The sequence below is a fragment of the Lineus longissimus genome, chromosome 5 (assembly GCF_910592395.1).
Source record: "Lineus longissimus chromosome 5, tnLinLong1.2, whole genome shotgun sequence".
NCBI classification, from domain to species: domain Eukaryota; kingdom Metazoa; phylum Nemertea; class Pilidiophora; order Heteronemertea; family Lineidae; genus Lineus; species Lineus longissimus.
Genome location: NC_088312.1, coordinates 18,770,532 through 18,985,671, shown reverse-complemented (window position 1 = coordinate 18,985,671; position 215,140 = coordinate 18,770,532). Strand labels below are relative to the sequence as shown.

General features: G+C 40.9%; 7 protein-coding genes across 20 annotated transcripts; 2 read left to right on the top strand and 5 right to left on the bottom strand.

Moving 5' to 3' along the window:
- Positions 1-1,726: 1,726 nt before the first annotated feature.
- LOC135488369 (lysine-specific histone demethylase 1A-like) lies at positions 1,727-11,375 on the bottom strand. Its single transcript, XM_064772958.1, has 14 exons — positions 11,067-11,375; positions 10,608-10,785; positions 10,298-10,431; positions 9,908-9,986; positions 8,199-8,575; positions 7,953-8,098; positions 7,230-7,320; positions 6,352-6,486; positions 6,093-6,166; positions 5,826-5,974; positions 5,468-5,563; positions 4,838-5,040; positions 4,216-4,458; positions 1,727-4,039 (listed from the first exon to the last, which is right to left on the bottom strand). Exons 1-14 carry the CDS (start codon positions 11,271-11,273, stop codon positions 3,650-3,652), a joined length of 2,502 nt encoding a protein of 833 aa, XP_064629028.1. The 5' UTR covers positions 11,274-11,375; the 3' UTR covers positions 1,727-3,649.
- Positions 11,376-12,584: 1,209 nt separating this feature from the next.
- On the top strand, positions 12,585-123,613 carry LOC135488724 (protein F37C4.5-like). Of its 13 annotated transcripts, none has more exons than XM_064773467.1 (14): positions 12,585-12,932; positions 18,255-18,495; positions 19,499-19,540; positions 23,967-23,981; positions 35,108-35,325; positions 72,327-72,456; positions 83,275-83,358; positions 99,314-99,453; positions 108,920-109,172; positions 111,878-111,961; positions 113,288-113,311; positions 117,123-117,362; positions 117,810-118,043; positions 118,732-123,613. In XM_064773467.1, exons 1-14 carry the CDS (start codon positions 12,706-12,708, stop codon positions 118,939-118,941), a joined length of 2,142 nt encoding a protein of 713 aa, XP_064629537.1. In that variant the 5' UTR covers positions 12,585-12,705; the 3' UTR covers positions 118,942-123,613. The 13 variants fall into 13 exon arrangements, with proteins under 13 accessions (XP_064629537.1, XP_064629543.1, XP_064629541.1 ...); XM_064773473.1 differs by lacking the exons at positions 108,920-109,172; positions 111,878-111,961 and adding exons at positions 104,841-104,882; positions 106,842-107,076; XM_064773471.1 differs by lacking the exon at positions 83,275-83,358 and adding an exon at positions 75,812-75,838.
- A 24,495-nt stretch (positions 123,614-148,108) lies between these two features.
- On the bottom strand, positions 148,109-157,254 carry LOC135488218 (GDP-L-fucose synthase-like). 2 transcript variants are annotated; one of them, XM_064772721.1, is made up of 10 exons: positions 157,181-157,254; positions 155,643-155,782; positions 154,860-154,974; positions 154,297-154,425; positions 153,170-153,243; positions 151,581-151,714; positions 151,030-151,161; positions 150,635-150,714; positions 150,220-150,319; positions 148,109-149,864 (listed from the first exon to the last, which is right to left on the bottom strand). In XM_064772721.1, the coding sequence occupies exons 2-10, from the start codon at positions 155,780-155,782 to the stop codon at positions 149,809-149,811; spliced, it is 960 nt and encodes a 319-aa protein (XP_064628791.1). In that variant the 5' UTR covers positions 157,181-157,254; the 3' UTR covers positions 148,109-149,808. The 2 variants fall into 2 exon arrangements, with proteins under 2 accessions (XP_064628791.1, XP_064628790.1); XM_064772720.1 differs by lacking the exon at positions 157,181-157,254 and adding an exon at positions 156,173-156,218.
- A 3,806-nt stretch (positions 157,255-161,060) lies between these two features.
- LOC135488075 (uncharacterized) lies at positions 161,061-171,140 on the bottom strand. The gene is made up of 13 exons (XM_064772475.1): positions 171,083-171,140; positions 169,612-169,797; positions 169,181-169,264; positions 168,453-168,629; positions 167,832-167,983; positions 166,587-166,748; positions 165,713-165,911; positions 165,254-165,392; positions 164,538-164,926; positions 163,965-164,072; positions 163,562-163,725; positions 162,949-163,045; positions 161,061-162,180 (listed from the first exon to the last, which is right to left on the bottom strand). The coding sequence occupies exons 1-13, from the start codon at positions 171,083-171,085 to the stop codon at positions 161,992-161,994; spliced, it is 2,049 nt and encodes a 682-aa protein (XP_064628545.1). The 5' UTR covers positions 171,086-171,140; the 3' UTR covers positions 161,061-161,991.
- LOC135488076 (uncharacterized) lies at positions 170,707-175,085 on the top strand. Its single transcript, XM_064772476.1, has 2 exons — positions 170,707-170,889; positions 171,972-175,085. The coding sequence occupies exons 1-2, from the start codon at positions 170,865-170,867 to the stop codon at positions 173,714-173,716; spliced, it is 1,770 nt and encodes a 589-aa protein (XP_064628546.1). The 5' UTR covers positions 170,707-170,864; the 3' UTR covers positions 173,717-175,085.
- Positions 174,467-175,952, bottom strand: LOC135488588 (uncharacterized). Its single transcript, XM_064773231.1, has 3 exons — positions 175,768-175,952; positions 175,308-175,478; positions 174,467-174,724 (listed from the first exon to the last, which is right to left on the bottom strand). Exons 1-3 carry the CDS (start codon positions 175,801-175,803, stop codon positions 174,467-174,469), a joined length of 465 nt encoding a protein of 154 aa, XP_064629301.1. The 5' UTR covers positions 175,804-175,952.
- A 290-nt stretch (positions 175,953-176,242) lies between these two features.
- On the bottom strand, positions 176,243-200,039 carry LOC135488587 (uncharacterized). Its single transcript, XM_064773230.1, has 29 exons — positions 200,025-200,039; positions 199,208-199,559; positions 197,066-197,297; positions 196,439-196,638; positions 195,787-195,957; positions 195,300-195,425; positions 194,613-195,071; positions 193,763-193,975; positions 193,093-193,233; positions 192,555-192,912; positions 191,978-192,264; positions 191,229-191,474; positions 190,493-190,716; positions 189,478-189,642; positions 189,167-189,355; positions 187,532-187,896; positions 187,042-187,204; positions 185,238-185,426; positions 184,838-184,991; positions 183,654-183,790; positions 183,036-183,287; positions 182,501-182,768; positions 182,032-182,262; positions 180,896-181,471; positions 179,851-180,036; positions 179,373-179,543; positions 177,361-179,216; positions 176,792-177,025; positions 176,243-176,486 (listed from the first exon to the last, which is right to left on the bottom strand). The coding sequence occupies exons 1-29, from the start codon at positions 200,037-200,039 to the stop codon at positions 176,256-176,258; spliced, it is 8,391 nt and encodes a 2,796-aa protein (XP_064629300.1). The 3' UTR covers positions 176,243-176,255.
- Positions 200,040-215,140: the final 15,101 nt, after the last annotated feature.

Here is a 215,140-nt window from a genome sequence, read left to right as displayed (position 1 = left end):
GTTTTACTGTCAGTGCATCAGGTATACCATGTTGAATCATATTTAGTTTTGAAAATCAATTATTCTTATATAAATCATTGTGATGGTCTCATTTGCCACAATTACTCTTTACTTGCATTTATAAAGGAATCTCTGTTGCAGGCTGAAAAGTTATCATGCGTGTAACAGCTTATGTATGCAACAGACAAAAAGTGCTGGTCCAGTCAGTGTCGGATACTGACAAGTTTTTGTATTCTCAATGCATGGGATGCCACTTTGAAACATATATAGGTTTGGTTTGGAAGATTAGTTTTTCTTTAATTTTGTATACTGCTTTAAAATCATTCTGATAATCTCGAATGCCAAGATTATTGGAATCTTGCCTTCAAAGGTACGTCTGGTATCTGCGAAATATGCAGTTGCGATGAGGTATCAAAGCATTTTGTACTTGGGATATATTTATTTTGATGAGCTTTAGTTGTGAACATGTTAAAAAACATTTAATACTGGTAAACTCAAGCCAAGTTAAATTGATATGTGATTGTTATCATATTATATCAGAGTATTTTAGGCTTGGGCCCAAACATATATTTTGATGAGCTTTACACTTTTAAAATATATATTCTTGAACCATTGCTGCTGTTAGGATGTTTAAAAAAACATTTTGTACTGGTACTCGTATATTTTTAGCTCACCTCCAGAGAGTGAGCAAGATCTTATGGCACAGCATCTGTGTCGTCATACAATGGCCCTGGCCCGTTGGAGCAGAATGGCCCCGGCCATTTCATTTGATAACTGCTGTATAGTGTTTCAAAGAGCATTTTATACTCATATGTTTTTTCGCTTAAGATGTTTTCTTTTCAATAACTTTGTTTTGAACGAAACTGCAAAACTCATTTGAATTATTTCAGGGGAAATCTTAAAAATCACGTCCTCGTGTACATGTCTCCAAATGGAAGTTCTTCTTCTTAGTGTTTGACTTTCTTTTTATGGCTATACTACAGAACCAGGCCTATGTCTCTAATAAACCTGGCTGTCATATGTTGTCCCTCTTTTGATGCCAAGAGCTTAATCTCCATTGATCCACTGTATGCCCTGGTGTCCCAGAGTGGGCAGTTCTGGAGTACATGCTCTGGTATCTGATCAGATGTGTTGCACTGGCACATTCAAGACTCGGTCATGTCCATCCTCTTTAGGTGGGCTTTGAGTCTGCAGTGGCCAGTACGGTGGTCGCCTCTAGTCTGTCCATGTCTAAGAGTGTTGCATCGAAGGTTCTGTCTTGCCAGGTGTTTTTGTGGGCCATTTCAGTAGCGTCTTTACTTCTCTCTAGGAGGTACTGGGAATAACATGAATATAATTTGCAGAGCCCCTGTACAGAGGGCACTGCAGATGGACACGGTGTTTACAAACCATGTAATTCATTCATGGACTGTCCGTTACACCTTGCCAGATGTGTGAAGATACCAAAATCATTCAACCATTTAGTGACTGATCAGCCAGCACACCAGATGCTCAATTTCAAGTCTTGAACAGCTTTGTGTGGGCACTTGTTAACAGTCCATTATAAAATGACTATCGCAGCTACTGCCTGATAAAAATCCCATGATGCATCGTAGCTGTATACGAGGGCATTTTTGGCGATTTTAAAAATTAGTTAACGTGTCATGAAGTATGTAACCTGTCTTGATGCAAGAAGAGACGAACACAATTTCTTACAAAATGGAAAAGACATTTATTTTGACAAGATCAGTACAAATTGATACATATACATATACATGTAAATATAAATTAAGATTCATTTACAATCGACTACTTTGGTGTTGCTAGCTGGACACCCAAGAACCAAATGTTTCTATCTACAAACAAATTCAAATTGATTTCATTACACTAAAATACCCTCTAGGGGTATATGGTAATAAAGAATAATTTCGAGCAAATATACAGTACAAAATAAGATAAAGTAGAATAAAAAATATGTATTACATGTGAAATAGAAAGCTATACAACGTATAATATGAATACCAGTAATAATAACAACTTGGTAGTCTTATTATATAAACTAATTACAAGAGCGCTTTAAGCAGGCTTGAGCATATCTTGAATAAGGATTTATTCCTTCTAGAATATATGCAAGTATAATTCCTCGAAGGAGCAAGGTGCTCCACTATGGGAGCCGCTACAAAAAGGATTAATTAATTAATTATTATCATTGAATTAACATGCGAACTAAAGAGAAATGGATCATTGTCAACCTATAGTGATAATATTGAATTGCGCACTCCAAAGGACCCACTAATTAGTTCAGCTGAGGAAGACGAAGGGCAGTTCAACAGCTGATTCATTACACATTTGTGGGAGGACATGTTTTGAGGAGATATACTGGTAATTTCATACAATTTTACTCTTAAAGAGTCATAGGCTGAACATGTGGTAAGAAAATGAGATACGTCTTCAATTTCACCAGATTTGCACAGACATCGCATGTTCTCTCAGTCCTGTCCATACCAGAATGTCTACCTGTCTCAATTTTTAGCTTATGGGCTTCTAGCCTTAATTTTGTTATACAGGCTCTATCTTTAACTGACTTTATATTATTTATATAGGGTTGGATTTCAAATTTAACATTAAGATTTTTGTAGACCTCCAATTTTTTGTTGGCAGATATAGCACTAAAAACATCCTGTTGACTAATATCATTTAACCTGTGTTGAGCTAATGAGTAGAAAGATTGCCAATTGTCAATATTAACATTTGCTTGAGCAAGCCACATGTAGCCGAGCCCAGAGGTGTCTAGTAATTTTTTCACATTTGCTGCCCAACAGTTCTTAAATTGATTAACCTTACTTGTGACATTGGAAGCATCTAAAAGATATGCTTTCTTGACAAATGACAAACGACCATACAGCACAAAATGACGAAGAATAATATGAAAAGTTCTTTTACACACATGTACATTCAGTTTTACAATGGTCACACATGTAGGAGAGAATCCTAACATCTATATCGGCAGACATCCAGACTTGGAACCAGTGACTGTAATTTTAACCGCTAAATTTCTTGATTTGCAAAGAAGAAAAATTGTTTTGACTTTTTGGCAGATCACGAACTTTTTTGTAGTTTTTCCAATCAAAAATATTCTTTCGCAATTTTATTTTCGCGAATTGAGTTGATTCAAAAAATCTGAAAATAAACGCCTGTGAAATATTTGCAGTTCACAGTATTTCTGTCCCTACTCACCACAATTAAAAAGTTAAACTCAATATGTACACTACAATGAGGACCTTAACCATTGGCAGGGAAATGCAATTGGAATACAAAGTTAGTTAGCACAGTTCAGTGTTCATTTGCCTAGTTCACATAAAGTTCACATTGGCACTTGTAAGGCTGCGATTAAAAAGAGTTCGCATGTTCACAAGTAATGTGACACTGTTCACTTTCACGTGTGACATGAAGGACAAACAGGTCATTTCCAAATTCACTCGCATGTCATTGACAGCAATGATAAAAGTTCAGCTGCATCGAAACAAGTGGCCGAAAATTGGTGCCAAGAATGTGACAATCGCTAGCACTGAACATGTGGGTCAGATCTTCAGAAATGTCAGCATTGCGTACACACAACAGAGGTATAAGACAATCAATGATACCCACTAAGTGTCATTGCGTTCATAAGCTACGCTCTTGTCACCTCCGCCTGTGGTGGCTTCTGTTGGTATTCACCTGCCTGTGGCATTGGCATCGGCAAGTTGGCAGTGACTGGTGGTAACTGAGGCATAGCATAGGGGGCGCCAAGGAACTGATCCGCAATTCTCCCAGCCTCTCGTAATCCGCTCAACCATGCTCCGTGCACCGTGGCAGGGTAGTTGCGTATTGTGTGTTCGCCGGCAAAGAATAACCGTGGCATTGATGCGGCGCTCTGAGGGGCGCCGGGGGTGACTGGGCCTGCCGCTACCGGACTCGCCATGAGATCATAGTCATTTCCCGACGATCCAGCTGCTACATATGAATATGACCCTCTGGACCAAGGATCTGCTCTCCATCGAGTCACAACCGTCTCTTTTGGCTGTAAGGGGAAAAGGATTCCAATTAGAGGGTTGAACAGTCTCAATAGTTTGGTGGTCAGCCATAGCACTGCTTCATTGAAAGTTTCTGCCTTTACGGTTGAAGTGGAAATAGACAAAAGTGTTATAAGTAAGAGGGAAAGGCACACAAGTTTAGCAATGATAATGAACTTCCTACCTGAGGTACGGCACTGTTTCCAAATATACTCTTCAGAACAGCGATCGATCTTCCCACAATGACGTCATCGCTGACGTTTTCCATGATCGCTGCTGCCTCGCCCGCGACCAAGGCGAGTAGAACGGGCGCCTTGTACAGGTTCCAGAAGAGGAAGAGTTCGCCACGACTTGCTGTGGTGCTGCCAACATGGCCGAACAGATTGGCGTTGGGATCCCAGAAGACGCGGTCAAAACATAGCACAACCTGTGGAAATAATCAAATAAGACATTTCTAATTCAAGAATTTCAAGAATCGTTACGAATAAAAGTGTAATCTTTGCATACCTGTGCACACCCCATGCAGAAATGAGTCTCACCCCCACATATGATGCCAAAATTAGAATCATGAAAACAGAATATTTTACTACACACTCCTCCAAGTGCCCTGCAGCAAACAACAGCACCCCTCACAAAAAATACAAAACTGCAACCTGTTCGATGACTACATGTAGCACAAAAACTTTTAGACTTCCGGATGTAACTTGTCAGTCAAGGCAGACCAGGAGGCACAACCACTTTGTCCAATTTGAAAAAAATAATAATCTGATGCAGCCGTCAGACGAAGAAAAAGACAACCCACTGACCTTGTTCAGATTTCCATAGCCCATGCGCTGAATTGCAGCAGTCTTCCAATCGGGCAGTGGTGGAACAAACTGTACGGAATTCATGGCATTGCCCCGTGCCGACTCCTTCAGGACACCCAGGGGAAGAGTACACAGCACGGCGTCTCCTTTGTACGTCACTGGGTTACTGTTGTTCCGCGAATTTGTGGTCACGACTTCTATGCCTGTGGAAAGAATAGGATGACATGTTTTGTTTTGGTGAATTGTAACTCAATCCTGTACCATTACAACACCATGTATCACCTCAGCAGTTATGGGGAATAAACATTCGGCACAAAATGTAGCAAAGATGACCACTTGCCACTACAAATAGTCCCAGTGCAGTTGTACATGCAAGACAGTGAAGAGCAGAAGTCACAAGATTTGAGCTCAAAGCTTTTTGTCTTGTAAACCTGTTTGTAATAAGTACCATTCCCATAAGTCATCTTGTTTCCTCCCAACTTTTTAAACACATCAGGGCCTGGTTGTTTAAAGAAGATTTTGTCACACACGCTAATGTTAACTTAACTCGGCATTTTCTCCTTCAGTTAAGCCGATGGACGAAGCTTGTTTTGAACAAACGAGCCCAGATCTTTAAAAAAATAGCTTTACCTTGCTGCGAGTATCTGACTTGTCGGACCCCTGTATTCAGTTTGATATCCAAACCTTCGGACAGAGCCACTGGCACACACGAATAACCATTCCGCACTGAAAAATAATTAAAGTTGCATAATTGCAATGGCCCATGAGAACTCCTGCTACATGTGCTACTGAGCTGACTACTAGAAACTGAAAGGTTCCAATGCAGCACTTAGAGAATGTAATATGCTATTAAGGCCTCAGTAGCGAGGACCAGATCATTCAATACATAACCCGCTTACTGCTAACTCTAAGTGGACTGGCAATCCAAAGGCCTATGGTTCCAATTCCAGTCCATGCAACTTGATTTTTCTCTGCTTTATCATTTTACCTGTCAAATGACTCCCAGTGAATTCAAAGTCGTCATCTTGATCCCAGTGCTTGAGTGATAACGTGGAGAGGGGTGTGGCATTGGCAAATTCAAGGTTGGCAAAGTGCCAGTCGAGGATCTGGCGATCACGTGAGGACAAGTACACATCACTAAAAAATAATACAAAGAAAATGAAAAAATGATGAGAACAAAATTGAAAAGTGAGATTTTGACAAAAGTTTTTCCCATTGTTATGTAAGATTTGTTGTCTGAGAAATGATCTCTTACCTTGGCGGTGTGTTCTCAAGTTCTTGGAGTTTTTCTTCAATTTCTTTCTGTTGTGCTGCCAGTTGGTCCCATTCCTAAAATAGCAGAAGAAAGCAATTTTAGTGCTCTAACATAGCTACAAGGTTCAGCCAGAGGGAGGGAGAACTCGAAGGCCTAATCTGCTTGTCACTGATACAATAGCCAACTTATGCTCCACTTGGAGTAACAGGGTTTAAAAGTGAGCTAAAAGTGTCACTTTATTTTTATCTGACCCACATACCTTACACGTCGAATTCAAGTCCCTGAGTTTGCTGCGTAGGAAAAACTCCCCTGTGATATCTCGACTTTGTTTCGATTCCGACGCCTCCTTGTATTGTTTGTTGAGATTCGATATCCTCTCTTTTAGCTGTATCATCTGCAACATAAAAAACATGCGTCGTCAGTGACCGTGTCTCTAACATAGATCTATGGGAAAGAACGGGAGTGAGAAACACTAATGGGGTAGAAATTATTGGAAGAATTTACCCTCTGCCCACACCTGTTGCCTTGGTACCCAGCAAATTTCATCACCGCGGCTGCATTTCTTATTTTTCAATCAATGGCCCTATTTCCAAATAGATTGGAAAGTTCCACTTTGAGCCAAAAATTACCATGCCAATCTGGCAACAAAGTTCTAGCCCTGAAACAGCATTGTAATGAAGAAGGGGATGGGTGGGCTCTGCACCACGCGGAGGGCAGCAGAAGGTGGTGTTACAAGGGATGCCCTCATGACCACGGTTCTCCACTCTTTGTCCAGGCACAAATCCACAGCACACCCAAACTCATTCACTTTTTCCATTTTAGCACCAGGACAAAAATGTTAGCAACCGGACCGATTCATTGAGCTGGTAATGGTTTTTCTGTTAGAGTACCAGACAGATTTTGTTGCCAAGCTGAACAAAACTGAAATCAAACCTAAATTGTGACAGAATATGCCTAAGAGACTTGTTACTTGTAGAGAACACAGGTGACATTATATCAGAGTGAGATGTACATGGAAGACACAGGCTATAAACACCCAGCAATATGTGAGGGTGATCAATGGTAACTGAGGGGACGTCATTGTACTAAGTTTCGACACCTCCCAATGCAACATCCTATTCCTAAAATTTGACTCACTGAAGTCTGATTTTTCTTGAGCTTTTCCTGAAGTTCTATAATATTTTTCTGATACTGGATCTGTTTTTCTTTGACATGTTTCTCCTGCAACCTGGAAGAGGATAACAATTTGGTTATAACATGTCATGTGCCATCTACTTCAATAGTAAACCCCATCAGCAGATACTAACTTATCTCTTTGATATGCAGTGGTCAGAGCAGCACTTGTTGACAGGCATGGGGTTTTTTGATGAAATATTTTTGAATAACTTGATAGATAAGTTATTTTTGGACCAAATATTTTAGATAACTTGATCGACCAAAAAACTCTTCTTCAATCAGTAGTCAGGAATGTGTCGTGAAGAAATATCTTGACAGAATACAAAACAACATTTTCACTACTAGTATCTTGGTCTAAATTCATCTTGTTACGTCAATTTTTTTTCACAAGAGATAATCCCCAGATAGCACTGGATTAATGCCAAGATAATATAACTTGTAGTTTTGCCGGACTGAGGTAGAAAAATATTGTGTGCAGTGATTGACTTCGAGGTTTCCTACACAGTCGCTATGAGGGCAAGTGCTCTAAGATATCTGCTCCTTAACAACTGAACTGCGGCCCTGCACTGAGTTTTATATCAAAACTTAAGACTTTCTACTTGTCAACGGGCAACCACGTCCATCTGATAATTTGGAGGTTCAGAAGAGCAGACAAGCGGGAAAATCGAACCGTGGAGTGCTTACTTAATAACGAGCTCCAGTGACTGTCCAAGTGTGACCGCTTTCCCCATGATAAAGTTCAGGTCCATTTGGTGTGACATGTAGGACGTGGCCTCCAACAAGCGATTGAATTCCCTCTCAACCATTTCGTCTTTGTCTTTGGGCACTTGCTGAAAAAGAAATGTATAAGATGTCAACCAACCAAACCTTTGGACAGGTCCAGAATAACCAGAAAGGACTAAATTGGGACCAGTCAATGTATGAACTTACTGTATTTCCATTTGACTCATACAGAGGACATCTCTGCTTGATTTTATGTAACTCCATATTGACCTGCTTGCTAAGGACGGTCACCGGATTCCCGCCGAGCCCCGTCACGACCATCGCGCCAAGATCCGCCACGTAGTTAGATTTACGGAACGTAGCAATCCGGCCGCCAACACGATCTCTGGCCTCGAGGACAATGACTTCCATTCCAAATGAATTCAGTTGTCGCGCTGCTGCCAAACCGGAAATGCCTGCGCCGATTATGATGACACGACCAAGTCTTTTCACCGGCATTGGTTTCAGACGTTTAAACACACCGAAGTTGATATAACCGTGCCTCTCAAGATAGGCGTGCACCCTCATGGCCAATGGCCCATCACCTGAAAATATTGTAAAAAGCATCAGAAAACGAAGCACAGATATATAAAGAAACTGACAAGGTCTTGTAATAACCTTTTTCGTACTCAAAATGTTGCTCCTTTTACTCTGGTTTCATGGTCTTATTTCTGGACTTTACAAATAAGCCTTGTTGCTGCATTCTGCACCCTTGGCATTAGAGGTACATATAGTTCTCTCAGGAAGGCCATGCAACAGAGCGTTGTTCTAGCCCAAGGAGAAGTCATTAAAGGATAGCTCCTGGAATAAATCGCTATGGCGATAATCGGGAAAACTAACGCACCTGCATATTCCGTATATCATTATTATTCCAATATAGGACTGTATATCGCTCAAAAATTTGCGTTTGTACCAATAAAGGTGTTTTCAATCCACCAAACACAGAGTTTATGGAGGGCGCCATTTTCTCACTTTTTTCGCGATCTCTCCTCTAAAACCGGAGAATCGTGACGTCACGCGTGCAATTCACATTGTCAGTATTGTCACAATAGCAGTCAGCCGATTGATATTTTGAGATCGTGTTATTGTATTGTTATCAAGGGGGCTTCGGATGATGAAAGCTACGTTGACAGCAGTGACACTTCGATGAGCAGCGGGAGTTATGAAGATTTGGATGTAGGGGGAAATGTTGGTGTACAGGGCTACCAGTTTGAGCCGGAATATGAAGAGACTGAGAGGGGGAGATTGACGTTATGGCTCAAGCTATTGAAGATGCAGCTGGACCCGATGTTGATGGCCAAAATGAGGACCATGCACCGAGGCATTTTGCATTCAAGCAATCCATATATTACGCGAATGTCCAAATAAAACGAAATTAGAATGATTTAATTGCGTGAAATCTTGAGACATGTGAGAGAGATGTGAATCGCGAAGAAACGGATATTGACATGGATTCACACACTGCGCACGCGCGAAAAGCGTGACAAGCCCACAATATGCACGATCGGTGCTTCGGAATTTCAGCCAATCACTGCCATTGCACACACCGCGTCATCACCGAGGAAAATTTGACTCAAAATGGCGCTGTCCATGTCAGTAAAATAGGGACTATTAATATCAATTTTTCTCCCTGAACTATAATATTTCTTCCACTTTCAAAAGGTTTGTGGTAAAGAGGAATACTCATTTAATATATTTCCATTGGTTTCGTTCAAAAAGGCTGCCAATGATTTATTCCAGGAGCTATCCTTCAAAGTATGTGCCTACATTTTGGGGCTTGCAGTGTTTAGATATTTTGGCATGTTCCTAATGAAGTGCAAGTCGGAAAGTGCACTTTTGCAGAATTTCTTCATATAAATCATGTTCCTAAAACTTACTGTTATACGGAGCTTCGATTTGTGGTAGGGCATTCTCTATTGTCAGCTGTTGCATGGGGTTCTCTAGCCAAAGTTGTAACTGTGGAAAGATGGACAAGAAAATCACTAGAGACATTATCGGACAGTCTGCTACATGGAGAAAATTAAAAACAACAGCCTAATTCTTTTGTCTTGCTCAGAATTTGGTGGTTCATCAATTTATACTGTAGGTCAGGGCTCGACACTAGCAGAGGTGACATATGCTAGTTCCAAAGAAAAGGGGCACAGGTGTAGAGAGAGACCTGGCCGAGTTTTCTTCACAAAACATTGGACAAAGGTTGCAAGATCATGTCTGCTTAAAATCTTGTACTGTTTACAGAATTTACTGTTTAAAAAAATCTATTAGCTTACAATTCTGTTGCGCAGATAGAGGAACACCTTTTGCGTCTGGGGCGAGCCTTGTGCAATGTCGGGGAAGAAGCTGGCTTCTTGTGATGTCATCTTGTCATGGGGAAGACGACTCTGAAAGGCTGCTCCCTCAAGACCTACAACCAAACAACACATAGAAATGAACAGAAATATCAACATTTAATCCAAGGACGGTCATTCAGTCTGAAGCATTTCATAGTTTTTCAAAGTAATTTTCTTACTCTACATGTGTTTGTGTTAATACAGCACTACCAAAACCCTAGATTTTATGTCCTTCTTGCATCAATTGTACCTGGTAATTCCGAAAGAGCTTTCCCTGTGGGGTCTTCATGGTCACTCTCCTCTTCAACTGGGGGAGGGACTTCCTCAGGTGGCTTAGGTTTGTCGGCAGCTGGTTTCTTTTCACCACCCTCTCCAAAGTCCTCCTCAGAAAGGTTTGCAAGCTGTTCATCCATTTCTTTGTATTCAACCTTGAAAGGGAAATGAATTACATTATCATTGACACGTATGATGTATGACAAGTAAAATATTATGCTTTGTTGATAAGAATGCCTGCCAATTACATCAATGGCTCCACATCAACCATACCGTCATGAAAATACTTTCAGGAAAATTGGGGAGAAAGCAGGATGTTCCACGACCCGTCACAAAAAAAACGCCAGCAGCTTGGTTATGGTACCTTTCTGTGAAAAAAACAAGGCAATGCAAATTATAATACAGGATTAGGAAACAAAGCCCAAAGTCTTGATACCTTTGGTTTCTTCCTCCTGCTTCTGCGCTGAGCAGCATCATCGTCAAGATTACCATCATCGTCCTGGTCCTCAGGACTGGATCGGGCTCTTTTGTTTTCATCGCCGGAGTCTGCGATATCCGCGACAACCACCTCACTTCTCTCCTTTTCTTTACTTTTGAGGCTGCCGTTAGAGCTAGCAGCACTACTTGCCCTGGAGGACGACATGTTTATCTACGATTCTGAATAATTTTAATCAAAATCGATAGTTTAGTTTTTGAGAAAACATGCGATTTATAGCGTATTTTGAAACAAAACGTGCAAATTCTGCCGGCCGGTCATATATCGTCACGTGATTGCCAATCTCTCCGAGCAATCGTCAATCCATATATTCAACGCTGGACTGACAGATGTATTAATGCCTTTGACAGTTTACTTCTATAAACTTCGCAACTAAAATAGTTTCCAAAAAATTCCGTTAACTATAGCATAGCATACAAAAAGCACATTACAATACATTTAGTATTGATGTTGGTACATTATTTTGATATTTTATTTGAGAAAAATATGACTCTGATTTTGGTTAATGCAAATATTCGTTGGGCAGATTTTTGGCCATTGTACGTGTTCTACAGATAATGGCACTTTTTACAGAGACATAAACCAACTGGTGACACTTAACGGGACAATATAGGCAGCAGCTAGGCAGGCAGCATAAAGTTACACAACGTCGCCAATAGGGGTCTCTCACACCTCACAGTACGTTGAAATGATTCACGCTTGTACGAGGATTATCTAGTGCTGAATCAGACTTTTCCCAGCGCCCTTACTGTATATATTAGCCACCTGCAGAATTGGCCTCTCTGCTCTGGTAGGCTAGTAGGGCCCTATGTAAATGTTGAAACGAGCCAAATGAAACAAGCCAAACTATAACAAACCAATTAAAAACAAACATTCTAAACAAGTAATGAAGATCACGTTCAGATATAATATGATTGCGAGGTTGATATTTGCATATGAAATTATAAAGCACTTTTATTTATTTACTCACGCCCACCTAATTTGGCTCGTTTAAGTTTTAAACAAGCCAAAATAAACGAGTGAATGAAACGTCCCATGGTGCACCATGCAAAGCTAAAAATGAACCAATTTGAAAGGGACTATGTGAATGACGTTATATTTTATGCCATAAACATACTTGACCAAATCCTGCAATGAATAGGCCTACTACACATAAACTGGGTCTTTCAGTTCAGGTTTCAAAAGTTTTTTTGGATCGTTTAGTTTGGCTTGCTTTATTTGGCTCGTTTCAACATTTACATACTACCCTCTGCTCCTGCCTATAGTCCCCCTTTAACAGGTGCCCTCGCTTCCAGGTACCTTGGAATCGTGTATAGTGTAATTGTATGTAAAAACTTTCCTATGCTGAATAACAAGTCCTGCATGCGAGTATATCATTGTTGCAGAATGTGGCCATTGGTTGATAGGCTCCATTACATATTTAATTCATTCGCCGATGATGCACGCATAAATTATGTTATGAGAGTAGACGTATTATAATTGCGTCGGCAAGCACATTGACGCTCTACCTATCTCTTATTCCCGGGGTTTCAAAGGTGGGTCAGTGGCTCGTATTCGAAAGGAGCGGTTACAACGCAAAATGATGGCGGAGGAAGAAAATACCACGTATTATTATGAGGAGCATACTGTTGAAGAAGTTGTGGAAATAAAAAATGTTTTCGACGCCGGAAAGTGCCAAGTGGAGAATGTAACGGTTTATCTTGATCGCGCGGAAGTTTGCCGATCTATCAAGACGCGCATCACTAAAGGAGAGAATCAGATAAACATTAAGAGATTATCGCCCAGTATCGAGAAGGATTCACTCCGGTAAGTCTATTTTAAGAACGCAGCATCCAAAAAAGTTCCGCTTTTGTTAGAGAATTCTATAACTTTTTGTCAGTCCTTGCGTTCAAGACGCGCATAGCTTTTCACGAGTATACCTCGTTCTATAATGCGTCACTGCAGAGATTATGAGATTTCAAGTTAGGCGCGTCGAACTACTTTGGAAAGCACATGTTCTTAATATGCCCTCTTTCTTGACGCGTTATGGGGGTACATTGTTTCAAGCACAAGTTCAAAATAATATAGTCCTAGGGTTTCTTTTGCTTGGGAAGGATATTTTAGAAGTTCTGATATAATATGCTGGACTTGGTTAATTTATAGGGCCTCATGACATTTTTTACAGGTTCATACCCCATGTTTAATAAACCCAACTCCTCTGCCTAACAGGCCCATCAGGGCAGTCATTGGATAAGGTTCATCACCCTGGAAGAACTTAGTAAAATGTCAACCTCTGGGCCATCTTTAGTCCAGGGGTGGGGCTTTGGTCATATTGTGCCCTACCCCACATTTGGCTAACTCTAGGCCTGTATAGCCAACTAAATAGCCACTTCTAATTTTAATTAGAATGCCCTAGGTTTTACATGCTGTTCAAAAAAGTGTCTAAATGTGACTGTCAACAACTACATCTAATGAGTGCTGATTGGGCCTTGACACACAAATATCCTTATCATAAAGATTCATTTTCAAATAGGCTACCATGCAAGCAAATAAATTCATGGCGATATAGTGTGACTTTTTTTCTCGAAAAACAAATATTAGGTCTATGTATCTGGGTCATATACCAATAGGTAATACAAATGTAGTTTCTGTTTTTAATGCATATTGCAAGTATGAGGTTAATTTTATTCCAAACATAGACTAATGTAAGCATTGACTGTATTTTTAGATAGAGCAAAGCACTAGGCCTGTTGCATACCAGGCCTACTTAGCCCTGTGGCTGGCTCATCAGCTGGCATTAATTGTCATATTATTTTAGTCTTGAATTTCTAGGACATAGTAGTCAAGTGTAATTATCACACTGAACATTGCATGGTTAGGTCAGTGATATCTGTGCTTTTTATGTTAAATTCGATTTGTCTACCTAATGAGTACCTAATAAGGTACTTGGATGATTATGTTGTCCTTAATGATGCCAGTTCTATCATGTCATTTTATCTCAAGGCCATTGTCTGTGGGGTTGCTCCTCATGAATGAAGTGTGCAAGATTAACCCTTTGCTGGTCTTGGAGGTATAACTGGTTGAATAAGGGAGCCTTCCATGATCTGTATGATGATAATCAGAAAACAATGCCCATGGCTTGTGGGCTGAGTCAGGAGGCCTATGCCTACCATTGTACCTTTCAGTCAGTGTTGATTTAAAGACTGTATTAGTCCCTTGTACTAAAATCATTTGAAAGTATTGCTTTGTTGCCTTCTGTTTGTATATGTAACTTGGTATGACAGTGGAACCTCCCTAAGTTGAAACCTCCCTATTATGGACACCCTCTTATATAAAGATGCATGCCAGTGCTGTGCACATCACCCGCAGGTCATGGGGCCAGCAGCAAAAGGGTTAATCATAAATCAAAAACCGTGTCAAACGATTCATCAGAAAACACCATGTCTATTCTGTTACATCTGAAAATAGGTGATAGCAATTTTAAAAGATTACAAATTCCATAATCAGTCAAAGAAAGTCGGGATAAGACCACTTTAACACAATGTTGGCAAAGCACAATTACCATACTTCATAACTTTGCAAACTTGTTTCCATCAAATTTTGTCCTCAACAGATTTGCGTGATCTGACAAAAACTGTTTCAAATTGTTCGGCCCAATTGGTTACCTAGGCAACCTGTCACCAGACAGCTGAAACCTGACACTTTTCGACCTACCAAACAATAGAAGCGCATAATGTTGTTGAATGAATGATAAAAAACAAAACCTCCATTGGAAGCTGTTCTTTGTCTGAGGCGGAGCATACACACACATGATCAGGATATTGACATAGATGTCATATTTTATGCAGGTTTTGAAGTTGTATTGGTAAGAGATAGATGATGACCTACTCACTAGCCACACTGCCAAACCGTCATATTTTTTGTTTGGAGTATGATACAGTGGAATCTACCTTAACCCTTTCCATGCGGAATTTCCAAAATTCTATCCAGCTTAACTTGCCAAGTATCCTGCCAGCCGGACAGGAAGGGTTAATGGACACCTCTGTTTGAAGGACACCTTTTCTATTGGGGACAGTGACTTTGGTCTTGAATAAAACAAATCAGAACGCCTCTATTGTCAGTCTAAATGGTGTCCTTAATAAATTGGTTCTAGTGTATAGTTGATTTTTTGTGACAGTTTGAAAATGAGCGCAAACCAGGATGTTGACACAAGCTTGCAGCTATCATCACATGTGTGTTTTGATATTTGACGAATATTTAACATCGGTATGAACAGAATACATTTTGATGTTAATGGAATACACATATTATGGAATAGGTGAAGGCAATGTTGTCAACATCTTGGTGTGCCTTTCGATAGCAATGGAAGAAACCAAAATTGCACATAGAGTGGATGAAATGAAAGAAACCATAGAGAAAATGGTGCAAAAATTGTCTTTGAGCATTCATCAGAGTTCACTAGTGTTAAAACCTGGAGTTGGAAATTAGAACAAAACTTTGCCCATCAGTAAACTTTGTAATCCCTGATATGCCCCTGAACCTTATAACCCCCCTCACCACCACCACCACTACCACCACCACCACCACCACCACCACCACCAACAACATGGTCACTACCACCACCATGATCACCACCACCACTACGACCATCACCACAACCAACACGATCACCACCACCACCACCAACATGATCACCACCACCACTACCACCACCACCATGATCACCACCACCACTACTACCACCACTACCACTACCATGATCACCACCACTACCACCACCACCACCACCACCACCACCACCACCACCACCACCACCACCACCACCACCACCATGATCACCCCCTCCTACCTCATTTACTCTACCTGCACCAGGCCTCTAGCATGTTTCTGGCTTTCTGCACTGATCTAGTAAGCCTAGATAATGAGGGGATTATCCTGCTTCCTTCCTTCGATACATCTTCATCAATCTCTTCCAAATCGTACCCAATCTGGTGCATTTTCTGATTCATAGAAATCTGGGTTGATTCATTTTTTTTCCAACTGGCTATGTTGTTTAATAATGAGGAGAAGTCCTGTGCAAGTAGAATAGAATGTGACTTGGTATGGTTATAATGCCCTTGATAATGCCATTGGTCCTTTGCGATCTCAGAGCCTTGTGTGTCAAGATGAAGTTGATTAACTTGCTAAAGAATTGCTTTTGCCTCTTGATCTCACTCCCTCCTAATGAAATTAGCAGATCAATTTGTGGATTTAACCCTTTGGTTGAGATGAAAGGAATAGGAGGAGATAAAACTTCATGAAAATGGCTGGACTAATCATGAAAGGCAATTCTGTTCCTTTCACCCCAATGACCAAACTTACCTTGTTGTGCCTTTCTTTGGGTAACACCAATACGAGTCCACAAAGCACCGACCTCAAATTTCACAGGGTATAGTCATTCAATTCATTCCTTCCTCACCTCATCCGCTGGAATCAGGGGTTAATGGTCGAAGCAAACATTAACCCCTCATTTCCTCAGTATGCTAACGACTTTAACCTGTGCCCTATCTTATCTTTTGCATTCCACTTTTTTAAGCAACCAGTGTCAGAATGTCTTTCCTCTGATCCTCACCCCCTGATTCAGTACATTACTTCCTTTTATTACCTTCATCTTTTAATAGTTCCCATTCGGTGATCGCATCAGCGCTCTACCGGGAGGGTTGCGCCCCATGCAATAAATCATTTTACGTCCGACTGTCGAGCTTTGTGGTGACAGGCTTGGCGTAATAATCAATTCTGTAACTTTCAGATACTGATGAGACTATCAACAGTCTGTACCTCGTTATGGGGAGCGAGAGGCTGGGCTTTTGTTGGACCGATAGGGGAGAGTTGGTCCTTGATTGCTAGAAATTGAACGATGGCAAAAGCAGTTATTTTCTTCATTGGGACAAAGTTGGGATGAGATTGGATCTCGTTCGGCTTCCTTTGGGAATTTGATGGTTGCAGATTGTAACTCTTTGGTCTAAAACAGTTATAAAGTGACTGAGATGACAAAAAACCTGGTGAAACACCGCATGATTGAGTATTTGGTTTCAAGAGCTTCCGATTTCTTCTTCTTCAGAATTTACTCTGTCGATCTTGGAGGAGTGATTCTCCAGGGAGTATTTCTCCTCCATGATAGGATGAGGGCTTTCATGCGTTGCTACGGTTATGCAGCAATTTCCAGGTTTTCCAGATATTGAGTTTTCCAGCTTTCTGAAGGCAGCTTAATCCTTCCCTGGCATAAGGAATGCATATTCCATTGTTTATTTTCTTGGCCTGAAATACACAACCCACCGTCTTATTTCTTCATGCATACCTGATGGCTTCTTTATAATAGAGTAGTTGGATGCATTTTGATGAAGTAGATAGCACCTTGTTGCCATCAAGCTCTTCCTGCCTATCCAAAATATCCTTTCGGCTTTTTCAAGAATAAATAAAATCTTGCGTGTTTTGTAAAGAAAATATACAATCACCTGTTACAGTATTGGATTCAACAACTGCAAAAACCGGCATCAACCCTATCTTAACCCTTTCACTGCGGCAGCCATATTTCGGCCAGTGCCGACAGTGGTGCTTACTTTTATCGGAATGGTCAAAACTATTCAAAATTGTTGCCATCTATACTTTAAGGATGAAGCTTATTATCCCTGAATGTGTTTGGCGTGTTTAGAGAGGGTGTAACCAAGTGAATTGATATTTTAGAAGGGCATGACTTGTTATGCACGTCACCATCACGATATGTAGCCATTTGTACATGAGGTGCTACATGTATGCATATCACCCAGCGAAAGGGTTAAGCAGCTTTAAAGGATGACCACGGAAAGTGAGCACATTTTCTCTATGCTCGGCACCATGAAATCATCTTTTATGTACCAACAGCATTCATCAATGATTAACCCATTAAATTGAAAATTTCAGATTTGTTTGTACCAACTATTCAAAAGTCTCCAGCGCCGCATTATTATTTTGTTGTTATATTGCTGTCATTTGACAGTGATGACGCCCCGCCATGTCACTCACAAAAGCCTAACTTTCTCCAATTCGGATTGGACCAAGTTATGTATGACACCGCTTTGCAACACCGATATCTTGGCGCTTTATTTAAACAAAATTTCTCTGTCGTTGCAGTGTCGAAGGCAAGGGGCCTGCGACCATCTTGGAAGTGATCTACTCAGCCACGCAGCTCTCGCCGGAAGAAGACGAGAATGAACAGCGTCACCAGGAGGTACGGCGCCAGCTCCATGATCTCACCAAGCAGAAGGAGGCCATGGAGTCCAGGAAGAAACGCCTCCAGAAACAACGCGAGGTCCTCGATGGGTTTGCCGATAATCTCCTGAAGACGGAAGCTCCTGAGAAGAATGACAAAGAGGTAAGTGACAAATTCCTATTTTTATTTCACATTTCAAAATCAGGGTTGAATTTAGGTTACTAGTTATGAAATTCGCCACTGACAAATGCGAGTACATTGCTTTCTGAAGTTCGTCTGATGTAAGTTGGATGCTGGGCAGTTTGGGTGGTATTATTTGGAGGGTGAAGTCATCAGAGTTGTGCAAGGTGGATATTCTTCTTCTATCCATCTGATAATTGAGATGGGATACTTGCAGAAAACTGGTTAAGGTGCAAGATCAGCTGGTACTATATCCGAGTTGGATACCTACACACATGTGACTTGCCTGAGTGCCTTGCTTGATACTTGCCAAAATTCCCCTGAATACTTGCAATGCTTCTCTGGTCAAGATGGAAAGTAGTTGCCTGTCAAGACATGTGTAAGTTGAACCAGTCAAACACATGTAAGAGGTTCAGGTTGGGTTCCTCCACAAGCATGACTTGTGTAAGTTGGATAACGACTAAATCTGCCCAAGGAAAGTAAAGATCGACTGTCCAGCTTTGGGAGTTTGTTCATCTGTTTCAAAGTGTTGCTCACTTGCCTTCAATGTTTTCATTTTTCCCAGCAGCTTGGGTTTTTTTCTTTTCTTCTGGAAGTTCCAACCGCCCCTCGAATACCACTAGGAATTTGCCTTTATGCTTTAACATGTGAAATTAAATTGGATGTATAATGTAAATATAATCAGTTTGTTGCAGAACTTTGACTGGTAGGCCTAGTGTGTTTGCTTTCATTCATTTATTAGCTTTTCCTGTTCGCTATTGCAGGATTGTAAGGCTTACTATTCAGCAAACTTTTAGTACCCACCCGGCATGTTTTTTGAAATCACATCACTTTGAGTTGTCTTTCAGAACTGCGTCGAAACGTTTATAAAGTAGTACTAACCATGACCATCATTTTCAGGGCAGCAACAACATGACGCGGGAAATCCTTTGATACCCCTCGTCAACAGTGGGACTACTTTTATATCTTACCGTTACATTTTCAGCGAGCTCAAGGTGGCCAGTCTCGAACGACAAGAAGTTCAAGTGTATGTACTCTCATTAATTGTTTAATCATCACCAATCGAGAAATCGGGGGTTAATATTCACTTCTCCAGCCCTGCACACAAACCCCCTAGGACATTATCTGTTTGGTAAAGTACATACATGTACATCACCTTTAAGTCTGCATTCACGATTTAACTGTCAACCTCGGTTCAAGTACCGTACTTCTAATGAGTTGTATGAATAAATATCGCACTCCGAGATTTTAGAAACGAGGTTGCAGTGCGCACCTCGAAGGAGACAGTTGACATTATAAAACAACCAGTGAAAATGCAGGTTTGGAAATTGTTGCTACAACGTTGTTAAAATTCCTAGACTCAAATGTAAGCAACATTCTGATTGGGCGCAATTACTTTTGGGCTGGCACTTCACCGAATGAGGGCGATATCTCAGGGGTTTGTGTGCAGGGTAGGAGAAGCGAGCATTAACCCCTGATTTCCTCAGAATGCATCACCAATAGCATGGCACACGACAAAAAATAGATACAACCTGCAAATTTGAAGTATAGATTAAGTCATCTGTATTTTGGTTTAGAAGATCTAGTTTTCAGAAGTCAGGTACCTGGGATAAGTGTTATACTGTAGTTGAAGCTTTTTGAGAGTTACTTTTTAGTGGTACATGCAGTCTGACTCCAAGTCTCACCATCTTGTGGCAGTCATGTTGCTGAACACCAAAAAAGATGGTCACTGCAAAAACTTTGCACTGATTGTTGTTATGGCCGTTACCAACCAAGCCATGGTTTCAAAAGCTTGGTATTTGCACTTGCAAGTAAATACCGACCAGGACATGGTTTCAAAAGCTTGGTGTTTGCACTTGCAGGTAAATACCACCAAGTCATGGTTTCAAAAGCTTGGTGTTTGCACTTGCAAGTAAATACCAACCAAGCCATGGCTTCAAAAGCTTGGTGTTTGCACACTTGCAAGAAAAATACCAACCAAGTCATGGTTTCAAAAGCTTGGTGTTTGCCCACTTGCAATTAAATACCAACCAAGCCATGGTTTCAAAAGCTTGGTGTTTGCACTTGCAAGTAAATACCAACCAAGTCATGGTTTCAAAAGCTTGGTGTTTGCACTTGCAAGTAAATACCAACCAGGACATGGTTTCAAAAGCTTGGTGTTTGCACTTGCAGGTAAATACCACCAAGTCATGGTTTCAAAAGCTTGGTGTTTGCACTTGCAAGTAAATACCAACCAAGTCTGATAGCTTCAAAAGCTTGGTGTTCGGACACTTGCAAGTAAATACCAACCAAGTCATGGTTTCAAAAGCCTGATGTTTGTACTTGCAAGTACATGTAAATACCAACCAAGTCATGGTTTCAAAAGCTTGGTGTTTGCACTTGCAAGTAAATACCAACCAAGTCATGGTTTCAAAAGCTTGGTGTTTGCCCACTTGCAATTAAATACCAACCAAATTAGTCATGGTTTACAAAACTTTGGTGTTTGCACTTGGTAACAAACCTAGTCATGGCTTCAAAAGTTTGGTATTTGCACTTGCAAGTAAATACTGGGAGTTTGGTGCAAATGAATATTGTGATTGGGAAGGTAATAGGGGTACCTGAATGTAAATATATCAGCTCAAGTTAGCCCAGCTCAGGTTTGGTTGCAAATTCTGTGCGTTTTGATAGATATGCACAGGAAAATGTAGAGCTGCGCCTGTAGACTTGAGTTGAAACTATGTCTGAGTAGTGCATGTTGTATGTTTCTGTCTTGTCATATGCGTTTTACTAGGCCTATGGTGATATGATGGTTCCATGAAAAGATGAAGATGGAGAGATTATCGTTTGTAGATCATTTTAAACATGAAATACAAAAAAAATGGTTTTCTTTCTAGGTCGCCACCTATTGGCCTCTGTAGGTAAATTTTAATGTCAGGTCTTGGCATAATACATGTACACATACTATACATAAAATGATACATGACTGAATGATGATCCAATGTATTGGCTATTTGATTTCTTCACCTTATAGTTTAGAGCGTAACCACTAGGGGCGCTAGTCCGGAAAGATGCAAATTTGTTTCCCACTGCACACGAAGAACAACACAATTACTTTGGCCATTTGGGAGTTGAAAGTGCGTTCTACATCTTTGGCACTCCATCACATATGCATCCTAACAATAGTACAGGCCATTTTACTCAATGTTTTAGGCCCTGTTGCCAGAGGTCTCTCACATATGTTACATCTTCTTCATCTTCTCATGTAACCAGCCAGATATATGTTTGATTTGTGTTCATGTTCTAGATGTTGGTAGTTCTGAAAGACTAACCCTGTCTTATTTCAACCCTTTTTCCTCCCTCACTAATCATAACTGTACATAATCTAACACCACTAACCATTTTCTTGTTGTTGATTTTGATACACACTGTAGTTTAGTTTTGGGGAAATCGTGACATTTCCGATCCTGGCATGCATGTTTAGGTCGTGTACAGTGGAACCTCTCTTAACAGGCACCTCTGCGAGCAGGACACCTCTTTATAAAGGACAGCAATTCTCAGTCCCAAGGGTGTCCTTAATAGGGAGGTTCTACGGTACTTTATATCTTGAAAAGCAATTTCAAAATCATATACCTTATAACTTGATATAAAATTTTGTGCAAAATTGTTTAATCTCGATGTCACATCTGTTTCTCAAAGTTTGCCCTAGGTCCAACTGCATTTCATACCACTTCAGTAGATACAATTTATGATTTTGCCTAATTATAAACGAGTTGCAATCTTGAGACACAGTAGCTTAGCAACTCTACCTAAAAGTCATTAAAACGTGCCTCGTGACCTCAAGGCTAAAACCAGTCTCTTTGAAGCTTGCAATAATAAGGGTTGCAGAATGAACCCTCTCAATGTCAGTATGTGATGTGCTGTGAGTCCCTCTCTGAGCATGCACCAACAGACTGTATTCCTCCGTTAGAGTGCAGGGCTTGACGGGGTCAAAAGACATGATGGAGGAGCCACATAGCCCAGTGGTAAACCCTGCTGGCTACTACGCAATAGGGGGAGAACCCAGGATCATATTTCTGGGTGAACTGGCATGGCTTTCAAGGAACTCAAATTCCCGGCTCTTCACAACGGCTCTAGGAAAATTCGTCCCCGGAAAACTCGTCCCGGAAAATTCGTCCCCTAGGAAAACTCGTCCCCGAGGATAATTCGTCCCTGGAAAATTTGTCCCCGAGGAAAATTTCGTCCCCGGAAAATATGTCCCCTAGGATAATTCATCCCTTGGAAATTGTCCTCGAAGATAATTCGTCCCCGGAAAATTAAACAAAAGTTGAAAGTTTCTGACATTACTTTCTAGTAATATACTTACTACTTTCGACTTTTCTCATTCATTATATCTCTCTTTACTACCCTACTAGCTAGTTACCTACTCCACTCTTTTCATAGTAGGTAGAGGTAGGCAGGCGAAATAATTTTTTTTTTCAAATAAGTATTTTTACTGGTCAGAATGAAAGAAAAGCTCTAAATTCTTCAATAAAATATTTCGCCTGCCTACTTCTACCTACTATAAAAATAGTGGGGTAGGTAACTAGCTAGTATGGTAGTAAAGAGAGATGTTACACTGAATGAGAAAAATCGAAAGTAGTAGTTATTACTACAGTCCATTCGACAAGACTTATGAGTCTTAGAAATTGAAGTCAGAAACTTTCAACTTTGTAAAATTTTCTGGGGACGAATTATCCTCGGGTCGACGAACTTTCCAGGGACGAATTATCCTCGGGGACAAATTATCCGGGGACGAATTTTCCGGGGACGAATTATCCGGGGACGAATTTTCCTGTAACCCTGTAAGGACGAATTTCCAAGGGACGAATTATCCTAGGGGACATATGTACAATGTACACATTTTTGGGGGGAGTCTGTCAGATGAGACTAAAAGCTGTGGTCCCTTGTACCTGAGTGTCTTTGCCAGGGCAAGTAAAAGTTCCCACATAGGTGGACAGTAGCCTATAGTGGACTCCATACCTCTGGCAGATATCCAATAGGGTTACGCGCTGGTAAGATGATATGACAAAGTGATGTCCCATACCCACATTTCAGGAGAGTAACGCAGATGGGAATGAATTGTCAATGACGCCAGGAAACAATCAGATTTTTTAAAAATCAGACAGACTTCCTGACTGAATAAATGGATGTGAAGTTGCTCAAACCCATCAAGTTCTGCACTCTTATAAAGGAATACCGGCAACGCAGATCCCACCATTCTCCAAGTACCTTACTGTAACTGTTCCTACCTTAGAAACATCAACACTATGCGCTGTACAGTGTGGCACAGAATATTTTGAACGAAATAACTAGCGGTGCTTGCTTTTTGCCATGTTTTTATTTTCACCCAATGTAGTCTGCTGTGTACATGTACGAATCGTTTTATTTGGAATTACTGAAATATTTACAATTTCCTTAATTTTTCCGTTCTGTAGATTACTTTTGCTGAAGTAAGTTAATTGTACAGTAATCAATCCTAAGCATAATAAAATTACTATCCAAAGAGGTAGATTTTCATTGCCTGATTGGTGAAAGGGTGCTATTCTTGAAAAAAAGCCTGTCAGAGATGTAGTTTGACTTGAAATGTGTAAATAGGCATGATGCATGGTGTAGCCAATAGTCACTTCATGTCACCAACATTACGGAGATCCATTTCTTGCTGAAGATCATGAGTTGGTGCATCCATTGTACCTTTCTTGCTCTAAGTCCATGTCAGAGGCAAGGCTGGGTGTATAGTACCCCCAGGTATATGGCACGGCTTAACCCGCCTGCTATGAGGGAATTCCTTTATGGCCCAGTGGTTGGCGCGTTGGCCCAAGAGTGGAAGTTAAGCAATGTTAAGCGCGGTCAACCTTTGGATCGGTGACCGGCGCGTACAATACACTGGGTATAGTCCAAAACTTGAAGGCCAAGGTAGTTGTAGATAGGCTTTGTAACAACGGGCGTCCCAATGCAGGACTTGCTTCTTTTGTTCAAATAGTGATAACAGCGCCGTCCAGTGCCAAATAATCACACTTTCAGGACCAATCAACTTGCCACAGTCACAGACTACATGTAGTGTTACCTGTTGTCACAGGTGACGTTAGATGCACATCACGCATGGCATCAGATGCGTCACAATCTGTGATTATCCTCATTAAAGGCAATAATTCCAATTTGCTTCTAAATGATTCAAATGTACTTTCAACCCTAAAATCGTGGCAATTGTATCATATATTGATCGTAATAGTACGGAGAGATGTTGTAGAGAACCAGAAGTGGTCATAACATAGCAGCTCTCCCATAATCCAGTTACGTACCTAGATTTCAATCTAATTTTATTTTAGCTAGCTCCATTAGGAGCTAGCTCCATTAGGAGCTGCTCTGTATGGGACTGTCCTGGAACTGTATGGTGGATAATAGACCAACCCATTTGTCACAAATATTGATTCCCCTGTGGGGCTAGCTCTTCATCAAATGTATAACATTGTGTATATGGCTCATAAAGAGTTGGGCTTTGCACTTATTAAATATGATGGCCAGGGCTAGCGTTATTATGAAGCGGCTGTGCAAACAAGCAATCTTTGTTGCTAGGACCTGCGATAATAATCCCCGCTGTGTCCAAGAAAAAGAGTAAAACTGGTAATCCCTGTGTTTGATATCCCAGGTTTCCAATTATGGTGAATTTACTTTGAAATTGTTTGAACATGAGTTGATCGGAAAATGATGAACGTGAGTTTTGAATGGAATGACCGGACATCATCCTCAGTCTCAGACTGCTGTCTCCATTCATCCTTCTCATCTTTTCTTCCCAACAAAATGTAAACACGCCTTAGTTATTGCGTGTCATTCAGTCAGCGCAGCCACAATCTCTTCATATCCTTCCTATTTTGCCTGAGTTCTTATTCAAACATCGCGTTCATGAGTATCATTTTATTAGGCGCCATTGTGTCGAGAATCGAAAAACGATCCAGTCGTTTGATGCTATAATGACACCAATCTATCGATTGGTCTATAGTACATTGTCACCTATCATGCATTTCTTTGATAAGGGGTGGGTAGTCCCATGTTCTGAGTGTCCCAGGTTCTATGCCGAGTTTTCTGTGTCCTAGGTTCTTAGGTTTCCAATTATGGTGAATTCACTTTGAAATTGTTTGGTTGACTTGCTGAAGGGCAGGACAAAAAACTGAAACAGAGTTGCAATGATATCAGAAGGTTAGACTATAGCACCTGGCAAACAAGCAATTTTTGTCACTATGACCTGGGATAATTATTTATGAACTGTGCGACAAAAACATCACTTGTCTGCAGTTTCAGCTGTTCCACTTATTCTTTGAAGACAGAGTAAAGTGGAACTGTACAGAAGTTTTTCTTTCGACTAAAATAATTTTCTGGTCACTTGTGACTTTGAAACGCCAATGATGGTGTTTGCTGCCATATGTACCCATTTCAACACCATACGGACATATATCTATTATTAATCCACTCTCTCATTATGCCTTTCACCAGCTTCATTAAAGATTCATTTTTATCCATTCATTCAATTTACCCATTGTTTGCTGCAGTTTGACGATTTATTGATTTTTCTCTCCTATGATTTATCCTTGGTGATATGAACTGAGAGAGGCAGCCTTCATGTACATTTTCAAACATTGCCATAAAGAGCACATGATTTGCAAATTGCATTGTTTTGACTTGGTTAATCAAGGATAGTTGGATATACTAATTCAACTTCTGACGGAGGGATAGGGGTACCCAAATGTATTTTTCCTCAAGTTCTTCATCTTGCTAATGACTTGATAGCGATAAATTAACTTGGGTTCGTGTGTGTTTGAATATGTTAGCCTCTAATTGGAACTGGGTAGAGACAAGTAGCTCAGATGGATAAAACCTTGCTGAACTGTTGGTTACTGACACGGGCAGCAATCCCTATCATATCAAGCCACATTGGAAACACTTTTCTTACTACTTGGATTTAAATCTGAAGTTGTGTCGCATTGTATTGACCTCAGACACACCCAGTGATAGTGTTGAATAGAAGTGGTGAATAAGGTCCTGGGGCCAAGGGGATGAAATAGCCAACTCAAACTTGTTCTAAGACTCTGTTGCAAAGGTATCACTTCAGACATATATTATGTCGTTTCCCACCCTACTGATTAAACTAGTCCACTAACGGTCGCTAGAAGTTGTAAGATCCCAATCAAATTCCAATCATATCCAAACGATTTCACACAACTGCCTGTCACGGCCGTCGTATGATCATCCAAAAGCTAATATCCGCCGTTTAGCCCGTGGAATTAATTTGGATTTTTTCCGGCTCGTCATAAAGTCCGAGAAACTTCTTTATCCGCCATCAGCGCCCTGCATGATTATCACGGTAACCATGGTAACCAAATGATCAATATTCTGGACGTGTCCCAACAAACAGCAGAAATAATTGCTACAAAATTGTCTGACAGAGTACTCAATTTGTTGTATGGGCGTAGCACATGATTTGAACGTTGATGAGTTTACCTGGATTCTGTCAAAGTCGTAGAACAAAGAGAGTTGCGTTGATTGACATGGATTCTGTAAACATAGTAAAGATAGTTCACTATCATATAGTAATCTGAAAGATAGTTCACTATCATATAGTAATCTGAAAGATAGTTCACTATCATATAGTAATCTGTTTCTCAAAGTTTCTTTTCATATTGCTACTTCTTTCTAGAAGTTTCGTTTTTGCCTGAGTATTGCTATTGCATGACAGGAGCTTTGAGCAGGGACGTGTGGCTCTGTGAATTACTGCATTTTTCCCAAGAGTTGGGTGTCTGGATGTGTAATTCATTCTCAAAGCGAATGCATTCACCATATGACTACAATAGACCATCTTTTGGGTCCAGCGCGTCCTGATATGCAATGTACAAGCTCTTACGACGCAATAAGTCATGCACTTGCATCTTGAGGTCATTTGACGGTGCATTCCATCTGTTATACCATAAAAAATCACTGGTAAGTGCTCAATAGGTTTTTCTCGGACCTAAGAGAAAGGTTCATTTCTCTTAGATAGTTCTCATTTAAAAGTTATCCAGTTGTGTATCATATCACATTTAGTAACATTTTACAGCTTTTTACTGCAAGCATGAAACACTGGCTACTCTTTACAAGTGAGTTTTCTCTAACTAAAGATGGGTAGCGTATTTTCTGAGGTGTTGCATGGTCTCCACCTGTCGCTCAGTAAATACCTTGAGCTGTTTACAAGCGTATCAGCTGCCAAACACCGAGTTCGGCTCAATAAAGCACCTGTCCAACAAGATCTTTAGCGAACAATTTGTATTTTTTGTGCTTATGGCAGTCTTCAGCTCATCAATTGAACTGTATTTGGAGATGCAAGGATGGGATATAGAAATCCCACAGCCTAGAGCTTGAGAATGGATATCAGAACAGACAATAAGTAGCAAATGTGGTATTGATGTGGCCAACAACACGAACCCCTACTGCTCTTAATATCGCAACCAATATTGGTGGCTTTCTTTTTGAAATGGAAGCTTAGTTCTTTCTCCATGTTGTCCATGGTAGAGGATTACCCCACCGTTGTGTTATCAAAGCTAGCACTTAGCGTTGGAAAGAAGTGTGATGTGATACTTTATGGGTTGCGTTCTATCTGTTAACACTTACGTGGCCAAACCATGTACATGTATATCTTTATTGACCAAACCCCTCTACCAGCAGGTTATTCCTGCTCGAAAGGCTTTGCCATTAAAATGACATGTAGGCTGTTGTTGACTGCTGTTGATGCTTTCTGTTTCTCCAATTTGGCAGAAGAGGTTGAGGAGTTTTCAAGGCTAAATCTTCAAAACAAGAGGAGTCGCGCATCCCGGTCATTACTACTGCTGGCTACCATGCCATAGGGCCCGGGTTCGAATCGGGGAGAACCCAGGATTGTATTTCTGGATGAACGGGTGTGGTTTTCAAGGAACTATAATCCCTGGCTCTTCACAGCGAGTTTTAGGCTCGATATGCGATAAATTAATGAGGGCCTGCCCGGAGACACTAAAATCATTGGTCCATTGTACCTGTGTGTTTATGCCATGGTGAGTAAAAGATCCCACTCAGATGGACAGTAGAAATGTCAAGGTGTGCTATTACAACATCTTATCCACCTGTTGCTAGTGGTTTCTCTAGCAACCGATCATGTGGCAGCTAGGTCAATGGTATCGACAATAATGTAGGCAGAGACTTTTTATGGCGGTTTATATCCGCTTGCGTCTGCCCGGTGCAAGATTGATGCCTCTATTTCCTCTTGGCAGTGGTTTATTTTTTTGTGGTGATTATCAATGTTGTGGAGGCAACAGGGTATCATGAGAGTAACTGGTAACATGCCATTCATAGGAAAAAAGATAACATTTGGGATCTGGGCCAAACTACTTGGATTTATGAATGATAACGTATTCTTGCCCGGCCATCCAAAATCCTCATTTGAATAAGCATTGTCACAGCATGTTTTGAAAGTATGACAAGTGAACCAATTATCTCGCAGGTGTTCAAACTTGATTGACTGTCTCCTGTTGGAGATGATCTTGCTTCTTTAAAGGGGTACGCTCTTCGTAACTACTGGTGGTCCAGGAAGATAGAAATGCAGTTATACACAATGCCGTTGTGCAGTTATTTTACATACGAATTCACTGAAACTTGGTACTTATAGTATTGATATATGTGTCTACACAATGGCAATGCTGAAAATTATATTCAGTATTCCTGCGGTTGAAAATTTTCCAATTTGATTATAACAATTTCGAATTTTAACAATTGGTGTTGGCCTTAAGAACCTGCATCCTTCTGTCAACATAGCTGAGCATAGCAATTATCTTGCAGATGTTCAATCCTGGATTGCCTACCTCCTGCAGCAGATGATCTTGCTACTTTAAGCCACTCATGCTAACTCTTGAGCCACTCACGCTAAGTTTTGAGCATCATCCATGCTGCCTTAGTTGCTCAATACATGAACGCGTTTTGCTAATTTAGCAAGTTTTATAATTTAACATGTTTCTGGCAAGCAAGTGCAATATTCTGACATAATTGATGGATGGATTTTGCACTTCATGAATATGGTATTTTTCAGCATTTGCTCCACACCCAGAGGTGTTATTCCTCAGGGAGTATATCTCCTCAAAGGTGGGATGAGCCTTTTTACATGCCACCATGTTTAAGTAATACTTAGGTATATTGGCCAAGTGACTCTGTTTTTTGCCAAAAGTAGAGTCCATGCAAGCCTCCCGGACATGTTGAGCCCTGACGACCAGCCAAGCATTCGCTATCAGAGAATCAGGCATGGTCTCGGTGAAAGCTACCACTATTTAAGCTACCAATATCACTACTATAGTGAAAGGTCCCTTTGGCTTGTGTAACTAATATACCACTATACAAGCAGTCGTGTCAAATACTTGGTGGGTCAAGGTGCATTCCCTGGTTGCTTGCAGTATTGATCAAATATTGTCCTCTCAGTCTCATGGCAGTTTCTGTTGACTTTGGGCATACCGTCCCTGTTGGGTGACTCAGGAGCATCTCCCAGTCACGAATATGCAGCTGCCAGGAAATGAGTGTTCAACCCTGTTTGGATTGGGACTTGATTGAAAATGATTGTCTTTATGTCGATCAGTTGATTTCCTCAGTGGGATCACTTGCTTCAGAGCACCGCACACTTGGGTGACTCTATTTTCCCTCTGTGGTGTGCTGTGGCTAAAGTTATCTACCCTGCATGGTTAGGGACTTATGGTTGTACCGCCTAGGCTCTACCGTCTGTGCTCTACCAACCCACTCCCCATTACCCTCCAAAATTGCATTCTATCACCAATCTTGTTCAAAATGTCCTTTGTGACATGCAGCTTTCAATAATCATTGCTTTCTCAATTTTTGCATGAACTCCTGAGTGCTGGAGCCAGATCTCTTAACATCTGATACGAATGGCACGTTAGTCTTCATCTTTGCAAAGAAACACAATCGTTTCGCGAAGTTTGAAAAATTACCGATGGATTAACTGCCCTAGCGATGTTTTATGGAGATGTATCATGGAATTGATGAGGTGAAAGATAGCATTAATCACGCTGCATCAGTTTACTTAGTCGCTTTCATTCTGAATCGCTTTCATTCTGAATCAAGTCTCAATCAAACGTATCTTATCGTAGGGATTTTTCTGGAAGGAGATTATTTTCCTAAGGTTCCCAATGGTATTTAGATTCATCCAACTCAGTCCAGCGTAAAAGTATTGTTTCTTCTAAAAAAATTGAAGGAAACTATGTAATCCACCAAAACAAAAATTGTTAACATTTTCTTTTTCGAAATTTCTCGCATTGCTGAAATAAAAAGGTGTAAAGATTTTACGGTCTACAATATCATCAATATTATGTGTGTTATTTTCCATATAAAATGACATTGAAATCGACACTCAATGACATGTGTATCTGGTTGTCATAGTACATGACTGATTCAGATCGATACCAGGAAATTCAATATGGATAATGATGCGTGATCGACTGCTGATGAGGTGCTGCATTCAAATCATGTATGCACCTTTGTTACTTACTAAGGCCAGGTAGTGGAAATATTCTGTGCCTGTTACTCTGCTAGTAAATAATGAGTGTAAGGAGGTCATCAACTTGGGGCAACATTAAAATTGTGTCCAATTACAAGTATGATTTTCATTGTAGTTTTAAGAAATTCTAAACTTTGACGCCATTAATTTTTTCTCCAATTGGGGGAAATTAATTATCAAAGTTTTATATCAAGTTCACATTTTTCGTGAAACCAAGAAAAAAACTATTGGCTTTATTCCCTCAATTATAGTTGTGCAAACATTTCATCAGATAAACGTGAAAATTTTTCAACATGGCCTAATGGGAAAACAGTATCGTTATTCGATCCCGATTCATTTAGTCTATAGTATTTTCCATCGATTTGTCTTAGAATAGGTGTGTACCAATATAGCGGCATCGATTTTTTTACCGATTGACTAATCTTCTTTGTTCTTAGCGCATAACCTGAGATGCCTTTCATTAACCCGCGAAAGTCAACGCACTGATGCTGGGACAAAAGAATTTCACAGGTTGTGCAGAGGAGAAAATCCTGTTTTCAAGTTGCAATTGAATGAATCCTATCAGTTCTTGTTTGTAACAATGAATATTTGAAAATTAAAGTGATACTATGATGTGATTTACAACTTTGCGGAAATACGTCCGTTTTTAATTGTTGATCACAAATGTAAAGCTCAAATTTTCCATTTTTGATTAGATTTATTATAAAATAGCTGAATGTAAACCACTGCGACCGCGAAAATGTTCATGTTGTGACGTCATCAACGAAAACGGCATCGAAGCGAGCCGTCCGGGCGGGATTAAACCATCAATTTCTAGAAAATGTGCATTTCGATTCGAAAACCTTACTGATTTATGAGAAAGTGTCGTAGTCATTTGTCAAAAAACAGCGAAAACATTATATGATGAAATTTGACATGAGTTCCCCTTTAACCTAAGTTTTTCTGAGTAACCAAGTTCAGCTTGATGCTAGTTACACTGGTGGTAGTATGTGACACTCGGCATAGCCTCCAGTTTGTGCTAGATCTTCTACCAAGGAGGATTAATACTTGTGTGGCCAGAGAGGTGAACTTTCCAAAAACCACCTATGCTCACCAACCCTTGGGAGTGCGCTTTCCTGCTGTTTAATGTTCGTTCAGTTATGAGCATGGTTCGAATGATGAATGATCTGGCCAGGCAGCCGGAATGATTTATCGATCAAGATCAACTGATATCAGTGTACATTAGGCTATTTAGGTCTCGGGATTGATTTAAAAAATTAGCAAATGAGAAAAAGAGTGCCAGTATATTAAGATTGAGAAAAACTGCGGCATCTTTCAGGTGAAGAAGGCCAGGTGTTATTGTTCACCCGTTGTATGGTTTTGAAGAGAATTCGAAATTATTAACTGAGTTTCAGTCCTACCAGTATACTATCCATCCTGTAGCCCCTCCTGCAAGTTTGCCAATAGAGAAGGAGATGGAAGAAGGGAATATAACAGCTTCAACCTGATCAACTAGATATTTGGTCCCCCCCTCGAGTCATTTCAGGCTGCTGTGCGAAAACTAATGGGCCAATATCATGGTAGTTTGATTTTTCGTAAAGCTCATTTTGGAACATTTATAGTGGAACCTCCCTTAGCGGACACCTCTCTATTAAGGACAACCTCTCTATTAAGGACACTAGTTCTGGTCCCAAATTGGCTGTTTTCATTCACTTTGACCTCTCTAATCAAGGACACCTCTCTATTAAGGACAGCCCTTGTCAGAGGGTGTCCTTAATAGTGAGGTTCTACTGTACTTCTGAAAAGGACTGCATGTATATTTCTCAACTCATTTTCTGTCTACCGCAGTACCCTTTTTTTGCCAATGTGCATTGTTCCTCCCAGACGTATCGTAATACAACAAACCGATATGGGCAGTAATGAAAACCCTGGATTCAGGATAACCATAAATGGTGTACAGTAGAACCTTTCTACTAAGGACACCTTTGGGACTGATAAGTGATGTCCTTGATAGGGAGGTGTCCTGATTGGAGTGATCAAATGGAATTGAAACAACCAACTTGGGACCACAATGAGTGTCCTTAATAGAGAGGCTGTCCTTGATAGAGAGGTGTCCGCTAAAGGAGGTTCCACAGTACCAACCGTCTGTTTTATGATAACGATATTGCTTGATCATAAATATTCTATGTGGTGCGGAGTCGTTGGCAGTGACGACGCCCGGGGGAGTGTGGAGATTAATGGCTTTGACACATTTCCCATACTGTGTGGATATCTTTTGCGCGGTGAAGAAAATTCATAGTTTTTATCGTGGTGGAACACTACAATAAGGGGATTTATTGCATTCAACAGGAGATTTTCTTTTTAGGCCACAGGCCAAATCCAAAAAGCTGACATTTGTGACATCATTTTGGGGCCAAGTAAAATATTGCTTTCGTCATGATGAACTAAATCATCACGTCATAATAAAAAGTTCCCAGAAAAGGGTTGCAGGTTAACCCGATAATACACTCTTTAATCATGATAACATCTAATGCGGAGAGCAGAAAATTTTAGTTCATCTGTTCACTACTAGGTGGCTCGACCTGCTTCCTTCAGTCCTGCCACCTAAGAGGCAACTGAAGAACTAAAAATTAGTCTTTTTTGATAGGATTTTCCGCTATAATGAAGATCGGTATTAAACCATCCCACTGCACCATTGGTCTGAATTGAAGTTAAATACATGACCATCAAATGGCATAGCTGAAAGAATCCCCAAAAGATCGATACGAAGCACTTCCATCCAATATTGACATCTATTAATGAAGACGCTGTCCATCTAAAAGAACTGCACTCAAAGAGGCATTCCACTATACTGAACGGAAATTCAGAAAAGGCTGCCCGAGGCACTTCAAACCAATACTGACGTCTGTAGCTACCGGACATTTCTGGTCTGAATTTGTCATTCTTTCATCTTGCGGTCCTCTGCGTTCAATTTTACGCCCAAGTACCGCAGACTGGACGGATCAAATAGTAGATCCCTCCATATCAATATTTGTTTTCAATATGTATTCCTGAGTGTGTGTCACTTTGTTGGGCTGTGCTGGAGGACTGCGGCCCTCTACCAGGTGAAATTCATTTTACAACTTTTTCCCTACTGTTACCTTTACACTGCTTGCTTTTTGTGTGTTTTTTGGTCAGTGTTGTATAATTAGTCCAGTTATTCCTATTTCACTTTGTTTTTGACAGACCTATTTTGACTGGACTATAGTGTTCACTATTACTTTGACTGGACTGTATGTGTTCACCATTTCCAGCTTGCTTTGTCATTGCACAGAAAGCTTCTTCATCATTATCAACCTTCCTCAAGCTGATGTGTTATGTTTGTCTGCTTGGTTTCTGTTTCAATATCATAACAACATCATGAAGAATGTATTTACTCTAGTTTCACTAATCTAAGACCACTTCATAAAGTACTATGAAGTCGACACAAAGGCTTGACGTCATGGCCATCGGAAAACTTGGTGTCGCCAACCCATTTTCTGTCTGAATCAAACATTTTGAATGGCTTCAGAAATGAGAAATGGTCTTAGATCAATGAAGGTAGAGTAATGTAAATGCTCAATTAAGTGGTGGCGATTTTGGAAAACACTGCAATAATTACTGTGAAGATGTGCACATTGGGTTATTGACTATTGTGGGATGGGTGCATCTTGAATGTATTTCTCTAATCCCATTTTCGGAAGATATCGCCGCCATTTGATATTATCAAGTAGTTACAGTCCAAATCACAATTGACATCCCTTCCATCGCATCAGTGGTGCTTCACTGATACACTGCTCAATGTGTAGGTTGCGCGTAATATAGGTGCAACCGAAAAAAACATAGAGCGTTAATCACTTCACTGGCGCATCAGTGCAAGCAACTCGTGCGTACAAAGCTCTGACCCGAAGCAGAAGGGATGTCAATAGTTACTTGAACTGTACCACATGTTCTCATGTTATATCATTGCACAACTTTCCGGAACATGCCAAATCTAACGTTCTTTTCTTTCTTTTGTCTCTCCTTTAGACTGAAGCAAAACTGCAGGTCCAAGTCCCCAACACCCTCGATGGAAATCTCCTGGAAGGCATGTGTGGATTTTTCGATCTCTACGAAAAGCAGGCGACGAGGTTGGACGACAGTATGCACCAGCTCGTTATCGATTTGGAAAGGTTGGAGGAACAGATTGAAAAGACGGGAAAAAACTTGAAGGAAATGGAGATATACAAGGAAGAACATATGGCTAGGTAGGAAAAACATACTCATTTTTGGGATGTTAAATCAGGGGTTAATGCTCGGATCTTCGGCCCTGCACGCAACTATGGATTGAAGGAGGGTTGCGGGTAGTGGTGCTAAGATCATCTAATCTCCTTGTGAAATGACTGAGTATAGCTAAACTAAGAATCCCTGATTTCCTCTGGGTGTGGTTACCATGGCATTTGCTGATATTGCTATAACGGAATTTATGTGGTGTCATTTTTGCTTGAACATCCTTGTTTACCATGAGCCCCTAGCTAGGAAGTTTTTTTGGTCTACCTTGTTGACATACCATGATGATCTCCTGGAAGTTAACAAAAATAACATCATTATCACTGCATGCCTATATAGTCTACCATGGTAACGTCATGATTTCTGCTGAAGAACAGCCAGTCTTGCCCACATTACACAGATCGGTCAATGTTTGTATATCCCTTCTCTGCCATAGTGACTTGTCTTCCCATACCCAAGATCTCATGACATTGCATGTCAGAGACTGATTTCCGTGCTTCTGTCAATATCAAGGTACAAACAGAAGTTAGAAATAGATTTGGTCATGGTTTCTGCGGAAGAACAGCCAATCTTGCCAACAGATCAGTCTATGTTTGCTATCTGTCATCTGCCATGGTGACTCCAGTGATGGGGACCGTCCATGAATCCTTCTTCTCATATGGGTGCTACTCACTGCCAATAATATGTCGACCAATACAGGAGAAAGCAGGGGAATTTAACTGGTCTGTTGGAGTGGTCTCTTGACAATCTTCCCATACCCAAGATCTCATGACATTACAGTGCTTCTGTCAATGTTAATTTGGGCCGAACTTTGATAACCTTAGCCCGCTGAGTTATCTTTTGACATGTTTTTTGCACAATGATTCTGTTGAAATAAAATATCTGCCATGTATGCTTCAAGCCGTATGCCAGTACATAGGAAAATGTATGGGACAATTTCACCCCACTTTGGGACAATTTCACCCCATCTTACGGTATTGGTATTTATAGAAGAAACCATGGAAATTTGATACCCAATCAATTTGTGTCTTGTCAGTCTTCCCTTGCCAGCCACCATTAAGTATCTCATCTCTCTGCTTGTCATCTTCTAATGATCGTGCTTCTGTCAATATTGAGAGAGGAACACAAGGTAGAAATTGATTTGGAAGATATTACAAGCAAGAACAACCTTGTGGGTTTGTTGCCAGGAAGGAGATGCTCTTGCCTGTATCTGTGTTGATTATTCTTTGGATGCCATGAAGACTTGTCTGGTGGGGACAGGCTTCTTAAGTCCTTGTCTCATTGGTGACACATTACCGATAAGATATTGACAAATTTGTCTGTGGCTGGGCTAAATCTAGCTCAGACAAGTACTGCGCTGCATTCCACAAATTAGTGCAAACTCTCAGTAATTATCAGCATGTTTTCTCAAACAATGTCACTGGTCTCAATTCACTTGGCTTTCAGGTTGTTTTTACTAGCTGCTTGACAAATTGCACTCTTAGATGGAAATCGGAGTGAAAAGTTAGCTCAAAAGAGCGACAATGTCCATAATTCCAGTGTAGTTCATGTTAATCATCGCAACGTTTTTTCAAACTGTGTCACTGGTCACGATTCCCTTAGGATTGTTTTCCTGTTGGATGCCACAATGCTAGAAAGAAAGCTTGTCAGAATCTTTGTTATGGGGACAGTCATTGGAAGGAGAGCTTCATGTTCCTCACATCACACAGGACCCTGATAGTTTCGCCAGCACACAGCATCATTATTGTTTTACCCGGAGCCCACCTTAGCCAGACACCGGAGCCCACCTCACCCAGACACCGCCTGGTTGGATCTTCTGATTCATTTACCAATACTGAGTCATAAATCATCGCCGTCCTCATCGGACCTGAAGCTGTCGACTACGCGACCTGGCAGGAAGATAGGTTTCTGATCATGACATTACTGTTCTCTAGCGCACGATTGGTGGTGGATCCCTTGGGTTTTGTAGAGATCTTCGATGTTTTCCACATGTCATGGCAAATTGCACAGCTCTTAAATCTAGAGTTATAGCAGAATGTGTTCTTTGGAGCAATAATCACTATATTTCCATGCAAATTGGAAGACAAACAAATATGGGCGATGATTTATCATTGGCAAAAACTCCCTTTTGGGTTTTGTATGACAAATTGCATTGCTCTTAAATCTAAAGCTAAAGGAAGTAGCATTCAAACGAGCAATGATATCCATATTTCAGAATTGAAAGACAAAGAAGTTTGAGCGATGACTGCGCTTGATTGGGACACTGCATCTTGGTGCTTGTGGCCTCTTGAGAATCTGCCGTCATCTCATCAGCGTGAAATAGACAGCCAGTGGCTGTTTATTGCATTATGATTGGCACACACTCTCGTTTGAGTTTTGTTTTACAAATTGTGCAGCTCGTGTATCAAAAGGAAACGAGAAGTAATGTTCAAAGGGGCAATGATATCCCTATTTCAGTGCGAAATTGGACAAAAGCGTGATTTGTTACACGCTTGATCAAGGCTCAGCCTTGGTGTGGTCTCTTGATAGTTTGCCTTCATCTCGTTAGAGTTAATTTGTTGCGAGTCGCTGTTTATTGCATTATGATTATGGTTTGTAGGAATTTTGGGTGTTTTCAGCCGTTATGTAGACAGATATATAAATTCTATACGCACCAAGTTTCACCAAGGGCATGATAACTGCCCTACGGCATTGTGTATAACTCCATTTCTATTTTCTTGGACCACCGGTATCATTTACGAACGGCGTACCTCTTTAAGGGGCATCCAATTAAATGTATGGCTCATGGCGGATAGATTGCCACTGTAATAGCGGAGGCCACCAGCATTAGGCTGACAGGCTATAAGTCGTGCCAGCTCGAGGTAGGGCCATGATGGATGGAGGCGTCATTCAGTCAGTCAGATGTGAACAATCGTTGATATCAACCTCCTCCAGGCTGATTTGTGCAATGGTGGCTTTTGCGGGCTGCACTGTTTCATCCAAAGGGAAGTTCTGACTCCACCCTTACAGCAGATTTGCCAGATCAATGTTGACTGTAAACGTTAGCTGAACTTTCTTGTCAAGGAAAGAGGCAATTCATGAGAAGACCTAGACCTCAGCTCAAGCTGCGAAATGAACTGAATGTTTTTTTAATTGGCATCATTTATTGTGAATAATGCTTTCCAGGCATCTGCATTCTGTTCTTGATGTTGATTATGGTACAGATACTTTTAGGTCTATTCCATCATTATCTCAGTACTGTCATAATATCTTTTGGTTTCTGACCTTGTGAATACTGATTAGCTCATTCAATATTCTGATATATGGTGACTAAACTTATTATTGAATTCAGTCTTATTGGATTGCCTCTGAACTTGAAGCAACCTCTCTATTAAGGACACCCTTGGGACTTACAAGTGCATATTCAGTGCATATAATGTGCTTATGCCTTCCCTGGTACATAATCAGGCACCACTATAAATGCCTCCTATTACATGTACTTTTATTTCATGTCAAGTTCAGTAATATACACTCGAACTTGAACTTGGACAGAAAATGGGAACTTAAAACCCTCTTCAATGGTAAAGTCGAAACACCAAGTATATAATAGTATTTGCTGCTGATATTATGTGGAATCATAATCGTTGAGACAAGCCTGAAGAACCCAGGACCCTTTGACCTCTGTTCCAGAATCTACCCATTATTACTATCATTGTCTATTTGACTTTATTCCTGTTATCTGATGGGTAAGGGGAATAAGTGGTCATAAACAGTATTGCTGTATTGTCATTATGTCCTATTTACATTGTAAGCAAGGTGTTATCAAGTCTATAACAAGGACTGGTTTATCAATATGGAGCGCATTGACCATCCATATCATGGGTGTAACCCCAAAAATTGTTGTTGACAAACTGATGTAGAGTGACGCCTAGTTTTTTTGCCAAGGTGTCCTCATAACCTAAATTTCAGTATCTATCCAGGCTGTTTGGACATGCTGACGCATTTTGGGCTGCCATGTTAAAAATGTTAAAAAAAAAGATTTATTGAATTCTTTTTTGTTTTTAGCTCACCTCTTAGCAGAGGTGAGCTTATCTCATACCGTGGCGTCCGTCGTCCGTCGTCGTCGTCGTCGTCGTCGTCGTCCGTCGTCCGTCGTCGCAGGGCACGTTTCGTAACTGTTAGAGCTATTGAGTTGAAACTTGGTACACATGTACCCTTATGTAATGACACCTGGGAGACCAAGTTTCGGTCCGATTCGTTTCATGGTTTGGCCACCAGGGGGCCAAACGTTAAAAGTGAAAATATGCAATATCTCCCTTAATAGTAGTCGGGAAATTTTGAAAAAAATATGGTAGGTACTTCTAGCAAAGGTGCATCATATATCCTCCGGGTTTTTGATTTGACCTCCTTTTCAAGGTCACAGAGGTCAAATGGTGTAAATAAGCCGTTAGGATGTAACGATGGCACATTTCTAAACTGCAATGACTATTGATACCAAATTTGGTACACATTTACCCCTTAGTCAGGTGATCTCAGGGACCGAAGTTTGGTCCAATATGATTCACCACTTGACCACCAGGGGGCAAAATCCAAAAACCTTAAAAATGTGATTATTCCTTAACTTCTTGCCCGATTGCCACCAATTTGATATCATGGGTACATCTAACCACCATACAGTATATGTCACACAGGTTTTTAATTTGACCTTCTTGTCAAGGTCACAGAGGTCAAATGGCGTAAATTGGCCGTCAGGCCGTAACTATGGCACGTTTCTTAACTGCAATGACTATTGATCACAAATTAAGTACACATGTACCCCTTGGTCAGGTGATCTCAGGTACCGAAGTTTGGTGCGATCTGATTTGCCGTTTGGCCTCCAGGGAGGGGGCCAAATCCTAAATTCTTCAAAATGCCATTATTCCTAGTAATGACTTGCCCGATTGGCACCAATTTTATATCATAGGTACATCTAATTCTAACAACCATTCAATGTGTCACCCGGGTCTTCTTTGATTTGACCTACTTTTCAAGGTCACAGAGGTTGAATGTACTGTAAATTGGCCATTTTGGGGAAATTGTAATTGCTTGGACCTACATCAAACCTAACACTACATGACACAAGACCATGCTCTTTATCCATCTTTCCTCCACATGAGGTGAGCACAATGGCCCTGGCCATTTCATTTGTAGAAATCATTATCATGACCCCCTGACCTCACTTAAACTGGATATGATGCACCTTGATGACTAAAAACCCCTTCAAATGTATTTAAAGTCCATGAAACTGTAAAAATATTACTTTTAAAAGTCTTAAAGAGCGAAATTGGTGTCTGTGTGAAAAACTGCTGGTTGGAGAGATGCATTCAAATCAAAAGCCAGGGGAAACACAGCATTTCCAGATTTGTTGATCAAAAGAATTAAATTTGTTCGATATCTAAAGCAACGTCTGCAGGCAGTGTGATATTGATATTGAATCCAGTTACTCTGCACCGTCGGTCAGTGCCCTCGTGGTTAGACACATCAATATCAGTCATCGTGTTTGACGTCACGCATCGCTTACCGCCTCACTGTGGTTCTTGATTATTGATTGGCCGATCGGCAGCCGGCTATAACTGATTAAGGCGCAGCAGGCCGAGATCAAATCGTCTCTGTGATGATTTCGAGCGAGAAACGCGATATTAGCATCTATAGCTAGAATCTGATGGATCGAAATATTGACGATTTGTTCGATTCTGCAACAGTCATTAGAAAATACTGATTGGAATGGTTGGTATGTTAAGCTATTGGAGATGATGACACTGATGAACAGCTTATACTGCAGGGTGGGATGAAGCGTATCAATACGATATATGGAGAGGAAAATGTACAAAAATTTAGATAAACAATTATTTTGAGGAAAACTATTTTTGCCAATTCACTCTGCCACCAACTGCGCAACCTCGTCACAATCTGCGTATGGTGGCGAAACGGACTGATTTTTCAATATGACGACGTCGAATGGTTTTAGAGGGGCAACTCGTTCCCATGTACCCCAATCTCGTCCCCAGTAGCCCCTCTAATATTAGAATTGAAAATGCTGATTAATTTGATTCAACTTTAACAAATGCGTATGCAAAATGGATTCTATATAACATAACCCACTCGATACTTATCACCCTTCTTAAGTTAGTCTTGGGCCAAGGGGTATATCAGGTGCGACTTAGAACATAAGTTATACTCATTCCTATTTATCAGTATAGTTTGACAGCCAATCTAGAGTGTGTAGACATCTCTCATATCTCAATAAACTCAACTGGCCCACTAATCTAAATGTGAAGTTGTGTTTGTAATCCAATGCCGTTTTTATGAAGGTAATTTGTTGTCCTTTATGAGTTTTGCTCTAGATAGTGGCTAGTATAGTGGCTACCATTGAACTCAATTTTGCGAGGATGGGAGAAATGTTAGGAACATCATTGAAAGAATTTTACTACATTGTTGTGGAACAATAAAAAAACCCAAGTTATCTGTGTTTCTGATTGCCCTCTATCAGTATAGTTTGACCGCCGATCTGTCAAAACAATCGAACCTGTGCAGACATCTCTCACTTCTCAATAACCTCAACTGGCCCACTAATCTAAATGGGAAGATATGTTTGTAATCCAAGCCTATTTTTATATCGGTAATTTGTTTCATGATAGCTGGTTCAAACAAGTTTTTAGCTCAGCTGACAAAGTCAGCGGAGCTAGTCAAATAGCTATTCGATTGGTGTCCGTCCTTCCATCCAGCCATGTTGGGCATTTTGTAACCATAGAACTGCGGCACTTCAAATATGGTTTTGTATGTTAACAGCGCAGGAAAGGATGCTTACAGAAAAGAAAATGTGCGATTCGACTCACATTCAGCTCCCCAGGTGGCAAAATGCGTAATTGAATAAACCATTTTTTGCCGCTCTATTCTTGCAGATAAAAGCTTGAAATAAACTTGAAGAGGTCTTCATGATATAGAAGTTTTCATATAAAATAGATTAGTGTCGATTTATATCACCAGTTGGCGGTAGTGAGCAAAACTGTTGTTTGACCCCGGATGACCCCGCTTTAAATTTCCCGCCGAGGTTACCTGGAGTACTATCATCAAGAAAATGGCGGTGACCTTTTTATTTCTACCGGAGCGACGATTTTTAAAGTGACAAATTTTCTTTTTTAAGCCTTTACGGAAACGTATTTTGGTACGAAACTTCACACGTTTATAGAAAAGGTCTACGAGAATGTGTTCAAATGCCCTCATAACGATGAGTTCAACAGAATTTGGTCAAAACAACCTTCGAATGGAGTCAACTTTCTTTGCGAAATTGAAGCGACGACCTCATTACTTATCGTAATTTATGCAGATCTGAGTCCAGCTGATGGGTGATGTTCTGATTTGTGTTCAAACTATTGGAAACTTCGGAAATTAGTTCTATTAATTCTACTATTCTGCAGGAGTATATTATAGCCATTGATGTTGACAGCTAAAAGCACGAAAACTTTGTTCAGGTTTCTCGTCCAATCACGTGACCTCTCCAACACTCGATAATGCACTCTTTTCGTCCACGTTTTAGGCCAATCTTCGGCCTGAACATGAAATCTAATAAGCGCAGTACTTAAATCAGATGTTTCTCTCGCCTTGAAAACATTCCTGGGTAAAATCCATTGAGATTAGCCGAGTTAATCCACTTTTTCCGTGCCTAAAATCTCTGCCGCTGAATTCTATAAATAGAAACTATTAACATCGCGGCAGTGTGGTTCCCATTGTGCGCCCTCCCACTTCACACCATGTCAGGAACTTTTACGGAGAGAGAGGGCGTGCGGTAAGAAGAATGGCCAAAATGACGTCACGTTTTCCTGGCAATGTCGCCAGACCAGTCAAGCATTGGGAAAGCATCTTTAATTCAGACAACCTTAGAACCAGAAAACGAATATGTTAATTTGCAAAATTAAAAGCAGATTTCACCACCAACCAGCCAAATCGGAATACGACGGCGCAAAATGTTCTCGCTTTCCTCCTGCTAAAAAACCTTGTTCCCGCACTCCTATTTTAATTTATGCCAAGGAATATGATATGATCTGTTTTCACTTTTTTGTATTAAATGGTATTCATATAATGAGATCAATAGTAGTGTCCGTGTCAGATCCCATCATGGAGGTATAAATAATTATTTATACCTCCATGATCCCATCGTTCAACTAGTCTTCTCTCCCCAGGTGCCTCACACGGACCTTCACGTCCCAATACTCAAGACCAACTCTTACAATATCGCCCTCAAAACAACCCTGGAGTCATGAATTCACAGGTGCTCCTGTGAAATCTCAGTTCTAGTTTATTTATCAAACTTTATCGAGGGTTATCGAATCGAATGGATGTGTCGATCGTCGGGGCGGATTGATATGTGGTTAGGTTGTGCGTCCAAGGCGATTAGGTCATTCAGTTAGTTTGAGAAAGATCATGATCATGAAGATGCGTGTTGTGTTATCATAACTGGAAAATAAGTTGAAAGTTATTATTAGTACTACGATTCTTACATGAGTAAAAAGTAGACGTTTTAAGCAACACAATAATGTTACTCCCATAAAAAAACTGTCAGTTCTCCTTACCACTCACAGAAGCCAAGCCATTGCTGTTAAGTTATGCAGGGGCTTAATCAATTACTTGCACTCCCTGTGGGGTGAATAACATTACCTTTTGAACGGCTGGCTGTAGGGGGATGATTGGAACAGCCGGTATACCTGCTGACCTGCTGAACCGAGGTTAATGTTATTTTCAATCCACGATTGCAGGTCACCTGATTTTCGAGATTTCGCGGGAAATGAAATTGTAAACAAACGCATGTGTGCAGTTCAAATGTAAACAAAAATGTATTTTTGGTACTTTTGGTTGCTGGACTTGGGTTTTCCCGCAGTTAGGAGCTGGATCAAATTGGTAGTCTATTGTGCTGTTTTAGTCAGAGGTAGCACTTGATTATGAAGGGATTTTCAAATTAAGGTGACCATGGTCTTTTATGTGCTCAGCTCACCACAGCTTTCAATACTTGATGTATCTGAAGAGGCGCGCGGAACCTGACATGGCCTTACCAAGGAGCTGCTCACTTTGCCTTTTTGGCTGAGACATTGCTACATGTAGGACTAGGAGGAGCACGCATTTTAAAGTTATAGTAGTGATAGTACAGTTGGTTCGAGCCATTTGGAAGCCGACATGTGAAGGCCTATCTGGGTTCTCCTTCTTCTCCGTATAAAAAGGGGCATATTGCTGACTAAGGAACAAGGCATATTGACATTGCCTCATCATCTCTATGGGACCAATTGATATACTTTTATATGCGCGCATACATCGTGCCATTTCAGGGTCCGAGTCTGTGGACAATTGGTTTGATTAATTTGTCTCTTCGATATTGCTCCTTTATTGCATTAGATTTTCATCGCAATTCGATCTATTCAAGATATAGCCAATTTGAACCTGTCTGCGCCAAGGATAGATTGGTTCCATATCGACTCACTATGACTAGGAATACGCAGTAGAGCACAATGTCATGAAAAACGACCCTTTGCCTCCTGTAATATTTACATATGGCTGATTAGTTCAATCATATTTCATCCAGCTGGCAGCTCTGCATTGGAAATTTTAGTGGTATAACGTGTTCTCTTGACCTTCAAACAGTAGTACAAAGCCGATATTTACTACTTTATAGTATACCCTCAGTCCTATGTTATTAGGTCATCCAGCTGAGCGCCAGGCCCTTGGGCCTCTTGTTCTCTTCTCGACAAAGTGGTTGGTGTGCAGAATCCATAGGTCTATGTTGAATTCTCCAGTAGCCTGCAAAAGGAGGCAGAGTATAGCCTGACATGTACTCCATAATCACCACCATGACCACACAGGTGGAGGTTCTCATAGTGCATTAGCCTTATGCATTATCGTATTATGCATTAGTAGGCTGGATGAGTCTTATGTTGCCACAAGACTCTGAGTCGCCTGTAAAAGGAGGCAGAGTATAGCCTGCCATTTACTCCTCGATCACCACCATGACCACACAGGTAGATGTTCTCATAGTGCATTAGCCTTATGTATTATGACATGATGCACTAGTAGGCCTGAGTCCGATGTAGACCATTAAGGCAGCATCTAAAACAATACCATTAGAGCATCAGTATGATTAACGACACTGTAGAAGTGTTCGTCACAAATGGGGATTAGCGCAGTCGGATTTGTCGCTAAATAGATTGATGTGGGCAGATTTAAAAATAGCATGCGACATTGGAACGTGTTCATGTGTGTGCCAGGTAGCGTGCTGCTGCGGACTGGGGTCAAGGTCATTGGCAGAGGATTTGTATCTATCTTCTGCAATGATTCAGTCGACACTACCTCGCCAAGTTCAAAACTGGTTGTCAGGAAACGTCTCTTTTAATGACAGTAATCGTCAATCTGAAGGGCATTTTGAAGAGAGGTTCTATATAATGTGCTAGCAGTATACTGTCATACACTACTGAATGTACTCCTTTGAAAGTGCTTGTACATGTGTTTTAATCCCGAACTCAGATGAGAAAATGCAAAGAAGAAGTTTATATCTGGTACGTTTTTACACAATTTGAAATTTTCTCAAATTCAATTACAAATTTCAAATATCTGATGAATGGCATTGGCCTTTAATGCAAAGACATAAAAGAAGATTCATCATCTCCGCTTTAATCAAACTGCTTCTAATAATCTTGACGATGATTTCCCATAATTCATTTACCGATCGTAACATATGGACATTATGACTCATCAAGTGGTGCGCGTGGTTCCTGCCTCCATATTCAAAGAGTTCTCTTAAAGAATGACGCTAATGGCATCAGGTTGAAGGAGTTTTAAGACGACGCCACACTCGTCAGGTCATGAATAACGAAAATGTTCTTTCAATTTTCGTGGAAGTTACATAAAGATTTTGATGCATATGAATTTAAAGTGCACTTATGTGTGGTTTCTGCAATGAAGCTGTCATCGAGTTGTTTCATGTCTTTAACCCTTTGACACCAATGGTCTTTGAGGAATATTTGTATTCTCACTATAGCTTCTCCTATAAAATGTATCAAAACATACGGTAGATGCGTTAATCATCTGGGCGCGGTAATTTTCGCACCTATTTTTGCAATTTGAAAAATTTTCTGCAATTTTCATTTTGGCAGATTGAAAATTGCTTTTCAGTTTTTCCAAATAAAATTTTTTTCTCGCAATTTTCATTTTTGAGAATCTAGGTCATTCGCATCATTTACTTTCCCGTATCCCAATAGTCATTTCCAAGCCATCCCGACATCTATAAAAGATCGTCCCCCCCTCCCCCCGATAAGAAGTTCGTTCAAGACGTGACAAACAGCTATATAACAAACAACGCATTATTAAATGAGTTATTGAGCTTCCCTGTGTGAAGCCACAAAACAGAACTAGCGACAATCCTTACCAAAGACGCCAGATGGAATCTCACCACAAATATTATGGGATGGAAGCATTTGGGATTATTGATACCGCCGCCAAGGAAATGGTCTAGGCGGCCAGTTGGGTAATCATCAGAGGATGAATTGTTTGCCCTGATATGACTTTCCCAGAGCTCGTAAAATCACCCGAGCGCACTCCGGCCTGATGGCGACCGCTCTGAAGAGACATTATCATAAGTCTTATTGAGATTGAGGAGCGTTATAGCCTGCTGGTTACCACGCAACAGGGCCCTGGTTCAATCATGGGGAGAACCCAGGATTTCATTTCTGGAAGAATGGGCGTAGCTTTCAAGGAACTAAAATTCCCGTCTCGTCACAGTCCTTCAAATGAGACTTAAATCTGAGGTTCCTTGTAACTGGTGTCTATGCCAAAGGAAGCAAAGACTCCACCAAGTGAGAAAACATGAGTAGCTTGTATGGACTCTACCTCCAGCCGAAGTCGGGGTCACTTGGCCAATAAACCTAATTGGCACCTAACGGTAGTGGCACGTAAAAATGTTCATTCCACCTTGGAGGAGGAGTAGTCTCTGGAGAATAACACCTCCACACTGAAGGGGGAAATAACCAAGATCGAGACACTGTGCTCCGAGGAGCGTGAAGTATTTTCAGCATATTTTTTTCATGGCGGATACAATGGGATTTAGATTACAGTCCACATCACATTAAGTCGTCCCTAAATTTGTCTCATTGGTGTATGTTGCGCAGTCGTTGACACTTAGCAGGATGGATGTCAATTGTGATTTGGACTGTAGGTCAGGATCTGCTCTTCAGAGATTGTTGGAGATGGTGAGAGATTGGCACCAATTGCAAGAGTCGGAGTCACCATACGCTGTGCTAGAAACAGCAGTGATTTCACGACCGCGGAAGGATGGAGCCTTGGTGGTGTTGTGTCTCAGGTCTTTGACTAGTCCCTGGCTCCCTGAATCACCACAGCAGGAGACTCCAAGGAGGGCCTCATAGCCTGATATGCCTAACTCCACCCAGGAGTATAAACAGGTTCCAGTCAGAAATGCTCAGGTTGTAGCGCTGATTGAGAAGCTTATCTGAGCTCTACTGAATAATGAATCCCTCCCTTAGGGCTGCTAGGCTGGTGTGTCTGTCAGGACAGCCAATCCCATTCGAACAATCCAAACATCGCTGGCGATTCCATAAGTAACCAAGGTAAACTTGAGTAAAAAGATGTCTTTCTGGCAACCAAATAAATACGACTGAACCCTTTTTCATTTCGTCATTCTCTTTTAATCCTATCAATTACAGATGCACTTTCTCCATGCTACCATTTCAGTCGTGACATATCTCGATTTCATGTCATCTTCTAATAATCCCGATGCCTTAAAATACCATCATCATTTTTTGAAGCCGACGGTTTCTTCTCCGGTCTGATTGAGATGCACATCACGTTCGTGCAGTGATACGGCTTCGATGGTTACATGTTTGATGAGGCAGATAGCGCTTAACTTTGAGTTTCTTGTGCGCTAAATAGCCGATTTTGGAGTGAGATGGCTCTTTGTCTTGCATCGTAAATTCTTTGGAAAACTATGAATTAACACAGAGTTAGCAGTTTAGAAAGATTCTTTTGTATCTATCCATATCTTTCTCTTTTCATTTGGTTGTAATTTCTACATTTGCAACAAGGAGCCTAATCTTGTGGTACCACGCTATAGGGCTAGGGTTTGATCCCAGGGAGAACTCAGAATTGATTTTTGGGAAGAACTGGTGTAGTGGTTCCTTGTATCTGGTGTCCATGCCAGGGCATGCAAAAGACCCCACCGAGTGAGAAACATCAGTACCTTGGAAGGACTCCACCTCTGGCCCAAGATTGAGTCACTTGGTCAATAAAACCAGCTGGTGCCTAACCGCGCATAAACAATGCTTATCCTGCCTTGGAGGAGGAATGATACTTCCAAGTTCGGACCAAACTCTGAGGAAGAAGAAGAATTGAAGAATACGATAACCGCAGAATCATACCTGCCTGGCCTAAACCTCGATGGATCGCGCCAAGCTCAATATCATGGATTCAATTAAAGATGACAGCACTCCGCCTTGTTGAAGAGACAATTTCTTTATTCCAACATTTATTTGCGTCATCATGCGTGAAGAGCAATGTCAGGCTATGATTTGATTTAATTTTACATTCGTTTCACCTTGAATAGAAATTATGATCCTAAATAGAAATTCCGCAGTTAGGATTATGATCCTAAATAGAAATTCTGCAGTTAGGATTATGACCCTAACCAGAAATTCAGCAGTTAGCTGACCTGTCATCGACGTTGAGAGAGTGGACCATTAGAAAATAACCACAGAATCACACACTTTAACCTTGATGGATCATACGAATCTTAAAATCATGAATTCAGTTTAAGATGACAGTAATCCGCCTTGTCAAAGAAGCAATCACTATCGATGCATCAATTTTGTGAAATTCCATCATCCTTGGTATCAATTTTGTGAAATTCCATCATCATTGGTGCATCAATTTTTTTAAATTGATTGAAATTTAGCACGATTCAACCGTCAGAATCCAAATGTTGCCTTGAAGGTCTTGTAAAATGATGACCCCTTCCTCCAAAAAGACAAACTTAGTCTTTTTTCCACTATGAATCCAGTTTTGACCATCATCACATCCAAGCAATTGGAATTGCTGACAAAGGAAAAAAATACTTTTAGTTGGGACTCTCTACTGGGATAATGCTACGTTTTCCTTCTCTTCAAACCCAAATGCACCACAACTCTGTTAATTCAGTGAGCCTTTTTCCTACACCAGTAGGCTGCACCAGATGATTTTTTTCAAAATGATTGCCCCAACATCATCTCGACATCGCAATCTTTTCCATCACCAGAAAAATTGTATAATTTTGACATCTTTCTGAATAGAGCAAAAGAAGGCCTCAATCTAATTTCCTTCAACAAACCCAGATCTCGGCTGAAACATCACTTTTACGGAAAGTTCACATTCTTTGTCTTGGTTGCCTAGAAACAAAATGCGTAACAAATTTATTCATATTTTTATTGTCTTGATTTGTAGAATTCTTCCTTAAGGAGAATAGAGGGTTGCTGTAAAAGGTATTATCTTTTGCTGACTATGGGTAGAGAATTGAAGGCACACAAATGTTGCCATTTATCATACTGGAACGGCAGACTTATCTACAATTATAAATGATTCATATAACTTGAGGGTTATGAAATGGTACCTAATCGAATTATTAGTTTGCACTCACACTCACATGATGGTTTATCATATCTGAGATTCATGGTTTATCATATCTGAAATAAATAGATCTCCAATCCGCAATCATTCATTCCTCCTACAACCCTTAGCCTAAGCAAATGTTAAAATTGGTGTAAATTATTGCTCAAGTAATGCTAACATCGGCAGATTGGTAAGCAGAGGCTTCCCCAGCATAAACACCCTGGTCGCACCTTATAAAAACTTCTCCAATGTGCTTCACCTGCTAGTTTCAGGCAGGTCGAGGCCACCCTATGGCCCTCAGTCAACATCTCTAGGGTAGCCACAGGCGCGTGAACCCCCAGATTGAACGCTGGTCCAATTATCTCGATCTTCATGCACCTGTGGGATATATAGCTTTACCGGCAAATCTGGTTGTAGCATTTAGATTTATAGCTAACCTGGTGCAGGTTTAAAGGCCTAACAGATATCTCTGCCTCTGTGTGCATACTGGGTGTCACAGTAAACCCGATATTTGAAAAATTCATTGAAATTGACCATGAATTTTGGGATATTGATTGGGAAAATTCATGGGTCTGTTCCTGCTGCCTGCTTAGAAATGCACTTGTTCCGAAACTGCTTTGTGATGGGTATATAGGTTTTGGTACTTGCAATATGAAGGAATGAAACATTGCTCTAGAGTCTAATCGTAGAGGTGTGTTTGTTATGACTCCTCCAGTCTCAGTTGATGTAACTTGGTAGATAACTCGTATAGCTGGGCGCTGTATGAATCATAAACCATGTGGTTGAGGTGGTTGTTATGCTTAGAGTCCCTACTATCATGATATTGGCCTTCGTCTGCTCTGAAAATTTGTGTGAGTCAGGTTGTGCATCTTAACTCCTCAAGTCATCAGTACTCGCTTTTACTCAATGGCATACTCAAATTCACACTGTCATAGTGTGACTTTCTGACACCATCACCCTGATGATTAGTTTGATTATTGACTTTGACTCAGTTTCAATACCTTGCATGGTATAACAGAAACCCCAGAGCCTTCTCAGTAAATAGGAATTTGGTGTAATTTCATTCCAGTCCTAGAATTTCAAAGCAAATTGGATTACCGGTATCGTAAATGTTGGCGAAACTGATCTAGCAGACTTCTCACATTCGACATTATGAGAGATGGGATGCGGGACGTGTAACCTGTGATCAGCATTGTCAACCAAGCAGGTAGATTCTGCTCTTGGTAGATTGACACTCTCATCCAGTTATCAATCTCAGTTTAATCTGTGGTGATTTCATTGGTTTATTGATGGTTTGTGTGCTTTTGCTGAGAGATGGCTAGCTGTCTTTGCAGCTATTTCAGTTTGCTTTTCTTGCTTCTGAAGGAAGGGTTGAACATTGACACATCATTTTAGCTAGAACTTAAAATCCTAAATCAATGAGAACACCTTCAAAATGAAGGTAGGATTCTGCACTTGCAGGTAGATTCTGCACTTGCAGGTAGATTCTGCACTAGCAGGTAGATTCTGCACTTGCAGGTAGATTCTGCACTTGCAGGTAGATTCTGCACTTGCAGGTAGATTCTGCACTTGCAGGTAGATTCTGCACTAGCAGGTAGATTCTGCACTAGCAGGTAGATTCTGCACTTGCAGGTAGATTCTGCACTAGCAGGTAGATTCTGCACTTGCAGGTAGATTCTGCACTAGCAGGTAGATTCTGCACTTGCAGGTAGATTCTGCACTAGCAGGTAGATTCTGCACTTGCAGGTAGATTCTGCACTAGCAGGTAGATTCTGCACTAGCAGGTAGATTCTGCACTTGCAGGTAGATTCTGCACTAGCAGGTAGATTCTGCACTTGCAGGTAGATTCTGCACTTGCAGGTAGATTCTGCACTTGCAGGTAGATTCTGCACTAGCAGGTAGATTCTGCACTTGCAGGTAGATTCTGCACTTGCAGGTTGATTCTGCACTAGCGGGTAGATTCTGCACTTGCGGGTAGATTCTGCACTTGCGTGTAGATTCTGCACTTGCAAGTAGATTCTGCTCTTGCAAGTAGATTCTGCTCTTGCAGGTAGATTCTGCACTTGCAGGTTGATTCTGCACTTGCAAGTAGATTCTGCACTAGCAGGTAGATTCTGCACTTGCAAGTAGATTCTGCACTTGCAAGTAGATTCTGCTCTTGCAAGTAGATTCTGCTCTTGCAGGTAGATTCTGCACTTGCAGATAGATTCTGCACTTGCAGGTAGATTCTGCACTTGCAAGTAGATTCTGCACTAGCAGGTAGATTCTGCACTTGCAAGTAGATTCTGCACTTGCAAGTAGATTCTGCTCTTGCAAGTAGATTATGCTCTTGCAGGTAGATTCTGCACTTGCAGGTTGATTCTGCACTTGCAAGTAGATTCTGCACTAGCGGGTAGATTCTGCACTTGCGGGTAGATTCTGCACTTGCAAGTAGATACTGCACTTTCGGGTAGATTCTGCACTTGCAAATAGATTCTGCACTTTCGGGTAGATTCCGAGTTGGATTGCAGAATCAAGAAAAGTACATTAGAGTAAATGACGCCAGGTTGGGGACAAATGAATAAAAACATTTCGGTTGATTTATTCTGTTTTCCTCTTAGACCTACTGAATCATAATCTGGTTGCGGATGGGAAAGTTCTATCAGGATTGCAACCGGTGTCTTTTGATTAAGGCAGGGCACGCACTCCACATGATTGAAGAAAAACAGAGGTAATAACTGTCTTAGAACATGCCATTAATCTAGCTGGAAGTGATCTTAGAGGAAGGAGAGATGCATACCAATTGCAGTTCACCTGCTTAGGAAAAGAAATTTCTCTACTTTAGCTGCAAAAGTAACGGGGGATTCTCAGGTCTTCCCTGAATTTTCTCTTTGTTTTGGTGAAAGTTTTCTTCTTGATACACACCACCATATTTCAAATTTTAAAGTTCTTTTGATGTCCCCTATTTGTACGTGGGGCTCTCTTATGGTATAGCCAGATTGGGTAGATTGGAAACAATTCTGCAAAGGAAACTCTGGTGACAAAGGGACTCTGGTCTCTTTTGGTTTCCTCTGCTGGCAAATTCTGAGACAGTGCAGTATTTCTTGTCCCTCGGATTCATCTACATCACCATTTCCACATCGGGTGTCCTCTATTGCTGCATCAGCAACAATCCAAGAGATTTGCCTGGGCTGCCTTTGTTTTCCTCTCTCATTTCAGTTGGCAAATGCTTTGTCATTAATACGGCCATCTTCAGATCATTTGTCAAGGCGCTGTACCTCTTCTTGTCCCCCAGATTTACTCACATTGAGTGTCCTCCAACAACACATCAGCGACACAAGGATCTGCTGTAATTGAGCCTAATGGCTAAATGTAATCAACAACCAGTTTGGCGAAGTTAGGGAGGGGACGTCATTAGTTAATGGTTTACAGCGGGTGAGATTGGTCGGAATAATTACTGGTTTGGTTGCACTGTCTAAGTCTTGAATAGCGCGTAATGATTTGACTGGGGTTGTTAATGCTGTTGATGAGAATATTATGTCCTACTTGGACTCGTGCATTGACAGGAACATTTGATTCATGTGTCAGGATATTGGTTTGCATGGTGGTGGAGATGAAGTGTTGGCTGTTCAACTGTACTTTTAAAATGCATGCATGGATGTCCTCAGAGCCGCAGTTAAGTGTTTGGTTGAGGGGAGGTAATAGGCTCTTGGGGGAGGGGGAGCGGGAGGTGGGGGCAGAACACCACATTCTCTCCCAATCTGCATGGAAATCACTTTTTTCAGAGATGTCTTGGAGATAGTTGGTAGTCAGCTTTAAGTGCATATTTCTTTCCTTTAAGTTACAGACGTGAAGATGGCCTTGCCTCCAAAGCAAGTCAAAAACAACGCCATGCAAATGGAGGTTAAACATTCTCACGCCTTTGTGAGAAAGGCTACACATTCCTTCGGAATTCCGTAATCAAATTCCGTTGGTTTCTATTGGGTAACATTTCATGCAGTTGCAGCATCCTAATTGATCCAATTGATTTCCTAAAACAAGTGGATTGGTCTGCCAATAACATCTTATGTCAAACATCTGCTTGTTGCAGCAGTATTGGTAATGTAAACAATATCTGAATGGAAAGGAATTTGATTTTGATTCTGTAAGGTTGTTTGTCCTGAAGAGGTGATGTAGTGCATTCTTGTGGTTTCAGGATTGACAGGTTTTGACCTTGAATTCAGGGTGAAAATGTCAATAGCAGGTCGGCCACATCTTGGCAGAGAGATGGCTGACTGTTGGGAAAGGTGGATCAAGAGAGGGTCAACTCAGTGTTAGAAAAGATTGGTTACCAAACATCTTAGCAGAGGGCTCAATGTTAAGAAAGGTCAGCCAGGTCATGGCAGAGGGTATGCCAACTAAGAGTAGACCTGGAATATAATGTCTGTTGTTTCGATTTCAACTATTTCACTAACATGTTTATCATATTTTCTCTTTTCATGTTGATTCCACATCATGATCGAACAGGTATGTAAACTTTAGTCTACCTCTATGTCTTCTCCAAATTGTCTGCAAAAAGACCATTAAAAAATATTATAAAAGGAAATAAATCACACAAGACTTTTGAGTGGGCGAAGTGAACTGCCTGTCTCGCTTGTTTTAATTGATGAAACTTGTTTATAGATATATTCTTCCCTAATGGTCCCGACGAGACTTGCCTATTTCCTGCGTAATGCAAGAGAGCGATTATCCTAGCTAGAATGATAGCGCTGGATATCTCATGGGCCACAGCCCTGGTTACTGTAAGCTGGTGGGCAGTTTATATGTGATTGGCCGTCTGGTAGACTTGCATCTGGTTGGAACAAGTGTGGCCCTGTGTGCTCGTCTGTGGCTTGCTCTTTGCGGGTCAGGTCACAAAAGGCTTAACATTGCCCCACCCCAGGTAAGATGTTAAGGTGGAGAACCATCTTGCTCTGCATTCACCATTCTTTAGAGAGCTGTGCTGGCCTAAGGTTATTGCATCTGCCTAATAAGCGGAAGGTGCCCAGATTGATCACGGCCATTCGGGCAAAAAAACCCCGCTCTTTACATTGGCAGATTGGGACAGTTAGCCATGGTCCGTTGGTGTCCAGAGCCTAAGCCCAAGCAACTTAAAGATGCTGCACAGGTGGAAAGTAGCCCATTGTGGACTCACACAGTGACACTGTGATGACAGGTTGATCCAACAGATGACAGGTGGTTGTTGCAGGAACTTGCGATGACTCCTGCAAACAAGCAATTTCTGAGCACATTCAATCATGAAAGCAGGCAGCAGCTATTCAAATATGCTTATTAGCATAAGGTCTTAAAAAGCCTATAAGGTCCGGCACTGTGAACATCATCATACCTACCTACCATTACGTATATTACATGGAAATTGACATTGACAAAAACACTCGGCTATAAAATTTTATCGCTATCAAGTTATGAAAAATCGATGTGAAATGCCAAGAACATTATTGAACCTGCCTCAAGGATGTCACAACCAATTTATTGTTAGAAATATTGATAGGGCATGTAACGGCCAGAAAAAACATTTTATCGACTGGTATTGTACGTCAATCACTCAAAAGCAACATTTAAACAGTTGATATTGTTCAATGATCAATGGCTGATGGACTATGATGTGGAAGGATAATATTTTGACTGGTTGCTTTCTTTAGTAACTGCTTGTTATGCTTCGGTGTCAAATATTTATGATGAAGCGTCTGAGCATGTTACGTAGATTGACATTTATTTGGTGCGTTCTGGGTGAACCTGATTTGTTATAATGATTTCTGTTCAGTCTGAATTCATGCTTACTTTGATAAGCGACGCTTCTTTTGGCTGACCAATGCTTCTTTCTTTGCTGATTGACTGTTCTTTCTTTGCTGACTGACTGTTCTTTCTTTGCTGACCGACACTTATTTCTTTGCTGCCAATGTTTCTGTCTTTCTACTGACCAACCCATTTGTCTTCACTCCGAAGCTGAAGTCTTCCTTGGCTCAACAGCTACCCTCACAATTGGTTTGGCTTCAAAGTGCATCTCGGTGAAAGCTGGACATGCTACTGTACTGGACAGAGTAGCTGACTTCAGCATGTGTTCCTCCAGACCACCAATACCTGATGCAGAAAGAAACTGACTTCTTTCTTTGCCCGCCGATGCCCTTTTTTGCTGACAGATGCTTCTTTCTTTGCTGACGGATGCATCATTCTTTGCTGACCGACACTTCTCTTTTGCTGACCAACACTTGTTATTTGCTGACTGACTCTTATTTCCGGAATGTGATCTGCAACTTGTTGAAGCATTTGTCATGGGAGAAGTGGTCACGCCTATCCACTATTATTAAATCAGTATCAATACCCAAGAGCCTCGACAACATTGTTATCTTGGATGGCCCTCAGTTTCTGTCACTTACAAGTGATTTGATAAGTCATGTCAGCGGAGACGTGTTCTGAGATCCCAAGGGGATGCATAGACATGTTAAAAGCAACAGTGATGAGATTGGAGTATGTCTTAATGGCGAGATGTTTGAGGTCCCATGTGAACATGCACACCAGTGATATAATAGGATGTTACAGGTTGTCTAACAATAACATGGGAAGTTTAAGTGTAGACCAGCACTGGCTGCATTGGGGTCAAGGCAGCACTCTCAGTCCCTTCAACTATATTGAATCCATATCAATACCCCAGAGCCTCAACAACATTGTTATCTTGCCTGGACCACAGTCCTGTCACTTCAGGTGATTTGATAAATCATGTCAGCAAGATAGCTTCCAAGATTCCTCGAGGAGGCAGAGTGAGTGTTCAAAAGTGTGGTGATTACTTTGCAGTGTGTCTTTTTGGAGAAGTGTTCTAACTTCTAGATCCATTCAAAGGAGGTACTCAAAATATTACAGGTTGAAACAAGCACAGGGGTGTCGACAAGCACTCACGGAACCAAGATTGTGTCCAAGGAAAACACTTAATTATCAAAACAGTATCAGCATCCAAGAGTCTCGCCAACATTGGCATGATGCTTGGGCCTCAGTCACTGTCACTTACAACTGATTTGATAAGGTAGCGGGGATATGTTCCAAGATCCCACGAGAATGCATTGACATGAAAAGTGTGCATGAAAGCCACTCTTGAGGTGTCAAGTATCTGAGCTTGTCCATCATAAGAGTGATGAAAAAGCTCAGATACTTGATATCTGAGCTTGAAAAGGGGGCTTTGGCCAAACATCATGATGTAGATATTGCAGTACATTCCAGGAACAACACTATAACAACTGTTTCCTTCCTCACTGATAAATGTGAGATGATTTGATAGAAATGGAGGAAAAGAATCAAATTTATGGAATCTGTACCACGTTTGATCAACAAATTGGAATATAACATCCTGCTGCAAGGAGTCTTGGCACATTTCATGTCGTTTTATATCGTTTTTATTCCTCGAAATGATATTTACAGCAACGTTTTAATCGAGAGAGTGTCACTTTGGGCAGACGTGATGTCAGTGCGAGTGCTGTAATTGTGTTACTTGAGCTATGATTTGGCATTTGTTGGCGCCGAGAGAGAGGATGATTGAGTTCAAAAGGTTTAGAAAGGGAAGTTGTTGTATAGTGTGGTTGACAGGCTGGATACTAGGTTATAGGTTTAGAGAGGGAAGTGGTAAAATAGTGTGGTTGACAGGCTAGATACTAGGCTATAGGTTTAGAGAGGGATTGCTGTGTATTGTGACTACCATGTGGTATGGTAGTTAGAGGTAATGCACTCTATAGACCTCGGCCTGGTTGTGCAGTAAAATTCTTTTTTACGAGGTAACCAGGCATTACTGCACCCTTGAGGCAAACACAACACATGGCACAGTAGACCTCTGTTTATTTCCTTTTTTGTACTGGTCAAATCCAGTAAGATTTGGTCAGATCCAGTTAGATGTGGTCAAATCCAGTAAGATGTGGTCAATTCCAGTAAGATGTGGTCAAATCCAATAAGATGTGGTCAAATCCAGTAAGATGTGGTCAAATCCAGTAAGATGTGGTCAAATCCAGTAAGATGTGGTCAAATCCAATAAGATGTGGTCAATTCCAGTAAGATGTGGTCAAATCCAGTAAGATGTGGTCAAATCCAGTAAGATGTGGTCAATTCCAGTAAGATGTGGTCAAAACCAGTAAGATGTGGTCCAATCCAATAAGATGTGGTCAAATCCAGTAAGATTTGGTAAGAGATGTAGGAGAGGAGACAGTTGCAGGATGAAAAGTGGTATTTGCTTAAAGCTGACGGGTCAAATATACACTCTCCGGTAAGGTCGAAGTCGAGCTCGTGGGAATATTGATGTGCATTTGGATCTTCAACAGACTACCCATTACCCAAAGTACACTACTCGAAAGCAAGGCATTATTTACAGATACCTTTGAGTGCACTTTGAGTGAAAGCGTCCATTTTCATCATTGGCAATACCATGTCCAGGTAAACACTTTAATAAGTGATGAATAACTGAAAAAGTGTCAGCTAGCATGACGCATCCAGCTTATCAACAATGCATCCATCTGGCGTGGTACATGACAATCTCTCTTGTTGATCTTGGTTGAGCCTCGGTGGCCATTAGACTGCCGTACCATATCCCATTATGGCGACTAGACGGCTCGTAATTCGTCTCCCGTGCACTTTTCTCCCTTGGGGGTCTGTGAAATACACGTACCGATCCCGACGAGAAAATTACATTACCTGGCACCTAGGTAACAGACAATAGGGGCTGAATCTCCTATGCCACAATATCATACCGATAATTCCCAGCAGTCAATGCCACAATATTAGCGCTGTAATTGGCACAAAGAGATCGTCTCGTCGTTTTTGTCCACTCACTGATGATTCATAAATGAAATTATTGGCAATTGTACAATACACTAGTCACGGAATTATTAGGTTAGGTGTTCAATGCTGAAAGATTTTTCATGTAGTCTATTGTTGTTTATTACGTGTTATTGAAGAGTAATATGTAATGGGCCACCTTTATTTGTAATCAGGCCAGATAAAAAAGTAAATTGTTGATTGTCCTCGCCTGACCCTACAAACACCCCTCTTCTTGAAAAAATCGTGAAGAATTGCACTTTCAACGATGTTTAACATTCACATTTGGCACCTTTTTGAACATATGAACAGAAGATGATGGGTACATTACCAGCTATTGCGGGCCTAGCCAATTAAGCCAATTAGTGCACCTGCTTAATTGGTCCTGGCAAGCCTAATGGAAAATGCATAGGAAATATCAATAAAGTTGGCTTTTTGGGCGGGGTGTTAAAATAATCCCAACTCCCGACTTCTGACACAATTCTATATATGTCTAGGTATTTACTGGCAAAATTTGGAGTGATTTGGATGGAAATTCGATGTGTCCATCTATAGGTTGAAAATTTTGGTAAATCTGTAATGCTTCACTCGTAGCCCGTAGTGTAAATTCCTGAGAAAGTGGGTTTTGGGGGCTTTTCTAGCTGCGCTAGCTACGAAACTATACATTTGATACAAACTCCCGACTTCAGACGTGGTTGATATAACTCTTAGGATTATATTCCCAAGATTTCAGCTTTATTGGAGAAAAATTCATAGTGTCCATAGGGGGGTTGAAAATTGGAGGATTTTCAATTTTTTTCCCAACAAATATGCGAAAAATATTACTTTCCACCTAGAATTAATCAAAATTTCGCAAACTATCATAAAGTACTTCCCTGCAACAATCATTTGTGAAGCTTTCAAAACTTTTGGCTGATTTATTTGACCCTAAATCAGCAAAAACCAAACATTTTAGTGTTTGTATGCACCAATGCACAGGAGGCTAATTGCCAGATTAATTCACACCTTTCCAATCTCAAACAATAGGAATGATGGAGTCTCCCTCTATTCAAAACAGAGTGTGCTAGGCCCGCAATAGCTGGTAATGAGTTTCATCTAAAAGAGTGATATGCGGATAGACTGAGTTTGTTGCTCATCACTGTATCTTCAGAGTGAGACCGTAAAATGAAAGAATATGCGCCCTTAAAAAGTTTATCATCTCAAGGTCAACTGCTATCTGTTGCTCACCTTAGTACCTTTTAGTTAAGGGTCCTGCCTAAGGATTAGACTGAGAGTCATGACCTTTGAAAGAATAAAGTGATGGTCTGGGTCAGGGAATCCGGGACCAGTGGTATCCATTCCTCAGTTTAGGTCCAGTTGAGTAAAGTGTCCTACTTAAGGATTGAATTGAGAATGTCAACATCAGAATAAGCACTGAAGTAAGTTATGATGCATTAAGATACAAAAGAGACCTTAAAGTATTACTTAGACTAGAAAATTGTTGAGACCTTAAGAGATAAATGAGTTAGAGACCTTAAGATTTTAATCAGACCTTAAGAAATTATAGAGACCTTAATGGATAAATTGGATCTAAAGCTATAAAAAGCTTCTTTTAGCTCTGCTGAGGATTTAGACGTCACTTCTCCATGAAATATTACTGTGTCTGTCCCCTATCGTGCGCTAGTCTTCAGTTTGGGATAATAAGTCTTGCTAATTGAAGGCTACCAGTTAGGGCTGATTACTGTGTGAGCATGCTGATGATCATACCGTCCACGCTCAATTTTCCCATCCGTCACGTAAACACTGCGGATTGGCTGTGTTCGACAGTATGATTAAATGATTATCTCTATCACAATTGCTGATTGTGGCAAAGATGGTAAGAGCTTGTTGGTTCATGTTCAAGGAATTAGAGTAGTGTTTCATTAAGTCTGCCTTCAGTTGATACTAAATGGAAGTGTCTGATGATCGAAGTGCAAAGTAGTGAGTGTTGCTTTACCAATCCAAAAAGGCTCCTCAAGACCTCAGTTCATTCTGAGATTGGGAAGCACTGACGTTATGATGGCAATGAATCTCAGCTAGGGTACAGGTGATGGGGTTCTTAGGTTTGAACCCCATGGTCGGCGTGAGACTCTAGGCATGTCTCTGAGACTAACTTGCCTCACTTCTCCCAGGTCTATAAGGGTGCCAGTCAGAAATGCTCATATGAATTTTGCTGAAAGGTTTCAGGATAGACCGGAGTTAAAGTGTAAAATCAGATGGAAAACTCTACCGCAATTGATATCAGACTATAGACCTCAACTATTTTCCATCACATCATTTACTGACATGACTGACCAAGTGTCCTGTCTCTAATTTGTCACTTTCACCGCCAAACGAAATCAAGAAAATTGCGTTAGCTGTACATCCGCGACTCGGCCATGACACGTATACAAAAACTCTCTTCTCACCACACTGTGATGCTAAAGACCTTAATCCACCCAATTTATTATCCACGGGGAAAAAAGGGCAAATCAATACGCCTCGCTTCGAATATCGGATAGGAATGAATGAGCGTTGATCTCGGTGTTTTGATTGTGCTGTGGCTGGAGGGCGTACTTTGGGATCTGGGGGATCGATTCTGCTGGGCCATGTTAGTGTAGAAGAGATGAGGTTGCGTGATCGGCAATAGGATAGCATGATGCTGAGGGCTGTTTTAGCTTAGCTGTTGGGAAAAGGTTAGCTGTTGAATTGTGCAGGGGCTGGAGGGCATACTTGGGGATCAGGGGTATCAATTCTGCTGGGCCGTTTTAGTGTAGAAGAGATGAGGTTGCGTGATCGGCAATAGGATAGCATGATGCTGAGGGCTGTTTTAGCTTAACTGTTGGGAAAAGGTTAGCTGTTGAATTGTGCAGGGGCTGGAGGCCATACTTGGGGATCTGGGGGAATGATTCTGCTGGGCCGTGTAGAAGAGATGAGGTTGCGTGATCGGCAATAGGATAGCATGATGCTGAGGGCTATTTTAGCTTAGCTGTTGGGAAAAAGTTTACTGTTGAATTGTACAAGGGGTGGGTTGCTCAATCAGTGGCAAGTTATTGAATGACATGTTCAGGTCCATTTTCATCCTAGGGTCGGTGAACTTGCTTCAGTGCCTCTGTTAGTGCTACATAGGGTTGCTAAATCTGCTGTGAAATAAGTTAGCATTAACAAGGGTGGTTTTGGCTGACCAACATGATTGTAAAGATGAGCTGGAACTGGTCTTAGACACTCTGGACCAGTTGCATACTTGTCCTACAGTCTAAACACATTTGTCTGGAGCTTTGCCACAGATTCAAAAGCCATGATCATAATGGGTTTCTGTGTTCAGTTCTACAACCCAGATTCCAAATACGATCTCCAGTCTAGACCATCATGCCAGTCATACACTTTCAGTCTACACTGCATCACAAATCGATAAAAATTAATATGTTTGAATATTGTTACGTAGTGACATTCAAATTACTTCAATCAATTGTGACTTTGTTCATTCATCTCAGCAACAGATGAGTCATCACGAGCGTGGCTCTCCTGAATAGACGCTAATTAAACATCAGTTCGTTAGCTGAACCTGCATTAGAACAAATGCAATAACTCCCCATGGGTGTCCATCTCAGTAAACGCTAATATGTTCCTGGGAATGCTGATTTGTTCCTGGTGGGAACAAAATCTGTATGATCTGAATCTGTATCATAGCCCATCTTCTCTCCCCAAAGAAAACTCATCCAACAGAAATTGCTCTCCAAAGTCAATTTAAGCTATAATTTCCTTCATAACGAGGTCCTCAATATCTAATTCCGACTGCAAATACTTCAAATGGGTTCATTCAGTAAGGAAGGATGAGACATAACCATTTATAGGTTAAGCACTCTAAGCTAGGTTAGCTGATGGAGTTGCCCTCAGCCACCGAGATGATGAATCATCTTAAAAGTAGGGTTAGAGTCTTACCATCGAGGGTAATTGAGGGTTAAGTGACCATTTATCGAAAGTAGTTATAGCCTGCTGATTAAAATAGTTCTTAAAGTTTGGGCTTTATAGTCTGGGATCAACTATAGTAGAGGTTCTAATCCAACTTTCTCCAGTCAAAAATATATTTTGCCATTTTTCATTTTTTTGCGGAAATGAACATTACTAAGCAAATGGTAAGATGTATGTTGCATTTTCATCACCATTCAGGCCAGATGACTCATCTGATCACGGGCCTGCTACTGGGAGATAATGACCGTTAAGATAAAAATCAATCTAAAAGCTTTCAATCTCGGTGTAAGACCTTGAGTGACAGACTCACTTGGAGGGTTTATGGCGAAGCGACTGGATGATTTCTGGCTGTTTATCTCAGGCTTGGCTACAGAATGTTGGATAGTTTCCTTGGCCACTTCAATCAAAAAGTATCACAAAAAACAAGACACCATTCGAAAAATTTCAACTCTACAGAATATTCATTCTAAGAAAACATCTCTAGAACTTCCAGTTGAAGCTGATCTTGGAACTGCTTCTGATGAATCCTGCTCCCCATGCCAATCTATCAGCGTTGGGCGTCGGTGTCCCTTCTTCCATGAAGACAGAGACTTAGGATTGTCACACGCCACTGCTACCATTTTGCTGTAACAGTCCTCCCCTAAATGTCTAAACCAGAACTAAAGTAAACCAGCAAAGATGACATCCTGCACCAAAAACCTTTTTGCTGAAGTCCACCAGTGAATCCTTTCCAGATGATTCAGCCGGGGTCATGGCAACACCTCAATTCTGCCCAAGAAGCCAGAGAGTGCAGTATACCGCTATTCAAGTCAGACATTACTGTGACTACTTTCAAGCCTCTGACACATTTCCAGTTGAATCAGTGAGGTCATGGCAACCTCAAGTCTGCCTATGAAGCCAGAGAGTGCAGTGTGCCTCTATTCAGGTCGGACATTACTGTGACTACTTTCAAGTCTCTGACACCTTTCCAGTTGAATCAGTGAGGTCATGGCAACCTCAAGTCTGCCTATGAAGCCAGAGAGTGCAGTGCACCACTATTCAAGTCATACATCACCGCACACCACCATTCGTACCTACTTGGCCACCTCCGCGCCGACAGCAACAATCAATCGTGATTATTTTAAACCAGTGATGAAAGGAATCGGGTAACAGTAATATGAGGTCTAAGTATCGCCGCTGACAGAGTCAGGTATTCATGGTGATTCATCAGGTTGCTGAGTAACATTCTAGAAGAGAGGTTTAGCTCAGTTGGTTTGACACAGGACCAGCTAGTGTATCTGAGATTCACCATATCAAATCAAGGGCGGGTCTAAGGAGGGCCCTCACAACAGATTTGGGTTTCTCTCTCAATCGGGCCCCCTTTCCATTTTTGAACTTATGCTGAAGCGCTCCTCTTTACGTGACTCCTTCTTGACCTGCCCCTGTAATTAGTAGGACACGACAGACTGTTATGTCTGCAAAATAACCACAAGATGCTACAGTTCCGGTAGCCCCACACCACTTCCGTAAGGCTGCATGTTCTGCGCTCAATTCCCATCGTCCTTGGGCGAGTGCCTGTAATTAACTAGGCAAAGTGGTCATTTTACCTCACCAAAGTTATCGCATGATGATATTGCAACGTGTGACCACATCCGTCCATTATGGCCGGCGTCCTCTAACAGCTGATCTTCTTTTCCGACTGATCACATTAGCAAGGACAGATCCCGTCTACATTGGCCACTCCCACGATCACGTTTCTGATCATGTTACTGGCAACAGAACAGGAGAACATCGTCCAGTAGCATGATCCAGCATCTCGTGTTGCAAGCTAAGGCTATCCTCAAGCATGCGAAATCAATGCGCATTTCGAGGATGGAATGAAATCTTATCCAATAAGAGAAAAGTGGATTAAAGTGGCTGTGTTACTAATGGTATTATTTGCTGCTTATTTTTATTGGAAAGTGTGCTTCTACCATTGAAGATTTCCATGAGCCCCTTCTCTGTCACAAGGTTTTTGAATTCGGGTGAAGTCAGATATTGCAAACAGCAAGAAATTGTTAGAAATGATTGATGATTTAACAGATTATTAACACATCAGTCAGATTTCAAGTTTCTATTCTTGGGTATGACATTTCACCAGCTATAGCTATCAACTTATAGATTACTAAATTGGTCATCTTCTGAGTCCATAGATCGATTGTTCAAAAGACTTCAAATATCAACCCTTTTCATCACTCGATATTGAAATTTTATTGTCGTACACAGCCTCAAAGCAATCGTCAATTACCTGTTTTGAAATAAATAGCGTATCTCACAGCCGTGTTGCCATGGATACCAGTGTTTTTACGATTGCGCGGTAGTGGTCGAACCGAAAGTAAGCCAATCAAGACAGCCTCGAGTGTGTTGTTTTAGGTTTCATGATTTGTTTTGCCGCGAATCTATTATGCGTTGATTTGTCGGTGAAGCTGGACTATAAATCAGTTTGTTATTATTTTCTAGTCTTTGTTAATTACATTGTATCAGGATGATGTTGTGATCTCAACCTCATCAAAAAAGAGTTTAGGGGAGCCACAGAGCCAAGTAGGTAGACCCGCTGGCTTACCACGATGATTGGCCTGGAGTACCCAGAATTGTTTCTTCAGACTGGCTTGAGTCAATCTATAGAAACTGAAATCCTTGTCTTTTCACGACCAAAGAGCGGTCTCTTGTATGTTTGGCTCAAGAGATCCCGCTCAGGTGATGACCTTCTGTCCAGCTAAGGCTTTGTCAAAAATAAGATCCCATAATGATTATGATGATGATGAAATCTCATAGTCATAGTGGACAGGGATCTTTTTGGGATTGTTTCAGTGTGGCCCCAAGTTTATTGCTGTTTGCGGCACAAGGATATATCTAATGAAAATTGCTTCATCATGCGCTTGATTTGTCTGGCTTCTGGGTAGCGTTGACAAAGTCATCTCTGACTTAAGAAGCTGTATGACGGTTTTTCTTTTTGACCGATGTTGGGTTATTCCTTTCAATCATAGCTGTCTTCGGCTGCTGCTGCTGACCTCCAGGATCTTTGCTGGTATGCTTGACTGTTTTGTTTTGGATGCTGAGTTGTGGTTGGCCAGAAATTCTTGGTTCCGTTTCATTAGTTAACATGAGGATATAAAAAAATCTTGACAGTTGAATGGGGGAGGAAAGCTTGTAAGCACATTAAAGCCTTCTTTATTTATGCAATTTGAAATTGAATTTAAATTTGAAAATTCTGGAAAATAAGATACACAATGGTGAAGTGCAGTTACTATGCATGCAAATTGGCTGAAACTTGGTATTTATAGTATAAGTATATCTGTCTACACAATGACATTGTTGAAATTTATATTCAGTGTGTATTTACACAATTAGAAATCAAATTCAAATTCAATTTTTTAATTTTTTTACAAGAGGAGTAGGCCTTTATGATGGTTCCTCACCACAACTCGGGAGTTTTGTGGTTCACACAAGTATAGTCCCTAGTGATATGCGACTTTTTTTTCTGTAACATGTGGCACAAGAGTACATCATCCATATTCACATTACAAGATATACCATGCAGTTATAAAAATCCAGGCAAGCCAGACTACATTTATTAATGGGATGCACCGCTTTTATTTACTGTTGGCTCAGGAAAATAGAATTACAGTTTAATACATGCAATGCTGTAGGGCAGATATTATGCATGCAAATTAGTTGAAACTTGGTATCTATAGAATCAATATAGCTATCTAAACACCAGCAATGTTGAAATTTATATTCAGTATGTATTAGTGCAGTTGACAAATTTTCCTATTCAATTACAAATTTCAAATTTCTGATGAGCTGGTAGGCCTTTAATGATCAAATAAACATGTGAAATGGTAATGTGATGCAATCAGGAAGCCACCAGTCCAATTAACCCTCTAAAGCAGAGTTTAACTGACAGAGTTTAAATGATGGGAGATAGTTTTGCAATGCAATGTAGTGTCTTTCCTTTTGTACCAACAGTATGTGTGGGAACATCGAGGTCTGATTCACAGAACCAGTGTGCTGATCCGTAACTCATGCCCAACAGTTGATGACGTCCTACACATTAGTGGTTCATTTTCGGTGGACTGTTCCTCGGAAGGGGATAGCAAAACTCACCAATATTGCCTTAACTAAAGCTTTGAGCCCTACCCAAATCTATGTCATATCTGAGCAAATCAACATTCTGTCAATACCCCCTGACGACATAACCATCCTAATGAATTCCTTCTGCAACCATAGATTCAGTCACGATTTATCGATAAAATAGTTCCCATTTCCTTTGGTGATTAATTGGATATCTGTAGCATTCCTCAGTAGCTGAGCTAGTGACAGAGAGAAGACTTGTATCTTTGTTGTATTTGAAGTGCAACCAGACTCTGTCTTCATCACTGCTGGTTGCAGTGTTTGCTGTATCTGAACAAAAACTCTTTTAGAAATTCTCCTTTTTACGAGGGCATTAAAAAATTCCCTACTCATACAGTGAAATCTTCCTTAGGGGACACCTCTCTATTAAGGACACCCTCTCTAAGGACACTAGGTTTGGACCCGGTGTGGTTGTTTCCATTACCTCTCTTATCAGGACATCTCTTTGTTAGGAACACAGCACTTGTCAGTCCTGAGGGCGTTCTTAATAAAGAGGGTCAAAATTCATTTGGTTACATTGCCGATGTATTTTTAGCTCAGCTGACAAGCTGAGCTATTCATATGAGTAAATGGTAGAATGAATGTCCGTCTGTCTGTCTGTCTGTCCGTTAAACAGGCACGTTTCAAAACTATGGCGGATAGGCGATAGATTTTCCCTATAAGCCATTTAGACCCTTCAGGACTCCTGAATAGACCAAGTGTGGGTCCGGCAGGATTAACAGTTTGGCCACCAGGGGGCAAAAAGCCTAAATCACAAAACAATTTTTTGGCGCTTTATTCAAGCAGATAGAAGCTTGAAATAAAGTTGAAAAGGACCGCATGCATGTAGGTCTTGAAACTACTAAGAGTAGTTTTGATTGATACTACCAGTTGGCGTTACTGAGCCAAAATCTGTGTTGACCTAGTTTAAGCTTGATTTGAATTTCCCGCTCTTGTATGACCCTGAAGGTTGTGGGTTCCAATCCCACTTCGGGTCAATTTTTTTTTTTTTAATTTTTACTTTTTTCACTTGTAAATACATTTTCTTTACTTTTTTGAATAATTTGGTGGGCGGCCATCTTGGTTTTTTTTTTCTATTTTAAAGCCTTTGCTGTATCCAGAGTGACATGAATTTTATGGTTGGTGTACAATAAGTCTCCTTTACATGATATCACATGGGCTTTCTATTTGACCTACTTTTCAAGGTCAGCCTGGCTCAGGCACTTAGATTTGACTAATAAGTGGCATATTTGTCACCATTTAAAAGTCTTTTTACTTTGGTATGTTTGCCTGATATATTGACAAAACTGAGGTTGAAAGAGATCTATCGGGTACTTTCCATGTTCATATATTTCAGCTGAGCGCCAGGCCTTTGGGCCTCTTGTTTTTATTGCTGGTGGATCAAACCACGCATCCAGCCTTTTGATACCCACTCATTTCGCACAAGTAGATATGAGCCCCCTCAGTGAAGGACATCACTGTCTCTCGGCAAGACAGCAGCTGTCATCTTTCCAGCATCAACCAGACTGAGCCCTGGCCTTGAGCACTTACGGCCCACACACGACATAATCGATCTGGGCTTGCGGCAAACGGAAAAAACTTGCTGAACGTCTGACGCATCACGGAATAAGCTTACTGGGAGAGTAAAGCGATCTTGTCAATGATGAAGAATTTGTAAACCCTACTATTTGGCGGAGATTTACCTTCAAGATGTTTTTCTTACAATTGCAGCTCTTATTGTTGGTCCGGTATTGCCAACGGTTGTCTTTTGGGTGATGCTATTGCCTTGGGTGCCCAAAGACGTAGATCTACGTCTTTGTCGGTCAACCGTTCGGTGCCAAACAACGTAGATGTACGTCAGTATACTCTCTGTGCTTTTTAGATCGAGGGAGGGTCAATGGTTTATTCCACGCCCTCTCAGTCAAAAAATATTGAACTCTTAGCCAACACTGCAATATTTGGCAGATGGTCAATGTTCTTCAGTGTCTGGTCATTAAAGGATCTCCTCAACAATGCAACACTTTCTGATTCAGTCAAGGAGTGGGACTCCATGCAAGCTACTCATGTTTCTCACTTGGTTGAGCCATTTACTTGCCCTGGCATAGACACCAGATACCAGAAACCTCAGTTCTAAGTCTCATTCGATTATGAAGAGCCAGGAATATCCACGCCAGTATTCAGATTGCAAATCCTCGGTTCTTTCCGTGATTGAAAACGGGTGGGCTTAAATGCCAACATAAACCGTTCTACACCCCAGACAGACTCATCACTTGGAAGGTCTTGATTTCCTAAGCTTGCAGCTGCTGCACCACCAAGCTTGATACCAGGTGGCCTCTAAACTGCCTGGAAATGCGTGACATTCATGATTGTCTCGTCCATTTAGTGCCCAGGTTCCCTTCCAACATGATTGGACCTGTCACAAAGTATCGGTACTCAATCATGACATGGCGCTGCCCCTGAGTTGGTCTGTAGGGATGTGACTGTTAGAAGGGCCGCATGTACTCCAGTTTCACCAATCTAAGAATGGTTTATTTAAGACAGTAGAACCTCCCTTAAGGGACACCTCTATTGGCAAGACACTCTTTTATTTGCAAAAGAGGTTATTCGTGAAACCTGTGAAAATGAGACTGCCAAGAAATTTAGCCATCTGCAGTAGATGAAAAGGTTTACCATGAGAACTGCTGTTCAGCATGAGAAAATTGATTTTGAAGAAAAAAATCTTTCAAATGATTATAAATTTTAATCTCAAATCTTGATAATGAAGCAACTCTTTTTATCCATCACATGAGTCTGCGGCGTAGCATTGCCCTGTAATCGTGGCAACGTTATCTCGAGAACATTTCAGATTTGTTAATGATCGGTCGTGTAACCAGAGTTCCGTTAATCTACCGATGTATTCCGTCGGGAATTTCAAATATTCGTGCATGTTGCCACCGGCTTAGTAGGAGATCTATGCTAATAGCAGGAATTAAATAGGTTTTCTGAATGCGGCAGAAGATTAGTTCGAAAAATGATATGTTCGACATGTAACGTCAAGATAGGGGATAATGTATTGAGGTAATGCTACTAAATATTCGAAAGATAAGCACGATTTCGATTTTGATTTGAATACGCAAGGTGTAATATTTGAATCTTTACACAGAATTGTTATTTTGTGCAAGATATTTAGCTTTACGCTAAGTCTGTGTATGTGAATCGTCTCTGTACAATCAGTTAAAATCAAGTTTCATATTTTTCTGAAAAGCTTTATACTTCAAAGGGGGAGAAATGTTTCATTCCTCTGAGCTTTCTCTAGCCAATGGCCCAGTTAGTATACCCAAAGCACATTGACGCAAAATGGTTCTCTCGTTTCGCATGTTTAGACAATTTTCCATGGGTGTTATCCCCCCCCCCCCCCCCCCCCCCGAAAAGATTTTGTGGCAAACTGACATTTTCCAGATCAAGTTTTAAGTCTGTCCCACTCACCACCAAAAAAACTATTGCACGATTTTCTCTTGAAAACTGAGCATTTCTCTTATAAGTTCTCAGGTCATATTCCATCATTAATATTATATCCATTGTGATCTCCATCTGATAAAAAATAGTATTCCCTCAAAGGGAATAGCGTCTAGCAGTATTAATGGCTACCGGTACTCAATCCAATTCTTCCTCATATTCCTGCAAAAAAAGTGGAATATGTCTTGTACATTATTCAACAGGCAATGTTGATATGCTACTGTAGTACCAGTGCAAGACCCAAGTAAATAAGGTTTGGCACGTCCCCAACATTTCCTGCCAATTAAATCTGTGTATATATTTCATGATTGCCGACATTTATGTTTTTATACACTGGTACTTTTTGCGTTGATGGTTGGTTTTTCTGATGTGAGGTATATTTGCTTATGTGGTGATCGTTGCCAAGACTAACATTATAATACATAAACCACTAGAAATTTGGCATAATTCCTAAGAGATAAAGTTGATAGCAAAAGTTTTGATGCAACTGTTGCAGTAAAGGATAAAAAAAACTAAAACTAAAAAGCTGTTGCAGTTGTAGCAGTTGCGAGCTCTCCTAGTATCTGCCACCTCTCCGAGTTATGGCCAACCACCTCTCCGAGTCATGGCCAACCACCTCTCCGAGTAAATCCTGCCACAGACTGCAGATGACCTATCAGCAAAGGCCTTGTTTGGCCCACACATCTTTCTGACAGCTTCCACACTACATGACAGGACACCCAAGGAGCTATGTTGACGTTTTCAAAACCATTGTTGCATCTCTGGTTCCTGAGTTGGAACTGTTACAGTTGCGCATGCATATGGGAGAAATCAAACCATACATTTCAACTGTAACACCTCAAAGGCGGAACCCCGATGTGCAACAGTGGTTTGAAAGCTCATGGTTCCTTGGGTGTACTTGCATAGCCTCGCCACAGTATGGAAACTGCAAATTGTCCATGCATATGAGGACTAAGAGATGATGCTCAGAGAGGTTCATGATTCCACGGGGTGATGGCAGTGACAAATACACCAGCTTTCGTCATCAAAGAAATTTCAGAGAAGATGATGATTCTCTACCCAGGAGATTTCATTTATTTTGTCAGACTGCCTCAACGTTTAGATTTATAAATGCAACAGCCGATAATGTCATCCACCCCTCACATTGCAAAACATTTGACAGCCATGAAATAGCCAATGCGAATTATCTGATGAATTTATTCTCAGAACACTCAGCCGTCAAAGCTCGAAAAGTCTTTTCAAGTTCGAAAATTGAGTCACTTCCCCGCCAGGCGCTGAAAGTTTTTGCGTAGTTTGTCTTCCTTCGTGTTTGCGAGATTAAAGGCAATATTAAATGCCGGGTTTGATGAAAGGCATCTGAATTATCGTGAGTAAAAACAAGAAGAAAGTGCTCGAGTGGTGCATTGATTTTTCACTGCGATGTTAAAAAAGGATTTGAAAACTCCCTGCTCAGTTTCTGGTGTTTATGACTGTTGACGCTTTTTGTCTGTAGGAATGTTGGTGGTTTTTCATTGCCCGGTGACTCAGGCATTGTATGGGAAGATTGCTGTTTGGTTGAAGTCTGACGCCACTTGTTAAAAAAATTTTATTTGTTAAAAATTTTATTTGTTAAAAATTTGAAATTTGTTAAAAATTTGAAATTTGTTAAAAATTTGAAATTTGTTAAAAATTTGAAATTTGTAATTGAATTTGAACATTTCAAATTGCGTAAGTACGTACTGTGTATAAATTTTTCATTGCCATTGTGTACACAGATATATAAAAAAACTGTAAATACTAAGTTTCAGCAAAAACTGCACTATGGGACTGTGTATAACTGCATTTCTATTTTCCTGGAGCTCCACTAATCTCTTTAGTGAGGCCAGACTTCCTGCCCTGAATTCAAAGTTTTCTAACCCTGACAATATTTACCTTTCCTATCTTGCAGAGAGGTGGTCATCCTCATGGAAGCAACCGAAGATGGTGAAGTCGAGCTCCTCCTATCATACGTGGTCAACAAGGCAAAATGGTCGCCCCGCTACGATATTCGCGTCTTTAGCGGCGACAGCAGGATGAAGGTAAGACACTTGGCATCATTTCTGACAAAGTTCGCGATAACTAGGACTGGAAATTTGTACAATATCTGTATTGTGTGTACAGAGGTGTTCGATCAAGGCGGGTGGAAAAAAATGGTAGCAAGTAGAAATTCACACGAAATTGCACTGATGTTGTTGTTGATTTCAGTCAAGATTTGTCAAAATGTACATTTAAGGAGTGTGTTATACTAGGCTAAGGATAAAACTCAGAGAATCCATGCGTTTTTAGGGCCCAAGATGGTGCGTCATTGGTTACAGAATGACATAATATGAAAAGTTTAGGGTTGAAATGTTGCCCATTTCGCTTGATTTTGATAAAACCGCATCTGGGCTCTGGCGAATGAGCTAACAGTCAACAAAAGCCAACTTAAACCCCCTTATACCCAAAACACTGCCAATAGGACTGAGTGGGTTCCAAAAACTACTGCTTTCAGATCAGAAAATTGTCAAAATCTGTTTGAGCAGTATCACATTTTTCTCTTGAAAGGGCTTTGCTGTTCGTTAAAAATTTGTTGAATTTGTCATTGAATTAGAAAATTTCTACTTAAAATATGTGCTGAATATAAATTTCAACCATGGCATTTTGTAGACAGAGATACAAATACAATTTATACCAAGTTTCAGCCAAATTGCATGCATGATGACTGCCCTACAGCATTGTGTATAAGTGCATTTCAGTTGAATATGAACAGTGTGCCCCTTTAAGACGTGGAAAATTGCTCAATTTGAGAGATGTTGAAGTGGTTTTAGTTACGGCAATTTTGGATGAAATTTCAATTTACCAGATATTAGGTAGTCGTTGACTTGCTCAGTCCTTGTGGGGTCATATGTCACCGATTGAGTTGACTTAATTGGCTTATGCCTGTTAGCTGCATATGGAACACAGAGCCTCTATGTCTGTGAGTATATGACAAGGCAAATGTTGGTTCCGGATGCGACAGCTGGATAAATGATGTTGGTATTGGCTGCCATTGATGTCACCAGTCCAGCAGTGGCATAAGGAACCATCATCACAAGGCATCTCTGACATTAAACTCATCTGGTTCAAATTCACCCCAAAATTTCGATTTACTGCAATATTATCTCAAACTTTTATCAAATTCTGAGTGTTACGCCTGTGTGCTTTCTCTAGCAATATCTGACGGCACTTAGCACAATCTAACATCTTCATAAGTCTCCTTTGTCTGACATTTGAATTAAATTAAATTTTCAAAAAATTTGAATTAAATTAAATTTTCTTGGCAGTATGGCACGCTTTGATCATTTGTTTCAAAAATTAATTCAATCTGTAAAACACTTCAGTATCCTGTCATTTTTTCTTTTTGTGCAAAATTGAAACATAAGTTTTATCTTCAGCTTAATAAGTACGTTTTTCTTCGTGCAATATCTATCAAAAATAAGAATATTTCATCAAATCAACTGACACATCACATTTTGAAGGTTATCTGATACGAACAGCTGGAAATTGAATTGAAGTGTTTTCACAATTTGTAATTGAAAGTATCATTAAAATGAACATTGCATTGAATCTCTTTCGTGGATGTGACCAGAGTTTGTTGTCAGACCAGTGTAGTAATACCCGCTGAGTTTTCTTCAACATGTTTTAAGCATGATTGTAAGATATGGTTTAGTTTAGCCACTCGACCACCTCCCTATTATAGTTCATGGTCAAGGGCACTTTCACAGCAAAACACTGAAGTACTTGTGTCAGTGTCACATAGATTACTATCCTGATGTTGCACTGTCACTTCTGTGTCAGTGTCACATAGATTACTATCCTGATGTTGCACTGTCACTTCTGTGTCAGTGTCACATAGATTACTATCCTGATGTTGCACTGTCACTTCTGTGTCAGTGTCACATAGATTACTATCCTGATGTGGTACTGTCACTTTTGTGTCAGTGTCACATAGATTACTATCCTGATGTGGTACTGTCACTTCTGTGTCAGTGTCACATAGATTACTTTCTTGATGTGGTACTGTCACTTCTGTGTCAGTGTCACATAGATTACTTTCTCAATGTGGTACTGTCACTTCTGTGTCAGTGTCACATAGATTACTTTCTTGATGTGGTACTGTCACTTTTGTGTCAGTGTCACATAGATTACTTTCTTGATGTGGTACTGTCACTTCTGTGTCAGTGTCACATAGATTACTTTCTTGATGTGGTACTGTCACTTTTGTGTCAGTGTCACATAGATTACTTTCTTGTGTCACTTCTTCTGTAATCAATTGTCATCTTCCTCGAAGTTTAGTTGGTCATGTTATCATCCTCGAAAGGCTTTGCACTTCGTTGCTTGATGACAGATTATGTCAGCATTCGACCTGTGTCAAATTATTTTCTCATACAGACCTTCCATTTTCATTCATTTTTATCAACACGAATTGAAATTTTTGTTATAACATCCGTCCTAAAAACAGAATATAAGACAAAAAGTGACTACACAGATGCCCAATTTCAAGTTACTGTCATCAGCATCAACATACTCGAGTAGTTTGTTCATTTCTATATTTTAAATTTTCTAATAATTCACATCATAATGACAACCATTTTTTGCACACCCAGGTAGCAAATCTGATCTAACATGTCTAATTTGACTTGTCCTGCACTCATATAACATGTCTAATTAGACTCGTCCGCACTAATCTAACATGTCTAATTAGACTCGTCCGCACTAATCTAACATGTCTAATTAGACTTGTTCTGCACTCACTATTCCTCTGATTCATTCCTTGCGCAATTCCCATCCAAAGACAAATCTAAAAAAACAGTGTCTTTGAAGTTTGGCAGCTTTTGACAACTCATTTTCTACAATGGTAATCAGAAGATTAAAAGAATCCGAAGATCTGTTGTAAGAAAAGCTAAGAGAACTTTAGTTCTGGTCAAAAGTAACATGAAATATATTGACACAACAGTGCATTTTACGGTTTTAATTGGAGCATTCTGCTGCGGAAGTCACAAGTCAGGCCCTTTGACAAAGGCCCGATTCCACTATGGTATTTTCCGCTATCTTTGCTGCCATGACAAAGCTACCTTGGCCCTAGTGGTAATTTGGTAATCGAAATAACCTTCTGGTGCAGTTTGTATCTTTTTAAGGCACATGCCATTCCCACCAACTGCGCTAGTGGGTAATTTAAATTTCCAACACAGGGACCCAAGCATCACTAGCAGGAAAGCGCTATGTGGAATCTGGTCATTACTGTAAAAAATTGTGATGTTACTTCTGACTTGTACTGCATCACTACAAGTCAGCTTTAGGTCGATATCCAGATTCTCTGCCTAAAGCACTTTGCATTTCTCCGCCGTTATAATCTTGAGATTTCCATCGCTGTAGGGTCGCTGGATTCAGCGAGCGTTGATGGTAAGTGCATGGCCTCTCTGTTGCACTGGGTCGGACTCTCGGGTGTACATAGGGGAGTAGAGGTTCCCTCGATTCTTAAATCCTATATTTCTTGCTATACTACATGTAGGGCCATTGGAGTGGCTTTGCGGTAAGTCACATTGCCTTAGCTGCATCATTTGAGAGTATCTCGGCTTGGTAAAATTTGCTCACTAACTTAACGATACTTTGTTTTGGGATAGGTTTGGGACACTGTCGGTACAGAGTCATGCACATGGTCATTTGTGGCCTTGCACATGCACCTCCTCATTGCATGATTAAAAGGGAAGCAGGTTTTGAGCAAAAGGGATCCATCTCTCTATCAGTGAAGGTAGTGGTGTATGAAGGTGACATAAGAATAGCCTTTGTGCATCAAGTGGTTAAGATGAGGGTTTCTTGAAATCACCTTTTGGAATATTTGTGAACGTAAATTAGACTTCATGATGGTGAGGCATACATGTGAGGAGGGGTCTGGATGACAACTTCGTTTGAAAGACATAGATGGTGACAGTTGTGAGGCGCATAAAGTCACTTTTGGCATTGGGTTCAGAGTTTCTTAAATCGTTTAAGAAAGGTGATTGGTTTGGGAACTTCAGTTGTAAATATTCTCCGGCACAAGAGTAACAGCATGTCTTTGCACCGCTTATTTGAGGGCAGTGGTCTGTTAGGACCAGTTGAGGTTTTTGCTCCGTGGTAGTGAATCTTTCAGGATTGCGATTCATCTGCAAGTAGTGGTTCTCTGTCGTTGGAAGTGTTCACCTTTGTGATATTGAGTCATTGTCATTGGCGTAGTGCCCAGGCCAGTCTGCTACGAGCCCAGTGAGTCACACACCAAGAAAAAACAGCAACCGATATGAAAGCAGGCCGGTGAAAGCAATCTGGTGTCGCGAGTTTCTTCTTTGCATTGTTACATCATTTGCTGCTTCTGTTAGCTCATCCCGAGTGAGGTCATTTGAGTCATTGGCAAAATCCGGTGAATATCACCACCAGAAAAATAGGTGTTCATTTTCCCTTCCAGATCAGTGTTTCTTGATTTCACCATTTCAGCGTTCGTCCACTGAAATCCCACGCTGCATATGAAATCCCCTTTTACCTCCATCTTGCGATCAAATATTTATTCCTCGTTCCTGGCCGTGTTTGAAAGCCAACATTAATCATTACCAGAATAAATTGCTCCCATCGAGGGGCAAGCAACTGTTCGTAAACAAGAAAGTTTTAGACTTCCATAAAGTGTGTCAAAGTTTGTTGCCCTAATACTGTATGTGAAGGAGCCTCATTCCCTAGTGCAGTAATAGCCAACACTGCTGGCTAGCAAGCTTTAGTACCCAGGTTCCATCCCTAGGATAACCCATGGATGTTTTCTGGATAGCCATCATGGCTTTCAAGGAACTGAAACTTCTGGCTTTCACAGAATGAGACTTGAAGCGTGGTTTCTTGTATGTGGTGTCTATGCCAGGGCAGGCAAAATTTCACCTTCCAACTACTGAAATTTGCATAGACGGTGATAACATTTGGAATTTCACACCCATCGTACGATCAAATGTTTATTCCTTCACCTTGGCTGTGTTTGAAAGCCATAACAAATTGCTTGCATTAAGATGCAAGAACTAATCAATGAAAATGAGGTGCTCAGGATGTTTGGTTTCCAAGGTGTGGCAAAATCTCCTACCTTGATTGAGCAGCTGACGAGGGCATCGATCATGTCTCTGAGTGTCTCAAATCCATTTTACAAGTATCTCCACCAGTTTCGCTCAGGCTTTTCCTCTTCAGCTGAACTCTGACTCGGTCTATGAGGTTTACAAAGTTCTGGCATCCCTTGAACTATCAAGTACTTAGTCCTCCTCTTTGGCGGTGTTTGAAAGCCAACACCAAACATTACCAGAATAAATTGCTCCCACTATGAGGCAAGCAACTGATCAATAAACAAGAACGTATTATGAGTGTCTGGGTTTTCGTCAAAGGTGTGACAGATTCTCCTGTTTGATAAGAGGCTCTGGGAGAGACGTGGGCATCGATCAGGACTGGGGTGTTTCAAGCTTCATCTTATCTCACTCAGGATTATTGATTAGGTTTTTAGGTGGATCCTCTTGACTGATTTAGGCGTCTGACTTGACAGGTCTGGGGCCGAATTCAGTCTGTTGAGCTGAGGTTCCACCTCAAGGTATATACTGTCAAGAGAGACAGAAGAATTGATCAGAACTGTATGCGTTTCAAGTGCATTTGCTCCGAGATTGGTCATTTCCATTGAAATTGACCCCTGTAATCAGGACACCTTTCAAATAAGGACAAGGTTGTCCATAATAGAGAGGCCCTACTGATGTCTACATCCAACACAAAACCAACTACAAATATATAAAAGGTTGATTGGGAAAACGTATGCAAAACGGATGGTTCCAGACTTGGCCTACATCCTCTATTTATGTATCTCCGTATCTATAAGACATGGACCGTTCTATTTGAAAGCAACCGTAAATCTCCAAGGAGCCAACCAAGGAAGGTGTATACAAATAATCAATAATCGTGCTGAGCACTTAGGATGTTTGGCGGAGGTTACAAGGTCTCCCGTGTTCTGGTTAGCGTAATTACGGAGTTTGGTCTTCAAGGAAGCAACAGCGTAAGCCTCTTGAAGGAGTGTCAACTCTTGTGAAACCAGGATCAGGTTCTAGATTCACAAATCTGTAACCGGTTCTGAACACTCAGTTTAAGGTCTCTTAACAAGGGCTCGGACGCACAAGTGGGTGTAAAAGGTGCCTTGGGATAAAAGATAAAATTCATTTGTCATGTCAGAACATTTTTTTCTTGTTTGAGTTTGCCAGATGCTGTTGAACATGGTCACTATAGAAATTCACACGCAGTCAATCCAAGATTATGTATCCTTCCTTTTTTTGTTCAAATGCATGTTTCTTCGAATGTTTGGGTGAATGAACTACGCCCTTTTCATTAACTGTCTGTGTCTCCATTGTCTTTTCCTGGCTTCTCTGAGCTGCTCAATCCTGGCTTGTGGCTGATTCCCTCGCTTTCCATTTCCATATATTCATTAGCTAAGGCCGTAAAGAGTGGCTATGTGGCTGAGTGTATTCGACTGCTTAATTCAAACAATTTATATCCAAGACCGAGGCTCTGTCGGAATTGCTTTCATCTCCGTAATGATGATAAATTGTGCTTGTTTGATATCCCTCTCGCCACAAGGATGGCGTACTTCTTCCTGCTCAACCAAAATCATGAAGGATGTATTAACTCGAGGCATCTGTATGATGTGGGTGTACTAGATATCAGTTGCTATAGCAGCCCAGTTTGCCAAAATTGATGGCTAAAGGAGAATTTGTATTGCCTATATAAAAATTGTTAAGAGGACAACTGAAGATGAGATCTTTTCTGAAATGTATCATCTGTTTCTGAACAAATTCCTAGTTACCAGTAGAATTCTTACCATGCTAAATGATACATGAAACTCAACGTAAAATAGCAAATTATTCTGCATTGACGCTTGAAGATGCATCGAAGGAGAAAATTATTGACTAGCACTTAGGCTAGAATTGAATTACTACTAAGTCTGAAGATGCCAGTGGCACTAATGCTGTGTTTGTTGATAGGGTGGTGGCATTATGTCTTGCTAGCTAAAGATAACTTGAGAGGTTTGTAGATGTAGTTTCTGAGTAAGTTCAACCGTATGTTCACACACTTGTTGAGGGTTGACAGTAGGAACCACCATTGTGGCTAGAATTTGGATCCTAAAGCAATTACTCCTTAAAAATAAAATGAATGCTCATTTAAAACCTGGGAGGCTGTTGAACAGATTCCCACCCTTGAAATTGGCGTTCACTTCATTTTGAAGGATTTCTAATTGCTTTTGGATTTCAAGTTCTAGCCAAAATTGCAATGCCTATGGTCGACCCTTGACCTGCTTATCAATCAGGGCTACAACCTGAGCATTTCTGACTGGTACCACAGAGTAAAGCAGGTTAGAGCTAGAGACCTGCTTCGAGTCTCATGCCAACTGTGTGGTTCGAGCCACAGACCTCTTGACTGATGGCCAAGAATGCACTAGACCACATATTAGTGGTGAGGTTATCCTTCAGTTTTGTCAGTATCAGGTGAGGACGCAATCTCTCTCGAAAAAGGGAACAGTTGCAATTCATAAACCAAATGCTGTAGGTTCGACTCATGTATGCCTTCATTGTTCAACCTCACTGTTCTTAAGCAAGACACCTAACCATACTTGCTTCTCACCAGTTAAGAGTACAAGGGGCTGGATACACTCTTAGAAATAAAAAGTGTTTTAGCTTTTGAAAAACCCTTTGGCCAACACATGTATGCACCCCTTAGTGGTTTTTCAGCGAGTATCAAAAACCATTTGGGATTTTTCATTTTACGAAAAAGCGCTATGGGGTGCATATATGTCTTGGTCGAAAAATATTTAATGCTATTTCAGAAGCCTTTTTTTCTTAGAGGAAAACAGCAGAAGTTGCCATTACTAAATGCTAAGCCCCCAGGGTTGCAGCTCTGAGCGTTATCCAACTTGCTTCACGTTTGACGAATAATATAGAAATTCAACTCCATTAAGTTTAGGCATTTCAATTCCAATGTGGTCGACCAGAGTGTAGAGCTATCGCAGAATTACAGTTAGATAGGTTTACAAACTACTCGCCCCCATCTTCCATTAGTGAAATATTGGCCACAAACACGAGAGTATCTTCATTTTACAAGAATCGGATTTCATTTAATCTTATTGTGCATTTGCCGGGTCGAAAGTAAATGGAAGCTGGTATTAAATTACTTTTGAATTTAATCTTATTATCCAATTTTGATGGCTACAGTGCCATTCAGAAGTAATATCCCTTTCAAATGCGATAACACATTTTGAATTGTGCTTTTTAACAAGCAATTTGAATTGCTGCGACCTGGTATCATGATTGCAAGCGAGCAAAATTGCTCCTCTGCAGTGGTCATCATAACTAATTTTGACAAGAATTGGAGATCGCAGTCAATATCAAATCCCGCGATTACAGGTTTAACCCGCAGACAAGAGATTTTTTGACGCACATAGCAGCGATTATGATCCAAGGTCACAGCAATTCGAATTGTATGTTTGCGTGGTGCTTAAGGTGTTTTGGTCAAGGACACCGCCATGACCATTGACTATGGAGGTTACTTCTGTCCAGTATTGTATGTTTTATGTTTTACATTTACGCTTTATGTTTGGTCCCAAACAACTTTTGAGAGTGTTTTTAATCATAAAATTCAGGTTAAAGCAACAATTTGACCTTAATTTCAGGAATTCTGATGTAATTTCTCTGCAGTTTTTGTGACAGAAAGAGTCAAAAACATGAAGTAAATTTGATATATTCTCTGGTGTTATCTGATGTGCAGTTTGTGTGAACTTCTACTTGAAACCAACCAAGACTTATGCATGATTGTACAATGGTGATCCTGGATTTTTCATGCATTTATGTCTTCATTTCGACACTTTGTTCGTTTCTTGTGTGAAAACCTTCCTCACTGCCAGTCAGGGAAGGATTCTCAATTGAGTGATCGTAGGCCAATCAAGCTACTCCGTTGCATTTTCCCTAAATTCTAGGTACATTAGCTGTGTCTTTTCTATCCACCTGGGCCCAGTTCCTGAAGGGGTGCTAGCCTGTGCTATCTCTTAGCATCTAAGTGCCGCCCTAGATGGGTTCCAGAAACAATGATTGGCTTACCGTTAGTACTTAGGTGTGGACGTCAGCACAAATGAAATAGCTATATCAGCCTATGATTGGTCAATTTAGGACCCTTCTCTGACTGACAAATGTAAATTTTTAATGAATCAATGAGTGTTCCTTATTCCATTTTTATACAGCTTTTGACGGACAGTTCAATGAGTGTACCTTATTCAATTTCTATTAGAAGTGAATTGGGTTTTCGTTGCTATTAGTGTGTCAGTGTTGGCATGAATTATGGAATGTCAAAATGGCCAAAAAGTCAAGTTTATCGAAAATCAATTGGGACAGATTTGATAAAAATACAGTACTGGCCAGAAGTAACATCTACAGCTGCATTCATGCGACACTATACTGTAAAGCAGGAAATATCTGCAGCCAGTTTACTCAGGGTTGCCTAGTTCCTCCAACAGTTAAATAATGAGACAAGTTTGAACTATGTGCTCTAGTCTCAATTCAAAATATTTTTTTCTCATAGTTTTGTAAAACTGCAAATGTGGTGTAGCTCTTATTCTGCATATCGACAACCCGACAGCAGGTATTTTCAGTTGGTTATATTTTTTTTCAGGGCAATTTCTTCTTGAATATTTTGCTGGTCACCAAAAAACGCAAAAAATTAAAACGCATGCAAAAATGGCACAGTTTACAAAAAGGCAGTAATGCACTGTGGTTTAGGCTGTTATGTCTGAAATATGATAATACATGTTGTGTTGTGCCATGCAGGGATGTTTCTTCTGACCAGGACTGTCTCTTATTGTGTGAGAAAACAAGACAAACCTAATCCACGATCACCATTAAATCTTGCATTATGTCTTAAAATTTATCACAGTTATTGCTTTCTCAATTCTCCTGATATTTTACCTGTCGTAGATTTGTATCTCATTTCTACCATGGAAGGACCAAGCCAATATCTTTGAGCTCATGTATCGAAAATTCCTTCTGAACTATCAACATGTCGCATTCATTGTGAAAAAATTCCCGTCATGCTTTTCACGTGTTCTAATTTTAACCAACCTTGCTTTGGAGATGTTGCTCAAAATATGTGTCTTTTTTTACTGGAATATTTTTTTCCAAAAATGTATTAATTCAACTATTTGGAACATTATCATTGCTTGAATTCAGTTGGTCCTCTTTTGACTTAAAAATCCTTTTGAAGGCGAAGAAGCATTCTGTTCTGAACTATGTGTAAATATCATTATTTTGCAGTGTCAGCACATTTTGATTTCAAATGGCTCACTTGGCCTTCATGAAAATACACCTCAAGTTATCAAATCTGAAATATTTTTTGTCAATTATTGTATTTTTATCCTTATTTATGACAGTTCTGGTCAGAAGTAACATTGCCTGTCACGCGCAGCAGAGATGCTACACTGAATAATGTACGCGTGCCTTTTCCACTTTGTGTGTGTCGATTCCTTGCATTTCACGGCAGGTTTGATAAGTAACGCAAACGAACCAATTTCGCAGGCATTTTGTTTTTATGCTGATTTTGCAAATAACCTCGTTTCGCGAATGTAAGAGGAAGAGGTATAAAAATCTGTCAGTTTACAGTATAGTGGTTGAGAGATCCTAAAACCACAAGAATTTCACATTAGTGCTGCATCTAAACCATCTTTCCAATTCAATTATAAAATGATGTGTTGCACGTATCAACAGACGTTACTTCTGACCAGCGTTGTACTTAGCCTTCATTAACATATCGACATGTCCCATCTCTAGTTACCGCATTGCTACAACCTTACCAAGGCCTTGTGGTCAAACTATTCTGATTTCGAACAAATCAGCCGCGATAGTAGAATGAAGGTATAGTGGCCATTTCGATGTTCGTTTTGTAACCTCACTTCCTCCGATAGTTTTATGCATGTTGGCCCCGGGGAGTGCTGCTGGGTACGAGGTTTAACGGTGCTGGTCAAATACGAAAATGTGGATGCAGTTTTGAAGTGGTCACGAAGTCCGAAAGTCAACAGCGACGAAAATAATTGGAACTGGGGCATTTTCTTTCCAGTTGGTGGTGGATTTGCACAAACCGGTATTTGGTAGCAACAAGAATTGATAAAGACTAGTCTTTATTAATCTTGGTAGGAAGGATTGGTCCATCAGGCATGTTCGGTTTAAATCACGTATTGAGAATTGGGAATTGCTAATTGTTGTGAATCTATAACCTTTGAACTTGTATTTGGCTGTCATATACCAGTTGACCAATTTGAAACCTTGAAGTTTGTTGAAAGTCAGATCTTGGTCATGTTTCAGCTCATCATCTGAAAAGCCAAGTAGAAAAGGGCACAATCTGAAAAGTGCAGGGTGCAGTGCTATGCTTCAAAATGCATTAGCCACTTGTGAAAATGGCAGGGCAAAGAGAGAAAATTGAGAAATCGCAGGGTGATGCACTCTGCTAAAACTCTAGCTGAAACAATATTTGGGGTTAAGGTTTTTGAGATCCAATGATACAAGTGGAGAAAGAAGTGGGTATATTTTGTGATCTTTTTGCACCTTAGTTTCACTGGCAGCCTCCCTGTGATTTTGGCCTAGAACATGCATGTCACATTTGCAAATGACGAGTTTTCTGTGGTAGATTGAACATCCCCATTAGGTATTCTATCTGTCCGTAACATGGCTCTGAGAATCAAGTCTGGCTGGTGTGATATTACTAATATTTTGAAAAATTGCATATTTTTTGTTCATGATTTGTTCACTAATATATACATTGTGTCATACACATTATGTACATGTACAGTAGGACCTCTCTCTATTAAGGACACCCTCGGGACTGATTAGTGCTGTCCTTTATAGAGAGGTGTCCTGATTAGAGAGATCAAATTGACAGGAAATACCTAATTTGGGACCAAACCTAGTGTCCTTTAGAGAGAAGGTGTCCTTAATAGAGAGGTTCTACTGTACTTAAATGCTACAATACTGGTCAGAAATAGCATCCCTTGACAGGCAGCACTGTCGTACAATGTAAAGGCCTGTTTCCACTATACTTTATACTATAGCTCAGAAATATCAGTTGAGAATGAAAATTCTCCACTCCAATTATTTCAAAGTTTTAAGCAAAAATATGCTATGAGCTTTGCTAACTTGTGGTTGTCTATGAAATGTTTTGAGCATTTAGCATGTTTAGATGAGATGGTAGTCGACAAAAGCTAAACTTAAAAGTTCTCAAACTAGATGAGATATTCCAACATTTGAGCTGGACAAACAAAGTGATAGGTTTCCAATATCACAGCGTCAGGGCTTTACTTTTCAATTGGCTGACATCACCCACTTAAAGGCGGGTGCATTTCAGTACAGTTCATGATTGCGGAGTCATGAGTTGTTCGAACTGTCTGAAATTGGGGTCGGCAAGGAAGCATTGCTTTCTCAGTTATGCAAATTGGTGATGTGCCCTTATATGGTAAAATAATGAGTCAGATTGAATTTCTTTGAGTGGTGAAAAAATATTTGAATTAGGCAGAACTTGTTCTCTGGTCTAAAATGTCTGGAAATTCCCGAAATATTGAATGAGTGTCGTTAATTGCATGGCGTTGAATGCATCGTTATAGTTACTAACACTTCGACAATGTACCTCATAAACATGTTGACAATGTTCCACATAAACATGTTGACAATGTACCTCATAAACATGTTGACAATGTTCCACATAAACATGTTGACAATGTACCTCATAAACATGTTGACAATGTTCCACATAAACATGTTGACAATGTACCTCATAAACATGTTGACAATGTTCCACATAAACATGTTCACATTGTACCTCATAAACATGTTGACAATGTACCTCATAAACATGTTGACAATGTTCCACATAAACATTTTGACAATGTACCTCATAAACATGTTAGACAATGTACCTCATAAACATGTTAGACAATGTGCCTCATATATATACTTGTTTATTTCGCACAACAAATTGTACAGAGATTTACAGAACTGGTGCTATACAAAAAAAAAATTTGTTAACATTGACTACAATGAATGTGTTGCGACTATGTACATTTAACAGTAATGGCCATGGGCCCGATAGAAAGCAGAACATGAGAGAACACTGACTTTCTCTTGTTACCGGACACTGGCTTTTTCATGAGCAACTCCTCAAATTAAGGGGGGACATTGGGAACAACGTTGATATCCATGGAGTATCTGGCATGGAGGGTGAGTCATGTTAGACAATGTTCCTCATAAACATAGACAATGTACCTCATAAACATGTTAGACAGTGCACCTAATAAACATGTTAGACAATGTACCTCATAAACATGTTGACAATGTACCTCATAAACATGTTATGGACAATTAATTAATTGTGGTGTTGCTATTGACAATACATACCTGTAGGTTAATCTGAAGCAAAAAAGGTGCCATTCCGTCTCTAGCATCGAAACCAAATTAGTCTTACAATCCTGAACTGAGAGTCAGCTTTAAAGAATTGACACCGAACTGGAGGTATTGATTTTCTCTTTTCTTACCTAAACCGCAAGCGTGGAGCTAAAATGTTGACCAGAACCACTAAGGAATAAGACAAGATCTCGAAAACTAACATTCCGACAACCTGGTACCACAGTCAAGTACTGAGATAGATGATTTCAATAGAAATATTGCATTGGAAAACCATAGATACACATCTGTGAGACTGCATATTCATATATGCAAGTACTCGAAACCCAATGCTCTTCAATTGACTAAACTTTGTGTCTGCAACTCGCTATGCATATATTAATATTGAAGAGCGACACTCAAGAAATGATGTTCGCCATGCCGTCTCAAGAATGAGGTGTCTCAGTCTTTGAGACCTATCTGTCTGAAAGTATTTTTCCAATTACATGAATTATGCGTGGGTTGATTGAGTATATGAATCTGAAGTTGTCTTCATGCTATGTAGATGACCTACCGGCAAATGATGAAATTATTTCTTGCTGAGAATTTGTATTTCCCTTTGTCTTTTGAGTCTTTCTTGATGTATCACGCTACTGTGGCCTGTGTAGTCATGGAGCACAAGCTTTGCATTGGGAATGACTGTGTTTGGTTTAGTGACGACCTCTATTGGTCTTGTCGCACAGCACCTCACTGCACTTCACAAAATGTTGGCATAGTGTACCGCTGTTGTTAAAGGGTAACTCGTGTCAAATTTCACCATATAATGTTTTAGCTGTTTTTGACAAATGACTACGTCACTTTCTCATAAATCGGTAATTCTTTCGAATTGAAAAGCACATTTTCTAGAAATTGATGGTTTAATCCCGCCCGGACGGCTCGCTTCGATGCCGTTTTCATTGATGACGTCACAACATGAACATTTTCACGGTCGCGGTGGTTTACATTCAGCGATTTTATAATAAATCTAATCAAAAATGGAAAATTTGAGCTTTACATTTGTGATCAACAATTAAAAACGGACGTATTTCCGCAAGGTTGTAAATCACATCATAGTATCACTTTAAGACAAGAATGTATTACAGTATAAGAAAATGTCATTGACGCTTTCCCACCCGCTGTTGCCTGTCAGATAATGATTTGGTTGTTGTTGATAAAGGACTTCTACCATCATAAGGACACAATAACATCTTTGCCAAACAAAATCTAAGCCTACATTAGTACCCAAAGATTCAGCTGTCATGTCTAATAAACATCAAAGTAGGCTTATCTGATAAGAAAATAGGAATTGAGCAACTAAATCAGAGGTGAACTGTCTTCTTGGTGAAGATGGAAAGCCAAGTTTTTCCAAAAAATTGCAAAAAATATTGTCTTCTCAGCCTTAAAATCTGGTTTAGGGTTGGCGCATTAGCAGATACCGTGAAAAGGTGAATGTCTTCCACTATGAAGGTCAATAATTCTATCATTTTTCCGGTGTATATTTCACTGAAAGTTGACTTGATTTTCTAAAATGTGACCCGTTCAAGCAAAACCAGTCGCATGTCGCACATAAGATGAGCCCAGGCGACACCAGTAGATAATAGAAGAAATTGATGTCGTCAGATTTCACAAAATGCAGACAATAGTGAAATAAAAAAAACAGTCCATCTCAACCTGGCAAGCTCAGAGCGACATGCGACTGGTTTTGCTGGAACGGGTCACAAATGTTACGGGTAAAATTATTTTCGCCAGTCATTGATTCTCCTGTAGTCGTCCAGTGTGTGTCGTGTTAGACATTGTGTCGAGTTCGATGTGGGTAACGGTACGTTGTATGGTGTTAGTCATCCACCGACTTTTAGACTAAAAAGTTTTCAAAATCTATGTGTGAAATTATGACGTTTCTGAAGAGTTCTATCTAGTTCTCCTCTGTTAGTGTAAAGAACCCGGCCGTATTTGTTTGTTGTGAATTTCAATCAGTTTTACAGCCTATGTTCTTGAGCTTCTTACAATATCTCCTAGTACTCCGACCTTGAAATGGTTTGGCCTTCACCTTGAAGTTGACCTCAAAGCATTGTCTAGGTCAGTTAGTAGAGTTCAAGGTCATTGACGAATATGATTGAAATATTTTCTGAAAATTTGTTCAGTGTGATAAGACTTTAAGCCAAGTCTTACCTTTTATATTTGCTGCCCTTAAATTGTCCAAAAAATAGCGAGTTTTGCTGCAGCAGCCTGCAATCATGATTGCCTGCAACAAAACTCTCTTGTATACAGTGGTCATCGTAGGTCACCTGTGACAAGAATCGGGGATTGCCTGACCTGTGATAACTATCCTGCCTAGTGATTCCTGGTTGTTTATCTGCTGAAGGTCATGTTATCGTTCATCGCATTGATAATCGTCGCAGGTCGTCACAACAAAAATCACTTGTTTGCTGGGCACTTTAGTTTCAGGTTTCATGCATGACATTCTGTTACTTTCAAAGACATTTTAAAGAAAGGACATAGGCTGTCGATTTCATATTTCACAACAACATGGAACGTACCCTTTGCCCACAACACACACGTACACACGCCATACACTCTGCACGAAAATATTCATCCTTAGAATGTTTCAGAAAGTGATTTTTCATGTTTTATTGCTAGAATCGTTCTAAACTTATGAGTTATAGAGCAATCAGAATGTCTTAATGTGATTTTTTTCATAGGAATATCAACTATTTCTTACAATTTCTCCAAATCATGTCTGAAAAGTTTCTTTGTCTCCAGTGTCTTAGTTTAGGTAGCATGTGATATTGACTTTAGATTGGTCAAAGGCCTACATAGTTCATTAAAAATTTGAAATTTTTAATTGAATTTGAAAATTTTCTATTGCCTTGAAACGTGCTAAATGTCAATTTCAGCAATGCCGTTGTGCAGATAGATATACAAATACTATAAATACCATGTTTCAGCATATCAGTACGCATAATAACTGCACTATGGCATTGTGTATAACTGCATTTCTTTTTTCCTGGACCACCAGTACTTACGAACAGCGTACCCCTTAATGTTCTTTGAACAGTCGTATCAAAAGTAAGCACTATAGAAGTGCCGCTTTACACTAGAATCGCCACACTTCCTTTCTTCATTGTGGATTCTGCGCCACCCGACACCGATTGAAGAGCATGGCAGATGGCACTGTAATCAAATTACAAGTAATCTTCCGATAATCTCACATGATTGTGTTTTTTCGTAATGACGTTAATAATCGCTATATTTCTCTTGGTGTTGTTCCTTGATCATAATAAGCATATTATGATAGACACAAAAAGTCTAACCAAGAAACATGAGGATAGAGATTAACCCATCAGTGCCGGAAGGGGGCAATATTCCGGACAAGGGTAATTTGTATACTGATGAAATCTGTGTTGAGCATGAGAGATTAGTGTCCAGAGGTCAGATCCTTATATTTCAGGTTGTGTATCTCAGCCCAATTCAAAAGTTCAAATATGCTCTATATGGTCACTGATATACTTTGACATGTTTGATCTTGTACTTCGAGAAATTTCATAAAAAGTAGCATAGGGATTATCCCTGGCTCGTCACTGTCCTTTAATTGAGACGTCAAACCAAGGTTCCGTGTATTTTGGTGTCTATGCCAGGGCAAGAAAAGACCCGACCAAGTGAGAAACATGAGAAGCTTGTGTGGACTCTTCCTCTGGCCAAAGACAGAGTCACTTGGCCCAAGAACCATAACCGTAGTGTCATGTAAAAATTCTCATCCTGCCTTGGAGGAGATATACTCCCTGGAGAGTAACAGCTTCAGGTACAGAGGAAATGCTGAAGGAGAAGAGGAAGAAGAAGAAGAAGTGGTCTGTCACACAAGCACAATGTCTGTGTCTCTATTTCCTTCATACCAAAAAACTCATTCATATCAACTTGCCCTACGGTATATTAGACAACATGGCTTTGCTGTGTTATATCGTTATTTCCAATTGGCCATTGTTCGTCCAGCACCATCAAAAAAACTGGAACATGATCAAGTGTATATGTTGAAACATGTTCGTACAATGCCACTCGTGTTTTCAGAGAAACAGCCTCCGGCAAATTCTATTTGTTGTTCAAATTGTGACAAAAACATCCCAAACTTCTCCACTGCTGTGAATGCTATAAAAGAAGTGTCGATTTCAGCGATTACAGTGCAGTGGTTTATTTGACTCCAAAGGATTTGTTCAAATGATCGTTTCACTTCCCTGACTACAACAAATTGACATTGATGAATTGTCAACAAGGTAAAATCCAATGACTTTGTTCTGGCTGTGCTGATGATGGCAGACTTATGGCCGTTAAACGGAGGCTTCGCAGCTTTCACACTCATTTATCCCCACTTAGTTCCTAGCGGCTGTATCTTTACGCAGGTATGATAAACTAAGATGTTATCCCAAATCTGCAGCTAATCTCACAACGATCAAAACACTCTTTTTGCCCAGGTAGCAGACTCCAGTTGCAGCCAGTACAGACCAACATCAATCATCATGAATATGTCACAAATCCTTCCCATTGCCAATGCCACCTAGACCCCAATGCTTATAATACCCTTTTATCACGACCTCATCCCCTTTGATTGCTTCATCAGTCAAGGCAAACCGTTTGCATCAAAATGGCTCCCTACACCACAAATTTTCGTGAGCGTTTCATTTCTGAAGATTTTGCGAATCGCAACAATTTTGCGAGAAAAAATGTTTTTGATTTGAAGAAGTCAAAGAAATTTCATAATCAATAAAAATAAAAATTGTGAAACTTTTCAAATTTTTTCGGAAATTTTCAAAGTTTGAAAAAAACGTGTGAAAATGTTGTGGTTTACAGTATCAGCCGATTCACAAATCCTTCTCATGGCTGCAACAAATGTCGCTACCGCAACTACTCTTGTGGGTTCCACGCCCATTTATCACTCCGTAATTCCCATTTGATGGCATGGCCAGTCAAGCGGCCATATCTATATGCCGGCATGATAAGCTCCGATTTTCTATATGTTCGGGATCAATGGACGAGATTCACTGCATGTGATGGATGCCTTGATTGTGATTGATCAGACTAGAGTCAGTGGCGATTTTGTTACTGCTGTAGTGCTTAAGAGACTAAGAGAGAGGTGAACAACATGGCATTTTGCAACAACTGAAGTCAGAATCGGTAGGAGGTGTAAAGGGCACCTCGATATTATGTCCGATTGAAAGGTCAAATCAGTGTACCATAAGGTTAGTTGTCTTGCTCAAGGACACTGTGACAGAAGAGCAGTGATCCTCCTAAGAGTCACACCCACAGCCCTCGTTGTATCAGACCAGAGCTTTGACCACTGTCTTGCTCAAGGACACTGTGACAGAAGAGCAGTGATCCTCCTAAGAGTCACACCCACAGTCCTTGTTGTATCAGACCAGAGCTTTGACCACTGTCTTGCTCAAGGACACTGTGACAGAAGAGCAGTGATCCTCCTAAGAGTCACACCCACAGCCCCCGTTGTATCAGACCAGAGCTTTAACCACTGTCTTGCTCAAGGACACTGTGACAGAAGAGCAGTGATCCTCCTAAGAGGCACACCCACAACCCTCGTTGTATCAGACCAGAGCTTTAACCACTGTCTTGCTCAAGGACACTGTGACAGAAGAGCAGTGATCCTCCTAAGAGTCACACCCACAACCCTCGTTGTATCAGACCAGAGCTTTAACCACTGTCTTGCTCAAGGACACTGTGACAGAAGAGCAGTGATCCTCCTAAGAGGCACACCCACAGCCCTCATTGTATCAGACCAGAGCTTTAACTACTGTCTTGCTCAAGGACACTGTGACAGAAGAGCAGTGATCCTCCTAAGAGTCACACCCACAGCTCTCATTGTATCAGACCAGAGCTTTGACCACTGTCTTGCTCAAGGACACTGTGACAGAAGAGCAGTGATCGTCCCAAGAGGCACACCCACAGCCCTCGGTGTATCAGACCAGCGCTCTAACCACTTCGTCACTGACCTCCCTAAAGACCTGCCCAGAACACAAATTAAGGTCTCTATCATTATAACAGAGCCCAGGGCTGTCACTGAATACAGGAAGGAGCAGGTGCGTTTCACTGGCCAAGAATCCACTGGTGTCATAACTTGGGGATGAGTAGCTGTCTTGTCTTCATGACCACAGGGCAAGGTCGCTGACTCACCATTGCCGCGGACATTGTTTTTTCTTAAGGAAATATCTTTGTCTGATGACAAGCCTACAAACCTCAACAAGGACAGTATTGTACATGTTGTTCTACTGGGTACCATTCAAGATGACCTCGGGCCAGTTGGACTTGGGGCCCTCTATGTACAGCACAACAGTTCCACAACCAAGTCAATATACCCACGACAAGGCCAGGTGGCTAAACACAATTTGTTAGGGCCAATAGAACGAATCAGTTCCAGGGCGCAACAGACTTGGATCCATGAATCATTTCACAAACGACTGATCGTTACTGCAGGGTGTCTCTGACTTCATACTACTCGATGTGTAAATGGATGCATGTGATGTGCAACTGACTTCCTCTTGTCTTCAATCATCCAAAAGCAGACATCAATTGGTTCTAGCCTGCCATACATATGTTGTTCATCTCAAATGGCCTTGTTGTCTGCCGTTGAGAAGCACATCCTGAGATAAAAGTAACTGGCACTTCTCTAGTCCTCACGAGGCTTTCTGTACCCACACAGCCGGTTGTAATATTTTCTTCTGAGCAAAACCAATTGGTTTCTTTCATTTTGCATGCCCAGCATGCTCCTCTTGACAGCTGGGTTACTTACAGATGCTGATCCCCTCACTGTCTGTCTTCAACAAAAAGGACATCCTGAGTTGAAAGAGACTGGCAGTTCTGTCATCCTCACAATGCTCTCTACTCTCAAGGCCGGAATTAGTATTTTGTTCTTAGCAAGACTGATTGGTTCTTTCATTCTGCATGCCCAGCATGCTCCTCTTGGTGACTACTCCCAAATTCTGATCACCATGCTGTCTGCCTTCGAAGCTAAGGACATCCCTAGATGAAAGAGACTGGCAGTTGTGTCGTCTTAACAAGGCCCTCTGGGCTCTCACCACCAGATTAAGCAGTTTTTCTAACCAAGATCTGATGCTCGAGACCGATTAGTTTCTTTCATTCAGATGCGCGGCAGGCTCCTGACAATTACGAGGAAATTGTCCTGTCGCTTGTCATCGGATTTATGAATAGGTTAAGATAAAAATAGAAAAAGGACATATTTTAGTGCGATGTACTTTTGCCATTCAGGACATCAGGAATATTAGACTACCAAGCTTCAAGCACAATACCCAACTCCAAGTCGTGTTCGATATATCCAACTCAAAGGAGTGCTTGAAGCTGATGCTCTAAAGATGCAGCGTTGTTTTATTTCATTGAGAATGTCTGCTTCAGGATGATCATCAAAAAAGTAAAGTAAAGAATATTATGACGTGTGTGTACTTTAGGGGTGATGTTGTGGCCAGGCTTGATGAGTGAGTATCTCTGCCTCTTAGTAGTGTCACCCCCCAAAAAAGTTGATATGGAGTGGATGCCTTAGCATTTCTCCCAAATATGGTTTGATTTTGCCGTCTGTTGGCAATCACTTGGTAGCATGAAAGTTTACTGCAGTTGTTACAGCCATATTTTGATGAAGCAGAGGCTGGGTATTCCTCTTGGGGAGAGCAAAATATGCCATTGCTACGATTCTCACTTCAAATTAAATTCAAAAATATTTGCAATAAAAAACCCAATTGCATGTAATGAATGTATCGGGCGATATTCACTTTAGCAAACAGCATCCCTAGCTGTATGAATATCGGGATTCCAGGTCACATCATACCCCAATAATTTATTCCACGTCTCGCTTAAAAGCATTTATATGCAAAGTGGATTCATGTGCCTGTGTTTTGCTCGGGGCGAAAGTGAACTAAGTGTATTATACAACATATTGAATGATATAGAGAATGTCATCGGTATGTGTCTTGTATTGCTTAGAATTGTGTAGTGGTGTGCGGAGGAGCTGATATCTGACATTAATGCAATGCAATGAGCTCTTCAGAGTGAGATATTTTCAGTTGTTTTAACAACTGAAAAATATAAAATTTAAATTGATGATTAAGGGAAGGATGGTCCTGTTCTTACTTCTTTGCAATCATGGTGTGGGCTGTTGCAAAAAACCATTGCTTTGAACCATTGTGCTCAGTGGTGAACTAAAGTAGGTACTATGTTTGTATTTATTCTTGGATCAGGAAAATAGAAATGAAGTTATACACAATGCCGTAGTGTAGTTCTCATGCATGCAAATTTGCTAAAACTTGGTATTCATAGTATTTGTATATCTGTCCACTCAACGGCAATGTTGAAATTTATATTGAGTTCATATCAAAGCAGTTGGAAATTTTCAAATTCTGTCAGAAGCTACCAGCCTCAAGTGAAAATGCAAAGCTGGCTTCTCTCAACACTGAGGGTTAAGTCAGGAAACCCTTAAGCAATAATGACTCTGACATCCAATTTCACCCTTGGTTGGGTAATGCTTTCACTACATCAATTATACACTTATACATCAAGTGAACTTAGATTAAAAGCATTCATCTTGGGGAGAGAGCCATTGGGAAGTTGGGGTGTACTGAGTGCAATTGACTCCAAGGGCATCCAAGGTTAGTTCTCATATTACAAGGAGAAGGCAGAATGTCAGAACTTACCGCCTGAACTGAAAATGATTCTGATTGCTTCTTACACATATTGCTCTTGTGTATTCTCATCATGGAATTGATCAAGAAAAAACATGATCGAGCAGAATGTTTCTTCAATTGTGATTGGTGAGCAGCCGCCCAGTTCACAATCGATCGTTATATTGCCAGGGCTACGTCCCATGACAAAAATCGCTAATTTATGGAGCACTTTGGGATCAATTCAAGGGAAGCCCACAACTTGTTGATTCATCAACTAAAGATCAATTCCCGTGGGAGCAGTTCAAATTCCTCATTCATTAAAGTCTCATCTTCCGTCAAGAAAATGGGTGTAAAGAGCTAACTTAGTCTCAAGTGCTTAGTAATCACAGCTAATTTTGTTTTTATGGGCGTATGTTCCGTCCCTCGTGATGAGCGGTAGTTTTACTTTCTCGTTAGCGTGTCTTAATTACGCTACTGCACGATGTGAGGTTCAAAAATCGTGCAGCGGTTATTAGCGAATCACAGCACAATCTTGATGATCGTTTGGTGCCCGAATGTGAGTCATCGGAAGAAGCAATTACGTACGAGATTAAGGCGGCGTCGGTTTGACCTTGATGTAATAGCTGCTGATGCTTTTGCTCTGAGGGTGATTAGTTTTGCATTTACTGGGCAGAGTGCATCCCACTTCTGTTCCTCTTTGACGTCAATTGTTGCCTGAAGCTATCTGGATTCTGTCTGTGGTGGTTCTGAGGTAGACCAAGAGAGCTGTGGGGAGCCTATAGTCAGCTGCATAAGTAAATGTCACTGTCCTTTTGGGCTGATTCCTTCAAAGTTAAGCTTTTCTTAAATCTTAATCCCCCCTCCCTCTGATCTGTGTGTCTGCGTGTCACAGGAGCTCAACCGTGCCACCCTTGAATCTGTGAACAGCATAGGCTAATGTGTTTGCCCTCTCAATAACAATCTCGCCATGGCATAACAATCCCGCTGTGCAATATTTCATCCTGAAATTAGAAAACCCATTGATTATTCAAGCCCAAACTTTTATCACTGTTGGTTTCATTTATGCTATCACATTGAACTTCAATGGCTTGACATTTCCCGGGTTTCCCTGGTGATATTGGAAGTGATAGCCATCAATTATTAGATGCCAGCAGACAGCGCAGGAGAGGCTGTTTCATGCGAGAATTTTATTTTGTTAATTTCTTTATTTCCCTTGAGTTTATAATTGAAGTGGATTGTCGATATTTTTTGGACTAGGTTTCTGAGATAAGATGTAACTGAGCGAAAGAGTATCAAGCAAAGGACAATTCACCAATAAAGTTTGTCGTATCAGTTCTGAATATCATTCTTCCTGAAACCACATTTGTTGGGACGTCTGCACGCCACTAAATATAGAAGCATTGGTCATCCGGTCCGATATTCATCAGAGCCTTTAGTTACCTCAAAAGCCTTTCAATGGCTAATCAGAATTGGAAATCGTTAAGATTTGACCTTTAATTTCTTTGCAGTGAAGCTGTTTCTATCGGCAGTATTTATCACTTGCTACAAAAATTGTCTGTCTGTGGGGGGCATCATTGCAAGTGCCTGGCCTGGGACAAAAGTCGGTCATTGCTGAAAATAGGTGTGTTCCCACAGACAAGTGATATTTTTATTGCTTATCACACATATTACAGCCAGAGAAATCAATTGTCTGCAGTGCGCTGCAGCTTGTAGTGCTGTAAGTCCTGTCAGTAATGGCAGATTTCAGTCAAAGTTTTGACCCTACTTTTTGCTCTTGGAAACCAAATTCTTGCGTGGCGCCTTCAAAACCACAGCTGGAAGCCGGATATTGCCTTTACCGCTTCCATGCCTAATTGGAACGTCTTAACGTCACTACCACACATCCTTATGGAGCGCAGAGATGCTTTCAGCTGTCACTTTATAAATGGGCATGTCTTTTATGGATTCTTTAGGGCTCCTAGGGTATGGCTGCAACTCTCGCACACTATATCTTCATTTTGAGGGTTGGTATAGGTTGGTTTGCAATGCATGTGTTGTAGTTTTACATAGCCTGATTGATATTCTTAATGTAGTAGATGAGTTAGTTCACACTGATCTAACTACAGTTTTACCAAATTTGGACAAAAGTGCTAAAGCATTGCCCTTAGCACCCTTCTAGCCAATGATAGCTAATGACGCCAAATAGTGATTCATGAATGAGCACTGCAGGAGCCAGCTTTACTTGGTTTCCAGGTCTGCTTCACCTGGCCATGTTTTTGGTCGTTTGTCTGAGAAGTTGGGCCACTCCTGCAGTATTGTGGCTGGAGTTCGGATGGCACTCCTTCCACTCCTTGAAGATCACAGTGCATGATCCGGTTTCAAGCAGATAGTGATATGAATGATTAGAGATAGGTATACCAACACTAACAGTTTTGTGCATGGTATTTGAATGGTTTGTTTACTAACTATATGCAAGTAAAATTTCCAAAGATGTATACATATGTTATCATGCTCATTTTAGCGTCAGGTCTTTCAACCACTGTGTTAGGTAGAAAGTACATTTCTATGTATGCCTCACCAAATCCAGAAAATCCAATTACTTTAAAGACATCCTTTTAACTTTGATGTGATTTCATTTTAATCACTTTAGGGATATGAATTTTCTTGCAAACAAAAAGCAATGCATGACCTTTTCCCACCCTAATAAAAAGCATATCATTTACTGTGATGAATATTTAAACTTCCTCCTAGCATTGACATTCCTTTGAGAATCGGCTGATCCCAAATGATTGGCCTGATTGAAGTATGATTGATTAACAACAATTTGAAGACGTCACGATCACTGATATATCTTTCATGAGGCGTGTGGGTCAGTGATGGGTGTAAATCAAAGTTAAAGTTGGGGTTTATAGTCTGATATCAGCTAGGTAGAGGTGTCATACGACATCAAATTTAAGCCTTGGTCTGTGCTAAAACCTTTCAATATACTCAGTTAAGCTGGTCTTTCAGTGCTGTAGCATTTAGCATATCTGATCGATACCCATTTATACAAGTGAGTGGAGTGAAGCAAGTGAGACAAAGAGACCTGCCTAAAGTTTCATACCAGCTATTAGCATTCGAACCTAAGACCACTTGACCGCTAGTTTAGCGTCTGAGCCACTAGTCCACAAGCAGCTCCATGGCAGCTCCGTTGCTGCTCAGTGCATGGTGGGGGGGGGATGACGGTGTTATGTACGATCTTGATTGGGTTATCTGTATGTTTTGGAAGATTTTGAATCCTTTTGAACAAAAAACAGGTTTTGGGAGAGAAATTTCGGTCTGACAATGGCATTCTTGAACTCTGCACCATAAGTAACAGGGCTCGTAGCAGGAGGAATATACTTCTATTGAAAAATCTCACCTTGCATTAGAAAGTGTCTGTGAACCTGTGTGCGTTTACGTGTAAAGCCCTCTATACTGAAAGTCAGGAATTGATGGCGACTGCCGGTTACACAACAGGAGCATATTTTTGTGTTTGTTCGTAATTTCTTACACCAAACCAACAGTCCATCACCAATTCTGTCCTAGTCCTGTATCAACTTGTCCAACACAGAATGTATCATTGCCTCGCATGCAGTATGTCCACAGAAATATTTCCAAAAGTCATCAAAATGTCTTAGATCAATTTTTAAAAAGAAACATTTTTAGAGATCGGTGATTTCCTCTTTCTTGTCTTTTTCAATCCAGTACATGAAAGGATTGAAGGTAAAACCTACTCTCTGGTATTCGTTCTGTACCCACCTTAAGTTATTTAAAACATAGACAGAATTGGTCTCAGGGGGCACACCTGTCTGTCACACAAATTCCAAATGTGCAATCCTATTCTTTTTGCACCCTTCCCTCAGAAAGTTGTTGTACTGTATAATATGGCAGAGAACACTGAGTACTCCTTTGAGAAGTTTGAATCAGTACCACAGTTGGCAGACGTTGGAATACAATTTCCAGATTTTGTATTTCGTTACGCAAGAATAAGTGTAGCTTGGTTACGGCATGATTACCTTGGTAACTTATCAATGCGCGCGCATGCATAACAAGATGCATTATCTGGAAATTTTGCTCTGACTTTCCGACCGTTGTGTCAATTCAAAGGCCTCAAATGTATTGAAATCTGGAAATGTGATAGCTCTTTGAACTGGAAGATGGCTATAGTCAAAGATTGTAAACTACTGAATCTTGGTAGTACACTCTTCACAGGAGTTAATGTAACTATACATTAGTGACAGCTGACAGGTACTTGGGCTGTTTCTCCTTCAACATGTTTAAGGGCGCACGTCTGTCCAATTCTCGTTTTTTGTCTATTTTTTACAATATTTCTGTGTCATACTGTTTTGCACAGTGCAGTACATTCGCAGTCACAAATTGAAGTGGTAAGATGGAGTCCGAGGCGTTTAAGTGTCATGTTTTGAATTTTTCTTAAGGTACCCAGTTAAAGTCATTTGACTGGCCCAATCCGTAAAAATTGGCTGGAGTGGATTCGGATGTGCAGCATGTAGTGTCATTACCAATTTTAGAAACATTTTTTTTCAATATCATGTTTGGCAGCATTTTTATGGATTTGTCAATGTATTTTGCTATGGAACTTCTTATTACTGTCTGAAATTCAAAACTAAACTTTAATTAACATCTTATTCAACTGTACACAAACACCATACTAATCAATAACAGTTAATTATCGTTTAACATTCTGATTAACCCCTCGTTTCCTTCACCTCTTGCAGATTATTTATTACGGTATGATCCAGCAAGCAACCGGTGAGGACTGGGACGAAGCCAAACTGACACTTTCCACCGCCTCACCAAGTGTCGGGGGAACCGTCCCTGACCTTGGAACCCAGAGGCTCTTCTTCAAACCAAAATAGTAAGTAGTCGTGTTCAATATATTTGATAAATTAAATGTTTTTTCAATAAATTTATCAATAAACCGGGGGGGGGGAGAATGTTCACCCCTAAAACACCTTGGGTGCCCATGGGTTTTACTAAATATCCATTGCGGTGCCCACATTTCACTACTGCAAGTGTATGAGTCTACCGAGGGAGAGATGAATTCTTTTAAGTTACTGAGGTTCTTGGAGATAAAATAATTGGATTTATAAAACGCTTTTAAATTCTCAATTAAATTCTTTATTGTATTTTGAATCTTTCAATGACTCCGGGGAGAACATCTTTCCCATTTGCCAATTGCTCATATCTTTGATGTTGTTCTGAATGAATTCGTGGAATAAATTTAAAATAATGTCATTTGTGTTGCGTCTTCCAATGACTGTTCTTTTACTGATATGTTGTTGACAATTATATCTAATATGGTGCTCAGGGCAATTCCTTAAAACATCCTTACCAAAACATTTTTTAGGCACATTGCATCGGCCATAAGGCATCAGCAATTCCTTTTTGTAATGGAATTGCCCTATTTTAATTCCTTTATGCCTTTTTTGAAAGGGTGGGGGCAAAAAGGGGGTCGCAAGGAATTGTTCCCAGCCCTTTGATATAGTATCATGTGATTTTCATGTACTTGTATGTGATAATGCTGTTGATTTGGCCCAATAATTCACCGGTAATATCAAAGATGCTTCTGCTATCTGTTGGCTGCCAATCAAATTGCATGCAGCATCATGTAGCAATGGTGTAACCCAACACAGTAGCGACTGACGAATAATATAAACCGACAAATTTTTGCCAGCATGTTTATTTTTCACTGATTTCATGAATAACCTTGATTCGCCAAAAAATTAAAAAGGTCAAGGTCATAGATTTCTCTGCATTAGTTCAAAGGCCAAGGTCGTACTGTCTTGGTTTCCCCTGAACCTGATCCTCAAGAATTCTAATTAATCAAGTCACAGAATCAGTTGAAAAATCACTGTAAGTCAAACGAACCTTGCATTAAGTTTAATCATATTAATTTGATTCCCTTTGGCAACACTGTGCTCGTGACTCTTGTCAGATTTCCTGTGGGTGGGGTTGTGAATATTGTGTGTGGCTTCTTGAATGTCTGTCTGTCTGTCAGTACGGCACGTATGGTTTACTGTATCAGCAGCAACAGTTGGAATGATAGCAATCTTGATTTGTCAAACAAGGAGGGTTGTCACTCGACTGTTGCTCCTGAGCATGTTGCCTTTTTAGCTCACCTCTTAGCAGAGGTGAGCTTATCCCATACCGTGGCGTCCGTCGTCCGTCGTCGTCGTCGTCGTCGTCGTCGTCGTCGTCGTCGTCGTCGTCGTCGTCGTCCGTCGTCCGTTAGCAGGGCACGTTTCGTAACTGTTAGAGCTATTGAGTTGAAACCTGGTACACATGTACCCTTATGTAATGACACCTGGGAGACCAAGTTTCGGTCCGATTCGTTTCATGGTTTGGCCACCAGGGGGCCAAACGTTAAAAGTGAAAATATGCAATATCTCCCTTAATAGTAGTCGGGAAATTTTGAAAAAAATATGGTAGGTACTTCTAGCAAAGGTGCATCATATATCCTCCGGGTTTTTGATTTGACCTCCTTTTCAAGGTCACAGAGGTCAAATGGTGTAAATTAGCCGTTAGGATGTAACGATGGCACGTTTCTAAACTGCAATGACTATTGATACCAAATTTGTTACACATTTACCCCTTAGTCAGGTGATCTCAGGAACCACAGTTTGGTCCAATATGATTCACCACTTGACCACCAGGGGGCAAAATCCAAAAACCTTAAAAATGTGATTATTCCTTAACTTCTTGCCCGATTGCCACCAATTTGATATCATGGGTACATCTAACCACCATACAGTATATGTCACACAGGTTTTTAATTTGACCTTCTTGTCAAGGTCACAGAGGTCAAATGGCGTAAATTCGCCGTCAGGCCGTAACTATGGCACGTTTCTTAACTGCAATGACTATTGATCACAAATTAAGTACACATGTACCCCTTGGTCAGGTGATCTCAGGTACCGAAGTTTGGTGCGATCTGATTTGCCGTTTGGCCTCCAGGGAGGGGGCCAAATCCTAAATTCTTCAAAATGCCATTATTCCTAGTAATGACTTGCCCGATTGGCACCAATTTTATATCATAGGTACATCTAATTCTAACAACCATTCAATGTGTCACCCGGGTCTTCTTTGATTTGACCTACTTTTCAAGGTCACAGAGGTCGAATGACTGTAAATTGGCCATTTTGGGGAAATTGTAATTGCTTGGACCTACATCAAACCTAACACTACATGACACAATACCATGCTCTTTATCCATCTTTCCTCCACATGAGGTGAGCACAATGGCCCTGGCCATTTCATTTATTTTATGCAAATGTCAAAGTTTGATCTTGGAACTTGAGGTAGGGAGAAATGGTCTTTTTCCGGATCCCTCGGTCACTCTTTGTTATTTCAAGGCTTTATGAAGATATTTGAATCAGAGTTCCTGGTTTGGTTGAAATTCAGAGTCCTCAAAGGAGTACTTGCTGATGATATATCATTCAAGAACAACCTGGTTCATTTCTATTTTCCTGGACCACCAGTAATCATGACCGGTGAACCCTTTTAATATGTAGGGGATTGCACTCTCAGAGCCCAGGTCCAGTCAGCAGAGAAACCTTGGTGGCTGCAGGCACACTCCCGCTTCAGTTTCATTCTATTCCTCCACCAATTATTTTTAGCTAATAATATCCATTTCTATACAAATAATGATTCAGGCGTATCAATCAATATTTATGTCTGCGGGGCACATGCTGCTGTGTGTAGATTGAGGCGGGGATGTTGCGTGTATCTGTGCCAACTAGTGCTATCGACCAATGCTAATGTTTGCAGTACAATATCTCCGCCACCTATAAGAAAACTGATGAAATAAGGAAGCTCTGGTTGCTAAGCGTGATGCTGAAGCATTTTAATCAGTCTCACATGATGTAGCGAGTGTGTGTGTAGGGGTGGTTAACATAACATCGGTTCCAAGGTCAAACATGTGTCAAGGTCATGTCCGTGTAGAATTAGAATTAGAAATTGAAATAGTTCAGCCACATTGCTTGCAAATTTGGATACTCTGGTTTCACTGGTCTAAGACCGCTTCATTATTTGTTGTGAAATCAGCACGAAGGCCAAGCCAGGCCCTGACATCATGTCCATCAGATAACATAGAGTTGCCAACCAACATTGACCACCCAGATTGAACATTTTGATTGGCTGATATCTCCTGTTTCTTGAATATTCCAAAATGGTCTTAGATCGTTAAAACTAGAGTATGTATCTATACGTTTCTAAGTTGATCAAAGTACATCGCTGTACATTACTCACTGCATGAACCCCCTGTACATTACTCACTGCCCCACTGTACATTACACTATACTTGCACTAGAATCTTTGGTCAACTTAGAATGGCATGGCACGTCTCGATATTGTATAATGTCTTTTTCAGAACAGGAGCAGATCTTGAAACATTCAACCCCTTCAGGACTGCTATCCAAATTCTCTTGAATGAAGTAGAACAATTTTTAGAAAAATATAGATTTTTGTGAGAGTTTCTGCTTTACCTTTAAAAAGTGACAGGAACAATTGACCTATATTGTTATAACAATGAATCTTATATTTTCTTTAAACATTATATGAAAAATTAGTCCTAAAGGGGTTAAATTCTGCATGGGCATGCCACCTGCCCTTCACCTATAGGCTGATGAAATATCAAATGTCAAAATGCCGGAATATTTAACAATAATTTGGTCCATTATTTCTTTTTTCTTTATTATTGCCCTATTGATCCCCCCCCCCCCCCATTGTCATATGAAGCCCAAAGCCAAGAGAAGACTTATGTTATGGGACTGTCCAGTCTTTCTTTAAAGTGAACTTCCTGCCAGATCCGTACCAAAATCTTGAGCCGTATTTTAACCCCTTGTTATTCACACACTATGGTAACTTAAGTCATATTTTATAATACCGGCAGTTTGAAGCCTTTTCGAAACGATAGCTTCCACGATCGTCGCCGACAAGTCATGACTTATCAGAGAGGTGGCATACAATACCAGGTGACCGAATTTTACCAAAGATTTATCATTTTCATTTCTCAAAATTTTATCACTTTTGCTTTTTCAAAAGTATTCATAAAACAAAAAGTTATCAAATCGAAAACTTTTATCCAATTTTTGGCTAACCACTCTAAAATTCTGATAAATTTTGGTAAGAAATAAAATCAGACCTACGATATTTCTACCTAACATTTTCAAATTGTTCATTTTATTCTGACCCTTTCCAACCTGCAGAGTTTCCGTTTGCTCCATATACCGATGATATCAATTTTGATTGAAAAATTTTTAAAATAATTTTGAACAAATCAAATTGATTGACATCTCAATCAAAAATGACTGGGAGGTTTAAATAGAAAGTGCAAAAATTTTGGTTTGTAGTCTGAAATTTTTGGATAGTGTTTGATTTTTGATTTTTGACATGAAAATATGACCCCTCACTTTGAATATTTCATCAGCCTATAGATTGATGTTGTTGTTTCCTCGACTCCAACGGAAGCCCTGTAGTGCCAAGATCTGCTCATATTTTAATGTTTTTTCACATGATAATTATCTTTTTCATTGATACGTTGTATGCTCATTTGTGTGAAAATATTCTCTCTGAAGGACTGAAGAGGTATAAGGTTGACCAAAATCAGGAAAAAAGTCATGGCCGTATTGAAAAATTAGAAAAATTAGTCTCATAAAGCTTTTCCTTGATGTCCCTTGCCTAGCAGTTGCAAAGCTATACCCACATTCCTGAGCAACAGTTAAAAAGATGAAACATCTCTTTTTCTCTCATTTTGGGAACAAACTTCACTCTCAGTCCTTGCAAAACTTTTGTAAGGGTGGTCAGCTTCGGTTGTTTGTTAATGAAATCACTTTTTCAGGAGCCTAGTACATTGAATGCTTATCAGCAATGATATTTTGATATTTTACCAATTTCATTGTCATAGTCAGCGACAAGAAGATCCAAGATCTGAAACTTGGTGTAAATGGTTTTCAAACCAAGGTAGTTATACCCTTATTGTCCTGATTACCTTTTTGCAGCAATTAATTTTGTGACTTATTTCATTTTGCAGGTAACTTGCCAAATAGTCAGCAGTGTTGTATGACTGTTTCTCACAGTCTATTTTGACCCCTGTAATCAGGGCACCTCGCCAACAAGGACAGTTCTCCATCCCAAAGTGATCCTTGATAGAGAGGTTCCACTTTACTAGCAATGCAATGAATGTCTTTGACATAAAACAATCTTAATTCAAATTCTAACATAATTTCTGATTGCGTTGCACAGTTACAATGGACTTAACCCCATCTATCGCGCCACCTATAAATTGTAAGTACAGGTATCAGGCGGTGACGGTGAAATGAAAAGCGCTATTACATAAGGATCTTGGTGTCAGAGTTAACCCTATATTATCATTAGCATATCAGCGAAATAATATTCCTGGAAAATTTCCTTGGAGTAGACGTAAATCTTAGATAAATTTGGATGATCAGTCACGTCTTAAACAGGTTTCTGATAAAACCAAATAGTAGTGTTATCAAGTCCAAGTCATCGACCATACCAAGTTTGGAGGTGTAAAAATCGCCACGGGGTTTGTAAGAATAGATGAGTTCAAACAATGTTGCCTAGTCCTCAAAAAGTTACTTATGAATATATTGGAACCTCCGGCTGTTTTGGCATCATGACCAGTCTGAATTCCTTTCAAATAGATCTGCTTGCTCTCAGAGAAGGAATTACCATACCTGGCACAATCTTCAATAAAATGGAAATTTATGACTTGTGGCTGTAAAGACATCAATATAATAACACTATGAAGTTCAATCTGTTCACTGGATTAGAATTCACTGGAGGTTGTCTCTAGTTTTACCATTGTCCACAAACGCTCCTTCAGGACTGATGTTGTTCACGTCTGATCTCGCAACTTCCTGTGAGATGATGGTATTGTCCTCACCACCTGCTGAAACACAAGCCACCATGTCCATGCATTGAGGGGAGGGGATTCTTGTCATTCATAGATCGCTTCTCGCCTATCCTCTTAGTCGATGACCAACACATCCTTGGAGCCAAGAGAGTGACCCATGGTCTGCAGGTGAGGATAGACAGCCAAATCATATCCACTGGCACTCCTCGCCTTGCTGGCTCACACGTTAATGCCAGCATTGCTGGGTGTCCCCAATGTAAAACGTACATCATGAACAATATCAACATGGTGGCTTGCATTTCAACTTGTCGCACAAATTAGACCGGGCCGTGAGGACATGCCAGCAGTCTTCTCAGAGATGAAATAATCTTGTGTCATCATTGAAAGCAACCGATGAAATTAAACTGTAAAACGTTGAAACTGTAAAACGTTGTTCATAACCTTGCTTTTCGTGCCCAAAACTACAAGCAACGTTACTTATGAACACAACTGTTCACATACCTAACTCATACATTTAGTGATTTCCAGGTTTAGGTTGGAGAGGAGTCATGGCGCACGTTTTTGACATACTAAGCATCGGTGATGGTAGTGCATTGCATACAGTAATATCTTTGCATTCTTCTGTTATAAAGAAATAACCACAGGCATGTTTTCTTTTCAAAATCTTGGCCGTATCCGCCACATAAAGTTGCCATGGATACAGTTTGTTTATTGGGATAATTGCTGCATCAAAGATGGCAGCTGATGCATGTGCTCAAGGGCTTTAGACAGAGCTTGCCGCTTTGCGACCTTGCCATTCCCCCCAAGCAATCTGCCTACCTTGATAAATTTGATTTAAAGAGCATGAGTCATTGTGGTTAAGGCATTCTGGTGTTAAGTTTTAATCGTTGAAAAACACAACATTTATGAGAAATAACATTTATTTCTAAAGTGTACTTGAGAATTCATGATGTAGTGTTGCAATTATGTTGTGCATCGCAAGGAATGTTACCTTTGACCAGACATGTGTTCCTAACAACTTACGTCAGTTTAAGTTAACAAACATCACAACCAAACTTCAAAGAATTTCGCTTCTCTTGGATATTCTCACAAAGTGACCTTTAGCAAGAAGTAATAAAGACGAGTCTTTATTCATTCTTGCTTTCATCTATCACCTGAATGCCTTTTCCAAAATGTAAAAAAGCTTGGTACACTTTGGGACTAGTTTTGCAGGTATCCTTGACCCATTGACCTTCAGGTACTGGTGGCAAGTACATTTGACCTTGAGGTTGACCTTAAGGCTAAGGTTGACCTTGAGGTTGACCTTTAGGTTAGGGCTGACCTCTGAATCTTTTCTTGACCCTACATGCCACCATTTTGTTCTACAGTCATCCCATGTCTGCGTCCATGAACGGCGTAGACATGTCGCCACGAGTCGATAAAACGAAGAGTATGAAAAAGAAGCGCCCCCAATCGGCGATGATCATAACCGATTCCTCTAACGCATTTAATCGATCTTTCGACGAGGCATTGATGCCGCCATTAGCCGAGGAGAAGCCGAGATCAAGTGCTGAGCAGTCTCGAGCAGAACGGGAAGCAGAATACAAGGATTTACCATTGGAGGTTAGAATTGAGCGAGACTTTGCCTGTCAGAGTTCAGAATTTTCTTCAGAATGTTACCCATAACTAAAATTTAAGTTTTGTTTAACAAACTGCATCGCCCATGACTTAAACCTTGCTCGCTCTAAACGATTCTTGTACCCATGCACCATTGTTTAGGATGTCCTAGCTTGTCATGAGTGAGACTAAAATATCGGGTAAGTGATTTAACTAATCCCCTGATAACATATTTCGTAACTGAAGATTTTATTTTATAATTGGTTGTATTAAAAAATATTAATTTGCCTGTGAAGTATGCGGAATACCTGAATTGCAAATCATCGTGCATGCCAAAAAATAAAAGTTTTCTAACCCAAAATGGGTACTAACTAATTCATAGCAAGCTACTATTGTAATAAAACTAATCATCCTGAGGAAGTAAGGGGTTAATGTTAATGTAGCGCATGGCAAAGAAGCAAAATGCCTTATTTCCTCAGGATTTAACTATTAAACCAAGTGTTTAAATCGGTTGACATTCCTATCACGAACTTGACTGGTCTTTCTCTATAACACTCCCTCTCCTATCCCTCATCTCCCAACTTCTCCCATGGCCCAATTTCCCCCATTCAGAAAACAGCTCGCCATCAACACACACCTGGCATTTACATTTGAGCTCTGAGATGAAGTCAGCATGATAATCCTGATAACATGTCTCATATAGCCCCAAATTATCACCACATTTTATTTTCTTAAAGCTTCAAAGCATGAAAAAAAAGTATGAATAATATATTTTGATTTTTTTTAAATGACTCTAGTCTTATAGTGTATGATTTCGTAATGCTGAATAAGCTATAAATGTAAAGGGTCCTTGTAGCACGGAAGTAGGCCTAGTAGCATCCAGACCCTCAAGTTCTTATACGCCTTATAAATATAGAATGTAAGTAAGTATAAGAGGCAAAAACCTTATTCGTGGTCGAGAAGCCCAATAGGTGGCATATCACGTTGCTGACGTTGATCACAGGGCAGTTTTTATTTCATAATGATCCTCGTATTCATGATGGGAATTTCCTCAGTTTTCATTGGTCGAGGTTAATTTGCTCTAGTTGGTGTCAATCAGTGTCTCTGACCTTTAGCTTCCTCATTTGCGTATTCATTTGACCTCCAACCTCATTACATATTCAAATGCCTACCATGGGTATCCAAGGTTGATTTGCTATTGATGTGACCTCTGACCTCTCACAATTTGCATAAACCTCATTTGCTTATACCTCACATTCTGACACCTTCAGCAGATGAGCTTACATATTCTCGCATACTTTTCCACTCGCTTGCTTCATGCTACAGACACACATCTCCATTATTAAAAATATAAATTTATGTTTCTAGGTTCCTTTTATGATGTTGAAACGTGTTTTGGTCATGATGTTTTCCGCTTTCACTGGTTACAACTTTTGGTTGTAATTGTTTTGCTTCACAATCTGTGCTAACTTGTCCCCAATCATTTGACCTTCACATTTTAGAGCCATGACCTTGACCTTGATTTGAAATGTATGACAAACAAGGTCAAGGTCATTTTTCAAGGTTACGGCCTTGAATTATTGTATCAGGTGACATTTAGTTGTCGGGGGTTCTAACCAAAACTTATTTGCAGGTTGCCAAGGAATGCCGAACTCTGTCCAGAATATCTGTTGTTGTTTTTGTGAGAAATAATCCCGGATTGACTTGATAATTTACAGATTCAAGACTAAGTGTTCATTGTTTGTCTGAATGTATGTATAGCTTGTCCTGCCCAAGTGTTTAAACCACTCCTGGTTTCCGATCCATGTCCAGCAAATTTCTGTTAGCTATCCACTTTTCTTTTACAAAGTGATTCCCCCTATGCCACCCTTCGACGAAACAAAACGCGAAAACCCAACAAGAAGGTCGGGCGTGCATGGTCGTTTCATGCGACAAAAGACGAGAAAAGTTTCCTAAAACAGTATGGGCTTCTGTCCGACGAGGAATCATCAGCTAAGGAGGAAGAAAGGTCGGACAGGTCTAAAGATGGCGACGCTAAGAACGAAAAAGAAGAACCTGCCCTCGACTTGCGTTTACGCGATGCGGACAGCTCCGCGATGGAGGTCAGCCTGAAATTTGAAATTTAGAAATTGTGTGCTGGTTTTGTCTCTGTGTCTTGTACATATTAGATTAGTTACTATATTCAAATTCGATTACTAAATCAAATCCGTTGGTGGGGACAGATCTTGGCATCTAAACTTTGGCGCCCTCTATTTCTTCTTTGGAATTACTTCTAGATTTCCGTGTTTTGGCTTTTGTAAATGTTTTCGATAAATTCTCTGGACTTTCTCTTTTTCAATTCCATATTTACACTTCTAACTATAACCTTGACTAAAATTCTTCTCACTGCTTTTGAAAATGTCTTAACGCATGTTTTTTTCCCTGATTTTTTTAACCTTGCCAACGATTTGATTGCCCATTTTGCTCTGTGACATATTCAGTTCTCCTTTCTTTTTAATCTTTGATCTTTATTTGATTTTTGCCTGACTGTGAAGCGAACAATCAAAAGTTTACTCACACAGATGTATGTTGTGAAACATTGTGTTAAAAGTAGTTATCAGCAATCCATCCAAGATATTGCAGCAATCTATACAAGATTCTTAAAATGTCGCTGAAGGATATGATCCTGGCATCTCTAAATTTATAGAGGATTGAAATATGTCATGTAAAACCATGAGCAAATACAGAACTTTATGTAAATAGTTCTAAAATTCTGTAAACCCAGGAATATTTGCATGCCTTGTGTTTACAGATAATAGAGAAAAGATATCGACAGCAAAACCAAAATGTCAAAACGCTTAGATTAAAAGTACGCTGAAATTGGAATTTCACAAGCAAGTGAATAAAATGGTCGCGAATATTTCGGGTTTACAATAGTAAGCTTATACCTGTTGTTCAAGTTGCGACATGTTTGTGTAGTTCTATGCTCACCCCAAACATGCACAGGGAACTTTCTTTTTTCGGAAGACCCATATTAGCGTAAAATAGGGTGTGGAAATCGACTCTCTTGTAGACATTTGTAGAAATTCTAACAAGAAGACTTGATAAAACCTTTCCTCGCTTAACTTTTATTTTGTTGCTGAGGTCTATCACTGTTCTATCAATAACCTAATTTGGGTGGCCTGTTACTTAGATTGAATTTAAAACATGGTTGAAATTGACATCCAGGGTGACACCTCTGCAATTGACAGTACTGCTGTGCTTCATCACCCGGACCCAAGTGCGAGAGTTGGTCAATAGAGGCCACCACTTTTGTTGAATTTAAAAAATGGTTGAAATTGACATCCAGGGTGACACCTCTGCAATTGACAGTATTGCTGTGCTTCATCACCCGGACCCAAGTATGAGAGTTGGTCAATAGAGGCCACCACTTTTGTTGATTCTGACTTCCTAACATTGTTGACAAATAACAGTCTACGAACAACTACATGTAATTGATATCAGTAGTTTGGTTTATAGATGGTTTGTGACTTTCTCGTCACAACACCATCTGTCCAAACTTTAACCGTGACATTCAACAGTATCGATGTTGCCCCTATCAGTATTACATGTTCTAGCAAATTACCCATTGTGCGGGCATGTTGTGATTGGCAAAACCTTAAACACTCTTGTTGTCACTTTTAGCACCCACTGCACTAATCACCAACTAACCATCACAATAAATGGTACCATCACAGACTAGTCCTATTGGCACCCAAGGACATTTCACTGGTAACTTATTTGGGTCACATAAGGCACAATTCAATACAATGTCAAAGTTCTAGTCATCTATTTCTAGTCTCGGTGTATTGCAGTACAAAGTTGGTAAGATTCATCTGAATGCCAAAAGTATTCAAGCAAGATGTCACTCGCCTTCTATATTTTTGATAACGCAGTATACACGAGGGCTAAGTGGAGTTGAACAGAACTTTAGTAGTAGTACAGTGCTGGTCAGAAGTAACATTAATAGTAACGTGTCTTAGCAACATTTGTTCATTATGCTGATGTCAAGTGGAAGTTTCGACAGGTGTGCATTTTGTGCCCGTATGATGTATTCGAATCCATTTTAGGTATCGCCGTGGCACAAATTCTTTTACGCTGTATGTAAAATTGGTACGGATACTTCATACTTGAGCGATTTTTCAATTTGCCGAACCTGGTAAGTTGAAAGAACGTGCAACCTGTATGATCCTCAAATGTTTAACCTGATGGGTATTACTTCTGACAAGCGCTGTATTATTTTATAGATTTTTTTCCATCTTTATGTAGTACGGTAGTACATGTTTTGGAACAGCAGACAATTTTTTAGTATGAGTGTCCTTGTTCTTTATCAATGAGTTTTTGACTTGAAAGAACTTCTTACCAGAGTTTTGATTATTTTTTTCTCATGTTTGGATTGCCCCGTTGAAAATACGGGATCTTATGCAGTTTTGTATATGTGTACATTGCACAATCTTAATCCTTGTCTGAGTCTTAATTATAAGAATCAAGAGAATTATCGTTTTCAATATGGAATGAACTCGTGGGAAAGTTATAATCACATACGTGCATCTTATGTGATTATAACTTTCCCACGTATTTTAAAAAATGAATAATTAGATGAAAGATTGTCAAAATCTAATTTTGACTTTGGTGTACGATCTGATTTTGACTTGATAGAGAAAATGACTTACTCTTTGCTATGATTTTAGAAGTAATGGCTAAAATTGCATGAATATTCAAAATAATTAGTCATTCAGAACGTAAAGGTGAATTCCGTATAAATGACTTTAACCTGTTTCATTCCAAGGCTGACTTGAATGGTACTTCAGCTGTAAAGCGACGCGTCAAATACAAGTTGTCCTCGATGAAATCCAGATCATTCACCAACGACGTATGTTTGAATTCTCCTAATGCCCGCCGCAGACTATTGACTCTAATTTGACGGAAAAATTGACCGAAAAGTTTGATTTTGAATAAAGGGAAATCTTTGGAAACTTGTAGTTTTCAGACGATTTCTCGTATGTCATAATCTGGTATATTTTTTCTCAAATAAGAATTTGATTTTGTGTGGTGGGCATGCGTGTTGACCCAGATAGATTGATCCTTTGGTGCCTGTGGTGCTAGAAATAGTTGTGGTTAGTTTTTTCTGGTGCACCCTGTTTGTCCTCATGTTTTGTGTAAGTTTTGTTTTATAGTACATAGCGGTTTCCTTTCTAAACCATGTGGATTTAGATAAAAAGGAAATGCTAAAGAATGCCACAGATAAGTGATTTTTATTGCTCTGATGTGCAATATTTATTGCTGTGATGAGGGACAAAAAATTGCCAGTCTGCAGGCAAAATTGGTCATCACTGTGTTTGATGTTTATGGCATATGAAAGCAATGAGTGATTCCTACCATTTTTACTTGCAATGATCTCTGCAGACAAGCAATTGTCACATGCAATAAAAATTACTGGTCTGTGGTGCACTAAAGTGTGGTGAACTCTGTCTTTGCAATTTCTGCAAGCATTAAAGGAATTTTATCAAAATATTGTACCATTATAAAATTCCCAAGTTTTCCTTTGAAATGTGACTTTTCCATCCTGTTTTGACTTGTGATATCTTAGTGTTTTAGAGAAAAATTGTGTGTTTTGATGTGAAATTGTAATTGTATTTCTAGGAATACTTTTTGGTTACATTTCAAACATGGTATCTGACACCATCCCTTTAACCCTTGCATGTTGATTGCATGACATACCTTAAAACCTAATATGATAAACCAATAGTACATTTTTTCAATGTCAACAAAATATCTTAACTTTTCACTTGATGTAGTATATAACCCTATTGTCACTAATTCTCTATTTTCACCTAGGTAAATAATAGAATCAATTAATCAATTGATAATCTTATTAGCTAATTATTTAGTCAATTATTAACTTATTACAATCATCAGTTTGTGGATTTCTAAAAAGTATTTTCAACTAATTCATTAGCATTGGCGTACTGTACCTAATTATCAACTAATCAAAACTAATAATTTATTTATTAGTAGGTTGTTGAAAAGATCAGTTAATTAGTTGTTTCAACTAATCTCTTTTGCAGTTCATATAGTAACTAATTATTAACTAATTACATCTAATCATTTGATAATTAGTAAGGTATTCAAAATATCAGTTAATTAATTGATTCATTAATTAGTATTTTCACTGATTGTGTCGCTTATTTCTTTGCAGGATAGGAAGACTCCCCTTGGAATAGTGAGTGTAGCACATGCACCTTGGCACAGAAATTAACAATGTCATGATGCCCAACTAATTAACTAAATATCAATTATAAGAGTGTGATAATTAGGAAAAGTTGAAAATATTATGTCAGTATCACCTAAATTGCAGTGTTACTTTATCATGTTTATGACAATGTGTCCTTGTTTGGCCAAGGTCACTCAAGTACTAGTGTTTGCCAATTGACCAGTGTTACAAAAAATCAGTGTTATTAACTACAAGTGTCACCAATTCCCAGTGTTACTGAAAGGTTTCCATTTCACAAGCCAAGAATCCGGAGCTCTTATGGACACTATTTTGTCCTGCAAGGTGCACAAAAATTATCACCAAAACTATCTTTTCGTACAAGGAGACTAAATGTTTTCAAATAAAGGCGAAATTGAATTGTGATATAACAGTGCTTTATAATAGAGATTTGAATCATTTCTGCTAATGAAAAGCATGATGGCATCGAATTTGAAAAGTGATTATTGTAGTTATACGTGTTGTCCCAAAAAAACGTGTCTTGGTCCTCAGGTGTTTGTGCTACACTTACAGAGGAAGCATACAAGTTTTATGTACATAGGCTGCGGTGAAATGTCTTTGGAAAATGATTTGAATGTGTTTGAAATATGTAGTTATTTAGAAGATTGAAAAGATTGGCATGGTTTTCAATTTGCTAGGCGATTGAGACTGCCTGGTTTCTGCATTTGTGTAGTGGTTTGATGTCAGATGTCCTAATATCATCACCAAAGAGTCCTATTATTGCTGTTTACATCATGATGTTGTTTCCAATGAAATTTCAGCGGTAATATGCATGACGTCACGATGAAACAGCAATATTTCATGTAGGGCCTCGGACAGTCAAATACAAATATTTTCCCCGAATAGGGGTCATTTGCGCATGCCCCCTTGCTTACGTCTATGCCCCCCCCCCCCCCCATAATTCAATTGTTCAAGGAATCTAAAATTGTAATTTCTCTTCCACGTACAGCCTGGTTTGAACTTGAATGCTTGCTCGTCAAAAATAACAGTCCAATATGATGCACTAACAAATGTTGTTTTATTTCAGTCCCAGGTTCCTGTGGTGCACCGTGATATTTATGGCAATTTTCAGTGTTTCAAATTGACTTATTCATTAAACAGTCCGAGTCAATAACCTGTAATAAAAACATTGAAAATTGTCCTATTTATAGTAATTTCTCTGTATGATATACATGCAATTCAAATGAACATATTTAGTCTATTGTCATTAAAGCTGACAGGTCAATTATTCATTCCCAAGTAAGACCGAAGCCAGCTCACGGGAATGTTCGTAATGTGCATTTTGATATTCTACTGAATATACCCATTACCCCTAGTGCACAAATTGGAAGCGTGGCATTCTCTGCAGGCACCGCAAGGTGCACATCGAGTGAGAGTGTCCAGGGCAGTGTCTGCAGAGTGCCTCACTTTTGAGTTGTGCAAGGGGGGAAGGTAATGGAGATATTAGGTACTTACTCGGGAATGTATATTTGACCCGTGTGTAAGATGAGTAATATAACTTAATGATGGCCATCACTAATGTATAGTTACCGAGCTCCTGTATAGGGGGTATGCACTACAAAAGTACACGCCAACAGGTGGTAGAAGGTGTGTGCAAATTTTAGGATGCATCCTTTTAGCCCCTCTTTTTAAGAATTCTGAATAATGCAATTATGGTCATGGCCATCAATAAGTTGAGCTACTCCTTAAAAATCCGTTTAGGAATTATGCAAATTGAGGATATGGGTACTTGATGATTATCAATTATCATTACTATATACATGTAGCCAGCCTTCTCCAGATATTGTGTGAATATGATAAAGGTGGACATTGCCAATAGACCAGTGAGAAGCATTGAACTTAGTTGTCCTAATGCATATTCCATTTTCCTTGTATCATGGTTTTTACCCAATTTCTCGAAAAAGAAAAAATTGCCATCTTCTTGTGCTCCCATCCTCAATTTGGTGATGAAAAGGTGTTGAAATATCCATCATCTGTGATAGCAAGATTAAATAAAGACATGTCTTTATCAATTCTTGGTGATAGTAAGGTTTTATCAATCATACTCTATGCTTTTGAGCAGGTTTATATCGTGTCGATTTCATTGCACTCTTAGCAAATTGTCCTTTTTTGCATGATGTTTGTTTCTTATAGCTGTCCATGTATTATGTTCACAATCCATAAATTGTCCACCAATATTCCTTCCAAAAAATATTTTGCTGAGGTATATCTATTCACATCCACCATACATAGGTCAACCCACGTGGGATCTACCCTATGCATCTACAGCAGTGTTTTTTGTCTATTTTTGCCAGCCTTTTATTCACTTTTCAAACTTTTATTTTAAAATTTCACAATTTTCTTTTAACCATCTTTTAAAATGTGAAGTCTATATTCCTCATGTTGCTTGGAATAACTAAACTGCATCCCCTGATATTTATTTCATATCACACTCTGAGCTGGAGCTAGACTTTCTTGACAGGAGTCTATTAAATCAAATTTCGACAAAATCTCAGGAGTCCTGGGCCAACTTTCATGCTTTAAAAGACACCTTTCCGAGGTTATTAGCCATTCCCTTAAGATCCCTCATCAAGGGGACTCACTCTTCACTCAACATTTCTCTTAGACTATCCTACATATATCTCCTGAAAACCCTAAAATATTTGAATTCATGACGGCAATTCTTCTGCACACATGAATTTGTTATTACGATAAGTTAATTCATTTGATAATCTTAGTCTTATAGGTATTTAATTCAAAACTATTGCAATTCGAAGACGAAAAGGATTAAGTATTTTCCTTATTTCGCAAAATCAATCAGCCTTTTGACCAACTTAACTGATTTACGATATTGAATGTTTTCTCTGATCCAAACAATATAGAGAATTCCTAGTTTAGCATGCCCAAGTTCACCCTCCCTAGTAGAAGTAACTCTCCATCTCTACCTCAACTTTGGAGAGTTGTATTGTCTGTAGTATCATCCTATAAAGTATAAGTTGTTGTCGTGAAGTCCAATTCCACTAGAGCTTTTCCTGCTGCAGTTGCTGCTGCAGCATACCACGTCTGGTCCGAGCGGGTATTTGGTAATTCAAATTACCTGCTACTACCACTTGGCTTGAATCTGAAGTATCATTAAGTGTGGCTAATTTTTAATTTCCAAATTACCCCTGTAGCTGAACAATGTTTGGGACAGCAGCGTCGTCACTGCACTGAGTTGGAAAGGTTTTAGTGGATTCTGACCTTGGTGCTGTTTTTGCAGAAGATTATCCTGTATCCTATTGGTAGAAAAGATGACTGTCTTCGCCTGCACTAAGATATATTTTAGAGAGTTATGGTCCGTCTAATTGTTCAGTAATCCTGTGAAAAATGTTACAGTACCTTTTAAAAGAGTTTTGTCTCAACTTTTGTCGTATCTAAACCTAAATTATTATATTCATTATAAATGTTTGTGAAAAAAAAAATATTCGAAGATTTGAGTAAATTGCAAGTATCGTCAAATATCCTAACTTTGCCAAAAGTGGGCCAACTTTTACCACCTTTTAAAATGTCTGCTAAAAGAAAGAAAAGGGCAATTATCAAAAGCATTTACTTTGTGATGAAAGGGATTTTGCAACAATAGAAGTTTTTCTATAATCTATATAATCCCCCCCTCCTATGTCATAGTCTTTTGGCAGATATTTTTAGGGGTGGCAAAGGTAGTAGGCCAGGTGGCAACGTTAGCAAGTTTTGCGTTATTGAGCTCAAGTAGGTTCAACTTCATAATGTCGGTCTTTCTCCCCTCCAGATCAAGGAGAACATCACGAGCACTTGCTACGAGGTCGTCCGCCATCACACCATCCCGTCAGACAATGTCGCGCACAAAGTCTCCATAGCCATCATAGATTTGAACCCAGTATTCGAATACGAGAGCGTGCCCAAGCGCTCTCCTTATGCATACCTTAGGGCCAAGGTGAAGAACACTTCACCGTACGCTCTACTGGCAGGACAAACTAGTATCTTCCTCGACAACAACTTCTGTGCTAAGGTGAGCGATCATTTGAACCCTTCGTTAACTGTTCATTAAGGGATGTTCCTAAACGTAAGTTATACGGTTGACTTCAGCTTTCTACGGCACCATACGCTGCAGGGATGTAGACGTGACCTCATGCATTTCATATTTCGTCCTAGTACATTGCGCCATGACGATCACCAGCATCATCATCATCATCATCATCATCATCATCATCAACACAAATATGCACCCAGTAGAGATTTTTCAACGAAAAATGAAAAATACTGAAGGGCTTTTGATCTTTTGAATAACTTCAAAGGGTTTTTCATGCCCCGAAAAACCCTTAGGGGTGCATATTTGTATTGGCTGAAAATGTAAACGTTTTTTTCAAAACCCCTTATTATTAATAGTGTGTTGCTTGTGCTTGTACATGTTGTCAGTGAGTACAATTTTGAATTCTCCACCTTTTATCTTTTCCAGGCTGAAATCAAAGCTGTGGCACCCCAAGAAGACTTCACCTGTTCCCTCGGTGCTGACCATGGCATCAAGATCGCCTACCGCCCCCTGCACAAGTATCGCGAACACAGCGGAGCGCTGTCTAAAAACCTCACCATGACTCACAAACAGGTCATCGAAGTTAAAAACACTCACGCCGAACCAATTAAAATATTAATCATGGATCAACTCCCATTAGCCGCAGAAGAGAAGATCAAGGTATGTGTACATTTTCCGAAAATGGAAATGACGTTGTGGTTTGAGGAATTGATACCGAATTGGAGGTGCACTGGTTGTCTTATGAAAACACTGCCAGGGAGGAGCTATTATGTTGGCCAAAACTGTGGCACCTGGCCGAGGTTTGGGCAAAAATGGCCAATCCACCCGAGCAGTGATTGGTGAGACACCGACACCGTTAGTGAAGTAGCGATTTATATTTCAAAACACCTGAAACTGAAACATTTAAATGTGAGATATTTTACTGCTTCTGTATTTTGTACCAACCCAATAATTTAAAATATCAAGAAATACAAGCGAATACCTTAAAATAACAGATAATAACACCAAGTCCCTTTTGGCATCTTGAAGTTCCACGGTTAAAGAAACGCATAATTCTGATGTAATCATCGTCAATGTTAAAGGGACAATATAGGCAGAAGCTAGGCAGGCAAGATAAAGTTACACAAAGTCGCCAATAGGGGTTTCTCACATCTCACAGTACATCGAAATGATTCACGCTTGTACGAGGAATATACTTAGTCCTGAATCTGACATGACCCAGGTCCCTTACTGTGTATACTAGTCACTTATGGCCAAATTAGCTCCTCTGCTCCTGCCTATAGTCCCCTTTAATCCTTAATGGGCTAAGATGATTTCTGGAGACTAATAACGCACCTTGCTTTTCCAGGTAAACTTGCTTGAGCCCGTCATTAAACATCCTGAGAAGTATGACCGCAGCAAACCAATACGTCTCAATAAATTCAACAATATCGAATGGGAATTGGAGATCCCGCCCGGCGAGGGAAAAGAGCTGACGTTGAAGTATTCCGTGGAACATCCCGTAGCGGAAGAAGTTGACGCGTCTATTTTGCATGTCACGCACAGCCATGAAGTATAGAGACGATCTTAGACACACCTGTGTTGTAGTTTGATTGAAGATTTAGTGTCCCATCTATTGGGCGCTTGGAGTATCAGGTGCATTCAGCCCTGTTGGGAGATTGAGGTGGAAGTCATTTTGAAGGAAGCGCTTTATCAAAATTTGATTGCTGGAAGCAGCTGATGATACGTCATGATCATACTTTTTGGAGATGAATTTAACTTCTCAGGGCTAGAATTATAATATTAGTCCTTAGAGTATGTACCACATGGGGCAGTGCTTATGAGTTTAAGAGAAAAATCAGGAAAGATTTATTAACTGTCCTAAAAGATTCCTCAGCGATCGGCCTACATTCCATTTTCCAAAACCCTTCACTTTGGCTGACATTTCTTTTTTCCAAGAGCTCGGACGCCTGTTTCCGATCTGGTAGTACTCAAGCAGGCCCGATGCAGACGCATGGGCATAAATGTTGTGTGCACATATACAAGTAAACGCTATCACTGTAGTGTAATACCGTCGCTGGGAAACTGAAACGTTAAGAATCCTGGGGGCGCCCAAATAAGGCGCACCCCTTTATAAGGAGATATGTAATTTGTGTGGAGCTACTCTGTTTACATGTGAAGCGAAGTACGCAATGGAAATTTTTTAAATGATCATACCACCCATGTCACATGGTTGACTCAAATAACAAGTGCATTGTATGCCTGGGAATTCCAGTCAACTTGGTGACATGGACAATAGATATGTTGCTATGGCGATGGTGCAGGGCCTTAGAATTGTTACTTTCTGGGCACTTTTGTTTTTAAATCAGGAAAAAGGTTTCCCGAATTCAGGTCAATGTGGAATTTCGGATTCTTTAATTAATGAATTGAAATTTTATGATCTCTGTCATGGCCAGCTTTGGGTGAAAATTTATATTTCAAAACAAACGTGTAAAAGAGGCCGTTTTGATTTATATGTGTGAAAATTATATCAGGAGTCTTCTCAAGACCCACTTGGCCAGAAACTGTTGATCAAGACCAAGATGGTGGGCCATAAACAGAATTAATTTGGCAGTGGAGAATTGTTCAATACAAAACACCCGTGAGCTGGAAATATTTGAGATGTTAAGATTAGCTCAGACTCCTGAGGACGAGACAGAGGTGATTATGGAGTCAGTCTTGGTAATCATTATGTACAAAATGTATTTTGGAGACCAAATTATTCAAATGCATAACATAAGAGCATGTGTGCTAAAAACTGCTGTTTACATCAGGGATTTGATATCGATGTATATTATGTCTTTTATGCTTACAAGAATCGGGACAAAGGCTGATATTAAAAGCACACCAGGAAATTAAAAGAGGCCATCGCCACTAGCCATTGAATTGTATTATTAAATCACTGTTGTGCAGAGTGTCAGGTCATCATCCCGATGCCTATAACCTTGGCCATAATTGTCACCTATTCTAAACTGAAGTGGTCACTGTTGTCGCCAGCAGTTGTTGTTAAAAAGTGTCTGCGCTATTTGTAAACGTGATTGACGGCAATTCATATTTTTGGTAGAGAGTTACTTTGCCGTGATTGGTTGCTGCTAGAGTGCATTGGCGAGTGCAATATGACTAGAGTGGAGTGTAGCTGAGTGCAATGTCACTAGCTCTAGTGCAATATGACTAGAGTGGAGTGTAGCTGAGTGCAATGTCACTAGCTCTAGTGCAATGTCACTAGCTCTAGTGCAATATGACTAGAGTGTAGTGTAGCTGAGTGCAATGTCACTAGCTCTAGTGCAATGAATTGTTGTGCACAAATTCAGTCAAGAAGATGCAGAGAAATTAACTCCACCTATTGAACTGGTCAGTGTGGCACAGAAAAATGCCGTTTACACATTTCGTAAAGTGTTTTTCAGATAGATCTCGCCAAAGGTACTTGGCTGACCTCTTGTCACCGGACTAATAATAATAGTGTGGTGATCACAAATTGTAATGTTACATAGCCCTGGTTGACGCCATGAAAGAGCTATACTCATTGTCTTTAGCACTGGTTAGACCTCTGGCCGGAACGTTATCATGAAAACACTTTAAACCCAAGTTTACCCATGGAGGAAATTCAGTTCACCACTTGGTAAAATCAATGATGACGTGGATCACATCTATGGATGTTATCAGGAGAACAATTTGGTGTGCGGAAAACTTGTATTAACCCTGGCAGTTGGAATGATGATATGCATATCTGTACGCCTATAGCCTTGTGTCGTGTCCCGCTACAATTTCAGTCTCTCGATGTCACAACAGCTTGTCCTTAGCATAAACTCCTGTTTACTTGTAGCAATCTCACTGTCTGTTAGTATTGTCATATATGTGCGTATCAGAAAAGATTTTTTGGACTGATTTTTTAATGACTAAAGTACTCCTCTTAATAGGACTTTGAATTAGTGTCACAGTTTGGTTTGACCATATGCTCCTGACGTTGGGCTTTAGATACAGTGTCCTTGCGGTTTGTACCAAGCCAGAATAAATAGTCCGACTGGTCAACCTTGACCTATATTCATATTGATTCTCTGGTATTTTTCAATCATGAAAATAAAGCAGATTTTGTTCCTGCGTGTGTTTTTTAACGGGGTATTGCAATTTAAAGGAAGATGGTATTTACGACATGTTTTAATTTCAATCAATACAGGCATCCAAATTTTACTTGTCCAGCTATCTGAGTGTCCTGGCAAAGTGTTGTGAGTTAAGGACTTCTGCCCAAGAGGTTGTGGGATCAATTCCCTCCCTTAGTCACTTTGTTCTTTCCACGTACTACTTCTTGAACCCAGAAAAAGTCTGGGGTGCCAAAGCACGAAAAACTTGGACTCGTCAACTCTTAGTTTATTTTCGTTGTTGCGATAGAAAGCTTTCAATATGAGATGAGAGTTTTGTATTCTCTCTAGTTCTTGGTAGGTCAACGTAAATGTTCTATGTATCTCACATATGTTTCCAACCTCCTGGTAAAGCCAGCTTATTTATTTCATGATGTGGACCGGTCATCTTGGTCCGGTGCATCATTAGCCATTAACTACTGTCGCCCCAAATATGGTCTGATGACGTCATGATGCAATTCAAGTCGACTTGTGATGCACTAGTGCATGGTGTTGCATCAGTGCCACATAATACGCCCCAGAAAGCTGAACAGAATGTTATAATGCCGTGAAACGTCTTGTACAGAAGTTGTTGATATTCAAAGAAGGCTTACTTATATTTTCATTCCTGATCGAGTCAACCTATTGAATTAAATGTAGTAGGCGTTCCAATGAAAGTTAGGGTTTTCCGTGGAAAACTGGCAGATTTATGAGAATGAAAGAATATGGGAGTTTTTTGTGTGAAAGAAAAATGTATACTAATTTATGTTATTGGTAGGGATATAATATATTGCCAATTTGTAGTTTTGGCGTTTTTGGTTGCACTCCATAATTATGGTTTTTGGAACTGTAAAAAAATTGAGATTTTTTCCAGACATGGCAGCCTCACTGTGCAGGAGGTACTGAAATCTCCTGCCTCTCTCAAGCATTGCCCAAAGTGAACAGAATGGTATAAGAGAACTTGATTATCCCGAGGTTTTAATCAGTTACATCACATTATGTGATCCTCACGACCTATGAATTTGAATGAGAAAATAACTAGTCGAGGCTCAAAACATGCTGCAATCAAGCACTGTGTTGTAATAATTTGAGATCCGTCTTTTCACAATTATTTTATGTTGCTAGTCTTCAGTCAGGTAGGAATCCCCAAAAGGCGAGTTGTTGCTAATTTAAGCATAGCCTCTCGAAACTCCTTGGTCGGACAATGCCAAGAGATGTCACTGCGTAACCACTGTGTACGAATGATCGACAGGGCTAGGGCAGGGGGAGGGCAAATGCGTCATTATGTCACCAAAAAAGTGATTTCGACCATGATTTTGGCCACATTCCTGGCTCCGCCCCTGTGCGAAGGGCGAAACTACCTGATTTGCCTACAACTCACAATTTGGGGATCTTTGCCTGACTGGTCTTTTGTATCAGCTGGTATGGCGTAATAGTTGTATTTCCAATTTAACGAGAGAATTTAAAGTAAATCCTTGCATCTCAATTAACCATTTTCATATATGCGTCCAGCCATATAGTTTCTATGCGATTTTTGGTCACGGTTTTTGTACAGCGTTAGTTATTTTGTCCAAAAGAGCGATTTTCACGTTGAGTTCATGTCATCCTGACCATTTTAATTGTACAAATTTTCATACATTTTATAAAGGATGTGTATATGTTTATGCACATTGGAAAGGAATATTTTGTGCAGAAGAATCGAAAATGAGTGTCTAATTAATTGTGTCTAATATATGTTTGTGTAGTATAGTCGCAACAAAATGCTTTTGATGTGGAATTTAGAGGATAGCTGAATTTCGTAGACGTCCTGAAATCAGAATTTTGCTTAGCAGTAAATGTCCAAAGCTGGTATAAGTATAGTAAACCTGAAAACGTAACACCGCGAACTCAACCTCAGTGGTAAACTCGGACCATGTTTGGTGGAACCAGGCCTAATGATAAGCTATGTGTTTACTTTCAACAGCTAATAAGTGTTCTGCTAAAATGTGATGGCAGCATTTAGCTCTTAGCTTCATATTATGTAACCAACATTGTATTTTCTCAGAATCCATGTCGCTCTATGTCCAATCCTTGTAATAAACTCCACTTAAAGAGAAAGCTGAATGATTTGTTATTTTGTTACCAAACTCTAGGCTCTGGCAATGGACAATTCTTGACTGACCTTGATGCTTCATGCAGACCTTCCCATGGAGACAACTCATGACCCTATCTGAGGTTGCTTATGTACCTGAGGTACCTCATGTACCATGCAGGGACAGCATCAGGAACCTTCTGCCTCCTAAGAACTAGGATATTCTTCCTCCATTTGCTTCTGTGCTACAAAGATGTGAAAAAGGAACGTGCTTTTAAAGTACAATTGATAGGCAACGATTCCACACAGAGGGGGTTAATTTTGAGAGAGAAAACGTATATTCATTTCATAAGGAAGAAATTTTGCAAAACTAAATATTCCCACGGTCAGGGCCAAACAGGATGAGAGGGTTAATGGAAACCTTGTTCCTAGAAAACCGTTAAAGATTTCTTGATGCATTACACCTGCAATTTTAATTTTTTGACCTGGGTACAAGGTTGTTTATCCCGTTTGGGCCGGATGCCGGATCGTGCCGCATGGCACGATGGCCAAGATTGAGCCACTCTCATTGCATTGAATACACACTGAAGTGTAGTGTATCAATCTTAGTATAGATGGCTCTGCTGCAGCTCTGGACTTTTGGAGGGCTGTGAAGCTCATATTGCTCTGTTTGTCACCAGGTTTTTTTCTGTGTTGTCTGTGAAAAATGGGGGAACTTTTTTTCAAAAATAAATTCAGGGGCCAAAGGGTTATTTACCCTTGCACCCGTTTGGCTCAGACCATGGGAATATTTTTTTGTAGGAATTTTCATCGTTTGAGAGAGCATTTATTAACACCATCTGGACTGGTGGTCTCTACTACACTGTCTGTCAAGAAATGCTGTATTTAGTGATGCAGTATCCTCCTCCTTAGAACCAGGACATTCTTCCTCCATTTCATTAATTTGCTGTACAGTAAGATAGAAGCTCTACCAGCGTGAGGTACATGTGCTGCTTGAGTTATCTCTCAGGCAAGTTTGGCAAATGGAGCCTGCATCTTGGTATCGTCTGCACAATCAAGACATCACTTACACACCCTATAGCAACCTTCTACACAATCTCGACATCGCCTGTACAACCTAGATATGGTTTACACAACCTAGATATCATTTCCTCGACCTCGATGTCATCTGCATAACTCGTATATCGTCTGCGCAACCTAGAACCATCTGCACAACCTAGGTTTCGTCTGCACAGTCGATCAATGTATCGTCTGCACAACCTAGGTGTCGTCTGAACAACCTAGGGATCGTCTGCACAACGTAGACATCGTCTGCACAAGCTCGTTATTGTCTGTCCAACCCATCATGTACTTAGTCGACACAACCTCTGTATTGTCTGCGACCATGCATGTTTACACAACCTAGGTATCGTCTGCACAACCTAAGCTTCCCTTGCTGCCGAAACCTCTGCAGTCCCCGCTCTTTGCTTTGATTCGCCGTGCTGCTCCCACCATCTTCGCGACCAGTAGCAGTTTATTCATGTTCATATTATTCAACATAGCTTCTTCAGTGGGATTCATATCTTCCGACTCTGCCTTGATCACGTTCGCACTGGATTTCCTCGGGGTTGATGTGCCCAACACGAAACTGTCCACCTTCTTCAAGATGTTATTGTACAACCTGACCTCCTGTTGCTTGCGCAGTTTCATGAACCTCTCTCTTTCCTGTCCGTCTCCAGCCGAGTTCTGCTCCTTCAGAGTCCTTGGTACGTAGATCTTTTGATCACCAGGGTTCAGTGTTGATATGGAGACCCTCTTGGTGCGCGTTGCAGAATCCTGAGTTTCACGATTGGCTGTCGTCTGCGGTCGAAATCTGAAGTTCTGATCGGGTTTTAGGAGACCCCGCTTCGCCGCCATCCCGACCCTGCTCGGCGCTGATTTTCTCCTCCGGGACTGGATGACCTGCAGCATCTCTACTCTGTCTCTGTACGGCAGGTGACCCACCAACGGCGGCATTGACGAACGTCTGGTCTTCTCCAAACGACGGGTCGCCAAGTTCATTGCACCGTCCGTATGCTCGTTCAAATTTCCATCTGGTTCCAAACGTATTCCTTTCAGTACAGGATTTGCAGAAAGCTCCCGTTTCAAAATAGACGCCTCCCGATGAACATCTTTCTTTGCACTTTGGGCAGACGATGCATATCTCCCTGCCATAAGCGCGCCATCTGATGCCGTCCTTGAAAATCCGCGGGAGAACTTGGAGGGGAGAAATCCATTTGGAGGAACGTTCTTTCTGGTGCCAGATTGCTTCCTGATGTCACACTCATCCCCAGACGATATATACCCGCCATCGCTGCCACTGTCGGAGAAATCCATGTGGAACATGACCGATTTTGACGGCGGTACCGCCTTCTTTGCCGCCATTTCTCGCTTCTCCTCCAAAACTCTTGCCTCCTCCTCTTTTGCCACCTTCTCTTCTTTGACCCTGTCTTGTTCTTGTTGTGACAACTTGCTGCTCAGGAGTCTGAAATAGGAAATGCGTGGTAAAAGCGGGACTAGCATGATTGGTCCAATTGACATGATAACACCGTTCAATGCTGAGAATGCACCCGTCCGTTTTAGGGCTCGTTTCCCGGTACGCAAAAGGGTTCTCCAATCATTTTAGGGCCGTGAAAATGATACACGTTCTACTTTACAACCGTTCAATAAAAGGCCTTGGTCAGCCTGACATGACCCATAACAAATGATCTGCGAGGACACTTCCCGGGGACAAAGTCACAACCAGGAGAACGGGGTGCAATCGAGACGTCGACTTGCACTTGCAACACCAAGAATACTAGTGAACTTCCACTTTCCAACTATCAACATTTTGTCGGCAATCATTTTAATTATCAACAATAAATAGCTGTCCCGTAACGCTGAGAGATAATAGGGAGGTTCCGAAACCTTTTCGAAGAGCTACGGACGCAACTTACGGAGTATTGTAAATTTACTTTATATAAGCGACTTTTCAAATATCCGCGTTTCAGTACAGAACATCATTTACGGGTGTTGCTCGAATTAATTAAGTAAACGACAGACCTTCTTACGTGGCGTTCGTATTTGGGTCGTGAAACCTGCCTATTAGGCCTACCTGTATTGGTTTGTCTGTAGCTCCTTCATAAGGTCATGACAGTCGTGTCTGAGGTCCAACAGCTTCCTCTCCTGGCAGCAGTGAAGAGAACTCAGCTCAGACCTACACTGCCTCTCCAAGTGGAGGTTGGCGAATTTCATCTTCTCGAACCTCTTCAGGGAGCGCATCTCGAGAGTTGGCCGCTTATTCTTTTGCTCTTCTTGTCTGTTGCGATAGGATTGACTCGCCATGGTGGTACTTCGACAACGGGAGTAGGGAGTATGGTTATGATAATTTCACAAAGGTTGAACCTTTGGCGTGGTAGTCACATCCACCAGAATTGATAATTTCATGACGAGGACAACAATTCATGGCACAAAACACTGGATGTTGGAACATGTATAGGTAGCACAATAGTTATGAAGAGGACAGGGTTCTTGTCCATCATCTTTGTTTGTGACTGTCATATAGACGCGTGAAATGTCCCATAACAAAAGCGTCTGCTAATCAAGATACTGTAGATGAAGCACAGCCGGAATAAAGTAACGTATCCGGTGGTGACTGTCCAAATGATGCGGGAAGAAATATCCAAAAGTGTCTACATGTCCTGCTTGTGTTGTGACGACCAGGAGCGTCAAACGAAATAGGATGTTTTCGTTGACAATTAAAATGTCCTTCTGCACAACTGGAAACCAAATGGATAGTTCTGGTCTTTCGTTATTGGTATATTTGTTATGTCCAGAACATCCACCATTTGAGAATGAATTTATAGATTGTCCGATCCGACGATGACCTTCTGTTGATGATCCTTCATCTGTGACTAGCCCACGTGAAGACTAAACTTAAAAGAAGGCCTTAGCAGGGTACATGTTCATCGGATATGCCACCTAATCATTCGATTTAACTCTGCACATATCCCCGTTGGGACTTTCATCATAAATTTTACCTTCTTAATGTTTTGTTAACTTTTGATCTGATGCATTTAACACACAAATCACACCTTATAAAAACCAGCTTTAAAACTTATGAAAATAATCTGGAATAATTAGAATAAAGTTGTTCCCTTGTGGATTGTTTATCTATTGACGTTTGGAAAGTTTTGGTAAAAGTGTATCAAAACACATAATTTTGAATTAGCTCTTGTATTGAAACATGCTGCATAATATAATCGACTTGCATTACTAAAGTATCAGTTCTCCGGCATGCAAATAATATTTCCCAATAATACTTTTTTGTGGGCTGTGAAAATGCACAACTAGGTATCGTCTACAGAATCTGAACATCGCCTGCGTATCGTCCACATATACATAATAAGAATATATGTATTGTGGTGGTAGGAATCTAGGTAATTCTAAGCTATTTTAACAAAAGCCCTTACAGGCCTTTTTGTCTCAAATTAGCTTAGAAACCCCTAAGAACCAGACACCACAATACATATATTCTATCATTCATGAAATGGTCAGGGAAGCGTTGCAATGAAATGGTAAGGGAATACTAGAGTTCAATGGGTTAATGTAATCATGACTTACTGTATTCCAACAGAAAGTACACGTCAATAGCTTTTTTCCGTGCATTTTACCTGATATATGATGTTGGCACTGTTCACTGCATGTACATAATTTTACTAGTAAATAAATAGAAAATGGCAACAGGATATTTATTAAATACTGAAAGGGCACATAAGATTCCACTTGGTTTGAAAGCTGAGAGGCAGCATCATATCATTACTCATAACCCATCATCTGCTAACCCCAAAGAAACACTGTATGTTAGAATACCGGCATTGCGAGAGAATACATTCTTTGTACCTAAATCTCTTTATCTGTCTGCTGATGTAACCATTTCTGGTGATTCTAAAAATAGTGTTGTAAATAATCTTGGTAGAAACCTGATTTCAAAGATGGTGGTTAAGTGGGGAACAGAGCAGATATTTGACCTTGACGAATACAGTCATTATTCTACATTTAAAGATCTGTGGTTTACAGAAGAAGAAAGAAATGATAGAGTTTTTCAGGGTATTCAATCAGAAAATCTTAGAGAATTAAGATCAGGAGTCGCTGAAGCTGATGTCTCTGGAGAAACAGCTAATGAAAAGACTTTAAAGAAAGTGTTTGACAAGAAGTACAAAATACCATTAGATTTTGAACTATTCCATCATCATGCTCCATTTTACAAGTTTCCAATTCAAGAAGATGTGATTATTGAAATAACTTTAGCACCAAAGGAGGAAATCATAGTCACCACAACCACAGCTAGCATGGGCTACAAACTAGAGAATATTTGTTTTGAATACGACACGGTTACTAATAAGATGATTGCTAGTCAATTGAGTAACAAGTACAATTCTGGATTCTCAATATTTTATGATTGGGTAGACCATTTTAAGACAGTCAATGTTACTGCTAATGAAACACTAATTAATGAGAACATCAACTTTCCAAGAATGTCTATTAAAGGATTATTATTACTATTTGTGTCTGACTATGTAGATGGAGCTAGAGATTCAGAGAAGTTTGAAAACCCTAACATAAGTAAAGTGCAGATCACAATAGAGGGTGTTGCCAATCAGGTGTTCCCAGAAGGAATGAGAATGATGGATCAATGGGAGGAGATCAAGAAACATTTTATGTCTGAAGATTTGAAGAAAACTCATGACTGTAACATGACCATGGAGAAATACTATGGTGATGCTAATCACTATGGTTTATGGTTGGACCTGAGAACTTCTGAGGATAATCGCCTTCACGGATCAGGAAAGAAGCTCCAGAACACAAAAGATGGTATTCAATTATCTATTACAAAGAAATCTGGAAAGGGACCATACAAAATGCACATATTCGTGGTTTCTGACGCCCAGGTAAACATCCAGAATTCTCAGATTGCTTCACTCCAGCACTGAGGTGCTGCAAGAACAAAGTTCGCTCCAACACTGAAACAAAGTTCGTACAACACTAAATTAAATACTGAATACTAGATAAATGAGTTTTACTAGTGATTTTCTAAGTAATTAAATGGATACACCAGGAAAGAAAGATATCATAAATACACTGTATCAAAGTTTACTGTTGGCATCAACAACAATTGGTTACTCTATGTTACTGAAAAGGTTCTTGAGAATCAATATTGGTCCCCCAAGTCAGGCCAACCTAGAGGAAATTCTTAAACTGGGAGGAACTGTAGCTATTAGTAATGGAACATTAGAGTACCTTTACGATCAAGGAATCCTACCCAGAAATATTATGAAGTAAGAATAATTTACTTATTTGATAAAAGGTAAATTTGAAAACGAAAATTTGCTTAAGTAAATGATTACTGTAATGAACATAGATTCAAGTGACTATCCAGATCAGAGTTCAAGTGATTTAACAGTCAACCTCAAGACTGAAATTCAGGATGCATGTAGCATCACTTTAACTTTTGCAGTAATACCTTGTACATTCTACAACATAAGTGCAGCCAGGGAGAATAACCGAATCAAAGTTAAGGGGTTTGATGTGGCAGAGATTACGCTACCAGATGGTCTCTATGACCTACAGAGCTTTTCAAAAGTATTTGCGGATAAGTTGAAAGAAAATAGTATGAGTAGAGGTGCTGTCAGATTTGACCTTGAAGAACCAACAGGTAAGGCCATCTTACACTTCCTAAAGAGAAAAAATGAGGCGCATTATCAGATCTATTTTCTTGGTAAAAGTAATGAATTATTTGGCATGAAATCAGAATGGCCTTACCCTTTAGACAATAAAAGTAAGGATGATGTTGTAAGCGAGAAACCCATCAATTTTAGACCAATTAACCATTTTGTTTTTCACTGTGACATAATCGAATCTAATAGTGTATTAAGTAATGGTGAAGCATCTGATGTGCTAACCACAAGACCAATAAAGGAAGCTAATTTTGGGGATTTAATAGCATACACATTTGAGAAACCAATAGCAATTCCCTGTAAACCAAGATTCAATAAGCTGAATATTCGCTTAACTGATGAAAAAGGTGAAATCATCGATCTTAATGGTCATAATGTACAGTACCAATTGGTATTAACTCGAGCTATGCTCTCAGGGACACATCATTGAAATTAAAATTCATTGGAATTAAATGGCTGGCATTGGCATGTTATTTGGATCTGCAATAATCAATGGATTAGCATTCACTGGATCCGGTTACCTTTTTAAAAAACTAGACAAGAATGGCTATGAGACTGAAGTGAAAAGACATGATTTGGCTCAGGAGCAATTACAAAAAGCTTCAACCGAATGGGAGGAGCATAGGAAAAGTACCATTGACTTCGTTAATCTTGAATTAAAGAGAGAAAGAGACGCTTCTATTGATTTTAACAATACTGATTCAGCACTTACTGTTTACAATCATTTACATCCAGAAAGAACTATTGTACTACCTCAGCGACCACAATTAAGTGATTACTACCAACCTAGTGATGAAATGAAGAAATACGAGTACCTATGGATTATCCTAGGACTTAGTGGTTTAGGGTTAATAATTTATTATTTTACTAGGGTTAGAAAGACTAAGACAACTGATTGGACACAGTCCTGATGATCGGACACAGTCCTGAGAGCATAGCTCGATGAGAAGCGGTACTAAGATTTTTGATGTGAAAGAGTAAATCCAAATGGATGTTGTAGTCTAATGATCAGTTTTGATCCTTTTTTTATCTTAAGTTCTTCTATGTAGTACTGTCTTTTCTCCTTAGGAATAACACTGTTTTCTTCTAAGGCATCTTTCATGGCTGATTCATCCTTATTAAAAAATAATACTAAAATTCTTATGTTCTCTCTGTAGTCCTTAACAACTGAATTGTACTTCTGAACTAGTAACCAAACAGTGAGATTGTAGTGCCTGCCGGAAAAGGCAAGATTACATAACTCGGACACCTTCTTTTTGGTGTCTCTCAAATTAGCACAATCATCAATGAGGAATAATGTGTTAGAACCAGCAAAGGTCAGAGTAGCAAACTGAAGCACAAGGTCCAAATTACTGGCCACAGCTTCGGGATTAACTATGTAGACGTTCTTGTCTTGGTAAATCCATTTCCTTTCATATGTCTTATTGTTGAAATATGTTGGACAGAAAATTACTATGTTCTGGAACTTGTGCCGATACTCCTTTTCTAAGAGGTCAAGGGCAAAATATGTCTTACCACAATTGGTAACACCAGAAATTAACATATTGTGTGGCTCGTAAATAAATCCTTCACTCATTTAAATGAATGTAAAGGATGACAAACAGCAGTATCTAAGGGATTTGTACTACAACCCCGAGAGTCCCGTGGCTTACAGTTCTTTGAGTAAAATCTGGAAACAGGTCAAGGAAGATATGACTTCGTCACGAGAGCAGAGCACAACTTCGTTGTTAGGGACAAATTCCCGCTCAGGAAAACTTATTAAAAAAAAAGAAGTGAAAGAATTTCTAGAAACACTACCAACTCACCAACTACACAAACCGGCCATTAAGAAATTCACCTTCAGGAAGACAATGGTATCGTACATCGATCAACAATGGCAAGCAGATCTGGTTGACATGCAAAAATTTGAGAAACAGAATAAGGGTTTCAGATTCATTTTAACAGTCATAGATCTATTTAGTCGTTTTTCTTGGGCTCTAGCAGTTAAGAGTAAGAGGAGAGAAGAAATCAGAGATGCATTTAAAGTGATATTTGAGGAAGCAAAACCAACGAAAATCCAGTTTGATGACGGTAAAGAATTTTACAACAAACACTTCAAGGAACTCTTAACAGAAAATGACATAGAATGGTTCTCCACAAAATCTGATAAGAAGGCAGCAGTAGTAGAGAGATTCAATAGAACCCTTAAAGAAAAAATGTGGCGTTATTTCACCGCTAAGGAGACTGACAAGTGGATTGACGTTCTGGATGACCTGGTCAGCAGCTACAATAACACATTTCACTCATCAATAGGTATGAAACCTGTAGACGCCAGAAAGATGGAAAACGAAGGAACAGTGTGGTACAATCTTTACGGTCTTCACCTCAAAGAGACATTTGGTGATCCAAAGTACAAAGTAGGTGACAGTGTAAGAATTTCAAAGTACAAGTCCATTTTCGGTAAAGGTTACATGCCCAACTACACTGAGGAGGTGTTCCAAATCAAACAGATCATATTTACTCACCCTATCGTCTACCAGCTTGAGGATTACCACAAAGAAGAAATTCAAGGATATTTCTATGAAGAGGAATTGAGCTATGTTCCTAATCCTGACCAGCTAGAGTACAAGATCGAGAAAATCCTAAGGTACAAGACCAGTAAAGGCAAGAAATACGGATTAGTGAAGTGGAAGGGTTACAGTGATAAGTTCAATGAATGGTTACCAGTTTCTGATATCAAATCATTGAAATGAAATAAAGTCTCTAAAGTGACTTAAGTCACAAGAACAAGTTCGAAAAACGTAATTTAAAAAAAAATGTCCTACTAAATAAAGAAAGAAATGGATGGAGCAATATTTAATGCTACTGTCAATGTGTATCAGCAACAACCTATGTATCAGCAGCAACCTATGTTTCAGCAGCAACCTATGTATCAGCAACAACCAGTAATTTCAGGACCTACAATTTATTGTGTTAAGTGCTGTGAAAAGAAACCTGAAATTAATTTTGAAAAGAACAGGCGTAATAAACTACTTGATTACTGTAAAGAATGTGGTTCAAGTAAAATCAAGGGATGTAATAAATGTTATGAAAATAAATTACTAAGTGATGGTGAATTTGGTAAAGACGGAAATAGAGGTAACTGTAGATCATGTTTTAATTCATATTACAAAAAGGATTACCTTGACCAAAATGGTAATAGAGACAGACACAAAATTAGAGTTGGTCTAAACCGCATTTCTAAGGGAGAGTGTAATCGAGCTCTGCTCTCAGGACGAAGTCCGACTAGGACAAAGTCCAGAGAGCAAAGCTCGACCGGTAATTCATCATTCAATCTAGGATGTACAGACAGTTTCTTCTCACAGTGGTTAAAGTACCAGAGGAGTCTATCTCCAATAGGACAAAGTCCCGAGAACAGAGTTCGAATAGTAGAAGAAGAGTTGGATCATGTCTTACCAATCAAGGAATTCAAAGATAAACCTGAACTGTGCTTTGCTTGGTTTAACATGAGACCAATGTCTAAAACACAAAACAGACAGAAGAGTGCTAAAGTAGACTACACACTATTTAAGGATCAATTGGATAGGTCAATGGATTTCATGGTAAAAATGAGAAGTGAAAACTGGTTTGTCTTTCGAGACCAGGATGTAATACCAAATTGGAAAATAGTGATATCACAGCATTTCGGGGATTATCTTCGTGATGAAAATATGATTCTGCTTGATAGATTATCGAATTTAAATAATAACATGAGAATGAACCAGAACATTAACATATGTAGTCAGACAGAAATCATAAACGAGATGATTAAGTTGAATAATAGACTTGAAAGAAATTTACTCTTTGCAGTGAATTGATTTTATTTTACTTAATTAAATGAATAGAACTTGGGGTTACACAAAACGACCACGTAATTGGAAAGAAAGATTAGAACGATTTCATAGAGAATTAGAGGCAGAAGTAGAGTCAAAGTTGGAGCCTGGTCCCGAAAAACCTTTAAAACCTGCTGGGCCTGCTGGGACAGAAAAACCTGTTGCGTCAGAAAAACCTTTAAAATTTAATGTACTTCAAAAACCTGTAGTGTCTGTAGGATCAACACTAAACACTAGAAATGACAGAACAACTGATTCTAGTTATTCCCACTAATTAAATGGATGGAGACAATAAGGTTTATCCAGATTTAAGTAATTTAAACTCTGAAAGTCATTTGAACTATGAAAGGTCTGAAAAGCATACAGAAAGTAACCCTCAGGCTTTCAGACTACAACAAATATGTGAGGTTAAGAGTTTCTTAGAAAGCGAGATTGAATTTAGAAGAAAGATATTTTCAAAGTACAAAAAAGCATTTAGCGTAATTACTGGCATTAGCCACTTCCTTAATTTAACTAGCGTAGCAGCCGGATCTGTTGGTGTTTTCGCTCTAGCTGGTGTCATCACGGCACCGATAGGCTTAGCTTTGGGTGGCGTAACAATAGGTAGTGCCATTATTTCATCAGCCTTAGGCTGGGAGAAAAAGAATATTCTTAAGAAAATTGAAAAACATGAGAATATCAGAATGTTGGCAATTTCAAAACTGAACACAATCAATGATTTGGTTAGTAAAGCCTTAACCGATTCTCACATATCTACAGATGAGTTTACTTTGATTCTCAAGGAGAAGGAGAAATACATTTCGATGAAAAATGCCATTAGGAAAAAACAAAGGGAGGCAAGTTCAGCTGTTGATGTAGAGTCTTTAAAGAAGACTTTTTTAGAAGAAGGAAAAAAACTAGCACAGACAGAGATGCTAGAAAAACTAAAAGTTCAGTAAATCAAACAGGACTCGAGCTATGCTCTCAAGACGAAGTCGGACCCGGACTACGTCCTAATCCTAATGTGGTGTATCACTATCACTATTATCATGACTTCGGTGTTAGGGATGAATTTCACCAAGTAACACTACCATCAGCACCACCCTATTCATTAGTTTAATCGAACTTTGTTCTCTGGACGTAGTCGTACTCAAGCGAAGTTTGAATCGCTGTAATCTATGTAGCCTTCATAATACATTCCAAATGGTAAGGTGCTTATTCCATCTTCAAGTATGAACCTCTTGTCATCAAAAGGACTGAGGCTTTTTTTGTCAACTTCTTCCAAATAGATTTGGTGTTTATCTGATCTTAAGTGTCTCATCTTGTGGTAAAATGACCTACTCTTTTCAAGACAATCAACATAGTCATCAAATGAGATATTTCTCCTTACTACATTCTTGGCAATACCCTTCAATTTCTTAGAATCGTAATCTTTTGTCGAGCCTTGCTCTCCAGACATAGTCTTGGTCCTGTAAGCGTACATCTTACTTCTCAGGGCAATGAATTCAGTCATCTCTACTCCTCCTAGCTCATCCTTAAAGTAGCCTGGTACCTTCTTCTTACTGGTATCATAGAGTGGATGATCTTTTGGATAATTACTGAAGTCAAAATAGTGTTTCAACTCCTTTAAGTCTTTAGTTAAGTCATCAGTATTAATGTTAAGTACAAAGGAATCTGTATCTAGATACAGCAGTTCAATATTTTTCTCACCAAAGTACGGTTGAAGAACTTCATAATAGAATTCATACATTAATAATTTAGACAATTCAAGTACTGAAGCTCCTATGTAGATTGGTTTGTTGAATTTCATTGATGTTTTCCTCATGCTAATAGCAGCATTATGTTCGTCAAATACGCATATCGATGAAAACCTGGGATTGGCCATTACATTCCTGGCTCTCTCCCCGTCCGATACAAATTCAATTTCAACCCTGTTCCTTACATTCTCACAAGTTTTTCCATAGAACGCATTGTTCATTAATTTAAAGTAATCTTTCTCAAAATCAGTCTTAGAATCCATACGTCTTTTAGTGTTAAAATCAATGTATGGTGCTAACCACTTTGATTGTTTAAAGCTTATCACTGAATGAACCCTCTTAAGTACCATTCCGTGCTTTAGGTAAAATTGTAGCATTCTGTAATGCACTATGTAATTAGTTTTATCCTTTTGTGTTAGTATTAGTTTCTCTACATTTGATCTTTTATCATCGCCCAGTAACTCTCTCTGGTAAGGACTTAATTCATCATCTTCAATAAAGAGAGATTCGGGACAGAATGGAAAGTTCCTTGACTTAAATTTAATATTTCCTGGATACTCCAAATCAACCTCTAAGAAGTAGCCTACTTCACTATCACTTGGAATTGCCATAATCTGCTCTTTACTGATAACATTCATGTTAAGTCGAACTTTGTTCTCTGGACGTAGTCCTAGTCGAGCTTTGTCCTGAGAGCATAGCTCGAGTGGATCAATATCTATCATTTCAAAACTACCATAGGGTTGAGGTTCCATCATGGACCAGCCGTAGAGATTATTTGCGTCTACGTAGAGTAGTTTGTGGTGTTCATCTGCCTTGACATGTCTTGTTCCCATAACACCCGAAATTCCACCTCGTATTGCTTTCTCAAAAGTAAGTAAAATGTTGGTATCAGTCAGTAGTTCTAGGTTTATTCCTGTGTACTTCAAACCAGCTTGCCAGGTTAGGCCTGGTGCCGAGTAACAGTGACAGGGATCTATCTGAAAGTAGTTCAAATTGACATCCCTGAATTTCTCAAATAAATCAGCTAAAAGGATCACATCAGTTTTGAGGTAGAGGTCAATGAACTCACCGTGATTCCTGATCTTGAAATGATCCCATATTACCTTAGCCTCATCATAGGCAGAATCAGGTGCCATTTCATTTTTCAATTCGTCAAAAAACATAGACTTTTCTAGGTAAGTAACATTGTAGCTTTCATGTGATGTGTAAAAAGAGTAAGGTACTGAACCCTTCTTCCTCAATAGCTTAAAGTCAGTGGTATTTGGGAACAGCTGTCTGGTAATTTTAAAATCATCATCCAACATTGATTTGGTTATGTTGTCTAAACTGGACTGCAGGAATCTGTACGAGTCCAAAAACCTGAAACAACCGAACTGAAATGAGATGTATTCCTCTGATGTTTTGGCAAGTATTTTCAGTTTCTTGTACTTCGGTAGCTTATTCATTAATTCTTTAATAAATAAGTGAGAATCGTAATTACTGAGATTGTGAAAAAACACTGGAACAAACATAGCTTTCTTTTCATTCAAATTACACGAGTTGTGAGCAGCACCTCGATATCTACCACAGTAGTGATCATGATCCTTGACCTTGTCATATCCCAAAGGTTGATTACAATAGTAACAATGTGTTTCTAATTGATATTTATGCCAGTCTTCATCTGTCATTGTTAGAGGAAAGTTACAGTTCAATAAATTAGAGAATTGTTCTTCCATCCTGATTAACCAATTACAGAACACATCTACAACATCAGCACCCCTGTGAGACACATACTGGCTACTGTAAAGGTGTGTGTAGTCTGAGTGAACATAAACACCAACAGCTGATGCATTTTGTTTAAAAAGTTTCTTTGAACTCGGTTCTTTCATCATATGTGGCTCTACTGATACTACTGGTATGTTGCCTTCGGCAGAAGAACAAGGTTCGCTTATCGCTTCGAAATCAGCATAGATCACAAACGGAACTCTATTTTTGAATGAGTGTTTTTCAAATTTAATTTGTGACCATTTACTGTTAGGTGGAGGCAAAGTAATCTTACAGTAATCGTGTTCTCCACATTTCTTTTTATGTTTATCTAGTGTTGACTTCCTGTAAAAGTAATTCATGCATCTCCTGCAAAGATACACTCTATGAGCTAGTGTCCTGAAGAAAAGATTGATGTCTCTTATGTACATGAAATGGTCCTTGAAATACAACAGATCGATGACATCATCATCATCATAATTCTTGGACAGGTAGAGAGGTTCTAGTTTTGCCTCACAGGTGCTCTTAGCCGATTCGTTCTCTAACTTGAACACATTAATTTTGAGATTATTATCACTCTCTATCTTAGGGATATCCTTTTGAATACATACAGGAAATGATTTGATTTTGATATCAGTAGTTTTCGAACTCTGTTCTCGTGACGAAGTCATTTCTAGCATATCGGTAGTGATATTGAATGTACTCTCGAGCTCTGCTCTCAGGACAAAGTCCGTCTCTGGATTTTCTTTCAGATATTTAGCGGCCAATAAAGACCAGAGAAAACATTTATTGTCATTTGATTCCACATTTATTACTGCTTTTGTTTTAAATGGTAATTTAGTGTAATGACCACCTTTACACCTCTTGTAAGAACAGATGGTCATGTTACAAGACTCTATTTTATTTAAAGTAAGTCCAGAACCTTGAAAGTACCTTTCCTCAATCTGTGTCTTAATGTAGTTTAACTGGTTGGTTATGGCATAAATTGCCTGGTTCCTTGAAATTATGCTTTCCATTGGAGACTGTATGGGGTGTGTTACACTTTCACCCTGACGATCAAACTGAGCAAATACTGATATGCTAATTTTGTGATGGTAATCATTGAGTTGAAATAATACCTCCTCTAATTTATCTCTGTATTCATACACTTGTTTAGCTTCTCTGTCAATCTTCAAACTAATGGTGACTACAGGCTTGCCAAATTGTTTTACTATTTCTATTCCACTCACTTTCTTTATGCCATCTAGCTCATTTTCCTCAAATGCAAGTTTCTTATCCATAGTTTTAGGGATCAGTGATTGGGCTCGGGGTTGAGCAATAGGGACATAATCCGGATTTAATTTACTTAAGTGACCTTTGGTTCTCCTGTGAATAGCCATATTATTGTAGGATATGTACTTGTCACATGTAGTGCAAAGTATTTTCTGATTCTTATCAGTCATTCTATTTATTAGATTAAAATTTATTAAATTCAATAAATATCTTGAATTAAATAGAAATGGACTTCATAATCAATGAACAAGAATGTAATGAAGCCAAATTTGAGTACTACTTAACAGACCAATTAGACATAAAATCCATTACTTTGAAATCGATAACCTTTTACAATTCATGGTGGACAGGTGATTTTCTACCAGAGGGAGTCAGGATTTTCTCATTTCTAGTCGAAATAACCAGAATTACAACACATGAGCCCTTAGATAAACAATTATGGTGTAGGACATTATTTGCTCCTGGACTTGAAAAGGAAGTCATGAAAATTTGCGAACGGCATTTGGAAAATGATTCTACCACAACTAAAGACACCATTACTCAATACACATTTCCATACTCTCGACATTTTAGTTTAAGTGAGTTTTGTGAGGTATGGCAAAAATACATAAAAGAAATTGGAATAAGCCATGTGAAAATTTACTGTGATAACAATAATTACATAACCCTTGAACTTACAGAGGATAAAGAGTACCCTCTGAAAGTAGACAAGTTAGATAAAAATGAAAAAATCAAGATTGAGAGAAACACAGAAGGTTTTCAAATAAGCAAAACCATAAGAGAGGTGATAGAAAAACAGCTCACAGTGGTGAATGAGTGGTTTGGCTTTAAGCAAACTAAATTTACCAAGAAAGGAAAATACTACTCCACAAGACCACTCAACTTTTACAGGAAATATCTATTCCTGCAAGCTAATTTGGTTGACAAAGCTAAGACCCTCTACAACAATAAACCATCTAACATTTTCTGCATCATACCTGTAGAAGATGGTGACCAAATAAAAATGCAGCGATACGAACCGAATTGTAAGAAAACGATAAATAAGTGTACTAATCACATAAAATTCGAAATCACTGATAAGAATGGTAAGCTAGTTAATTTCAGAGGAACAGAGGTTTCTTTAGAGTTAAGAATCGAGCTTTGCTCTCTGGCCTTTGTCCTAGACGGACTTCGTCCTGAGAGCTCTGCTCGACCACCTGATGAGATCATTCCATTAAAGGAATAGTACATTTCTTCTCTTTAACTACAGGTTTAACAAGAGGGTTAATTGATCCCTTCATGACTGCTTCATTCGGACTTTGTCCAGAGAACAAAGTTCGATTAGGACTTTGTCCTGAGAGCATAGCTCGATTCAAGCCTGATCGCTGCCCTTTACTTACTTTTTTAGGAAGTTTCTTAAACATAATGAATGCTGCTAAAATAACGGCACCTAAACCTAGTACATAGACACAAGTATTACTACTAGATTCACGCAGTGATACATCAGTATTTTGAGATTGTGGTTCTTCTTCCTCTAATTCTTCTTCCTCCTTTTCCACAACTCTGTTGTTTGGTGAGGAGTCCTGTACTTTAAATGTCGTCTTATCCTTTTTTATCCTCTTAAATTCCTTAGATCTTCTACCCAGTTCTCTAGACCATGCTAATTGTTTCTCTGATCTAGGTTTCTTAGACACTGAAACTTTAGTAGTATCAGTTACAGTTTCAAGTTCCATTTATCTTGCTCAAATTAATTCGAACTATGTTCTCATAACCAGGTTAATTTAGTCTTCTTTATCATCACTACCTGTGATATCTGTACTTTCATGTATGGTTTTATCAAATTCAGAGACAGTCATATTTGGTGTATTCATATTTGATGCAGTCATACTCGATGCAGTCATAGATGATTCCTCATGACAATGACCTAAAGTAATAAGTGTTGTTGAAGCAAGTGCAGTTAGTGCACCCATTCTCAAACTCAACCATCCAAGCCATTTATCCAACTCGTTAGTTATCAAATAATCATTTCTAAGATCATGATAAAGATTATCTTCATCATCTATTGGTAATAACCACCTTGATAATTTAGTGTAAGCTTTAATTACTGTCTTACCCAAAGAATCATTAAGTCTGGCAGCCATCTTTGTTTCATACATTCTATGATGTTTTAAGATTTCTTTTTCAGTCATATTATCTAAGTCATTAAAAGTTATTTGTTTATTAAGGAAATCCTTGCTTTTACCAGTTGCAACTAGAATCTCTAAGTCTTGTTTGGCTTTAAGGCCACTATCAGTCAAATAGTTCAAATTTTGTTGATTGCTAGTTGAGCCTAGTTGGCAACTAGAATTGACTATTCCTTGACTGGGATTAACTATTCCTTGACTAGGATTAACAAAATTTGAACTATTCAACTGCTTGTTTGAAACTTGTTGATTTGTAGAGCAGTTCTGTTGAAAGTTAGTTCTGTTTTGTTGGTAACTACCAGTGTTCTGTTGGTTAGAAGCCCCAACTCGAGCTAAGCTCTCAGGACTCATAACACCAATCTGTTTCATCTGTTGTTCAATCACTGCAGATGTCTGACTATTCATTTGCTGATTATTCATTTAAAATTATGGAAAAATGACTGTTAAGTGCAAAATGCTGTTTTCACAACTTTATTGCATCTTAACACTAGATCGAGCTGTGCTCTCAGGACGAAGTCCGGCTCGAGCTATGCTCTCAGGACGAAGTCCGGCTCGAGCTATGCTCTCAGGACGAAGTCCGGCTGGTGTAAACTTAATATTACTGATGCAGTTAATGTCTCGACCTGCACTGGCACTCAGTAAAACGTCAAACTGCTTGTCAATATCCTGGTCATATTCCTTCTCAACCTTGTAATTCTGGAAGAAAATACTTTGAGTGAAATCATACCATAATCTCTCCAAATCATTTACTCGCTCCTTGTTGGTTAAAAAAGGTGTAAATATTACATAATCAATTTTCAGCGTTTTAAAGGCTTGGTGTAAAAATACCTTGTAGTTAATGGTGACCTTGACACCACAGTAATGCAGAAATCTAAGGAAAGCATAGTACACTAGTCTAAGGTCAGTGATATTCTCATCGGTTAATTGCGGTTTACCAATTGCCCTGTTAATAAATTCAATGGCAAGAAACCAATCATATTCCCCACAGTGAAATTTAAAAAGCATGGCTTCACCATGTAACCCTTTGTTACATAACTTAGAGGGGAGAGTGTTAATACCCATTTTTAGGGCTGACTGAAGAGTACTTTCATATCTCTGCTTACTAAGACATTTTCTGTGAATTGAAAAGTAGCACTGTAAATACCCTTCCACAAAGTCCTTTAAATACTTAACTGCCGATTCGGACAGCCGACTCCATCCAAGTTTCCTTAGAATACTGTCAAAGTAACGTGTCTTGTTGTCAATATTGATCTCAAGAGTTTTAAAATCATCATCGTAAGTAGTCGAATTGCAATTGGTGCAGAATTGATACTTCACAGTTTTAGCTGCGTACCTTGCTGAATTCAAGTTTTTTTGATACTCAAAAAGTGTCCACCTTTTACAATTACGGCAGAATTGAGCATTAGTGTTGGTACTGACGTCATATTCTTTCATTCTTGGCAGGACTACTTTGTGTGTCTCAGTAGGCTTATCAAATTTCCCACTGTCATAATTCTTGCTGACATTTTCTTCACTAAAATTTCTATCCATGACCCTAGGACGAATGTATCCTTTAAGATTCTCATTGTTCCACTCGAGCTCTGCTCTCAGGACGAAGTCCGACTCACTAGAATAATAGTCTTTTAATGAGATGTATTTATTCATATTTACATAATAATTATTTTTTAAACATTGTTTTGATAGAAGGTCACCTAAGACCTTTTACGTGATTTTACTGTTTTACGTGATTTTAAGGCTTTAACACCCCCAATTAAACCATAAATTATGGAACTAACAATAGCAATAACTGCTATGATCAGATGTTCGGCTAGAAAGCCAACAACTGCACCAATTGTTTTCAGGAGAAATGATACGATAGAACCGATGATTCCCGGTAAAGCCGCAGCTGATTTCTTGGCTAGTTCTTTTAGCCATTCAGCAAACTTCTTGAGACCTTCTTTTACTTTATCTGGTATTGATGGTTTTGGTCCTGGTTCTGGTGTAGGTCCTGGAGTTGGGTCTGGTCCTGGAGATGGTCCTGGTCCTGGAGTTGGTTTTACAGATTTAGTGGCACCACTTAAAGCACTACTGATACTAAGACCTAGAGTTGTAAATGTCATTACAACAGCTGTTATTATGGCGCTAATAGTTACACCATATGTCTTAAAAAGTAACTTTATTCTGTCCTTCAGAGGAATAGTTGAATCTGGTTTCTTTAGAACATCAACAATTAAACGTTTAATTCTTCTAGTTTGTGACTCCCTGTCATTGTCTAACCTCCATACCTTTGACTGTTCCTCATACAATTTGTCATTTAGTTCATCTATTTGCTTTTTCAACTCCCCCGTATCTTTAGAACCTTCTTCTACATACTTTACATAGTCTCTTGTTAAATTATTAAGTTCTTCTTCTAGGCTTTCTATTTGCATGTCCTTATCCCTCTTTACTGCAGCTAGATCATCACCAGCCTGTTTTAACCCTCTAAGTTCTCTCAAGGCAGATTCAGTAAAACCCAGTGTTTTAAGTTCATCATCATTAGAATCAATTAATTTATCTATTGGTTGGTTTGAACTGTTTACCTCATTAATTACTGCCTGTGTTTCAGGGGTTACTAATGTAGGTTGACTTACTGGTGGGTCAGGTGCAATCATACCTCTAATCATGTCAACAAATCTAGTACCAAACTTAGTCTTTAATGTGCCTTCAGCATAGAAGCTTCCATTATCCTTAGTTAAAGGAATTAACTTTATCTTTTCTCCATTTTTATCAGAATATTCAAATAAATTTTTGTTTCCTCGTTTATCTTTTATCAAATCAAATTCAGAATTTCTCGGATTGTAATAAAGTTTGTTTCCATTGTAACTAATGTGTGGTGAAAGATTACTCAATTTTTTCTTGTCATAATTCCAGATTGATACTCCCAATGCTTTATCAAGTTTATCCTCTATTGTATCGTAACTTAACTCCTTTTCCATCAATTCAGGGACAATACCTCTTACTCTTTCTGGTGTACTGAATGAAGTTTCAGTAGTAAGATTTCCACCTCCTGTGTTGTATGTTGTGCCGTCATCTTGAAAAGTTCTATTGATTTCACCTGTATTAGGATCTATCTCATCCATTTGGATATATTCACCTCCTGTGTTGTATGTTGTGCCGTCATCTTGAAAAGTTCTATTGATTTCACCTGTGTTGTATCTTGCGTGAATATATTGATTAATTAAATCATCCTTTCTCATTTCTAGAATTTGTTCAAAAGTTCCTGATGATGATGATGATGATTGTGAATCGTAATCATCCATTTCATAATTTTCACCTCCTTCAGCCATAATTACTTATTTATCTAACCATAAAAACAATCAATGTACCAACAACTGAGTAAAGCATGAATTTAATTGTTTCATGAGTATCATCCTCCTTCTCAACTTTGGTGTCAAGTTTAGTAGTAATAGGAATATTCTTTGAGGTTTCAGTTGTTTTTGGTGTATCAACATTACTCTTTGGTTTATGACTGGTCTCGAGCTTTGCTCTCGGGACTTTGTCCGTCATTGATGTACCAACGCTACTCTTACCTCTTATTTTCTTAGAACTATTTCCTTCCATCAGTGGTGGTGGTAAGGTCTTTTTGTGGTTAATGTCATTCTTACCGGGTTTAGCATTTTTTGGCGCTATTAAAATGTTATTATTGTAGTTATCCAGCTTACCAATAACGAGTACCATATTTGATCGTATGACATACAATCCTGGTGATATTACATAATCTAGTCTTGTATGAGTGTCACTCACTGCTTTTTGATATCTTTGAATTGAAGTGGGAATATCAGGATGTTGATTAATCGAATCCTTTAATAGTTTGTTAAATTCCTTCTGTGCATCCAATTCTGTACCCGGTACTCCAATTATTGGTGTTCTGGTCAACGCCTGAGCACCCAGAATACAGTAAACATATGTTCTTATTGTATCATTTAACCTCTCTATTCCAGGATTAGAGAAACCATTTGATTTAAATATCATGAATTGTTGATAGGTTTGACATTCATTTTGTGTAATTACATCAAATACATTCTTGTGTCTCCTGACATGATCCTTGATGAAAATATCTGGATATTTGAAATTAGCCATTCCAGCATCCCAGTCTTTACTGAACATCGGTGGCATTCTATTTTCATGAACTTGCATGAGGAAGAAATTGATTTTAGAATCATTGATGTAATATCCGGGATCAGTTATGTTCGGGTTGTAATCCGGTACATTCCATGACCTCCAACCACCGTTATTTTCAAACACCGAGAAATCGTACTCGTCTTTTAAACCAAATTCACTCAATAACCCTCCTAGTTTCCTACGGTTAATGTTATTGTTTGTCTCATTAAAATCATTTTCACCTGGAATTGGTATCTCTAGATTCTTCATGATCTTCAATATTTGATAGTAAACATGAAACCTGTAAATTGACCTTAACAATGGGTCACTGTGATTCAAGTGATCGTCTATTGAAATACCACAACCTGTTGTAGCAAACCAAACAGCCATGTTAAATTGGTTCTGGTAAAACGATAATGGATTCTTTTCCAGTCGCAGACAGTCTTTCTTATTTTTCAGGCTCAAAAACCCAGGTGTTATCTTAGTTTCTTGTAGGCGGAAGAAGTTATTAGTATTAACAGTTACTTCTAAATTAAAGAAGTCATAGGTGAATTTACTTTTATGTTGATTTGCTATTGGATAATACATTTAATTTACTTGAATCTTTTCCTTGAATTTTGGTTAATGAAGACAGTAAAAAGGCCATTTATTTTAATGAAATAACCCATTGAACTCTAGTATTCCCTCACCATTTCATTGCAACGCTTCACTGACCATTTCATGAATGATAGAATATATGTATTGTGGTGTCTGGTTCTTAGGGGTTTCTAAGCTAATTTGAGACAAAAAGGCCTGTAAGGGCTTTTGTTAAAATAGCTTAGAATTACCTAGATTCCTACCACCACAATACATATATTCTATAATATGTACATGTCTAGACATTGTCTGCATAAAAGCCAGACATCGTCTGCAAAACCAATGTATCGTCTGCAAAATCGGAAAATATCGTCTGAGCAAGCTAGTTTTCGCGACATCGTCTGCACCTTGACTTCATAATGTTCCTTTGATAATAGACATCACCGTCAGACGGGTCGATTGTGACTCCTGTTTATAGTATTGAAAGAAATCAACCTCACCATTCCTCAGTTGCATGGAGAGATTCCGTAGTGTATCATTAGGCCTATAACCTGCAATCATCCCAAATGGCCTCCTGAAGACAAAGTTACAATAGGAATGTCGGGATAAGATCACGTGGAAAGGATTGTCCGGAGTATAGGCCAGGGGTGCAGGTGTATCTCCCTCTGAATTTGATGGTGAATTCCGATAAAGATGTGTACGTGACAGTCTCGAAGACTTCCAAGAGCTGGTTGATTCTTCCATCACACTTGCGTCAGGTAGATACGTGGATGTGACCATTTCAAACGACGTCCTGGAGCTGGCTGGTCTACAAGACTTCGCCATCACATTCAGATATGACACGCGAATATGAGTCTCGAAGACCTCACAGATTCGGTTATTAACTCTCTCTCATCGCATTGGGACAGAGACGTCAATACACGGCTGATTATTGATTCGCTGATCACACATGTCACATCCATACAGCGACGTGAATGCGCCAGTTCAGAAGACCTCCCGGAGCTGGCTGCCTTAATATTCGCCCTTCATGAACATCACAGTCACGCTTTTTATCTGAATGCGATGGGCGAATCAATAACCAGCTTTAGGAGGTCTTCGAGACGATCACATTCACGCTCTATATCTCAATTTGGTGCTGGCACAATAACACCAGTTCTGGGAGGCCTTCAGGTTGGTCACAATCACGTCTCTATCTGAATGTGACCGGGAATCAATAACGAGCTCTGGGAGGTATTCAGGACGGTCACAATCACGTCTCTATCTGAATGTGATGAGTGGATCATTAACCAGCTCTGGGAGGTCTTCAGGACGGTCACAATCACGTCTCTATCTGAATGTGATGAGTGGATCATTAACCAGCTCTGGGAGGTCTTCAGGACGGTCACAATCACGTCTCTATCTGAATGTGATGAGTGGATCATTAACCAGCTCTGGGAGGTCTTCAGGACGGTCACAATCACGTCTCTATCTGAATGTGATGAGTGGATCAATAACCAGCTCTGGGAGGTCTTCAGGACGGTCACAATCACGTCTCTATTTGAATGTGATAAGTGGATCATTAACCAGCTCTGGGAGGTCTTCAGGACGGTCACAATCACGTCTCTATCTGAATGTGATGAGTGGATCAATAACCAGCTCTGGGAGGTCTTCAGGACGGTCACAATCACGTCTCTATTTGAATGTGATAAGTGGATCATTAACCAGCTCTGGGAGGTCTTCAGGACGGTCACAATCACGTCTCTATCTGAATGTGATGAGTGGATCAATAACCAGCTCTGGGAATTCTTGTCTTCGAGACAGTCGGGGGATTCACATAGAGACATGAATGTGACCGCTTCGAAGACTTGCTTCTCCCATCAAATTCAGATGGAGACGGGGATTTGACAGTCCTGAAGACCTCCCAGAAGTTCATATTGATTCCCCCCCATCGCTTTCAGATGGGGGCATGAATGTGATTGTCCCGAAGGCCACCCTGAATTGGCTATTAATTCGTCCATCACATTGAGTTAGAGACGTGAATGTGTCCATCTTGAAGACCTCCCAGAGCTGGTTATCGATTCGCCATTCACACATCACATCCCTGGGGCAACATCTGGGCTGTACAGCCTTTAGTAGACCCATCCTGCTGGCCAAAAAGTCACATCAAGTAACCTACTTGACCTAAGTAGCCTGACATAACCTGGTAGTTCAATCAGCACATAGTTAATAGAATAACATCACAGAACGACTTGCAGTGACGTGGTTAAAATTTGATTGCTTCGACCTCAAGAACTGATTTATACTTCCAATCCAGTGACTAGTATTAAAAATTCACAATAGAAAACACTCTGTGATATAGGATGATTCTCTCTTTTGAGTACATTGCCAAAATACATTACAAACATTTCTTCTTCAAATACACATGTACATGATTCATTAACCAGTATTATTAATCATGTAAATAATGTAAATGCAATATAGGATGTTTCTGTCTCTCTAACTCTTTAGATCCTAACCGGCCGATATCCGGCCACAGATTTTCGTCTATATATCCCTGACCAGCCACCAGTACGTACCTAATCTCAAGCGACACCATCGCCATCTTTACTTAAGCAATGAAACTAAGGTTGGTTTTCGGTGGTTTAGGAATCTATTGATGAAATAATCATTGAAATTTAGTAGCTGTCCTGTACAGGGGAGCTTTTGTAAGGTCTTTTTGGGTGAAAATTTATGAAATGCTCAAGGGAAATACAGGGAAACACATAAAAATGTTCCAGGATCTGAAGGGTTAACGTACACGGCCAAAGTACATTATAAACGATTATTTCTTAAACATGTTAAAATAAACATGCACATACATGAATAACATAACTCATCAGGGCTGTTGTCACCTATATACATGATACGCAGCTTAAAGCCGACGGGTCAAATATAAATTCCCGAGTAAGATTGACGTGGAGCTCACGGGAATTTTCGTGTTGTGCATTTGGATCTTCTACTGAATAAACCCACTACCCCCAAAGCGCAAATCAAAAGCGAGGCATTCTCTGCAGACACCCTAGGGTGCACTTCGTGTGAAAGCGTCCAGAGTTCACTTTATAAAATATAACATTTCCTAGATTCCTAGTAAACCACTTACCAAGCCCAGCCAGCACAGGCACCATTAACAGGAGAAAAAAATTCATTACGACCCTTGCCCCTCTATAAGCATATTTAGGCATAAAACAAATTAACTACATCCAATCTAAATGTTAGAGTCTATTTAGAGACGACCTCTGACGTCATTCGGCATCGTCATACTGAAATCATACATGTATCAGTCCAGCTGATTTTAACATTCGAATAATCTTTTTCAATAAAGGTTTTTCAATTGCTGTCAAAGGATAGTTTTTGGAGCTACGGTTCCTATCCTGGACTCATATCCGGAGATTCTAATACCCCTATTCAAAATATTTCTGGGCCTCACCTTGCTGCCAAAATGCCAGCAAAAGTTTTGCAATTTGCAGTAACTTTTTCTCTCACAGCGTTTGCCCACCGTTCCCAGAGGCATCCTCAGGTCTCTCGAACTAACTAAAGGCCTATGCCGTTTAAAATTAGTATTTGTATTTGAAAATTTCCAATTGCATAAACACGTACTCAAATAAATTTTAGCATTGCCATTGTGTTGACAGATTCACAAGAGCTATAAATACCAAGTTTCAGCAAATTTGTATGCATAGTAATTGCACTACAGCATTGTGTATAATGCATTTCTATTTTCCTGGACCACCAGTAATGACGAACGGCGGTCCCTTTAAAATCAACACCCAAATCTAAAGAAACACGTTCAGAACTGCGTGTTGATTTCCAGAATTGTGAACAGTGGACACGCCACAAGAAATTGTGGGGAAATATTGCCAGAGAAAAAGTTCTCTTAAATCCATGAATCCGTACAAGCCTTCCAGAGAACTAAAAATGTCACTAAAAGATAGAATGTTGGTCCTGATTAGTCAGAGCTTATAAAACCCAGCTGTTCCGATATGAATGTGATTCAGTTCCTTAAGCGATCCTTATTTCCTGACAATATCGTAGTTCTGGACAAACCAATCGCAACTCTCTTTGATGGCTGAAATATATAAATGTATAAATCAAATGAAATTGGAAAATTTAAACTTCCACAACAGAATTGAACTAATCATCAACAAGTTTCAGAAATGTCGAAGATACATGTACAAGGCTAGAAAATGCTGAAACCTCATTCACAGGCCATGGTTCTATTCTATGGAACCCTCACTCACAGGCCAAGGTTCTTTGGAAACCTTATTTACAGGTAATGGTGTAATGGTCTTATGGAAACCTCATTCACAGGCCATGGTTTTATGGAAACCTCATTTTCTGGCCAATGGTTGGATGGAAACCTCTTCCACAGACCATGGTTATACCAAAACCTCATTCCCAGGCTATGGTTCATTTTCTCTTACCTTGTTCAATGGGCGTGAACTTAAAATCTGGCAGATATTTTCTTAATTTGGCATTGCAGGCAGTTTTTTTGAACTGGCCATCTGCTTTGCTTGTGTCATACTGTAGTGGGTTAAGGACAACAACTAACTAAGTTTGACACACAAAATCTTCAATTCCAAAAGCCTCCTTGACCGCACCTTGGGTGCCCATCTCAATATTTTATGTTTTCATTTGCCTCAGGCATGAGTAAACACATAACCACAGTTCCAAGTTGCACCAGTTTCGGCCAAAGAAAGACTTTATAGTACGTCTAGTCAATTACATGTAAGTGAAAAGCGGTGCATTTACCGCCGAAATGTCCCATAAATTTGCCATAACCTGTTCGCGATTGAGCCAACAGGTTCGACTTAAAGATAATACTGTCTGAAAGGATACAATAACTTCTCCCTTGAAATCCATGGCTTCGACAACCAGCTCAGCTGCCTTCTTTATTGAGATCTCATCCTCCTCACCAACTGAAAGAAAAAGACTATCTTAATCATTTTACCAAATAAGTTGAAACACAAAGTAAATGTGTCCGGTATCATGATACTACTGTTCTAATGGACATGAAGTCAAGTTATAACACACAGAAGTCATTTCTATAGTATAACCTGTAAGTTTTTCAGTATAACCTGTAAGTTCTTCAGTATAACCTGTAAGTTCTTCAGTATGACCTGTAAGTTCTTCAGTATAACATGTAAGTTATACACCTGGACTATTTCTTCAGTATAACCCGTTAGATATACTTTAAGAACAGCAAAATTGTTGGCAAACAATTTTCAACTTACCTGACAGAATAATTGGGTCAACTTCTTCATATTCTCGTAACACCCAAAGAAAGAGTTTGGCAAGATCTAACGAATAGATGAACTGGCGACGAGGGGACCCGGACCCCCACACAGTGAATGGTGTGTTGTCCCCTGGAAAGAAAAGGACAAGAAAGTAACATCAGTCTTAATAATCCATAGGAATTAAACCCCATCAGAAGTACTTCAAAACTTGATCTTCAACTTGGTCTTTAGATTGAATCTTCATGAATGTACTGAATGGCAGGCGAATGGTTTTAATTATACTCAATGAGCTATGTTGCTCCATTGCTCCATCTTGACCCATAAAGGGTTAACCTTTGCAAACTTATCATTTCCACACTTTCGCACATATTGTAAGAAGTATTGTGTGGCTCTCGCCATAAACAATACTTTCATATCTTTCACGCCCTGTCACAGGGTCACTTAACTATGTTATCATCAACAGACCATATTAGCGTTTTCATTCAAGCTACATGTAGTTGAAGATCAGAACAATATTTAAAATGCTAGTCGGATTTTGATAAACTTACGCTTAGCCATGTAAACTTTATGCATGAGTCCAGGCAAGACATGTCCGTCATCTATATTGAAGTTATCGTGTGGCCCAAATACATTGGTCGGTATCACAGATGTGAAGTTGCAGCCATACTGTTGACGATAGCCCCTAGAATACAGAAAAGCAAAATCATCAGCTCTGAATACAGGATTAAAGATAACCCCCCAAAAGTGCCTTTTGAAGCATGAAACAGGGCCAAGGACCCTCAGTTTTGAAACTGTTACCTTAAAAATCTGTTGCAGAACTTTGGATTGACTCCCCATCAAGAAAGTCTAGCTCGAGGCCTAAATAGGGCCTACATAAGTATTCTCAGCGCAGAAAGCTGGCTCCCAGAACCTGAAATCTGTGAACGAACAGCGTACCCCTTTAAAGCAGAATTTATGAATCAGAGCCTTGTGTGTCAATGTGTACACCTAAGCAGGCTCAATCATCTAACTATGGCACTACATCAACTCAGAAAATTCGTCCACAACATTAAAAAGTATTGATTGCTAGGTTCAGCCATTTTTTTCCCTCTCACTACCTACAGATCATCTTCCAGACTCCACGTCATCTATTTTCGTTCATTTGAGGGGCAGCAGATGGGTAAAACAAAGTTTAGACCAGATCCATACTTTTGAATCAAATTCAAGATGTTGCAAATCAATGGTGCAGGCTGTCTGTGTTGGATGAATGTGCCCAACAGCCGTACTTTTTCATCTGTATGGTGCATGCGGTCAAATACATCAAACAAAGGAAAATATCCAATGTATTTTGTTCTAATGTACTGTTCATGCTAAAACGTTAACGGAGACAGGAACCAGCAACATAACAGATCTTCAGATACACAAAGTTACCAATTGTCTCTCCTATCTTCAAGTACATCGGAACTATTACAACACAACCCCACCCCCCCTCCCCCATGACTGTGCATACTAGTCACCGTTTGGGTTGACCATAGGCACCACCATCTTCTTGACTAGAATATGAAATCCTAAAGCTCTTAGAACTCTTTCAAAACGAAGCCAATACCTTTTTGAGGGTGGGGGCCAGTTTCCGTTGAAATTGGAATTCACTTCAATTTAAAGGAGCTTTACGATTTCAAGTCCCACGCAAAATTGTGGCGTCTGTGGTCAACCCTTAAGATTACCAATCAGACCCCTAGCTAGCTCCTGCCTATAGAGCTCCTTTAGAGAAGGCATGGAAAATGATCTTTGCAAATAACATGGAATGACACCTTGTGAATTTCAACTATGAGATATGCTGTGTCAGGCGGAGTGGCACATGAGGCATGCAGTCCCACTTGAGTTAGAGCCGAGAGTACTGATATTCTGGGCACCTCTCTCCTAGACGCAGAGACCTACTGATTTTATCCCTCAGGTCCTTGAAAAAAGCATATTTGAAACTCGAATTTCAAAATATTTCTGTGGGAGGGTCCCGAGATACCGTCGTTTCCAAGATCACACACTGGGTGGGACGGTGCCCCGTTTCCAAAATTTCTGGATTCAACATTTCTGTCAAACTGATCAAGTAATTACAACTTGTCTCCATATATGAAGAAATCAAGTTGGTTTATTGGCATACCTATTTTGTACATCGACCATTCTTTTTGCATAGGCGTAACCAAAATTGGAGTCATGTGGAGGACCGTTGTGCACCTGAAGAGAAAATGTCTCTATATACAAATATGCAACAGATCAAGAATTAATAAATACTAGTTTTCTAGATCTCGGGAAGAATCCAGGATTGTTTTTTCTTGATGAAACAGCGTGGCTTTCAAGGAACTACACAACACGTACAATGTATAAATATTCGAAGGTCTGTCGGATAAGACGAAAAGCCATGGTCCCTTGTACCGGAGTGTCTATGCCAGGACAAGTGAAAGGGGAAAGGTATTACCTAGATTCAAGTTATAGATCCCACACAGGTGGACAATAGCCTATAGTGGACTCCATACTCATAACTGACTTCCTAAGAATTCTATTCATTTACGGTCAATCCTGTTCTAATGAGGGCTCATTTATGGGCGGTTATTACCGCAAATAAAGACAAACCATAGCAAAGACACTTGTGTAGCATATCAAGAACACGTAGATTGATACTCCTATGTGTGCCACATCAAAGACATCTGGACCATACACCACATCAAAGATAACGATGCGAAGTCAACAGGTGGTGCCACCGTCTTGGGAAAAGTAAAAACGATTTCGACAACTATAGGTTTTTGTTGATATAAGCGACTATTTTAATTTTTATAATCATTTTTTTCTCGCAGTGAAATTTTTATTAATTGATTCAACTTCAATAAGTTAAATGAGAAGAAAAATAAATATCTCGACTTGAAAAAAAAATTTAATTTCAAATTTTTTTTCTTGACTTGAAAAAAAATATCTTGACTAGAAAAAAATCATTTCGACTAGAAAAAAATCTTTTCGACTTTTTGAAGCAAACGGCTTTCCATAGGAGAGAGGTGGCAAATAACAACAACGTCAACAGGCATACGGCCGCCAGCAATCTACAGTGGCGCCGCCTGTTGACTTCGCATCGTTATCTTTGACGTGGTGTATGGTCCAGATGTCTTTGATGTGGCACACATAGGAGTATCAATCTACGTGTCCTTGATATGCTACACAAGTGTCTTTGCTTTGGTTTGTCTTAATTTGCGGTAATAAACGCCCATACTCATTCTTTGACGTTTTTTTAACCCTTACCATAGTCTCATCGATAGGATAAGTAGTCTTATCGGGGAAGATACACGTGGACAGGCAGGAAACAACTTTCTTAACTTTCTTCTCGTGACAAATGCTAAGGACGTTGTCGTTTATTAACATATTGCTTCTCTGAAAAAAACAAAAGTTAAAAGTTCATTTACCACACGAAAAACATGAAGGTTTCTTAAAGGGACTCTATTGACAGCGGCTAAGTAGGCCAGATAAAGTTACACAAAGACGTTGCCAATTGGACTGGAGTCTCTCCTATCTTAAAGTATGTCAAAACTATTCACTGTTGTACTTAAAAGTGGTGAATCTACTGTGACCTAGTGCCCTTAACTGTACATATTAGTCACCCAAAGATTGCCAAAAACAGCTCTGCTCCTCCCTAAAGTCCCACTTTAAGCCTCTATCTGAAGCACGTTGTATCTTTTCAATTTGCTCTTAACAATCTTAATTTGCTCTTTACTACACCAAGTTCATGCGGAAGGTCTCATAGGTTTTCTCCCTACATTGTCCAGAGTCATGAGTTGGATCGGGTCTGATGCAACTCTGATACTCACCAAAAAGTCTAGGTTAAATTTGAGATTCTTGAACAGTCCTCCCACCATAGCTCCTAAGTGTATCACATGGGTTGGATTGTACTTCTCAAACATTGCCTTCGTACTCTCCTTATCACTGAAATAAATGTCAAAATAAATCAAAATTATACCCCCTTCAAAGGCCGTCTTAAACGCCTAAATGAACTACACGAGCCTGAAGATAACAGGAGGCCCTAACAGTTTACCTTTGCAACAAGTAAAGACACATTGTATCAGAGTTCTCCATAGGGTTTTCTCAAAAAGTTTTGCCAGTGTCAACACAAGGTAGGGTCGTCTGCAACACAAGTTAGGGTGGCCTGCAATTGAAGGTAGGGTGGCCCAATAGAAACCCTTTACAATGTTCGGGACACCCTGACAAACGGCCTTGTGGAGAACACTGTAGTTCAGACCTTGCTCCCTGAAACTTGCATCAAACTTCACTTTTGATATACCTGGCATTTGACATAGGACATTCAAAGACATGAAAATTCAAATACGGAGTCAACTTTTTAATGCAAAGCCATAAGGTGCCAAAATTGTAGCCCAGGTTTCAATCTTTGCCTTGGTCGAGGATTACGTCCCGATGCATTCCGGCTCGGACGGCCTTACATTACTGTAACATGACGTGACGCGACGTCTTTGTAAACGTTGTTCCCAATCAAGTGCATGTTTTAGTCAACGCTTAGGCCTTGTAAAACAGGCCTCAATGAGTGGTCATGGTGTTTTTCCTACAGTTGAATAATTTATGAGACCGAGACAACTTACAGTAGATTAGCATCTTTGGACGAGACGAACACCCACTGTTCATCTTCTCTCTTCTCCCCATGGTTGACCACATGTTCTATCCCCCTGCCAACAAGACCGGTCCCTCCTGTCACCAAGATCACCTTCTTTTCTGAGGACATCTGTAGAGTAGAAAGAAAAGCGTTAATGGACGACCATTTCGTAGAAGTTTGTTCAGGCGCTGACCAGTCGGGGCGTTTCACCTGGAACAAAGGGTCACAGTGGTTTGTGGCATTGTCAGAAGTTTCCTTGGGCATTCTGACAAGTTCAGAGCATTTGTTTATTTCTGGCCCTGGTTCGTCCAAGTCGAAAAGGCCATGTGAAGTAAAGCCAATCACTTCTTCCACGGTTTACCCGAGGAAAGATACTTAGCGTGGTTTGGTAGCCCAAGGACAAACGAATCCAAAGACAAAATTTTGAGAGAAAGATTATACTTATAGTTGCAACTAGAATCTTAGTAAATGGTAGCGACTAAATAAAGGTAGACCCCTTGGCTGATAGGCATACACCACCTTGAGTTGGGAAACAAGGAACATCTTAACAAAGGATCCCGTGCTTGCCGACTTACAGGTACTTGTGGTGTAGGCCTATTCATTTATAAATCTGCCTGTACAAAACTGCTGTCACAATCAGTGATTCACCAGGTCATAGGCCCTTTGCCAGATACACCAGTAGGGTCAGCCCAATAGATCTTCACGGTAAAAGGTGCTAGACAATTGCTCCAGAGGCATTGTCTGGCGTCAATGACCATAAAAACCTAGGCTAAACTTTAGAATCCCCGATCGGAAATGACGTAGTTTGATCGCATTCAACTATAAATCCATTGAACAGTGGTGCTTGGTTAGTCAACCGATGACCTTTTTTTGGGGTGTGATTGGGGATTCTAAACTCGTTATCCATTGAACAGTGGTGCTTGGTTAGTCAACCGATGAACTTTTTTTGGGGTGTGATCGGGGATTCTAAACTCGTTCCAAAACCTATTACATGTAAGGGTAGTTTGTTATCTGGCAAAGGGAAAGGGCCTATACACTGCACACAGGTCAGAGGTTGGGTCAAGATATGGGTAAACAAAGACCAAAGCCTCCATACCATATAATACACAAAAAACACACCCTAGGCCTAACCAGGCCTGTCCTGTGGGACAATTCCCTATTAAAAAAAATTAGGCCTACCCTTGGCTAGGGTACTGTAGCACTAGCAATATCCTACGAATACCTTACAGAATACACTACAGTACCCTAGCCAATGTGTTTTTTTTAGTAAGGGTGACCTCAGTCACTCAATGCACAGCCATTGTATGCATGTAATCATGTAACTAATGTAGCCTATGTCTATGATATTACATGTAGGCCTATAATCATTAATTTAATGATGGTAAAATGCCAGCCCGAATGAATTTATAAAAGCTCCTAAACAATGTCAACACTTTACGTTGAATCTGTCGGACATAAACTCTTCTCTGAATACCTAATTTAAAAAAATGAATCACTAGGATAATGGTTTAAATAGGAAAAAATTACCTTTCCTTTTTTAAATCGTTTAGTTGCTGCACTCGTCCAATCTAGACACTAGAGGCGCTGATTTCAATTTTTTAATTTCGACACGAACTCGATTTGGGGGCGTAAGCTTCCGGTGTCGGGTCACGTGTTTCTCACCAGATGGGCAACCTCGAGCCAAGGAATACCAGCGAACTCGGTATTGGCAGTACATCTACTGTATACACGGCTCGCCTCCAATAAATAAACGAGGCCTCCTAGACCCTCTGCTGCGCGGATATGGACCAAAGCTTTCAGCGGAATAGGGAGCATTCATTGATGACTGAGCTTGGCACGAAATGGTGTCTGGCATGGAACAAAATCCCCTAACGAACTCATCCCACCATTCCAGCAATGACACATGTCAGGTACACCATGTCAAAGTCTTCTCACCACTGGATACAGATAGAAATCAGTACATGTAATGTAATCGATGTACGAACTCGAGGCTGTTAATTTGCGTGCTGGAAGTCGCTGAATTTTCTTAGTCCATTTGCGTATGTTGTAACTACCTAGAATCAAGGTTACAGTTTAAAGAGATCCAGTCGTGGCACAAGGCTAAACGTGGTAAAATAAATAAATTGGTGATTACTTCTTATGCAGCTCATTGGCTACCGGGTTGGCTACATACTGTAAAACAGAAAAATTTCGCGTGAAGGTTATTTTCGCGAGTAGGTCACGTTCGCGAAAATAATCTGCAGCGAAAACCTCGTTTTTTACCACACCCAGACGAATGTCTATTTTAAGCAGACATTATCGGCTTCGTCAAGCTACTATGGCTGTCATGATGATTTGTTTTCAAAATCATTTACAGTGTCTTGGTATTTTTCCATCCATGGATGTTTACTCCTGTTTTGATAACTCATTCTTTTAGATCGTTCTTAAATCTTTATCATTTCGTTCATTCCAGTGAGACATCCAGTAGAATGGTCTGTTGTATTCGAGAACAGATAAGAGGTCATTCCTCTCATTTCCCGTTGACAGCCTTTATGACTGGAGATAATACTAATAGCATGTATATATCGACCGGTTTTATGTGGAGCCATAAACGATGAATACGTTCTGTTATTAAACTTTTTGAAATACACGACTTGTATTAAAGTTTATGATTTGTGAATGTGAACGCGGTGACTATTTTTGTTACAATGAAGATAATTTCATGTTGGCATATATCCGTCATGCTTGGTATGTGTGATGTCAAATATGTCAAAGAAATCAATAGATGAAATGATCTATCAGACGACTATAACAAGACTAAGAAGATTTTTTTGAGAATTTGCATTTGTTTTCCTCTATAGAACAGCATGTCAACCGTCTGTATAATACATCCTGAGCTTCAGGTTTTTGATACTCCTACGTCCCATACAAATAATAATTGTAATAGCGAGAGCTGGAGCATATGGAAAACCACTGGGTGCCGAGGATGGTATAATAAGTCAGATTGAGGTAGGCCTATGTCTATTGAGGCGATGCATGATCATACAAGTTTGAACAACTTGACGCGAAACAGGTTCACGCACGTAGGCGTTTGCTCTGTGTTGTGGTATTTTTGCATAGTGCACACCTTGGTCAAAAGTAAATGACCGCTTGAAATTTCCACATGATATCTCCTAAAATATACTACCCTCAAAGAAGTTTGGGAACACATCCGCCACATGTACATGTAAACATAATCGACCTTTACAAACACCTCATCTAAATATCAATTTCAAGAAAAGTCTTGTCAATTAGCACGTGTGATAATTACCCCTAACAAACACAAATTCCACACCTCTTGAATGACTATTGCATAATTACTAGTAATAAATACCCATCTTTGTGTGCTCTATTGGGCAGGCCTTATTACCAGACAATTTAAATTTCATTAGAAAAATATTTTAATTCGCGAAAATATTCTGCCGCGAAGATTTTCCGTTCTACAGTAATCTATTACCCGAGGGGAACTCGAATGTGCTAACATTTATCAATGGAAGCTTATTTCAGCCTTAGGTTTCAACCAGGCTGTTCAAAACTCCCAGTTAAAACACTGGAAAAAATAATGAATGGTCCCCACTTATCAACGGGGTGTCTGTATGCACGACTGTGGCTCGCCTCGGGTAAATCAACGAGGCCTCCGACCCTCCGCTACGCAACGGATATGGACTTGGTTGTGACATGGTCCCCACAGGGAGACACAAAAGACATGTGCCTTATCCGATATCAAATAATGGCTGGACATGGATTTAAACAGTTTTTGTAAATCGCTCGCTGATAGATTATAGTCAATTGTAAGCTCGTGCCGAAAACCGTAGAAATAAAAACCTGGGAGTATCCTTCATTACAAGATCGATTATTGCATCCAGGGAGGATGGGATTGGGAATAAGCAACCCTCCCTCCCCAGTCCCGCAGTGTAATATTAATACAACAGGCGGCAGCACAGACTGTCTCAGGAACATAGGCACATGGCCCAACTTGGTCTCATGCAATCAGTTGCAGCTGGGACGTCACAATCTGCATGAAAGGCTTCACTGCTGGAGTACCAGGCAAATGCCAGACTTTGACGTCCCTCCTGGAGTATCCAGTCAGATTGTGACATTGTCCCTGGCAATACAAAAAATTTGGCAGAGTTTTGGCAGACCACTGAAATTATCAGGCCTATGGCAAAGCCATAAAAAACACCTATTCATAACCAATTCAGGAGAGGAGCATACATTTTTTTGGCATTCTACATCCAAAATTGCATGGCAAAACTCCCAAGTATTCTTTAGGGAGAGTTTCTCTGGAGCGTCAGCGAAAAAGAAATTATTTCTTGAACTCCTGCAATGTTATGCCACACACTTAAGCAAACAAACGACAATAAATTTTTATTCTATAAATACAGTATACAAATAATGAATAAAAAGCACTAATTTTAAATCACATCCGGAGCTGAAACTACATAGATGGAACTGGGATGATACGATCTCAATTTCGGGTGAATTTCTGAGAACTTCTCACCTACATTTGCCAAGGACAAAAGAAGCAACACCAATTTCACAATCTATAATAAGTGATCAGTACTTTTTCTCACAACTTCAATTCTTGCTAAGGCAATGTAAGGACATAGGCCCAACCTGGCAGACGTCATCTGGTAGCTCGTCAGTCCTCTCCTATGTATTTGAATGCGATTGCACTGCCACGTTGGTTTATCCGACGAACTAGTCAACAATTGATAACCAGCTAAAAGAGGCAAACGGCTCGTGATATCCAGCTGGCAGAGTAAAAAGCTACAACTTACTGGATGAGTCAAAATAATGTGATTAAATAAACTGAAAAAGGGAGGTAAAGCCAATTGAAAAAGGGAATAAAATGGCATCAGAGAAGAGGATTCAAAACAAGCTAGCTGTAAGTAGCGTGGCCTGGTTCCTGCAGTTGACCAACGCATCACTTTGTGACCCTTCATCCCGCCCTTGGTAGGCCTATTTAATACTGGTCACTTCCTTCGATTGCCAAGTTCAGATTCTATTTAGGATTTGAACTCTTCCACCATTTGATTTTCTCACCTTCTGAATTGCTATATACACGTAATCCCATTACTTTTCCAGGAAGGCATTTCAATCACAAAACTATATGGTCAGAAAGAAGAAAAGCAAATTGCTATGGTCACAGGGCTGAAATATAACTCTTCCAGCTGGTTATCTTTACTTTTTGTCACTCTTCCAGTTGGTTATCAATCGGAATTTTTTGTTTCTCCCGCTGGAGCAAAGAAGTACTATCATCATCTTTACCAGGCCTTGTCCAGGCACCACTGCTCAGCAAGTTGGAGAGCCACAAGATTCTCGGTCAGTTGGAGAACTGATTCTCCCAGGTTTTCCCTTATACAAATTAAAGCAAACGATATTGAACATATTGAAAACTTTTCTTTATTCTCTGACCAGCAGAAGAATTTTATAACAAATACAGGCATAAGTACATGCATACACTAAAGCAAAGTTTTTTCTCTCATCTTTTGAATTAATAAATGGTGCCAGCAATAATGGTTGAGAGTGGTAGAGAAAAAACCTCATGAGAAATCAGGAGTTTTGAACGAAAATAGATAGACTGGGGGCAGCATCAGCTCATAAATCGTATGTGAAATTTGGTGTACTAGAAACCTGGTTCACATGAGCTCGTAATAAGCTTCATTAATCTTAGGCGAAATTCTGTGCACTTGAAACCTTGTTCATATGTGCTTGGAATTAACTCCATAAATCCTATATGATGATATCTGGTGCACTTGAAACTTTGTTCTTATGAGACCGGAATTGTACTTCAGCTCATAGTGTATCTTGTAGTCTGTTAGAGCTGCATCGGGAAAAACGATTGGTTAACACTTTTCATATCCAGCTAACCTGGGGTTTTTCAGGAGCGTTTGTGATCTCAGTTAAGTTAATGGTGGACCGGGTTTGAAGATTCACTTGAGAAAAGTTGTGTTGAAATCAAGCGGAAACTAATCAAACGAGAGAAACAAGTCATACATGTATTTCCAAAGGGAATGGACAAAACAATTCATTAAAAGTCATTAACACTTTCCGCCAACATTTCCCCCCCTTTTCTGACCTCGAGGGAAAAAGCAATCAGGGATAAACTCTAATGTCAGAATCACTTTGCAACTGGTTTTAAAGCGTTGAACGAGTCAGTTCCTTTATCACTCTGATAATGGCGCTTGTGTTTAACATTGAAGCCTTTAGAGAACTAATAAGTGGCTGAAGGGTAGGTCAATTTCTGGCCAGAAACTTGTCATAGATCTACACCAGATGGTGCTGAAAGTTTCAATCTCAATTCCTGGATGCGAATGTCAATGACGGGCATTTTTCTCCTCGATAAGCTCCTGCAGACATTTGATCTGACCCGAGAGATCACACTTCCTCCGCTGGACCAGCATCACTTGCCTCTTTATCTTCTTTAACTTCTCAGCGCCATCTTTCTTTGGATATCTCTCCAAATCCTTTAACGTTTCAGTCAGGGTAAGCTCATCGCAGAAAACCTACCAAGGAGCAAAAGCATGTGTTAACAACAAGACTAGTCCTCTACCATACATGTATGTCTTCTTCACATTTGCTTTGCATTTGGGGCAGTTATTCTTCAGGGAGCATCCTCCTTTCAGACATGATGAGTTTTTTTGTACCATTACATTTATAGACCTAGTGTTTCCGTCTTTGGTCAGTCAGGGAGAGTACATCGCAAACTGCTCATGTTTCTAATTTTGTCGGGTCCTAGTTTGCCCAGACATAGACATCAGATACAAGGAAACTTATTTTAAGTCTCATTCGAAGGACTAAGAAGAGCCATAAGTATAGTTCCTTGAAAGCCAGACTAGTTTATCCAGAAATACAATCCAGGGTTTACCCCTGCCCCGGCCCCAGCATAGAACCCAAGCCCGATTGTGTGGTAGCCAGTGGTGTTCAGGGTTCCCGCCACGATTAAATTTGAGGGGGAGCAAAAAAAAAATTTTCTAAAATTTTTTTTTTCTTAAAAAGGGTATATGACCCCTCCTGAGACGTTTTTTGGCCCTAAAACCGCTACAATTGGCTCCCAAATGCTCTTATTTTACATATTAAATCATGAAAATTACTCATTTGACAGTAAAACAAACTTTAGTGCTCAAAATTAAGGGGGGGATATCCCCCTTGAAATATTTTAGGGGGGGATGAATCCCCCCATCCCCCCTCTGGCGGAAACCCTGGTGTTAACCACAATGCTATGAGGCTCCTCTCTACCGTATGATATGAGTAAACCAAAGCAGACAGATTACCTTTGAAAGCTCTTCATTCAAGATATCTTGCTTCCTCTGTAGAAAAGCTTTCTGTTGGCCACAGGGCTCTGTGGTTCGTCCAATCTTGAACTCGGAGCTAAATTTTGAAAACGTGAGAAACTCAAGTCAGAGATCATTTCATTATCATTTGAGGAATTAACATTTACCACACTGAAAACCAGACATCGACGCATGGTTATCATTGGCATGGCATCCAAACCCAGGAAACACAAGGCAACTTCATTCAACACTTTGTCAAAACCAATGGTTGAGATTCAACCTTGAACACACAATTCCTATAATAGTATTATACAACTTGAACAGTAAACACCACAGCCTCACGTTTTGACACTATCCATGATCAAAAACAGGTCCATCAACTGGCAAAAGTTCCCAGAGCCAAAGTTTTAACTACGGTCTCAGAAATATCAAAATAAGATTACCCAGAGTTGGATGGACAGCGGCAGAAATGACAGTGCAACTTCAACCACCTTAAAACTGAGCAGTCAGTGGCAGGTAGACATTTTAGACTGCTGCTACAAAAAGCAGGTGCTAGGTATTTAAAAGGCAAACCAGTGCTTCATTGCAATCACCGTTTGTTTGAATGTCGTACCTTTTCGTAGATTCCACCTTTTGTTGTTTCAGCTGCAGTGCCTTCCTCAAAGCAACAACGCCAGCATCACTTGACGAGGGACAAGACGACACTGCAACGTTTGATATACCAGACAGCCAAGTCCCTAGGTGGAACTTGTACTTTTGAACATTGACCTTTGGAGTCTGCAACAAATAGAGAGGTTAAGATGAATTTCTTACTTCGACTTATTCTCTGCTAATGAGACAGAATTACGGTCATCTCAATCTGAAGAATTTGAAGAGAAGTGATCAGCCATCCACACAGATTTAAAACAGTCTTCTCTTTTGCATTCCCCATTCAACTCTTGCTTAAACTTTGACACAAAATTTCCAGCTTGCTCTATTGAGCTGGTCTCCGAAGGATGTTACGTCGTGCAACTTACCATGTGGGAGAGTCCGCTCTTGAAGACGTCAGCATGCAGCATTGGGCCCGTCTCCACCATGTTGGCTCGCTTCAGCTGGAACATCTCATTGCACACAACCTGCAGGTACTGGATACAGAGAAAACAAGAGCTGAGTCTGAGGTCTTGAGTTGAGCCAGAGGTCTTGAGTTGCATCAAAGGCCTTGAGCCAAGTCTAAGGTCTTGAGTTGAGTCTAAGGCCTTGAGTTGTGTCTGAGGTCTTGAGTTGAGCCTGAGGTCTTGAGTTGCATCAAAGGCCTTGAGCCAAGTCTAAGGCCTTGAGTTGAGTCTAAGGTCTTGAACTGTGTCTGAGGTCTTGAGTTGAGCCCAAGGTCTTGAGTTGAGTTTGAATGCCTCAGAACAACCACAGCATAGAGGGCTGTTTTCATCTTGTGGTTAATGTATTTGACTTATCTACCAGAATTTGATGGCTTGATACACATCACCCATCTTGATGACTCGTCACATATAAGGAATCTCAATGTTACATCTCTTTCATTTCAAGAGACGAGGCATAAAGTAAGTAACTTGCCAAAGGGCACAAATAACACCTACCTTATAAAAGTTTCTCAGGAACCTGGTGTGTGAATCGTCAACGAAGTCGCCAGCTTTGATATGAGCCAAACAGTGCAACACCAACAGCACGAAATCCCCTACGGAATCCAAACATTGCTGGCGAACCCAGAGGATGTTTCCGGAATACTGGTAGAAGAACGAGTTCCGGAAGGCATTCCGGGTGAAGTTGTTTCGGGGGAGGTTTGATGCTATTAATATCTCGACCACGGGTGCACCGGCCGCCTTCTGCAGTAATCTCATGATGTTGACGCCATATTGGTAGACGACGAACGTGCTTGGGCTGAGATGATCCAACTCCACTGGGGTGAGCTGATCGCCCTTCGTGGTGTGGAGGTGCTCGTCTGTTATGTGTACGCCACTGGTGTGCCCTGAAGTGAAAATGAAAGAGAGTACCGCAATCGCTATCATCTCCAAATATACAAATATTTCGCCTTAATCCTAGATTCATCTTTTTCTTTGTGTTTGTATTTGACGAACACATAAATTTCTAAACTCAGTGAATGCGAAATATTGGGCAGCCTTTAAAGGGTGTTGTGACTCTGAGAAAAGTCTGCTACTGTGATTTAGCTGTAACATAAGAGATTGTTTCACCTAGTCAAACTGTATGTACATGCCAAACCAAGTATGCAATCACCATGAAGCAAGGTACTCAGATAAATTTTGAACACTTCAAAAAATGCATATCTTTTTGGTACCTTTATCATCCAACGCAAATGATTTTCCCACATGCTCCTCAATATGGGAGAGCTGTTTAAAGAGAGGGGAGGAGAGAAGGAACCCGCTCCATTCTGTCTCTTTGTTGGACGGCGCTTGAACCTTCTGAATCAACTTCATCTGGAAAAGATACACAGTCAGTTATTTAACCAAATCTTTGGCTGAAGATGGAAAAGTCACTAGGTGAACTACCTAGTAACTAGTAGGCTGACTGTAGTGGCACCCAATTAATACCCACAGCATAAGCAGAAGAAGACAACAAATCTCGCAAAATAAAAGGGTTGGCTGCTGACCCAAGTGATTGAAGCCTTATGCGACTCCTAGCCATGAGGAGGACCATGAGGTAAGTATCAAGGAGCCCAGACCTGTCCATACTTCTCAAAGAAGATAATACTTCACGCAGCATTTCCCCACCAAAACAACATCAAAATGATATTTACCTCCTTCTGCACACTTTCTAGAAGATTTTTCTCCGTGAAGTCCCCATCTTGTAGCCTCTTCATGATCTCGAGCCTCACGTCTGCCTCCTGCTCCAAGATCACATCCTTTTCCGCTTGGATCCGCAGTGCCACCAATCGCGCATCTCGCCAGATGTCCAGTCTTGCTTTCACCTCCCCAAGTTGCTGTTTTCTTTCTGACCTAAAAAGGAACGTCCGATTTTATCATCATCTTTCCAACAACTGCGCAGGTTTCCTCCTGCGTGTCCGGTTTCCTCCTACAGTACAAATCGCACAAATATTTTCTAAGAGACAATAATTTGCCATTTCAGCTCTTGTGCCCTTGACTCAATGTTTGTATCTTATAAGGATGAGACTTAGAGCTGTGGTCCCTTGTACCTAGGGGTCTGTGCCTGCGCAGGCAAAAGATCCTACACGGGGGTAAGAGTGTGACATTTAGCAGACCAAAAATATCCAAGCCTTGATCGACCCAACTGGGTCATAAGAAGCTCCTGAAAGATATGATATGTTAAGACATAGGCCAACCATTGTTCATCCTACAAAAAAGAAAGTTCAACCCACACTCCTGAGTTTAGTTCCGACATACTTAAAGGCCTATGCCATTGGTTGAAATTTGTATTTGAATTTGAAAAGTTCTTATTTGAATAAACACATATTGAATATAAATGTCAGCATTGCCATTGTGAAGACAGATATACAAATACTATAAATACCAAGTTTCAGCAAATTTGCATGCATAATAACGGCACTACAGCACTGTGTAACAGCATTTCTATTTTCCTGGACCACCTGTTATCATGAACGGCATTCCCCTTTAACAACAGAAATATCCATCGAGAATAGAACAGGCTCTCACCTCAGCTGTTCCTCCAAAGCCTTCTCCCTCTCGCCATGATTCTGTCCAGCCTCCTCACTGAATAAGACCTGCAGCTTCCTCTGCTGCTCGCTGGCTTTTAACTTGTCTTCTTCCTGCTTGTATAAGTTCTTCTCCTCATCCAGAACTTCGACATGGACACATCTGAAATAAAAAACTCAAAAATTATTTTACCACGTTCTCCTAATAATCCACGGTGTTCACTCTGCACTTGGAGGTGTTATTCACGTGAAGTATACCTCCTGCAAGGCAGGATGAGCGTGTTTTACATGCAACTATGCTTAGGCGCCAATAGGGCTCAATGGCCTAGTGTCAACACCACCTTCAGCCAAAGGTAGAGTCAATGCAAGCTTCTCCTGTTTCTCACTAGGTCGGGTCCTCAGAATGCCCTGGCATATATAGGAATCTTCGTTTTTACATTTCATTCGGAAGGACTGTGAAGAGCCAGGGATTTTAGTCCTTGAATGCCACAAGGCCATTTTATTTCGCAGTTTTGAGAAATCACAACTTGAGCAAACCTTTAATTTTGCGCTTTGACAATACAGCAGTAACTTTATTTAGATTTACTTTATTCCAGCCTTTTAGTTTTGCAGTTATCTGCAAACGCAAAATTGATAACCCTGACCACTACCTCTTCAACCTAAGTGACATGCTCAAGGACACAATAACAAATTCAAACCTGAGCCTCTTGGCCAATCTCTTGGATCTCTCATCCTGCAGTTGCTCCTCCTCCTTGAGCCTCTGCTGTTGGCTATGATAGACAACTACCTCTACAGCCTAAGTGACATGCTCAAGGACACAATAACAAATTCAAACCTGAGCCTCTTGGCCAATCTCTTGGATCTCTCATCCTGCAGTTGCTCCTCCTCCTTGAGCCTCTGCTGCTGGCCATGATAGACAACTACCTCTACAACCTAAGTGACATGCTCAAGGACACAATAACAAATTCAAACCTGAGCCTCTTGGCCAATCTCTTGGATCTCTCATCCTGCAGTTGCTCCTCCTCCTTGAGCCTCTGCTGTTGGCTATGATAGACAACTACCTCTACAGCCTAAGTGACATGCTCAAGGACACAATAACAAATTCAAACCTGAGCCTCTTGGCCAATCTCTTGGATCTCTCATCCTGCAGTTGCTCCTCCTCCTTGAGCCTCTGCTGCTGGCCATGATAGACAACTACCTCTACAACCTAAGTGACATGCTCAAGGACACAATAACAAATTCAAACCTGAGCCTCTTGGCCAATCTCTTGGATCTCTCATCCTGCAGTTGCTCCTCCTCCTTGAGCCTCTGCTGTTGGCCATGATGCATCTTGACAACGTTTTCATCATAAAACCTCTGATACTCCTCCTTGGCTTGGGCTAGTTTATCGGCATATTTCTGTGAGAAAAATGAAGAGTAAAAATTCACCTATGGAAATCCTGTGTGTCATGTTTTGCTGCCAAAACATGTTTTTAGGCTGGTCCCAGGCCACCATGGGTTTTGTTTCCACAGAGATTTGACCTGGGTGGTTAAGTTTGACGTGACTTCTCCCCCGAGGTCATGGAAATAGCCTCCCCTGGCACCCAGCGTGTCTCACTTTCGTAGGGTCTTGTACTTGCACAGCTGCATTGGCACTGATTTCAAGAAATTGCAATTTCACAAATGCAACTTCCAGACACTAACCCACACATTTTTGTGCTGTAGCACTTCACATGCGTGCTATGCAGTACTTCCTCCATGAACTATTGCAGTAACTTTAACTGCCTCTTCCTTAGGCCCAGCATCTCAAACCTGTCAAAACTACATAGCAGGCATGTGAATTGCTACAGCATAAAAGTGTGTGGGTCACAAAGGGCCTTAAAGTAACCTTGGTTTTTCCTTCATCATGCAGTACTTCGTCCATGAATTCATACAGTAACCTCAGCTGCTTCTTCCTCAGGCCCAGCATCTCATGTTTCTTTGACGTGTCCAAGTCCTGTTGCAGCATGTTCTTGGCATCCAGAGCAAGGAGAGTCGTCAGGTTGTTGAAAGCTTGACGCTCGTTCTGAAAGAGATGAAAACAGTGTCATTTTAAGTTACTCGGTGACAATTCATTGTTTCAACACTTTCACCGCTTCATACTTCCTCCAGTCGAATAAATGAATGAATGAAATTTACACTTGTATACCCCAAAATCCAAAATGATTTGCTCTAATGCGGTGCTTCAAAATATCGTCTGAATAGATGGGTTTTTAGCCCACGCCTGAAAATAGTAATGGCAACAGTCTCAGCCTTTTAAATATCAAGACTGAGTTCGTTCCAAAGTCTGGCCACCTGCACAAGGAAGCTCCTGCCACCGTAGTCTCCAGGCGATACCTGGGGAACCTCAGTAGACAGTTGTCTTCAGACCTCAGGGATCGCCCGGGGTCAAAGGATGGGAGGAGCTCAGATACGTAAACAGGGGCGAGTCAGTTTCTTGCTTTGTATACGAGTAGCATTGTCTTGAACTCTATACGCTCAAGGATTGGTAACCAGTGGAGTCTCCAGTTGCGCTTGGATACAGCACAGTATGAGCTGCTCCTCAATACCGCAGGGAGTACCTATGGATAAACTCACCTCATGCCTGGCTTCCAGTTCTTCTTTTTCCCTTCTTATATCAGAACCACTCAAGAACTCACGGTGCAGAAGATCTTCAAATTCCTGCAATTGCAACAGAGATCTTACATAATATCGATGGCATTTCTTGTGAAAAAAGTTGTATAATTCTTACAATGTCTGTTCCATCAAGACATTTGCCAAGAAAATTCTCAGACCACCAACCAAATCCAAATACAGTGGAACCTCCCTTAGTGGACACCTCTTTATTAAGGACACCCTCTCTATTAAGGACACTTTTTTGGTCCCAAATTGGTTGTATTCATTCATTTTAACCTCTCTAGTCAGGACACCTCCCTATTATGGACAACACTTGTCAGTCCCAAGAGTGTCTTTAATAGAGAGGTTCCACTGTAACATATTCCAAGGTGAAGATATGGAAATTTGCTAACCTTTTCATACGCTGCTTCAATCCTCTCCAGCAGATGTTGGCGGTTCTTGACGACCTTGGCCTCAACCTCCGCCGCTGCAGCCTCTCTCTCATCCTGTAGCAGCCCATCCAGATTCACCACTTCCTGGATGAATGCCTGGTCCAGGACGTCCAGCAGCAAGTCCTCAATCTCGTCAGGACATTTTTCCTGAATGTGTCATGAAAGGATAATTATGAGATCACAATAACCCTCGAAGGGCTGTGGTGATTTTGAGACAATTTCACAAGATTTGTCCAAATCTTCACCCTGGGCCCGTTTTTTCAAAGTACACACTTCACCTTATCCCCCCCCCCCCCCCAATGGTTACGTTAAGTCTCCTTAAAGATGTATCTCCTTCAGTTAATCTTATCAAAAATTGTCAATAAAAGGCAACTTGACATTTTCATTGTACCTACCCTTTAAGGGGGGACTATAGCAAGGTAGAAGCAGGGCGTGAGGTAAATTGGCCACCTTAGGGTGACTAATAGGCACAGTAGCGGCACTGGGTCATATTTGATTCATTTTCATAGGCCTATTACACGTAATCAAGGACTTTTATGGCACCTTTCGACCAGGGCCGACCGAATTGAAACTCTGATAGTGCTGACAGGACCTAACATAGTATAGTGTAATGGTTAAATGCTTTATTAGGCCCTGTTAGCGCTATCGGTGTTTCGATTCGGTCGGCCCTGCTTAATAGCGTCTTCACCGTGTATATCATTTTGAAGGTAATTTGTGCATTGTCAGCCCATGCCAATAACTTACTACCTCTTTTTGACTGGAAGTGCCCACTTACCATAAATAAATTAAGGCCACATTATATATTTTTCAATATCACCTTTACAGAGGAACCTCTCTTAGCAGACACCTCTGTAAGCAGGACCCATGCACTCTATTAGGATATGATTCTGGTTCCAAATTAGTCATTTTCGTTCAATTTGAACTCTGTACAGGACATCTCACTCTAAAGGACATCAACTCTACGTCCCAAGGGTGGTTCTTATAGAGAGGTTCTGCTCTAGCTTATTGCTCAGGATAGGGTGACCCAGATAATATTTAGACCAATACAACCTCTAATCTATGCCGTGAAGAGATTCAATAGCGGAGCTTTCGTCAGGTAGCAACCTTATGATCAACAAGAGTCGAGACACACAGACCTGGGGTTGGAATTCCTACAAATCCCAACAGGAGGCTCAAGGGCCTGGCACTCAGCTGAAATACATGGGTATCCTACAATGTTCAAATCATGGAAAACACCTGGTAGGTCTTTTTCAGCATCAGTTTTGTGATGTGCCTATATCACATATATATATCAAAGTCAAAAGACTCTTGGACAAATAATGGCAAAACGTACTACCTACTAGTGAAATCTTTAAAGAGCTTGAGCCCTATGACCATGAAGAGTAGGTCAAATCGAAAATTATATATGATGGAGACTTTCAGATACACCAACCATTTAGTCACTCTAGCTACAGCAAAAGGCTTTAAAATGGCAAAGTATGATTTCCAAGATGGCCGTGTGCGAAATTTAAAAAAAAAAAGAAAATGCAATATAAGCTTTACAAGTGAAAAAATGAAGAAAAAAATGAGAAAAAAATGTTAAAGTTGCCCTGAGGTGGGATCAAACCCACAACCTTTGGATTTAAAAAAGAGCGGGAAATTCAAATCAAGTTAAAACTTGGTCAACAGAGATTTTAGCTCAGTAACGCCAACTGGAAGTATCAATCAAAACTATTCTAATTTTATATCAAAAGCTCATTGTATACAGACCTCCTCAATATTATTTCAAGCCTCTATCTATTAGAATAAAGCAGACAAAGTGTACAGTAGAACCTCTCTATTAAGGACACTAGGTTTGGTCCCAAATTGATTGTTTTCATTCAATTTGACCTCTCTAACCAGGACACCTCTCTATTAAGAACATCCCTTGTCAGTCCCTAGGCAGTCCTGAATAGAGAGGTTCTACTGTACATGTACTATTCAGATACAGTGCGTGTCTTGATTTTTCGATCTTATGACTTAGTCGATTTGACACCGGAGGAATGGGTTCCAAAATTGGCTATTGTCCACCTCTAAGCGATCTTGACTTGCCCTAGCATAGCTACTCAAGTACAGGGACCACAGCTTTTTGTCGTATCCGACAGACCCTCATTAATTAATCTCATATTTTGAATCAAACTTGTTGCAAAGAGCAAGTACTTTCAGGTCTTGCATAAATACAATCCCGGGTCTCCCTGGGATCAGACTCAGGCCGTATTGCATGGTAACTAGCAGCTATCAGGCTCGTCCATATTCCTTCTGTCTCCAGACAAAACCGTTTATTGGTCATTCGTCCATTTCAGGTCAACGCCAGAAGATGGCATCTCAAGCTCCAGACGTAACATCGACTTGTCTGATATGCTACGAGACGAGAGTCCTGAAGATCGTAGGTAACTGCAAGCACTGCTTCTGTACAGAATGCCTGTCAACGGTCTTCGAGAGCCAGGATAGTGGGAGCGAGGTGTTTGAATGTCCCACCTGTAAAGTGGACTGTCCACGGCCATGGGATGGTTTACAGGGACTGGTGGATTACAGGGGGAGAAGTGTAGATGCTGAAGACATGGATCCTGTAGTCATACCCAAGGAAAACGAGACGGAAAAGAAACGACACACCACAGAGACCACAGTTGATGTCATCTGTGACATTTGTGTTGTCCAAAACATAGAGGTTGAAGCAGCAAATACCTGTTTCGAGTGTGATAATCTTAATATCTGTGCTGACTGTTCAAAGACACATGGCAAAAACAGAGCTACTTGTTCTCATTTACTGACACCAGTGGTCAGAGTAGAGAAAAACATGAAGTGCAAAACACACAAGAAGCTGTTGATTAGTTTCTGCCAAACCTGTGGAGTAGAAGCTTGCAACGTGTGTGTTTCTATCTACCATGGAGATCACAACATTGAACGACTTGGAGATACAATTCGGTCAAACGTAAAGGTCATGAGGGTTGCTCTACTGCTAAGAGAGAGGAAGTTGAAGGAAATGCAAGACCTACAAGAAGAGTTGACTATTCTCAAAGCCATGGCACCAATCGTTGACAAGCAAGACACCTTGATTAAAGAAATTGAGGACCATGCGCAGAGATGCGTCGACCAGATCATGAATTGGAAGGAAGACTTGAAGGCACAAGTCAAAACGGACTACCAAATTGTCAGGGAAATTCCTGAGTGTTTGGAGAGGGTGAGAGAGGCAGTCCAGCAACTGCAGCCACAGATAAACGAAGCGCCTCAATTGCTCTCCAAAACAGAGCATCATCCAGCATACCTTAACAAACTTAAGACAATGCAGCGGGATTTTGAAGCCACTGCAACTGTAGGTGATGATGTTAAAGGCAGGCAGTTTCGGGAGGAACTCTTTGACCTGAACTCAAATGACTACCAATTTGATCTTGGAGCTCTGCAACCTAATCATATTTATGGGAAAATTCGCGATTTTCCCAAGTCGGACAGATTTCAACCAAGGGAAATCTTCAAGCATGAAATGCCAGTTTATTCAAGTAAAATGTTCATTCCATGTGTTGCTGTCCTTGGTCCAAAGTATTATGCAGTTGCTCATCCAGTGAAATTCCAACAACCAGCAGAGGCAGTTGACTTCTATGAATTTCCTGGAGTACTGAAATTCACTTTGAAATACAAAGTCCCCCCATTGTATGATATGACCTCCACCCCTGATGGTAAACTGGCTGTACTCTCTGATGGAAAGGGGTTCAGAACCTGCAGTATCAAGTTGTTTGATGCAGAGGCTGGGTACATCCGATCCACCCGTGATATTGGTGTTGCCATTCAGCCACTGTCACTGGGGGTAACTCTTCTCAAGGAGTATGTCATCCTTGGTAGAGATGAAGAGGAACGGACTCAGATCAATGTTGTGGATGAAGATGGGCGTGTAGTGCATATATATGTTATTGATCAAGCAACTGATTTCGAGTCTAAAACAATTCAGAAAATTGTGACAAGGGCAGATTTGGATGCCAGAATCTCTACAAGAGATGGCTACAATATTGTCATGTCCTGTGGTCAGACAATCAAGGTTTATAGATGTGACTAAACATACTGATTAACCCTTTTGATGCCAGTGACGTGCATAGCACGTCATGTACATGGCCCCATGTCGTGCTAGTGACATGCAAAGCACTTCATGCCCCACTAAACTTCTGTTCACTAGCACTTGGTCTATAAACATGCCAAATGCACTCGAGCAATGTTAGTTCATCCTAATAGTATAGATGGCGACACTTTTGAATAGTTTCTTCTGTTCAGATAAGTATGCTCTACTGTTTGGTATTGGTATCCAGTGTCAAGGACAAGATGGCACCAGCCGAAATTGGCTGCCCCAAGAGAATCAATTCACCAGCTTGCCAAGAATCTTACTTAAATCTTGTGTACTCAAGGCAGGCGCTCCAACTTACCGAACAGTGGTGCCTGGAAGAGGCCTGGGAACATGCCTGCATCACAAAAAAGCCAAAATGTGCGCTCATTGTTAAATTTTCCAAAATAACGTGTGCATCTGGTAATTAGCTAGGTCATTTGGAAGTCATATGCATTAAAATTTGAGGTGAATAAACCACCCGTTCCTATTTTGTGCACACACAAATCAGTTTATGCATAACTTGAAAATTGTTTGCAATGCATGCACAGGACAAACCACGCAGCGATGCATTTTTCTCTCTATTTGTGATGCAATTCATGCTTGAAGAAAATTCTTACCAGATAATCACAATGTTATTTAGTTGGTAGACTCCAACAACACAATTTTTCAAAAAATTATTAAAAAAAACTTTCTGCTTTCCAGGCCAGGTCAGTTTGGTAAGTTGGAAAGCTGGCCCGATTCTCCAAAATCTGGGGAATAAATTCTCCAGTGTGACAATAGAGGCCAGGCTAAAAGGTCCTTAAACTTTACCTCAGCCATCTGCTTGATACTGTCGAGAACATCTTCTTTCAGGTAGTTGTACAAGAATCTGTTTCGCTCTTTCTGAGCAAGCAATAGTTTCTTTACCAGTGTTAATCGATGGCTTTTCTTCAAATGTTCATCTTTGACTGTTTTCTGCCTTGCAATCTGAAAAGAGGCAAATTTTCAAAGATCGTCGATAATTATTGCAAAGTAAGACCTAGGTCAGTGATCTTCGGCTATGTTATATCCGGCCAGTTGTTGATGTTACAGGACTCATCTCTTAATAAATGAGTGGTCTTGTAATGCATTGTGTATCTTTAAGTGCATTGTGTATCTTGTAATGCATCATCTATGTTTAAGAATGTAGTTCTTTAGTAGCAGACCTACGGACGAAAAACGCTGAGAGGAACTGGACATAGCCACACTCACCACCTCGACCTAAACTAGTACGCAATGTAGCCAATAAATGCAATTTTGGACAGAAAGAAACTGTACACCATGAGTTAATTATCTTATTGAGAGAAATATCTACAGGACAACAGTTCTTCACAGCTTATCCTCAACAAAAACCAATTGTTGAAGAGCACTGATGGTGCATGAGCAAAATTTAAAAAACAATTTTCGTCAGATATCTATCCATTAAAGTAGAAAAGAAACTAACTGCCACCAGATTTTTATTCAAACTGTGAGCCACAAAAATGGCGGGTGACAAAACCTGGTGTTTGACGAAAAATTACAGATGACGAACCTTTGACTGCAGTTCTTGTTTCTGCAACTCGCTTTCCAGTTCAATGTTACAGATGGTCGATTCCACGACCATCTGATGTGTGGCTGCAAACTTTTCCTTTTCTTCTGTACTGAAGCTCTCGTCACCTTCGGAGAGCATTCGCTCAAACTTTGCCTTCTGGGAATCAAGGGCCTGCAAAACAAATAGTGCCATTTAGGACTCAGGGGGGAGCCCAATGTGCCACCCAGGGTACTGTGGTCTGTCCTGACAGTCGATTGTCTATTTTACCCGAATCACACTGCAGAAGACAAGTTTAACTTGTACTTTTGTCATGTTTCTCATCGAGCATCTTGCAAAACCTCTTCCAAGTTGATCTCGCTCTCGAACTCCAACTCACTCTCCTGTTTGTGATGTCTAGTCTCCAACTGAGCCAAGAGAAAGTGTCTGAAACAAATGTCGTCTGCTCAAGTCAAAATCTCACCTGCTTCTTGTTTTTCTCATGTTTCTCATCAAGCATCTTGCATCCCTCATCCAAGTTGATCTCGATTTCCAACTCTAACTCACTCTCTTGTTTGTGATGTCTAGTCTCCAACTGAGCCAAGAGAAAGTGTCTGAAACAAATGTCGTCTGCTCAAGTCAAAATCTCACCTGCTTCTTGTTTTTCTCATGTTTCTCATCAAGCATCTTGCATCCCTCATCCAATTTGATCTCAATTTCCAACTCTAACTCACTCTCTTGTTTGTGATGTCTAGTCTCCAACTGAGCCAAGAGAAAGTGTCTGAAACAAATGTCGTCTGCTCAAGTCAAAATCTCACCTGCTTCTTGTTTTTCTCATGTTTCTCATCAAGCATCTTGCATCCCTCATCCAATTTGATCTCGATTTCCAACTCTAACTCACTCTCTTGTTTGTGATGTCTAGTCTCCAACTGGACCAAGAGAAGTGTCTGAAACAAATGTCGTCTGCTCAAGTCAAAATCTCACCTGCTTCTTGTTTTTCTCATGTTTCTCATCAAGCATCTTGCATCCCTCATCCAAGTTGATCTCGATCTCCAACTCTAACTCACTCTCTTGTTTGTGCTGTTTTGTCTCCAACTGAGCCAAGAGCTGCACCTGGGACGTGACAAGTTTCTGGAAGTCTTTGTTGCCTGCTAGTTCCCTCGCTACAGACAGGATGGCTTGAACATCGTCGCTGGTGGAGGCCTGAAAGTAGGATTTAAAGACAGAGTTAGTATAAGTTTCTTGACTTTCTTGGAAAATCTGCAGTGCCAGTGCTTGCGTTTCATTGCTGGTGAAGCTGTAAAGGCTCGAGTGTAGAAGTGGATCAGTGGCATCAGTGGTTAGTACAGAGAGTAGAGGTCATAATCAGGAGGTTGTGGGTTCAGATAAAAGTATGTACTATTGTTCATTATTGGTATCCACTATCAGATTACAAGACTACAAGATGCCGACGGCCAAAAAATGGCTGCCGCAGCAAAAAGGTTAATCAGAAGTTTGTCGTAAGTTACCTTGCAAACTCTGTCAACAGCCTTGCAGATGAACCCCTCCTTGTCCAGGACTTCCGCCATGTGTTTATGAGCTGCAACTTTAGAGACCAACATCTCCCGTTGCCTGGCGTTCTCCTTATAGAGACCATATTCCCCGTTTTGGACCAACTCTTTGTATTTGACGGCCTCCTTCTGCTGCTCGTCACTAGTTGTGTCGTCAGATAAAACATGGATGCCAATTTCTCTCATCCATTGCTGAAATATGGAATCGCCACAGAATGATGACCAAGAAGAACTGGTCTGAGCAATATTATAAACTTGTCCTTTTGTTGACATTACGTGAGGAAGGGATCATGAATGCCAGTTTTTAGCTTGCTTCAGCTTTTTGATTGAACATTTGGAATGCGAAATCAGAACAATCACGAAACGAAAATGGGGGATGATGTTAGACTGATCTGATTGGACAACTGTTCCTCTACATCATTATTGCAACCAAACACACCAAATATGCTCCTTCTGTCCTAAAATGGTCCTAAAACTGTTTCATAACCTCATTCGTGTTGTTCATTTTGAAGTATGTTTAAACTTACCCTTTCAAGGTCATTGAAAACATCGCCAAGGAGAGACAACACCACATGCTGATTCATCTCTGACTGCAGAGCACAGAACTCCCACACTGGTGCATCACCATCACCATCAACAACGGTGTCGTCTGCTGCCAAGTGTTTCTCAACAGTCGTCTGCAACCTTTCAATGGAATCGATTGCATTTTCCATCAAGTCCTGTGCATGGATCTTCTTTTCTTGGTCAACATTTAACGGTTTTTGATACGTCTTCATTTTCTCGTCATAGCTCAAGATCACGGACTGGCGCAACGTTTCATCCACTTCGTTAAAGAAGTCCGCCTGCTGCACTGCTAGAGCTGCCGTATCTTTTTCCATCTCCTCTAAAGAGGGCGTCACAACACAAGGAAGAGTCGCCGGTGAAACTTCTTTCGAAAGTGCCTCCGTAACATGCAGTTTCTGCAGATTTTGAACCTCTGTCTGCCTCTGCTTTGCTAACTCATTGCATTTTATCCTCATCTCCTCTGACATGGTCTGATTCAAATTTGTAAGTTTCTGATGCAAATCTTTAAATTCTTTTGTGACCATTGGATCGACTTCTGCTCCGGCATTTTCCATGTTCGAGACGATATTTGGTAATAAGTCTTTGAATCTGCTTGCAATGTTGTTCTTCAAGACATTTATAACTTTGCATTTCTCCTCATGGTACGAGGCCAGTAACCCATTGATTGTATCCATGGCTTGTCGTCTTGTCGTCTGCTCGAGGCTGGAAACTTCAAACAGATGTTTCTGATACAGCATCCTCTGGGTAGTATCGCAATCAACATCATCGGATTTTCTGACATCCGAAACAACCCAAAAATTACGATCATAACTCTTCGGTGCATCAGGATAAGTGCCGTTTTTGACTTGATGTGTTGTAACACGTTTGATCACACTGGAGTCTTTTTTAGGGTTTACCAATTCGGCATCAACCTGAAGAATGAAGGGATGGTCTTGTTCAAGCATTGCTATGAAGTCCTTCAGAACTGGAACAAGTTCATTGCTGAATGTCACCTCTGGCAAACCATCACCCCCGAAGACTCCAGACATGTCAAAATGAACATCGCCACTCCTTGAGTCAGAATCATTCAGGAGCGATTTTGCATAATTCATGACTGCGACTTTTCTTTGGGCCGCTCTGTCTACAGCGGACGTAACAAAGTCTATCGCCTCCATTTTCATGATGACGTGATCACGTAGCTCCATCTGGAGGCTGCCCTTGACCTTATTATGCCGCCTCATCATCATCTTTATCGTCTCTTTGTCCTTGATCTCTGCGACCTCTGACAGACGATTCTGGAACTTCTCTTCTTCTTGTTTAATCTTAACATACAACTTCGGCAAAACAGCTGCAAACTTTCCATGGGCCTGCAGACACACCTTGACGGAATTCTGCAATGCTTCATCAGAATCAACGACCATTGCAGCCAGGCCTACTGGCAAGAAGTTCCCAATATCTTTCCTGGTGGTATTTTCCCGTGCCCATTCCCGCTCAGCCATTTTTTCCAGGTCTGTCGTCTGCTCGCACAGACTGAACACAACAGCGTCTAATTTTTCCAACGATATGTTGTCAGAGTTGTGTAAAACTGATCTGGCTAGCTCGAACTCTTCTTGGATGAGATATGACTCTTGTTTAAACATCCGTCTTAGGAAACTCGCGCACGACACGATTTCATCTTCGATTAGCGCCAGGTGCTGAACGTTTGGAGCGGGCCTATCGTCCTTTGTCGTAACCAGGGTGATATCTTTAGTCGTCGGGTCAATTGAGAGACCTGTCACATGACTGATGTCATCTGAAGACTCGTCAGTGATTTCTTGACCAATCGTGATCGGTTGAGGATCTGGAAATGTGTGGAGATTATGTCATTAATGAAGAGACAAATGATGTGTTTCTTGACGTTAAAACCCATTTTAACACTCAAAATTTATACTGTATGTTAGGAAACATTCCGAAGACTTTTAAAAGCATAATTAACAACTTGACACTACATACTTACCATTGGTTTCAGGATGTTTCACTGACGTAGCAAGAGGCAGCACTTGGCCACTGCCTCGGTCTCTGACTGCGCTCAGAATGGGTAGCTCAAGACCTGTCCCGGTAGGATCGTCCATAGTCATTCCAACAAGTATGGGCAGAAGTTGACCAGTTTTGGTGTACTCATACAGTCCTGGAAAGTGGAAGATTTGCAAACAGACATAAAACTGGGTGACTTTTAAAAAAAAAAGAGGGTCTCTTAGGCACTTGTCACGAGCATGTTTGTTAATTGACAAGGCTTGAAAACATGACATAAAATGATTTTAGGGTGAAAAGTGACATCTTAAATCCTATGTAGCTCGGTACCAGAAAATTTAAACAATATTGAAACTTAATGAAATGGTCAAGGGACCGTTTGCTCACCTCGGGTAATGTAATGCATGTCATTTGCAGTGCGGTATTGTATAAGCTCCCCAGAGGTGAGCTAAAAATAAACATACCTGGGGAGCCTCCATTAATTGACAGGTTTTTCACCTTCTTGAGCCTCGTGTTGTTGACATATTCCTCATGGATGAGGTCCATGACGTATCTCTCCTCAGCCTTCTCAAGATTACGCAGCATTGTTTCAATGCTCACTTTCAACATCGTAAGACTTGATGTGAAATGTTCAGTGGATTTACTCGGCTCTGAAGCAAAAATATTTGAAAAATCTGATATACTTAGAAATGACACTGGATGCCTTCCTGTTTTTACAATGATATGAACCTCTCACCACAACATCAAGGGGTGAGGTCTTCTGATATCATGACAGAGAAAATGGAGTACCCGCATTTTTCTCTACATCTCATGGAAATCTTTCTTGAAGAGCAATTTTTGTGGGAAAATTCTTTTTTTATGCGATGAGATAAGCTTATTCATCATGATAAGAACATCATTTGCCCACAAAATCTTTTCACACATCACTCCTTTTCGGCCTAAACCTCATTACTAGATGACTTCATGTATTTTGCTTCCAATCTAGAGTAGTCCACGGCAGTCCAACTTGGTAAGTTGGGACATCTGTCTAATTCTCAGCAAGCTGGTAAACTGATTCTCAAGGGGGATTATGTTAAAGGGAACTGAAACCGCCAAGCCAGTTCGTATGACCTCGTTTTCATTTCCCGCGTATCGGGTGATCAGAACGAGGCATGAATGAAACATGGCGCCTAGCTGTCAATCATTGAGTGACGTCACTACTATGGAATTTACTACGAAAACTCATGAATAAAAGATCGCATGACTCATGTGATTCTCACATGATTCTCAATAATAACAAATTGAACTGCGCATGCTCGGGCACTGGAGGCGGAGCTACAAATCTGAACTCGAATAGGAAGTTGGAAGTTTGACTTTCTCGGGCGGTGAAAGTCTAAAAGTTGAATAAATCGCTCGGCGGTTCCAGTTCCCTTTAAAGGTTATTTCATTGTATTTTAATATTCATTCTATCTCCTTTGAACAAAACTGTCGAAACTTTCAATGACCAAAGCAGTTTGGTTGAAGTCTTACCTTTTAGTGTTCGACTGTACTTTGCCAACACGTCCAGGAGTTCCTGCTCCGTCTTGAAGATGACGTTCTCCAGTAGTGTATGATAGCTGCCACATGATGGCACCACCGTTACACCATCAAAGGCTGCAGTGCGCAGTTTCACCAGTTTGTCCGTCATGTGTTGGTAAACCATGCTTCCTCTCACCAATGGTTCATCATGGCCGATTTCTTTGGGAAGTTCGCCGACTGGAATGACTTTCCCGGAATTTTCATCGATAGTGACCCCAAGTATCTGGCAGACGTTCCCAGTCACTGGGTCCTCCATCATGGAGCCTATGTCTATGGCAACCAAGAGGCCAGTGATAGGATCCTTATGGCATCCACCCACAGGGTAGAGGAGGCCAGACTTTGGGTGGATGGTCATAGCGACAATGGGGACCAGGAGGTCGGTTTCAGGGTCGGCGATCAGGCTTCCGTACTTTAGGCTGGCGAAGCTGCTGATAGGTTTTAGGTCGGTTGCAACCGGTTTTCCTGTCTGATGATTAAGGGGGTAGGACACGAAGGGAATGGGAGGTTCGTCAAGCATACTCCTCTCAGCTAAAAGAGAAAATGAGCTAAACAAGACATCCAAAGCTTAAAGTTAAAAGTTAAAGTTTAGGGTTTATAGTCTGATATCAACTACGATATAGGTTATCATCCGACTTTCAGTTTAACCCCGGTCTGTCCTGAAACCTTTCAGTAGACCACAGATCAGCTGCTCAACCAGCGCTATAATCTGTGCATTTCTGACCGGTACCCATTTATACACCTGGGTGCAGAGAGGCAAGTAAGACAGAGAGACCAGGCTACTGTCTCACGCCGACAGTGAGGATCGAACCCGGGACCTCTTGACCGCTGGTCAAGAGTCCAAGCCACTGCACCACAGCGGCTTAACAAGACATCCAAAGTGAAGCGACTGGCCCAAGGTCACTGATGCTGGCCTTAACTTAACTTGGTGTCAACTCTAAAATGGGTCATTTGAAGGATATAAACCCAGTGTTAGTGACAAGATTTGTCTTTAACAATCAGGCCCTGGTTTGTGAGGAAGTTCTTGCAGCCAGATGATGATGGCAACGACATGAAAGTTAAGGGAACTGACGACTGACTTCAACACCCACCAGCAACGTAGTCCAGCATGGGTACAAGCTTCCCGCTGATAGGGGCGTACCCAACATTCCCAGCCACAGGGAGAACATGTCCAGTCTGCGGGTGGACAAACGCATCATTCGGCACATTCTGTAAGGAGCCATTTGGAGTGACCATGGTTGCCTCTTGACGTGGCCTGATCAGGCCTGTTGCCTTGTCGATGTAAAGCAAATCAGGTGCAATGATTTTTCCTTCACTCGTACCTGAGGAGTAAAGCAATGTTAACATCATTTCAGTTGAATCCCCTAGATATAAAGGACACCCTTAATTTTGGAACTGACAAATACGGAGGTGTTGTGTTTACCGAGGTCAGAGTGAATTGACCTGACCTAATGATATCTTTTGCTTATAATGTTATAATCCTTGGATTCTGAGCCGGACAGAATGCAACTTAAAAGATGCCTTATAATAGCAGAAGAGCAATGACCAAACCATACGTACCGATGAGGTCATATTTCTCCAGCCTCTCAATCTTCCCAGGCCTGGTCAGCTGTCCTCCCATCGGCTTCCCGATGATCCCCCAACATCCTGTGTGTTCACATGCCTCCAGCACGTCGGCAAGTGCATTCTGGATCAGGTCGTTAGCTTGGTGGATTGGCCCGACATCTTGGGGTTTCTCCGCATCACTCTTTTGCCTCTGCTGGAGGAGATGGTCTTCGTATTTTTGTAGGAGACGCCTTACTTCTAATATAGAAGCATGGAATGTAATCTGCAAGAGTATGATCATAATTGGAGCATCCAGAGGTGTCTTTTTACACATCACCGGGTAGTTTTGAGTAATTTTTGAGCACAAGTAATTTGAGTATTTTTGTAGGAGACGCCTTACCTCTAATATCGAAGCATGGAATGTAATCTGCAAGAGTATGATCATAATTGGAGTGTCCAGAGGCATCTTTTTACACATCACCGGGTAGTTTTGAGTAATTTTTGACCACAAGTAATTTGAGTATTAATTGAAAAATTCCCATGCTCATACCTGATGATTCTCCCACTCCTTCCACTCCTCCAACATCACCCTCCTCTGGTACGACAGCTGTTTAGCAAACGCCCACCCCAATCGTTTCCTCCGCTCCAGTTCCCGATCCAACTCCTCTGACTTCTTTACATAGTCATCGACTTGACCTTCGGTGACCTTTGACGTGTTCGTGCTCGACACGTTTAGCTTGGCGATCCAGAATCCCTTCAGGGTGTCCAGGTGACGTTCGATCTTTTTGTAGTGTTCAATGGCCTAAATGCAATAAAGACATGTCTAAAACAACTCGAGACATTTTCAGGGACGATATTGTCACGTGATATAATTTTGACTTCAATTTCGACCAATCTACCAGAACCCCCCTTCAAAAAACATCACATTTAAGGCCTCAGCTAGCCGACATTACCGATCTTTCCAGAAACTTTCCAGGGGTGGTGTCATACAGGGCTACATTATTGATCTTTTCCACCCGGCTACCCATTTTTACTTGTGTGTTGAGAGACGCAACTGCAGGGCCAAGTGTCTGGCCAAGGGACACTTTATCATTTATGATTCAACCGAGTGCTGAACCAATGACCGTCGGGTCAAAAGTGCCCTGGCCCAACCGATTCTAGTACTCACTTGTATATTCGTCTTGTTGACTTCCTTACGGACATGGGCGGACTGTTTGTTCAAGATTTGGTTGAGGGTGCCCACACTGAACGTTTCTGCATCCTGCTGCCCGGCATAATCCCAGAACTCATCTCGTAGCAAGGTCGCTGAAAAATGACCATTATAAAAGAAATACAAAACCTTTGGCCTCAGTAGTTGCGAAATACAGTGGAACCTCCCTTAGCGGATACCTCTCTAATGAGGACACCCTCTCTATTAAGGACACTAGGTTTGGTCCATAATTGGTTGTTTCCAAAAAAATTTGACCTCTCTAAGCAGGACACCTCTCTATCAAGAACAGTACCTGTCAGTCCCGAGGGTGACCTTAATAGAGAGGTTCTACTGTACTGTTTTCCTCCAACTGCTGTGTACTGGTAAATCATGATACTTTAAACACTATTTAAACACTATCAAAGCTAGATACTGTATATCCTCTTATTTTTGTGAGCCTATTATCTTCAGGGGAGCAGGTACGAAGAGAAACTTTGGGGATGCAAAAATGTTTAACATATTGGTTTTATCATTAGAGAATGCACCTATTTGTGAAAAAAAATTAAAGTGAAGACCGGTGTTCGCTTCTGGCACAAAGTGTACCGAGTCCGTACTGACGTACTGACTTCTTCTTCTTCTTCAGCGTTCGCTCTGCACTTGGAGAGGTCATTCTCCTAGGAGTAATCCTCCTCCAAGGCGGGATGAGCGTATCCTGCATGCCACTACGGTTAGGCGCCAATTGGGTTTATTGGCCTAGTGGTCCGACTTTGGCGAGAGAGATAGAGTCCACGCAAGCTACTCACGTTTCTCACTTGGTGGGGTCTTAGCTTCCCCTGGCATAGACACCAGGTACAAGGAACCTCGGTTTTGAGTCTCATTCGAAGGACTGTGAAGAGCCAGGAATTTTAGTTCCTTGAAAGCCACGCCGGTTCATCCAGACATACGATCATGGGTTCTCCCCGGGATCGAACCCGGGCCCTATTGCGTGGTGGCGTAGTGTAAACCACTAGGCCATGAGACGTACTGACAAATTTTCTCATTTTTAGAGCATGTTATCAAAGATTCAGCACATACAGCTTCCTCCACAGCTGACCATGCACACACAGGCCAGAAATGAAGTCTTTGCCAAGACGTTCCAACAGTATTCCCTCACAACTCCTCACCTTCACTTTGACCAGGCGGCTGTGCTGCTGAGTCGCCTTCTTTAGATGCGGATCCACGACTCGAATACACATCAAAGTTGTACTCCAAGGCAAGACGGCGGAAGAAAGGATTCACATATATTGGACGAGACCACATTTTGTAGGAAAATTTTCCCTGAAAAAGATACATATGATTTACTTTACTACTAGTCTGAACTTTCGAAATTTAACAAACTTTCCAAAAGTTATTAGATTTTATCTATTCACAGGCTACCAAGGCTCCTCAAAGTGTCAACTCATAAGAAAGGAATGATGTTTACATTTACATCTTTGTTATCAGGACACCTCTCTATCAAGGACAGCATAGGTCAGTTTCAAGGGTGTCCTTGGTAGAGAGGTTCTACGGTAGATTCAGACTTACCATAACGATAAAAGCGCAGATCATGAGAAAAACGAGCATCGCGATGAGATAACCAATCAGAATCCAGTTCAGGTTGAAAATGAGGTCCTTGCGCCATCGAATACGATTGTGGACGAGGTTCTGACTCGAGGTGGGAAAGAACGGTCCAGTCATTGGGCAAGAGGTGTTTCCTTCCATGACGGAGACATACTGGAAGATAACGGTATAACCATTGTGACAGATTGTCATCGACTCGAATTATAACCATTCTGCACCCATGGCAGCTACACCATTCCTCCTTTCTGCTGTTGACAAGCCTCTCTCTTTCAGGCGCCAGTTGCTTGGGATTGCCCCTTCAGAGCTGGGAACAGCTGCACCATTCCTCCTCTCTGCTGTTGACAAGCCTCTCTCTTTCAGGCGCCAGTCGCTTGGGATTACCCCTTTGGAGCTGGGAACAGCTGCACCATTCCTCCTCTCTGCTGTTGACCAGCCTCTCCTTTCAGGCGCCAGTCCCTTGGGATTGCCCCTTCTGAGCTAGGAACAGCTGCACCATTCCTCCTCTCTGCTGTTGACCAGCCTCTCCTTTCAGGCGCCAGTCCCTGGGGATTGCCCCTTCTGAGCTAGGAACAGCTGCACCATTCCTCCTCTCTGCTGTTGACCAGCCTCTCTCTTTCAGGCGCCAGTCGCTTGGGATTGCCCCCTTCAGAGCTAGGAACAGCTCCACCATTCCTCCTCTCTGCTATTGACCAGCCTCTCTCTTTCAGGTGCCAGTTGCTTGGGATTGCCCCTTCGGAGCTGGGAACAGCTGCACCATTCCTCCTCTCTGCTGTTGACAAGCCTCTCTCTTTCAGGCGCCAGTCGCTTGGGATTGGCCCTTCCGGAGCTGGGAAAAGCTGCACCATTCCTCCTCTCTGCTATTGACCAGCCTCTCTCTTTCAGGTGCCAGTTGCTTGGGATTGCCCCTTCGGAGCTGGGAACAGCTGCACCATTCCTCCTCTCTGCTGTTGACAAGCCTCTCTCTTTCAGGCGCCAGTCGCTTGGGATTGGCCCCTTTGGAGCTGGGGAGAGCTGCACCATTCCTCCTCTCTGCTGTTGACCAGCCTCTCTCTTTCAGGCACCAGTCGCTTGGGATTGGCCCTTCCGGAGCTGGGAAAAGCTGCACCATTCCTCCTCTCTGCTATTGACCAGCCTCTCTCTTTCAGGTGCCAGTTGCTTGGGATTGCCCCTTCGGAGCTGGGAACAGCTGCACCATTCCTCCTCTCTGCTGTTGACAAGCCTCTCTCTTTCAGGCGCCAGTCGCTTGGGATTGGCCCCTTTGGAGCTGGGGAGAGCTGCACCATTCCTCCTCTCTGCTGTTGACCAGCCTCTCTCTTTCAGGCACCAGTCGCTTGGGATTGGCCCTTCCGGAGCTGGGAACAGCTGCACCATTCCTCCTCTCTGCTGTTGACAAGCCTCTCTCTTTCAGGCGCCATCGCTTGGGATTGCCCCTTTGGAGCTGGGCACCTGACAATGTGGATACCTTGCTCTGTTCCACAGTCATATGCCAAAACTATTAGAGTCATTTGGTGCATCTTATTCTGTGGGTATGTGCAAGGACCCGACTTTTATTCCAAATGATTTTTATGCCAAATTAGCCAATTTTGATTGTTGGGTTTGATTTTGGAGTCTCAGCCTCCCCCTAGATGTCTTGCCACACAAGGCTAATGAGCAACATTTACCCATGTGCTCCTTCTCCCAGACTGGTTACGGGCAAAGACTGTGGTGGCCAGTCTTCCTCACTGCTGATGAGCAACTGCCATTTACCTCAAAACTAATGACAACTTACCAACTTCTTGTGAGAATCACTGCTGAGATAAAACACGTACGTCCCTGGTTCCTTGAACTGGTACGTGAAGACTGTCATGTCGGTGTCAGTCTGGGGCAGTACCTCGTTGAGCCGCTCAAAGTCGCCAGCATCGAAATTATAATTGCTGTTGTAAAGGTTGAACCTGAAAAAAGACAACTTGCACCTTAAAGAAATCGAAATTAAATTGAAGAAAAACCAAATATCGAAAAAATTGGCCCAGTAAGTTATGCACAGCGGCCCAAAAGGACAGTGACGTTTACTTCTGAAGCCGACAATTGGGCAGGCGTTTCAGTTCAACAGCCCTGGTGGCTACGGAATGTGCCCTGTTGACAGACACAGGATTTCTTTCAATTTCCGATAAAGAATGTCCCAAGGGTTTAGGTTATACTGTTATTTGCAGTCGTTTTCAATTTTCTGAAAATACACTTCAGACTTTTTCAGTGGATTAAAACATTCCCAGAATCCCTACCTGTCATAAACTGGGTAGTTGTCTTTTGATATCGAGAACAAGATGGATTCACCAAGATTCAGACATGTCGTAGGATTCTTTAAATTACGCCCTCCAATAGTTATAGGCACATTCAACAGGCGGCGCTTCTGTATGAACTCGGGAATAAACACCTGGGAAGAATTCCTATATTTCTCTTTGGCGTTGTCCATAAGTGTCGCATAGATGGCCGAGGTATCGGGATTGTACTTCCCCTGGAAGCCAATAGGCGTCACCCCGATAATGAACATCGGTAGGGATTGGTTGGCATGGTGATGGCAGTAATCATCGAGGATCATGTCCTTTGCGAGTATCGACGGCTTCAGTTGGTCTGCAGGAAGCTCAAACTGAAATGGAAGCATGTTGCAACATTCGTTCGTTCATTTCCATAACAGATTTATTGATGGAAAACCATAACACAAATTCGAGTAGATTTAAGGAATTGAACCCAAGGCGGAGGACCTTGGTTGAGTTACCAAGACACTCGAGGGTAAATCAACCAAGGTCCGAAGCCGAGGGTTCAATTTCTATTCTAAAATACCTCAAACTTAAAAAGATAGGCCACGAAAATAACTTGAATATGTGCGAATTTGGCAAATTCCATCCATCGCCGGCCCGGAGCGCCAGTAGCGCCGTTGTTTACATTATGTTACGGCAACGTTACAGAAAATGAGACATGTACATTTTGTACAGCGCGCATAGGAAGTCCGCATCGGCTCGCTCCAGTGATGCTAAAATCCGCGCGAATGGGCTTTTTGGAGCGTTTTTCTCGACAAATATGTGTAGTGCTCATTAAAAAACTTAGGGTGGTTGATGCTTCCTTGGCTGATTTGTGTTTGAAGCAGTGTTTTGAGAGCCTCAAACTTCTGAAGTGAGCTGTGTGCATGGTTTCCACATTTTAGTGCAACCCGAGGGAACTTTGGTAGAGCATCTTGGTTGCGTGTCCAAAACACTCCGCTCTCAGAACGAGGCTTATGCATTTTCCATTTAAAAGTTGACTTTACGGTACCAAGGTATTTTAGAATGTCACTTCATCAGCCCCAGCAAGGCATCTAGGAGATAGAAAACTCTGAGACAAAATCCCATGCCACCAGGTGTCTAAGAGAGAAAACACTGATATGAAATCAGGTATTGGTGATGTGGGACTCAAAGGAGGCAGTGCCATAGTCTAACAGCTATCTATCCATCAACGGAGCTGAACTTAATCAGTAGGGATCACTAGATCGCACTGATTTCAACCTAGGTTGCAACATTGCAGGAAGAATACAAAGAAGATGTATAGTTGGTGGATCTCCTCATGAAGCAGCGAGAAATACATCAGGCGGTCTTTCACTGGGATCTTTAAACAGGCACATTGCAGCTAAGAGGGTCCCCACAAGGACCACAGCAGGTTACTTCACTGGACAAGGTGTCTCATATTCTAAACCCATGGGTAATGGCTGAGCCCACGTCTGCTCACCACTTTGTCCCTCACTGGTCGAGCTCAAGCAAAGCTCCTTTATTCCCAAGAGTGCCTCGGCGAAATTGATGGTAGTAAAATCTGAAGAGGACATTTTTGCTAAAATTTGAGGATGCTAAAATATAAAGGCATTTACAAAATTAAAAACTTCCGCTGACCTGTTCATCATTGTCCTTTGTTCCAAACCCTATCATCATCTTTGCCTCTGGGTTACAGATCAGCTTTAGCAGCTTCTTCTGGAGTCTGCGACACTCTAGGTTACATATCTCCTCCAGCTTTTCTGAACGGCATTTACAGAGTCCAAGCTTTTTATCGAAGGACTCGTAGTCGTCAGGGGTGTCGCATACCTGAATAGGACAAAGTACCGTCAGTCTCATCATTTTCATTGCACATTGTCTAAACAATCACAGAAAGAGGAAAGATTTCAGACAGAACAAAATCAACAAGTAAATGACCAAAGTCAACTGACCTGCATCTTACAGTAAGCCTCCCACTTTGTTGAATCAAGACAGCGGCCATCTTGAGTCCGATATGACAACTCGGGACAGATTTCATAGTACGACTTGACGCAGTCTTTCGAGTGGACGTCGAGGATGGCATGGTCAGGTAGGCAGGGACAACTGTAGTCCGTCACCTAAGGTGTCATAGAAACAGCAGAGTAGAAATCTTAAAGTGATACTATGATGTGATTTACAACTTTGCGGAAATACATCCGTTTTTAATTGTTGATCACAAATGTAAAGCTCAAACTTTCCATTTTTGATTAGATTTATTATAAAATCGCTGAATGTAAACCACCGCGACCGCGAAAATGTTCATATTGTGACGACATCAACGAAAACGGCATCAAAGCGAGCCGTCCGGTCGGGATTAAACCATCAATTTCTAGAAAATGTGCAATTCGATTCGAAAACCTTACCGATTTATGAGAAAGTGACGTAGTCATTTGTCAAAAACAGCTAAAACATTATATGGTGAAATTTGACATGAGTTACCCTTTAACACAACAAGCCTCAAGACATATGTAGAAGTATTTCATGGTACACCCTTATGCAGTCTTTCGAGAGAACATGCAGGAACAACTATGGTCTATAACCTAACAAAACAAACAAATGTCAGAGGACCAATATCAAAACTGTCACCAAAGTTTATTTTTGGCCTCTGAAAATGATACCTATCCTGTTCGTTCAAAAGGAAGCCTAGGTGAGCGTACCAACTCTGTTGTGAAGGAAACACGTATCAGGTCTTCCTCATGAAATGGTGTAAGACAGATTATCAGGTGCTTGATTATCATTTCAACTCATCCCAATTGGTCTTAAAATCATCTTGACCTTTTAGTTTATTAGATGTCACTCACCACTGGAGCCTCATACGCAAATGCAAGGTCTTAAGAGGACAAAGTCACTACTTTACAGCCAGAATAAGAACACAAAAAAGGGGACATCCTGGAAACTATAGCCCTACATTCTTTTTTTCCAATTTACCTGAAAGTACCTGCCCCTTGCTTTACAAACACACGTGTTATTCCCTGGACTTGGCTGATTGGCCTCCCCGCCGCAGGGGAAGCACCCCACTTGTCCATAAAGGTGGTTGAAGCTATTCCGGTCGCACAGGAGGCATGCGTCGGTGGCCTTGGCCCGCTGCATAGGGTTGTAGGTGCCTGGAGTACACGGCAGCGGGTGTACAGACATCTCTGGGCAATAATGGCCTGGAAATGTGGAGTTGGTCAGAAATGAGTTTTTACTGACTGTAGGTCGTATCAGGAATCAGTGAACAATGTAGTTTGCAATGTCGGCAAACGGAATGATTTCAGACTGTGCGACTTCATCGTGGTTGCTTGTGACTTGACATTTGTGTTGTTGCTGGCAGACCAAGCACAAAATTCGGAGGCATTGCCATTAAAAGGTTTAAACGCTCACCAAGCTTGTCGAGTTCGCATAGACCAGAAATTGACATGCAGTTACATTTTAAATTTCAATTTGATATCATTGACTTAGCAGACGTCACTGACAAAGTGTGTCACGGGTGGGCAATGTCTTGCTTGATGACAATACACTTCACTACCACACTGCCATTGTTGTGCAGACGTCAAAGGGTGTCACATGGGTCAACAGTGAGGTAATACTGACATTCAGACTGGCATTTATTTATCTGATCTGCATGGGGGTCTAAATGAGAGGGGGCCTCACAAGCCAGTCAGAGATGTTCAAATTTACTCACCAGGGGGACAGACGTAAGAGTGGGTCACATCCAGCCCAGTGTGAGCACTCTCATTCACGCTCGGTCTATCCGTGGTGGCGCCCTCTAGACACACAACGCCAGACTGACACGGGTAGCACAGAAGACGATCTGGGTGGTCGCCGTAGTAACCAGGCGGACATGACTGACAGGTGTCATTAAAGGTGGCTCGCATGGAGTGGTTGTATTCTTTATAGCCCAGCGGACACTTCCTGGGTACGATTGTTCCTGAGTGTGCAGAAACAATGTTTGTGAATCATTGATAATACACCTTTTGTCTGAGATCAGCTTTTTTGGGGGCGCTTTTTTGGGGAAGCAAATAAATACTTCCAAATACAGCACTCTGATCGCCCAAAAATGTATATTTGGCATTCAAATATCATTTTTTTCTTGATAGACCTCCCTTGTTTCCAAGATTGTGTTTTTGGTGCTCCCTAAAAGGGGCTGTGCCCCCTTTCCAAATTTCTGATTCCGCCACTGCAAAAGGTCAGCATGCACGGCGTTCCTTTTTCAACTATTATACAAATGATGCACTGTTTTACTGAGGAGACGAGGTTGGCTCGAAAGGAATATCAAAATGCTCTCGAAGTTTAGATAATTTAGACTCTGCAACATTCAATGAAGACCTGCATCATTTGCTGCTAAACACTTTGCAGAATATATCTTCAACCACCATATCAAATATGGCAAGTTGCACACCATAGTTCAGTGAGGACATGCTGAAAACTTACCGATGAGATTTCCCTTACAAATATCCATTTTGCAGTAATGACCCATGGGGCACCTCTTTGGCAGTATCGACCCTTTAGGGCAGTACCAGCCAGCTGGGCAGGGTATCTGGTACTTGGCACGAGGGCAGAAGTACCCAGGGAGACAGAGGTACTGGAGCTGGGAGCCGATGGGGCAGAAGTAGCCGACCGAACACTGGACACCTGGGTGGGTGCTGTTTGTGAGGAAACAGAATCGGCCAGGTGGACACAGGTGGCAGTCAGCCACACCTCCGGCTCCTGGGAGCTTCCTGGAAAACAATCAATCCATTGTCTTATCATAATTTTGACAGATTGTCAGGACCTGAAGCCGACTAAGAAATTCTCAAATGTCCTCTGTAGTAATAGGCTCCTATATCAAAGCTCTAGATCTAACTCCCTTACCTGGTTTTGATACTTCCAGCTGCTCATACTGACTAGTTTATATCAGATCATAAACCTCAAATTCACCCTTCTTCTTTTCTTTTTAATCATTTGAGTCACTCTGAGAAATGACCAGTAGATAATAGTATGAGAGTACACTGATGTATGTATGTGTTACCTGAATGAACTAGACGGACATGGCTCAGGTTTGTAAATAGCGCTAGTACAATATGACCCAGGAGGACATGGACTGATGGAGTAGTTAGACATCCCTTCCTCTCCGCACCAATATCCAGCCGGACACGGCTTACACCAAGTCGTGTTCATAGCCCCGAGCAGATCATTGTAAGTCCGGGCGGGACAGGGCCTGATCGTCTCATTGTAGTGACAGTAGAAGCCTTTCGGGCACATCTGGGGGACTGGGACGCCCGTGAAGCAGATACGCCCAGCCGGGCAGTAGTCGCACTCTAGTTCACTGACGGCGCCCTCTATGTCAATGAATAGGTCAGGTGGACACATTTGTGGCTCGACTGTGCCTATAAAAAAGACTATACTAGTTGAGACTCTGAATCACTGGAAATGGTAAGTATGACCATGAATGACTTTTATTCAAACCAACATGGTGAGTCACTGAAAAATCCTAAGGTTTAGATCCTGGCCCATACCGACCAACAATGACAATTCTTTTCACAGCTACCGACAATCTGATCACTCACCGTCGGGACAAAAGTATCCTCGGGGACAAGGTTGTCCAATTGTCCGGTTCAGGCCAATGGGGCTAGGCTTAGGACTGCCTTTCTTACACCAGAAGCCTCCAGTGCAGTTCCCTGCTACACGCCCGCCAACACAGTACTTCCCTGCAAGAGAAATATCACAATTACTCAATATGTCAAGAAAACATGTGGGCACTAATAGCATTAGTTCTGATCAAAGAATTGATGTTTTTGCACTGATATCTGCAACTTTAACAGACGTACATCATGATTACATAACTGCCAGTCCCCCCCCCCCCGAGGTAAGGAGACAGGTCAGAATTGGTCCCAGAGAGATCACCTCCAGTTTCAATCAACAGTAGTCTCGCTGATGCTAGTCTCTCAAGATCATTCCAGGGAAATACCATTTCAGCAATCTATGGAAATGCTTTTTCATCCATGAAAACAGAGAATCAGTCGAACAGAATTCTTATAATGTTCCACAAAAATGAATTGCTACAAGGCAGGTTGATGACATCAAAACCTAACATCATCTTCCTTAATATCCTAATCCCAAAATCTTGTATAATTTCATTTTTTTTTTGCTGGAGAGAACATGGCGATGTCAAAACCTTCGGGGTTCAAAATGCTATCTGGCTCTGGTAGCTTAACAAGTGCATTTTATCGTACTTACCAGTAGGGCAGAGATCACACTGTGTTGCCTCCTGTAAACCCCGTGTCGCATTGCTAGTATAAGTTCCATTAGGGCAGAGCAAGGGGACATCAGAACCTTCGGGGCAATAGGACCAGGGAAGGCATGGCGATGGGGTGGTGGCATTCATCAGGCAGTAGGACCCAGTAGGACATGAGAGACAGTCTGATGAACCTTTGTTTGGCTGCCAAGTGCCTGAAACATGTGAAATAAGCAATAGAGTCCATGCCTCAAAGAGGAATTAGGGGAGAGCAGTATTCCGAGTTACCCAGAACTAGCCTTGTTTACCCTTGATTTCCCTTAGGTTAGACTAGCTCTCTCGTTTGTCAGGAGTTCTCTCTCCTACACAGTTAAAGAAGAGAGTTCCTACATGTAATCTGTAATGATATGGAACATATAAATCTCACATCATATCTGACATCATGAAATTCTTATTCTTCTTTAGCATTTGCTGTTATTCTCCAGGGAGTATTTCTCCCCAGAAGCAAGATGAGTGCTTTTTATTTGCCCATTGGATCTATTGGCCGAGTGAATCTGTGTTTGGCCAGAGATAGTGTCCAGGCAAGTTACTCATGTTTCTCACTTGGTGGGATCTATTCCTTGCCCTGGCATGGACACCAGATACAAGGAACCTCTGTGTTAAGTCTCATTCAAAGGCCTGAGAAGAGCCAGGAATTTTATAGTTCCTTGAAAGCCATGCCGGCTCATCCTGAAATACAATCCTGGCAGGGTTCTCCTCTGGATTGACCCCCCCCCCAACTGCGTGGAAGCCATCAGTGTTAACCACTTGACTATGAGGCTGCTCAATCAAGGAATGAACAGTAGTACTAACCGGGTGGACAAGCATAAGGCAGTGCAGTCCTGTTGATGCAGTAATGACCTGCAGGGCAGAGGTACCCAACTGGTGCGGAAACGTTCACCCCAGCACCCTCTGGGCAGTAGTAACCCTCCGAGCAATCTCCTGTCGGCCCCAAAAGACTTGTGCCCTCACAGAAGTAGCCAGGAGTGCAGGGAAAACAATCTGATAGAGTCTTCCCCAGGGTGAAGTTTCTGAGTGTGCCACTTGGACATGGTGTGGGTGTGAGAGTTCCTTCCAGACAGTAATATCCTGGAGGGCATGGCTCATTGGTGCCATCGTTTGGGCCTGGGTGGGTGGCGTTTGCCAGGCAGAGATAGCCAGGGTGGCATGGTCCGCTTGGGGAGGACAGGCCACTCATGTTACAGAAGTGACCCGCCGGACATGCAAGGCACTCATCCATCTCAGACAGACCAGTGTTAGGGTTGTAGGTCCCTGAAGAAAATAAAAAAACATGCATAAAATTGATCAATTGAAACATCAAATACTTAGAACAAGCAATAGTTCAAATGCAACAGGAAAAGACAACCCATTCTATTCAAAGTCTGACAGTAAATACACGTAATGTAACAGTGTAAACATGAGCTATATTTTCAAGTCAAAAGTTTGAATTTAGTTTTTTCTCAAATTTCCTCAAAATAGTCGTCAGCACCTAAACCCTACCTTTTGGACATGGTACACCCTGGTCGTAAGTTTCGTTCGGGCAGAAGAAGCCTAGTGGACATGGCAACGGCTCAATCAAACCATAGTTTGGACAGGTGCAACCCTCTGGGCAAGGCAGGCACTCATCTGAAGAAAAAAATGTCCAGTAGAACCTGTCTAAAAAGGACATCCTTGGGACTGACAAATACTGTCCTTACTAGAGTGGTGTCCTGATTGGAGAGGTCAAATTGAATGGAAACATTCAAGTTGGGACCAAAATTGGTCCTTAATAGAGAGGTGTCCACTAAGGGCAATCAACAGTAAAATGCGACAAGAGGGAGAGCCACGCGTTTAATAGTATGATCTCGCTCTACACTGTAATCTGGGGTGACAACAATTTTGGTAAGATTAAGGGCAAATATCCCATACCATCCCTTTGTATCAAAATAAAGCTGTTAGCTAAATGAAAAACTTTGAATCAGCTAGTGGACATTCATACTCGACTCACCAGAACCCAGAGCTGGTCCAAACGTCCCCAATGGGCATGGAGTCTCCAACACTGCGCCCTCCAAACAGTAGTGGCCTCTTGGACAAATATATCCCTTAGTGGTGTTACTTGGGTTTGGAACACTTGATCCTAGTACGCAGATATAACCAGCAGAACAGGGATGGCTGTAACCTGAAAAATGATACAAACTTGCGATGAACTGGATTTTCAAGACAGTGTTCAATTAGCCCTACTACGAATTTTTGATTGGACTGCCCGACACTAGGCAATCCTGAATTTTATTGTAACCTAGCTCACAATCTGGGACACCGTGTACTCTATTTTGTCTTTTTTTTCTTGAGCAAGATACTTAACTCTGAAAGGCTTCCTCTTTTGAATGAGACGTAAAAAACCAAGATTACTTGTACCAGGTGCCTATGCCATCAGGCAAGCAAAAACCTGACCCAAGTGGCCAGTAGCTTCCGATTAGGCTCATACACCCAATTGGTGCCCAACCACAGAGGCACCCAAAAAAGTTCATCCTGCCTCAAAGAAGGAATACTCCCTGGAAAATAACTTTCCCAAGTCCAGAGCAAATGCTGAATGAGATGAATAAGAAGAAGTTGTTGTTTTAAATAGCATTGACGTACCAAGAAGTACTACAAACACTCACCAAACCTGGACATCTCCGGTGTGCAATAGTTGCCAGGTTTACAAAGTTCACAAGCAGCACTCTCCTTATTCCCAATGCCCTTCGTGATAGTTCCCTTGGGACAAGGTATCGGGTACTCACTACCCTCGGGACAGTAGTTCCCGGGAGGACAGATCTGGCTGGCAGGGTTGGGCTTGATCATACTCCCATTGCAATAGAACCTAGCAATAAATATTCGAAAGGATTTCATAGTTTTTCATGAAAATTGGACTCCGAAATGGTTTCACCACTATAAAATATATTGCCAATCTTAAGCATTTTTGTTTGTTTTTTCAACAGCTTCCTCATATGACCCACCAGTATGTACTGTCAACTGTGAAATCTTTGCAAAGCTAAAAGTTGGCGAATTTCCTCATTTTCAACTGACGGTAAGCAAAATATGTTTGCTACTGAAATCACTTAATGTATGACAGTTGAAAATTTTGTGGTTTTCAAGTTAGTTTAAAACAACCTTATAAGAATCTTATCTCGATTTTAAATGTGGAACGCAAGGTTTGAATAGTTAAGCCCAATGCCCAACAGCACAAAGTTCTTATTACATTCCTCAAGTCATTTGACATGTTTGAGTGAGTTTTTGGTGATACCTACCCAGCGTAGCAGAGGCCATCAGGTTGGGCTGCGCCCACTGTCTGACAGTAATACCCAGGTGGACAGGGCTGGCAGGCCTCCTGAGCAATCTGGTGGGTGGCATTGTTGTACGTGGTGGCCGGACATGGGTACTGGACGGACAGATGGGTGAGGTTGGGGCAGAAGTGGCCCTCAGGGCAGAAGTACTGCACCAAGGAGGAGACCGGGCCCTTGCCATTGTCACAGTAGAATCCTGAAGAGGATGATTGCCATAAGGTTTAAAACCTTTTTATTTAGCTTGTCTCCATTTCAACGCAAACTCCCACAAAACATGGGAAACTGCTCAATTTTCACAGGCATTGGATTAAAATGGATGTAACTTATTGTCTCGGTACTTGTAACTGACCACGAAGCCTGTGAAATGCAGGAAACTGCAACTCACTGTAGTAGAATCAGACTTTTAAGAACATCCCTGGGACTGGCAATATTGTAATCGATAGAGAGAATTATTCAAAGTTATTTGCAGAGGAGTTGAAAAAGGCGGGCTGTTTGGTGATGCACCATGTGTTCTGGTTTCACTGAATATGTGGAGTCACATTTTCATGACGACCAGATCATGAATTCAGCTTGATTGCCTGATTGTTTTGGATTTCAATGTCCTGATCATGAAATCCAAGTTTAATGGAATTATCCCATTGCTGACCAAAATCAGCATTCTCAACAGAGAGGACCAACTTAAATTGATAGGAGGAGTCCAACAAGGATGGACAACATCAAAAGAACTGACCAACCTTACAACATCTCAACTTATCCGGAAAGGTGAAAACAGATCGTCGCCGTCGCCATCGCCATCACGGCCGCCGCCACAGCAGCAGCAGCAGCAGCAGCAGTAGTAGATCAATGGGAGGTTCAATTGAAGAACATGTAGTTTAAACCCTTTTACAGTCCCTGGCTTATTTTGAAATAATAGTATTGCTGACAACAAGAGATGAAAGTAGGACACTGCCTCAAGTCCCAAAATATCAAATTGTCGGTTTCACAAACTTCAAAGGCCGCGGCTATTCTTACGACGATCCCTAATGCATTTTACATACAAACTACTGGTTATTCTTACGACGATCATTTTCACCTTTTTGGGCCTTAATCCTAACCCTGACGCTCACCCTGACCCTAACACTTACTCCTAGCGCCAACCCTAACCCTAACCCTTCCTTTACACTAGTCTTATCTCCCTAGATCCTCAGTTTAATCTCTGAAATCGCATAAATCCTAAGTTACGACTAGTCGTAAGAATAGCCACTTTGAACTTCAAAACTAATCAAGATAATTTTCATTACCTTCTGGGCATGATATGCAATCATCCTGACCCGTTTCATCTTGGTAGTAACCACTCGGACAAATGGATGGCAGGGTTCTCTTCCCCAGGCAAAAATGTCCAACTGGGCACGCGTAGTTTGCTGGGCAGGGAGTAACTTGTCCAGGTGGGCAGTAAAAACCTTGAGGAATAAAGATATTTTATTGAAAGACAAAAGCCAACGAGTGATTCAAATCACTGCGACCTACAATTATAATTGCAGCTATAGGCCTAAGTGAAAAATTAGATATCTTTTTTGCGGGAAAAACTGGTCACCCTGGATTTGATATTGATTGCAGGTCGTTGCAATAACAGATATTATTCCAGGCACCTGCGATGTCAAACGCCAATGAGCAATTTTTGTCGCATGTGATCATGGTCACAGATTGTTGCATTTTCAATCGCTCGTTTGCGAGGTGAGGTGCTGAAGGACTCACAAAGTTAGAGCAAAAGCTAAGAGGAGTCAGTGGTCTGGTGTCAAGGTGTTGAACTGGTAATCTGAACATGGAAACTCGATGCAGACACATTGCCTGTGACCTTGGGTAAGCACTTTTTTCAATTTTGACATACTTTGAATGATATATACGTAAATTCCTGACTCCTAGCTTGTACCTTATGCCTATGCCAGGGTTAGCAGAAGATCCAATCTAGGTGAGATAGTGTGATGTATTCCTCCTCCACTGCACATCAAAAGACAAGGTAACCACAATGACCCCAACTAGCACCCTACAGCAATGGTACGCAACACATTCTTTACAACAGTTAAAATAAAGTAGAAGAAGCATTTAAAACAAGTTAACAAAACTGACCTGGCTCACAGATTCCACTGACTGTCACGGCACCTGTTTCATTACAGTAATGTCCAGCATCACAGAGAGTGCATCCCTCCGCAGACCTCAGGTTTGGTTGATGGCCATACGTGGCAACAGGGCAAGGCTCAGGCAACCAGGTTCCATTCACACAAAAAGAACCAGCAGGGCAGATGACTTGCCAAGGTGAGACTGACCCAGGCGGACAGAACCAGCCGGCCTCACACTCTCCACTTGCGGTGGCTAGTCCTGGAGTACTGCAGTAGGATCCCCTGGTACAGTTAGTGGGTTCAGATGACCCTTCGGGGCAGAATGTTCCAGGCTGGCACTTCCCTCCTTCCTCATTCTCTGGCTGGAAAAACAGTGAACATGTCATGAAATACTGACTGACTATGTCAGCAGATGTGCGAATGACTGATGTGGCCATTGACAAATAGACAAAACAACTTGTACATTCATAGTTTACCAAAGTATAGGACTGGTCTAAATTTTCACACTATTTGTCATGTTAGCAACTTTAAAAAAATTATTTGAACATTGAAGAAAAACATACTTTAGATGTACCTTGCTAGTTATTGCCCTAAGGACACAGAACCATCCAGGGTAGCACTGACCCGTCGGGAATGAGTTTCCCCACCCTAAACAATACATGCCAGGGTCACATGGCAGACAGGAGTTGTTCCCCACTTGGTTGGTGAAGTTGTTATAGGTGCCTGGAGAGCATGGATTCTGGTATGGCACAGAGGTACCAGGATAGCAGTAATGGCCTGATGGACATTTGAAAGGAGAATAATCCACGGTCTTTGCAAAGCAATACCATCCCTCCGGGCATGTCTTACAATCATCTTCCCCGAAATTGTCCTGGTATGTTCCAGAAGGGCAACCGGTAGGATATGCCGATCCCTTCTCACAGAAGTGTCCCTGGGGACAGATGTGTCCAAGGACTGGATGGACAGTTCCGGCAGGGCAGTGTGTCAAGTTCAGGGTGACTGGGTTCGGCCTGTCTGAGCCGGAGATGCAGTAGAAACCAGGGGAACAGTCACCAGTCGGAGCAGTCTGGTTATAGTCTGGAAGAGAGTTAGAATGATATAAAAAATAAATTAATGTAAACACCTTCACTGCCGGAGTCTTTTGCCCATATTTCCAGTGGAAGCCGGTGTTTCACTCCCAACGCACCTTCACACTTCAGATCCCAAGAGAAAGCAAGGTAATAGAGATTGCTGCATAAGATCTTTTGCAGTAGCTTCTCCAAGACAAGGTGTTCTTGAATCAATAGTTATGTAAGCTACACTCCTTTACTATATCTTAATTTTGGTTGAAAAATAATGACAAAAAAATACCAAAATTATCCCCCTTCCCGGCCAAAAAAACTTCCCAAAGTCAGAATAACTTAATCATGAAATATAAAGGTTTGGTCTTTTCAGTTCCTGCCTCGCCCTAAAGATAGCAATATTGAAGTTCCTACGTTAAGTCCATGAGGCTCCGATAACTAGCTCAAATAGGGAGGATTGGGGCCACGCTTGTGGACATAACTTTTACAAATGGACTATAAGTCACCTTACCAGCACAATATTTTCCGCCATCACACGGTGTACAATCTAAATCCTTCCTCAGACCAGTGTGTTTGCTGTAAGAGCCAATTGGACAGGGTCTCAAGTCATCTCCAGTGCCGATAGGGCAGTAGAACCCAGCAGGACAGGGCCTCATGACGGACTGAGCATCGCTAGGTATGACGAAGTCAGGGAGGCAGTGTCTGCCAGCAGGGCAGAGAGTGCAGTAAGGAGAGCCAGGACGGTCTGTGTAGAAGCCTCGTGGACAATTCAAGGGCTCTGGTGATCCTAGCGGGCACTGCATTCCAATGGGACAGGTGTTTTGTATTCGGTACCTTGAACCATTTGGACAGTAATAACCTGAGGAGAAGAGACATTGAAGAGAGCTTAAAATTACGGAAAAAACTTATCATTGTAAGTTGAAAATATTTTATTAATTTATCATTCCATTAGCTTGAAACCATGAAAAAAACTTTGATGATATCTTGAAATCATGGATGAGACTTTTGATGATATCTTGAAATCATGGAGGAAATTTTTGATGATATCTTGAAATAATGGATGAAACTTTTGATGATATCTTGAAATCATAGAGGAAACTTTTGATGATATCTTGAAATCATGGATGAGACTTCTGATGATATCTTGAAATCATGGATGAGACTTTTGATGATATCTTGAAATCATGGAGGAAACATTTGAAAATAGGAAGGAAACTTTTGATGATGTGTCAAAATCATGAAATTACATGTATAAGGAAACTCTCAATGATATGTTGAAATCATTGATGAAGCTTTTGAAGATATGTTGAAATCATGGAGGAAACTTTTGATGATATCTTGAAATCATGGAGGAAACATTTGAAAATATGAAGGAAACTTTTTCTTATATGTCAAAATCATGAAATTACATGTATAAGGAAACTTTCGATGATATCTTGAAATCATTGATGAAACTTTTGCAGATACAATGAACATGTAACTCGAAATGATGGAGGAAACTTTTGATGACATCTTGAAACCATGGAGGAAATGTTTGAAATTATGAAGGAAATGTTTAGTGATATCTTGAAATCATTATCAATCGATGGGGTCTATAAAGGGTTAAAACCTTTTTCATTTATAAAGCATTCACAAGTAGTGCATCGTCAAATCTCAATTTCACGAAATCTTTTTTTTCCCCTACCAGACAATAAAGCGGAAAATCTATTAATCACCGTGTGACAATTCCTAATATTCTTTACAAAGTATGAATATATTGATTGATCTTCTATAACAATGATCATTAGTTTACAAATTCATTCATAATGTCATTTGTCGATTGAAAATATCTTCCTCATACTGGTATTATTCAAATAGGGCTTGTTGAATTAAGCTCCTCTGGTGCCAGTCATCAGTCCAGAGCAAGTCGTATGAATATCCATCGAGCAAGGGACAGGTTCAAGAAATCATTGCGAGATGGCTAAATGTAACGTATGAAGAGATTTGTTGATTTGATGTGTTTTTTAACCGACAAATCAACATCTTTAATTATGCTTCTCATTTAACCTGAATATCCTCATTGACATGTCAGAACCTCTATTCAACGCCAAAGTACCATTACTTAACTTATTTAAAACGTTTGCAGTGTGGCCGACATTTTTGTCGGTATGCGTGCACCGACGACACCTCGACTTATGTAATGTGTATACATAGAAATCAACGCGTTTATCGATAAAGGAGACTTAAATGTCGTTCAATGTGTATTTTCCTGGACATTTTCATATAAGTTTTTTGATGGGGTGTTGCTCGTGACAACTTGTAGTGATGAATTGGACAGGATTTAATGTGGAAATATTCACCAGATTTCTACAGGATTGTCGGGTTAAGGAATACTTTTATTAAGTTTGTTCGTCTGTGTTCTTGATTATCTGCTTGTTGAAACCCCAGATTGATTTCTGCGGAGACCAGGATAATAAATGGTCCCAAAAGTGCTTTAAGTAAGGTAAGAAACCATGCAAGGAAATGCGCTTCAAAAGAACCATGCAAACATTATTTTATATAGGCCTACGAAGAGTTTTTGGCTTATATCTAAGTCGCTGCTGTAAAGGGGGATCAGTGGCAGAGTTGTTAGAGTGCCAGGCTTATGACCAGGAGGTCGTAGGATCGACACTCGGCTGGATCAGCGCTGTTTCATCTTTTTGTAATTTCAAAAGATATCATCCGTATTTTGAGGGATTTGTAGCTCGAATCATCGCAAATTTCATTCCCGTGAATCCAAGACCCGAAGTGTGCTTTGCATTGAAATGACGCAAAATTCACGGCCGCAATGACGTGATGCTGTGACCACAACAGAGACAACGACGTACCTCCGACCCCCATTGTCAAGCCCTCAACAATGACGCATGGGGTCACAGAGATTCTCTACCGCATAACAGAGGTCACCCATGTGATACAAACATGTGATCCGGGTAAATATCACACGGCTGTATGGCACGCTTGACAATGCACAGAAACAATCAAAGAAAGTTGTTTTGCCAAGTCTGAAGTCGGTTTTAATGGTATTCAACCAAAAGATCATCAAAAGATCTAGGATTTGGTATGATTTTCTGCCACAATTTGTATCAGAATTGATTTTGAGATGACCTCTTGGCATGTGATAAAATCAAACGACTATTTTCTCAATTTTTCGAATTGAAATTACTAGTAACGGTCATAATGGTACAAAAGATGAAATTTGGCTCTTTGGTTTATATAAAATTCATTGGCTTCCCGTTAAAGCTGGAATTAAACACTAGTGCTGCCTCCTATATTGAATGTGCAGTTGTTTGCCTTTCTTTTTCGTCATGCTCGAGGATTTATTCGCAAAAGGAGTCTTTTTCCTGTGAAATTTATCGTGAGAAAGAAAGATGTTTCGCAACTCCTATTCATAATTCAACTCTTCAGAAGAAACACCACACGTGGAAATTGTTTAAGAAACGGGTAAGAATCGGCATTAGTTTTCAAGAAGTTCAAGATGGCTGCTATAAAGAACAAATCCTTTTGGAACAAACGCGACAGGACCAATTATCTGAATAAACCATTCACATTCCAGTTTAGCAGGCTGCAGCTGCATTAAGCTACTCGTACACGACGGACAAAATGCCCATTTCCTTACAAGAAATGGCCATTTTGTTAGTTCATACTTACCTATGCTTACCTACCTACTTACCTACTTACCAAAGAGTAGACTATGTCCCGTTTGTGGGGACGGCGGGAGGGCCGTGTTCCATAGGTAAGTATGAACTAACAAAATGGCCATTTCTTGTAAGGAAATGGGCATTTTGTGTCATTCAAACTTACCTATGGAACACTTTTGCATCGAATCCCAGCAACTCATTGGAGGTGGGAAACGAGGACTTACCTAAGGCTGAGCTGTTGTTCCATCAAGGAGGCACCACCGGCATAGTAGCTAAGGAGGACCGCCAGGGGAAAGAAATGGGGAGAACCGGGGGACCGGTATTTTGATCTCGGTATTACAATCGTATTTATAGAGAGTAATACTAGACCCATTCTCCGGAAAGCGCTAGAATTGCATAATAAAAACCATCTTCTTTCCGGCAACAGAGCTTAGAGCAAGTAAGGCATGTTCAAGGGTGTAGAATGAGTTATTGCTAAACAACAATAAGAAATTGCGTCCTTTCTAGTCTACTAGGGGTGGCCTGGATTGTTGAAGATAGGGCATATCAAAAAATGGCGCAAGATGCGCGTTTGACTCTTCAATCGGGCTCCCCCCTCTTTTGATCTAGCCAGGATCAAACAACATGCCCCGCAGACACAATCCGGCCGATTGTGTGCATGCCATCTACGAGGGAAGAAACGTCTCGTAGGTAGAAACGAGAGAATGTGGAGTGATTACTCCAACATGCAGCGGAAACGACTTCTTGAAGAGCAACTCCTCGGTACTTAGCCCAGGAGGTGGCTAGTGCTCTAACTTCGTGCGCTGAGATGTTAGCTAGTGCACGAAGATCAGAGGAAGTCCTCAAGGTGTTGTAGGAAAGACGAATAGTCTCCACAATCCACCTTGAAATAGTGGCGGCCGCTATCTCTCGTTTATTTCCCTCCTTATAGGACAAAAACAAACGCTCTCTCCCCTGGCGGATACCGGGAGGTTTTGTCCTATTTATGTAGAAGTTTAGGGCCCTGTCAGGAAGATCATAAGAGATCGTTCTTGACAGAGAGGGAATAGTAACCGGGGGCCGAGAGGCGGCCGGTCCCTGGTTCTTCGCCAGAAAGCCTGGTATGAAAGCCAGGATAACCTCCCCTCCCTCTCTAAAATCCAGCTTCTTAAAAGAAAGTGCGTGGAGCTCTGATCTCCGTTGGGCGGTAGCCAAGGCTACTAGAAAGACCGTTTTGAGTATCAGATATTTCATGGATGAAATAGACATGGGTTCAAAAGGATGCCTCATGAGCACCTTAAGGACATCAGAAAGATCCAATTTACGGGTGTTGTGAACCGGTCTAGGGTGCTCTAATAACATTCCTCTGAAAAGAGGGGTTATTTGGTCCTCCCAATGAAGATCCCAGGTGCTTAAAACACGGAGGGTAGAAGCGATGGTGGACTTGTACCCTTCTATAGCCGTGACAGATAGTTGTCTTTCCGTGAATAATTCAATAAAGAAATCAACTAATCTGTATATAGAGGGAGAGATCAGATTAACTCCGTTCTCCCTGCACCAGGAAGTGAAGGTAGACCACTTTCCTTGATACACATCAAGGGTTGACCCCCTTTGAGGTGCGGACATGCGTTTGACAGCGATGTCCGAAAAGCCTCTCTGGTGGAGATGCAACTGGATAAGTTCCAGGCGTGAAACTTGAAAAATCCAGGGTTCTGGTGGTAGCATCTCCCCAGGGGGTGCCACAGGAGGTGCTTCCAAGTCGGAAGACTCCTGGGGTTGTCTATCAGGAGCTCTAGCAAAGCTGGGAACCAGGCCTGATTTGGCCAGCAAGGTGTGATGAGAGTTATTCTCACCGGGTGGCTGGTCAAGATCTTGTTCAGGTCTGGACTGGTTGGATGAGAGGGAGGGGTGGAAACGCATATGCGTTCAGCCCGACCCAAGAGGCTGTAAGGCTGTCGACTTCCAGGACCTCTTCGTCCGGAAGTGGAGAGTAATAGATGGGAAGGGGATTGTTCAGCCTGGTGGCGAACAGATCTACCTTCGGAGATTGCCAAAGGTGACAAAGGTCGTCTACAATCTCCTGATGGAGTGTCCACTCTGTCTGGACTAGTTTGTCCTGACGGGACAGGGCGTCGGCAAGGATGTTGCGTTTGCCCGGTATGTGTCTGGCACATATCGATACTCCAAGGTCGGCACAAAGATGGTAAAGCTCCCAAGTTAGCTGGCAAAGAATGCCGGACTTTGTGCCTCCCTGTCTCCTGACATATGCTACAACTGTAGAATTGTCGGAGAATAGGGTTACTCTCCGATTCTTCAGGTGAAGGGAAAGAGCCCTCACGGCAAGAAGGACAGCCTTCATTTCCAATATATTTATTGAAAGATTGGTCTCCTCCCTTGTCCATAGACCCCTTATGGACCTGTCCCCGTTGTTCAGATGTGTTCCCCACCCTAGTAGAGAAGCATCTGTGAATAGGGACACTTCTGGGGGCGGTGGAGCAAGATCTACACCGCTTTGGAGACGAGTCTCCGACTCCCAGAAGTTCCAGACGTTCTTGAGTAGGTATTGAGGTATCAATACCAACTTGTCTAATGGGTCCCTGTGGGGTTTCCATAGAGACATCAGAAACATCTGGATGGGACGCATATATAGACGGCCGAGAGGGATTTGGTCTGCTGCCGAATTTAGAAGGCCCAAAAGGCTCAAGCATCGCCTTGCGGGAGCTTGAGTCCTTCCTCTGAATTTTGCGACGAGATGAAGAATTTTCTTTATCCTGTCTAGGGGGGGCAGCATTTTCCCTATGGCCGTAAGGAACCGAACTCCAACATAAACGAAGTCTTGGGATGGCGCGAATTCTAACTTTGTTTCGTTGATAATCCAACCTGCGGAGACTACTTTTTGCTTTAGAACATGAAGTTGTTGCAGTAGTAGTTTCCGCGATTTGCAACGGAGTAGCCAATCGTCTAGGTAGTGATGGAGCTTGAACCCCATCACGTGAAAGGGAAGGCTGTGACTATCATTGTAAAAATTAGGGGTGCTGATGCCAGACCGAACGGCTGGGCCCTGAATTGATACGTCTTTCCTTCGTAATGGAAACGAAGGAAGTGTTGATAGTCTGGATGGATCGGTACATGTAAGTACGCATACGCTAGATCCATCGATACCGCCCAATCGTTGGGCTGTATCGCCGTTGCTATAGACCTGGTGGTTTCCATCTTGAAATGAGGAACATTCAAGAAGGTGTTTAACCTGGAAAGGTCTATGATCAGCCTCCATGTCCCTGCTTTCTTGGGAACAAGAAAATGTGGCTGTAAAAGCCGGGGGAACATGGATTTTGATAGAACCTGGATAGCTTGCTTCTCCAGTAATGTCGCGACCTCTGCTTGGAGGGCAGAGGCCTTAACTGGGTCCTTCGGTGGCTGAACTGGGGTTGGATATATGATAGTCGGGGGGGGGGGGGGGGGGTACGGTTGAAATCTAGTTTCACTCCGTACCTCAACATGTTTGGGACTGGGGACCCCTTGGGGCACCAATCGTCCCAAACGTCTGCAAATTTTTGCAGATGGCCCCCGACTACCGGGGTCGGCTCCTTTTTGCATCCGGGAGGAGAAAGGAGGGGGAGTCACTTCTTCCGGCCTGCACCCCTTGGACGAAAGGAGTGCGTAGTCGGACCGGATCCACCATGGTTAGAGGAAGTATTTTTCCTCTTCCCAGTCCGGCGACCCTCCGCTTCCCGTCGGAAGGATCCAGCAGGAGCAGGCTGACTAGGCGGGGTAGGCCTAGGCAGGACCTGCCTGGCATACGGGATTGAACCCGATGCCTGCTGGGGCCTCTCTATCTTTCTAGCGTTAGGTAGAGAGGTCTTGGCCCTCTGTGTCGCAGTGGGGGCATATAATTTGTCCCAATCTTTCTGTACTTGAGCTGCCTCTTGTACAGAATCTGCGAACAGGAAAGAACCGTCGATAGGAGCGGTTCTTAAGGCCCCTTCCAGCTGGAGGGATCTGATGACATTGAGAGAGCCCAGGGCGGCGTCTCTACGGAGTAGGATGCTATTTGCTGCGGTCTTGGCGGACAGAGCAATAGCGTGCCTAATCGAATGTGACAAGGATGTCACAAGCGATTTTGTGTCATCAGATAGTGACTCATTATCCTTTAGGGATCTGGCTAGGGCCAGGTTAGTGTGCTCTGCGTAGGAGAGCACTGCTAACGTGTTTTTGGCCAGACCCTCTTGTGCTCTAAGTTCTCGGCAAGCCGAGGAGGCGGTCACCCTAGGCACAAGTTGGTCCAGCTGTACATCGTCCTTTAACGTGGAATTCGATGCTGCAGCTGGACAGCCGGCCGAGCTGACTCGATAATAGTCAGCGCGGTACTGCCTAATAGGAGGAAGTTGTGCCGTGAACAACTTCCCCCGTTTACACCAAGCTTCCGGTCCGGCTGCCGGAAGGACAGGGATGGAAGTACGTTGGTGGGCGCCTTGGGAGTCTCTGATTGTACGCTCCAATAGTTCAGAGACTGCTACCACCGACGAGGAGGGAGGAAGGAATTCAAGGGCCCGAGTGGAGCCCTGAGAGACCTGTGGATTGGGATCCACTTCCTGTCCCCAAAGTGAAAAAGTCGGTGCCGATAAGGCTGGCAGTTCCGGCGGGGCAGGGCACAGATCCTGCGGGAGGTACGCTCTGATCAAGGATCGGAGTGTCCTCATATCCGACAGGATACTGGCCTCCTCTGTCGACAGTTCCTCCTGATTGGGGGAGCGGTAGCCTGGCTGAGAACTCTCGTTCTCAGAAAATTCCTCTAAAATAGAGGAGTCGGATGGTGGATATCCGATGGGACCAGGCGCACCAGAGGAACCGGAACCCTGCTCCAGATGGCTAAGTCTATTAGTAAGACCGGCTACCATCTGGATGAGCTGGGACAGTCGCTGTCTCGACTCGGATTCCGGACCCGACGTGCGGCTTCTCTCAACGACGGGCGGTTGAGGAGAGGGTGGGCGCATAGGCGAACCCTCGAAACCGTATGTACAGGCGAATGGGTCTTCCGGAAGCGGAAGATGCCCATATTCTGAACAAGAGTTCAGATGTCCCCTCTGCGTAGCTTGTTCCATGGGAACGACGCCTCTGCTACGAGGAGGGGGTGGCACTTCCGGTTGGCTCCACCTAAGATGTTGGCCAATGTAGGGAGGTGCCTGCATTTCCGGCAGGACGAAGTCCGAAACCAGAAAGGGGGGGGGGCGGAAACGCTGTTACCGAAGACGAATGGCGTTTCGGAGGTGGCGTTTTACTTACGTCCCTACTCTACTGTGTCCGTGAGGACTGGGGTTATTTCGCAGTAAAGACTGAGAAAAAACCCCAGTAGGGTCTTCGGTTACTGATACGCAGGAACCCGCGTCAGCAACCGGAACTGCAATCGGCGGACCGGAAGCAGGGTGCTCCTGCGGGTACAAAGGGCTTGTACTCGGGGGAGCGGACAACAGAGGAACCGGAAGGTTCCCTGAGGTCCGGGGTATATTAAACCATTGGAGACTTACTGGATGTAAGTCTCCCTTGGGACCACAGACATTGATAATGTCTGATCCCGCATCCTTCGCAGCCGCGGCCGGAACCGGAACTCGGCTGTCGGAAGGGGTGGTGGCGGAAGGTCTGGTAGACCTCCGGGTTATCTGCCCGGGAACGGAACCGGAAGAGGGTTTAGGCGTCTTCGCGGCCCGTTTCCTGCCACCAGACGAAGTCCTTTGTGGTGAGACAAAGGACGCCGTCGGAGGGGTACGCCATATAAAAAATGGTACCAATGCCAATTAAAACACTGGGAACCCCAAGTAGGCCAGAAAGGACGCAATTATTAATGGAAAAGAAACCATGCCTACTTGAATTAATCACTATTGCAATGGATCTGATTCTTGTTCATTACAATAGAGAGGAGAATAGCCTACGTAAATCTACCCTACCAAGATCAAAATAATGGAGCCGGGTCGACTAAGCTAGCTAAGAAAGGTCTACAATTAAATAGACTGGACAATACTAATGCCAAGATTAGTTTGGCGGTCTACTCCGTAGGTGAATAAACCCAAAAACCATGGCAGGAAGCCGGCCATTAAACTGTACATAAAATGGAAAAATCATTCCTTCCCTCTTCTCAAAAATAGGATGCCAATCCCAGTAGTTACAGGTTGACACAGGAAAATGCGGTAGTACCCCCAATTACTTTGAATCTTCGAAGGCCTGATGGTAGTTGTACGCCTACTTGCAGGTTTTTACAAACACCAGGTCATCTACTGGCATTTACTCTTGAAGAACGCACAAGCTACTGGCATGTTCTTGTCTACTCTCGTTACCATGACAACTCATTTAGAATCAAATACAATTCATCATTTTTTAGACGTCAAACTACATATGTCACAACCTATCGGACACTTGTTTTGTTTTCCCTATTGGGGCTTAAAAAACATTCATTCTACGACTTTACAAGAGGCGTTTTCTGCGGACAGGTCATTTATCCGAAATCCTTGCCAAAGGCTTGCAGAGGCCAGATGCCCACTCTTGAATTTTTCTTTAAAGTCAAGGTTTTGTTGCATTGTACACTATATCTAAGTCCGATGCGTTCAATTCAAGGAAAAGGGGCAAAATCATTTCTTGCGGTGTATGACTTTCATTTCTCCACCGGGCTAGAAAAACTGTTACACCTTTCTAATGGAACAACACTTTCTTATCAAAAATGTCATTACTGGGCTCCTGAGACAATATTACTAGGTGACGATATTGCCATTATCAGTCAAGTCGATTGGTCCTCCATATATGTCATTTTATTCAGTCGAGCATCTAACTACAGTCGAACACAGAAGATAGTTAGGACAAATCGTTATGTTATTGAAGCACAATGTACTGATTATCACAGTCGACGTATCCTCCTGGTCACTGGAGAAAGACGACAACAGTTGGGCTTAAAGATATGTTCACACATTTCAACATTCAAATTCAAATTCAACTTACGAGAAAAGCAAAGTCCCCGAGACAGGATACAAATGGATTCTGAAGGAAACATTGTCCACATGGTCTTTTTTTATACAAAACGATATCACCGTATCATAAAGAAGACCCATACCTACACTAGGGTATTATCATAAAGAAATTGCACTGCCTAGGAGTACGGGAACCGCATCCCTAGGTCAGAATGCTGAAGGTACAGGAGTTCTTTTGCGCTTGCCCAAAACATTTTCCCTCAATTGCACCGAGTCACAGCTTAGAGCTACTACCCTAAATGCGCACATTTTTGATTTAATCAACCAATTTTTTAGTACACTGGGCGAATGTGAAAATACTTTTGAAGAATATTTCAAGTGAAGAAACATTAAACATGTTAAACGAAACATCCGCGAGAAATGCTGTAAGTATAAAACTTAGTGATACGGGAATTGTGTGAGCATGCGCAAAATAACTCCCATACCTTTAGCGTTTGCTCTAGGGATACGGGTCCTGTGCCTCTAGCAAGAGCCTAAAAAATTGAGTGGGCCAAACATGACATGCAGGCTCTTGCGATGGGCCCCCTATTGTCAGATTTAGGTTGACGGAGGTGCCAGTGATAGAGAATACGATCTTGTGCATGCATTCAACACAAAAGCTGGCACAGAAGTAGAGTCCACCGTCTGCAAACTGCATTGATTCAAATCGCTTGTTTGTGGGCACTTAAGATATAAAGTGTGGTAATCTACGGATCCAAATATCTTGCAGTTCCTGCGGAAATGTGTGGTGTTATTGACAAAAGATCAGGCAGTTTGCGCAACAGATTATATTTTTGTTTATAGCACCATCTCATAACTCAAGGACATTAGCAAGATGTTTAGTTCTGGTGTACTTTTCAGGAAAACGTTATTCAATATAAACTCAGAAAAAATGCCACATTTCGACCACCCGTTGCAATGCAGGACTCCGATAAATGGGATTTTGACCCTGCAACAAAGTCATTCTTGATTTACTTCAAAGCTGTGACCAAGCCGTTAGATGAGTTTGTACTTTATGAGTTGAATATTAATCGTCAAACGTTCACTCTGAAGTATAATGTATCCCGATTATACAGCCCCACATCTCACTGTGGGACATCTAATAATTTCTATGATTTTTGTATCATGTACGCATGTCAAGATAACTTTCCCACTGAAACTGGCATCACAAGTCACATATTTTTCAACATCACAACCGGAAAGGACCAATGTCGAATACAGCTACCCCTAGGAGAACCATGTCGCAGGTCTTTAATTACTTTTCCACCTCGTATCATAAACAAACATGCAATTGGTGTATCCTGCAAATTACACAGTGAGTCACGTTCAGTACTGTTCTCATTTAGAGGTAAGCTCATGGGAGATGTTAAGCTGCAGTTTGAAACATTATTACCCTTTGTTGAATATCCCTTGTTCTCAAACAGTGACTTATTAAGATTAGAATATACAGTATTTCGAGGTAGTATAATTTTGGTAACAAAATGGTACTCACCAGAATATCAATATAAACGGAAAATGATAACCTTTAACTATCTGTTTTTTAATCTAGAAAGCACAGCAGAAATAAAACATTACCTAAAGCTGATAAAGGATTCTGCTATCGCATGGGACCAAAGGAATCAAGCGTTAAAATTGCTCATTTTCTGCCCGACCGAACAGTATATGATTGGTTTCAGAATTTGTAACAATCTCAAAGTTCCATTCTAAAATACCTTGGTACCGTAAAGTCAACTTTTAAATGGAAAATGCATAAGCCTCGTTCTGAGAGTGGAGTGTTTTGGACACGCAACCAAGATGCTCTACCAAAGTTCCCTCGGGTTGCACTAAAATGTGGAACCATGCACACAGCTCACTTCAGAAGTTTGAGGCTCTCAAAACACTGCTTCAAACACAAATCAGCCAAGGAAGCATCAACCACCCTAAGTTTTTTAATGAGCACTACACATATTTGCTGAGAAAAACGCTCCAAATAGCCCATTTGCGCGGATTTTAGCGTCACTTGAGCGAGCCGATCCGGACTTCCTATACGGGCTGCCGTAACACAATGTAAACAACGGCGCTACCGGCGCTCCGGGCAGGCGATGGATGGAATTTGCCAAATTCGCACATATTCAAGTTATTTCGTGGCCTATCTTTTTAAGTTTGAGGTATTTTAGAATAGAAATTGAACCCTCGGCTTCGGACCTTGGTTGAGTTACCAAGACACTCTCGGGTGGAGCTAAAATTTCGTCCAAACCCTCGCCTGTCGGCTCGGGTTTGGACTGTATTTTAGCTCCACCCTCGAGTGTCTTGGTAACTCAACCAAGGTCCTCCGCCTCGGGTTCAATTCCTTAAATCAAACGGCAAAATCAGATATTAAAACAAATTTCATATGAATTTGGGTATAACGTAAGGATGTGGGAGAGACGATATCTACACACCGATTATGAGGGAGTATTTTATTATTTCAATCGAAACAGAAGTCATCACAAGCAAGGAAAGGGATATTTCACACATGTCAACATATTTGTAGGGCGGTAGCCAGCTTTTTGGTCTGGGGGGGGGGGCAAAAGGCTCTCTGGGGAGGAAAAATGAAACTCATGGTCAAAACTAGCTACGCCCATGATTTGACTTGGAAAACGATAACAGAATAAGTTACTGGTGAATCAAATCTGCTAGGGGGTGCACTCACTCATGTACCCTTTCAGGGCTTATGAGGATGTCGGTTTTAATACTAGAGAAACAACAAACGAGGTGAAATGACCACGTGAAACCAATCATGTCTCGTGAGATCCTACACGACATTGTAACATCAGTTGCCAGCTCTTTTAGCTTCGTGAGAGGTCATTTGAGGTCATCAGCAGCTGGCATTGTTGTTACGACGTTTGCACGCTATGTATTTGAAAAGGTACATGCCTCCCACACAGGGATTTATCGGAAGTCCACAACCCCCATTCGAATCTTCAATAGTTGCCATGGCAACCAGGCTGTAATTGACATAGCTGAAATTGTCTTTCAAACAAGACTCTCCAACTTGAAGCAGTTTTGCTCATTACCAACAGTGAGATGAGATCCACCATTCTCTCTCTAATAAGTTTTCAATTAGAGGCTAGGCACATCACGCTCTTGGAAATACACATCTCAGCGAGGCGTTTGAACTTTTCATATGTTTTTCTACTTGGTTAGGGCTTCTGAAACTTTTGTTTTGATGATATCTTGAAATCATGGAGGAAACTTTTGATGATATCTTGAAATCATAGAGGAAACTTTTTTTAAGATATCTTGAAATGATGGAGGAAACTTTCGATGATATCTTGAATCATGGAGGAAACTTTCGATGATATCTTGAAATAATGGAGGAAACCTCTGATGATTTCGTGACATGGATGAAACGTTTGAAATCATGAAGGAAGTTTTTAGTGATATCTTGAAATCATTATTAATCTATGGGGTCTAAAAGGGTTTTGCTTTGATGATATCTTGAAATCATGGAGGAAACTTTCGAATATATCTTGAAATAATGGAGGAAACTTTTGATCATATCTTGAAATCATGGCGGAAACTTCTGATTATTTCATGACATGGATGAAACATTTGAAATTATGAAGGAAATCTTAAGTGATATCTTGAAATCATTATTTATCTGTGGGGTCTATAAAGGGTTAAAACCTTTTTCATTTATAAAGCATTCATCAGTGCAGTATCCCCAAATCTCAATTTCACGAAATCACTTTTTACCCAACCAGACAATAAAGTGGAAAATCTATTAATCACCGTCTTACAATTCCTAATATTCTTTGCAAAGTTTGAATATATTGATTGATCTTCTATAACAATGATCATTAGTTTAAAACTTTTCATTCATAAAGTCATTTGTCGATTGAAAATATCTTCCTCATACTGGTATTATTCAAATAGGGTTTGTTAAATTAAGCTCCTCTGGTGCCAGTCATCAGTCCAGAGCAAGTCGTATGAATATCCATCGAGCAAGGGACACGTTCAAGAAATCATTGCGAGATGGCTAAATGTAACGTATGAAGAGATTTGTTGATTTGAAGTGTTTTTTAACCGATAAATCAACATCTTTAATCATGCTTCTCATTTAACCTGAATATCCTCATTGACATGTCAGAACCTCTATTCAACGCCAAAGTACCATTACTTAACTTATTTAAACCGTTTGCAGTGTTGCCGACATTTTTGTCGGTATGCGTGCACCGACGACACCTCGACTTATGTAATGTGTGCACATAGAAATCAATGCGTTTATCCAAAA

Excerpts from the sequence above, each read along its gene's own strand:
- LOC135488587 (XM_064773230.1), bottom strand. Across the intron at positions 195,426-195,786 it reads TGGACCAGCTCTGGGTTCTG|ATGAGTGCCTGCCTTGCCCA; the intron begins GTGAGTCGAGTA and ends TTTTTTCTTCAG. Across the intron at positions 177,026-177,360 it reads TTTTCAATGACCTTGAAAGG|CAATGGATGAGAGAAATTGG; the intron begins GTAAGTTTAAAC and ends TCCATATTTCAG.
- LOC135488724 (XM_064773467.1), top strand. The coding sequence starts at position 12,706 with ATGATGGCGGAGGAAGAAAATACCACGTATTATTATGAGGAGCATACT. Across the intron at positions 111,962-113,287 it reads CCAGATCATTCACCAACGAC|GATAGGAAGACTCCCCTTGG; the intron begins GTATGTTTGAAT and ends ATTTCTTTGCAG. Across the intron at positions 118,044-118,731 it reads CCGCAGAAGAGAAGATCAAG|GTAAACTTGCTTGAGCCCGT; the intron begins GTATGTGTACAT and ends TTGCTTTTCCAG.
- LOC135488076 (XM_064772476.1), top strand. The coding sequence starts at position 170,865 with ATGTTCAAATCATGGAAAACACCTG. Across the intron at positions 170,890-171,971 it reads CAAATCATGGAAAACACCTG|GTCAACGCCAGAAGATGGCA; the intron begins GTAGGTCTTTTT and ends CGTCCATTTCAG.
- LOC135488218 (XM_064772720.1), bottom strand. The coding sequence starts at position 156,196 with ATGTTCCTTGTTTCCCAACTCAAG. Across the intron at positions 154,426-154,859 it reads AATTTAACCTAGACTTTTTG|AGAAGCAATATGTTAATAAA; the intron begins GTGAGTATCAGA and ends TGTTTTTTTCAG. Across the intron at positions 150,715-151,029 it reads TGACCCAATTATTCTGTCAG|TTGGTGAGGAGGATGAGATC; the intron begins GTAAGTTGAAAA and ends TTTTTCTTTCAG.
- LOC135488075 (XM_064772475.1), bottom strand. Across the intron at positions 166,749-167,831 it reads AGATTGGCCAAGAGGCTCAG|ATGTGTCCATGTCGAAGTTC; the intron begins GTTTGAATTTGT and ends TTTTTATTTCAG. Across the intron at positions 162,181-162,948 it reads TGAATGAAGAGCTTTCAAAG|GTTTTCTGCGATGAGCTTAC; the intron begins GTAATCTGTCTG and ends GCTCCTTGGTAG.
- LOC135488369 (XM_064772958.1), bottom strand. The coding sequence starts at position 11,273 with ATGTCGTCCTCCAGGGCAAGTAGTGCTGCTAGCTCTAACGGCAGCCTC. Across the intron at positions 8,576-9,907 it reads AATCGAAGCTCCGTATAACA|GTGATGGGCCATTGGCCATG; the intron begins GTAAGTTTTAGG and ends CAATATTTTCAG. Across the intron at positions 7,321-7,952 it reads TCACTGGAGCTCGTTATTAA|GTTGCAGGAGAAACATGTCA; the intron begins GTAAGCACTCCA and ends ATCCTCTTCCAG.
- LOC135488588 (XM_064773231.1), bottom strand. The coding sequence starts at position 175,803 with ATGCTTGATGAGAAACATGAGAAAAACAAGAAGCAG. Across the intron at positions 175,479-175,767 it reads ATGAGAAAAACAAGAAGCAG|GCCCTTGATTCCCAGAAGGC; the intron begins GTGAGATTTTGA and ends TTTGTTTTGCAG. Across the intron at positions 174,725-175,307 it reads AACAAGAACTGCAGTCAAAG|ATTGCAAGGCAGAAAACAGT; the intron begins GTTCGTCATCTG and ends GCCTCTTTTCAG.